The sequence below is a fragment of the Scomber scombrus genome, chromosome 6, assembly GCF_963691925.1.
Source record: "Scomber scombrus chromosome 6, fScoSco1.1, whole genome shotgun sequence".
In the NCBI taxonomy this organism is placed as follows: Eukaryota; Metazoa; Chordata; class Actinopteri; order Scombriformes; family Scombridae; genus Scomber; species Scomber scombrus.
Genome location: NC_084975.1, coordinates 17,946,857 through 18,235,214, shown reverse-complemented (window position 1 = coordinate 18,235,214; position 288,358 = coordinate 17,946,857). Strand labels below are relative to the sequence as shown.

The 288,358-nt window shown below is 39.4% G+C and overlaps 10 protein-coding genes across 11 annotated transcripts in view; 5 read left to right on the top strand and 5 right to left on the bottom strand.

Annotated features, from left to right (window-relative positions):
• The first annotated feature begins 30,978 nt into the window (after positions 1–30,978).
• Positions 30,979–32,568, top strand: ankrd34c (ankyrin repeat domain 34C). The gene has a single exon (XM_062420642.1). It carries the CDS (start codon positions 30,979–30,981, stop codon positions 32,566–32,568), a length of 1,590 nt encoding a protein of 529 aa, XP_062276626.1.
• A 699-nt stretch (positions 32,569–33,267) lies between these two features.
• On the bottom strand, positions 33,268–37,724 carry LOC133981459 (retinol dehydrogenase 13-like). Its single transcript, XM_062420152.1, has 7 exons — positions 37,510–37,724; positions 36,454–36,594; positions 36,177–36,368; positions 35,886–36,047; positions 35,640–35,756; positions 35,309–35,513; positions 33,268–33,863 (listed from the first exon to the last, which is right to left on the bottom strand). Exons 1-7 carry the CDS (start codon positions 37,574–37,576, stop codon positions 33,767–33,769), a joined length of 981 nt encoding a protein of 326 aa, XP_062276136.1. The 5' UTR covers positions 37,577–37,724; the 3' UTR covers positions 33,268–33,766.
• A 3,910-nt stretch (positions 37,725–41,634) lies between these two features.
• On the top strand, positions 41,635–53,010 carry idh2 (isocitrate dehydrogenase (NADP(+)) 2). Its single transcript, XM_062420643.1, has 11 exons — positions 41,635–41,853; positions 46,637–46,728; positions 47,330–47,495; positions 48,111–48,271; positions 48,391–48,534; positions 49,159–49,295; positions 49,503–49,654; positions 49,785–49,897; positions 50,169–50,266; positions 50,350–50,442; positions 52,602–53,010. The coding sequence occupies exons 1-11, from the start codon at positions 41,736–41,738 to the stop codon at positions 52,684–52,686; spliced, it is 1,359 nt and encodes a 452-aa protein (XP_062276627.1). The 5' UTR covers positions 41,635–41,735; the 3' UTR covers positions 52,687–53,010.
• Positions 53,011–53,094: 84 nt separating this feature from the next.
• znf710a (zinc finger protein 710a) lies at positions 53,095–66,609 on the bottom strand. The gene is made up of 5 exons (XM_062421502.1): positions 66,502–66,609; positions 56,542–58,065; positions 55,658–55,849; positions 55,399–55,573; positions 53,095–54,877 (listed from the first exon to the last, which is right to left on the bottom strand). Exons 1-5 carry the CDS (start codon positions 66,607–66,609, stop codon positions 54,708–54,710), a joined length of 2,169 nt encoding a protein of 722 aa, XP_062277486.1. The 3' UTR covers positions 53,095–54,707.
• Positions 66,610–144,815: 78,206 nt separating this feature from the next.
• On the top strand, positions 144,816–169,582 carry sema4ba (sema domain, immunoglobulin domain (Ig), transmembrane domain (TM) and short cytoplasmic domain, (semaphorin) 4Ba). The gene is given in 15 exon segments (XM_062421450.1): positions 144,816–144,874; positions 144,876–144,994; positions 157,956–158,116; positions 158,317–158,379; positions 159,153–159,251; positions 159,774–159,885; positions 160,103–160,219; positions 160,462–160,619; positions 163,258–163,439; positions 164,080–164,230; positions 164,563–164,773; positions 164,880–164,995; positions 165,435–165,592; positions 165,735–165,826; positions 166,031–169,582. Coding segments are annotated over 15 exon segments (2,571 nt in total). The 3' UTR covers positions 166,804–169,582.
• A 458-nt stretch (positions 169,583–170,040) lies between these two features.
• Positions 170,041–183,689, top strand: rasef2 (RAS and EF-hand domain containing 2). The gene is made up of 17 exons (XM_062421445.1): positions 170,041–170,439; positions 172,411–172,563; positions 174,518–174,608; positions 174,950–175,045; positions 179,334–179,411; positions 179,501–179,616; positions 179,686–179,754; positions 180,176–180,257; positions 180,403–180,473; positions 180,588–180,777; positions 180,877–180,978; positions 181,664–181,808; positions 181,904–181,985; positions 182,603–182,717; positions 182,801–182,914; positions 183,027–183,103; positions 183,193–183,689. Exons 1-17 carry the CDS (start codon positions 170,129–170,131, stop codon positions 183,293–183,295), a joined length of 1,995 nt encoding a protein of 664 aa, XP_062277429.1. The 5' UTR covers positions 170,041–170,128; the 3' UTR covers positions 183,296–183,689.
• On the bottom strand, positions 183,684–217,285 carry fkbp16 (FKBP prolyl isomerase 16). The gene is made up of 10 exons (XM_062421448.1): positions 217,172–217,285; positions 216,519–216,586; positions 214,059–214,829; positions 213,603–213,772; positions 212,972–213,060; positions 189,307–189,524; positions 186,725–186,906; positions 186,403–186,480; positions 184,406–184,543; positions 183,684–184,305 (listed from the first exon to the last, which is right to left on the bottom strand). The coding sequence occupies exons 3-10, from the start codon at positions 214,531–214,533 to the stop codon at positions 184,219–184,221; spliced, it is 1,437 nt and encodes a 478-aa protein (XP_062277432.1). The 5' UTR covers positions 214,534–214,829; positions 216,519–216,586; positions 217,172–217,285; the 3' UTR covers positions 183,684–184,218.
• A 123-nt stretch (positions 217,286–217,408) lies between these two features.
• On the top strand, positions 217,409–247,464 carry LOC133982402 (RNA polymerase II elongation factor ELL). Of its 2 annotated transcripts, XR_009925331.1 has the most exons (13): positions 217,409–217,661; positions 221,797–221,844; positions 233,492–233,619; positions 234,159–234,313; positions 236,797–237,038; positions 238,827–238,951; positions 240,473–240,587; positions 241,092–241,548; positions 242,057–242,120; positions 242,580–242,751; positions 242,858–242,902; positions 243,817–244,085; positions 246,688–247,464. XR_009925331.1 is itself a non-coding variant. In XM_062421446.1 (12 exons), exons 1-12 carry the CDS (start codon positions 217,524–217,526, stop codon positions 243,925–243,927), a joined length of 1,800 nt encoding a protein of 599 aa, XP_062277430.1. In that variant the 5' UTR covers positions 217,409–217,523; the 3' UTR covers positions 243,928–247,464. The 2 variants fall into 2 exon arrangements, 1 of the variants encoding a protein (XP_062277430.1); XM_062421446.1 differs by having other exon boundaries at positions 243,817–247,464.
• Positions 247,465–248,208: 744 nt separating this feature from the next.
• pex11a (peroxisomal biogenesis factor 11 alpha) lies at positions 248,209–252,251 on the bottom strand. The gene is made up of 3 exons (XM_062421449.1): positions 251,985–252,251; positions 251,687–251,802; positions 248,209–249,153 (listed from the first exon to the last, which is right to left on the bottom strand). Exons 1-3 carry the CDS (start codon positions 252,038–252,040, stop codon positions 248,585–248,587), a joined length of 741 nt encoding a protein of 246 aa, XP_062277433.1. The 5' UTR covers positions 252,041–252,251; the 3' UTR covers positions 248,209–248,584.
• Positions 252,252–282,011: 29,760 nt separating this feature from the next.
• Positions 282,012–288,358, bottom strand: part of gnrhr4 (gonadotropin releasing hormone receptor 4) — a 20,773-nt gene continuing 14,426 nt past the window's right edge. The window contains exons 2-3 of the mRNA XM_062420297.1: positions 283,485–283,689; positions 282,012–282,564 (exon numbers count right to left, since the gene is read on the bottom strand). Of these exons, the coding sequence (XP_062276281.1) occupies positions 282,101–282,564; positions 283,485–283,689 (669 nt within the window). The 3' untranslated portion in view covers positions 282,012–282,100. The remainder of the gene's footprint in view (positions 282,565–283,484; positions 283,690–288,358) is intronic.

The window sequence follows — 288,358 nt, the reverse complement described above, 5'->3', positions numbered from 1 at the left end:
GGACAGTCTACCTTGTCCACCAGTAGACTTAACCATTCACATATTCTTATTTATAAGGCCATCCTTGGTCTGCTTCCATCCCACCTGCAGATCTACACCTATTCCAACTATCTGTCCTTAAAGCCCGGACTGAAATGGGAAAAGGGAGTTAAAGTATGCTGCTCCCTCTGAGAGGAATCCGTTCTAAAATTAGGCCTACCAGATTCTTCAGGAGATGGTCTAACTGGATGCATTTAAAGTAATCCTACATTACCTGGAGGCAGGCACATGTGGCTATAGAGGTTTTGACTGATTCAGTTTGCCCCTGTTTGATCCCTGATGTTGATGATTTGCAATGAATACTGATGAATATTTCTTATATTTATAACTTTTTGTGTTTTATGTTTTTTTATGTCTGCTGCTGCCTGCTTTGGCCAGGACGCTCATGTCAACAAGATTTTTAATCTCAATTGAAACTTTCCCCAAGGCTTCAAAACATGGATGTATTACAATTGATACATGCATGTTTTGAAGCCTCAAGTTTAGCAATTGGACCAACACCATCTCTGATTTTTGGAGCCAGAAATTACCATAGTTGGACGAGAGGGTGGAGCTGACCATAGCGCTAGCTGCTTGCTTGGTTAGCATGGTGCTTTTACAGTCCATGGCTAACAGGGATATTGCAAATGCTAATGCTAATTTTGGCTACTGAAAACAGGCCTAACCAATTAAAACAAAATGTACTTACCAGAAAAACCAAACAGCTGATACCTTAGAGATTAAAATAATAATAATAAGATAAAAAAAATAATAAGATAAAACATTGACCTGAAAACAAAAGTTGTGACCTGATACCACACATAATGGAGAGAAATAATAAGATCTATTATGAATTATAGCCTCTAAGTCATTACAATGACTGTAATTGTCCCTAGCACAAGTTGACTGTATTCACGGCCTAAATGGGTACAGGATGTGCCATAATGGGTAGCAGACACAGACTTCTGTAACAACCAGGATGACGGGACGGCCCACAGGAGTTTATTGCCAATATGGTCTTTGCACCGCTCAGTCACTGTTAAATTAAATCTAAGGATGACAGATGCTGCCAATCAGTGACAGGTTAGTGAGGTCAAATTAAGATCCATACACTGACCTTTTCCTTGGCTGCCTCCTCTCAGAGTGCCTATCATCACGGCTATCAATAGGGACAAATGAGCCTTAATGGTCAGATCCTGGCAGCGCCATCACTTACACTACAGCCCAGTGATCACCAAGCCCAGGCAAGGTTGTACCACTGTTGACGAGTGCTCTCAATAAAAATGCTATTATCTCAGCTGTTGCAGTCTATCAACAGCCCCTTCAACACCATCATCCCACCCAGCATGAACCAATCTTCAAGTTTCTTCAGTCTGCTGGTAGCCTACTTGTTTCCAGGATATGTCTGACAAAACTTTATATTTTTCTTACCCTAAACCAACACTACACATGGGCACTAGTTTATTTTTAGTTAATGTCACATACACAGTCCTACTGAGGACTAACCCTAACCCATACTCACAAAAGCACTAAATGTGTATTCATCCACCACTGAAAAAGTCCCATACAATTGCACTTTTTCCCTGTTTGAGTAAGTTTTGCTAAAAATGACACTGTCCAGCTATTTTAGGAAATTATCCCACCTTTTCTAAAAATGAAACTACAGTATATTTGTGAGCTTTTTTAAAATATTGATGTCTTCAATAGGAACAAATGTGCTTGTAGCTGAGAATGATGGAGAATGATGGTTTTGGTATTTTAGCATTCTTCATGTTAAATGTATCACGAATGGTCATGGTACAGTATAGGACTTGCTGATTGTACATACCAGCCAGCACAATGGTGATGACGTTCTCATGTTGAAATCCACTGAGTGGGAATTGTATCTTTCACAATCTATGACTTACCATCTCTGATTTATATTTGTCTATCAAACTGCCCTTTCCAACCTACTGCTAATGAGACACAGATCATTAGATCTCCAATTTGTCATTCATTTGTTATTGTTGTTTTTGTATGTTTTAATGGGCCACGTACAAGAAATGTTGTGGCAAAGCATCATGATGGAGATGATGATGTTGAAATACTGTAGCTTAATTCTTTGTCCTCTTTTTCCTTTGTTGACTTCTTGCTGCATTTAGTTCCAGCAGCATTAATAGAACAAGGGGGGAAAAAACTCCCTGTGCACTTTCACTGCAGACAGTTATCTTTAGCTTTTATCTTTACTTCAAAATGCAAATATGAACAAATTTGGACACATGGGTGAGCTTTTATGCATCGTAATACTAATGTGCAAGCTCACCAAGTCTTGCACAGAGTGATTGAGCCATGAACTGTGAAAATGTCAGCCCCTATTAATAACAATGCTGGATTGAGCATGCTGGATCTTAACGTCTGCACTTCATACTGTATATTTAGATGATCAACATTAGAAGTCTATTTATGTCACACAGTTAGTGCATTTTTTCATGATTGTGGCCTTAAGAAGGAAGCTGCAGCCCTGGGATTAATAAGCCTCTCTCAGTCTGCCTCAGTTAGACTCAAAGCCACAAGGAAGCCGAGAAGCAGCCGCCTGCAGTGCATAACAACAGCTCCAAATCTGATAGAATTGGACAAGTCAATGTGAGGGTGTAATTCTTGTGGAAAGAAATACTGTTTCCATTTAAATTTGATATTTTCGTGCATCCTAGCTGTAAATTTAGATTGTAGTGTGGTGACAGTTTTCATCATTGATTAATATGCTGATTATTCCCCTCAATTAATTGACTTATTATTATTTCATCTATAAAATGACCAAAAAAATTGTTCTTCAATTGTTGTTTTTCTGGTGATCAGTGATGAAAGTTATATTAATTATATATATATATGTGTGTGTTTGTAAACACATAAACTCTGAACACAGGTTGAGGCACTGATCTGTCAAGCAGAAGACGCAATATTTATTGGTGATAAAGTCATCATATCGCTTCTTTCTTTCTTTTATATCTTTCTTTCTTTCTTTCTTTCTTTCTTTCTTTCTTTCTTTCTTTCTTTCTTTCTTTCTTTCTTTCTTTCTTTCTTTCTTTCTTTCTTTCTTTTCTTTCTTTCTTTCTTTCTTTCTTTCTTTCTTTCTTTCTTTCTTTCTTTCTTTCTTTCTTTCTTTCTTTCTTTCTTTCTTTATGAAGCTTGGTGAAAGTTCAGACAGGAAGACCACCTTTTTGTATGCTCACATCATAGTTTTATTTCTCATTCTTTAGTCATCCTGATCCTTCTCACAGCTCATACTGATCTCTGTCAAAGCTCATTTTTTCCTTGCTGTTATTTCTGGAGCATCAATTGACACATCAGCTGTTCACATCACTTGGTCAAGTCTAACCAATAGCACGGTGACACACCTTCATTGTCAGCCTATCATATTGCAGCTGTCTTTTTAAATGTTCTCCTTCTCTGCTCAGGTGCTTTCTTGATGCTGTTTTGCGCGACCGACCACCTCCCCATCACAACCCAGTCTTCAGATTCCTCAATGCAACACTTCAACTTCATCAGCCTGATTAGTTTCAGCCTTAAGATGACTTGTTGTGATTTGGTCCGAGATTGATTGATCGAAGTCATCAGCCACCACCACCAGTGTCTGGACTCCATGGGGGGGATCTATCATGCTGAAGCTCAGGACTTACGTCCTTCGATTCAAAAATTCTCCCTGCAGAGTCCAAGCGCCAAAGACTTTGACAATACCTTATCATTAATATCATCTGCATAATAAACATAATTTTACTTCATTCTCTGGTCTTTCCTGATTGAACTTTCTTTCTTTCTTTCTTTCTTTCTTTCTTTCTTTCTTTCTTTCTTTCTTTCTTTCTTTCTTTCTTTCTTTCTTTCTTTCTTTCTTTCTTTCTTTCTTTCTTTCTTTCTTTCTTTCTTTAGTTTTCTTAGACATCCTGTGAAGAAGAGATAAACCATCTCGTGTAGAAACAGACATTCATTTCTTTGAAAAAGTCATATCACATCTTGCCAAGTCAGATCTTCCAGCTTTTCAAACTGGATTTCTTCCAACAAGCTTTGACGCAAACCAATGCCATCTCGGTCCACCGAAGATCTCCTCTCAGTATTTGGACTTGTGCATCTATTTATTTCAGCCGACACTGTGCACACCCTGCCTGAGGGCTAATTACATTTGCACAGTCCAGACATCCTCTATTGTCGCCCTTTTGCAAGGACCTCCCCATCACAAGGAGGATATTTGAGGACAATAAAGCCTTTAATCGTGATTGTTTGTAATGAACAAACAGACATCATAGAAGTTGTGCACACCACATAATCGTATTTACACATTGCTCAAGGTTAATCTTCAAGGCTGTTTATTAGTGTGTATGAAGTGGAAACACACACACTCACATGTGCTCACACATGCAGTGAGGAACATGTTAGATACAGAAGAGCAGAAACAGACACAGAGAGGGAAGCACAGTTGACTTCCTCTGTCGTTACTCACACCTGCAGTAGGATGCAATCTCCATAGCAACAAGACTTGGCAACACTGTGCAGAGTTGATATTTGAGGTTGTGATCTTTAATACCCCTTTTCTCTCCCTTTTTACTGCAGTATTTTGTGGAAATGCATTTGTGTGTGTGTTTTTCCCCCATTTGAGTCACAACTACCAAGAAATTATCCCTCTGCTGTCAGATGTCATCAATCTGTCATCTGGAACTGATCATTAAAGGGGGGCAAGCATCCCAAATGAAGCTCATACTTGGGGAAAACATGCTTGTGTAACAGTTTGTTTGCCCACATTATTCATTTCCTGGCTACCTCAAACCCAGGATTGTTTTATGTACAAGGCATGAAGATATGTAGCTCAAATTTGCATGGTTTGCAGGTTATATGATGCTATTTGGTTCTCCTATACGTTGACAGTCTAAAAAGCTGTGTGCAATATAATCTTTAATCATTCACTTAGCAAAGTCAGTTTAGCAGAACAGCCTTGTTTATCTAAGCATGCACTGAGCTGGATAGTCAGATGTATTAACAGTAAATGCTGCAAAAATCTTTATGAATTAAACGTTTGTCTTGACACAGTTGAAAGACCCCAACATGGTGATTTTGCTGAACTGTGACACATCATTTCATAACAGATGTGGACATGCTGTATGCCTACTTTATTGAATAACCTTTGGTGTGTCTGCTGCTCTTAACGTGTATTTGTCCTGAGTGGCCTCCATTATTACTGTGTGTATAAAGAAAATCATTTTAAAAACTCCCATTGATAAGTGTGCAGTTGGTTAAATTTGCACAGCAGGAAGGCCATTCTTCCTCGTGATGATTTTAAAATGTATGTGTATTATGTATCATTACAAGCACTGAAAACTGCTCAAAGCATTACCCAGCAGGTTTTCATATCCTCTGATGTAAGCATCCCCCAAACCTTTGTGACTTAAGTGTGCTCAGCTGAAAAACCTTGGAGATAATTGGAAATACAGACACTGTGAAAGAGCTCAAAGTGACAGTGACATTTCCTTTGAAGATGAGATGTGACACACAGTGATTAACAACACCCGTAACATGTAACACATGCAAACCTTAAAAACATCTATTATTTGTCCAAGACAGATATAAAAATGCTGCTGCAGAGCCCAGAGAGTCTCTGGTGTGGGTTTCTTATCAGACAATGACCTTGGATGTCCACTTATGTTGCATTTGTTGCAAATCCGTTTGTTTTCTTTATCCCTCTTAAATATTCATCCAGTAGCTTCTCCTGCATTTGCTTCTTTCAAGAAGTGCATCCTCATCATGTGCTAATAATGAGCCTGGTGGCCACACAGCCCCATCCTGCTGATGGTTGACTTGACGCTGCCATCTAGTGGTCCCACAAAAGGAGCCAGACGGGTAGAAGTAAACCAATAAACACGTTAAACTATTGGCTTGAGCAAAACTTTATTTTAACACCCCTTTTTAACATTTATGAGCAACAGCTGGTGTATTAAATAACAACATAATATATAATGCACATAATATAATCTAAGTAATCATACAGTATATAAAAATATATTTTATGAGTTGCAAAAAAAACACTGTAAGGGTTTTATTACACCATGTTATCAAATATCCACTCAATTTTACACCAGTTATTGTAGCAGGAGTTACAATGGTAGACAAACAGGTGATTAACATTTTAAAAGTGTCCTTATATTTGCCTCTACCTACATTATAGTGTGTTATAAACCATGTATCCATATGCTACTTATTGAAGCTAAATAGGGGCAATCAAATAGATAAAGGTGTTATTATATAAGGTTAATAGAATGAGAGACATGATTATAAAGAAAATAACACACACAATAAACAATACACATAACAATGCAATTATAGTTGAAACAGTTCTGAAAAGTTTCCTGCAGTTCTACAAAAGTGTTGAAAAATTGGCCAAACAAACAAAGTGACAACAAAAAGCACCAACCTCCCACTTAAATCAGCTTTTTAGGCTTCAGTTGATAGCAGCCCACTCAGTTTATCTACGTACACAAGCTTCTGATTTGACTATCATCTGTTAAAACCAATACTTAATCTAAAAAGTACAATTCATCACAGAATACATTACTGTTTCAAAAGGCAAACATGCTTTTTGTGCTACTAAAATGACAAAATAGGCTAAAATAGGTTAACAGCAGTAAAAGATTTTTATGCATTAAAAATGCTGTTATTTGTACATTTTTGAACACTTTCTAAAGGGTCAAAAACAGTGAGAAGAATATAGACACCTTAATAGAAAATCATGATCTATTATTATAATTATTAATATCAAATACCAAACTGTATATCTCACCAACATGTATGTTAAACCACCATAACTAATGTAGACATTAACCCCCTTCTCCTCCTGGCTTCTTAAAATGCATACAATCTCTTGTAACAGCCATTTTGTTGTCATGGACACAGAAAGAAAGAAAAAAAGGTAGAAAAAAGAAAAAGAAAACATCATTTGTGTCCATAGCAACTGAGTCAAGTTTAGTGCTGCCAAAAATGGTTTAGGCAAAATTCTTCTCAGAGATGTGAGATATGTGTATTAGATACCCGCGTCTTGGATGGTGCATGCAGCTACCAGTACACTGATCTTTTAAATTGAATACCAAAATGTGATCAGAATCTGTTGCATTTAACCTCAGAACAGATCAAATGTAAACGCATAAAACAGCTTGTTAGATAAACACTACGACACAAACCCTGAAAACAGAGCAAGGCATCCTCAGGAAGCCTCTAATCCCCCTTCGAAATCTTAGTCAACTACTATAAATAGAAAGAATCCATGGTGCCCTCTGCTGGAGATTAATCTAAGCCACTGATGTGCACTGTACTGTATTGTTGAGTATCAAGCAATGTTGCAGGAGTGTTTTCACACTGGAGATATGTTGGATTTCATGTAGACGATACAGTGTTGCTTGTCTTTTGTTTGTACAGCGACTTGTAAGGCTGGCACTTGTAATTACACTGCAGCATTGATCAACAGTTTCTGTGTGCTGTGATGGTGAAAACCAGCTTGTTTCACCATGAAGACATCTCCCACATCCCTGCACCATCCTGCAGTCAGCCATTCCCCAAGCCCCCCCCCCCCCCCCCCCCCCCTCTCAGGGCATCATTAGTGGGAATTACCTGGTCTCCCCAGGAAACGCCTAATCAAGCCTCAACTAAATTGAGTGCCTCTTTTGTTTGCAGACAAAATAGCACAGTGGAAATCCCCTTCTGTCTTTGGATAATCATCTATTATCATTTAACAAATGGCAATCATGACCTAGGAGGACGCAAGGAGGGAGGGAGGTGCGGGTCCAAGGTCACGCCAGGCATCCTCAATTGGGATGCAACCTCTTTAGCCCAACAGTGGAAGAGACAAGGAAGATAAATAGTGATGGGTGTTAGTGGTTAGACATAGAAACCAAAAAGAAAGAAAGGAAAAGCAGACTTTTTGCATCTCTCGTGCAGAAGCAAAATACATTTCTCTACTTTCCAATTGAGTTATCACAGTTTCAAATTCAGCAGTGGCAGCAGTGTAGTTTGACGGCAGCTCCAGAAATGGGGGATTTTGCTTTTTCTAGTGCTGTAGCCTCCCAGCGTTATGCGATGATGTGCACACTGACCTCTTGTTCATACAATCTGATCCACAGACTCCAGGGCGGGTGAGAGGAGGTGAGAGAGGGTCTCAGTGCAAAATGACACAACAAAAGCCACAACCTTTAAAAAACTTTTTGTCAACCTATACAGCATCTGTCTGTCTCTGAGGTGAGGGAGACTGATTCAGTGCTGAATGTATTTGTGTGTGTTTGTGTTTGTGAGAAAGAAAGATGAAACTTGACAGTCAGAGAGATGCAACAAAAAAAAAGTTCAAACCAGACGGGTGTGAGTCTGTGGGAGACAGAAAGACAGAGAGAAAAAGAATTTATGTGTGTGTTTGTATAGACGACCCCGCCCCTCCCTGCACTGATTGTGTGTGTGTGTGTGTGTGTGTGTGTGTGTGTGTGTGTGTGTGTGTGTGTGTGTGTGTGTGTGTGTGTGTGTGTGTGTGTGTGTGTGTGTGTGTGTGTGTGTGTGTGTGTGAAGGCCCCGGTGCTGCTGACAGTGGGAATGCAGTGCAGCTAATCCCAGAGGAGAGCCGAGCACTGCAGAGGAGATGCTTGGCAGATCTCCCCTCATCCGTGTGACTGCTGTTGGCGGCTGGTGTGGAGAAGAAATCCGGAACTGGATCAGAAAGCGAGCCAGCCGTGTTTAATTTGCGCGGGACTTTTCACACCGAGGGGAGGAACCAGGCAGAGATAACCAGCACCAAAGCTTACAGAGACGTCTGCTGTCCTTCCTCTGCCAACTGCATGCCCAGGAGAGGCTATTGATAACAGTCAGGAGGGGTCAAAGCATGTCACATATTTGTTTATTCATCCTTACTGGTCATGATTCAAAAAGACAGTGCAGCAATGAAAGGTGAAGAACAAACTTTAAAGAGTCTATTCACAACATTTGATATTTTTGTTTTTACTGTTATACTTAAAAATAACATACTTTTGCTTATTTCTAGAATTTAGGAGGTAATTGAGGCATGAAGCTCTTTCACAGTTTTCTTTTAGGATGCTTAAAAATGATCCTAAATAAGTTAATTTTACATAAAATTTAGGATGCATTTTAGATATCATGTGTGTTCAACCATTACATATTCTATAGTCCCATTCTAACTTATACTCATAAGCAGTTCATCAATTGTTAGACTTTTCCAGTCCAGTTCAGTTCAGTTCAGTCACTTTACTATCCCAGGTTTTAAACCTAACTTCAGTTTTAAATATGTAGCATTTGGTATAATTTACTGTAAAGTTTTGCCTACACTGCACAATCATTTTTGTACAATAGTTACTTATTTCACTGATTCACTTATTTCCTATAATGATAATATTTTGACAGTCTGGGACTTATGGGTTAATGACTGGTTAATACAACCACCATTTCATCATTTCAGATTACAAAGCAAACACCTCTAGAATTAAATGTTTCAATGTAAATATGACCGTATATTTGCTGGTTAAGCTTTCCTGACACAAAGCCCTATACAACGCTGACTGACAATGACGATAGAGTGAAAAGATAATCTGAGTATTCAATATTAACCAGTAAGAGACAGGACAGCACCGGGGATGAGGTGGGGCTAGAGTGACATAAAACTGCTCATGGGACGTGTCCTCAAACTTACTTTGCCTGTTGGGTGCTGTTGAACGCGAAATGAACACTCAGCTGTGGTGACACCAGAGGACAGAGACTGCAGCTGGATGGCATCTTGTGGTTCAGATGATGAAGGACGTTTGTCTCAATCGACGATAAACTGTGGACAAAAAAACTTTTATAAACGACAACCGTTTTATGGTGATGATACTGTGTGAAGACCAAGACTGTGTGAGACTTTCTTTTTTTCTATGACCTTTGCTAAGGTCAGGTATTGTTTTGAGTTGCTTTTTATCTTATTGTTATTCATTTATTTGTCTTTTGGTATTGCTTTATTACAAAGTGCTGTTCAGGTTATAATGTTGTCGAGCACATCTCCTTATCACTTTTCCAGCCCAGCTATCTATCAAATGTTTGTTGGACGGAGAACTGATAAGGGTATGTGTCTGACACTTTCCATCACTGATAACTGGATACAATATGCTGCCACTTGGAAAAAAATATTATATGAACCAGCAACTGGGTCATTAAGACGACCAGGTTTGACCTTTTTCAAGTTTCAGTCTTAAAAATATGACTATATTTCTTCAATTATTCTAAACGACATTTGGCTACATTAGTCTGGCTTTCTTGTTTTTTCTGAGTAATATCATTGTGGTGTATCATTGCTGTGAGATGAATCCAAGGTTTGGTGAATTTCTTGTTTCAAGTTCTGTTAAATATTTTGTAATTATATGTTTTTGAAAAAAAATACACCATATTAATGAATATCAAACAATTTAATACCAATAAGATTCAAATTGCTTAAACCAAAACAAGCCAAAAACAAACTGTGTTCATTGAATTTGGCATTTTGGACATACATGATTTTCGCCTGACAGAAGATTTTAATTGTGCACTTGTTAAAGTCTATATACAGGACAGTATTGTTATATTATTCATGGTCCCTCACTCTGTGATTAATTGATCTTCCTTGTCATTTTTGGATTGCATTTTCTTTTAATCGATAATTTTTTTCTTAAATAGAACATTTGCTAATTTCCACACTAAACAAGTTCAATCATTGAAATCAAATCAATTTAGAGAGTGGTCAGTGACATTTTTACATGAAAAGTTTCCAACAGGTCTCATGTAAATATGCTTAAGTGTGTGGTGGCATATTGTTAAACCACCCCAGTTTATCAGACTTGACGTGCACTGACTGTTTATAATAGAGGAGATTAATGTTTCAGTGCTTATTCTCACGCATTAGTGGTGCAGGTACAGCCATGATAAAAACACGAAGTAACATTTTTTCAGATAACATGAAAATGTGCAACCTGTCCCGGGTCTGTGCTATAACCTAATGTGTCCTGTGATAGGATCCTCACTGCCCTGCACAAACAAAAATAAATACAAAACGTTTTTGTCAAAATGCATGTGCAGTTTCTGGACTACAAAATGCGGCAGCGTGCTGGTTTGCAAATTCTGCAACTCTGCTGCATTGCCTCTTTATTCAAAAAGTACAGACACAATTACATAGATGTGTAATCCTACTTTAGTCCGTTATTCAACAGTGTCCACAGCACATATATCCAAAATACTTCTCTGAGGAGAAGAAAGGTTTCACCAACCTTTTTATTTTAGACATAACCATAAATTATTTCATACATGTAATCATATGTATTACTGCATATACTGTTTATATAGATAGTAATACAGCAGGTCTCTAAATATATTGTACATGCTCAAGGATCGCCCTTCTTTGCATCATTCATTTGCACATTTTGATTATCTAAATATGTATATATCTAAATATGTATAACATTATAACATACAACATATATGTTATATTACATGATTCTGTAGCATCATGTAATATAACATGTAGTCGTAGTATGTAGTATTTGTGTAGTTAACGTTACCTGCTAAGAATGACTCCGTTTCACAATGTTCACTAATTTGCACTTAATAAAAGATTCAGAATATTGTTCAACCTCGGTCGAGCTGTGTCTATGGTCTTTGCTGAAACTTTTCTTGCAATATTAAATTCCATTAAATTATTAAATTTACCAATAAAAAGAAAAGTAATGTTTTTCTGATTTGTTCAGATGTACTTTGTGCAGCACAAATGTAGTGCAAACATCTCACTGGAATTAACTACATATATATATATACATTTATACACACACACACACACACACACACACACACACACACACACACACACACACACACACACACACACACACACACACACATACACATATATATATATATACATATATGTATGTTGGTGTATACATATATACATATATATACATACACACACACACACACACACATACTATATATATATATATATATATATATATATATATATATCAAGATTGTGTTTATATATGTGTTATATATATATATATATATATATATACACACAATCCTGTGCTGAGATGTAGTGCAGCTGCATGAGTCGACACAAGAGGGTATTGTTCCTCTACTTTTGCAGAGCAGCCCGTCGCCTGTCAGATACAGGTGGAGTGCATGTTGTACACACAAGACACACCAATGATACACCCAGAGCTCCTGTAATGACTTACCTGAGAGGAGCAAATGCAATCAACTTAGATTAGCCAAATCTAATACAACGACCACCATCCATGTCAAATGTGCGAGGTCAGCCAATGTCACCTGATCCATGGAACAGGGCATAATTTAGGCGCAGGGGTTATTAACTTGTGTTTCAAGCGTCCTCAGATGTCAAGTAAAGGGCCCTCTAGTTTTGTCCTGCTTGATATTTTTTCAAAATCTTTGAAGGTACACTCTGTTCTGCATTGATGCATAATATCAAGGGGTGGGGGGTATACTGGGGAAAGTGCAGGGTATGAAGTGTAGACAAGATTAACTGCAGTATCATTATTACCAGTCCTAATAGGACAAACAAAGATGGCTCACTTTATTCAAATATAATGCAGTGACACAAAACAATGATGCTGCTTTGAAGTTTTTCTTTTGGCTCCACTGCCATTATGCTGCCATTATTTATTGTAGTTTGGAGGCAATTATGACTGTGATTATAACTGTGTTTATATTTGCATAACAATAACTGGTGCTTCTTCTTCTCTTATGGCACCATGGACTGTTCAGTTACCCCAAGTTAACAAATATTTCAGTAAAAGGGACTGCCTGAAGTATTACAAATCTATTAAGCTCTCTATTAAGAATAAGCTCCAGTTTAAAAAAGGTGCTACTGTCCCTAAATGTCATGATCACAGTCTGTATGATTAACTCATGTTACATAATGTTGCCTCTAATAGGGTACCATGAAAAACATGAAGTGAAAAACCATGTTGAAACTAAGCTTTAGCTCATCCTTTCCTATTCTCTTGGTAACTATGGAAACTATGTGTTTTAATTAAGAACTTGATTTTTGATTGCCGACACTATGGGATAAATTTGAGGTTTTCACACATCTCGTGATGTGTATTTTTTAAAAACAAACTTGTTTACTGACACCCACATCTGTCAGAAAAGGTCACGCAGAGTTTACTTGTAAAAAGAGTTCATTTTCACAGATAAAGATGGACAGGACCAGAAATCTTCTTTCAAACTGTTTAAATAAATACCAGTGTGACAGCCATCTCTGTTTCTGATACCATTTGTCTCTAAATAAACATACACATGTATTTTGCATGTGGCTGCATGTGCCTGTTGCTAATTAAAGATTGACTGCTTGATGACGACATGAGGGAAGGTATTGGAAGAGAGTTATTCTGTGATCTGGGATAGTCAATACATCTAAAGCTCTCTCTTTAATTAGACACAAAGAAGAAACCCATCACCATGACGACACAATAAAAAAGATAGAAGCGATGGAAGACGGGTTGGTGTGCATCTCTGGAAAAAAGGGCACTGCATATCACCATACATTTGGCAGTAATTTTGTGATATGATCTCCATGTCCTATTAATATCTTCTGCTAATTTATTTTGACGCGGTCTTCAGATCAGCTGTGACCACATCACGACTCATGATGTCCTTTTGAATGGATGGCAGCTCCACTGGTCAAAATATAGAACAGCTAATGAGATGTGATTATGTCCAGGATATTCAAGAGATGAAAAATGACCTTCTCATGATTTTTTAAAGGAGGAAAGAGGGGAGAGATTGAACACACCTTAAAGTGAGTGGGTAACACATCCCCGCCATCTCTTGATATCAGCAGACCACCCACTGATGCTTGGAGCTCCCCACCACCATCTGTTGCCTTGTGCTAAGAGTTTACCCAGGCATCCACTGCCACAAAACAGACTTGCATCATCCCTACATCAGCCAACCACTGAGGAACAGACTGATTGACAGATCCCATTGAAACAGTACCTGGGTAGGTTCAGGACACCCGGAGAAGGAGCACAGCAGTTAATTTTTGGAGAGCTGCGCTGTGCCTGTTGGGAGCGGTTTGTATCCATGTGCTTGGTATGGAGCTCAGCAGTTACTATGGTTTGACACGTGGCAAAGCGAGTGCTGACACTAATTGATGTGAGCTCTTACGTCAGAAAAATACTCACAGGAGGGATGACACTGAAGATAAGACAGGAGGGCCGCGACTGTAGGGTAGCAATAAAAGAAATCAGGGTAGATCCTTTTGTGTACATAGCATGCAAATAATGAGAAGGATACACACGAGACCAGAACTGACAAATGAACCCAAACATTCAGTCAAATCATCACTGGAAAACCATGTAACTCCATATTAAATTCTGTAGCTTGTTAAAATTGTTTCCCTCTAACAAATTGAGTTTTGGAGAGTGTAGTCCCAAGTGGTCCCCAGCTGTTCTGTGACACTGGGTTTGCATTTTCCTCCTTCATGCACCAAAATGATGCCGACAAACCCCATGGAGGTGGCTTATGAGTGACATCGTCGTGCCTTTACACTTTAGCTTTGACAGGAAGTCTGGTAAAGTGCTAATAAGAGATATTTTGCCATACAAAGGCATATTTTTTCCACAGGTTCTTATTTCATACATCTGTTTGCCACCAACCAGTAAAGTTTAACGCGGCAAGAGGGGCAAATTCACACACTAAGATAAGCTGTGACACAAGTAGAGGAACGAATGAAACACTGCAGACAGATATTTCAGCTAGTCCTGTTATTGGCTATCTTTAGCCAAAACAACCCTCATACTATTGTGTTTTATTGGACTCCTATGAGAATCTTCTCTGCAGGACACGTTGCCTTGGCCACTCACCTTATTGACCTTTCACGAACCAAAAGCATGAATCAATTAACCTTTTCTAAAGCATATGACATGCACAGGTCAGGTGAACGATTGTGTAAGCTCATCAAAATGGGCTGCAGGAGAATGGCACAATTTGCTTAAAATGATGCTAATTCAAGCTGTAACACAACTTGTTTCTACATCAGAAACATACAGCATGTCATAAAAGGGAAAAAGTTTATTTCAGCAGAAAAGTACAAAACAGGTTTCAGTTCACACAACCAGTGTTGTAACATAACAAACAGTTTTAAAGGTAGTAATTTACTGAAGGAATTATGTCTTTTAAAAGACACATTTTATAGGTATTTATATATGTCAAAACAATTTACATTTTCATCTGCTCACATGTTTTAAATGTGCACTGTAAATGTTCATTGTGTGTACCTTCCCTGCTCCTTTTTTTCCCCTGACACGTGAGCTTTCAAAAGCAAGCTGATGAGAATTATGCCAGCTATTTAACTATGACAGCAAGAATCTCATTATTTGATGTCATATTTTGGTGTGAAGAAGCTCTGTGGGAAGATCTAGACTGGATAGACTCCGTCCCCTTTAAACATTAACCAGCATATAAATATAAACAGTACAGATCCCAGCATCTTCTGTCATGTTTTAAAGACACAAAATATTTTCTTCAATCAGTCAAAACTGATCAGCAAAAGAGATGACGTGTTCAGTTTTTAAGATTCAAACCAGATCTACACAGCTGCACCCATGTCACATTCAAGGGCAATTCAGCAATGTGGAAGGACCTAAAGTGGCTCCCCATGTCCCCAATACCCGTTTCTTCTTTGTATTTAATATCTGTAGGAGTCACCAGTTTTTCTGACTTTTATCCGCTCTAAAAATGTATCAGCTCTTGAAAACTGTTGAAAAAATGCCTAGCATTTGGAAGAAATGGTAGTCTTGCACAGCAGAGCAGTGGACATATGTAGACTTGATAGTGTGATAATAGTCTACTTAAAGCAGTATGAAATGTTAAGAAAAACATTATGCAAATATTGCATTTACAATCATGATAATTACAAAAATTAACCCCGAAAACACAATTTTCTTTTAATTTAATGCAATTTGGACATTGTCACCAACAAGTATGACAACCTGGAGTTCATGTGATGGTCTATGGAAGCATGCATGGACTGGATAAATTATGGTTAATCATATGTTGTATTTTCTATTTTTGGGAAACAATAATGTTGGACTATTGAAGCGTGACAATCTCCTGGTTATTTGCCAACTGTCACATCTGAAAAGTTAATGATATCCTCGTGTAAAAGGGTCTCTGGATGACTATTTATGAGAACGAGGTGTAATGACAGCTTTGGCAAGCTAACACATCATTATCCAACAAAAGATCCTTGATAAGATGAATGATTTTTTTTTCTATTCAGAGATTTTCACCACTGAAATGACTGTTTTCTATTTTAGAGCCTGCATGTGCTGCAGAGCTGCTGTTTGCAGGGACAGATTGTATTGTGAGCCTGCTCGCTCTGTGTGTTTCTTGGTGGTCTCGGCTGAATGTGTGGTGCAGCGTGGTGGTCATCTCCCCTCAGAGACATGGTCAGAGCGCTGCTTCTCTCTAATGATGCTACTCTGGGCTGACTCACCTCCCAGCTGACAGACAGTGCTTTATTAGTTTCTTCAGGATAAACGTCTGCCTTTCCACCTCTTCCAAAGCCGCATCTCAAGGGTCACTGATGGCACAGTCCTTTATTTGGTATATTTATAAACCCTGTCCCTGTGCCTGGCTGAGCTTCTCCACACACCTGGCTGTGCATGGTTGATCACATTGATTGAGTCAAACCTCTACTAACAATGAGCATTGAACAACAACAACAGCGTGCCTTGAACACCTCAAAATTCAATGTCTTATTTTCTTTTCTTAAATGTACTGACTCAAAATGTCAATCATGTCTTTGTAGTTAATAGTGGCAGTGACACAATGCTCAGATGCTGAAATACAGGTACAGCAGGATGTGTGGACATGTTATGAAATCCATAATTGTTTTTATTTTTTTTCATTATTGTTATTGCTGTTATTATTAAACATATGTATATATTTAAAATGATCAAATTATTACATCAAAAGGAAGGATTTTGTGTGTGCTACATGTATGAATTGAGGTTCTTTCTGTTCCCTTTAGTTATTCAATTTTGTCCCCCTGTCTTTGTACGCTTATGAAGCAGATCCACAAATACCTGGAAGACGAGCAACCTTATGAGGCAGCTGGATTTGTGAAATTGCGACATCAAGCGAGATCACGCAAGAATCCATCTTGTCAGACTTCAAGTTATGTGCTTGTGTTTGAACCACCGGTGGTTCAGTCATGGTGGTTGGACCAATCAGCATCACGAATCCAGCTGCCTCACAAGGTAAGACAGTGATAGACGGTGATGGACATATGGTTCATCCAATCAACTGCCAAGTATTTTTCCACAGAAGACTTCTCAGATGGTTCTGTGTAATAAAATATCTGTCACATCAGGTTTTTACTTAAATACAGGAATCTTTCATTGACTTTGTATGACGATTGACGATATTCATATGACCCATCGCCTTTAAAATTAACTTTGCATTCTGTCTGAACACACAGTAAGCCAAGAAGAGGTTTCAAACATAATACAGCAGCGGGCCTCACTCATTTAATATAAATAAAGATTCAAACCTCCTCCTCAAATTTTTTGTAATACAATCCAAACCAAAAGAAATTTGAAAGATTATATGAAAGACAAGTCAACCAAAGTCAGCACTAGAAAGCAACAAATATTCATATTATCTAGAGTAGTTAAGGGATAATTGTAACAGAGACGTAAAACAATGCATTTTATGCAACACTAATTACAGTAGATGATAAAAGTAGACATTTGGAAGTAAACCCCAAACGAAAATACATGAACAGATAAAACCTAAATATATAACAAAAGATATGTTTTAATGCTATTAAAACAAATAGTGTAAGAAGCAGGGAAGAAGCGCTCTGTTTCTTTCATTCACCGGTTGTGTTTGGTTTTTTTCTCTTGGTTGACCCCATTCAGTTTCATCCAAAGTCCCTTATGGATTATGCTCTCTAGTCAGCTGTCCTGGTTTGGGAAACATTAATCATCCCTAAAATTACACATTCGTCTTGTTGGTGTTTGTCCTGTTGGTGTAAAAGCTCCTTATTTAATCTTTTGTATTCAGTAGCTGCTACAGTGAACCTGAATGTTTATGTGTAACGTAATTAGCACACCAAAAAAAGTGTATCTCTCATCTTTGGGGTCAGTGGGCAAAGGTACAACTATCTCAGTGATGTTATCAGTTTCATTTCAACCTCTCTCTCTCTCTGCCCACTGTGCACTGTAAAATTTATTAAAGCTTAAATGATATGAAAAGAATGACTTTTTAAACTTGAATGAAGCACAAAGCAATGAATGAGATTTACAGAATGAACATATCAACATGACTACACCAATTCTGAAGTCTGTAGCTACATAAATCTATATAAAAATGTTACCATCATTTAGAGGATAATTAGCCAAGTGAGTAGATGTCAAGAGACTCTCTCGGCTCATAATCAGGACCCCTAAAGCTGCTTTTGCTGACTAGTTTACACTGGAAACATTTCAGCTGAGGCATTTCGGCTTTACAAGAGCAATTAGATCAATAGCATCAGTGGGAGCAGCAGGAGGACGAGGTACTCAGCACGGCTACTTACATATTTATTTAGGGCAAATCCCCTCCATCTGTGCCTGTTTCAACAGTGACACTGTAAAACATAGAAACAGGCACTCAGTCCTCATGACTGTGAAGGTGCAAACACTCATGATTCAACAGATTCTGACACATAGAAAGGCTCAACATCAACAAAGGCAGTGACGCAGTAAAACTTAATTAATATTTGCCAAAAATCTGATGCACGCAGTTGAGATTACAGAAGCAAAGACTAGATACAACTTGTTCTGCAGCAGCACTGATTTGGACCAAGTAGCATTTGATAAATCGCAGATTAGGAGCTGTGGTGTCGCAGTGCAACTGCAGAGCATATAATTGATTTCACTGTGATGACCCAAAATCTTCATCCCCGATATCTACTTAATAGTTTGGGTGCAAAGACAGGCACAGCTGGCTGTGAGCACGGACGATAAAAACACTTTCTTAAGAGAGATCAGTCATAACAGTGAAAAGAGGAGGTGTGTCTGAAGTTCATATGTGGGTGTGTGGATACTTGTGCAGAGATTCTGGATCAATGGGAGTTAAAGTATATGTAAGGTCAAAATAAATTACTGTCTTCTATCTTCTTTGTTCAATAATGCCTCAACCACTGCATCATATTGTCCTGTGGATCAAATCTGTTGCTGCGACATCGCAGCCATTGCAGATTATGCTTTGTGACCATTTTGTCGAGGCACATTTGGACAATGAAATGCACAGCAGACCCTTTGATCAGCGGTAATCAAATCAGATCCCCCACTCTATTCAGCTTTCAGTGTGTCCCACTGAATAGAGAGCAGTGAGGCTGAGAACAACACAGCAAACCTGTTGCCAGAGGAAATAAAAGATATAATAGTCAACAGAAGACAGAAGACTTTCCTAAAATGATTTACCTTTTTCAGAGGAAATTTCTGTAAAAGTACATAGTGGTAACTTTTATGTATATAAACTTAAATACAGACACTAATACGGGTATCACACTGTCTGCCACATATTTTAAACCTCATATTAGTAGGAGGCACAACAGGAGAAAAGATGATAAACATGAGCCACCACATTGTCATACTGACAGAATCATGCCATGGAAAACATCCCAGCAGCACACACGGTGTCTCCAACTCCACGGGATGTGTGCCATTAGAAATGTGGCATTAACGGAAAACAGGCTCAGGAATTGGACACTTGAGAATTGGACCCTGACATTGTTGTTGTGATTTTTCAAATTAGAAACCAATGAATGATGGGATACATGCATCCTAGAACTATCAGGGATGTAACAGTAAAATAAATTGATAGATTTGAAATGATAACAGAAATGTTAATCATTTCATAAGAAGCAGAGGAACATAAATTCAAGAAGAAGGTCTCAGAACAGAACTTCATTTCAAATTTCCTCCCAAAGTTAAATCAGAGGTTAAAGCAAAGATGAAGTTGATCAAACACTTTCCCCGTGTGATCCCGAGAGAAAGAAGCAGCGCCCTGGGTTAGCTCTACACCGTGCAGATAGAAAGTCTTTATCTGGACAGAGTGGTACCTTGAAAGTCTTTCATACAAAGATAGTGACGTCATTCCACCACACAAGATAGATTTTGTCATGAAGTGTGGAGAAGATGGACATAAATGCAGGAAACAGCAGGCAATACATTTATGTAACAATTCAGGAACAGGACATACAAGGCAGGTGAGACTAAACTCGATAAAATGAAACAAACAAGACTAAAGTGAAACATGGGGCTGAAATACAAACTAAACTGATGACGGGATGAAGTGCAGGTGGAACAGGAGAACAAGAAAGGCTGGGGAAGACAGGGAGCAGGAAATGGCTAACGAGACTGATGCAGGGCTGGTGTGGAGCACAGGAAAACAGAAGGGAGACAGTGAACAAAGAGAAAACACAAAAACCCAGAACAAACATCCCAGAACTCACATGAACACAATTTAAATCAGTGCACAAGTCACAGCAAACTAAACTTAAGCACACTTTGCTTTTGACAAAAACATGAAGAAACTAGTCTGTCAAGTGGAGTGGCTTAAATATTAGCCTGCATGTAGCAACATTAATCAGACTAAAAGAGAACTGTGGCTCTGAATAACACAACACTAGTGCTCAACTAGTCCTTCAGTTCACTTTAACGTTCCTATGAGAGTCAATGTAGCAAACCACCGCATCTCAAGTGGTCCTTAAATATAATCTTGCAGCCTCTCTTATCTGCCCTTCTTCCCTCTCAGTGCAAAGAGGGAGAAGAAGTCTGAGGGCATCTGGTGGACTGTTTGAGGGACATGGAGCCAGACTGTGAGAGAACCATGACAATATTGTCCTCAAAGTGTGCCAACTGGAGCTCTGTCACCTTGAGTTTAGAGCCAAAATAAATGGACTCCTCTTCGCACAAATGTTGGGAGACCAGTGTAATGAGAGGGTCGACCAGTTCATCCTTCATCTGCTCCAAGACTGAATTGAAAAAACAAACAAAAAAACAAATTCAAATTGGTTTCACTGTGATGAACCAGCTGTAGTGACTTCCAAATCAACAAACATTGTGGAACAATAAACAGCTAAAGAATGAATACTGGACTTCTGGACTGCTTGTGTGTGTGTCTGTTCTGAGTCTGAATTAAATTATGTGTTGTGTATTGTGACTATTTTCCAAGCATATATTTGTATTTGACCATTTCTTGGATGACATGTATGTATAGATAACAGATTACTGTTTCTGTTGTCAGCAAACTAGACTCTTCACATCTTAAAATTGGATATTGGGCTCACAATCATCAGGTAGACAGAGACAGGACTCTGAATGAATGCTAATGTTGCTCCGTGTCTGCTAGATATTTAAACTACTCAATGCTAACGTGCTAACACATTCACCAACAACCTTATAGGGTGATAATATTTGTGTGTTTTTATTCCCCGGGTGGCCAAAAAAATCAATTACTGTAATGTAGCTTTAATGGTGAAGCATGATTAGTCTTAAATAGTAATGGTTTTCACAGGCACATTGCCACTATAGCCTGGGCGGCACTGGTTCACCCATATTAGCCGGTCTTGCTGGAGAAAATACGGTATTTTAGGCTGGGTAGGCTATAAAAGATGGCTTTCGTCTATATTGTTGTGTACAGCCTTCATAGACTGATGCTCTGTTAGTTGAGCATGTTGGATAGGCAATGTTCAGATTTTACTGCCTTTGTGAGGAAGACCATTGAAAAGTAAACTAGTCTCTTTCCAGTTTGTCTGTGTTTGTTCTTTTTTCTTCTTCTAACTTTTCATAAGCCCATTTTTCTGGGAAAAGATGGCCCAAGTACTCTTTGTAGTGTCCCACTCAAAACAACATTTCTGCCTACACCACTGACGTTTCGGAGATTTCAGTGCAGTACTTCACATATGATTAGTTTGGCATCAGATCACTTGTGTCTGTATCAGCACAATATATTTTGAGCTGAACTTCAACTCTCACCAAACCTAGTGTTTGGTGTTACAGCCTTAGAATCGACATATTATGACATATATTATTCTCCTGTGTTATCTGTCTTATTCTGTTTTAGCCTAATTTTATTTCCAATTGAATACTTTTAATTGTATTTAAATGTTGATGTATTATGTAAAGCATTATGTAAAGAACATTTCTACATACACCTCAAGGTTTTGAACTTTGACCATGTTTAACATAGATATCCGATATCATAACAGTTAAGACAATCACAAAAAGCATAATATGTCTACTTAAATGACATTTTGGCGGACTCATGCTTTTAAAGTGACTGTAGATGGATGTTTGAGACAATAAATTGTACTGTTCTGGTTTGATTGAATCCCAGGCTGCCGTGTTTACTTAGAGAGGTGATCTCCCTTTGGGATGTGGAGTGCTGAGGCAAAGATAACTGGTTCTTATCTTGATCTGCCCAGTCAGGTATGAGAGCTGCAGGCCTACGGGAACACTAGCAGGGATTTTTGGTACTATAGGCCTCATGAGCACACAGGGGGCCAGAATGTGGATACATTTTCCCTCCCTTTAACTGAGAGTTGTGTATTTTAATTATGTCTATTATCTTCTTTGCACTAAGTATTTATGCTAACAATCTAAAAGCCAGATCTCAGTGGTGGTGTATTATTGTCATGGCTGTTTAGAAATGAAACCAGACAGGAAAGGGATTAAAGACCTGCAGAGCTGTGATTCATGCAGAGAGAGCCCTCGCTCGCTATGCCTCCTGTTGAAAACTCTGATACGAGTCCTGACTGGTCTGTGCATGCAAACAGCAGGACACAAACACAGACAGCTCAGCCAATTGTGTCAGCTACACAACTCGGATTTAAAAACTGAGCATGTGAGAGATACACAGGTGATGCTAAGATATGAACACAGGGTATTGATTTATTGCTTTTTTAGCATTCTTGTTTGCCACATGTCATGTAGTCATTTGGGATTATAAAAAAAACTTCATGAGGTAACCCACCTTGCCTCGTCTGTCAATTCAGATCAACGCTTTCTCATTGACATAACTATGATTCACTCAATGAAGATGTTATGTCATTAATCTTGACATTTTTAGCCATGCTAGTGGCATGGCTACTGGGATGGCAATGTCCATCAGCTAGTCAGTCATCATTTAGTTGATCAACCTCTTTGGTCCAGAAATATCTTGATTAGTATTGGAATGTTGGGTGGATTTGCATGCAATTTGATACATACATTTACAGTCCACAGAGAATGAACATACTGCCCTTGGTGATCCTCTTCTCCCCAGCTGTTTGAGGTTTTTAATGGAATATCTCCATGCCTGTTGGATTGATAGATATATATTTGGATAGCATTACAATTGGTTGAATTGTTGAATTGAACTTCAAAGATACCGTTTATGTTTTTAGACATATAAAAATGCGCTGCTTGCACTTCTTTCTTTTTTTTTTTTTTTACATGACATCTACTCCTTCTCCCTCATCGAAACGTGAAAAAAAATGATATATATGTAAATATTCTTCATTTCAAAAGTTGTCTCCTAATTCACTGATAAGTCCATTCTCACCTGTTTAAATTTCAGACTGGATCATGATTGTCTTTCCAAATCATCCTTGGAGGGAAATGTCTTGAACTCAGGTATCCAGTGACAATAAGAAAAATTCATTTTGAGCAATCATCATGTCAATACGTTCAAAACTTTGGTTCATGACTAAATTCTTGATTGTCAAGATAGTTAGGAAATTTTATCATGCTTATTTTTAAATCCAGGTTAAAAACACTTCTCTTCTTCTGTGCTTATGATTGAGCTCTTTCAAAGCACTTTAAATTTTAATCTTTCATTTGCACTCTATGTCCTTTTAATGATTTTAAAGCAAATCATTATTTTATGCTGCAATCTTATTTTTAATGCTCTATTATAGTATTTTATTTCTCTCTCTTTCTATGTGTCTGTACTTTGTTTTTATTATTAGTGTGTGTGTGGGGGGGGGGGGGGGAATGTATGTGTTTACTATGATTGGGTTTTATTTTTATTTCTCAAATTCCATGTTTGTCTGTTAAATGTTTGTTTTATGTAAAGCACATTGAGTTGCCACTGTGTATGAAATGCGCTATATAAATAAAACTGCCTTGCCTTGCCTTGCCTAATGTGCTAAACTAAGATAATGAACATAATAATGAAATACCTGCTCAACTGCAGTATTTCAGAATTGTCATTGTTAGCCTGTTAACATTTAGCGCAAAGCACTACTGTTCTTAAGTACAACCTTACAGTTGCAAGCATGGCAGTCTCAATCTGGATGTGAGGGCGAGCCAGAAAGTGTGCGTAAGAGCAACTCATCTCTGAGGAGCTGGAATACATTCAGCGTGATAGCTTTCATTGTCTCACAACTCCTTTCCTACAGCAGCCAGCGGTAATTACTGACTTGTGTTTGTCCTCTGGTACCTGCCAACTCTTCCCACCTCCTAACACAGCTGATCAGTCCCAGCTGCAACACACTTGTGCCATCCTGCACTTGCCACGCTCTATTATCAGGAACGTGAAGAACAATTGCTCTATGAACAAAAGCTCCATTCACCAGCCATATTTTGTTGGAGCAGGATTATGGCTGATTAAACATTTCGATTTATTAGGAAGCTATATAAAGATACGTAAAATTCAACCCACTATAGGTTGATATGGTTGATTAGTTGCTCTGTGATTAATTATGGATGCAGCCAGTGGAGCATGATCCAATCTTAAATTAATAGGTGGCAGGCATCCTTCCTTATAGCCATGTTTATGAAGCTTCAGATCTATTGTTAGTTCTGTCACCTAGAGAGGACTCATTTTGCAGAGGCCAGGCTGATCCTGTTTGGTCCTGTCATGTCTGATTCTGCAGATGAGCCATGACATCCTCAAGGATGGACAGGAATGATTTGACGTCATGTCAACCGACACCGAAAAAGCTCTTTCCTCACCTTATGCTGCAGAGGAGGTGTATTTTGGTCAGAGAGCGTCATGGTGTCAAAGACGTCACAGTCTCAGGGGTGTGAACCGCGAGCCGAATGAAGTTCTCTTACTCACTGTCACAACATCTACTCATCAACACTGATGTACCCACATACTCTGACAGACCAAAACCTCCAACAGATACAACTCTGTGATGAATTTGCAGTGTCTAATTGCAAAAACACTGTTAGCACTGAAATGTATTTAAAGCCTTCCGTCTAAATTCTGCCTTTGAATTACACCCTACATAACACTGATATAAAACACTGCCTGTTCAGTTAGATTTAGATACAATCTACGAAAATAAATAAATAATGAAAAAGCTGTTCAAGGCCCACTAGATACACAGACAGATATCCCTGAACGTATATTGACGGCTGTGTATTTTCTCTCTGGCGTTTGATTAGATAACCTATTTGATCGCATGGAGAGTTTCTGTGCATCGCTCGATGGGGGGCAGACACATTGGTAAGCTTTTGATTTGTTGGTGTGAACAGGGGTGTGACAGATCCAACCAAAACATCAATTTTGCCGCTAATTACCTCTGTAGTTAGTGAGGCAGCTGTAGAGAACCTCAAAGTCTGCCTGAAACTATCCTAAGATAAATCATCGAAACACTCGAAGCCAGGACACACGGTAATGAAACATGAGAATAAAGTAGGATAGCACAAATGTTCAGTTTGAAAATTGATAGTACAATTCTTAATGATGTTAACAATACTGTCATCTGTGGATATATCACCACTTGATTACTGACATTCCAATATCCAATTAAAGGCCCCACAACAACTCTTAGTAAGTGGGATGTAGAGTTGACAAGCAACCAATTCTGAAGCTTCAAACCCTCTGCTTCATTAGGGGGATGTTGAGCTTAAACAGAAAATTCAACACGGAGGACATCAAAGTGCCCACTCTGCAAAATGAGTAACAAACTCCTTATTAGATATGCACCAATCTCCTAGGATACAGCCGACATACACAATGATCACCCAGCAAAATTGTTGCCTGTATAATGCTCTTGAATAATGCTCTACTCAATTACTGCTTGCCAGAAGGGCAGGTGTTGGTTTGCACTGTGAGATGTGAAAGAACAGAGGGAATGATGATGAAGGAGAAAGAGGCAGAAGATGAGGAGCCATTTCAAGATTTCAAGTATGAGAAAGTAGCACTTATGTGTTATCCTTCACGGGACATAATCATGATCATGAGCGAATGGGGGGATGGGTGGTGGTGGGGTTTTTTCTCCCCTAAATCTGCCAAGGTAGGAGGGAGGCATGGAGCAGTCTGTTGCAAAGCTGCAGCAACATTCGCTTGATACAATCTCAGAGACACCAAATGCCATGAGAATGTCAAACTCAGCCTTTAAAGAGACAACCAGCTCAGAGGAAGAAACACAAACAGCTCCAAAACAACAGAGGATGTACGCTTGAAATGCAAATGGCGTTGTCAAGAGGGAAAGGACAGGCAATATAAACCAAGATCTACTGGATGAGTTAATTGTATAAAAAATGTTGAGTTTTTTTTCTGTATTCACAATATCCAACATCCTTTGCTATGACACTAGCAGGTTTATTGTGCCAAACGATTTCAGATCAGTTCCGCAGGAGAGTGGCGATGTGTCTGGGCAATGTGTCTGGGCTCAAAACGAAGTCTTAGACAGTTTTCCAACGTTAAAAAATGTATCTTCTTTTATGTTTTTCAGTCCTTAAACCCTATCAGTCATCATCCCCACCTGCTGGTTTAAGTACTGCTTTCTCATGAACCAACTTGTGCATCTCTCAATCAGTCAACATCTCGACAGCTCTGGTCCTCAAGCAACATAAGCGGTTCAAACAATATATGTGCATCAAACTTTGGTTGGTTCCGATGCTCCTTAACCGGGGAAGGAAGCTATTATGAGTTCACTGAACAGTTGCCTTATTTTTTGTTATAAAGTTTTGTAAACTGTGCACATTCTAGGTTTTGACCCTTGACTCCTATGGAGTCAGAAAGGTTAGTGACATGGTCTGACTTGAGTAAAACCTCAGTAAAAGTTTCTTTTAGTAAATGTTTGTTTTTCCCTTTATGTTATTTAATGATTATGAGGCTGTTTTAAATCCATATTTGCTGCCAGTTATGACAAAAAAAACCTCCTCCTCCATTCCCTCCTCTTTATTTGGATTACTGTTCTGTAATTACTGATGAGAGAAATTGTTTAATACATAAAATTGTTATAAATTGGTAATTGATTAAATTAAATATTTTATAATTTTTGAATAGCCCTGGCTATCCTGAAAAAGAAACAATTAAAAAAATCCATATTTGAGGCTTATAAAAGACTTAGAGAACTGGAGACATGCAAGTACCCTGGCACTGTGAGGGTTAACATCTAAAAATACAGTGTGACATATCAGCACAACATTTCTCAAAGCTTTACTGACATCACTGTTGAATTTCCCTCCTTCCCCTGATAAGTCTGTGAAGCCAGACATTTAATGAACATAAGATTTTAAAAATAGACATGGTGGCCTATTCAGGCTACAGCACCATTATAATAATTTCCAGGTTTCATATGTTCACTTTAAACTTATTTACATTTTCAATTCACTTGAATATATTTCCATCTTCCCTTTTTTCCTTCGAAACATTGATGTTACTTGGCACTCACACTACACAGCATGTTTTTGTAGCTGACTACTTGAAATCAGACTATAAATCTTAATCAATGTTGATAACTTGTCCTTTATCAGGATCTATAAATAGGCTCTGAGCTACTCTCGTCTGTTGAGTAAAAATCTCACAATTCAGATGGCAGAAAAGGTTATATTTAGAAAGAAGGGGAGAAGAAGCAGCAGCTGCAATGTAAGATATCTGAAAATGGAAACTGCTCCCAGGGGTGACAGCGCTTATTCTCTCCACTTTCATTATTTATTTTCCCTTTAATATACAGACGACGACAGCATCAGTGAGGCACAGATCACACTGTATGAGGTCTGCTGATGTCCCTCTGGCTCCTGTGCTAATGAATGTGTCCAAACCAGTGAGCTTTAGCCTTGGTCTTGTCCCTAGATCATTATATCCCTGTGGAAAGCAGGTCTGTCCATGATACAGGTTTTTTCCCAATCAGGTACACAAAAAATATGATACTGAATTACACATATTTGAAATAATAAAAGCACTTTCTATGTGCAAAATCAACAATTCTTAGATTAAATTTGGGGACATATCTCACAAGTCCCTTTAGGTTATTTGACAGTTACAGTATCAGCTGCACTCCTCCAGATATAAAAACAGTATTTAATACAACCATTTACTTTAGCAAAATAAAAATATTTGAGCAAATAAAGCCAAGCATTTGAATGGAGACAATTTATAATGGCTCTTGAATGTGAGGGACACATTCTTTTGACATGGCGACTATAGTATGTGTTGTTTTATTTAAAAAATGAATTAAAAAAAGCCTTCTCCATGTGCCTCGTAAACAACATGTCCTCGGGGACTGAGAAGGCAATCACAGGTGAGAAATCACTGCCAGCATTGACGACTGCAGTCCTGAGACGTCAAGTGTTTGGATGGGTAATAAAGTGATTAGTCCCAGTCTCAGAGGAAAAGAGCAGGGGTCAGAGGACTAATGATTGATTGGTGGCTTACTTGTACAAGTGAGATAAAGAAAAGAAAAAACAAAACAAAAAAACATCACCATCAAAAAGGTATTTGAGTAAATGCCATAAAAGAGTGCAGTCCTTGGAGGAATGTTGTGTCTGATTTACCTGTTCCTTGCAGGGCTGAGAACATCACTGTTCTCATTAGAAACTGCTTCTGTGCTGTCTCATAGCAACCTAAAAATAGAAATGTCCCTATTAGGCTGTATAGCTGTGATGGCTGCTACAAGTTTTGGCCTCTTTAATTGTGCAGTAAATATATATAGGTGTGAAACATGTTTGCTCCATCTCTTAATTTACCGAACAGTGAAACCTGACAATCAGGCTCACATCCTGGCTGGAGGTTTGCAGATTGTTGCAAACAAGTTCAAATTATTAATTGATTGTTATGATATATGAAAATATAAAAAATAGGGTTTCTGATTGAGATCTGTGAGTAAGCCCCTGAATACACAATTATGGCATTCATGGGCTGCAAGGAGAGCAGTATGATGGTTATTCAGAACAGATTCCTTTGTCACATGTGTCACAGCTGGACTGTCACTGTGCCGCTGGATTCACTGTGCCCTTTATTTCATGGCAGATAGGAGGACTGCCTTTATCCTAACATAGAACTGATGTTCCACACTGCAGACAGATTAAATCTTTTTTATAGCTCTGACTTACTATCTGAGACTTGGATTCACAAATAGAAACTGCATAACAGGTAGTCTAACAAGTCTCTAAATTCAAATTCAATATTGTCATTCCCTCATTTACATCATGTGTAGACTCATAGCTGCGTGGCCAATGCTTTCATTTACAAATGGCCCTTTTGAAATAATTACAATAAGACACAAACATGCAGAGCATTTACATGTCTTTGGTTGGTTAACACTGGTTTTGTTTGTGTTCTGCAGATATGAAGATCAGGACAGAGGTTTTCATCCATTTATTTTTGTCGACTCTGACGTCAAGAATACACGTTTCATTCAACAAGCAAGGAAGTAAGTTATTTATAACCCACAGCATCTCCAGGTTATGATCCTTGAGTGCGCAGTGAAAGGAATACTCCCTATTGGACTGATGTAGTGCGCCTTCATAACAAAAGCCACACAGCTCATGTGCTATGGTGCCAGAGAAGTACGGCACCCTGTAACACAACCAGGACGCATACATGGGAAGAGTCACGGCTGGAAAATAGGAATATTGCGGAGAACTGCAGCAAACTTTCTGTTTTGAATCATAAATTATCCCCTTTTTTTTCTTCTTTCCCTCGTATGACAAAGCACCGACTACTTTGAGCATGGAGAAGCTGTCTTCTGATCAGGTAAGATAACTGCCAGAAACAATGTTGCTCTGAGAAATTATTATTCAACCACAAATTTATTGAAAATGAAGGTTAATTATTAAACTTTAAGTCGTTATCTTGCGTCTCTGTTTTTTCTCATCTTGGAGGAGGCTGATAAAGATAGACGTGCCTCTTCCATTAGATATTACATCAGATGTGTTCTTAATGTTTGTAAATTAATCTTTACGGTATGAATATATTTATTTATTCAACGAGAAATGAGACGACCAATAGATCAATTTGTAATGGAGCGCGTCTCTGTCGCCAAGTTATCCACAATGAGAACCATGGACAGCGATTCTTACATCTTATTATGCTGTTATGTAATGTCGTCTATCAAAACAGATGTTTTTATTATCCATCTTTTTAATTCAGATAAACCAAAGCATGATATTTCAGTGCTATGACTACATTTTCTTTTTTCAAGGAAAAATTGGCAAATGTGGCGTCTTTGCGCACTTACAGTTTCATGGTTGCTTTTGTTGATCGCGTCGATAAATAAGAAAAATAGAGACAGGCAAGTTGCCGTCTTGATGAGACTAAAAAGAGACACTTTGATTTTAATGTCAAATTATCACTTCCTAAGCATTCATCCATAGTGTTTATGAATCTAACAGGTGCAGTCACCATGCTGTCTCCTTTGAATGGGCATGATTAGTTTCCATTTGGAAAATTGAGTTTTGTACTCTTAATTGATCTGAGTTATACTGTATTTCATATGTCAGAAATCTGTAGTATTTAGTTGAATGAATAACCTTTATGTTGTAACAGACTGCCACCTGCTGGTGATGATTTAGCAAAACAGAGGCATAAACACAATATGAGTTTTTGATTATTTATATTTTCCAATGTAAGCTGAACTATTTCCATGATTTGTTCAAAGGACTGTTAGCTGTAAGTTCAACGCTGAGAAGATCTGTGATTGGCTGGGAGATGGCAGATATTTTGGAGCTGCGGACAGATGGAAACTCACTCCTGAAGGCAGTATGGCTCAGACGCTTGAGACTGACCAGGCTCCTGTTGGAGGGAGGTGCATATATCAACGAGAGCAATGAGCGTGGAGAGACGCCACTCATGGTGGCCTGCATGTCCACACACACTGACCAGCAGAGTGTAAGCAAGTCAAAGCTGGTGAAATATTTGCTGGACAACCAGGCAGACCCCAACATACAGGACAAGGGAGGTAAGACAGCCCTGATGCATGCCTGCATCCACAAGGCAGGACACGAGGTGGTGGATCACCTGCTGAGCAATGGAGCTGATCCCAGTCTGGAAGACAGGAGTGGGGCCTCTGCTCTGGTCTACGCCATCAATGCAAATGATAAGCAGACACTAAAACTGCTCTTGGATGCATGCAAAGCTAAAGGCAAGGAGGTCATCATAATCACCACAGACAAGTCACCATTTGGCACTAAAACCACCAAACAGTACCTAAATGTCCCCCCATCACCAGAGCTGGATGAGAGGTCCTCCCCAGCATACTGCGCCTCTCCTTCTGATATTGATGTTACTGCATCTCCCACACCTGAGCAAGAGCAACAAAACACAGTTTTCAGTTTCCAGACAAAGCTGAAAACTTCCAGTTCAGCTGCAAAGCTCGCCAACGGGCCCACATCTCCAACACGACGACCTGTGAACCCCAAGCGTGCACGTTTACCTCAGCTGAAGCGGCTGCAGTCAGAGCCTTGGGGGCTGATTGCTCCATCTGTCCTGGCTGCAGCTGCCGCCCATGAGGAGAGCAAGAAAGCCAGCTCTGATGAGGACGTTGTTGCAGGCGTAAATGGACTCTCTCTGAGTAAGAGGTCAGCTTTATCTCGACAGAACAGTGTGGATGGCAAGGACAACCTATTCCCACTAGTGGGTGAGCAACCCTGCAAAATGACAACCTCACTATCAGTTCCTCCAACATCTAAAGCATCATATGAGAGATCTCTAGGCCAGCACCAGCCGCTGGCACGGCGCAGCACTGTGCCCACAGAGCAGGAGAGCAGCAGCTGCTGCAGTGGACTAGCCAGTCTGAGAGACACAGTGCACAGGAGACGTCTGGGGAACGATCACTATGACTCAGACTCACAGCTCTATTCAGACTCTGGCATGTTAGACTCTCCTAAGGTCCCAGTGGAGCGAAGGAAACTAAACACTTCTCCTCTAGCAATGTTGACCAGCTCCAGAGAATCTCTTGACAGCAACGCCAGCACATCCTCTCCCAGCACAGCACGCAGGCGTGCACCTGGCCTCCTGGAAAGGAGAGGCTCGGGCACCCTGCTGCTAGATCACATCTCCCACACCAGGCCTGGCCACCTGCCCCCTCTCAACATTAACCCCAACCCTCCCATCCCTGACATCGGGGCTAGTAGCAAGCCTTCCTCACCTCTGGCCACAGGTATTAGATCTATAGCTCCAGTAGCACCAAACACACCAAAGAGAGGCGGCCTCAAGTCCAAGAAGAAGCTCGTGAGAAGGCACTCTATGCAAGTGGAGCAGATGAAACAGCTTTCTGATTTTGAAGAGCTGGCTCATTAGTTAGTTAGTTGGTGTTTATGCAGCACATATTGTGAAAGTAGAGATGTTAACACCATAAATTGTCAGGAAGCACATCCGTAGGTTCAGTTGTGTAGAACCACAGCCGTCTAGATGTTGAATAATGTATAATTTATTTTTTAAAAATCTTACTGAAACTGAGCAATATAGATAGATTTTTTCCCAGTGTTAAACCCGACCTTTAGAATTATTATCTTTTGATGTCACAAAATCTGCTGTATATGTTTTACAGTTTTGAATGTAAATGCCAATATATGGTACTTTTCTTCTGAACTTGCTCTCTTACATGATGATGTAATGTGTAGGGAACACACTGGGTCCATTTGTAGCCACCAGGCCACTTGGGTGCACTTTGTGTATATGTAATTAGCACCATTAATGGACTTTACTTTGGATGAGAAAAAAACATGTGATGCACTTGTCTGAGATGTAGCTTTGAGTAAGATAACATTTGACTGTTTGTAGCAAATTTGTACAAAGTGCCTTCAAGATAAAGAAACCTGAAAAAAAGAGTGGAGAGATACATTTAATGTATTAGGACTATTTTAATTTCATGATAATGTAACCAAATCGTGTTTTATTTTAATATTGCTGATCTCACATGGAAGAAAATGAAGAATACAAGTGATCTGAATGAATGAACAATATGCCTTAAAAAAAAACAAAAAAAAACAGGTTAAATGTTGGGATTTGTTTGACAGCACTTTATTGGCCAGGAGGAGAAAAAAATGAGTTATGTTGCTATTAACAGTGTTACCAACCTTTCAAAGCACATGTAATATCTGATTAATTAAAGTAATATTGAAGGACATTACAGCCCTTAGTCCAAACATTGGTGATACTTGTCAAATAAATGTCATTTCACGCTAATAGCAATCAAAACTACAGATCATTCAGCTTCCATGTAACTTACCTGTGAAGCATTGCTTCTGTCTAAGAAAAAAAAACATAGTCCATAGTATTTTTGCAAGTAGTTTGTTGTATATTCAGAATAAATGTCTATCACTTGTGATTTCTGTTTGTTTACTTATTCATCGCATTAAGCAAGAGATCAGCTGATAGTAACCACACAGATGTTCATTAGAGATGGCATCACTCCTTCCTCAGGCCACTTGGCAGTCCATTGGAGCTGTGATCATAATTATCATCATTGTTGTCGTCGTCGTCAATGTCACTGTGATTATGTCAGACCAACCATAGAGGCACTCAGATGCCACAGCTTCTTGGCAGCTTCATCGTCCCGGCCCTGAGGGGCGGCTGTTTTAGGGGCGCAGTCGCTGTAATCAGAACAGAATTCAGAGTGAAAACACACGACTTGATCTGCTCTTGCTGTGCAAGAATTAGTTCAGGATACAATCATGAATAAAAGAAGGAACCCCACGGTAACTTAAAAAAAGAGTACTATAAAAATATAATTTAAGATGGTGATGTATTATAGGTGATTCTGTGACACATATTGAGTTTACATCACAATATCTGTGTCTCTTAAGAAGAAAACATACCAGAAAATCATTATTTTGTATTTACTCTGTTACGAGAATATTTCATTTTAGACTTTGAGATAGCGAAAATTAAACTGTGTGAAAAGGCACACAGGATTTTTATTACATGGAAAGCAAGATGAACACATGTGCTGTCATTTAAATGTCAAATAGTCATTAACTGGAATAACAGGCTAAAAGCAGAGAAGTTCAGAGTTTAGACAATGTCTTCAGAAACTAAAGGAAACACCTCTTATAATATATATAATATACTGACATGATAGATTTCTTTAGATGGGTCCTGGTTTATTATCTCATCTTCAGGCCCTGTTTTGAGGAGGGTCCCTGTGTCAAGATCTAGTTTTAAAGCTGCAATAATCAATATCTTTTATATTAAAAAATTGATTACATGACAATGAATAATTTGAAAGGGGTCACTGTAGTGGCAACCCCAGATAATTAGCTCTACTAATGAGCTCTACAGAGGTTTTTAAAAATCTATTTTAGATGATTGTTTTGGTTTTCCAGCCTACAACTCTGATCTTATCAACTTAGTTTCCAGCTGCTGCTCTAATAAAGCCGCTGTATACCACCTGCCTCGAAATAGCAGACGGACAAAGATAGCAGCTGGTGAACCAAATGGACTCCAAATGAATGTTAATGTCGCACCGAGTCTGCTGGATGTATTTTCTGGATCTGTTTAGGTGCAGATATTGTGCTTATTAAGCCGATTGGATATTGGCCATGAAGTGAATGTTAAGGTCTTTATTAATGTCTGTAATTCTGTGTTTCTAATTAAAGTTATTCACTGATTAATGTTGGACAAATAAGACATGAAAATGATTCCAAGATACTGGATGAAGTAAAATTACAGAAAAAATACATTGGTTATTTTAGTGAATGTTAATGGTGTTTTCCTGTTTTTCCACTGCCCCCGAGTGGCCAAACAAAACAATTAATGAAGCTTAAAAGTAATACTGAAACTGTACTTAGATGGTGCACATTCTTAAATAAAAGTGTCTTAAATCAAATTACCACTCAGCAAACCTGAAGCTTTTATATTCCAGTGTAGGAGCACTATAGTCAGGGGGAGGAGCAGGAGTTAATAGGTGCCCAGCAACTTATTATTGCCAGAGGGTCCCAAACTGGGTCAATCCAACTATGATTGACACTGTATCATTTGTACTGATATTGACTGTTTAACATCCAATCATGAACCCACCCTCTATAGATTTACTGACCTGTAATAGAGTCCGCTCTCTTCCTGCAGGCTTTCCTCCACAGCACAGTAGATCGTGGTTTGAGCCCCTTCTGTTGGAGACTTGATGAAGAACAAGAGTGGTGTGTATATAACTCTCTTCCATAGAGGCATCTCGGGCCAAAAATGTCGGCCAAGTTCAGTCCGGATTACTCCAGGGTGGAGGCTGTATGTTGTCACCCCGGTTCCTGTAAAATGACAAAGCACAGAGCATCATGCAGTCACTTTTTCCCACATTATGTGCAGTAGACACTATTTTTTGAAATATTGCATAATGCCTGCTGTGAAATATAAAATGTTATAATATTTTATACCTTGTACCCTGTTGGCCAGCTCTCTTGTAAAGAGGACATTAGCTAGCTTACTTTGCGAATAGCTTTTCCAAGGACGGTAATCTTTGTCCTGATTTATGTCATCAAAATAGATTTGACCTGTTAAGTGAAGGCACGACATTCTTATTCACAGATGTGGTTTTTAATAATGAATTACATTGAAAAGATGGCATTCCTGCGAGAGAAAAAATATGTACAGCTGTTCAAGTGTAAGAGAGAAAACTGCACCTCTTTCATGAGCTAAACTGGCAACATTGACGATGCGGCTCGGAGACGACTTCTTCAGGAGATCCAGCAGACAGTTTGTCAAGAGGAAGTGACCCAGGTGGTTCACACTAAACTGCATCTCAAAGCCATCTTCTGTCTGCCATTTTGGACAGCTCATAACACCTAAAAGTAAGAAAATCAGTGGACATTCATTTTTTAACACCTCCCACCTGTTTATGTGGTAACTGTGCACTGCTGGAACATGATGGATCACACAGCTAGGAGACAGATGATGGTGATTTATACATCCACCTGCATTATTGATGAGGACATCCAGCCTCTCTTCACTTGCTAGGATCTCTTTGGCGAGTTGTCGTACTGACTGTAGAGAAGCCAAGTCCAACTTTTTGACAATCACGTTGTCATTTTGACTTTTCTTTCTCACTTCTTCTGCGGCTTTATTTGCTCTGTCCATGTCCCTACAGGCCAGAATGACCCTTGCACCTGTAACGCAACAGCAAATCCTGTAAGTTTAAAATTAAATCAGATAATTAAAGGTTGAAATATGAAACCCAGTTAAATCACAAACCCCTTTTCGCTAAGTCAACGGCTGTTTCTTTGCCGATCCCGGTGTTGCCTCCAGTAATCAGGACAGTCTTTCCATCCAGTCGCGCTTTGCTGTGACACACTCCACCTGCCACCCATCTTTTCACACCAATAAGTCCTACTCCTGTAAAAAAGTACACACAGTTACAGTCTAGATTAATTAATCTAAAAGGCCTTACATAGAAAAGTAACAAAACCGTTTATCTTTCTTTTTTATTAAGAATCAGATTCTTTAGCTTGGCCAACAAAATTAATGTTTTTACTTAATTAATGTTATTACTGAACTACTTCAGATCTTGAAAATGTTGAATTCAAACTTAGCACACAAGATCTTTAAACTTCATAACCTAACTCCTGCTGAAAAAATGTATAAATTAGTCAATCGACAGGAGATTTACTCAGCAACTATTTTGGAAAACAATTAATTGTTTCAGTCATTTTTCAAGCAAAATACTTTTTTTTTGTCTGTTGGTAAGACAAAACAAGGGTTATGAGACATCACCTTGGGCTCTGGGATATATTGATGGCATTTGTTCACAGTTCATAGACTAAACGTTTCTTAGAAAGTAGAGTTTTTGTATTAATCAGTAATAAAAATGAAAGCTGAATGAAACAGCTTTGTAAGCGACTACAAAAAACATAGGCAATATCGCCTAAAGCTGTGAAAATTACACCATATCATAAGCAATAAAGGCAAGCATGTAAATGCATCATCCTTTTGTATGATGCTAGTAAATATGTAGCATTGTGTGCTCTAATGCTACAGTTATAAAACAACAAAGCAAAAACACACATGAAAAGTTAATTCAAAAACACAATTGGTTTGCATTTTCAATAATGAAGCTTCAACTATTTTACTAATTCACTGGGAAACTGTCATTTTGAAAGCATGTAATCCCACTCACTGCTATCATACTGTCTCAGTGTCTGTATTCAGAGTACCGTCGATTAACTGCATGCTTTCAAGTGAGTGACAATACACTAGATTCAACAAAATGTCCATTCTTGCCTAAATAACTTGTGTCAATGCATAAATTACCTGTTGCTGCGACCAGAGTGATAGTTTTAGGATAGTGGGAAACAAACGACCTTAAGGAGTCCATCATCCTACAAATCCCTATATTGTTTATACAGCTGATTATAAACCGATTACTGACTCGCTATTCTTCTCTTCTGTGCAGCAAAATCACTGCAAACTAACGACAATACAGTAAATGCCATATGACAGCTAGCATTACAGTACAGTTACGCAACACACCGCTTGACAACCAGGAAGTACCGCCCACCTTCACATGTAGAGGAATCCTATTGGTTCTTTTTATTAATGATCCTCTAAATGCTCTGAGGATATAAACAGGTTGTTTGTTGTGTGATTTTTTTTGTCAAATTAACATCAACATCAAATTATTGAAGGTCTGCAGGCTTATACTGTGGGATGAATATTTTTTAATGATGGGAAATAATAAATTAGAGATGAATGTAATGAAGTTACAAGATGTTTCAGCTAATGATCATGAGTCCTCCTTACAGCTAACGACTGGTGGGTGCCGATGATATTTTAATTTAATTGGGAATGATGATGGTGGTGGAATGAACTGCAGGTTTAATGTCATACTGTGACTTGATATACAATGTAAGAAGTGTTGGGGAGTAACTAGTTACATGTAACAACGTTATGTAATGTAATTACAAAATAAATGTAACTGTAATCTGTTACAGTTGTAATGTTGATGATTACAAAGGGGATTTCATCTGAAGTCAGATCGTTAAGATTTTGCTCAGGAAGGGGTTTTTTTCCTCATTAAAAAAAATGGAACATATTACTGAATACATATATTGCTGTTTTTAATTCTTTGAAATCAATATTTTTTTTATAATTTGTAAATAAATCATGAAATGGACTTAAATGGTGTCACAGTACCAATTAAGCCCATGCCAGACTTTTGACTTTTTCCATAAAAAAAATCTATTTTATAGTCCAAAACCTACATGAACTAATGTATAATTTTTTTTTAATGAGAGATAAATCTTGCTGTATAAATCTGGTCAGTATCCATGAAAAACACCTGAACTTAGATTTTGGTGGGCAACATGCATCTGAAACAAGCTTCCAGAAAACATGACATCCACTGTACTTATTAAATACAATTTGGGGGCATTTATTCATATCTTGTGCTGCACTGTAACTCCACTGTATATTTCATTCTCCTGTTTGATCTCTTTTATTCAGCTTATCATACACTTTTAAAATCCTGTTTATTGGCCTTTTAAATAATATATTGTCTTAATGCCTCTGTGTGTCTTATCTTCAGCACTTTCCACTGCTTTGTTGTTAAAAGGTGCTGTACTGCAAAACTGAACTAGCCTTTATGTATTTTATCCTGTTGTCTTATGTAAAAGTCTGCTCTGTGTTTCACCTGCAAGACTATTCTTCATCTGAGGACAACAATGCTGAAGTTGAAAATGAGGAAAATAACCCAACTATAACATTGCTAGATAATGTTGTTGGTGAGTTAACAAATCTATGATTTAAAAACAATTTCCACAAATCCTCCAGCAGAGGGTCTCGTACCCTCACCGACACAGTCTAGGTGCCTTCAGAGGGAGTCCAGTAGGTGGAGCAAACAAACACATCGTTTTATTTTACAACAGTTACCAATCAAGTCTAACGAATGCAGGAAAAGTACTTTATATAGCATCAAATTATATCCTGAACTCCTACAAGCAAATTAGGATGTGACTCTGCTGTTGTGTGAGCAGACAAAAAAAGAAACTCATCAGCAGCACTGTGATGACAGTAATAACAGCATTACACCCTCAGATTTAAATTACAGCCTGATCAGAGCAGCAGCTGAATTACTAACTTGTGAAAGGAAACATTAAGTTTCTGGCTCATTGATAACAGTAAACGTATAATGTGTCATGTCAATAAGCTACAAGTCGTGGCCTTTCGCTGGGCATGACTTTCGCTCTCAAGCACAAAGGAGCAGTCTAACATTAAAACAGCTTGACCTTGGAGGTTTATAGAGTGACATCTGACACTGACTGTTCTGGCTGAGGAGAGCTGCTGAGGGTCTGAGAAAGAGAGTCTGTGAGGGTGAGCCGCATGTGGAGACTCTTTACATACCAAGAGTTCAAAGGTTACTGTGGAAAGTCGGATTATGTAATTACCGCTGTCCTCAGTCTGACCACATGACCACACTCTGTTTTACAGTCTGTCATTACATAGGCAAGACAAAAGAGAGCTTTTCAGGAATAAAAAACAGCTGACCTTCACTGCGTCTCTCAATCACTTCACGGAAAACACAACTTGAGGAATGTTACTTTTCATGAACACACTGTATTCTTAGTGATTGCTACATTTTTATTCTCTTGATTTTATTCTAGTCTTTGCAGTTCTAACCTTTGTCAATGTAGGCCCCCTATTCTCAAATGAAACAGTACTTCAGAGGTGACCTGGCTGTCTCTTTTACTGGCTCACCACCAAATCCATCATGTGACTGCACTGCATGCGTCCCAATCTTTCTCCCAGTATGGTAACCTTCCCCTGCTAAAATTAGAGAGCCCTCTGCTGAGACATTTTGGAATGTGATTATCCCGTACCCATCCTGCAGATGATTTCAGATCTCAGTAAATTTCTCTGAATGTCTGACAGTTTTTCTTTTCTTGAGCGAACTCCTCCACCTTAAGAACAAGCCTCTGGACTTTTCTTGATATAAAAACAAACTGTAAGGTTGTACTTTTTAAAAAGATATTGCTCTGGGCAAATCTCTTCAATACTATGCAGTTTCTGATTTGAATGTACTCTGCATATTTACGCATTATCTTCTGATTTCTATTTATCTACTGCATGGTGTGGTACATTCTTCCAGTATGCTAAACGTATAAATGTGTCCATAAAAGGATAATAAAAAAATATTGCCTCTGAACTCGGACTAGATAATGCATATTCATTCATATCTGCAAGTTCTGCATATAGTTTATTTTATTTGTACACATATATGATCAGTTGAAGAGTATACTTTTGGATCCAAATAAACCTTTTACATATATTATGTTTGATGTTCTGTATTTGCTCCTGTGAATTATAATGTGCCTGTTAGTTTGGTGCACATTTGGCACACAGTGTTATGTTTTTATTGTTGTCTCATGACACATACAGATTTCTCATTCTTATTACTTTTAATCATGTTCCTTGTCTCTAGGTTATATGATTTGACATTCTTATTCTAATTCTGTACACTGGTAATAATATACTTTATTATATCAAAATGTCCTTTCAGACCTTTGGACATTATCATTATGACAACTATTATGATTATGATTGTTGTTATTAGTTATGATTATAATAATACATGTAGTTCTTTGCTGTATCATAATTATATGCCGGTGCACTGACATCATTTCACAGGGCTCCCATCATTTATTGGCTTGTAAATTCTATATGGGGTTGGATGTTGACCTCAGTTCTGTTCAGTTTAGTTGGATTCAATTCAGTTCAGATCTTTATAGTCCTTTATAGACTCTTTGCAGCTTAGGAACAATAAAACTTCAAAACCTCATAAGACAATTGCACACATTAAAAGTGTTGGCACTGCCTGTATGTACACAATTCAGAATTTAACACAGGATTTTAAAAGCAAGGAAAACAGCAAGAAAAATAAGGGTCTAAACAGTGTGATGAAATCTAAAATGTTTGATCTACAAATAAGATGAATATACTGGTTGAATTCATTATTATTCACTTCATTATGCACTTATTAGTGAATCCATAACATTCCCATAACACAAGACAAGCAGGATATGCATTGTCAGTCATTTTAAAATTGTTTTTTTAACGTGGCCTTTTGCGTTTGAATTTCATGAGCTAAAATAAAATACATCAAAATATCACCCAGCGTGTTGGGAGTGTCAATGTGACACTTTTGGTTTCATGCGTGGGAGAAGATCTACAACATGATGATAATATGCATAAACAGCAGGGATGTGAGACAATGGGCTTGTGATCAACCCTGACATCAGAGGTCATAATTCACGGAGTCCACAGTCTGGACGGTACCGGGGTTTTCTCCCAGTCCCTTCTTTAGGTCTGGGTGCTCTGACGTAGCGCCAGGCAGCATGTCCCGCCGGGGAGGGGAGGGGCGGGGCGGGGCGGTGCTGCAGCCGCTGCCTATATTGACGAGCGCTCCGCAGTGTTTTGCTCCCTCTTTACTTTGAGTTTCTCCGAGTGTTAACTGCAAAGTGATCCGGGCCCGGGTTGGAGACATGGCTGGATATCTGAAAGTTCTCAGCTCGATTTCGAGGTCTGCCGGGGCTGCTTTCTCCAGAAACCCCGCAGTGCTTGCACCGGCTGCAAACTGCCAGACTTTGCAACAAAGAAACTGTGAGTGCAGAAAGAGATATTACTGTGGGTCATCCTCAGCATCGTTGTGGTGACTGTTACCTGTTGCCTGACCTCGCTTTGTGTTCAGAAGGGCGTCTTTTAAAACTTAGCTTAGCAAGAGAATAATTGATCCAGCCTTTGACGCCGGTGGTGCAGAGTTGCAGCCGCCATGATAGCCGACTTGTTTGTGATGCTAGCCAACTGGGATGCTGTTAATGGTTTTAATGTTTTCAGGAGATTAGATGCAACGATGGTCTGAAGGCTACCCGGTGTCTTAATGTCTGTTATAGGGCAGGTCGAGTGTGGGTTGTTTTTAGATGATAAAGGAGGCTGTTAGAGACAAGATATGAAGACGAGGCGAGCAACAGGGGGAGAGCCGTGTTTGTCTTCCTCTATCTGAAGTTTGAGGAAGACTGAACGTCAAGAAACCGAAAGAAACATTAAGGGTCAAACATCAGCAAAAAACGGACGTGGCAGGGCGAGTTAACATCCCCCCTCCCCCATAGATGAAATGAATCAAGGAGGGGCGAAAACCTGGCAACAAATGAATTGAATCTTGTTTTTATTACGTCTGTGCAGAAATGCGATCGTCGTGATTTGGAGCTAAAATTCATGCAGTGTCACTCAGAAATCAAGTTGAGGGACTTGTATGAATGAACGCTGGTGATGAACTGTCTGATCATCATCTTATTAGTGCGACACAGACTTTAGAAAAAGTTTTCCTCCAAGGTCAGCTGTATACGAGACTCCGCTATAGAGAATAATGGCTGCCGGTGCTGTCCTACATATTGTTTTCCATCAGGGTTGCTTGCAGACTGAGAGCTGCACCGTTTTACCACTTCTAACTCTGCTGCTTGACTGTAAAACCCTGTGTGGTTTGTTACTTTCTGTGTTTGCTCTAATTGTTTACAAATTAACCTTTTTTTGCCCCTCTTTGTTTGTTTTAGAGCAGTGCCAAGACAAAACCAAAATCTGCTGCTTTTTATTTTTTTTTCTGTGATTTGGAGCAGGGATCCAGATTTATCACGTGGTCTGTGCAGACAACCCACATTTAAGCAGGAGCAGCAGGCTGAAGGACTTTATAAGCTCAGCTGTTGTAGTTAAAGGGCTCCTTGCAAACCCAGTGAGTGTTTATACAGCAGTGGGTCAGTTGAAGGGCACTCATGGGTGTGATTGATTGTCAGTGTTGAATGCTACCAGGAATGTCCCAGTTAGATAAAAAAAACATTACTAATCAATCATACAGTTAAAGTTTTGTGTGTACCTGCAACAGGTTGAAAGTTGGTGGTAGCCTGTCATCTTTATGATTAGTGTTTAATCTGATGACTGATATCGAAACAGAGCTCCTGTCTTTGAGACAAAACCAAGATTTTTAGAACAAGACTTGGAAGATTGAGAGTGTTTTTTTTCCCTTTTTTATTGCAGTCACAAGTTGAATTGTCTGTGGGGCAGTTACATGCCCTTTTAAATTTCACAGTGCTCATAAAATTGGCCAAAATGCTGGTTCTTGGCAGTGGATTTTACCACGAGAAGGTGTTATGCTCCCAACAGCCTCTGACTTTAGTTTAACCTCAACGCCTTAAATGTGTCACAGGCTTCCTTTTTTGAAATAAAGTAAAAAAGTTCATGAAGTGACCTTTTCACAAACCTCTTTAGCTTGATTTCAGTTATCCTGAGATCATCTTGGGACAAGATGAACACCAAAGTGGCTCTCTGTTGAAAGTTAACCAGAAAGGACACCTGGCCAAAGGTTATTGGGGTCATCTTATCATGGCAGACATTGTTTTACTTGCCTGTAATATATTGAGCTCAAAGTAATGACTCCTCAAAGATGGAGTTTGTTATCCAAACTCTTGATTCACCTCTCAATTTGAAATGTATCTGTAGCATATAAAGGGTATTTAAATCTGCTTTATACTGAAAATTGGCACCGAATGCTAGATTTGATTGTTCATCTTGTTAATGTATTATTTCATCAGATAAATCATCATTAAGACATTCTCATTGTTGATATTATACCACATTTATACTGCACTTGCACTGTTTTTGTAGAACCGAGAGAAACTTTTTTTCCTTTGGAACATATCTTTGTCCTCAAAGTAATGATTTTAAGCAACATTATTCAACTGTCATGTCTAGACTGAAAGTAATTGTTGACTTGTTTTTTAAAATACAGCATTTTCAGTTTTGGATGTTTGCTAAATTTGTAAAGATCTTGTAAAATCTCATGTTCAGCACTTCAATTCTACAAAATCATGCCTGGTCTGCTTTTCGCTGGCATAGTTTCAAACTATAGGTAGGAAAAGGTCTTTAAATGCATGTGCAAATGATGTGTCAGGCAGGCAGGCCCACAAGACTTTGTTTGAGCTCGCCCTTCAGCGTCCAGTTTGTTGATACACTCAGATGACATTACATAACCTACTTGGCTCCCCTCCCCCCTCTACATTGTGATAGCAGACTCCTGTTTTAGCAGATTTAGGTTAGAAGACTCAGAAATTATGCCAGATAGTAGTTATTAATATTTTTCCCATGATGATGTTCAGCTGACACACTACAGTTCCTGTTGCAGACGAAGAAGAACAAGGTCTGGTATCAAATTCACAAAAAATCCAGAGTTTGATTGTAGGTCTTTACTTCACTGTGTGTGAGTTATATTCTACTACACTGTCGTCCAGCTTATAGAAACGATGACAATGAGTTACTGTGAACATTGGGGTCACCATAAAATTAGTCAGAAATTCCAAAACACTGAACAGTTTTGGATGTTTGCAGGTTTAGCTCTGCTGCGGCGTATATTCAGTCGTCAGTTTGGGCAAAATAATTTTTATTGTTGCCTTTATCACATGATCTGATGTCTCGTTGCCACCCCGCTATTGCACAACAATATATAAAGGTCACAACATTTGCTATGAGGTTATTTTCGGTGCTTCATGGTCACCATGCATCTATAGTCGGTATCGCTCTTGATTCGAGTTTGGAGCATGGGAACAGAGCAGAGGCTGTTTTGACAGGTGTTACCATGGCTTTGTATTTCCAACTAGGTCAAATGTCTTTTCAAACCCACGTGGGTTTTTTCCATTAAGTAAATTCAAATGTCTTGTATATGAAGAAATAATGGTTGCATAACGATTCCACCAGACTCTTTATGCTGGCTTGCATTATTCTGGGAAAGCTTTGGTAGCAGTGGGGGGAGCATTGCATTGGCTGGGAAATCTGAGAGTTACTTGATCCTCAGCACCTCCCCCTGTACTCCTCTATTCACTACAGTGGGCCTGCTGGCTGACTTCTCACACACTGAGCAGAATGAGAGTAGATATGATTAAAGACACTAATCTACTTTGATCCGACAGGAGAGAAAAGAAGTTAAGAGAAAGTCAGCTTTGGCATGACAGTTAAACACACTTTAAGTAATTAAAGTTTTGAAAACACCACCTAGCAAAGGTTATGCCTTTTAAACACAAAATAGTTGCCTAAATAGGTTTAAACTCCCAGGTGGGTTTTTTCCTTCTATTAAATAGTTTTTTGAGTAAAACTGCAGACTGTGTATACATGTAGTAAATCCAAAAAAATCTTTTTTAGCAAGGATGTAACATTAGATGTATTGGTATTTTTGGAAGGGCCAAATGTGAGTTATAATTAGGGTTGCAACCACACATTAAAGATACCCTGTGGTGATGTTGGCAACTAGTTGTGTTATGGAGCAATGGTTTTGTGAGTGGGTCTCAATTTGCCTGCATGTCATGTACGAGGACGCATTTACGTGGCACCAACATAATTTCATGCCTCCATATTGAAACAAATTTCAGACTTCCAAAAAAAAAGGAATGTAAACAATGTAAGTTTAAAGATCCCCTTCAAGCATGTCTTAAGATGTATAAAAATAGCCTGCTTTGAATAATTTGTTTGATATTACTTTTCCACAACAAAGCCTATAATCTTTAGAATTACACTTCTTCCTCCCTCTTGAAAAATCCAAAATCAACAAATATATAAATATTGTTCATTTCAAAGGTTTAACTGCTGGACACAATATATCTCCTACTTCAGTGTCCATTCTCAGTGTTTGTGCAATGGAGGCCTGAAAGTTTCCTCATCACACTCCTGTAAAGTTGCTCACTGGACCACGATTGGCTTGTTGTTGTGATGTCACAAACCCTGCTGGTAGGCCCACCCCTTTAAATCAGATTTTCAGTGAGCTCAGAGAAACTTGTGTCAAACTCTTCATGTAGATCATTCTGCACAGTGAAGCTCAAACATTCAACTGAAATAACAAAAAGCATAACACAATTTTGAGTGGAGGATGACTTTAAAAATACTGCAAATGTTTTATGATTATAAACATGTTTATTGGTAAGAAACACGGAATGTAAACATACATTTGTTTGTTTACAAGAAAGCCTCACTTTACTTTTAAAAAAATATATAAGGTGAAACCAAAATGAAAAGCAAGCAAATGCTCACATTTTAGAAGCTGTAGCCAGCAAATGTTTGTTATTTTTACAGACATTAATTTTTTAATATAAAAGATAATTATAATGTACAGTAATTGCAAGACTTTTCTTGAAGCCATAATATTCTCTGGCAAGCGTAGAGGAAACAGGAAACACACACTGGTTCCTGTCCTCTACAAACTGCCTCAGAACAGAATCTAATTTTTTCCCCCCTCCAATCCATGTAGCTTCCTGTGTTTTTGATTGTTGCTCAGCAGTATGACCCTCTGACAAAAAACACTTTGCTGTGAATGAAAAACTGACATGACCTCCTCTGCACGTGTGATTGACAGATGCCGACAAACGCATCAAAGTCGCCCATCCAGTGGTGGAGATGGACGGTGATGAGATGACCAGGATCATCTGGGAGTTCATCAAAGAGAAGGTGAAGAGAAGAGAAGTGGCGTCTGGGGGTGAAGGGGTATACACACAGACACTGGTGTGTGTTTGTGTGTGTGTCTCTCTTTCAGAGCATGGCAGGCCTACGCTGTCTGACTCTCCTATTTTTATACCACAGGCTGACACGTGGATGTGAGGGGAGGGTTTGGTGGAGGAGGGCAGGAAGAATATGCATGTATGAAACGGGGGAGGGGCTTTTGTGATGTTTCATTCAGTCACTGGCTGATTGCCTCCGGAGAGAGCAGATGGTGGGTTCAATCAGGAAGAAAACATGGAGAGGCATAAAATAAAAAAACCCTGAATGTTTTCTGACATTTTGTGATGAGATGTATTGCTCCAGCAGTACATAATATACATGAATCATTCAGACATACATATTTTAAACTAAACAAAAAATTCTCTTTTAAAGAATCTGAATGATAGATGATGATGAGAATGTATAACATGAAAAGTTTCTTCTTCTTCTTTTCTTCTTGTTTTACCGTGGTTGGCATCCAGCTTTTAGTGCATTACCACCACAATATGAAGAGTTTGAATTAGTTGATGCTTATTCTTGTCCGTGTGTATGTGTTTTTGTGGTCCTTAAGCTCATCCTGTCTAATGTTGACGTCGAGCTGAAGTATTATGACCTGGGTCTGCCATACCGTGACCAGACTGATGACCAGGTCACCATCGACTCTGCCCTGGCTACTAAGAAGTATCATGTTGCGGTTAAATGTGCCACCATCACTCCAGATGAAGCCAGAGTGGAAGGTATATATTTCTAATTTCATAGCAGTTTAGACTTACTGTATTTGTCTTAGAGTGGATCCAAACACATATTTACACTAGTAAAGCAACAATTAAGAGTCCCATATGGATCTCACAGCTTGTCATTGTCAGTCCTACAATACAAAGATTCAAGCAAAATAGTTTCAATAGTTATCACAGAAGCAAATCTAGAGATACAAAGTATTACATGGTTCAATGTTGTTGGAAGAACTTAGCAGACCTAGAAAAATCAGATGTCTAAAACTTAGATGAAGACATTTCAGTGACTAAAAGCCTAGTTTGGGAAGTAAGAGCCTTTTTAAGAAACAGGCTATCAAAAAATAAAATGGTGTGTCCCAGTGCCCTAATTCCTTTTTTATCCTCTATTAAAAATTCAAAATTGGGATGAGAGGACTCATGAAATGATGTAATGCACAGTTGTTTTCAGCAAAGGCCCTTCATTGTACAAATTGGCAACAAGCATTCTGTTTTTAACCTGCAATGCTAAAATGTCACTTTCAGAAACATGTTGAAACATACATGAAGATGAACAGATGTTTGTAGTTCTGTGGTATTTTTCTGTCTTAACATAACTAACACATCTGTTTTTATCTGTAGAGTTTAACCTGAAGAAGATGTGGAAGAGTCCCAACGGAACCATCAGGAACATCCTGGGCGGCACCGTCTTCCGCGAGCCAATCACCTGCAAGAACATTCCCAGGCTCGTTCCAGGTTGGACACAGCCCATCACCATCGGCAGACACGCCTTCGGTGATCAGGTGAGTCCAATCTAAAGGTTCAGGATCATGTAGTGGTTAAGTTTTCACCTCTTAAGCCCACAGTAAAATCCTTTTAAAATCTTTGACTGTGAATAACATTTAACATGCTTCTCCCACAGTACAGAGCAACAGACTTTGTTGTGGACCAGCCCGGCAAATTCAAGATCACCTTCACACCTACTGATGGTAGCAAAGGCAAGGAATGGGAGGTCTATGACTTCCCTGCTGGCGGCTGTGGAATGGGCATGTACAACACAGACGAGGTGAGTTTATATACTTCTATTTAAGGGTTTTCACATAAAAGGTGTTTTATGGAGATAGACAGAAGGTTATTTGCACCTGAGAAAGGCGCCTATCAGATTGAAATGTTGTCTGTTTTGCTAATGAAATGTGCTAAATGTCAAAGTAGGACAGTTTGAGACCTTTTCTTTGTATTTGACACTGAAAATATTTATGCATCACTTAGAAGAATACAAAATAATAGTTACCTGCTTCATTGTTGCAGTTAGTTTCGTATCTCTACCCTTTAAGCCTTATGGATTGATGGTACTTATTCAGTTGTCACTCGCATTACTTTACTGTGAAAATTTGATGTCTAAACTTATAAACATATTAAAAGATTCACTCCTTAAAGTAAACGTTGCTGTTAAATTCAGCCTGAGGCTTTTTGTAATATTGTCACAGAAGTAGTAGACAAACCTCTTTTTCAACCTGCTTTGCTACTGTTTTGTTTGCTTTCATCGGTGCAGGTCTGTTTGATTTAACAACATCAGAGGTCATAGATGACTTTCAAATTGTCAAGGGGAAGGTTGTTCACCTCTGTACTACTGATAAAAACCTACAGCAGTCGTGAACTGTTTATTTCTGTTTTTGTTTCTACTCGTCAGTCTATTACAGGCTTCGCACACAGTTGCTTCCAGTATGCCATTGGCAAGAAGTGGCCACTGTACATGAGCACAAAGAACACCATTCTGAAAGCCTATGATGGCAGATTTAAGGATATCTTCCAGGACATCTTTGAAAAGTGAGTGTCCTTTGTCTTTGTTTAGTTTTTCAGTCTTTCAGATTCATTGGACTCTTAGACTGATAGAAGATTTTCAGTAACTATCTTTTATTCCAACATACAGATAAATAATTAATAGAATAATTAAGACTTAGACTAGAGTATTAATCCACGTTTAGGGCTTAAATGTTGTAGACTAAGGCAACATTTTGTTTCTGTTTGCTTCAGGAACTACAAGCCCCAGTTTGACAAACTGAAGATCTGGTATGAGCACAGGCTTATTGATGATATGGTTGCCCAAGTGCTGAAGTCCTCTGGAGCCTTTGTGTGGGCTTGCAAGAACTACGACGGTGATGTTCAGTCTGATATTCTCGCACAGGGTGAGATATTTATAAACATTCCCACTGCTTCCTGGAAAATTATGTTTGCATTTTAGACACTTGCCAGTTTTCAAGCGGATGTTTGGTTGTATTAAAGGGGTGTCTGCATTTTTTTGTGTCCTGTTTTTAGGTTTTGGCTCTCTGGGACTGATGACATCAGTTCTTGTGTGTCCTGATGGCAAGACTATTGAAGCTGAGGCTGCCCATGGCACTGTGACCAGGCACTACCGCGAGCACCAGAAGGTTACTAGCCTATCTGTCTTTATTAGTCCTATTGAAAAACATTTCAACTGGGCAATGAAACAGAAAATGTGTGATGTCAAATTATGGCCTTTGCTAACAAACTGTGTAATCTGTGGAGTTATACTGCCATCATGTGGTGAAAATAGAAAATAAGCTTGTACGCCTAAAACTGGTATTTGTATATACAGTTATTGAGTAATGGAAAACCAAGAAAAAATGTGGTAGTTCTGCAAGTTTAAAGCTGTAATTGAATCCTCAACTGCGATTTCAGGGAAGACCGACCAGCACCAACCCCATCGCCAGCATTTTTGCCTGGACCAGAGGCCTGGAGCATCGTGGTAAACTTGATGGAAACCCTGACCTTATCAAGTAAGAGACATGTAATGTTGGAAGAAAACTTACTGACCCTTGTATGAAATGTGCCTTTTCTAAACGTCTTTGTTGATCTACAGGTTCTCCCAGACTTTGGAGAGGGTGTGTGTTGAGACTGTTGAGAGCGGTACGATGACCAAGGACCTTGCAGGCTGCATCCACGGCCTGCCCAAGTAAGTTCCTTAATAAATATGCATTAACTCTACTTCTGTTATTATTGTATTTTAACAATATATTTGTAGATGGATCTTTGACCATACTCCGTTATGAGACCAATTATGATAAAAACGTTTATTATAATAAATACACCTAATTATTGCAGGTAGCAGTAGTTTAGTTTGTAGATCAGCCTCCATTGATTCCACAAGGTGATGGAAATATTCACCTGAGCTGCTGATGTGATAATGTCTTGCACACATGTCCCTACTTTAAACTTGTTCAGTTTGACTTGAGTCTTCAGTGGATGTAATATTGTGTCATACATTGTGTGTTTCTTTTGGGTACTGCATCATTATATAAACATGTTTCACCTGGAAGGCTTCTAGAGGTGTAAGGCAGGGTTTGGTCTTGGAGACCACTGAAACTAAGGAGAAGAAAAAAGAGGAAATTCAAAGCAGAGCTAAAACGATTGCCCAATCTTTAGAAAACTAATCAGCAACTTTGGTAATTACAATTATTGAAGTAATTGCCCAATTCCAGATTTTTCCAGTTTCAGATAGTCATTTGCAAGAAATAACTCTTTCAACAATTGTGAGTAATGTAGTTGATGCATCCATTTATTTCATGGGAGCCCTTTTTTGGTTTTAGGACATCACGTCTATTATCGCTCCCAAATAAGCTTTCATTTAGTGCATTTATTCTGGCAGATTACCTTTCTTTCATTGAAAATGTCCCCCGTGTTCAAACTATCACCATCAGCCTGTAACACTGATGTTAGACAGTGTATTATATACCCTGGTTCTGATGTGCCGGCATGTAATACAGGTTGGAAACTCGAAACCTCGTTCAAAACATGCCCTGATCTTGTTTTTATCAGACAAGATTTTAAATTTGATCTTCTGTAGCCAGTGAAAAGTAATCCTTTTGTTCCTGTTTGTTTTGTGGGAAGCTTATGTTGAATACTTGTGAAACCATTAGTTTTTTGGTGCAAATACAAATGTGTATCCAGTTATTTCTAAAAAAAATTTAATATTGTGAAATGTTAAGAAAGAACAACTTCAGTTACATGAAAGATAGGGGAAAAACATGCACTGCACAATTGTTCACCTGGATCTAGATGCAGATTTCTAAACATTTTATTTAACATACTTATGAAGGACTGTGTTGCCTTGGCAGAGGTATGTGGCATTTTGTTATCGGACTTATGCACATCACTTGTCCTGATGTTAGTTGCAGTGGCTCACCCCCCCCCCCTTTTTTTTTTTTGTTAACCTTTGTGTGGTCCTCCCGGGTCAAATTGACCCCGTCTGTTTTCACTGTTCCTTCCTTCCTTCCATCTGTCCTTCCTCCCTCCCTCCTTCTCTCTTTCTCTCCTTCCTCTCTCTTGCCTCCCTTCCTTATTTTCTTCCTCCATTCCTTCCTCCCTCCTTTCCTTCCTTCCTTCTTCCTCCCTCCCATCCTCCCTTCCTTGCTGGTAGGCAGATTTTGTTACCTTCAGGCAAAGCCGGGCCAGCTGTTTCCTCCTGTTTCCTGTCTTAGTTTTTCATGGTAGTATATCATGTTCCTTACCTTCCCTCTTCCTCCCTTCCTCATTTCTTTCTTTCTTCCTCCCTTCCTTCCTTCCCCCCTCCTTTCTTCCGTCTTCCTTCCTCCCTTCCTTCCTCCTTTCCTTCCTCCCTGCCTTCATCCCTCCCTTCCTTCCTCCCTTCCTTCTTTTCTTTCCTCCCTTCCTTCCTCCCTCCTTTCCTTCCTTCCTTCTTCCACCCTCCCATCCTCCACCCTCCTATCCTCCCTTCCTTGACTTGAGGACAACAGGAGGGTTAAGCATTTCACATCCATGAAGCACAGTTCACACATCCGCCACTGATAGGATATTATTTTTGAAATTTAAGTCATTTTTCTTGCAAAACTAGAAACATAAAGATGGGGCACAGACATCTTTGAATAATACAACGGTCATATGGTATTTAATCATACCTTGTTTCATATCATGATTCTTGTAACGTTGAAGTAATATTGATAATGATGCTGTTATTTACCAACAACATTAATTAAAGCTAAACCCTAGAGATAGAAATATAAAAGTAAATGATCAGTACTGTAGTTTTTTGTCTTGTTTCTTAAGTGTGATATTTAATTTTCTGACATGCTCTGTCCTGTCTTTCTTTCTCAGTGTCAAGCTGAACGAACATTATGTCAATACTACAGACTTCCTTGACGCCATCAAGACAAATCTGGAAAAAGCCATCGGCAAGTGAAGGACTTGAAAGAGTATAGTTAGCCTGGAGATGGCAATGTCACTCTTCTGTTTTTTGTACCTCATTTTTAACTTAAAAGGTCAATCAATCCACTTGCATTTCTGATGGACAAAAAATGTGCTGTCTACAGGAGTATGTAGTGTTCTATAAGGTTATTAAACGGTTGAGAGCAGTCTTTCCACCTGATGTCTCCCTAACTATCTGTCCCATTATTTGCAAGGTTTTATTTTTGTAATGTGAAGTACTGTATTCAATACTGTGTAATGCCTTGAGCAAGACTGAAGCCTTTGTCAAACATACTTGCCAATAAAACCCCTTGTTTGACCTATTGTTGTATTATTTTGTGTTATAAAACAAACAAAAGGTTAGCTGTCTTAAAGGTAAATAAATTTATTATCTTACAGTTTTGTCTGGTACACAAGATTGTACATACATTGCTATCCACATTTTCTCCACACTAATGTCTAATACAGAAAGCCATTTAAGCTGAACATCTTCCCCTTTGTTTCATCACTAAAACAGCGATGGATTAAACACAGATGCTGAGGAACTCAAAAAAATGAGCATTTTTTTCTTTATTTTAAATGCGCTATATCAACATCGCACATGGATACCTTGTTTGCAGGTTACAAGTTTGAAAAGCTAAGCACTGGGAAACTGAATATATTGAGCATTTCCCAAATCATTTTCCATGAGGTCCATGGCCCTGTCACATGTTGGGAGGTTGTCGTTCATCACTTGAGACCAGTGTACAGCATGATGGATGGCATGCTCTCGCAGACACACTGGGGCACTTAATATTTCTGTCCGAGTTTTTTGGGACAATTCTTGTTGAGATTCATCCATTAAAAAAAGAAAAAGAAAAAAAAGACAACTGCAATACAAATGCAGGTTTGCATTGCTTTTGAAAAATGCTGCAGTCTTGTCTCGTGAAGGCCTGGATTTGGGGTGGGGGGGGCAGAGTGAGATTTGTTGAAAGAGAAGCTGTACCACAGTCTGTTCTCTGTGGTTATCTTTTGAAGAGATCTACCGATGGGTGGGAGGGAAACCTGAATGTAATTTCATGAGGTCTGCGATTGGACCTTTTAAGAAAACCAATGTCCCAGCTCGACACAACAGCGAGGAAAAGAGACTGACAGTGCCTGTAGCTGCAACATTTGATTCAATTCTTTGGTAAAGGGGTCTATGGTTTTAAAAAGGGGATTTTGATTTTCTTGTCATTAGTGTCTTAAAACATTCCACAGAAACAATTACATTCATAGACTAGAGATCAATACAGGGGGATGCTTGTTAATGCAGAAACCTAAAAAGTAGACACAGTGGCCCTCAGTGCAAAGCACTGATTATAGTACCAGCCAACATACAAGAGGACTGATACATTATGTACAATAATATACAATAAAACACGGATTCCAAATCCAATGGAGCTGAAGTCATATTGCAGACCTCAGATTTAATTTGTCACAGTATAAATCAAAGTGAATCATTAACCTCTGCAACTTGATAAGCTTTGGCAAGTGAAATGAGCAGTAACACTTGTTCCCTTCTCTAACCCTTCACATTAGTTTACCACAGCAGACTGAGAGAGACTGGGATTGTCTGAGTGAGGAAGTGCAGTATGACATCACCATATGCTTTTATGCTCACAGCTAAAAATGTGCTTTTCAAATTAGGCTCAGATGATTTTTCTGTTGTTAAGCAACTGACAACATACGCATTTATATAGATTTTTTTTAACTTAGTTTTCGCGATTTTAGACTCCACTTTTCTCAAATATATATATTTTTTCAGTAGATTTGCAGTGTTTTAAAGATGAAAAATATGTAATTAGGTAAAAACTATTCATTTTCAAATTGTGTAGCATTACGAGTGATTCCAGTGCATATGAATGTGCAGTTTTGCTGGGTATCTTCACATCCTTGAAGAACAACCCGAGCGCAATGCCTTTAACAGCAAACAAAAAAAACAATCCTGTTTTCATTAGTTAACACTTATATTCAATTTGGGGTCATTTTAATAATTCATGCAGTGCTGAAGCGCCCCGCGCCCTTCCCATAGGTGCTGTAATACTCCATTTGAGATAGTTTAGCAATGTCTGGTGTGTTGTTGTTGTTAGCCCGGTTTTCTCGCTCACTGAATTCAAAGCTCTCCTCTTCATAATCCTCCTGGCCTTCTGGGTCCTGGGGGGGCTCTGAAGAAGGAAGCAAAAGGTACAAATATGATTTCACTCTGTCCTCAATCACACACACACACACACACACACACACACACACACACACACACACACACACACACACACACACACACACACACACACACACACACACACACACACACACACACACACACACACACACTGAACTCTTCCTAAAAACACATGGCCTCATTGAGGACAGCCAGGAGATTGCCCCACCTCCCCTGCCTCAGTATCAGTCTCCACTGATAGAGACAGGCATGTCTAATCCAGGCACTGCTATATTTACTAAACACACAGGGAGGGAGTGACAGAGAAACATCAAAACACTTGGCCACCAGATTACACTACATGCTGAGTCAAAGTGCATTAGGGACAGATTGAGTGACATGCCTGCCAAGCAGTTCCACCAGGAAATCTGCCACACATAACCCATCAACAAATTCAAATGCTACCAAGAAATTTCATCTCTTTCTAAGTAGAGAGAGTAATTAAGGGTGTTAGATAGAGCTACTCACCATGTCCATCTATTGAGGTGTCCATGATGCCGTGTTTGACCTTCATGTGTCGGCTGAGGTTGCCCTTCAGGTTGAACTTGCTGGTGCAGTAAGGGCACTTGAAGGGCTTGCTGCCGGCATGGAGATGCATGTGGCCGAGGAGGTTGTACATTCTATTGAAAGACTTCCCGCATACCTGAGAGACAGAAGGACAACAGTCAGTATCCCATTCTGCTCGGTCACACCTTGTCTTTAAGTTAAATCCGCCTGCTTCACTCACCTTGCATTTGAACGGCTTGACCGGCAGATGGACAATCATGTGCGTTTTAAGGGTCTGCTTTTGGACAAAGGTCTTGAAGCAGACGTGGCACTGGAAGGGCCTCACACTGGCGTGAATCAACATGTGTCTCTTCAGGTTGGCAGACAGGGTGAACTCTCGGGCACAGACGTCACACTTGAATTCTTTCATACCCTGGGGAAACAAAAGAGGTGTTTGGTCCTTTTAATTAATCTGGCCAAATGTGCTGTTTAGAGTAAAATAAATAATGAGTCATGGCGAGAAACACACAAGGAGTTTGCATGCGTCTGCATGTGGGCATTTGTATTCTGGCTTCTCCAAGTCATGTAGATTACATTAGCCCCCCCAAGTGTTGAAAGACAGAGTGGAAAAAGTCTAACAATGGAAAGAATATACTTTTATTTCAGTTTCAACATTTATTTAACTTTTATTCTAATATGTAACAAAAATGAATGTGAAAAGTTTTTTTTCCTACAGAATAAAACTGACCGAAAGAAACACTTGAGGGAAGTAGCTCTGCAAACAGCACACAACACAAAACACATGCAAGTGCGGGTTGAGCCACAAAAAAAAACTCAAGGCCTTTGAAGACTATGTTTACAAAGCAACTGGTTTTGGAAAAAAAGGCTGTGATGCAAGTGTGCAATATACCCCTCAGTTTTCTATGAGAATTCATACAGCAGACATTGAGTGAATAGAGCAACATTTTTTCCCTATTCTTCATAATGTCATTTTTATATTCTAAACTCCAGTTTAATGATGATTTTAAAAAATTGTGCAGTTGTATAAGGCTGGCCTACTCTGGGTTTTGTTTTGGACACATAAACTGGTTGACAAAATTCAGGCACATCATTTGGTTTCAGTACCTTACGTGCGAGGGCGTGCGCTGCCAGTACCTTGTGAGTGAGAGCGTGTTGTCGAAGGTGGTGGATCTGGACGAATTCCATGCCGCACTCTGGGCAAACGTAGGGCCGCACGTTCTGGTGCTTCATTAGGTGGTTTTGCAGCTGGCTGCGGTAGGCAAAGGACTTGTGGCACTCTGTGCATTGGTATGTGGTGGGGCCCTGATGGCTGGTCAGGTGACGTTTCAGGTGTGCGTAGGTTGGGAACTCCATACCGCACTGGGTGCAGACGTGGCACTGACCGTTTTCATGTTTGTTCTCGTGGGTCTTCAGTTCGCTGGGGTAGGCAAAGCCACGGCCACAGAAGCGACAGCTGTAGGGCTTGACGTCTGAATGCTGTAGCATGTGCCTCTTCAGGTGGCTGGTCTGCGTGAAGGCCTTCTCACAAACAGTGCACTTGTGAGGTCGGGTTCCCTGGTGGGTGAGCAGGTGAGTCTGAAGGTGGCTTGGCTGCTTGAAGAGCTTTCCACAGTGTAGACATTCATGGGGTTTAATTCCATTATGGCCCAGGATATGTGTGACAAGGTTATATTTGGATGTGTATGACTTCTCACACATGCGGCACTTCCAGCGTTTCAGACCCTCTCCTACATCTACGCAGTAAGACTCGTCGATCTGTACATTGATGTCCAACCTGTCAATCTGCATTCTCCTGGCGAGGCCCTCCGGGTCTGACCACAGCATGGCCTGCCCGTTCTCCTCGTACTCTCCTGGCAGTGCCATATCAGCAGACTCGTAGGCCACCTCATTGGACTCATAATACCGGTTCTCCAAAGGACTCCCAGTCTCTCCACTAGTTTTGAGGTTTAGTGCCTCCTCCTCTTCTTCTTCCTCCACCACCAACTCCTCTTCCTTCCTCTCTCTTTCTCTACCACTGCTTTCTTCTTGTTCCTGCTCTGGTTGTCCATCTGACTGTGGCCTGGATGTGTCTCTCACACATGAGGGACAATTTCCGCAGGCCTGCTCCTCTTTCAGAGAACCTTGTGGCGTGATGGCATCCTCTTGCTTGCCAGGACTACGCTTGCTGTTCATGTGAATGCAGGAAGATGGTGTATCAGACTCAAGCCGTTCACCTTTAACCTGAGCCTGTGGACTTGGTACTTTGTGTGGGTGACCCACTAAATCTCCATCACTCTTAGGCCTCTTGGTCCTCCCACGGGGCCCTGGCCTTCTTCTCTCACTGCAGTGTGGCTGGGGCTCCGGCTCCCCAGCAGGCTCAGCCAGGTAGTCCCCGTTAGCCCCTATCAGCTGTTCAGCGTACTCATACTCCATTGCCTCAGGCTGAGGAGGGGGGCGCTCTCTGGGTTCTCCTGTGTAGAAGCCATTAGGAGCGATGGTGGCCCCAAAGATTTCATTCTGGGAGATGAGGCCAAGAACGGCTGCCTGAGCCAGAGATAGCACCACCACAGTCTCCGTCTGTGTGCCCACATCCACGTGGCCCTCAGTCATCTTGGGGAAGGTCCGCACCAAGCGGCTACTCTCCTCCTCCTGGAAGAAAACACACAAACCATACAGTGTAAGCGAGAAAAAATGAAGCAGAAGCAATAATACATGTGTGTGTGTGTGTGTGTTTTTTATAATTCCGTTGTTACAAAACCTGCCTTACACAATGTTTCCTCATATAACCTCATTTCCCCATTGTAGGCTCATGATATTGGTAACCTTCCTATTAATACAAACAACATTTTTACTTTAGAGTAATATAAAAATGATCATATGATTGAGTTTCAAGATTTAATGTTTCAGATAGACAACAGACAACTCCAGGAGAGTATTAAGACTATGTTTTTCAGGTTTACTCTGTACAAGCTGCATTCGGACTACGCCTTTTTTCTCTGCTCTGAATCCACAGAACATTAGATGGAGAGGAGATAAGGCAGATCTGTGTTAGTACCCTGCTTCCTTCCTTGACAGGCTTTAGAATAATGAAGAACACAACAAGGGATGCAGGTCCAGCCAGGAAGTTGACTTCCGTGGACTGTCCTCAGCACTTCCTGTGGGGTCCCGGGGCAGCCTGGCTGACCAAAGTCGGCTCATCACTGAATCTATCTGTCCCATTCATGAGGAGCAAAGCATCTCGGCTCTAAACTCAGAGACTCTCGCCGTAGCCGACTTCATAATGCCTGCCACACCGGGCTTCCTTAACAAGATGATATATGCCGGGAGGCAGTCTCATATCCATAACAGACATTCGATTGAGCTTCGAGCTCATTCTGTATTCCAGACCGATGCATAAGACACGCTAACATAATTGTATGGTTCCGAAGTGTTTCAGACCCACATGCACATGTTTACCCTGCCGCCTGTGAAAGTGGAACAGTGAAACTATGGGGAAGAAATTGTGGTATGACCAAACTGGCTCTCTGTGGTTAACGAGAAGCGGGTATTATAGGCCGCTGGTTTCAGGTTATTTCTCAGCACAGAACTGACTGGTTGGAAAATGTATGGAGAAGCTCTGACCCCTGGTTTCTTTTCAAACTGCACACACTAGTCTTCAATCTGTATCATACAGGCAAGAGCTGCTGCTTTTTTCCTGACACAATACTGAGAGAAAAGAAAAAAAGTGGATGGAGAAAAGGGAAAAGGGAAGAGGAGATAGAGCAGGAATAAAGGTGTGCGTGCGTCTGTGTGAGTGACTGTGAGTGTGTGTGTGTGTGTGTGTGTGTGTGTGTGTGTGTGTGTGTTGGGAGAGGGGAGTAGACCTGGATGCCCTGATAACCACGTCATTTATAATTACTGCTTTTAAAGTAGTCAGACAGAGACAGACAGTGTGTTTGTGAGAAAGAAAAGGAAAGAGACTGGGTGTGTATTTGAAATTGTGTGTGTGTGTGTGTGTGTGCAAGTGAGAGAGAAAAGAGAAGGAGGGAGGTATGGAGAGAAGGAGAAAGAGCTGTGGGCGGGGGAGGAGTGGAGGGAGGGAGACGGAGAGAGAAATGAGATGGAGGGGCTGAAAGATAAAGAAAGAGGGGAGGAGAGGGAGGGAAGGGAAGGGGAACGAGAGATTGAGTGAGCATGTGAGAGGAGGGAAGAGAAAGGAAAAGGAGAGGGAGGGGGTGTGCAGGAGGGGAGGGAGGTGGTGGTGGTGGTGGTGGGGGGGGGAGTGGGGGGCCGGAGAGAGACAGAAAGACAGAGTGAGTGAGTGAGAAAGAGGGGAAGGAGGGAGGGAGGGGAGCCAGAGAGAAGAAAAAGCACAGCAAAATGAAAGGCTGACAAAATGAAAGAGAAAAAGACAAATGACAAGGAGAAAGAGAGGAAGGGTAGTAATTGCAAGAGTCCGTACTTTCACATTTAAAGTTGCAACTGAAAGACACCTAAGGACAAACAATTAGAGCAGCAACAGAAAACGTGTGGCCGACACACAAACACAACAGTTAAGTCCACTCTTATCTTCTGAAAAGATGTTCCCACTGCGGTGCTCATATGAATGTGAAAAGTAATCTTGCTTCCCCTCACACACACACTCACACTCTCTCTCACACACACACACACACACACACACACACACACACACACACACACACACACACACACACACACACACACACACACAAGAGTGCAAATAGCTCACTAACAAACTGCAAAACAAGTAACCCCCCACCCCTCCCTAAAAGCTGAGCAGCAACACATCTTTCTCCATCTTTAGGTTACAAACTCACCACATTGTTCCTGGAGTGATGTTTGAGGTGTTTCAGGGATCTCATCCTTCAGGAGAAATGAGTGGAGTAAAAAAATCCACCTCCTATTTATATCTGTAGGAGAGTGGGGCGGTCCCACGGCTCATCCTCCTCCTACTGTTGCTGTTATCAGAACTGACTGTGCCTGCCCCCCCCCACCACTCAGCCCTCCCCCCCCCCCCCCCCCCACACACACACACACACACACACACACACACACACACACACACACACACACACACACACACACACAGCATCACCCCATTTCTTTCTCTTCCTCCCACCCTCTCTTTCCCATCTCACTTCTCTTTCTCTCCTCTTTTCTCTTACAAACACACACACACACACACACACACACACACACACACACACACACACACACACAGACACACATACACACACACACACACACACATCTTATCTCCCTTTCTCACTACATACAATCCAGCATGACCCTTCAACACACATTTCTCTTTAAGGCGCACAGAGACACAAGCTCTATCTTTTCTTGATCACACTTTATACTTTGCATTTCCTTTTTTTTTTATGAGTGTGCGCTCAAACGCACAAACAATTATAAAATCTAATCAGTAGTTCCTCTGTGTGCGCGCAGACAGATATATATGAATTTACACACGCACAAACATGTTTATATGTATGTATATATGCAGGCACACATAGAGGCACGTACACACTTTCTCTGACACGCGCAAACACTCAGAGACTCTGGGTGGAGGTGCGTCTGTCAATAGCAAAACAGTCAGACAGATAATGTCTGAGAAATGCTAAAATTTTAACTTTCCAGAGACCGTGTTTAGTTTGCTGGCATTATTTCTATATTCAAACTAATTAACTATTGAGACAGCCTGAAGTATACTGTCTGAGAAATTCAGAGGAAAAAAAATTGAGTGACAAAAGAAAAGAGAAGGAGAAAGAAAGGAGAGAAAAGCAGTTAGAAGAGAGGGAGGGAGGGAGACAGACGTGGGGGAGAAAGAATAAGGAAGAAAGAAGCAGAGGGAGGGGGGAGTAAAGCTGAGTGGAGGAAGAGGCGGAGGGGGGTGGGGGGGTGAAAGAGACAGAAAGAAAAAGGGAGAGAGGAAAGAGAGCCTGGGTGGGGGAGGGAAGAAGAGAATGCAGCAAAAAGGAGGAAGAAGGGAAAGGAGAGACGTGGGGGTGGTGGCAGGAGGGGGTGGAGGGGGGGGCTGAGGCATAAGAAAGGATGTGGCAAAAGAAAGAGAAAGAAAGAATAAAAGAGAGAGAAAAAAGAAAGAGGGGAGGGGGAGTGGTGGAGAGGGGGTGGGGATGGGAAGAGAGATAGAGGGAGGGTTGAAAGAAAATGCAGTGAAAGAGAAGGGGGGGGTGCTGGAGGAAAGAAGGAGAGAGAAAAAGAGAGAAGAAAAAAGGGGGATGGTGGAGTGTGAAAATAAAAAAGAAGAGTCCATCAGCAAGAGAAAAGAGAAAGGGGGGGGTGCAGAATGAAGGAGAGGAGGAGGAGGTGGTGGAGGAAGGAGAGAGGGGGTGAGAGCAAAGGGAATGGAGAGAGGAAAGGAGATAGAGAGACGGAGAGAGTGAGGAAAAGGAAAAACAGCAAGGGAAGACATTAACTATTGAACTTCCAGATTTCTTTCAGGCTGTGTTGAGAAACAGTGCGGCAGAATACCTGCGGGCTAAGTACAGGTTGTGTGCTTAAGTAGTCGGCACTGAAGATGATCCTGATAATTAGACAGGTATTCTATTAGAACAGAGCTTACTTTTCCATTTAACTAGTAAACACAGAGGGGGAGGAAATGTGTAGGAAAAAAAAAAGTGCGTCTAAGATGTATGTTATAGGTGCCGGCGAGCGCGTCAAACACTGTGTGGACACATGCCAATTGTGACTGTAAAGCTGAGGACTGTGCATAAACACTTCCTACTAAATAACAGGAAAGGGCAAACCTTGAAAACCTTGATCAATCATCAGCGGCTGGGAGTGCTGCGGGAATGAGAAAGATAGAGAGAAAGGGGAGCGGAGATGGGGGGGGGGGGGGGGGGGGGGTGGGGATAGGGAATGAGAGTGAGCGCGAGGGAGGGGGGGGGAGATAGAAAGAGAAAGAGATTGAGTGAGGGTGTGAGTGAGGGGGAGAGATAGCAGGAAGTCAAGGGAGAGAATGGGAGAGAAAATAGAAGGAGAGCAAGGGAAGAAACAAAGAGATAAGAGGCTGAAAGACAAAGAAACCACATGGAAGAAACAACAAGGGACACGTACATAAAACAACACAGAACTAGCCTATGGGGAAAATGAAAAAGACACAGACAACAAAAGTTTGGGGAAGAAATACACTGGCTCCTTTCCAGGCCTGAAAATTCATAACAGCAAAACCTGCTCGCTTGTCCATTTACTTTGGGTGCGTTTGCATGCGTCGGGCTACGGAAAACTAATAGTGGAGAAGGCTACAATGGATAATAAGCGTAAAATTTCATTCAGTTCTTAGCTTTCCACAGGTTCCTATGTGCATATGAGACACACACACAGAGAGATAGAGGGAAAGAGAAAGAGAGAGTGAGTAAGGGAAGTAAGCCATTGCCCAGCTCTCAAGTGTACTAACCCTCAACTGGGATTTCAAATGTGTGTTTGTGGGTGCACATTTGTCTGATGTCTGAGATCAGGGACAAGCGCACGCGCAAACACACACACACACACACACACACACACACACACACACACACACACACACACACACACACACACACACACACACACACACACACACACACAAACACACACACACACACACACACACCACAACCTCCCAACATGCTTTCAGTTCCCCACAGCCCTGAAACAACACACTTCTGACACGGGTGTCCATATGACTTACTGTGTGTCTACCAGCAACTGCTTGTCTGCTTCCAAAAACAGTTTCTGGTTTTGTGTTGTTTATCTATAAGAGGACAACCATGCAGTGTGGTGTCACATCCTCTCTGTGATATAGGTCAAAGTTATAACTTTTTTTTTTTTTTTCACAGTGGGAGGAACAGAACAAGTCAGAGAGAGAGAGAGAGAGAGAGAGAGAGAGAGAGAGAGAGAGAGAGAGAGAGAGAGAGAGAGAGAGAGAGAGAGAGAGAGAGAGAGAGAGAGAGAGAGCGAGAGAGAGAGAGAGAGAGAGAGAGAGAGAGAGAGTGTCAGATATTAGTGGTCTGTTTTACCCCTGAGAAAAGCTCAATGAATCATAAAACTGCAGAGGGCTCATTGATGACAACTCCTTGTTTTCTTTCTTTTTTCTTCTTCTTTTATGTTAAAACCGACCGTGAACACACATTCTGCATAATGCAAATGGTAATATACTGATATACTGGAGTTGTGCATCATCCTCAGCAGAGTCTCTCCACATATACCCGTCTCCTTGTGCTGTACGTTAGTGAGCTCTCATTGTCAGTGTTGTTTCTTCATCCAGCCCAGTGACAGGCTGCATACAGCCCGAGTTTGCTCTGTGTGAGAGATGCTGTGCTAGGTGATGGCTATAATTCAACATCCTTTCACTGTCAGGCAAACTGGGACGTGTGTAGGTTTGTGTATAAGGTTGTTATAGCTACAGCGTTTAGGTGAAGATTTTCTTATGCTCAGAACGAGAGAAAAAGAAGAGATGATTTAGTCTGCTGTGTTTTGAACTTTGAGTTATTGGACTGATGTTGATGTTTTAGCTGGCCATTCCTCTCAGACCTGAGTCTAAGGCAGCGAGCCCACACACCTTCTGTTATTTCCAATGCTGGATCAGTCTCACCTCTGCACGGCATGCTGATATAATAGTAAGTCTCAAGCATGATTAGCTGCTGTAATTAAGCTTTCACCAAAAAAAAAAAAAAAAAAAAAAACCACAGCAGGCTTTTTTCATAAGCACAGAACAGACAATCACACAGCTTGAATCTAAGCAATGCAGATGGAATATAGAAAAAGTGTATAAAAGAAGCCACACCCTAGTTGCAACGCCTCCAGCTTCTTCCATTAAGGTCAGTAAAAACAGACTGGACACACAGACAGGAGAGCACAAACTGGAAGAAAAAAACAAAAAACAAAACAAACAAAGCTTCAGTCTTTATCAGTAACGCTTCACTCACTGCTGTCAAAGAGAGCAACTTTAATTGTGATGATTAGACATGAATGACATTATCAGACTATAGGTGAATCATCTGCAACTTCCAGAGAATAAACAAACAAGAGTCTGCAGCAGAATCATCCATTTCTGATTCAGTACAGATGCTTCTTATGTTTGCTTGTCCCCCCTCCTCCTTTTTTTTGTTCTGTATATTTGAACAAATCATGTCTTAAATTCACTCAACAAATCATTTTTTACAACAAACCACAGGACAGGATGCAGAGATGGCCAGAGCAAAAAACCCTAAATAAAAGATTACTCTCCTCATTTTTGTAGTGGGGTACTAAATGGAAAGACGGAATATTAGCAATGAAATAGCTCTGCTTGGAGACAACATTGGAGAAAGGAGTGGGGAGAGCTTGAAAAAAAAAAAGACTGAATATAAAGGAGAAAAGACAGAGTTGAGGGAGGAGAGGAGAAGAGCATTCAGCAAGGAGGATATAAAAGGAACAGAGAGGGGGGCGAGGGAGTGAGACAGAGCGCTATGGAAGGAAAGAGAGAAAAGAGAAGGGAGAGAGAGCATAAGAGAGCGAGAAAAAGAGGGGGGCATGGGAGAGCAAGAGAGAGAGATCAGGAGAAAGAGGGAGGGAGGGAGGGAGGGGGAGCGAGTGAGAGAAACAGAGACAGAGGACGAAAGAGAAAAGACAGAGAGGAGAGAAAAACAGAGAGGGGGAAGGGAGAAAGAGGGATAGCCACAAGAGACTCAAAAACCACAGAATAAAAACCCTCTGTCTGTCTGTAACTCTATATAGATATACAAATATGAATCCTAATATATGGGCACATTGCATTTATTCAATGGGAAAGGATAGTCAACAGCACAAAATTCAACATGCACCTCAAGTTCATTCAATAAGTCAGCAAACACAATGTAGGACCACGGAGAACTCACATCTCCTTATCAGGAATGCAGTTTTTCATTGCAGTAAGGTGGGAGAGGAATTTTTTACCAAGATACTTTATCCTATTTTAGTCGCTCTGAAGTCTCTTCCTGCTATGTGATTCATGGAAAAGTATGCTTAGAAAATATACATACTGTACAGTCTCGCCACATCCTCTCTGTATAGGTGCTTAAGTCTTTCTACATTAGACAGATATATACATAAAAGGACACACGATTTTGTCAATCTTGCAAGTGTCCTACATAGTGAAATGGCCCCAGATTTACTCAAGGTGAGGCCCACAATGAACCACAGAAGCCTATTAACACTAGAGGTCTCTGGAGTGCCTTATATGCTGGTTAGAGGCGACCACATTCAAAGTGGCTAACGCAGACAGTGGGGACACAGCTACTGTCCCTCCATGGCCGTCACTCCTTTGTATTATTCCTCCATCTCCCGGTAACAAATTTCAGTCGGAATTACTTTTCTTTCGTCCAAGTTTCATTCTTTTAAATCAAACCCTTTGTCTATCTCTTCTTTTGTACCTTCCTCCTGTTTCCATGGTTACCTCTCTCTCTGCTCTGTACACTATCTATCTCTTCCTCCGTTTCCCTCTCTGTCTCTCTCACTCTGTTCTTATCTTTCTCATTTTGCTTTCATCTCTGCCTCCCTTCCTCCTGCTTTATCCCACACCCTCCTCACTCTGGCTTTTATCTCTCTTCACTTTCATCTGTCTTTCACCTTTCTCTCCCCTTCAAGCCTGCCATTCCATCATGCTGGTTTTTGGTTCTTACTTATAGAGAGAAAGTTTTATCGGTTTCCCTGTCAATTCTGCATTTTTAATCATTTCCAATTTATCCAACCCCCTTTCAATGCCATTGAGTCATGCATTAAATTGTATTGGGCAGAATGTGTGTGTGTGTGTGTGTGTGTGTGTGTGTGTGTGTGTGTGTGTGTGTGTGTGTGTGTGTGTGTGTGTGAGTGAGAGAGAGAGACTGTGAGGTGGAAACCATAGGTGCAGAGGCTGTAGTCTTTTTTCCCTATCATAAAGAAAGAGGAATGATTTCTGTCATGATATCTGGAGATTAACTGGCTGCTGTGGTTTTGTCTTTCAGGAGTGCAGTAATGGATTTTTTTCCCTCCTTCGTGTTATTTTTCCCATTTCCATATCAACAGCTACTGCACATCACCAAATTTACAAACCGACGCTTTATGATTTTATTGTTTTTGATTTACTTGTGGACTGCACTCGTGCTTATCTGAGTGAAGTCCCACTGAGACCGAAGCCATTGAGGAGGTAGTGCTCCTCGACATGGGGCTGCCTCCTGTAAGGTAGCCTGTCATTTCTCTGCAGTGATGAAGATGTTCTTGTGAAGCACAAATGCCTCCCTCTACGCACCTCAGCTGGGAGATAATCATATTCACACACAGCTGTGGTTGGTTTAACGCACCACCACATCATGTGTCACCATGTGATACCGCACACTGAACTAACACCGCTTAACCACAAACAGTGACTGGGACACAGAGGCTTTTCACAACATGCCCCATTGATATTTAAGAGGACAATTGTCAGTATAGGATGTGTGTGTGTGTGTGTGTGTGTGTGTGTGTGTGTGTGTGTGTGTGTGTTGTGTCTGTTGGCCTTATACCAATTCACTGTAGGGTTGTCATCCATGGTGGTATACATAGGAGGGGGAGTGTGTCTTCAAGTCAGTGACAAACTCATTCCAAGAGACACTGCATGTGGTGTGGGAGGAAGTTTTGTTCTGCAGCTTTGACTGAAACTAACCTCCCTCCCCTCTCCCTCGCCTTCCCCTTCCCCTTAAAGTACCACAACTATTCAGAAAAGAGAATAAAGAAAACCTGAATAGAGGAAGAGAAAAAAAATGGGGTCCCTAGGCGAGAAAGAAAAGAAAAACAATGAAAGAAAACAGAATGAAAAGCAGCCAAAGAAAAAAGTGAAGGAGAGAAAGAAGGACAGAGGGAGGGAGGGAGGGAGAGGAGACAGAAAAAGATACAGAGCACGAGGAGCATAAAGCAGGGAGAGAAAAGCATAGCAAAGAAAAAAAAGAAAGAAAAAACACTGAAAGCTCAAAAAGACAGAAACATTTCAGTGGAAATAAATTCTAAGAAGAAAATGAGGGAAACAGTACACTGGAAAGGAAAAGGCTTATTTGGAATTGGCCAATATGGAAAATTGAAAAATCGATAATTGCACGAGATTTTATAATTAAAAAGGATAAACCAGATACTGTAGACTATAAGCTATTTAGATTTTTGAAATAAACATCCACACTAAATTTGACTGGCTGTTCCTTTGTCTTAATAAGAAAACACACACAGAGCAGACAAACCTGAACAGATGATTTGAGTGCTGTTTGAAACAGTCTCGTCAAACAAATCTGACCTTTTAAACTGACGACATAATTTGACCTCTCTGTGTTTTACTCAACATTATTCATCATCAGTGGCTCTGCTAGAACACTTAGATTGTCATTATTATCCTTAGTTCAACGAGTGTTTAGACCAGAAAGAAGGAATACATGTGGTTGGTACAGTTAATGTTGCAAAAATCATTAAATCTTAACATTTTTTGTAATCACATGTGAAATATACATTGACTTGATTCGAGTGTGAACAGATTTTGTTCATTTGCTGATCATAATCATGTAAGATTTCATAATTTTCATTATTTTGGCATGTGTACTATTTGGAATACAAAGTCTAAGTCTACACTTTACATAATGATATATCCTCTATCTCATATATATTCTCTCTCTATATATATATCATATTTTATGCTTGACAATGAAGAAGATCTCACTGTTCAGTAAAATTATCTTGCAGTTTTCATGGCAAATAAAGGCAAAATTAATTTGTTACATTAAACAAATTGACCAAAAATATTTTTTTTAAATTTCTGAAACATGGTATACTATCATGAAAAACTAAGACAGGAAACAGGAGGAAACAGCTGGCCCGGCTCTGGAGGAAGGAAGACGGAAGAAAAGGAGGGAGGACGGAAGGAAGGGAGTGAGGAAGAAGGAAAGAAATGAGTAAGGGAGGTAGAAGGAAGGAAAAGAACATGATATACTACCATGAAAAGACAGGAAACAGTCCTGTTTCCTGTCTGGCCCGGCTCTGCCTGAAGGTAACAAAATCTGCCTAAAGGGCAGTTGTAATGTACGTTTTAGTCCAACATCACCCTACATGGATGCTGAAGAGTTTCTTTAACCCTCCTGTTGTCCTCGAGTCAAGGAAGGAAGGGAGGAAGAAGGAAAGAAAGGAGGCAGCAAGGAAGGAAGGAAGGGAGGAAGAAGGAAGGAAGGGAGGAAGGGAGGGATGAAGGAAGGGAGGAAGGAAAGGAGGGAGGAAGGAAGGGAGGAAGGAAGGTGGAAGAAAAGGAGGGAGGAAGGAAGGAAGGGAGCAAGAAGGACATAAATGAGGAAGGGAGGTAGAACGAAGGAAAGGAACCTGATATACTACCATGAAAAACTAAGACAGGAAACAGGAAGAAAAAGCTGGCCCGGCTCTGGAGGAAGGAAGACGGAAGAAAAGGAGGGAGGGAGGAAGGAAGGAAGGGAGGGAGGAAGAAGGAAAGAAATGAGTAAGGGAGGTAGAAGGAAGGAAAGGAACATGATCTACTACCATGAAAAACTAAGACAGGAAACAGGATGAAACAGCTGGCCCGGGTCTGCCTGAAGGTAACAAAATCTGCCTACCAGCACCTCAAAAGCTCACAAACTAACGTATCTAATTAGTTTTGTAATCCCTGTGATGCTGCTAGGCAACCCAAGTAGGTCTATCTGCAGATTTCCAGTATCTTCACGACACACCCACTTTCCTACATGGCAAACCCACTTGGTTAGGTTTAGGCATTAGCAGTAAGACAGTTATGATTAGGAGTCAGGGGTGTGTGTCGTGAAGTAAAGTGGGTGTGTCATACAGGTATAGAAGAGTGCAGATACTGGTGGACCCTTCTCAGGCAACCAGCGAAGACTTCAGGAAGTCACTATAGCTACCCTAGAAAGAAACAGTGCAGCACATAGACCCCCATGAAACTGCACCTTGTTGTTTGTACTTTAGCTTTTGTACAAATGAAACACATGAGATGTAACACTACCTGTTTTCTCTTTTTCAGTCTTTTGTGCCAATTTCAGCTAACTGGATGCTGGCTGTAGCTTTATATTTAATGAACAAACAATGAACATGATGCCTATCTTTTCATCTAACTCTCTGAAAGAAAGGAATAAGCATATTTCCTAACACATTGAACTTTTCCTATTATATAAACTATTTTGAGAAATTGGTGGTTACACCAGCGAGCATTTTGCAAAAATAATTTGAGATGCTGAAACAAGAGGGCACATTTTTCTTCGTCGTCCCTCAACAACTAAAATACTGTGAGAATAAAATATGAAAGATTAAGCATGTGCTGTGCTCTGCTTTTGAGATATTGTTATACATTACACGTATCCCGAAAAAATTACATGAGAAATTAATGTAATTAATTAATTAATAATTTAATTAACTTCATATATGTGATTGCAGCCTCTTTATCTAACTGAGGTGGGCTTAGTTGGCCTGCAGGAGGTTAACTATGTCCACTGGCACCAGTGATGTCATGATCAGGAATCCGATACTGGGTATCAGCAATACAATCTGTAATTGAAAACACTGACCTTCCAGCTCTACTCTGGCAAAGATGCACGTGACAAACAATAATAATTGCGTTGGCCAATATGAAAGATCATGTAATGAGTGTCTACAGTTAGATGTACCTTCAGCACAGGGCAGTTGTAATGTACGTTTTAGTCCAACATCACCCTACATGGATGCTGAAGAGTTTCTTTAACCCTCCTGTTGTCCTCGAGTCAAGGAAGGAAAGGAAGAAGAAGGAAAGAAAGGAGGGAGGAAGGAAGGGAGGAAGAAGGAAGGAAAGGAGGGAAGAAGGAAGGGAGGAAGGAAGGCGGAAGGAAAGGAGGGAGGAAGAAGGAAAGAAAGGAGGAAGAAGGGAGGGAGGGAGGGATGAAGGAAAGGAGGAAGGAAAGGAATGAGGAAGGAAGGGAGGAAGGAAGACGGAAGAAAAGGAGGGAGGAAGGAAGGAAGTGAGGAAGAAAGAAAGAAATGAGGAAGGGAGGAAGAAGGAAGGAAAGGAGGGAGGAAGGAAAGAAGGAAGGGAGGAAGGAAGATGGAAGGAAAGGAGGGAGGGAGGAAGGAAAGGAGGGAGGAAGGAAGGGAGGAAGGAAGACGGAAGGAAAGGAAAAGAGGAAGGAAGGAAATAAGGACAGGGGAAGGGAGGAAGGTAGGGGGAGGAAAGAAAGAGAGTAGGAGGGACGGAGGAAAGAAGGAAGGGAGGAAAGAGAGAGGAATCATTATCAATATTACTTCAACATTACAAGAATCATGATATGAAACAAGGTATGATTAAATACCATATGACCGTTGTATTATTCAAAGATGTCCGTGCCCCATCTTTATGTCTCTAGTTTTGCAAGAAAAATGATTTAAATTTCAAAAATAATATCCTATCAGTGGCGGATGTGTGAACTGTGCTTCATGGATGAGAAATGCTTAACCCTCCTGTTGTCCTCGAGTCAAGGAAAGGAGGATGGGAGGGTGGAAGAAGGAAGGGAGGAAAGAAAAAACAGAAGGGAGGAAGGAAAGGAAAGGAAGGAAGGAAGGGAGGAAGAAGGAAGGAAAGGAGGGAGGGAGGGAGGAAGGGAGGGATGAAGGAAGGGAGGAAGGAAAGGATGGAGGAAGGAAGGGAGGAAGGAAGACGGAAGAAAGGAGGGAGGAAGGAAGGAAGTGAGGAAGAAGGAAAGAAATGAGGAAGGGAGGAAGAAAGAAGGAAAGGAACATGATATACTACCATGAAAAACTAAGACAGGAAACAGGAGGAAACAGGTGGCCCGGCTTTGCCTGAAGGTAACAAAATCTGCCTACCAGCAAGGAAGGGAGGAAGAAGGAAGGAAAGGAGGGAGGGAGGGAGGAAGGGAGGGATGAAGGAAGGGAGGAAGGAAGACGGAAGATAGGAGGGAGGAAGGAAGGAAGGGAGGAAGAAGGAAAGAAATGAGGAAGGGAGGAAGAAGGAAGGAAAGGAACATGATATACTACCATGAAAAACTAAGACAGGAAACAGGAGGAAACAGCTGGCCCGGCTTTGCCTGAAGGTTACAAAATCTGCCTACCAGCAAGGAAGGGAGGATGGGAGGGAGGAAGAAGGAAGGAAGGAAAGGAGGGAGGAAGGAAGGGAGGAAGAAAATAAGGAAGGGAGGCAAGAGAGAGGAAGGAGAGAAAGAGAGAAGAAGGGAGGGAGGAAGGACAGATGGAAGGAAGTAAGGAAGGAAAGAAGGAACAGTCAAAACAGACAGGGTCAATTTGACCCGGGAGGACGACACAAAGGTGACTGTATATAGTCAGTCAATACATAAATATAGCTTAAAACATAAAGCATCTGAGAATGTTCTCATAAACCTAAAGCCATTAAAATTTCAATTACAATCACAATTTATATTTGTACCCACGTCTGAATCACTATATTGTGATTATTGTAATTGCAGGAAAAGTATCCCATGATACATAATTATTTATCAATACATTTACAGGACCATATTAGTGCTACAATGCACCAAGATGGCCTGGGTATAGACACAGTACAGCATGTTCAAATAATACAAAATATTTTGCCAATTTACCATGTATCCCCCACCCAATTTGCCCTGCTAAAAAGATCTAGGTTTTTTTTTACGAGGAATATATTTGCAAAAAAAGGATTCTGGTTCATCATTTAGATCCTGCAGAATTTTGAAGGCATCTTTATACTGTAAAAATACCTAACCTCATTTCAAAAGGGTTGTTGTGTCGGGACTATACAGGACTTTGAATTCAACTCAGAGGTTTTAATATTTTGAGATGTGTGCTTTGTGACACTATTCTCCTTGAAAAATCTATTTGAAAAATGATTAACAGTGACAATAGGAAAAACTGAATGCTCCGATACAACAGCCAATGAGTTTACATGCACATGTGACTCCTTTACAGTTCACCCAGACTTGATTGAGGTGTTGACATGGTTCACAGAAAGCTGAGTTCCTGAATAACCTGAGTTGAGTAAATGTCTGGAAGAATGTGTGTTTAGCCAATAGGTTAACAAAGCTAACTGAACATAGGAGTATAATAGTAAAGTAGATGACACTGATGAGTGAAGTTTTTATTTATTCATCTGTGAATTGTGTTGTTCTCTCCTGACTAGATTCCTGCTTGTGTTGTATCAACTCTTAGATGTACGTTACTTTGGATAAAAGCGTCTGCTAAATTAAATTGTAGATTGAAAATTGTGTACCCTAATTCAAGCCTTAGGGGTTGGTTGTGTTTGCCACAAACATAACATGCTTGGGGTAAGATCATGATTTAGGTTAAAGAACTACTTAAGTTAAGGTTAGGGGGACTTTTGTTGTCATGGTTACAAATAACAACCACAGAAAAATACAAAAACAATGCTGACTGTCAGTAGAAAATGGGAAGGGAATAATGGTCTCCTAATATGTTCAATGTTTTGTTGACCCATCTAGCCTCACTGACTTCCTCTCAATGCAGACTTTGTGTCTTTATAATAACATCACACTACTTCCTCATTTGTTCAGGATAGACAACAGTCATGATTCCTAGTCTATAATTCCTAATCCCAACATTAGTGATGTTTTTGACCACAGGACCTTAATTTAAATAGCAATAAAGTGATGGTATCTGTCAGCTAATACCAAATCAAATGCTCAATCTTATTTTTTGTAGCATGTTATGTGTGTAAGAAGCAATCGAATGAATTTGTCCGTTTTAATGTAGGTAATATTGATCACGTAGTTGAAAGGTAGCATGTTGCAAAATGTGATGCTTGTTAGATAACACTTGGACGTTTAGCATTCATTCTGAAACCTAAATATTATGCTAAATAAGTGCAGCAAATGTTAGCCTGTTCATCAGAACATTAACTTTAGTCCAGGACCCTTAACCTTAATTTGATTTCAACCATATTTTCGCACCCATATTTCTAACTGAAATGTGATCTAAAAAGTAATATTCATCATGTTGAAAACTTGTTGCAGTACGTTTTAACTTACTAAAGCCCCTCTGTGTATAATTTTTTGTGATAATAATAGTTTTGTTTGTAGAAAAATTACACAATTCCATTGAAAATGGGTGCAGTCTGTTTCTTCCAGCCTGCATGGATCAGATAAAGAGGTTGAGATGAGTGACACTAGTAGGATTCAGTAATGTTCCCCAGGAACAAGAGGAACAATGGACCTCATGTAAATCGTCATCATAATGATTCATACATTTAATGAGTTAGTTTAGATTTTATGATTTTTATTAAGATTTCGGCACAGAAACTTTCATTTTCAGTCGTTCTTGGGAACAAAAATCTTTCACTCAGGCAGGAGTATCATCTTCTGTTGCACCACAGTGTAACATCACCCACTGTAGGCTGTAATATTCCCTCGTCTAATATTTCTGTGACTGACACATTCCTTGACCACCTCCAATCATGGAGCGTTTTGCTCTAAAGAGACGTTTGTCAGCATCCAACATCTTGTCAGGCCATTCTCTCGTTATTTCTGTCACAGTACAGCGCTACTACAATTTTTTTTGAAAATGTTCTAATTGTTTCAGGTCCTCTACTACTGTCACTTTTAAATGTTATATTTTTTTCTGCTAATTTCCAAAAGCATGACTTTAAACTCTGCAATGTAGATTATTACTCTTTCTTTTGTAAAAGAAACTCAAAAACATGTAATAAAAGTAGACTTTCATGACACCTCATTAATAGACGGCATTTATCGATCTGAAATGAACAATTTACGACAAACTTTACTATTAAAAGATAAGGCTGACAATTTTCTAGATTTTTCTCATTGTCAACAAATCTAATGTGCAGAACCAAACAAACCATAAAATGACAGTTCTATCAGAAATGTATATTGCAGCATAAAGTCAAAAATTGTAACATGCAGCACAACTACCTAGCAAAGCATTGTAAATGGAACTGCGTTCCCACACATGTGCAGTGGCATCTGTCATACACAGAACTGCTCTCCTGAGACTGAAAATGTGAAAGCAGTAGGTAGTCTTTTCAGCCACTTCTAATCCAACTTCACTAACCATTGCCTTTGTGGTGGGGAGGAACATGTCACCCAGTGCAATGGTGTTGTTTACTGATGTGTTTTTTGACTTAGTTTTTGGGCATTTTTTGCCTACATGTGATAATAGATGACATAGAGGCCAACAGGAAACAGGTAGAGAGAGAGGGGAATGACGTGCAGCAAAGGTCCCTTGCCAGAGTTGAACCAGGGACACTGGGATTATGTGGCATGCACTGTAACCATTTGACTACCGAAGCGCTCCTGATGTGTTTTTAATAGTTTTTGGAAAACAACCTGAGGTCTATGCACATAGGAACATGAAATATCAGGCTTTGGACAAACATACAACACAGTAATAAAAAAAATATAGAAAACTGCCAGCCTTAGGGTCTTTTCAGATGATAACACTCCACTTATTTACCCGCTTGGATCTGCAGGGTCTCACTGCACTCCTCATGTGAATAGACAGACAGATAAACCATAAATACTAACTTTACAATTAGTTCTGTTACTAAGTTTACTAGTGAGCCTAGCTTAAGTTAAAACTACACATAACATTACCTGATACACCCCGTCTTGCAGCAATGCTCTGCCATGCGAAAGCCCTACTGCTGAGAAAGTTATATATCTCCGGGAACTCACAAATGGCATGGATCAGTCTCTTGTCCATTGATGTGAACTGTACGTTGTTTAGAAAAAAATTGGACTCTGGCAGCAGGCGGGTGTGTTGCGTGAGATGATCACGACCAACACCGTTTCACAGGGTCCGCCCACTTGTTGCTCCGCCTGCCAGATTGCTTGCAACTCCCTATTTACCTGCTTGTCTGTAATTGAAAATGAGTTATTAAGGTGCGTCAATCGCTCCCTCTCTGAAAAGACCATTATGCTTTAAGAGAGTTTGGTGATTGTGACTTTAAACATGTACAAGCAAACCTCATAGAAAAAAAAGTTAAAGGTTTAAGAATATAAAAATGTTCTTGAATTAGGACCAATGTTCCAAGAGACGAGATGTGTACATAGGTCCTCTTCACTCACACATATGTTGTCCTATTCATACTTTCCAAATGTATGCCTTTAAACTCTGCATTCATGCAAAAAACACCATCTAACTAAATTTGCAATCATGTTGCATCTGCGTCAGTTCTTGTTTTGACATAATCATCTGATTTGTCAAACAAATGGAAAGGACTTTTACCTAGCAGTTACCTGTATTATGCTGTATGAGGACTCAATATAACTTTTTGTTTACTTCCTCAGCAGGACTGAATTTTATGGAAGTAAATGAACAACTGATTTTGCCTGAAGGTTAGTCAATCTCAAGGGAAGAGTTGTTGTGAGAAGAGCCATGTGATTCAACATTGAAAGATCTATTAGACTGAGATCTTCACAATGATCAAGTTTGCAGTGTTGCCTCATAAATCCCAGTGGTGACTTGTAGCAACAAGCAGCATACTCTTGTGTGTTAGCTTTCACAACTACCAGATGCACTGTCTCAAGAAAGCCATTGTGTGGCCGGTTCTTGGATGCAAGTGAGACTGGAGGCAATGGAGAAACACATGGATGGAGCTTCTGATCCTTGCCCAGACGTTGGAAGAAGACAGCTCCCTTCTCCTCATCAGGAGCATTATTTGACCCAGAAACTGGAAGGCTGGGTCAGGGTGGATCAGGACATGGACGAAGATAATTTGCTGCTTGAGGTGTTGGAAGGATGGTTGGCCTTTGATGACCCCTTGGTGGAGTGGGGGACAACTGCATCAAGGGGAAGACGCTAGAAATTTGCAAAACCTACAGCCTCTAAAGCTGCTAATGAAAGGAGGGTGCTGGCCAATCGGACACTGCCATGACCTTAGTTATATCTATCTGTCCTTGTAGACACAATAAAGGCCAAGAATGAGACTATGTGCTGGGGATGAGATCTGTGGCACAACTGTAGGAAAGTCACAGAGGAAGCAATATGACTTGGGTTTGTGTACACTTCTTTTAGTTCCATATTCAGGAGTAACCACAGAGAAGTCTGGGGACTAAGTAAGATAGGGGCAAAGTAGACAGGCACAAAAAATTAAAGGTGCCTCAACAGTCCAAACTAGTGCCAGAGGAGCAGTATATATCAGAGTTATACATCTGCAAACAAGGACACCTGAGAATTGTGAGTTCAACAGATGGAAATGTATAGTCTAATGGTGGTTTCCTAACATACCTAAGCATAGGCGTGGAGCTTTGTTTGTTTGTTTGTTTTGTAGCAGAGCAGACAACCACTCAGGGCCTTGGCCTTCATGGACATTTTTTTTCTGCAGCTCAGACAAGAGGATAAGCTGTGAACCAAGAGTGGAGTCCATAAAGAAGTTTCGGCAGTCCCCAAATAAATGAACAATGAAAGAGAAATACAATCGTATTTCGTAGCAATTGGAGAAGGAAACACGGACTGCAGCGCTAGAGGTGAGGTGTTGTTGTGGCTCTTTGATAGACCTTTAGAATACACTCATTACAGATTAAGATATACTGGGGGATTTTAGCAGTGCTGGAGAGTTTTGTATGCACAATACAAAATTAATCTGATGAACTACAAGCCGAAGATGAGAGACAGGAAGATGGGACACCTTTTGGTATGACAACTCCTTGCTGACAGAGGATTGACTCTTATTAGAAACATCTTTTGCAGTGTATTCACTACTCGTTGTCTCTGTATTCTCTCCCAACTGAACTGTCTGAATAAATAAAAATGCTGAACATAAGTGCTCATCCTGCTTAAAACATAAAATAACACCACATAAACTCATATTTTTAAGCCCATAAAATAATTGATGTTTGATGTCTTAAATTGTTTTTTTATTCTAGGCACAAGTTGACATCTCAAATTATTTAGATAGACCCTCAGCCTTCCCCAGTACAGGGTACAAAAAGTACTTGGATTATGTGCCACCACCAGACACTTATTTGCTTTTCAAGCAATCTAGCATCTCACCATATTTCTATGAGAACTTGTTTTTGACTCTACACTAAATTACTGTGTCATAGTCATTAAATCATTATCACATCAATCAAATCTTAATCACTGGCTGCTGGTGCAAAGCATTTTTTCAATCAAATCTAGTTGGCGGTAGAAATGTGTTTTTTCATGTCCAGATAGAATCCTGGGCATCATAAACTATCTCTTACTGTATATAACAGGTTCACGGACTATAGACTCATTTTTGTGATTCAACTCCCTCCTCTAAAGCCTGTTATTCATCACTATGCATAGTGTGTGTCACTATCTGTCACTTTCTGTCATGTTTTGTTTACCCTTTTGCCTGCCCTCTGGTGGTTCCTTTGTGTACGGCCTGGCCATGTGGTTTTGGCTGGAGCTGCCCATGATTACTTAATTGTTTGCCACCTGCCCCTGATTATGCTGGTCTAATTGATTGGCCTACTTAAACTCTGCTCACTCCATGCTCTGTGTCAGATTGTCCTGTCCGTCTCTCTGTGAGTGCTGTTGGAGCCCTGAACTAGAAGTTTGACCTCTTTTACCCCTTTTCCACTGAGCTGGAGCTAGAGCTTGCTGGGAGCTAGAGCTTGACTAAGCACCTGCTCTTTGCTTTTCTACCGCCAAAGCTCCAGGCCCGAGCCTCAGAACGGGAGCCAGAGCGAGCACCAAGTCTTTGCTGGTCTAAAGCAAGACCCGATTACGTCAGCGGACTGGGGGCGTGGTTATGTGAGCAGGACTCAAGAATGAGATAAAGTCATATTTAGGCAGAAATAATCTTTCAGTAACTGTATTTGGCCTCCAATCAATTTTTGGCAGGTGAAAATGCCTTATTTTGTGTTATAATGGTCATTTAAAAGAGTTCCAAACTGTCCTGTGAGCTCTAGTGTTTATATTATGAAGCTTATGAATGAGATCAAGTCATATTTAGGCAGAAGTCAGCTTTCAGTAACTGTATTTGGCCTTTAATCAATTTTTGGCAGGTGAAAACTGTTCGTTATTTTATAGGCGTATGTAACCCTCCCATAAATCATGTCTTTTATAGTCTTGTCTCCAAATAGTAGGCATAAACAATAATATTAGATATAAAACACATCCCAACATGGGAATCAAATACTACGTAGGGCCCAGATCAGATAAAAAACAACGCAGAGTCACGAGGATCATTGCAAAAGTGATAATTTCTTTACTGAACACACACCCATAAATCACATTCATTATAGTCTAATTTATAATTGCGGACGTACAGTTGTACGTAAATGCATATTATGACCGTTTTAGCGCTACCGCTCAACGGACTGCTGTGCGTGCTCCCGCGGCCAGAAATCAGATTCTGGCAGACGATCACGTTTTGGCGCGACACCGTTACTGTATTTCTATGTAGGCTTGCAAATACATGAACAGCACTTGCATCGCGGCCGCAATTTCCTCCATCTTCGTCGTCTTTTCCTCCTTCTTTGTTGTCTTTTGTTTTCTTCTTCTCCTTCTTTGTTTTCTTCTTCTTCTTCGTTTCCGGCGGGCTAGATGCCTTGCGGCATGTTGCTGCCTCTCACTGGTGAATCATGGAAGTGCTTCAAAGGCGCACGCTGGCTACGTTATACAGTGACGTAATCGCGTGGCTCCTTGCCGGTAGAAACACAACAGGTTCGTAAGAGTTGCTCGGGTTAACACCAACTGAGCACTCGCTGTAGCACCAGCTCCCAGCAAGCTCTAGCTCCAGCTCAGTGGAAAAGGGGTATTTGTTCTCCTTGTTGGATTCTGCTTGTTTTTCTGCCCTGCCAAGCTTCTGTTTTTGCATTTTTGATTACTCCTCTTACGAGTGAAGATTTTTGTTGTGGACTTTTGAACTGCCCTACTGGCTGAAGTTTTTTGTTGATTGACTTTGAAGAATAAAAACTCTGAACTGGAACTGCAATTGGGTCTCCCTGTCTGTACTGTAACAGTACAATCTGACCAAGATGGACCCAGCGGACCAGAACCAGCTGAGGAGTGCTCTGGAACAGCAAGGAATTGTGTTTGGAAGACATTCCACTCTATTGGACTCTGTAGCTGCAAGTGTCCGAGACCTGGCCGCCCAGATTCAGCCCCTGCAGCTAGCACGCTCAGTTTCTGCTTCAACACCTACGGCCGCTCATGAACCTCGTCTGCCCCCGCCTGAGAGGTACTCTGGTGAGCCTGGCACCTGCCGTTCCTTCCTTACTCAGTGCTCACTCATCTTCCAACTTCAACCTGCCACCTTCCCTTCTGACCAAGCTAAAGTGGCCTATGTTCTCACTCAACTGTCTGGGCGAGCAAGAGAATGGGGAACAGCCCTATAGGACGCAGAGTCACATGTCTGTGAGGACTTCCGTGAGTTCCGTAACGAGATGAGAAGAGTCGACCGCTCTAAACATGGCCATGAGGCTGCACAGGAGCTGCTACACATGCGCCAGGGTCGCCGTTCTGTCTCAGAGTTCGCCATTGATTTCCAAACCCTGGCAACATCCACTTCCTGGAACGCAGGAGCCCTCTTTGACACCTTCTTGAATGGCCTATCAGATGAAATCAAGGACAAGTTGGTGTCACATGATCTCCCATCGACCTGCGAGGAGTTGATTGACCTGGCCATCAGAATTGACTCTAGGCTGCAACAGCGCCCGGGTAGGAGAGCCTTCTCCATTCGCTCCAGATTGGCCAGGGACATGGCTACCACTCTGCCGACCACCAGCACTCCTGATCCAGAGCCGATGCAAGTGGACCACACCCGTCTTACCCCAGCAGAGAGACAGAGGCGGATGACCACTGGATCCTGTCTGTACTGTGGACAGGCAGGGCACTTCATCGCAGGGCACTTCATCGCCAGTAAAATCCAGCGCTCGACAGTAGCTAGAGGGGTACTGGTGAGTGTGACACCCATAACACCCTCCTCTGTGCAACGTACTCTCCTCCCTGCCACCTTGAGCTTCGGCAGTCTCCAACAACAATTGGTGGCTCTGGTGGATTCGGGGGCTGAGGCGAACTTCATTGACACCTCCCTTTTGACCCAGCTGCAACTACCCACTACTGCTCTTCACAGACCCCTGGTGGCAAATGCATTGGATGGTCGTCGGCTGGCCAACATCACCCACACCAGTCAGCCGGTGAGTCTATGCCTTTCTGGTAATCATCATGAACAGTGGACCTTGTACGTTATTGACTCTCCTCAAGCCCCTATAGTTCTTGGCCACCCCTGGTTAGTGAAGCATAATCCACACATTGACTGGGTCAATGGACTTATTGTGGGCTGGAGCCCTCTCTGCCATTCCCAATGTCTCCTCCAGGCACAGACTCCATCTCCTGTCTCCACTCCAGCAGAGGAATTTCCGGACCTCTCAGCAGTCCCGTCTGAATATCTGGACCTCAAGGCAGTTTTCAGTAAGTCCAGAGCCTCTTCCCTACCTCCACATCGCCCCTATGATTGTGCAATTGATCTGCTCCCTGGCACATCCCCTCCTAGAGGGCGACTGTATTCCCTGTCTCGTCCTGAAACTGAGGCCATGAATAAATATGTGCAAGAATCTCTGGCAGCAGGCATCATCAGACCCTCCTCCTCTCCTGCGGGTGCTGGTTTTTTCTTCGTTGGGAAGAAGGATTGCTCACTTCGACCCTGTATTGACTACCGAGGCCTCAATGACATAACTGTCAAGAACAGGTACCCCCTTCCTTTAATGTCCTCTGCCTTTGAGTTAGTGCAAGAAGCCACTGTGTTCACGAAACTCGATCTAAGAAATGCCTACCATCTAGTCCACATTCGAGAGGGAGATGAGTGGAAGACGGCCTTTAATACCACCTCGGGTCACTATGAATATCTGGTAATGCCTTTTGGACTGACCAATGCCCCTGCTGTCTTTCAGTCGTTGGTGAATGATGTGCTAAGAGACATGATCAACCAGTTTGTTTTTGTCTTTTTGGATGACATCTTGATTTTTTCCAGGACTCTCTCTGAACACGCTTCACATATCCACAGAGTCCTCCAACGATTACTCGAGAACCAGCTCTTCGTAAAAGCTGAGAAATGTGAATTCCATCGCGACACCGTGGGCTTCCTGGGATACGTGGTCTCAGCTGGAACTCTCAAGATGGACTACCCCAAGATCAAGGCGGTGGTGGAGTGGGCAACACCATCATCTCGCCGTGAACTTCAGCGCTTTCTGGGGTTTGCCAACTTTTATCGGCGCTTCATACGAAGTTACAGCACCCTGGCAGCTCCCCTCACCGCCTTAACCTCATCCAAAATCAGATTTGACTGGTCCCCTGAAGCCGAGACTGCATTCCAGATCCTGAAACAACGTTTCACCTCAGCCCCAGTCCTAGTTCATCCAGACCCTGCTCGGCAGTTCATAGTGGAGGTTGACGCTTCTGACGTCGGTGTGGGAGCTGTACTGTCCCAACGATCTGCCAAGGACAACAAAGTTCATCCCTGTGCCTTTTTCTCCCACCGCCTCACCCCCACAGAACAGAACTACAGCATCGGTGACCGGGAGCTGCTAGCCGTAAAGCTGGCCCTTGAGGAATGGAGGCATTGGCTGGAGGGGGCTAGTGAACCCTTCCTCGTCTGGACAGACCACAGGAACCTTGAGTATCTCCGCTCGGCAAAGAGACTCAATCCTCGGCAGGCTCGCTGGTCACTGTTCTTCGCAAGGTTTGACTTCACCCTCTCCTATCGCCCTGGCCACAAGAATGTGAAACCTGATGCTCTGTCCCGACTATTCAGTACAGATGAAGACCCCAAGGAGGCCAACACCATCCTGCCCTCACATCGCATTATTGGGGCTGCGCAGCTGGAGATTGAATCTGTGGTCATCGCAGCTCAGGCTAATGAACCAGGCCCCAGTCAGTGTCCCGATAACCGTCTCTTTGTTCCTACCTCTGTCCGCTCACAGGTTCTGCAGTGGGGCCACTCGTCACGCTTTTCCTGCCACCCTGGATCCAACCGCACCCTCAGCTTCATCGGCCGGCGCTTCTGGTGGCCCACCCTGAGAGAGGATACCAACACCTTTGTCGCCTCCTGCCCCATCTGTGCCCAAAACAAGACCTCCACACGCCCACCTGCAGGACTGCTACAGCCCTTACCTGTTCCAAAGAGGCCCTGGTCCCACATTTCCATCGACTTCATCACAGGTTTGCCCCCGTCTGCTGGTAACACCACCATCCTCACTGTGGTTGATCGCTTTTCCAAAGCAGTACATTCATTCCCCTTGCTGGCCTACCGTCTGCTAAAGACACAGCCAAATTCATGTTACAACATGTATTTAAGTTGCACGGGCTACCCTCTGAGGTGGTTTCTGACAGGGGACCTCAGTTCTCCTCTAGGTTCTGGAGGGCCTTTTGCAAATTGTTGGGTGCTTCTGTCTGTTTGTCCTCTGGTTATCACCCTCAGACAAACGGCCAGACCGAGAGGGCCAATCAGCAATTGGAGACAGTGCTGCGCTGTGTGGCCTCCCAGAACCCTACCTCCTGGAGTGAGCAGTTGCCTTGGGCGGAGTACGCCATCAATTCCCACATCTCCTCCTCCACTGGTCGGTCCCCATTTGAATGCTCCATGGGCTACCAACCACCACTCTTCCCACACCAGGAGGGAGAGGTGGGGGTCCCCTCCGCAGAGGCCTTCATCCGCCGCTGCCGGCAGTCATGGAGGCTCACCCGCTCTGCTCTACTCCGTGCATCCTCCAGAATGAAGAGGCAGGCTGACAAACACCGATCACAAGCACCCCATTACCGCCAAGGGCAGCGAGTTTGGCTGTCAACCCAAGACCTTCCCCTCAAGACAGAGTCCCGAAAGCTATCCCCTCGCTTTATTGGCCCCTTCCCTATCGACAAGGTCATCAGCCGCTCTGCAGACCGGCTGAAGCTCCCTTTCCCCCTCCGCCGCATCCATCCCACCTTCCATGTGTCCAAGATTAAGCCTTTCATTACAAGCCCCATGCACCCTTCCCCGAAGCCCCCCCCACCTCCCAGGTTGGTTGATGGCGCTGAGACTTTCACTGTGCGCCGTCTGTTGGATGTCCGACGGAGGGGCCGGGGTCTCCAGTACCTCATGGACTGGGAGGGCTACGGCCCTGAGGAGAGGTGCTGGATCCCGGCCCGTGACATCTTGGACCCGTCCCTCATTGCTGACTTCAGGCGGCAGAGACTCACGGCACCTTAGTGACGCCATGGGGCGTCTTTTGGGGGGGGAGTACTGTCACTACTGTCTGTTTACCCTTTTGCCTGCCCTCTGGTGGTTCCTTTGTGTACGGCCTGGCCATGTGGTTTTGGCTGGAGCTGCCCATGATTACTTAATTGTTTGCCACCTGCCCCTGATTATGCTGGCCAAATTTATTGGCCTACTTAAACTCTGCTCACTCCATGCTCTGTGTCAGATTGTCCTGTCCGTCTCTCTGTGAGTGCTGTTGGAGCCCTGAACTAGAAGTTTGACCTCTTTGTTCTCCTTGTTGGATTCTGCTTGTTTTTCTGCCCTGCCAAGCTTCTGTTTTTGCATTTGATTACTCCTCTTACGAGTGAAGATTTTTGTTGTGGACTTTTGAACTGCCCTACTGGCTGAAGTTTTTTGTTGATTGACTTTGAAGAATAAAAACTCTGAACTGGAACTGCAATTGGGTCTCGCTGTCTGTACTGTAACAGTGTCCAATATTCATCTTGTCAATGATAACATTTGCTAATAACAAATGGTGGCTTTACAGACATCCTTTCATTAGTGTCAAAGGTAGTCTGGTTCTGCAGAAATTGCCTGAGCTTTAAAAAAAAAATGTTAAAAAAAAAGAAGTACAATTGTAAACAAGTCCACAGATAATATAATCCAAGGTTTTCTATGTAATTCATCTTTCAGATTTCCAAAATAATCATCTTCACAATGTAGGACATGTTGTTGTCTCAACCAATTTAACTGCATTAAACTAGCTCAATAATGGGGGGAAGATTTAGTATATTAGTGTTAAAATGACATTAAAAATGAAAACCCTCCACAGGTAGAATCATGTGTGCATAATGATGATACTGTATACTATGTTATGATGTTTTTTAAATATCATATTACAATGTGTTTGAGGTGGTTCCACGGCCTAAAATGAATGCCTAGCTAGGAAGCTACATTTTAAAATGGGCAGTCTGTAGATGTAGTCCCATGCCAACTAATCATAAGTGCATTCACATAATTAGCACTCTGCAAGTCAATGTTGTTTACTGACTGTGTCTGAAATCTCACTATTGCCTGCCCTACATAATAAACACTCAATAGTGTACCCTATAGTGGGCAGTAAATTGAGATCTCAGACACTGTTGAATCATCATTATTTTGCACCTCACTGATAGTAGTGCTCTATGATGGTAATTTGGACATCTATCAAATGTGAAGAGTTGCAATGAAGGATTTTAGTAGTTTGCATGTTATGGGTACTACATTTCTCATGTGACATATCAAAATGTAAGCCTGTTTGAGGGCACTATATAGTGCCTATATTTTACAGTTAGACTTTGGACACTCAAATAAAATGGCAGAGGGTACGGTAAATGCGAAGCAAGGTAGGTACTGTAGCTTGGCCGGATAAAGGATCCTTGAGGCACACTATTTTCAGTTTAACATTTAATTATGATGCAAACACATAAATACACCAAATCACACCATTTGTAACCTTTAGGTGTGACATATATTTGATTGCATTTTCTATCTGACGACTCATTTGCAAAACCTTAATATTTCTAATGTTTGTAATGTTATCAGCTTACAGCCTACTAGTTTTATGTCTCATTGCCACCTTTTTTTGGTGCAGTACCTCCATCATCTGTTACCTCCCTGTGCAGCAAAAATGTGCACAGTATCACATCTCATTTTCATTGCGTGCAGGAACATTTTTGTGAGCTTGGTGGTACAACATAAAATACAAATAATACTGGCTACTCCCAGTTAGGGATTCACTTTAAGCTGGGGAATCACCTTAAACATATCCTAAATGATATTAAACAAGATTTCTCATAAAAGCACTCTAAAACTGTATGGCCAGCACCTGGATTTAGTAATCAATCTCTCTTACATAATATAACTATTGGTCTTATTCATGCATCTAACTCAAAATGATGATTGAGAATGAGATTAATTGAATGCTTCAATCCAAATGTGTGCATTTATAATAGAAACAGAGTGTACTTTTTAGTGTATATTTGACAAATCCCACTTAAAATGTCATTACCATTGCCATGGTTTTTTGGTTCTTTTGGTCTGATAACAGAAACTTTTAGCTAAATTTGATCTATTTTGCTCATAGTTTCCCATACAAAATTAAGCTTGTTTTTAAAAAATCTACATGTAGTCAGTTAAATGTATTGTACAGCCTATTTTACCAAGTATGTTTTTAAAAAAAACCTATGATTAACTGTTAATTACACAATCATATTTTGATGATTTCTCATCTGAAATCATGATTAGATCAACATTTTTCTGTTGTTGCATCTAAGGAAAAAAGAAAGTCATATCTGAAAATGAATTCATGAATGGGGTTCAAGTGAAAAAAATCTCAGTGTAGACCTGCTAACTGTGCATAAGTTTGTGTTGTGTACTTATTTTGCAGGTATACTTTATATGTTTTTGCTCCGACAATAGCTCCATACATTCAGTTATTATATATAAAACAAGGGCACAGTTTCAATAAGTTCAAAGGGTTTTGCAAAAGCATTGTGTCAGGAGTGAGCACAATACTTACACGTCTTACACATAGAAAATAAGACAGAAAAAAGTAAATTTTGATATCTAGAAATCTTATGAAAGGGACATTAAATATAGTGCAAGCTACATGTATCTAAAAAGTACAGTATATGTTCGGCCATTTAAACAGCAGTAATGTTTTAGTTGTCATTTTTTAATAAAATATATTGATTAATGGCATTTAATCACTAGCATGACCTCTTATTGATTTACATTTCATTGGTAATTTAGTATGTTATGTTGAAGATGACCTCCTGTAATACTCTGCTTAGCCAGTGCCCCCTCAGAGAGGTGCTGTTCCCAAAGGATTCACACAAAGAGAGAAAGAAAAAATGTTTCTACCATTGGTTGAACATGACAGGGCTGCCAACTCTCACCCACTGAGTGCGAGATACACCAACATGGCTTAGATCCCCCAATCTTGCTCTGTGCCTCTTGTTCATGCAGAGAATTGCAAAATATAGGGGACTGCAGTATTTTATCTGAAATAAATATATAACTTTGTTTCCCATGGATGAAAACATTTACCATAGCCCTGTCCAGTTAACTACTGCTGAATCACCGTCACAACTGAGCAAATATTTAAATTAATCATTTACCTTATTTTGGCAACATTTTCTCATGAATAACTTATTATAGGACACTGAAATGGATTTAATTGGTGATCAAATAAACCTACAGGGAAATAATGTTTATCATTTAGTTATTAAATAGCCTACATTCATTTATTCTGTGGCCAACAAAGAACTATTGAAACACAGCTTTTCAAAGCTTGGCACACTGTACATTATTCCTGTTTCCATGAGGGTTGTGTGCCTCTTTAGCCATTTTCCAATGAGGTGTTGTCAATCCCTGTAAAGTAATGATGAAGGGAGGTGGAAGATTAGTTCTTTGAAGGTCTGGAGACATGCTTCCCCCTCAAGATAAAACATACAGGCTCTAAAATGATTATTTGTAGCCCAATTGAAAACACATTTGTTGTATGGGACTCTGTGGTTATGATGGGCCTAAGAGATTTTAAGAGCTGTGAAACACTTTTATCTAGTGAGTTACTATGTGATTTGATTTTTAGGAGAATGAGGATGCTTATCGTGTACATTGCGTGTGTTTTAGAGGAGTAGCTTGTTGAAATTCAATACACCTCACTGCTCATTCTGCTTTTTTTAAATTAGTAATTCTACCTTCCTTGGACTTGTGCTCAGGCTATGTATCAAAGGACTCTGAATTAAAGAATAAAAAAAACTACATCAAGCAACAGTACAACGAATATATTCATGACCCAGTATTTTATTTTTATATCTCCTGTAGGTAATAGAGTTGACAGTATTTTGTACTGATTCAATTTATAAAGCAAATATTAATTTTAAACAGATATATGTAAATGTTTATGCTCGGGTTCCCAATGTGTTCAGCCCTTTATCTATAAATTAGGTTTTGACACTGACTAGATTACTGCATTATAAAGATCTTAATTCTATTTAATTACTACACGGTCTAAACAAAATCAAAGTAAGGTTATCATCGGCAACTGCTAAATACATTTCAGCAGCATCACTTTGATTTATGAATAAGTTATACATTAATATAACCCCCTCCTTTTTTTCCCTCGCAATCTTCATTTGGGGTAAAGATAAAATATTACTAAAATAGATGACGTTAACACTGTTAACTATGATAGCTGTAGAACTAAGGGCAGAGGACAGATAATGAGATATCTCAGCTTCAGTCTCAGGTGCTTATATGAACATGTGTTTTCAAAAATATTCCAGTAGATGGCAGTGGTGCTTTGTTTTAACATACACTTGACTGGCTAGGTTTAAAACCTTATATTATTAGATTGCAGAATTAGTAAAAGCATTAATAACTTCTCCCCCAAACCTAGGATGAGATGAAGATTAAAGTATGTCTTGTAGGTGTCCTGGCAGATAAATATATCTATAGATAGGTAGATAGATAGATAGATGATTTCCTTTCTGAAATGTGGGTTTTCCAGCAAGTGTGTGTAAGCTATTTTCAAATGGAGACAGACAGAGAAATGCAGACTACATATATAAATACAGCGTGTTTAATCTTACCTTGATTTTGATGTGATGGAAGGATGTCATCATGTCTCTGTTCATTCATGGACCAATGCCTTCAGTCAGTAATTACCTGATTATGTGGGCGTGTAGTTTCACAAAGCCATTAACCAGTTAGACGTTTGAGGGTCAGTAAACACCTCCAAAATGTAGGCTTGATGCTTCTTTAACCACAACTTAACTTAGCTGCAGAGTTAGCTAACTAACCTAAACTGGGTGAGTGAGTATGGCAATAACCAGTTAATGAAAATAATTAATTATTCTGTCGAGTTATTAGTAAAGTTACAACGGTTAAATACGTTTTCAATGGCTAATTCATTTTTCTCAAGTAACTTACCCAACACTAATTGAAATAAATGTTCAGGTGGGATCAAAATGACTAAATATGCAGGTCACTTCCGGCTGCCATATTTGTTTTGCTGAAGAAACGGGCTACGGACAACGATTTCCTAAAAAAAAAAAAAAAAAAGAAAAAAAAGCGTCTCTGTCTAGAAGGCTTGAAGCTAGCTGACGGACTAATTCCGAATTCTTGCAGGTAAGAAACGATGAGGTAGGTACAAATGACCAAACTGTCAGCTTACTAGTAACGTTAGATATTTTAGCAAATGAGCTTAAGTCGTTAAAAAGAAGAACGATAGGAAGCTGCAGTTTCAAGACATTTCTAGGAGTTATCCTAACGAGTTGGATGACCCGCGGCTGGAGGCTGTCGTTTCTGCTGTTTATTTAAAGATGGACGACACGAATGTGAGTATGCCAATTAAGTATGTTTTGACGTTCAAAACAATAATGCTGTCTTGAATTGCACAACAAAGTTAATGTTAGCGAGCTGAAAGTGCTACCTTTTTGTTAAAAAGATCATTTTTCATTCCTTTCTAACCAGAAACAGCTCCATATATTGCGCCCGCCAAACTCCATTCAAAAGAGTAGTGATTTAATTAATTGAACATTGAAGGGCCAGGAAAAGCATAGTGTACGATTCCATCTTTATTTGACCTGATAATGAGTTAATAATGCTAATTACACAAACATGCACATCTTCGCAACCAAGTTGAATTGCAAGACGTTTTTGGATGAAGTAAACCTTTAAAACTATAAGTAGTTAGAAAAAGTAATATTTGGGTGGAATAAACCTTTAAAACTATAAGTAGTTAGACAGAGTAATATTTGGGTGGAATAAACCTTTAAAACTAGTGTCCTAGACATGCAATCCTGAAACTGCAGCCTCCGGTATTACAGGAACATAGTATGTTTTTGTTGTGTCAGGGTAACAATTAGTAACAGTTAATGTTAACTAATGGTGGAAGAAGTAAGAGTGCTATTACAGCAATTTTCATTAAAAATACCAAATTAAGTTTTCAGATGCACAAGTTTTCAAAATGTACTCAGTGTCAAAAGTGTCAAAAGTAAAATGTCGCCTGTGACTAATGTGATCTTATTAGATTAATAAATCAGCCAAAGGGTAACTAGATAAGTCTGAGGGGTCATTAGATGATACATGGAAGAGGAAAGAAGAGGAAAAAAAGATGTGATATGATGTCTGATATCGAAATGAAACCATGAGAGAAGTTTAGAAGGCAAAATCACTATTTGGTGGAGCTGTTAACAACTCAGACAGTTGAAATGTGACTTCACACTGCTTTTTTGCAACATGTCAGAAACCATATTTAATTTTTTGCAATGTGTTGTATTTTAAAAGTTTGTTATATTATCGCTCTATTTCCCTCAGAACTGTAGTGGATTGGATGTATAAAGTGGCATAGAATTGCTAAAATACACAAAAAAGGAAATACTCGAGTAAAGTACAAGTCTATTATTACTTCAGTAAATGCACTCTGTGGGCAATGATAGCAATGATACATTTTCCATACAATTGACTTAATGTAACTTTGTCAAGGTTAGGTCAGGTGAATAGACACTTGAATCAGTTGTACCATGTCTCCTGCTGGTAGGTGATTGGATGTCACATAGAAGAAAGGAGACATGATTATTTTTCAAACTATTCTTACTATTTCAATGTATTTCCAGTACTTCACCCTTCCAGTATTCCAGTGCTATTAAGGAAAATTGGAGTGAACAAATGATACTGTGTATTTTACCCATACAGGCCTACTTCACAGAATACATTTTGACATGCCACAGAAGGAAAGTCCTAGGTATAAATAATAAAACGAATGTTGGCTGAATTCCATTTAGCTGCTTCAGTTTCAAGGTCCTGTCATTGTGTTTACTGGCTCTCTTTCACATGACTTACTGGGACACTTGAATATAATTTAGCTGTAGTCATTGTTATTAGTAACACCTGCACTTTTCCTACAATGACAAGTTGAAATGCTATTTAAAAAAACCTGTTCCTAAAGGTCCACTTTTCAACCTATGTAAGTTTTTCCTCAGGGCAGGTCTGGCAGTCCAATTCAAAAGGATTTTGAAATGATAACTCCATCTCCATCATAATATCATTTTCTAGGAAAAGATTATTTTTCTACAGTGCAGCAAACAGGAAAGCCTGTCTTGTCTTATCGACTTCTTGTTGTTGTTCAGCAACATACAGGAGCTCCTCTGCTGCAGACCTGTGTAAAACAATACATGGGGCTGTGTTGGTGTGGGTTTGCTTAAAGTGACAGTGAGACAGTTAAATACAATCCAGCAAGACTGATTGGAGTAACAGATTATTGTGTTTAAAGGCTGACCAGAAAAACTCAGCACAGCGGTTTGTAATAATCACAGACTGGATTTTATAACTCTGGAAAGTTATCACACTGCAACCCTGTTTTACTAGCATGGACATTTGGAACGTGTTTGTGTCCACTGACCTCTGAAAAAAGTATGAATGGAGCCGCATACGTGTTACAGCTGTCTGTGGATGCAGCTGCATGGAAATAAAATATGGTTCATAATCATAATTAAAATTAAAAAATTGGAAATACTAACTGTGGAGACCTTTTACTGTGGTTATTTGTGAAATAGGTAACTGTTTATATACCCTTAACTAGCCTGATAGCACTCTGCCATTCAATATACCTACTTATTCAAGATGTAGAGCCGTACAGTTTGTAATACATCATTTTCTATCAAGACTTTTTTTTTCAACTCTCGTTTAGTCTTAATTTGCACCTCGAAGGGTCATTCCATGCCAGCTCACCCAGAATTCAGGACTTTTCCCAGTCCATGCTTGATGGATTTTCTCAAAAAAATGAATGCAAAAAGCTTCTGTTAAATTCAAGGGACCTTGCAAAATCCTATAGCTCTACTCAAATACTTTTTTTAGTTATGAACTTTTGAAGTTTGGCCCTTGCAGCTAAATTGTGTCATCTTTGTGATTCTTTGTGTATTATAAGCTGTTGCTTATTTTTCACTGGACTGGGTTGAAACTTGTACTGAAACTTGTACAGAACATCCAATCTTTAATTTAATTTTTTTTAAATATATCTACCAGTTTTTCACTTTTTTGCCATCCTATTTTGGTTCAGTGTAGTATTAATATTGTTCTATCACATTTAGAAGTTATTTAGTCCTGCATAAACAATTGAGTGCCATATATCTTGCTAAATAAAGCTGTGGAGCTGAAAAACCCACTTCATCAGATATTTTTGACCATTATATATTTTATATATTTTACCAAGGATTATTAATCATGTCCTTTCTTTATAGAATAACGTTAATATTCATTGAAGATTTAAAAAAAAAAAAAAAGAAGTTGTGATTTTAATTTTTTGAAAATAGCAAATTTTTCACTGGCTGTAATATTACATTCAGTGGTTTTATTTCATTGGTAGATATTTGTTCTATGTTGTTTTCCATCTCTGTTTGATACTTATTGAGCCTGTTTTCATTTTGTTCAGGAAATGTGCAACTTACAACCTGTGATGGCTTACTTTGTGGCATATTAGATCATGTCATCTTGATCTGTTTGTCTGAACAAAATATTAGTATTATTTCTTTAGCTCAATACTCATATATTATTTCACAATTTCAGTCTTTTCTGTACTGATTTCTGACATCGTCAACTAGTAGCATTAGAAAACAATAGAGCAAATCTTGGCTAACCCCACTAGAAACAGGTTTATGGCAGATTATTACAAAATGGATTGCAACATACCCAGAAATACATAAAAGAGTGCAATTACAATTAATTTTATCACTAAGAAGTTTGTTGATAGTGAGATCATGCAGCCCTGCTTTATTGGAAAAAAACCTAGAAGAAGAAGAAGCAGCCAACTGTCACAAAAGAGCCTGAACTAATAAAAAAGTTAATTATAAAAGAGTTGTGAATAGACAAGAAACTATTGAAGTTGAGAAGTGGATGTTCTGACTTGACAGATGATGCCACAGTTTGTTTGCATCACCCGAAATTCATCTTGTATCCACACAGCAACGGAGGATCACTGTATGATCACTGAGGATCATAAATACAGACAAAGCAAGGGAACTAACAACACTCACAGGAAGATCTATCAAGCCTGGACAGAAAGAGTGTCAGAATTCATACAGAGGTGACTGAATACTAAGAGTACACTCCAACATCTGCAGCTAGCAGAGATGAAACCCAACCTATGTCATCAGTACATGCTGTGGAAGTGGACAGCATGAATGAAAGCCTTACAAGTGCAGGATTTTCTCCCCTGAAGTCCAGTGTTATCAGCCACAGAGACAAAGCCAGCTATGAGAAATGTAAATGTTTTGAATTACAGCAAGCTGTTACGCATGGAATTGCTCAATGTCTTGCAGTGGACGGACCTCAGGGAGACATGTCACCCAAGCCATTTGAGAAATTTGAAGACTTAGACTGACTCATTGATTTACTGAAAGAGAAAATCTGCATTTCTTCACGTCAAAAGCAAGTCCAGATGCTCACTTTAGCACCATCAAGCCAGTCAACTGCCAAGACTGTGCAAGAATTCAGTTTCAGTTAGTGAGCACAAGGTTGAACTTGACAGAAAGTTGATAAAAGAAAAGGGCATCTCAGGGGAAGTGGAGCCAAAGTTATGCAGGCCCATATCTAAGGACACTGAAATGTGAGTGAAACAGTTTTACAGGGAGGGCCAGTATTACAGCCTTTATAAGTTTGTAGTGGAGAAGGGTAAACGCACCAGAAAATGTAAGACTCATCCTCATCAATCTGAATGAACTGTACCAAAATTAAAAGGAGATTGACTTGTCTAAATTTTGTGCTCTGAGGCCTTCTGAGTGCATTACAGTTGGATGTCGAACGACGCACTCCGTATGTGTATGCACGATTCATCAGAATGTCAGGTTAATGGCGCATGCCCTCCCAGTGCTTGCAGACACAAAGTCATTTAAAAGGATCTACTGCAAAAGCTTGTTTGCTCAACCGAAGACAAACTGCATGTTGCACAGATGCCCTAACTGTCCTGGATCAGATGCTTTGCTGGAGTACTTGGAAAACATCCTCAAGGCCTGTGAAGTGTGTTTAGATGACACTGTTCAATATAAGCAGTGGATTATAACGGCCAGAACCAACCTTTAAGACTTCAGTAGCAGGCTTTGAAGATTTCATCTAAATACTGGCTGAAAAATTTGGATAAACATGACAAGTCGTTTAATTGAAAAAGCACCAATCATAGTCGGCTCAGTTAAAGGAGAACATTCACCAAAATGAAGCTTTTGGATTTTGCAGAAATTAAAATTTTTCTGATCCAAGATGCAGCCCAAAGATTTAAATGGGAAAACTCTCAGGCCATTAACCATCTCTTTGTGGCCTATTATAAAGATGACCGTGGCGTTACCCATCACATCAATATTTGTTATCATTGATCATTTACAATATTCTACTACATCAATGCATCATTTTCAACAGGAGGATCTTTGGTACCTGCAAGAAGTAGATGGTACTGCATCACTGTACAAACATTAAGAATTTGAATAATCTTGTACATCACCAGGAGGATGTTGGCCTCTCAACTAAGTGGCACTTCTTCGCCACCAGCCACAGCAAGAAGGCCTGTGATTACAATCGGGCCTCATATAATGAGAATCATTAAAAGCTCTCATGCTGTGTAATTGGGGATGTAGCAACATACAAAATGTGAAATTCGTCTTTGTTTCAGGTGAGGATGTACATCTTTACAACAAAATGATTAACTGAAATCCAGGTATTTCAAAAATTCATAACTACAATTGAACAGAAGTTTTCACATGATTTATTCCTCATAAAATCCACGACATGAACAGGGAGGTCCCTGGTCAGCTGTAATGAAATGACCCAATTGTATCACCTCTAAAATTAGCTTCTTACTTGCCACAGATCTCCTCCTGTACACACGCCAGCCTCTTCTTTTCACAGCCGTGTTTGTTGGAACACACATCTGAGCTGAAGGTACGGCTGCTGGAAAAAATGCTGAAAGGCTGAACCCCAGTGATGCCTGTTTCTGTGCCAACCTTACTGTGTTTACTGAACTCACCAAGCCGGTGTCACTTTTGGCTAATGATTTCACACACTAGTCTTTCTATGTTTTGGGACAGTAGTAATATGATAGTGCGGCTCATCTGCAAGACAGTATTGAGGGCACTGAAGATTTCATGCACCCTCTTAAGCTCAGATGTGTGTGTGAGTGTTACAGTTTAGCTGCACGCTCTCCTCTCTAATTTTATCTTAATAAGCTAATTAAATGATGGTAAGTGGTGTAGTCAGTTGGTCTTATTACTACAAACTAATATATCAGATTTGCCATGTAATTAACTTTAACAGCTTTGTAGACCTTTTAATTACACAACAGTTGAGAATTAATATTTTGAGATTAAATAAAAAAGCACCATTCATTATGGCTGTATTTCTTTTAAATAATTCATCTATTGATTCTTTTTTGAGTAATGGTTTAACCATTTAGTTTAACCAACTGAGAAATATCCCTGTGCCCAAATAGATCTCTTCAGTGTGCTTTTTTTTTTTTTTTACCATCAGGTGCAGAATTTCACTTGCCTCTATTGAATTGACAGTGACATGAAACAGAAAAGCAGCACAGCCTCCTTTGGGGACCTGCTACATCAGATGTGTGTTCAGGAGGCCACTAGGGGGAACCCAATCCATCATCCTATGGCGTAACCCACTGCAGTCTACTTTGAGGTGTGGGTGCTGCATAAAATGGTAAGACAGTCTTGCAGGGGTGGACATAATAAAAAAAATAGAAGAACAATATATTACAGTCTATTACAATAACTGTGCAATGAATATTACCTTTCTGAAGATCAGAAAGGTATTAAGATCTGAGATAAGATCAGACAGGCAACAATTAAGGTCCGTGATAATTTGTCTAAAAATGTTGTTCCCCTGGGGATAAAATACGAAGCACATATTACTTTAAAATAAAGCAGCCTTAACTCAAAAACTACGGCCTCAGTTATTTTCTTAGAGGAGAGTCATTACCTCTCTAACATAGTATTGATCAAAATTTGATTCTTATTTGTATTGTTCATCTGTTGCTAAAGGTTATGTTTATGTCACTCAATAACACTAGGCAAAAGCAGGAAGTGGATGTTATTATTATTATTATTATCATTACGGTTTATTTAATAGGGACAGATGCAGTATACACAGAAAGGCTAAAACAACTGTCTGACGGTATCACAGTGTTTTATAGCAAATGCTAATTTGCAACACCTGTCCCCTATTCGCAACTGAAATGAAATCTGTGACTGTTTGGAGAGTGAATGATTTTCTTGTACACATTACTGCCTGATCTCATTCTAAAAGTGCATGTCATTCAGGCATGTATGAGCAGCCTAATAAGTGATTTAAAAAAAAAAATAAATAATAATAATAATAATAATGATCCTAAATTCTTTATAGTATTTTTGTGTTTTAGCTTTCAGTACTGCAATTATATTCCAGGTAATTTGTTACTCTGGATAAAAGCACGGTGAAGTCATGTCTCAGCATCAACCTTGAATTGTTTAAATCATTTAATCCAGAAACTGAGTGTGAAGAATTCAGATTTTCTTTAGCTGTGTCTACAAATTCAGAGAGGCATAGATAACCTCTGTGTGCTTTTCATGATTGATGTGTTTAGGGAGGCTTTGGTATGTACATGAGAAACTGCTGAGATTGACATTGAACAAATGAGGCTGGAGAAAAGTATAAAATTCATTGGTCTCTCTGCTCTCAAGATGCAGCGCTGCATGAAAGTGTAATACTAACCTTGACAGAAAACTAGTGGACACACGAAAACAGCCATTATTTTGTAATACTGCTTGAAAATGTATTATTTGTTGGGAAAAAAGAGATGAAATACAAAAAAAGTGCAGACCATACTCCTTTTGGCTGATATTGCTCACAACAGGGCTGTCTGGGGATTACATTACCCTGTGTGATGTCATGGCCCGAAGCACCCAGCTGTACAGGTGCAGGCCTGTACTGGCTTGGACTTTGTTGTTGATTTAATTCTTTTGTTCTCAGAAGAGCTAATGCCTTAAAGCTTAATGCAATATTTACGATCGTGGTGTCAGGGTCTTTTCTCCGAACTACACACATGGGGGCAATAAGCTAATAAACCCACCTGCTGGAAAGTAATTTGTTAGTTCAAGCATAGTTAGGCAATGTCCACACAAAGTTTGGAAATGCAAGTTTTCTTCGCTGTTTTGGCCTTTTATCTATCTGCATTTTTCTATTTCACTATTTCGAGTGGATAAATCTGAAAAATGCTTGTCTTGTGTTTTAATATGGATCGTGCAAAATTAAGATGACAACTCCGATACAGTGGATATAGTCCTTGGTTAACACTGAGGAGGTAGTTACAATAATACTATGATGTTCAACTCTAGATAATATTACAAAGCCTCTTTTTCTAACCTTGTGTTATAACTCAGTGTGAAATGTGTACGTGAGCAATGGAGGTTTTTCTTCTGTAAAAATAGTCTATTGCTGTGTTGCCTCCCTGTTGAGACGGTTGGATGAACCATGGTGTTTGCCAGCAGAATGATGGACAGTTTTGGGGGGAAAAACCAGGCTGACTGTCAGGGCTATAAATACCCGACTGTATATGAGTTTCGTTCATTACTTACACTGTATGTTACAGTGATTGTTACAGTACATGTCAGCTGGAGTCTGCAGTATTCAAGAACATGATCACCACAGTTTGGGTGAACCTTCTTGCTTGTATTACATTTCACAGCTTTTAGGTCTCACAGATATTCAGATTTTTTGAGTTCAAGGATAAGGCTGGCAATGTATGTATTATATTTAGTAGTTAATAGTTTTATGTTACTCTAACAAATCCCATAATTATACTATCTGTTGATCTATTCATAAACACTGAACTGAACAACAGATTTGACCTGTGAAGCCAAACCCTGATATAATTTATTCATCAATTATTGTCCAAAAACCATTCAAAAACACATAAATGAGCCACACTGTGCAAACTGGATGTGCCATCGTTACCATGAACTTTGGTGGTATTTATTTTGAATCAGTCTCACTGTTGTAAATACCCACTAGTGTCTAAATGTGTATTAATCTGCAGCTGAAAATAGTCCCCAACAAATGCGCCATTTACTCATGTTGCTTCCTAAAGACTCCAGTGCCCAGCTGTTTTAGGAAATTCCTGAGGCTTTTTAATACTTTAAATAATATATTTGTGGTCTATTTTAAAAGATTTATATCTTCAGTAGGAATGAATGGGCTTGGACCTGAGAGCCACAAACAGGGTAGCAGAGTCGGAAAGTAGTAATCAGAGTTATAGTAAAACATTGTTGATTTTTATCTTTTCCTGGGATTTTTTGGCAGAAGCGTATAATGACACCAGCCATATCTTGTAAAATTTACATCTTTTATGTGACAATCTCAATCTTTACATAGTGAGTGTCCCCTTAATTGATTTGTTGGGTCGTGCTTTTTATCTGAGCTGAAGTTGATCAAACATTGGAAACCACCTTCATTACAATACCTTACTGTCTTTTTCTTTGAGAAGACGGTAGATTTGATTTATTTGTTCGTATTTGGCATCCATACTTATCTTTTAAGTCTCTTTGCTTTTTTAACATGAGACTAGATTTATCGTTTCAGGCTTCGACTTGATTTCTGTGGTGACCGGCCAAGTAACAGACACTGAGCTTTTGTCTCTACCCTTCTGATTTAATCTAGCACCTGTTTGCTATGCAAAGCCTCAAGAAGGGCTCTTTGATATAGGGGTGTGTGTGTATGTGTGTGCATGTGTGTGAGTCTGATCCTATCACTTACATGCACTCACTAATCCATACTCCAAGGGTGGTCGTGAGTCCTTGATTTTACGCATTTATTTCCTTAGATAGTAAAGAATAGATTTATGGATAATTCAAAACTGGATCACGCTAGTCTGTTCCAGATTAGCCTATTTGCTAATCAGATCATGACTTGAAAAGAATAAATAATAAATCATGGAGGCAACTCAAGACTTTGTCTGGTAACATTAAACAAATAGTGCATCTTTTGCATGTTTAAAAAAAAAAGGAAAAAAAAGTTAAATGTCATGTTCTATTCAAGCTTTTTCTGTCTGAAATCATTCACAATATTTTGACAAACGAGAACAGACAATCAGAAAGGCCTTTTGATGTACAGGTCGCGGAGTAATTGATTCTGTTCAAATTCATCCTTTAAAATCACGTATATTTCATGTGTTCTTTAGGTATTTGTCTATTAGGTCTATTGTGTGCTGCAGGCTGTGCAGTTAACAAACAACAGTTGCAATTGCCAGACTGTTTGTGATGACAGCCATTGCAAAAGATGACTATAAGGCAATTAATACATTTACTAAACATAACACATTTGAAAGCAAACAAGAACAATTCATTATCACAGTTTCATGCGAATTCTACGGTGAGTAAACTATGGGCCCAAAATGCACGAGCCTGAAGAACGCTTTTAGCATCAATCAATCAATCAATCAATATTTATTTATATAGCGCCAAATCACAACAAAAGTTATCTCAAGGCTCTTTACACATAGAGCAGGTCTAGACCGTACTCTTTAAATTAATGTAAAGATACCCAACATTCCCACATGACCAAGCATATCTGCCTAGAGAACAAAATGAAGGAGAGCCATCTAGGAGCACCATACCAATTTAGCAGCACATTGACGATCTAATTAACTAGCCATTCATTCATTTTCCAAATCACTTATCCTCTCAAGAGGGTCGCGGGGGGGGGCAGGAGCCAATCCCAGCTGTCAATGGGCTAACATAGATTAGACAGATAACCACTGACGCGCACATTCACACCTATGGGCAGTTTACAGTCTCCAATTAACCTAACCTAATTAACTAGCCAGTCTTGTTAAAATCCCCCAAAATGAGAGTGAGTTAAGTTGTAGTGGCTTCATATTGAGTCAGTGGTCAGCCAGGTGTTGCATTGCATGGCTCACACAGACTTCAGGACATTTACACCTAAAAGAATTAAGGAAAAAGCCCACTATGGTAAATAGACTGGTTTACAGTTGATAAAGAGTTAGGGGAACACATTTGATTCAACGCTGTAACATCAGTGCAGCATCTTTTGATAACATATTTTCATAAATGCCACGCTTTCTGGAACATGTTTTCTATACTGTTATCAGAAATATGTGTTCTGATATTGTTGTTTCGTTTTCTGAAATGCTGTCATATGTGCATCATTCAAATAAAAATGCTAACATGAGATATAAAGACAAAATGAGAGAGAAATCATCGGTAACATGCATGAGCTGCTAGTTAAAACTGCTTTTATTCAACTTCTTTTACATTTTTTCATTTTAAACATGGACAGTTCAGAAATTACAAGATCTGGCAGGCTCACAATACCCGGAAAACTTTAAGAGGAGGAACACTTGGACTCTGTTTATTTTTATTTTAGCTACATTCCAGCTTTTAAATCTTTTCATTTTGATTTACAAGTCAATAGCAGTGTGGGTTACACTTTGTGTAATTTACTGGACCACAAAAAGACAGGAAGGCCCCAGAACTTCAAAGATGTGATGGAAATTTTTTGGGCTCAACATTTGCACAAGGCAAGCTCTTAACCTGTATCCACTCCCTTTACTTTGGCCATTTTGAGTTTGCCTGAAATCTGGTCAAACAAACTATTTAGTTTGATCTGAATACAGCTTTGTAAGTGGATATGTGTTGTATCCAAAATCCACAAGCAGAGACTAATGGCAAATATCTCCAAGTGTCTTGTACTCTGGTTGTACTTTGTACTCTGATTCTGACTGAAACTCCTTCACAAGGCCCCTTCAGGCTACTAATAGTCAATAGGCTTAGGTGTTATGTGTGATGTTGTGCTGCAGGCCTAATTCTTGGCTTTGATAAACTATTCAGTTACTCCTGAACATATCAGTTTCAGTTTCTGTCATGTGTTAATCCCTGATTTCTTTTTATAGTCATTGTTATTCATCCAGTATTGTTAAACTTGCTGTGGCCTCTTGCCGTGGTAGGAAAAGTGTAATGAAATTGAGGTACAAGGATGATATTTTGTTCTATCAGGGAAAATAATATCACATCCGTCTTGACTTTCTGTTGTAGCCTAAGGACACAAGAAGAAAAGGCCATTTGATTGAATACACCTCACCAAGCAACGCACAGTGTTAAGTGCTTTGATATTTGAGTTTTGACACAGGTCCTCTGAACATGTGCTCCACCTGTGTATAACGTCATATGAGACCCCCGTCACAAGTTAACCCACATCATGACTGTGATGTGGGTTGGGAATTTTGTAGGATAGACTCAGCAGAAATGGAATTAGGGGTGCACAAAGTTAGATTGAATTCAAATGTCTCCAGGATCTGCCTTTACAGAGAGATCATTAGTATCATGCTACAGTGCACACTGTATCAGTTCAGCTCTGTGACGTAGTGCAATCTGCTAGCAGGAAGCTAATGGGTAACAACACCAACATGTCGAGTGCCTCGTACCACTTCTACAATCTGCTGGAGAAAATGACCCACAGCAACAAGGATCTTGGCTAAAAATGAGCTCACAGCATTGTATACCATACCTGAGTTTCACATCAGGAAACCAAACAGTTTTTTCATTGTAAATTATATGAAAACAGCGAGCAGTGGTGCTTGCGTTGGCTCTCAGTGTTAGCCTGCCACCTGTCTGAGCATCTTCACATCACCAGCTCACCAGTTAGCTCACAGATTTAATACTTGGCTGTGTGTATGTGAAATCTACCGCAGTTTTAATGTCCTGCTGGGAAGCTCACCTGCTGCACATCATGTAAAACTGTCAGCTGGGTTAACCAGGTTGGTGACTTTTCTTTTAGGGCTGCAACAACAAATTGATAAAATGGATAAAAATCCATTATTAAGAGTGTTTGCAATGAATTTCATAGCAGAGGCAGAGGTGGAGAAAAACGGTTCCAAAATCTTATAAAGTGTGGGAGCACTTCACACTACGGAAAACTAGAAAGTGTGTGCGGCATCTCGCCGGGGGCAGCACAGAGTGTACACACAGAAACACAAAATGATAGGTTTTCTATCACTCATTTAAATATGTCACATCAATGATATAATGTCACTGTGTGGGTCATTAACCTTGTTGGAGTGGACGCCCTCGTTCTAGTTAGTGAACTAGCAGCTTCTACCTGCTGAGAAGATCTCACAGTCAGAAGTAGAAGATGGGGAGAGGAGCAGGAGTAGATTGACCTCAGGTCTCACCACTGAAAGCCCAAGGTAGGACGAGCGGGTGAATCTAGCGCACCTAATTTTGCATGGTAGTCTACTGATTCAAAAATTTAAATCAGTCACACTTCCAAATAAACAGTTCATACTGTGAATCTGTAGTTTCATAAAATCAGTCTGACCACCCCAAGGTGAACTGGTTTCGACTTGACTCTTGGTTGACACTGCTGGGTAATATTGATTTATAAATGTGTTGTTCCGTTTGTGTATTTGTGTCTTAGAGGTTTTTTTTATTACGGATATGTTATCATTTCTGATAAATAAAATAGCTTTATTTTATTTATAAATAATATAGCTTTATTTTATTTATATTTATATACTAGAACCGCCACTGAATGTTGAAACAAATGCTGTTAACAGTTTTGTGATTTGCATTTTTCTTTATTACTTAAAATTTATTTATTGTTCTGACAGCTCAGGTCCCCTTTAAACAACAGAAAATACCTCCTTTTGTATAGCATACATTTGTATGTTTTTTTGTAAAATTATTATTTGTAATCTAATATTACTTTAACAGCTCAGGGACGTTCAAGCAGCAACCCGTTGTATGTGCACTTTTTGCATTGTCAATTTGAAATAATGTTCTGTTTTTGAATTAAAAAAATCGATTTATCTGTCAGTCCAAACAATAATCGACCGATTAATCGATTATTAAAATATTAGGTATTGCAGCCCTACTTTTAAAAATGTTTTGCTAGTTATCGGACACAGCATGAACTGTTTGCTTGTCAGCTGTGAAACTAGTTTGGTTGTACTGTTAGTTTGGTTTCCTACTGCAATATCCATTTTAAACACATCCAAATAGACGCTCAATACTTGTTGATGCAACTTTTCACGCCTGCTCTTGTTTATTAAGGGAATTGTTTGTGTTGTAATGTAATGTACTGTCATGTTGTTTGTGAGCCCCTAGCCTAAGACTAATTTTTATCATGTGATAGACAATAAAGCTTCATACTGTTCAGTAACTTGCAAAGTAGTCTTACAAACCAATATGAAAAATAATCGCGATAAGATTGTGGATCGTAATCCTGCCTGAGAAAAATTGTGATATATTTTTGCCACATCGCCCCTAAATTAAATATATTCTTAGGCATTTTTTACTTTGTGTACAATCCCATGATAACAAGAATAGTTTTTTTGTTACCTTAGAATGAGCCCTTTATATCTGAGCAGTGGGTCCTCTTCCTGCCATATTGTACCGCCATGTTTCTACAGTAGCCCAAAATGGACAAACCAAACACTGACTCTAGACTGACTCTTTTGCATTTTTGGTGAGTTTTGGAGCCACGGTAGGTTCTACATGCCTGGCATGTGATAGGAGGGGTTTTCAGTGTGTTTCAGTCTGCAGCCTCACAGTGAGATGCTACTAAATTCTACACACTGGATCTTTAATTACCCTACTCAACTGAAAAGCTTTGTCATCAAAGCTGAGATTTCTTTAAATTGTAATTGCAGGTTACCTTGCAGACTATATAATTCAGTGATGATGAATAATATCTCTAGAGACGATGTTTTCATTCCTATCTTCTTGGTTAAATTGTGGAATAATATTTCCATAAGCATCTTAGCTTTGAAGTAGAATTCTTCTGTGCTATGCTGTAAATGTTGTGTATTATTTACATAGTGTCATGGATGATTGTAAGAGTGTGAACTTTGTTTGGAAGTTTCTTCATGTAACTACTTTGATTTTATCATGAAGTTATTGTTGTTCTGCTGTTACACACACACACAGGAACAAAAATGCTCAGACACCTGTTCTTTATTTTTGGAAAACAGACCTTACCCGTAGTTGTTGAAGCTGCAAGATGTAGATTTGGCTTTATGGCTGTCTCAGCTTTTCTTTTAAAGGGAACAGAGTTGTCATTATAAGCACTATCATATCATGCAGCTGGATCTTTGCATGGCCTTTTGTAGTGCAGTGAGGGCACTTTGAGGAGGTTTTTCTGCTTGACTAACACTTCAGTGATAGATGTGGTATCATCAAAGCTTTGCCAGTAACTCATACCTTCTTCTCACATGACAAGTTGTCAAGTTGTATCTGAGATTACAAAACAAATTAGCAAGACAGGGCACATAACGATGTGTGGACATGGCAATATGGCGCTTCCATGTATGATGCGATATTAGAATTTCTGTGCGCTGCAGGATTGTTCCCCAGTCTTTGCGGTGACTTTGTACTCATTTTAAGGAAAAACTGACTCACCATGGACAGGTTTCAGAATTGGATAGTGGATCAGACTGAAGCTCTACTGCTTTCTCCACACCTACAATGTATCTATTACTGATAGAAAGATTAAAGGAGGTTTTTGACCATTGCATAAGCTTTAAAATAAAGTCATGGCTTTAGTTTTTAAGCTGATTTTCCAAATTTGAATTTCAAGAATGTGGAAAAAATGGAGTTTTTGAAAAAAGTAAAGCCCAATGAAAATGAGCCTTGATGGAGACTGTAGTTTGTTTGGACTGTGTTACATTGAAATGTGTAAGTAATATTTGGTTTTGCGTCTACCACTTATAAATGTGGATGATTCTTAAACTTGAGAAAGGAGAATGGGTTTATGGATAGAGGTAAGTCTGCATGTATGGATCTGTAATTACACTGTGGTGCACCAACAGCTCTGGACCTATAGGACTGAGTCTGGGGTGCTAAAATTGAGAAAAAAAAAGAAACCTCTGTAATTATCTCTCCAAACTTTTGACAGACATCAGAACTAATCCTGACAGGTTGAGTCCTGTGTTGTCAAAATATATGTATTCATAGAGTGATTTTTAGTAAACACTGGAGGTAATATACACAGGAGGTGCTAATATCACAAGGGCACTCTACAACAGATGGTCCAAAACTAGACTGACCAGGCTAGAACACAGCATGCATCAGCTCAGGGCTTTCTCTCTCTGTCAAATACTGTATCATTCATCCGATGAGCTGCTTTCAAACTTAGGCATTAGTCTATTTCTAGCTTGATATGTCACGGTTATATTGTACACGCTTGCACCCAGGATCTCTCACAGGCATGAAATTACTTATATGTGATGACATGACTACAGCTGGACTTCTATATATCATATTCCTCTCTGCCACAGACCTTTTGTTTTGTTAAAAGTATGTCAATGAGCCACACTGTTGTACTGGGTGACCTGTTCCTTCACCCTGAAGGCTATGGTTGTAGTATTTTGTTTGAAAGTTGATTGCTTGTTGACAAAATCGCCAGCCTTATCCTTTAACTTGTCAGTTCCTTCTTCTTAGTGCTACTGTTGCTATGTATTTAGTGTATATTGTGTCTTCCCTTGTTGCTAATGTATTTCTTTGTGGTTCTACTGGATACTAACGAGCTTGCTTTTCCTCTCTGTAACCTCTCAACTGTTTTCCAGGACTATGAACTGCCCCATTTGTCGCAAATGCTTTGTCTGAGAGCGAGTACCTCTATTTTAAAAAGCACTGAGAGGTCAGACTGAGGCCACGCAGTGCTTTTTGCAGCTCAGCCTTAGTATAAATGCAGAGGAAAAGGTACAGCATTTTCCTTTGCAGTCTATTTCCTGTAGCCACACTTCAGTAAATAGAACAGTATGTTAGCATGGCTGAACAGACCTGACATTGTTTTTGGCTCATCTAGGATTCAGGTGCGCCTTATTTCTGCTGACTCAAGTCAGTGATTAATTGGTCACTCACTAAACAACCAAAAACAATGTTTGCTCTCTTGAGTCATAATGTATGGCTTCTTGACTAAGAACTACAGAGTGCTGGTTGTTATGGCAGTGTTTATGTCCTTGCCAAGTTTATGCAAGGCACTGTTCAACTGACAGGAAATCTGAAACTAGCAGTTTGGAAATCAATTTTGGTAAATTAAGTGGTTAGAGCATATAGACATTGTGATCATGAAGAACTGTTAACTAACTGTTGGATAAATAAAGCTTACTTACTTGATTTAATGACACTCATCAGCACTGATGAGCTTGTGAATCCTCTAGTTGCTGAACTGAGGGAAAGACATCAATCTAAAATGTACTTGATCACTGAGGATTTCCTTATAGCAAAGTCCTCCACTCATGCTGATGCCAATCAGAGAGTGCATTTTAGTACAGTCTTTAAAGAGGAACAATTGCAAATATCTCAATATTTGTCCACTGTATCCATGTTCCACCTTCTGCAATCACTTTTGCATGACGGTTCTGTTTGTTGCTGCACACAAATTGATCTTGGAACTGTACAGAGCCAGATACTGATGCTACACCGATGAAGATGATGATGGTACTCTGGGTTCACACATTGATATTCCAGCACATTGCTTATTCAGTGCACGTGTCCTCCCATCCAGCGTCGTGTGCCAGAAAATCTGTCCACTAGACTGCAGTCATCAATTCTGCTCAACACACTACTATCAATGTTCCCTGCAGATGGTTGTGTGATTCTTATTAATTAGAGTCGCAGGATCAATGTCAAACACCAGCCAGAGAGCATAAGCCCATTCATCTGTTAGTTAGAGCTGTGATACACCAAGCTGACCTCAGAGAACCAGCACCAGCAAACTTTGAAACTATTGAAACTGTCTTCTGGCCTCAACACAACGACATGCTTTTGTAACAATTGGTCTGTTTAGTATTGATCAGGTATCCAAGCTTACCATAGACGCTTGTTATATTGTATTTCCTTATGGGATAAAAAAAATAATGACTTGTTTGAGGTGGTGGCAATATGAAGAGGGTGTCGTCTATAAATGGTTTGACTTGTCCGCCATTGACAGTAAGACCTGTATAACTGGTGCCTTTTGTAGTTAGCGATTGTTTTTTTTAGTTGACAAGATTAAATTGAGGGATTTATTTTTTTTGTAGAGCCTCATACTGTAGTTTTAGGTGCTGGGATTCAAAACCATTACCGTCTATTTTAAGGGTATTGAAATACATTGTGAAACACATATAGTTATGTTTTATTGACACCAAGGTAAATTTAAAAAAGAAAGTAAAATTTCAATAGAACATTTTTCTCTGCTCTTTGACTTTGACCATTTTCCTGTGACCAAATGTAGAGAAATGAAGAGTTTCACCTTCACTGACTGATCTGAAGTTACTTACTTTTATTTAATTTATTTAAGATTGAAGTGCCTTGGCAACCATGTTATGGTCGTAAAAAAATCGGTGTTAAGAATTTTGTAATTCTTCAACACTTCTTAGTCACTGACACAGTATATTCTACTTGTTTTACTGTCATCTGGAGGTGTTGGCTACTGCTCATACTCATGGGGATTTGTGGTTGTATGCAGTCTGTGGTATTGCCTGAGAATGAGCAGTTGTCTCATATCTGTGCACCCTTTGAGGCAAAGCCACGCGACCCAGCAGCAGGCACACATCCTCTGATCTGGTCTGTTTCTGGGCTGAGCTAAGTTTAGCGGCCTGCAGAGAGGAGTGACCTGAGTGGATTTCTGGGTGAGGCACAGAAATGGAGGCCTCGACTGCTGTATTGGCTGAGCCCTGCATGCTCCGGTCAGCATATTATTAGGCCTGGCATGTGACTAAAGTTTGCACACACTGCATAATTCAACTCATTGTGTGGCTTAACTTAAACTTAGACTACTGTTTGTTTCTATGTGTCCTCCAAAAAGTGAGTCAACGGAGTCAAACTTCAGGAATGTTAGTGGAAAAAATAGTGGGAGACATTGGACAATTTTCCAAAAGCTCACAAAATAACGTTGTTTTTTTTTTTTCAATCTATAGTTTTTTCTTTTTTTAAAGTATTGTTCAATAATAGGGTTTTCTTTATTTATATCATTGTTTTCTAAATCTATTACTCTCTAAAATAGAGAGTAACTGTTGAGAAAACGGAACTTTTCATGTTTGTTTTGGGAGCATTAACATATTTAAAAGTAAAGACACCTTTCTGAGAGAAAGTGCATGCAACTCAAGGTGATTTAGACAATTAACAGCTGTGTTGTCCACCTTCATAATCAAGAGTGGAAGTTTAACTTCAGCTTGAAAAATGAAGTTGAAGTTAAACATCATAGTTATAACACTGAATAAGAAATCAATGTTGGATATTAGGTTTAATTTGAACAATATTACACATCATTATGAAAATGCCCCATATTACAGGCCTTGCATTACATCCTTCAGTGCCTTGTACAGTCATGTGTCACAGTATCAGTGGGAGACATGAAGCTTGTCTTTGTTTTTCAAAAGTCTTTCAACACTTGGCTCCAGCTGACTTACTGACAGAGCAAGGATGTCATGGAGGTGAGAGTCAGACAGCGAGCTTCTCAGCTTACACTTGTTTAGGTTCATCCGACTGAAAACCTGCTCACAAAGGTAGTTACTTCCAAAGAGGGACAGCATTAGCTGTGCGTGTTTTGCATACCCGCGTCTGCTGGATCACATCTGTAGAAGTCCAGTAAAAAAAGAGCTCTGAACTTGTTTTGGTGTTTTGAATCAGACTCAACTTCAATTAGTTCCATTTGAAGCTCCTCACTGACTGTGTCCACATTTACAGAAAAAGGCTGAACAATTAACTCAAAGACTGTTGCATTGTTTCTGAAATCTTCAAAGCGCCTGTCAAACTCCAGCACAAGATTGCTGAGAATGTCCATGCACTCGGGTACATTGGCTTCCATCAAGCTGACATCTCTAAGACTAGGGAAATGGGCCAAATGTCCTGATTGTGGTGACGAGAGAAAAGGAGATGACCAGTGTAAGATTCATAAAAAATGGACATGCAAAATCTGAGGGGGGAAAATGGACCAGGAGTAAATTAAACTACACATAATTTTATATAAATCATGAAATAATTAACAGCTTGGTTAACAAAATGCCCCACGACTGTTTTCTACACAATCATCTATATCATATAGGTATATATATATATATATATATATATATATATATATATATATATATATATATATATATATATAAATCATATAATGCTTAAAAATGGCAAAATATTATTTTTTGTGATCATTTGAAAAAGTGTAAGTAAAAGTAGACGTGTCACCTGCTGAGAGATGTCTGCTGAGTGGACGTCATCAAACATCTGGCTGATTATCTTCTCCTTCACCTGCAGCTGAAGATTAAGAACATTGAGCAGCTCTGTGACATCCACCAGTAAAAACAGGCCTGAAATGTATTGCTTAATCTGGTCATTTGGATATTACCCTCCTTTCTTGCTTAAAACATCCTGATCTCATCATGCAGCTCAAAAAACCGGTGGAGAACTTTCCGTCGGTTCGACCATCTCACCTCCTGTTGGTGAAGCACATCACCATACTGTACATCCATCTCATGCAGCAGAACCTTGAACTGACAGTGACAAAGTCCCTTGGAGTGTATATTGTTGACAGTAGAGACAACGTCGCACATCACATTCTTAAGTCCGATTGATTTGGCACGTAGCTGTTCTTGGTGTAATACACGCTGCTATTTTGAAACTTTCCTCCCACACTCATGGACTTTCTCCGATGCCAGCATAGCAAGACCAGATTTCTTCCCTACTATTGCTCAGGCTCCATTACTTGTAACGCCAGCCAGATTCGCCCTCTTCAAATTGTTCTTTTCCAGATCTCTCTCCACTGCCTAAAAAAATATCTGCTCTTTCTGTTGTACTTAAAAGTATCTCAAAGCTAGCCACGACTCCACGCAAAAACACCAAACTGCTTAATCCACGATTTGCTCACGGATGTCTTGAGCCATGTCTTCGATGCGGTGGGACAAGCTGATTTGGCAGAAAAGCTCTCGCCTCATTAGGGCACACAGTCTCAGCAGCAACAGACACTGTCTCACAAAGTCTACACATGAAGAGGCTCCTCCACTCATCGTAGTCAGTGCAGATGTTTGCTGAGACTAAAGTTTAGCTAGCAGGTGTAGTGTAAAATTTGGGTGATAAATACTAACAATGAACAAATGTTGTATCTGCTTAAAGGGTACTTGATTATTGATTGTTATTTGCTAAAGATAATCAAAACTGAGGGCAATATGATAAAAGAAGAGGTATGTTATTCTGCACTTACTGAGTAATTAGGCACATTTGATGATTTGATGAATATACCCTGAAATATATGTGATTAAATGTACTACACTTTTATTATTATTATCTTTTAAAATGAGAATGCAGCAACAAAAGTCACAAAACAGTATTATAATTGAGATGGCCTATAGTGAATAAGTAAGTGGGCATCAGTCAATGAACTGAGGTAACCCTTGTATAGAAGAAACTGAACTGAAGTAACCCCTGAATGAAACACTGAAGTTTCATACTCCATGCACCTGCGACTGGAGTTTTGAACGAAAGGAACATTATGTGATCGATGACAAGAAAAGTAGTTTTGTAAGGAATCTGATTGGTTGAAATTTACTTGGGCAAAGGGACTTTCCCATTTTCTCACGATGGTCAGCAAAATTATCAGTATAAAAGGAAAGATTTATCTGTGATCATTGTATTATTTTTACATAGACGCTTTCTGTGTTGTTTTGGTTCCGAGGATGTTTGTTCGTCGACGAATAAAACTCTGACTGCATTCAGCTGGACGACTCCTGGTGACTTTAACTTTTTAAAATAACGAATTATTGGACTGTTAATTTGCTACTACACAGGTCATTTGCCGCCTTCTTTCGGTCCTCGCAATTTTGTTCTTTTTAGCATCGCAAAATTTACATTTCCTTGTCATGACTGGTTCAAAATAAGACCAGAATAAGCATGAACTTGTATATGCCACGGCGGGTCAAAACAAATGGAGCCACGTTTGGCTTGCAGGCTCCAAATTGCGCAGCCTTACTCAAGAATGACTGTCATGAAATTCAGGAGCTATGCGAGTACTACATAGAGCTATTTTCATTTAGGAGCTTATAATAGTTACAGTAAATGTCGAGATCTTATCAGTCTCTCTCCTTATACATCAAAATTTCCCTCTAGCCCCCATGGTCTGTAGTATGTTGGACCCACTCAGTCAAAACAATGCTGCGTGTGACAAAATATCCAATTTAGAAAACTAGTCAGGTTGAAACTAACAAATTAAAGCATATGTTCCTTTCGGATTTTGTCATTACTGAACATTTTTAAATGAATTGACAGTGAGACACATATATATAGAAATATATATATATATATATATATATATATATATATATATATATATATATATATATATATATATATATATATATATATATATATTTCTATATATATGTGTATATGTATATATATATATATATGTGTGTATATGTATATATATATATATATGTGTGTATATGTATATATATATATGTGTGTATATATATATGTATATATATCTATATATATAGATATATATATATATATATATATATATAAATAGATATATATATAGATATAGATATAGATATAGATATAGATATATATATATATATATATATATATATATAGATATAGATATATATATATATATATATATATATATATATATATATATATATATATATATATATATATATATATAGATATAGATATATATATATATATATATATATATATATATATATATATATATATATATATATATATATATATATATATATATATATATATATATATATATATATATATATATATATATATATGTAATAGTAAATAAGTAATTTCTCCTCAAATCCAACTCCCTCCTACCTAATGTGACTGAAGTGTACTTGTGCCTGCACCACTGTTAGCATGCATCACATCCTAAATATTTCATGAAATGACTCAGGCTGGACTGATGATGTAGCCACTCTGAAGCTTATTGAGGGCCTCTGCACAATCCTCTGCTGCATATACCGTTTTATAATAGCAGTCTGTCTCTACATTCATTCTGAGTGTTTGCCTCAACTCATTTCATTGAAGTGAATCACTGGGGTTTAATATTTATATATAGAAGGTCTACAGAACACTCTATAGTTGTTACTTCTGATAATATGGCCTTTATTTGATACTGTGATCATCTGTGCTGTTCTTATCTGGATAAATAACAAATATTGCTAAAACTAAATATTGGAGTGTATAAATTCACAAGACACTAGACATATTTGACATTTGTGGCATTTGTGACAATGCAAAATGCATGAACCTGTACATGAGATAAGATTAACTTAATAAGACTAATTGTGAAAAATGTAATGATATCCTCAGTTTATCAGTTATCTGTTTTTGGTGGTTGTTTTGTAAATAATACTAAACCGGAACTGTTCACATGGACCCAGAACAGAGGAATCCTCTTAGGTGTTGATCAGAAGCACAGCGCCCCTGTGATCTTCAGCTTAAAGTCGAGGACGTAGATTTGCTTTTTTAAATTGTAAACCCTCCCTGTCATTAGAAGTGCGGCAGACAGGCGCTCACTGCCAATAAGCACTGTAAGCAGTGTGCTTACTGTACAGCTCCTGACATACCTGCTTTTTAAGTCGAGCCTTCAAATTATCATTCCTCAAATGGCTCACCTTTGACAGAAAAACAGAATAATGTGTAGTTTGTGAAGGAGATGTCAGTGAAGTGCAGGGGAGGGTTGACTCTGAATGTGACAATTTAATCCTGGGGAATCATTAACCTGGAGATCATCTGTTGTTTGGACAAAAAACAAATGTGAGAGCAGTTTAGCAGTCAGTGTCAAAGAAATATCTGGTGCTAATTTTATGTTATATTTCTGACTTTACTTAATGCAAAGACAGATGTGATGGACAAAAATAGCTATAACTTATCCTATTACATTCACATCATAACATTAGCTTTTGGCAGTCTAATTAGATGAGTTGAAAGTGTGGCAATCAATTTTCTTACATTTGCTTTTGCTGAAATGTTGACACTAAATATTAAAGACAGAAACGCAATTATTTGTGCTTACTAATTTAAAACTTGAATTGAATAACGTCTCGCATTTAAATTGTAAAATTCTGCCTGATTTTGGAAAAGCTTCTGCTCATATCAGTCTCTGTTGTAAGGATAAAATTCACTGAATTGGGTGGTTTTGCCTCTAAATTTTATATATTAATATACAAGAGTACATTAATATTCAAATATAGCAAAGGGACATGCACAAATTTCATATTTGAATTATTTTTTGACATTTATCTATTGGATCATGATAATCAAATGGTCAGGAGAGAAAAATAACATTGCAGTAAAATTGACGCTCACTGTTATTTAAAGGAACTTTAAATACTCTATTCAGTCACATGGCTTAAAAAAGTATTTAAAATTTCTTTATCTTTTTCCAAATCCATAGACACAGTGATCTGTTTGATGTCGCCTGTTTCACCTTGCCGAGGGGCTCTTGAGCTTTCTTTAGATCCACCTAACAATGCACATTGTAATATGCCTGCTTTGTCAACTCACTGTGGTTACAAGGAGAGTGTTTCTTGGGGGGACGAGAGTGGGACGTGAATGGAGAGGCGAACATAATCGCAGTGTTGCCGAGGTAACGTAGAACATGATACTGCAGAGAGAGTCAGTAAACAAGGTGGCTGGTTAGGCAGTGCTGTAACAGAAGAGCCCAAAGTAGATACCTGTAGCCTTTTAACTTGGCATCAGAGGGGACGTATCTGCAATTCATGTGGCAATACACTAATATCAGGGGTTTTACAGAAAAGCGTCATACCATTCTCAGTTGATCCATATATGGGTATAAATTCACCCTTAAGGAAGGGGAAATTATCCACATATCACATGTCCCCCTATACAAATACTACAAATAAGAAACTGTTCACAAGGTGATGGCAAAATTTTAATTACTCACAAAGGTCAAGCCATAGCAGTGTGCCATTCCCTCTATTAGAGCTGCATCGTCATAAGAATACACCTGTTTCATCTATGTCTGCTGGCCAAAGCAAACCAAATTAGGAAGTAGGAGCACCAGTGACATCCATCATTTACTTCACCCCTCTTGCTGGATAAAGACAGCAAAATATTAATGTTTACAGTTTGCTGTCTTTAGTCAGCCTCACTACAGCGCACGGTCAAATACCAACAAGTGGCATGATGGGACTGTGAATGTCCTACATTGTATCAGAGCTTTATCAGAGCAGCTGTACTAGAGCCCCACGAGATCCTGGAGGAGGGTGCCAGGGGCGGGGCTCTGTTATCTTTCAGCTGTAAGCACTATGCCGGGGATTAAGAAAACTATTCCAAGACATAGTAATAAGATGCAACTGTAGCTCAGACTACACTGCCTTATGTAAGTTAGAGGCTAGAAATAAAGTTCCAGTGAGCAATATATTTATATCAGATGACACCCTTTATAGTACCATACCCACTAAGATTCAACACTCCTTTAATATCCTTTGGTAAAACATGCCAGCCAATGGGATGATTGTTGTAAACTGGGATGTGTAGTGACACACACATGGATGTAGTCAGAGTTAATGAGAAAAAGACGAGGTATACACAAGAAAACATTTATTCGCAGCAGTGAGTAAAATCACCTGTTAAGACAGCCAACATTTATTATCTGTGGTTAGTAGAACAAGTCGATTAGAGTCTGAAGGATAAATACTGTAACAGTAGCTATTCACAAGACACAAAAACCACAAAAGGGGGACATTTGACATGATGTGTTGATTACATTATTATATGGATCACTTAATTTTAGGCAAATGTGAAAAATCCATCAGTTTAATGACATTTGAAAAAAAAATGTTTTATCCTTTGTATAACATAAATTGTAGGCTATAAAATGATTTTATGCGAGCTCTATGAATATCTGTAGTTTGGACGTGCAAGGCCGCTCTAGTATAAAGTATGAAGAGTTCTCTGGCTGACTAATCTCTTGAAATAGTGGGGTATGTCTGTTCAATGCATTAACCATTTCACCTTACAAAGTGCAGTTTTTTCTTGCAGAAAGCAGGTATTTCAGGCTTGATTTTGCTGCACTCATGCTAATGTCACTCTAGATCCTCTCCTGCATTTGACACACTACAATAATTTGTATGCCATGATGGTCGTTTGTTCCCGCTGCTGTTCAGTGTCTGCAAAGGACAACAGTCAATAACCTTTGACTTTTTAATTTCAGAAGTGGTCTCCAGGGTTGGGGGGAGGGGGAAGGGGATGGAGGATGCTACTGCCGTATGATCAATCAACACCATGTATCACAGTTGACCACGTCTTCCTGCATGTGTGAAATCTGAATAATTAACTGACACCTAACCCTGTAGGGGATGTTTTCTCAAATTGGATTATGGAAATAGACCGCCTATGTGGCTTTTAGAAGGCATGTAGATCTGGGCGCATTCATTTTAATATTCATAAGTATTTAATTTCTGAGCATTTCACATTTTGCTTTAATTTTAGTGTTATATCTCTAGTGCTATAGATTGCGAAAGTGGGTTTTTTTGTTGAGTTTTTTGCAGGCAGCTCTTGAATTGGAAGCATGACAATGCTTCATGAAAGCTACAGATTGAAAACTTAAATCATAAATATATCCCTGAAACAATTTATGGAGCTGTGATGAGGACTTTTTCAGACATAATGAACATGTTATAATGGGCATATCAATCAAAGTGTTGCTACATCTGTCGTTTTTATCTGATATCACAGTTAGTGGTTCAAAATGTCACATCCGATTTGGTGCTTACATTCATTTTTTGTCTTTTTTTATTCGAAACCGCAGAAGTAGCTTTTTGTATTCTTTGAAAGTACGATGGTCAAGGTCACCCCCTTTTCTTTCAATGCTGCCATTGTTTTCTTCTTTTGCAATGAAGCACTTGAATCTGTTTGCAACTTTAAATCAGAGCAGCTCTTTGGGAAAGAGGCTTGTATGTCATTTGGGGAAGTAGAATGACGGTCTGTGTGCTGCAGCAATAATATCTCACGGCTGTTGTCCCCTGCGGTTGTACGGGGTTCAGCCAATTTATGTTAGCAGAGGTCAGCTCCATTTTACTGTTTACATTCAGGGGTTCCCTCCGTCTTCGGGCGTCATCTGCTGAATGGTGTCACACACACTGAAAATCACACTACATTGTCCGAGTACGGTCCGCATTCCTGCCATCCTACAATACTTGGCATGCGAGGAATGTTTTATGCTCCATTTTAAAAATCAGAGATGAACAAAAGAGCAGTTAGATTGATTTTTTTTTGCCTTCACTGTCACACTTTTTGAAGACTTTGTTGTGCATACAGTGGTCCTTTATTTTCTCCCTCTGTTTGGGTGTATTGTGACTGAGATGATATTGTTAATGTTTTTGTGAAGGTCACATCTGCAAGTAATGATGGTGGATCTCTATTATTGGTTAGCCAGACTGTTGTAGAGAAAAACAACATTTGGATTCAATATGTCTTAAGTTTTATTTATTTTTTCAGTATCCACAATACAACAACAGTTTCCATTTGTACAGTGAACATGACAGAGCACAGATTACAGATGGCAAGTAAGTTGTCAATGGATATTATGAGGGCCAGGCTTCATTCTTTAGCTGGCCATCAGGCCTTAAATTAAGGCTCTCTGGTCTCTTATTGTTGTCCTTCAGGGCAAACTGCGTCATCCTCACTGCAGCTGAAACTGGTAACCTTCATTTGGACTTGACTGTCAAAACATGATGTGACAGCTGTCCTTCAAACTCAGGTTAAAACTTCTATTTGTTTTCTTAGAGCAAGGCAGTGATGAATAAATTAAGGAGAATTACTAGATAACTAACTAGCCAACTAGCTTCCACTCGTAGTAATTTGTCAGTGTTTTGACTGTCTGTTACAGCAAAAGGTGTGGCAGGGTTAGTCTGAAGTCTTGAGTGTATGGTCATGAGAACTCATGGGTCAAACAATGTGTAATAAAGCAGCTTATTTCTGATTTTTTATTTGTCAGTGATGTCTTCTCTAAAGTATGTTTTTGGGACAATAATATATTGTTTTGTTGCTGGTTTTGACTATCTAGAATTGTAAAACCATACCATACATCTAAATCTGTACCTGAGAAGGAAATCACATTGAAAATAATTTAAAAGCCTCCATTATTAAAAATTTGGCCGTATGTTCATCTGCTCTTCATCAGAATCTGCTTACCTGTGATGAAGCTAAAACTGGAACAGGAGATAATATTAAGAGCTACAAAATGGATAACATTTTCTATACTATTTACTACATTATTTACTTGAACATTTTGCTTGCTCACCATGTACAATACATCTATATGTTTGTGTAAACAGTTTATCTAATAGGTAATCTAAAGTGTTTGTGTTGTGACAAATGTTTGACTATATGAGGTAACGCAGCTGCAGTCCATTTACACAATGCTTTACAGTCCATTTCACTGAATCTATCAACTGGTGTGCCTCTGCATACATAATACATTGCAGATGGGATTATTATTAGTCGTAGTAATACAAACAACAACAAGTGTCCAGTCTTGCTCTAGTATGTTCACCAACACTAGGTGCTGAGCAATTTGCACACAATGGTTTTATTAAAGTTTGTGCTAGAAATGGCTGCCAACAGGGATTCACTAGAATTGAACACACAGTAAATGTCCATGTTTTTAGCGCTATGGCTGTGTCCGAAATCATTCCATTATTCACTCATTCGCTACTCTCTATATAATAAACACTAAATAGTTCACTCAATAGTGAGCAGCAAATCAAGACTTCGGACACTAACTAATCGTCATCATTTTGTGTCATCACCATCAGCTGTAGAGTCGCACGATGGTAGTTTTTGCATCTTAAAAATGCGGAGCATTGCATTGTGGGATTGGTAGCAGAAAGTAGTGTATATACCATGGATAACAATTTTTTGTGGAATATTTGAGAGCACTATATAGTGGAGATATTTACACACACAGCATTCGGACACTTAAAAAAATGGCGGAGGGTAAATGTTGTGCTCTAGTAAATACAGAGTGATTTCAGACACAGCCCATGAGAGAGCCCTCTCACATTACACAGTGTGTTTGTTTCAATGATAATATCTAAATATGTGTAGCTTTAAGTGCTTTCTAGATTTCCTGCTCAAGTTGATTTTCTTAGTTAAGAGAGTCAGAAAGTCCAAATTATACAGAAGATTTTTATACAGTGTTGATAATGACTGATGTAAAGGAAACACTCACTTTCTTCTGTTTGACTGGATGTTCAGTACTTAATTGAGCCTGGTTAAGCAATGTGTGTTCTTTTGATATCATGTGCATACTTGTGGGTGTGCACTTGTATTTGTCAGGAAGCGTTTAGATGACGAGGTTCTGACTAACCATTGTTGTCAGTATTGTTGTCTCTGACTGTGGGCTGCAGTTCAACAGTGTGTAGGTGGTTAACAGCTGACCACTGAGTAAAGGCGACCCTTACATCGGACCCATAATGATCAGTCCCTGGGTCCCGGATGTGCTCGAAGCATCATTTTCTGACAAATTTTCTCTGACAACCAAGTTTAAAAATCTTTGTGTGCCAATGATAAGTCCTGACAATTGTACCTATCCATTTGCAACTGCCGCAAGGAATCTTAGTTGACCTTTTCATAGGTTGAATATCAGCATGCTTTGTGAGCACTGGTAAGCAAGCACTGGTCACGCAATCAAATTATTACACGGAACAGACATTATGTGGACTCCCATGCCCTGCACACAAATATAGACACACACACACACACTCACTCACTCACTCACTCACTCACTCACTCACTCACTTACTCACTCACACACAGTCCTTGCCCCAAAGGGATAAACCACATTATAGTGTACATTGTATTATATCTACTGTGACAACAAACTCCAGAGATGGTATACAATTAAGAACAGTTGATGTAATTATTTCATACAGTAGGTCTGGCTCAAACGACTGAGGGCATTTTACAGTTATCAGATCATCAATATTAAATTTGCGTGCAGTGAAATGATCTCAGCAGTGACAGAGAGAGAGTGCAGCTACAAGGAGCACCTCCTTTCCTCCGTCCACTCCTCTCCCACCCTTCCACAGAGGCAGCCTATGATGTAATGTTCCTGCTGCTGATAGAGCAACCTCCCTCTCCGGTCTTTTTTTAATATATTTTCCCCCTCCCCTTCCGATTTGCTACTGCTGCCGCCGCTGCTCTCGCTTGTGAGGATAGTGGTGGTGGATGCGTGCGTGCGTGCGGTGCCGGTTCAGCTGCATCCCTGGGCATCTCTCGGGATCCCTGCAGAGCTTCTTTTCCTCTGTCACCACTCGACCGAGAGCCACTCCTACTGAGCACTGCAAGTCCTCCGCTGATAAAAGGTAATTCTTCTGGCTCATGACAAAAGAAATTCATTGGAAAAGAGAGAGTAGAGAGAGTGAAATAGGGAGTGATAGACAGAGGGTTGAGTGAGTGTCCAGTTAGCTGCTGAGTAAATTGGTCTGCTTGCTGAAAGCTTCTTGTCGCTTGTCGCTGTCTGTGCGCTGAATGCCATGGAAATTGCTCCCTCAGTGTGTGTGCATGTTCTGTAGTATGATGTTGGTTTCCATGGTAAATATGAGACAGATCTGCGTGCTGGCTCAGAGGTAATTCAGCATGTCTCATGCTGCGCTGCAATTACCTTTGGTGTGAAGTGATTTCTTATCTTATATGCATATTGTGAGTGAGGTATTTCTGCTGACTTCTGTTAGTATTTGTTAAAGATCAAAGCTCTGTTGTACTTTGTTTTGTTTTTAGAATAATAGATCAAATTACTTCTCACTTGAAACATAGGTTGATTTTTTTTTTTTTTAACCACTCTTTAAAAAAAAAAAAAACAGGGCATATACGAAGACAGTCATGTGTCTGAGATGAATGATGCAGTGGGTGTTATCTGCAGATTTTTGACTGTTTCAGAAAGTAGAGATGATTTACGGTGCAGTTACGTAGATGCTTAGTCAAACACTTTTCCTTCAGCGTCATTGTCTTTTAACAGGATGTGTAGCTGTAGCACAGGACTGCAGTGGGTTTGGTGTGTTTTGAGGAGTTGCTTAACCTTAACTCCTGCACCATATCAGATGCTAATTTAATATTTCATGTCTCGTCTGCCCCACATGTAGATGGAGTCATAATTTATTAATCCTCAGGATTTTCCCAGTGTTTAAATCATCCCTCATTTCTACTTCCTTTTGTTTAATGCCCTCCATTCATCTGAGTAGATAGTGTATTGTAATGTCTCTCAGTACAGTGTGGATTAGGAGTATATGACACACCTCTTGTGCTGTAGTTGACTTAATGAACTAACACTTATCTAAATTACAATCTCATTAACCCTTTTTGTTCAGGATGTATTCTGCAGAACAGTCCTTGCTTGGATGAAGCCAAGGGAAACCATGTGGTAATTTTAGGGTCATTTTATGATTTCCCCATGGGGTGGAGGTCATGTTTACAGTGAAGGTAATTGGTCTCAGAGACACAGCGAGCACAAAGCATATTATCCCTGAGGCCATTATTCTTCTGCATTTGCTGAAAAATAGGCTTTATAGCCAGAGCATGTATGTATCTAATTAATAGACTGCTGAAACTGATGGCAAATGTTCCACCTGTCATTTTCACCTTCATCAGTTTCACCAGAAAGACAAGATGACTACATCAGTGGAGTATTATCATGTTCTGCTAAGGAATTGAAAATACCTACCTGGCATAATAAGATCAGATATTAGTCTGTTTGTAATGGTTTTGATCTGTCTTACGCTTCCATTCTCTGTGTATGTTAAATATTCCTTTTAATTTTTCTGTATTTAGGATATATGACAGGTAAATGGGGTTTCTTTTTGAGCATTCTGCTTTGAGCATTTTAGGTCCTACTGTTAGTAGAATTCCCCTGACTGACCTCACTATCTATACCCGCTTATTGTCACATGGGGGCTACAGCCGATCCCAGCTGACATTGGGCGAGAGGCGGGGTCCACTGTGGACAGGTGGCCAGTCCATCATAGGGCTGACACAGACAGACAGTTATTAAATTACAATTATCATTCTGTCCATAAAACATTGAAACATTGTGAAAAATATACATATACACAAAATATACAATTTCCCAAAGCCCAGTGTTACATCGAATTATTTATTTATTTATTTTTTGTCTGACTAAAAATCCCAAGATAGTCAATTTTTTATAATGTGAAGCAGCACATTCTCACATTAGAAAAGCTGGACTCACCAAATGTTTGACATTTTTGTTTGAAATAATCAATTATAAAATGTATTTTATGTCGATTGACTAATCTTGTCATTGCAGCTTTAATATTGTGAAGGTGCACTAACCACACTATAAAGAGTATAGACAAATCTCTTAGGGTTGACTGATTTATATTGCCTCATGGTAAAGTCATATTGCCCCTATTTAAAGCACTTTCAGCACACGACTATATGCCATTAGGTTTGTGAAATTCAATCAATTAAATCAGATTTCTTCTTGGCATGATCAAAGAAAGAAACCATGATTAAATTCCCCTGCTGTTGGACAGAGACATGGTTACAGTATGAGGTGGTGGGGAGTGTATGTATGGGGGAGGGGGGCCTGAGGTACGGATTACAGGAAAGTTGAGCTGCTGCCATGGACATGGTGGGCCACCTGAGGAGCATCCGAGCTGTTCCTCTAACTCTGTCTGTTGAATTTCAAACAGGGCGACTTCCTTTGGAGCTGTGCCTTTGGCTCCAGTTTGACAAATTGTTAATCCAATAAATAGTTTGGCAATCAAAACTACTTTGTGCTACAAACATTTGTCTCTTTATGAAGAAAAACACAGGGATTGAGCAGGCATTGAGGGGCGATAAAAGCCACATGCAGCACAAGCACACTAAAAAGAGCGTGATGTGGTAAGTCACAGATACAGTAACATGTGACAGACAGTGCCGGGAACTCCAGTCCAGTTTCAGTCTAGTGACTAAGAGATGGGATGATGTAGAGAAAATGAGCACGTATGCAACAGTGTAATCAAAGGGGCAGAGGTGAGTCACGTACATGGTTGAAAAGCTCACACACACACACACACACACACACAAACACACACACACACACACACACACACACACACACACACACACACACACACCCTAGGGATTGTTCATTGGCATCACCTGCCTGCCAGAGGGCACTCATCCCACAAAACAGCTTTACTGGAGAGCTACAGTGTCAGAGGTGGAGGAGTAATGCTTTTGGTTGTGTCATGCTGCGCACAGCATCATTTTTTTCCCAGAAAGATAAAGCACACATCTCAACGTCCCACATACACCACAACATCTGATGAGAGTGGGATTGATCATGTGCTAAGTGTATTTTACACCATCCAGCATGCTGAAAAAGTCTTAAAATCAATGCCTAAATTAGTCACTCAAGTAATTTTCAGCTCATTCACCTTCTCAATGTAATTAAAAATGTAGTTTTAAAATTTGGTGAAGGTTTAATGTCGGGCTGCAACCAAAGATTGTCCTCAAACAGTCAATTAATTGTTTGATTTTTGTGAAGAATACACATTACTATTTCTAAGCCTGATGTAATGCCATCAAATGCCTTATTTGTCTGAGTATAAATCAAAAACCTTAAAATTATTATTTTAAAATCCCATAACAAAGAAAAGCAGCAAACAGGTGAGAAACTGGAATTAGGCATTTTTTGTGAATTTAAAAAAATGTACTTGAATGATAAATTGATTATCAAAATAGTTGCTCTTCTAGTGTAAAGACAATTCTCAAAAGGTTCGGGACATCCTAAGAACAAGTCACTTTAAAATTGAAAGTTTTTGATAAGTCTTTTAACACCTTAATAGCAAGCAGTGGCACTCTGATGGGTCAGTCATTAGTCACTTTCACTGTGTAGTTAAACATTGTTTGAACCTCCAAAACATATTTTTTAATTATAGCAGACATCCCAAAGTTTCCAAAGATACCAAATATGTCAAGCTAAAGTTTTTTGAAATGTATATAAAATGATACACAAGATGTCTAGAATGTTTCCATTTGATGGAGTGTGCGTAACATAAACTCAGTCTTGGGTTTGAATAAAAATTTTAAAAAAGACAAGTGTGTGTTCCAGAGAGAAAAAAATCGTTCTTCAACTGCAAAAATATCAACCAGTTATCAAAGTTGAAGAAGGTGGCACACCATCAAAGCTTGAGTTCTAATATTTCTCTCAGTCTAAACATCACCTAGCTTCAGTGAATAGTTGGAACAAGCTGATAAGTTTGGAATAAGATGATTTTAACAACATTGAAGCTTCATACAGATAACATGTCAGTGTTTACAGTGACCCGGCATTATAGGAAGAATATAAATATATGTGATGTGAGGACAAAGCAAACCCTTGACTGAGTAGTTATGACTGTGAAATGTGTTTTGGTTCAGAACTGTTTGCTGGGATTTTCCTTTTTAGATTCTTAAATGAAATGCCAACCATGTTCCCACTGTTACTACAACACTACTGACAACCTGTTAGAGACACTGCAAGTATTTTTAACTTGTTCACAGTCATTTTAATGCAGAGGTTTGGCACTTTAAGGAGAATCATTCAGCTTCAGCCTAGAAATGCAGAGTACATTATCTTAAAACGTGCAGATTTTGTATATTACTCTTATAAATCCATAGGTCCTAAGAGGAAGTCAAACAGTAAAGAGGAAGTGAACAAGGTTGATTTTTATCTGTCATATTTTACTAGCACATGACTCACAAAATTAAAGTGTTACAACATATTGGACAGTTCATGATAACACATTACTGCAGTAAGACTGGGATTCATCTGGATGACACAGTCAGTGTCACCCCCGAACACAGAAGTGATAACATAGAGCTGAGAGTTAGGTGCCAGTGTTGCTCAGTTGTCTTCAGTGCTTCTGTCAGCCTCAGTGACTCTTAAGTAGCCGAGCGCTGCTATCTGGTGTGTTTCCATTAAGCTAATATGTGAAACAGGAAGCTTATCGCAGGGCTGTAATTCCTAGACTATTATTCATTTATATAGAATGACCTGTCAGCACTTCTGCCAGCTGCGTGTGAAACATGCAGCAGAGAATGATCAAACTAGCACTTTTCATGTTATCTGTTGGACACTCAAACGCTTGGAGAATGCCACAAGCTCATGTGCAAATGTAATTGTTAACCGTTTACAACCACTGAACATTTTAAGCCTTTTCTTTTAATTGTCACTGGTGGGGTGCTCTTTCTTTGTGTGGAAGTCACGCTGAATGGAGGCGATGAAAAGTGACATTTTGAGAACAGCCACATTAACAGGGTCACAAGCAATGAGAAAGGCCAGGCTTCATCTGTTTGACTGGTCTGAGCCACGTGTGTAGACGTCTGCTGGAAGGTTTTTTTTTATGTTCTATGGATTGTTTACAAAAGGCTGTCTGCATGGCAGTAGCAGGTGGTCCGACTCACTGGAGGTGTGTTACCAGTGTAAGGCAGCGGGGTCTTTGATAGGGACTGACTGTAAATAAAGACATCCACAGAGTATCCTTTCTGTGGTCTGACTGTGTCTCAGGTGACTGAGCCGACATTCAGAATCCCAGCACCTCAAACTTGGCATTGCGTCTTCCTCCTTAGCAGTTGCCTACAGTGTATAATTAGCATCTGCTATTTTAGAAACAGGCGTCCCCGTCTCAACACCCCGCTATCTTCTACTTCTCTCTATTTACCCTGGAAATATTTTTGGAGAAGGCAAGTGAAGTTATTCGCTAACACTTTGCTTCAAAAGTACTTTTAAACTTTAGCATTATCTTAAAAATACTCAAGCACACAATATATGCATATGACACATTAAAGTTTTAATAACACACTCAAGATGGTTTTGTTCTTTTTGAGATTCAAGTTAAAAAAAATCAATCCAAGGTTTGTTTATGAAAAACGAAGAGCAGTATTTGGATGAGTGTCCCCTTTTCAATTCATGAAACAGCCTCCTCTGAGACTGTGTTGCATCTGTTGTGTTGTACCTTCAGTGTCATGGCCTGAAAACGTTGTCCTTGCCCATGTTTTGTGTATTATTTTAGAGCTGCTTTGTGGCACACCTTCTTCTGTCTGTAATATAGAAGATCTCTGCAGGATTTGACATTGGACATTGCAGTAAGTCATAGAATAAATAAAGTACGTTACCATATTTGAACTTTGCATTGCATTGAAAAAATACTTGCAACTACTTTAAAATGTTAAATGTGCAGGAAGCATTCATTGTATTTTAGTGGGTAAAAAAAAAGATCAAGGTGTCATGTTGGTGTATCATACGATAAGTTGATATATAGACGTGATGATGTTGCTAGTTACATTATCTTACAATAAGTCGATATCATAATTATTATGACAGGCCTAAATACCTTATTGTAGAGAGTACTGCCCTAGTGATGAGCTTTAGATAGGTACAGTGTGTTAAGTGTTGGTGATGATCTTTGGTGAATTTTTCATGTTGTAAAAAGTTGAAAAAGAAAGTGAATGAAACCATTTATTGACTTCAAGGTCAGAAATAATTCCCAACATGAGAATCCATTTCCTCTAATAGCAGATTTTAAGTTTAAGGGTCTGATTACAGTGAACAGTCCATCATACTGGGAGACAAAACAAAGACTTTTATGAAGATTTAACTTTCAAGATGTTTTAACATCCCTCTGATACCAAATACACAGAAAGAGATTAGTTGATGACTGGGATTTAGAACAGATAGATTTGGTTTATTTTTCCGGTAGCTTGAACTTACTGCTGGTAATTACAATCATTAAAGTAGTCAGAGTCTTTTATATGGGTGCAAGCAGCTGGCTGAGAATCAAACATCTGCAGTCCATAACAAGGGAACCAAGTCTCAGGAGAGCACAACAAAACAAAAAAAAGCTCAGAGGCTTCGTTCGTTCAATGTGATTATGCCTTTGTCTCACTTAGTGGCTGCTCACATCACTTCAGCCAAGTTCAAGTCGTGATCGGTTGCATGAATGTTTTTCTTGAGTAACCTTAAGATGCGGGTTTTGTGCAAAATTTATTAATAAAAAAAATTTATTATAAATTTATTTTTCCAATTAGACAGTAAAGTCTCAGAATCACAGGACTTTTGAGGTCGAAAGAAATATTTGTTTGCAAACACATCATGAAGAGGGAGAAAAAAAGTCAAACAGCTTATTGATTATCTTATTGATCTTTTACATGGATATTTAGGGGTTATGCTAGTATTATAAAAGAACTAAATAAAGACAGCCATAAAGTTGTGTTTAGTTGTTTTAATGAGGTTATTATTGTTTCTCTACCCTCTGAAATAGTTTTCTAATTATATTGTGTCACATATTCTCTAGAACACAACGATGCTCCAGAAAATGTAAAATGTAAACTTGGAAGATGGTAGTTAAAGTCAAAAATGAGTAGATTCTCCCCTCCACTCTCCCTCTCCCTCTCCCCCTCTCTCCCTGTCTGACTGGGTGTAGTGGGAGGAGCTCCAGTGTGTTGAGTGGCAGAGGCGGGCTGTAGTACGACACAGTGTCTGGGAGAGGCAGAGTGTGGACCTGTGGACTCAGAGTGCTCATTTCTCAGAGCTATCAACTCTGCTGTTTCTGTGGATTTTTCTTTTTGACACTTCACGGAGGAGGATTCATTCTGCGTGTGTCACCTGTGGGAAACCTTTTTCCAGATCCGAAGACAGTTTTGGTTTCACAGCTGAGTGGGACAGAGCGTAAGTACTCGTGTTACAGAGAGCACCCTTGTGTTCATTAGCCGTGCGGTGCCTTGGCATCATGAATCATTGATGTGAGTACGCTGCAGTTCTGGTTACCTTTTGAAATGAAGCCAGTATAACCTGTCGTTCTCCTGTTAGAGAATTATGAACTCTTCATGACTGAGCCTGCGTGAGGTTTGTTGTTAGTTTCTCTCCTTAAAGGGAAAAGTGGGTGTGAGCTGACAGGAAACAGCCCTCAGTCCTCTCCAGCAGGTCTTTATCAAAAGGTGATAGCAAGGCAAGGGGGGTCATTAAAGACCCAGTCTGAGTGCAAGCAACTATATGTGTTTGTGTGTGTGTGTGCATCACATACTTGTATTTGTGGGCGATTGTGTATGTGTAGGAGCTACTGAACCCTTGCATTAAGAGATGTTGGTCTTGGACTCATTTTCTTTGGAAACACAGCTATTAACCTGGGTGTGTTTTGTATTTTTAGGCTTTGTGTGAGTGTCTCAAGTAATTCAGCAAAGAAAAAAAAGAAAGAAAAAAAGGATGGCTGTGACTCTTCAAGCCAAAGCACATCAGCAGTGAGCCCGCGACTGGGGCCTCTCTCCACAGATAGGAGTTAGTGAATGTGGCAGCCAGTGCACCCACATCCTCCTCCAGTTACTGAACTCTCTGTGAATCTGTTGGATTGTTGAAAAGCTGATGGGCGAGCCAAGAATACAAATATGAACACAAAGTTTTAGTCATTTTGGTGTGTCTGTTTGTGATGGTTTGAGAGCCAGCTGAGTAAAACTGGTGAAGTTTCTGTGTCATGACACTATGAGTAAGGGGCTCATGATGTGATACTAGCAGCTACAAGACAGAAGCATCAGGTGTTATTGTGTGAAATCCAGATCTCCCCCACACATGCGGCTGGCAGCGCGATCGAGAAGAAATGCCAAATTGTTAGATGTGTGGGTGGGTGGTAGTTAATGGGGGGAAACCATAAATGGAAAAGTTTGTTGAAAGTCAATGAGGAGGTCAGGCCAAGATTTTTATTTACTCTTGTCGCTTACTCTTGACTGAGCACTGCCAAGTACCTTTTTACTTGAAAGTTCCCAAGCTCCTTTTCCTGTGTCATTAGAGTCTGACAGAGCAAACAGCTCTCTGAAGTAGCAAAAGAATATGTTTTTTTCCCATCAAGCTTGTGGGCTTTGGTTTTATATTTTTGCACATAGTTTCCCCAGAGGAAAATCAGCATCAGTGACATCTTATATACTGAACATACCCTCAGGGCAGCTCGATATACCTCTCAAAAACCTGTCTAGCTCGTACTTAATAACAGGGCAGCTGGACATGTGAGATAACCCTCCCTACCGAGCTTCTCGCACAGACACAGATACTCAAATTAGCAACAAACACCCAACAGTTGCTGGAATAAATAGGAGCTTTCATGAATTTTTTGAGAATGGCTGATTACTCCACAAGAGGGTGGAATAATCAACCGGCCGATCTCGTTTACGACAGAGAGAGATTTTTGTTTCATATCCTCGTATATGGAGATTGGTCTGTCTGCTGTAGGAGAAAAGCCTGTCTGTGCTGACCTTGGCCTGCTGTTTTCTTTTGGTTTGATCCACAAAGAAAACAGCTGGCAGTTGCATTCTGGATACCGGCGGCCTTGACAATGAACTGCCTGTATGATGCTGTCAGAAAAGCTTTGGCTCGTTGGTAAAGCATGGTGCCTGTTATATCAATATGTAAAATCCAGACCTCATCACAAAAATAGATTCCCTGACATGTTGCTGTTGACTTTCAGAGGATTCCTGCGTTCAATCAGTGTAGCGGAGTTTAACTGGAACACTGAAACATTTTACGCAGAGTGAAAAATGTATTGATGCGGTGCTGCTCTGGATCAGGTTTGCTGAAAGGAATGTAAGCAAAAGGATAAAATTGTGCTTCTGTGTTGAGAAGAAGCTCAAAGCGGTGAGCAACCTGTTGCAGATTACTAAATCTGTTCAGAGGAAGAAAAAAAGGAGAGAAAAAAGGAGAAATAAATCATACTCATCACACAGTTTTATCTCAGCTTTATCCCCCATGCTGGCCCCATATGCACATGTTTCCATTTTGTCAGCATATCCCAAGGGCATTTTCTCAGCATTAGGCTACTCTGATCCTTCTTCTTCATCTGTTTATATAGTCAGGTTGACTCTGCCATTGTGTGTGTGTGTGTGTGTGTGTGTGTGTGTGTGTGTGTGTGTGTGTGTGTGTGTGTGTGTGTGTGTGTGTGTGTGTGTGTGTGTGTGTGTGTGTGTGTGTGTGTGTGTGTGTGTGTGTGTGTGTGTGTGTGTGTGTGTGTGTGTGTGTGTGTGTGTGTGTGTGTGTGTGTGTGTGTGTGTGTGTGAGAGAGATAGAGAAATATTTATCTTTTTTGACTTTTTTATGCACGGTTTTTCCCTACATGACGGTCACAAATCTAAGTTTAGACGTCAGGCCACAACAACACAAGTTTAAACAAAGCATGCGTTGACTTACAGGCCACAGTTTATGTGAGAAGAGCTTAGCTGAATTGGATCATAGTTTAGATTATACTATTATTTATTTTGAAAAGACCCAGACATGTAGTTTCACTTCATGTTCAAAATTTTGCTTGCTGACTTCATAGATGAACTATTTTTACTGCGATAACACGTCATAGACAAAATAACAAAACCTACTCCTGATATAAAAGGTTGACTACCGTCATCACGCTGTAGAACAGAGATATGGCATAGATATAGTTTGGGATTTTTTTTGTTCATGTTAGTTGCTGCTCACCATATTATGTTGTAAATTTGTAAAATTCAGAAAGGAAAGCTGTTTCAAAAATATAATTTCTGCTATATAAGTGTATGTGAGTTGTGTTTAAATTAGGGGATGTTATAGGCAAAACGTTTCTCTTAACCTCACAAATTGTGTTGCAGATTTTGATGTCTCAATTTCATTCTACATCTTCGTCCTGTAATTGGAGATGTGAAGATTTCCTTTTTTCCTCAACATTTTAAGGACTTCTCTGTGTTGCCTCAAAAAATGATATTGTTGATAGAATCTCACCTTAAAGTCAATTTAGTAGCTTTTCTGGAGCTTTCAGTCACATAATCTTCAGATCTTGTGATTTGATCTGACTTAATTTCTGTTTCTGTTTTGCGAGAAAAGGGTTAACAGCAGAGGCAGGGGAGGGGTGGGCTATGGAGTGGCCAGCCACTTGTAACCTAAAGGTTAAATACAGGCCTTCAGGGAGTCCTATTACTGTGTACTCACTGATGGGAACTCTGCAAACATGCATTCTGGGAGCACAGCGGGCTCCTCTGTTTATTCCCAGTCCAGCACTGTGCCACGATGTGGGAAATGACTGTGGACATGGAACATGGCCAGATCGCTGTGCTTGCTGCAGTGTCTCAAAGACCCTCAGATCTGACTTATAATCCGCATGAAACACGCACCAAAACATGTCACATACATATGAAGAGCTCTGGGTCCTTCGCCTTGTTGACACAGAGTCTTATTTTAACTGTACACACGCCTGTGAAGCAGCTTTGTGGAACCATGTGCAGCATGTTTACACATATGTCAGCGTTTCTTATGCGCTGGTGTAAGAATTGCAAAGTTGTCTTTTCAGGGTGTGTTTCCATCACCCTTCATCTCACACCTGTTCCTCCTGCGAGTTGCATGTTTAATAATAAAGTTCTATTTTAATCTTCAAAGCAATGCCAACATCCATGCTCCTGACCCCGGACCTGTGGGACAACTATGAGCAGTCACATGCAGTAAACGTGCATCGGGTTGTCGTTAGCTGTCGGATATATGTTAGCGTGCTTTCTGACATGAGTATGACAGTAGGTCTGATTAATGAAATCAAGCTCCAACTGAGGCCTGGTTAGCAGCCTGTTCCTCCCCCACCGCTGTGATTCGATATCTCAAAGCATTCCAGGTTGTGCCCTTTACTCTGCTAATGGTGCCACTGACCCTTTCAGACATTCCTGTCGTAACTCTCATGATCATAGACCACTAATTGCCTCATTGTAAACAAGTTGTTCTTTCTGTTAATATGATTGTAAAGTCAGAAGTATGTTACAGGGAGATATTTGATTTACATTGACTAGTTGAAACTTTTCACTCCTCTGACTGACAAATGCATTTGTTCATCCGTAGCCTTGGACACAAATAGTGCTGGATGATTCACGTGCTTTTCATTCAGACATCCTTGCTGAAAGTTGTGAATGAGAACTGTGCAAAGGAGGATGACAGGAAGGTGGAGGGATGCAGGTGTTAAGTCATTGCACGCTCAGCTGAGATCCATAAACAGTGCAGGGTGGGTGGAGTTTATACTCATTATGCATGAACGCTCCTCACTCAGTTTGTAATGCCACCTTTTTTTGTGTTCTGCATTGAGTCCAGAGCTGAAGCTTCTCACCCCAAAATCAAAGGCGTTGCCACATCTGCCTTTTTTATAGTAAAATCTGACTTTAGTTAGCGAAGTGTGGAATTGTGCGTGGCTGTGATGAGTTTCATCCAAAGTGCTTTTCATCTGAAACTCCCTGCCCCTCACACCTTTACAGTGTCAGAAGTGGAGGGGTTGAGTCCAACATTTTTGTAACTTTCTGAGACAAAACAACAAGCATGCCGACTTCAAGCAGCGATTGTCCAGGTTTGGCAAGTGGAGGATAGACATATAATACAATATAATAAATACAACTTTTCTGTTAAGGTCTTTTTCCACACAACTATTTCTGTCACTTCCTTCGTACAAATGAGTCACGTTGTGCTCCTCTTTATGATGTCCAGCTTTTCACTCCCTTCGAGTGTAACCATTTGGAACAGCTCTAAACTCTGTTGTGGCCAGAAAACACGTACAAACTAGTTTGTTTCAAGGGTTACCCTGTCCTGTAGACCCAAAGATGTGCACCATTGTGGCAAAAAGATAGTTTTCTTTTCAAAATCCATATTAAGACAGATCTATTTGATGTCATAGTAACATAATATCTTTTCCTCAATGCGTTATGCCTCTAGTCTGAAAGATGGAAATAGAGATAGAGAAATGGGTTAAATGAAACAGACCACAGGACAGCAGCAGACTAAAAGCTTCCTGTGGCAGAACAGAGTGCAAGCCAGACCGAGCAGACAGGCTGGCAGGGCAGATGTTTTAGGTGAGAGGCACAGTAGATAGCACCGTCTGAATAATTCATCAGATTGGATTGAAGATGTGATATATTAAGACACAGCACAAGCCCTCTTCTGGCCTCTTTCAGCACTTTTTGTGCAGCGCGATTGGCTGCAGGGCTCAGATCGCTGCGTCTCTGCTTTCTTTCTGGCAGTTACCCACCAGAGTCTGGCCAGTGGAGGAGACAGTTAGAGATGTGCTGGCTCTGGGTCTAGCGAGGCCTCCAGACATCTGGAGGGGACGAAGCTGTTCAGCATGCAGGTGCAGTTTAAACTCACAGGAACTAACACTGTTGATGTTTTTTTCCCCCTCAGTATGACTTCTACTGTGGTCAGTGGGTCTCACTGGTTTATGGCACAGAGAATCGATACATGCTTCGAATACCCCGAATGCAACTTGTGTATAACTACTACAGAATATGTGCTTGTTCATTTCTGAAGTTATACTGTCAGACCTTTTTTAATTAGAGGTCATTATATAAGTAGTTCTGAAGAAATACCCAGAAGTGTTTTCTCGGTAATACTCAAAAGATTTCTTTCTCTCAGTAATCTTCCCTTCTTTCAGTTTGTTAACTATACAATACTGCATAAAGCTGAGACCCACTTGGTGAACACGAGGAGCTGCAGCCCCATCAGTACATTTAAAACTCTAAGCTAACTTTGGTACAGTATATCAAATGATAACATATATGTTTAACACTGTACATGGTCCCAATAAACAAATTACTACTTAAAAAACAAAGTACCGACGTATTAACATTTGCTTGAGATGAAGAGAAACGTCCTCACAGTCTGTATTGTGGCTTTTCTATTTGTCTGCTTGTCCTTTTTGTGAAGTTTGTGATACAGTCAAAAGAAGCCTGTTTATTCTGTCCCAGCTCATGGGTCAGATCAACATCCTTATAGTTTATAAATAATGATGATGAATCACCCGTTCATCCCATGGTAACGTCAGAGTTCACTGGCAGCTTCTAAGCAGGCTCTCAAGTTTTCGGGAATTGAATGACGTCGGGATACTTAAGCAGTGTGTAGAAGTTTGCTAACATGAGACCTGAATGTTTTCCACTTAACCGCTTCTTCACCTTTTTATACTGATATTACTAAGCCTAAACAGCACTTTGACCCTTTGTACCATTTCTAATTTACAGGGAAAATGCCTCATATTTTAGGATGTCTTTTTTTCCATATCTGCCTGGGGAAAAAACCTACATGTGAAATAAAAAGATTACTTAATATTAACTGAAAGATTTCCTAATGCATCACTTTCTGTCTGTGTGGTTGCAACATAGCTTGAATGGCCCTTATCTCTAAGTTGTGAAAGAAGGTGAAGATGTCTTAGGACATGCTACGTGCTCTGATATGACAGTGTAGAGGCTCATCTTTCTAGTAACACATCATTTCACCTCCATCTCTCCATGACATCAGCTCCAATCTACACGCATCCAGCTGTGGGAGCTGGGGCTCTGTATGGACGTGTCAAGACTCTGATTGCATTAGAAACAAACTTTAGTGTGTGCATTTCACTGCAAACAAAGAGGTGCATGAACTTTAAGGGTCCTTTTTAAGATCACGCCATTCTCTCGAATAACTCATGAGAGCAATCTGGTACTGAAAGCTGGTGCTTTTTTTTTTTCTTTTCTTTTTTTCTCCAAACGTATAACCCTCCTGGAATGAACTAATTTATTTATTCATCTGCACAGTGATTAACAAATCATGTGATATAGGATATCTGCCCGTATACGTACCTGCAGCCAAGCACATTGAACTCTGTCATCTGATAAATTGCTAATCCCCTTATTATGCTTGTCTGCTTAAATAGAGCAGGCAGTCAGCCATTAAATCATCTAGCCCCGGGATCAATGTGGCCCCCATAATTTTGTTGTTTGTTAGGCCGTCTACAGTGTGATTAAAGGGAAAATGGGAAAGGGCACAGGGAAAATGGGAAGTAAACATGTGAAATTAGACCTAAATGAGCAACGCTAACTTGACACGTTCGCCCTTGAGTGGCTGCATTAGTGCGCTGTTTAGGCCGATACTCTTGAGTGACAAGAGCTCATCTCCCCTGTATGGTTTGCCTGATTCGCTGCCCTCATAGGTCAAATCTGGTCGTCTAGGATGTTGGGTGTCAATGATTGGAATTTACCCCAAATATCAGAGTGTTAAAGGATTCACAAGATGGCTCGGATGACTGGGATACCAAGGCCGGAGTGACTCCTGAAGACTTGGAGTAAGGAATGTGCAGCTTGCTATTGATCTTTACTAAGTGAGGTCACTGCATGTGGGGGGCAGCTGCCCCACTCTCAGACCCCACGTAAAGGGGATAGCCCACTCCCACATAGATATTTTAATGTGGTCTATTTGTTAAATAAAGAGGGCAAATAAGGAGGAATTGACTTGTGCTTGATTTTTGTAGACATGTGGCTGTGATTGTAGCCAGAGATGAACGAGTACGACCGCAGGCATCAGACAACATCTGTACTGTATTTGTTGCCCCAGGAGCAGTTGTTCATTTTTGTTCTCTGTATCATGAACTTGATTTTGAGAATATCAGACAGGCAATCTTTTCACTATCAACATATTTTGAAATCCCCTCATCTATATGCCATCTGTATCCCCTAAAAGTTGTCTTTTATCTTTTATCTTAAGTGTAATTTGACTAGAAGTGAAAAGACTGTTGTGGCTACTTAAATGACCTTCAGCAATATGCACATAATGAACCCAAGCAAAAGACACATCCTAAAATGCATTTATATTCAAAAAAAATAAACAAAAAAATCAAATAAGGAGCTCCAGAAAACTCAGTGTGCTTCTGATGGTTTGGAAAGGCTTTGCTTGAACTCTGCATTATAAATCAAAATCACTTTTCACACAGCTGGATCAGCATTTACCCCGCTCTCTCAGGTTTCATTTTAAGTTGGCTGCACATATGATTGAAGAGTGAACGTGAATCTGATTCTACTTGCAAAAATGAACCATACCACTCCCTGGACTTTTATTGATCTTTGCTTGTGATTTTCAAAATGATGAAAAAAAAACTAAAACATGACAGTTTCTGCTTAACTCTTTGCCAAAACCAGTTTATGAATATGCTGTATTGTGTTATTGTGTTTCATTTGTATCTGCAGCAGCTTGTTTAAGTCATATTTCACAAGGTTTTCACAAGCAGCATCATCAACATCCTCTGAACCACTCCCTCTATCTGTCAGCGGACAGGCTCACCTGATTCACTGCTGATTTTTTTTTTCACACTAAAAGGTGAAAAACTGAGCCCATAAAATTTAACCTGCTTCTCATGAGGCTTAATGGAGCTTACAGTGGCATGATCATTATTAGCGCTGATATGATTAGTCTATTAATCCAACGGTGCTTTGTTTAGTTACTGGATCACATTTTGCAAGTACATAATAAACCAGTTTTAGAAATGCATCACGACTCTGTATAGTAAGCAATTGAACGTAGCTGTGTGAGTCTTGCGTAGCCTTGGCCAGCGTGTCACTTACGGGTTTGTGTCACTTAGGGTTACGCTGTGCTTTGTAGACTCGGAGAAACTCCGGGGTTGAGTTTGAGGCGGGCCCTTGGCTTGTGTCGTTGATGGGCATGAGGAGAAGTGGACATTGTGAGCCTTTTATCGGCCTTACACAGTGATGGATGTGTTCAGTTCTTTGCCCAATGGCCTATAGCCTGAGCTGCTGTCTAAGCCTCTAAGCTACTGGAATGCATGCAGCTTTCTTGCTGCGGACATCAAGAGGGAACAGCCATGCTGCTTTGTTTACAGCCTTTCATGGATGCCACACCAGCCTAATCAATTTCAGAGAGAATAAACATTTCAATGCTTTGCTACCAAAACAATGGTCCATGAAATAACGTGGGCAGCAAATATTAATGCAGTACATTTCTTTTCAGTTCAAGAGTCCAATTGTTGGATAGAGTCACATAGTGTTGTCTTGTTTAATGATTAATTCAGAGTAAGGCTACAACTGATGATTATTTTCATTATTGATTCATCTTCAGGTTATTTTTCAATTAATCAATTTGTTGTTTGTCTATAAAATGTCTGAACATACTGAATAATGCCCTCTATAATTTCCCTCAGCTTAAATTGATGTCCTCAAAAGTCTTTTGTTGTCTCTAAGCAATGGTCCAAAACCCCACAAACATTCAGTTCACCATCACAAAAGACAAAAAAACATAAAATCCTCACATTAAAAAAGTTTGAAGCAGCAAACATTAAAAAAAAAAAAAAAGACTGAAATAAGTATTTGATTATCAAAGTAGTTGCCAATTCATTTTTTGTTTTAAATTCATAATTCATAATTAAACTAATTGTTGTCTCTCTAAATCAAAGATTATAATTTTGTATTTTGGAAATTATAGTGTTTTAGAAATATTTACATACATTTGGTTTCATCAAAGTGATTAATTTCTGTTCAGTAATAAACTTAAATATATTATATTTGGCATATAGAAGTTGTTGCTAATCTTGATGTATTTTATTTTTTTTTATGTTTGTGCATTAATTGCACATTAACAAGTCTAAGCAGTGCACAACATATTTATTTAAACACATGCCTCAGCATACTGTTGTTTGTACTGTAGACTTATCTATTGTAGCTAATCAAGTTAGTAAAGGTAAACAAGACCCAGAGAGATAAAGCACTTCAGGCCGATGCCATGTTATCATTCCTCGCTCTATTGGGGTCAATATTTCACTCCAGTAAACGCAGACAGATTTATATGGCAAACAAGTGGAGACATTTAAAATGGGAGTGAGTGTTTCAATAGGCCTGACCTACTTTCAGCAGCCAGGGCTGAAACAGCTCCTCACCTGTGTCTGGCAGACGTCAGGACCCCTCATAAAAAAACACTCAGGTCCTCGATATCTTAAACAGTGCACTGAGCAGTATAATACTGGATATTTTTATTTTTATATCTTCCATAAATGTGTTGCTTTTCCTGGACTGAACTACATATGGTGACTTATCCGAACTGTTAAACTGCTTACCATGTGCTTACTACTGTATGTGAAAGTGAAGTGAAGAGTGAAAGTTCTGCTTTGTTTCAACTGATGCTCACAATAGCATGAAACTAGTCTATATATTTATACATAATGTTAGCAAACACTGACCCTAGACCTGAAGGTTTGGTTAGGCTAAAGTTAACATTGTTTACTAAAGTCTAAAGAATCCCACTCTTTGTTGAATATCTACTTTTTATATCCTAACACAAATGCTACCTGCTATAAACGTACTTTAAAGGCTTCTTCTTTCAGATCTATGTGAAGTCGGTGAACCCATTATTGATTCTGAAAGCGTTTGTTCCATGTGTGTGTAATGGAAAAGAGAAATGGAAAGACATTTCCACACTGTAATTTCACGGCAAAGGCTTCATCTGTGCATCTCATCACAGTCCCACAGTAAAGGTATTTTTCCCTTTCAGCAGAAGACTGACACAATGTAGGAAAGCCTTGAGAAATGCCCCCCCTCCTCCCGATCCTAACACAGCAGCATTAACACATGTGAGGTGGCAATAATTTAGTTTACTGGTGAGCATGATTGTGTTGAAAGCAGAGAGAGGAGATTTAAATTTTCCACAGGCAGCTAACGTGAGTGTGAGAGCTTTAAAGTTCATTAATTTGCAGGTGATGTCAGATTTGTCAACGTGTATAACACTCAGAATTTCTTTGACATGTTCCTGAAGGGGATTAGTAAACATAAATACACCAACTAATGCCAAAATTCGACTGTTGAGTTCTTGAGGACGAAGAAAACCAGAGCTGCAACAAGAGGAGGGACCAACAACCTTATAGTACAACTTTGACTGAGTAAAATATCACTTTATTTCTCTTCAATATAGATATAACTACAAAGCACTGACATTGGTTCCATAGTACTTGTGTACTTGCTCATTTTATAAGCAATATTTCTTATAATAAACATATTTGTTATAGTATAAACAGTTGTGGTGTAGCCAGCAGCAGTGTCCGATAGTAATAAATCGCTGTTGCAGCAAATGTCAAGATGTATTATTTAACACAGAAAAGAAGAAAAGTCGTTATAGTACAGATACAACTGTTTTGTCAACCGTTTTGAACATTCATTTGTAGAATATCTGGGCATTGTATCTCATAGTGCCTTACGAGATTATGTGCATATAATCGGTCAGTAGACTAATGGGTTGAAAAAGTTAATAAAAGGAGATAATAGAAAAAGAAAAGGGAACAGAGATTACAGGGATTTTACACAAAAAGTTAAATTTAGAAAATAATTCCAGTGAAGTCCTCAGTTTGGGAAAGGAGAGATCAAAAAGATCAAAGGGTCAAAAGATGCTATTCAATATTGCAAATGTATGGTCCAACATGTTTGGCACTTGTCACATATCAATGACTAAACATCATGATATCTTGGCCTTTGCTGCTTCGCTCTTGACCTTCTTTTGAAAATGTCCTACTAATTTAATGATTGCAGCAATTGTTAAAGTTACCAACTTAGTGTGTGAAAGTTGTCTCAAATGATAATATTCTGAATACTCCCAAAGATGTGGGTGTTCCCTCCCTCAGTAAAAGGTGTGACAACAATACAGCAGGCTGTAGAAAAGAAATGGGCCATTTCAGCAAGATCAACTAAGCAGGCTGCTTCCTAAAAGTGGATCAGCTTACACTGGATTGTTGAAAATTGAAAAGAGTGCATGCAGAGAGACGAACAAACTTCTGCCAGTTTCTCCTCGATCTCTCAGTGTATACAGTGTTTGAAAAGTGCATTACTGACAGCACATGAATAGTTTTAATCCAGGTTTATTGTCTGATGTGTTTTGACCAGCTATAAAAAGGCCGAGAGACAAATGACTCACACAGTGGTGAAGATCCCATTGAATCTGGTGAGATCAGTTATTCTCAGGTGATTTTCCATCTTCATACAAGTACCAAGAAATTAAACATGGTGATAGTTCAGACAGAGCGCTGTATTGGCTGATTGGCATCAGCTGTTTCAAACGTGCTTCAGAATCACTGGCTCATTAACATCCAATCATATTTATCCAGGAAAACAGCACGGACATTATAACTCTCTCTGACACTGTTACTCTGCTGATTACGTTCATGTTTACGCTGTTTCCTGCTGGAGCTTCTTCCACTACCACCAAACTCCTTCTTATGCGGTGTTTATTTTTTGGTTTTGTTGATTTAACCAAGATCCTATGTTCATAAAGGAGAATTATTTCTCCCTGCAAAATTCTCTTTGCTCCTCAAAGCTTTTGAAAAAAATATCATTTTTTCCATCAAATCTAACCATTTGCTATGAATCTCAATTACTTGACGCACGTGTCGTTGACTGAAATAAATTTGAGTTTGATGAGGTGAATGGAAATACTTATCACCTCCAGAAAGGAAAAAAATAAACCTTTCCTTTGCTTCTCTTGGTCTCTTTCCCTGCACTTTTCTGTCTGTCGTAGAGCCCCTGCTGCTCTTCTTTCACCCACTTCGGCCCTGATAGTGATAGCAGGCCCGGCGACAGACCTGGCTCAGCTACTTTACATTTCATCAGCAAGCTGCTTCTGCTGGCTCCACATCTGTTATGGAAATTTACTCAGAGGGGAAATGGAATATGATTTTGAATATTTTCACTTCTGAGAGAGGGTTGATTTAGGCACTTGTATAGGTTTCAAAGACAGAGGTGATGAAATATGCTCATTCACTTCCACAGCCATATATTACATTAATCTATCAATACGTTCTTAGTGACTGATAGCTTCAAATTCAGGATGTTTTAAGAAGTCAGCACTTGTGATAATATTCACAACCTCTGACCGCGTGTCGGAAGCCCCTGAGGAGAAGCAAGCTTGATGAATTTAACTCCCCTGAACCTTAAGTTCAAAATGTCCCCTATCTCTGTTCAATATTTTAATAAGATTTTAATTAGGCAATTAAAAGTCTTTGGAATAGCATATGGTCATAATTACTGCTGTATGGTTCACTCAGGGATGAATGAGCCATTAATTACTCTTAGCTGGGTCTGGGGATTGGACTTAAAATGGGTCGAGCAGGAGGAGAGGGTACTTCTTCAGACTCCACTGTCCCCTAGTCAGAAATACAGACTTTCACATTTCAATCCACCTAGGGACCAGATTGGACCAGCTATTCGGAAATCCATGACAAGAAGTTTGTGCGTAAAGTCCTTCCCAAGTTCTTAGTAAATACGAGTAAGTTTCAAACCAGTATTTCACAAATTCAGTTGAACCATTAAAATATTAAAGGGATAGTTTGACATTTTGGGAAATGCACTCATTGGCCTCCTTGCCAAGAGTTAGATGAGAAGATCGATATCAATCTCATGTCTCCTGCCAGCACTCGGTTAGCTTACTTCAAAGCTTGGCACAAAGCTTGAAAATTCAGGGGAACACATGTCATATTGTGTTATTTCTGACACATGGAATTCAAAATCTTCCTACTTTATATAATATTATCATTAAACTGAAGTATCAGGTCCGATCTGTAGATATTATTTCATGTTTCCTCTTCAGTCTAATCAGGTCAGACATTTGCCAGCTAGTTTTGTCAGTTTAGCTAAGTGACAGTTAAACCTGACAGTCATTGGGTTTAAATATTTCGTAATTTCTAATCTATGTGTACAAACTAGTTTGTGTGGTGCAATGCTTTTAACTTAGTGATGCATTAATCTTTGTTTAGCAATAACATCTGTTGTAACAAGGTGAAGCTGATACAGTCTCTTAACAGGAAACACTAAATCAGTCAATAGATGTGATATGATAATACTTTAAAATTCCTGTGATAACTTTGTCAGGACTCACTTTGACTCGATACATGAGATTGCTGATGGAAGTACCATTACATCTTACTCATAGATAGGTATCTTCAGACCTGGATGAGTAGTTGCGAAATAACCTGAGAGGCAGTAGGACCGGTGCAGAACTGTGTCAACACTGCACTCCCAAAACGCCCACCTGGTGAATAAGCCACTCCGTCCATATGTGCGGGCGTGCTCCGCCATTAAAGCCTCTCCTGACAGATGATATCCTCCACATCTCGCATCTGCTCCTTCACACATCTGAGAACTCTTCAGTGGCGTGGAGGTGTCAAGGGGGCAGAAAGAGAAGCACCGATCACAGGTTGAAGGCCACATCTGGGAGCACGTGACACGGGTTGTCATAGGGGCGTGACGTAGGTATCCAGTGTGTGGTGGTGGTTTGTGTGTGTGTGTGTGTGTGTGTGTGTGTGTGTGTGTGTGTGTGTGTGTGTGTGTGTGTGTGTGTGTACAGGTGGCTTCCTGAGATGACAGGCATGCCAAGAGGTCGTATTTACCCGTCAACACTTTCCAGTCAACAGGCTAGTGTGTGTGGAATCCGGGGAACCTTGACCCCCCTCCTACTCTACTCGAATGGCAAAAGCTAATGGTGGTGCCACCTGTTTCTGCAGCGCTGCTATTTATAATGCTCACACAGTCATATAAGTAGTGCTGTCAATGGACAGTATTTGCCATTTGGTAATATATTGTGATAGTTTTACTGGACAGCAGAAGCTCTATTAAAGGAAATGACTGGGAAAGACTGCTGGGAATTTCCCTGTTTGGTTAAATATAAAACTAATTTCCTCTTTGTGACAGACTTTACTGTATCATACATATATTTTGACATACAGGAAAGACAAGGTCCAAAGACTGATTTTTACTTTTCTATATAACAAATTCCACTTGGCTTTTCAGATTGACTTCTTTCAGTTTCATGTTGACAATTTTTGGAATTTTTATTCTTATTACAACCAGATGTCTTAATGAATCAGTTCGTCTCTTGTGTGGAATTCACTCGCTGTTCCCAGCAGAGCTTCTTATTGGTTCATTTAACCGTCTCTTCTTTTGCTTGGGTAATTGTTTTCGCCGCACAAACTGTCAAAACTATTCTTGGTACTTATATGGATGATGGGCCAGTGAGCTGATGCCTATGCATCAATCAAATAGTGACAATTCTTTGTGCCACTTACTTCTCATCCAAAGATTTTGTCTAATTTTAACACTTTTTACAGTTACATTTTGATTTATGTACTATCTTTCTCACTATCAGTGACCTCATTGTGTCCGGACGTCATTATTCAGGTGTGAAAATCTCTCCTCTTAGTTGCCTTCAATTATTACCTTGCGCTTGCAGTAATATGAATTTTGTAGACAGTGGTGAGTGCCTGTGGAACCTTTTTGAAGGCTGCCCTGATCCTCTGGTTTTGTGGGCTGGAAGCCAGCCTGAAAGGAAACTCTGCAGACATTACTCAGGAATCAAATAGCTACTCACTGTTCCTGAGACACGGATTGATTTTATGTGGCTAAAACTATATTTTAGGCTTTAAGTCTGCATGCTTTATCTTATTATTTACTTTGCCTTGTGGTTGGATATACAAATATTGCATTATCTCAGTCTCTATCAGTTCTTTATCAGTTAAACTAGTAACAATCCTCAATTTGACTGCATTAGTGATAAAGAAATAATAGGCCACATTTTTTCATTCTTTACTTAGACCTATGGAACATTTAAATATCAGTTTCATTATAATGTGTTTTTGATTGGTTAATATATAAATGTATATGAATAAATAATATTTGCTTAGATTGATAAACCACCAACTTAACTAATGAAACCAAACCTGTATGTTTGATTAGATTACTGACTTTCTAATGATCTTTCTAATGACATGTTCAATGATTATGTCGAACTGATAAGATGTAGCTGGAGGGGATATAGGGAGAGATTTTAGAGGAGATCATAGAGAGGGAGAGAGAGAGAGAGAGAGAGAGAGAGAGAGAGATGGGCGAGCATCATCCATAGCCAGAGCACACTATCATGTCTGTGTAGGGAGTGAAAGGGATGATTCAGTTTATGCATCATGCAGGAGAGAGCAGTGAAGTGCAGAGTTGCATATAGATTTCTGTGCTGTCAGAGGGGCCCTTGTTCTTTCACTCACGCTGACTCAAGCTCTCTCTACGTACCTCGGTTGGATTTCGGCTTGATGCATGCGGGTCTCTTTTTCTGACTGTCACACAAACCCAGAATTGATGGTAGCTCCGCTGCTTGTCGGTCAAGTGGTGTCTCACTTCAAATTGTCCCACACAAAGGAAATTAATGATGCTTATGGCCGCCCCTCTTGTCTGTTACATGCTGCAGGCCCTGACATCACATAGGCTGCTGGCAGGGGGGTATTGGCCAAAACTTCAGACATTTAAAAGCAGAAAGCTTTCATAACCGCCTGCTTTTGTCATCATGATCATTAAGAGTCGCTGTACCGCTGATGTAGGCCTAAATTCTTCAGTGTCCAGACACAGATTGTTTTTCCTTTAATATTTTTTCACTGTACAAATGTGGACGGTGCACTTGTGGTAAAGGTATGATAGATCTCCTGTAATGAGATCCTTTTTAATATTTGAGAGATTTCTAATGAAGCAACTTGTTTCAAACAGCTTAGCTCTAAGGAAAATTACTTGATTTGTCCCTTTCTTCACTAAGTGTTATTCCTCAACAGTTTCCTAGACTTAATTGACCGAACAGAGTCTGCCTGTATTTCTCCTATTCAGCTCCCATCTGTGTGTCACTGCCTCTGTAGAAATAACACTCTTTGTGTCTTGTTCTCTGGCCTTTATCATGGCCTTCCTCCTCCTCCAAATGTCATCTTCCCAGCTCAGATTTTGGAGATGTCTGTGTTTGCAGCTCACGTCAGACTGCTTATTGACTAAGAGTCAGGAGCCCCTTGATAGAAACCAGGAATAGCTTCACTCTCTACCTTTTGCTATTGATTGCCATACCTCACATGAAACTGAATCTCCTGTTGGTTGCGTTTAATGAAGAGCTCCCCGTGGCAACTGCAGCAGAGTGTTTGCACTGGTAACTGGTTTGTCTGTATCGAATTTCTCTTCACGTCTCATTACGTTCAATTTATCATCATTAATGAATTGGCCCATAACTCCATTACTGGTGTAATAGTTGTCTTGTGGCTTCTTTCTTTATTTTCTTAAGAATTGTTGTAGAAGTTGTGGACAAAGGAATTATCCAGTGTCAACTATTGAATGACAAGAACAACTCAAATGTAACAGCAGTGATTTATATAAATTCCAGGAGAATTGAAGCAGTTGGCCTATGCAAATATTCAACTATGTTACAATGGCCTTAGGCACTTTTATCTCCATTAATTTGTCATCAAAACTGAAAACGGGCCGAACCGAAGCCCTCTATGACCCGTGGGAATCTAAACATAGTACAGAATTAGTGGCTGTAATGTATTGACACTTCACTTTTTCCCCACTCAGTAATGAATCAAAATTTAACCAAAGAAAACTGTGGCACAGTAGCTCCTGTCATTCCTGTAATGTGAGCTGTTATCTGGGTTACACACCTTTTCATTGTCTTTGAGCTTCAGCAACGATTTCCAAGAAATTGCTGCTTTCTTTTCAGTGAAGTGCAGTGAACAAAAGAGCACTAGCAGTTCAGATAAGCAGATAGCATTTTTTAAGGAGTGTGAAGTTTCTTGTAAGTAACTGGAACTATAAACTACTTTTAACTTGACCTGAAAGTTTGGGCACAGACAAACACACCTTCAACGCTTGTTTGTGTAGTATTCTGTTAATGATCATCAATATAGTTCTAACGCTTTCGTAACCCTCTGAAAAGAAACTGAAAGCAATACTGTGTAACCTGATTTGTAGTGTGTAGTGACAAGGTCAGCGTGAGACACATTGAAGGAGAAAGTAGACTTTCATTTTTTTTCAGCCCAAATTCATAAAAATGTTTTTACCTATTAGCTCTGGAGTTGTTACTGCGCACTCTTGAACTTTATGCTATCCATTATAGGTACTAAGGTAAGGAACTAACAATAATCATGCAGTATCTTTGTTCAATTACTGACTTTAATGCCTATAAAATGGAAGGAAAGAAAAAATCCATCATACGTTTTCCACGGTTGCATACGACAAAGTTTGACTTTTTACTTAAAAACGTCTTAAACAAGTAATCGATTATTATAATAGTTTATTTTTCTATCATTTGACCAATGCATTAATCCATAGTTTGTTCCAGCTCTAATGTTGTTTTTCTGCATCTTTACAGATCTCAGCCGAGACCCTGCGGTATCGTGTAAGCATGGAGGCTGATTGGTGTATGCTTTCTGTCTTGATCTGAGGTCACAGTTCATCATTCCAGACCAGCATCCGTCATCTGCAAACCCGAAAGAGCGCCTCGGCTTCACTACAGTGCAAAGGCCTTCTATTCAAGGAGCCTGGAGCTGCATGAACAGAGAGGGCGAAAGAGGGAGAGGGGGATAGAGAAAATAAACACAGGTTTAAAGAAAAAAAAGACGCTCTTCATGAATTCCCCAAAAACCTGAAAGGCAAATTCTGCGACTTGGCCGGCGTTCCTGGGGAGGCATGTGGACAATGAGTATGGCTTGGCTCTGTCTCGCAGCCTGCACTGTTCTACTTGTTGGTTGCTTTCATACAGCTGCCACAGAAAGCGACGTCACTCCACGCCTCACCTTCTCCTACAGTAAGTTTATCAATTTCTTCACTAAATAATTACAGAGTCATTGCAGAAATACAGTTGTGGGTGGTGTTTTTTTTCATGTATGGTTACATGGAGTACTGGCATCACATGTGTATGTTCACTTGAATGCAATATAACTGACTCATCAGGCTGTTATATATCCGTGAAGGACGTGCAGCTTCAGGTAGTCTGACTAAACCTGTGTGACTTTAGCTTTAGGGGTGTCTTGGGCATCATTTATTTCACCTAAACTGTCAAAAAAAAAGCACAGCTGTTGTTTTTGTTTTTTTAGTCGTGGCTCACAGCTGGCCAGAGGTGAAACTTGACGTAACTGCAACATATTTGATCTTTAATATCACAGGGGAAGAATAACATGAGTGATCAACAAAAAAGCTGCTGCATTTACTGATTTTAAGAAATTATACCTACATTTCATTATCCTAACATCCTGCCCACAAGACACAAGATTATGTAATTCCCAGTGGTGTCCCCACTCATTAACTCTGCCCACTGAAAAAAAAATCAATGCACTTCATATGTGTCCAATTGTAGGGTTGCACATCTCTCTCTGATAAACGATTCGATATGCATCTAGATACACAGGTTACAATTCGATTAAAAAACGATTCGATATAGTGTAAGAACGATACGATTTGATTCTACGGTTAATATTTGTTGTAGATATTTTATAAAATAAAGAAGCCAATTATCTCAACAATGCTTAACACACAGTGACAAGTGCTTTATGTAAAACATTAGAGAAAATAAATACATATGTATAAAATAAATCAAACTGCTGCTTTTTGACCTGGGAAAGGTAATCTGATCCAAAGTGCTGCCCTACATTTATATTCTCATATGGCAGTTACTCTAAGTCTGACTGACAAGTCAACAATCATTATTGCTTTTACCTCACACACAATAAAGTAGTTCACTTACAGTATGCCTGTGCATTTTCCCTGTTGTCACATCCCAACCTGCAGAAAGTCATTACAGGGAGGTCCATTCGGCGGGGGGGGGTTACACTAGGTGTTGGTGGTCCGGGGGCAGGGGTGCGATCGTTGTCTGTCCGGGGGGGGCAATCGTGCTAATAAGCGGTAACACAGAGCTATAAGGACGCTTTGCTCTCACACACACTGCATTTATAGTCACACAAACACACACACACGCGCAGTCACTCTCTAGCGCTCTTGCTCGTTTACTCCAGATTCTGGGAGATTACATCTCATTTGCAGGCGTCAGGGAGTCGCCATCGATATGCAGGAGACTCCCGGAACTTCCGGGAGATTTGGGATGTCTGCTTGTTTATCACTCATGCTAATACCAGCTAGGCAGCTAGGGAGTTTCACTGGCAACTTCAGCTCTCGCGTTGTTTTAGAGACGCTGACGCGTGTGTGATGCCGCCAACCGATTCCAAGTCTCGCGATACCCGATCCATGACTCTACAACCGATTCATCTAGGAATTCATGGCTAATTCGTATCGATTGAGGAGGCTGCTACCGATGCAGCCATATCTCTCACTTGTTGAACCGAATATCCGGTCGCATCGATTTATCGTTCACAACCCTAGTCCATTGTAAGAGCTAAAGGGATTTAGATGGGTGAAATGGTGTTTTTCTACACCATAATGATTTAAAATCCATGTAAATCTGCGCTGTGAATGGCAGCTCCGTTGGGGTGGCTCTGTCGAGTACCTACAGATCAGACGCAATTAGAAAATGAACAGGGCCATTGTGCTGAGACTTACTGAGGGCAGTCTGACATAGTCTCACGAGCACTGAGAGGTATTGCTCTTATATAAGCTGTACTTCTTTGTTTGCTTGCAGAATAACATACCATCCAGCCAGCTTAGTAACAAATATGTTGAGGATATTCGCCTTTTTTTGCTAGATTTCTGTGCAGCATGATTTGGTATGCTCTCTTCATTGATGCTGCCATGGGGACCAAACAGTGATGGTATGATCATTGATTTAATTATTCAAATGAAGCTACAGTAAAGTCAAGATGACTAGTTGGTTTTAAACGTTTTGCGTGCTTTTGTATGTAACAAAATGATGGATTATGAGATCAATGCAGGCTTTCAATGACTGAACTGCGGTTAGTGACTCATTAGAGTCTTAATGTCAAGGCGGATTGTGTTGATGGATCTGTGCTCGTGATCTATTATAGACATGGGTAAAAAAAATTCCAGCATTGGTCTAATTTTGTAGACAGGCAAGCTTTCAATTAGGTCAGCCATCTTTCCTGTCTGAGCTTGTTCGTTCCCTCATGTCGAACCTCTATACCAACAGGTAATCTCTCTCACCTGCCAGCCACGACAAAGCCTGCAGCTCGGCCCGGCGGAGCGTTTCACAACAACACACACCATTAGTTACTCACTGAAAAGACGCTTCACATTCACACTTCTCCCCGTTTGGATGGAAAGTTTTGCTTTTAGGGCGCGCAGCCAATATTAAACACCACCGTAAAACATGAAAAACCCAAATGTTAAAAAAACTTAGAGGACCAGACTGTATATGTGCTTTACATTCTGTACAGGAGAGGCTTGTCTTTTCTATTTTGTGTCTTTTTTTTAGTAATATTATTGTAGCTAACCTAAGGCTCAGTCAGCTTGTTTTGCAGTATCATTTATGTTGCTGTAACTTTAACCACACTGATAAGCTTTGACCTTTTGGATTCTGGGTCCTGCAGGAAATAACACAGCTTTAACAACAGAGGTTGTTTTCATGCACTATAAAACCTAACAAGGAGTCATTTTATCACGTCTCACTAACCATTCTTGACATGGCTAGGGGCTCAGAGTCACCTGGAATCCACTAGTTGGCTTTTGCAGTAAGTCTGACAAAAATTCCTATACTCCCCAACAGACTTCAGTGTAATTTTGGTGTTTGCCAGTTTTTGAATAAAAAAAAAAAGCCACGCTCTATCCCGCTGGTGAAGGTTAGCAGGGACTGGTGATAGAAGTTGTCTTGCTGTGGTAATGTTGGTTTTACTACACTGACATTTCCCAGCCTCCCGCAGAAGGGCTTTGTCACATTTAGTTTACAGTATCAAAGCTGAATGCAGGGCTGCAGGCCTTGGGGACCTGAACTTTATACAGCAGAAACCGCCTGGCCTCGTCATGCTTTCTGGCCCTCTATTTGGATGCCAGTTAGCTGGATGGATTGCATGCTTTGACTTCAGTAGGGTAGGCGGGCCAGAGCCCTGCTTGGCTGCTCCTCATCCGGTAACGTTTTCGCAGCTTCCCCTCCTCTTCTCTCTTGCTCTCTCTCTCTCTGTCCCGCGGTCCCCGCCTCTGCCTTAATGAAGAGGGTAATCTGCCATGAATAATGAATGGGGATTTGTATGTGTTATGGTGTGAACACTTGTCTGGTTCTCATTATGCGCCTATCAGGACGGATCATGGGTTCAGGGAGTAGAGCCTGCATCTGCTTTTCTCTCCGCTTTTGTTCCAGGCTTTAACACAGACCATGCTGCATGGCTTAGTTTCCGAACACTCTAAGCCTTAGAGTGTTCGGAAACTATTTAAAGGTACACCTATAAGCTGTTTACATTGCCTGTGTTTGCCCGCTGAGCTGCTCGGTCCTCTGTCAGACATCATGTGTGTGGACGGCTGTGCTGTAATTTTGTTTAGAGGCCATGCCCACAGCCACACTGGGAGTGAAGTGTTATTAATTATTCAAAAGCTGTCGTGTCTCGACCAGTTGAATCAACCACTCTCAAGTAATTCACAATGACAGCAGCGTCAAGTGAGATAACAACTTTTCAATACTGTTTCGGTGCCACATAGCTGAACAGCAGCTTTTCCTGGTGTGGATGTTTAATCATAATTCACCAGATTACTAGTTAAAAACTTAAAAAAAGTGTATCAGTATGGAAAGTTATAGTGACTCTTCTGATTTGACTCTACTATTATTTTATTATGACTTAGTTTATTGATTATAGTTTTGGTTAACTGAACAATCAGAAAATAGTGATCAGGGCCCATCACATATCAGTAGACCACAAAGAAAAGTTATAAATTGTAGATTTGAAATGATTAGTTAATTATTCAATTAGTTGATTGTTATAAAAATTGATCTTGGACAATTTTGGTAATTGATACGGCTCTTGTATGATATGAATTAAACATTTTTGGGTTATAGATTTTTTAGTTGAACAAAACAAGTAATTTGAAGATGTAATTTTGGGCTCTGCGACATTTCATAGACAAAATAAATTAATAGATAAAATGGTTGCCACAGTTTTCAAATTATAATGTGAAAGTGAATATTTTTTGTCAAGCAATTTATTTTAATATTTCTTCTTGATAAAGACACCAAACAGGTTTTCTGTTTCATAGATTGCATTGAAGTGGAAAAGAAAGCTGCATGTTATTATTGTTTTATAGATGAACTTGAATCAGAGTAATAATGTATTTAAATATAAATATAAATACAACAAATGGTGATTTTATGATGTAGCAACATCTGTACTCTGTATCATACACTGTATGTGTGACTGATCAGTTTCCGTCTGATTGTTCTCAATCCATCATTAGAAGACAGATCGTTGATTTTGACACTAACTCTGTCCAGTCCACCAGGATGGGGGATATACATCAAACTCAACAGACCCTGTAAAAACACTCCCATCACTCTGCATTTTTCAGGTGTTGTTAGGACCGTTTCTCTGCTGCTACTGTAATTACACAGCGTGCTGTCAGGCCGCTCAGGTCAGAGTGCAGCTGTACAGTTAGAAACATGTCATGACCTCATGTACAGTACCCCTGTTTTTGATGTTATCTCTGGGGGAAAGGGGTCATGGTGAGTTCCTGATGAACCACCAGCTGCTTTTCATTATTGTGGTTAATCTGGGCTCAACCCTCGTTGCTCCCTGACCAACACACCGGCCTATCAGCATTTTCATGGGAAAAGAATCCCTGAAGAGTTGGAGGCTCTTTTAATAGTTTTAACAGGTTTGTTTTATTTAAATGTTAACAGATTAATTTGTTTCAATCCCCCTAATAAATTGCCTCACCATAGCTTGTTATTACTCATCCCTGCTCTGCTAACACATAATGCACATTATTTACGTTATTTATCTTCTCTTCTTGAGGCTCCATGCAACAATTTCCTTGGCATTCAGAGTATTTGCAGAATTTACAATGTGACTTGGTGGTGGAGACAATATCCGACTAACAAGATGCAGCCACCCAAGCTAGCAATACCAACGGCAGGCTCACAGCTTTCCTAATGAATCTCCTGGTGAATTGACCCTCTCAGCCTGTTGTCTTAATGTATTCCAGATGCATCAGTCTCTGTCCTTCCACTTCCCATGTCTAGTTTCCCACACAATTACCCATCTAGCAGCAGCTTTTAATCACTAGTTTAAAAAGACTTGGTATAATTCAGTTAGCTCCAGTGTGGCCTGTTTTCTGTCTTGGTGTCACCAGTCAATGTGACAATAGTGGGAGTTCTTGCGCTGCTCTGACACCGACCTAGTGGCACTGCGGCCTCCTGTGGCAGCAGTCGATGTCTCACTCTCAGCAGAGGCTTTTAATCACTTCTTCTCAGAGCAATTGGATTTACACAGGTTCATCTGTTCTAAGTCCTTGAACATGTACAGTACGCAGATGAAGACAAAGAAAAGAGATTTGTGGCTGGTGTGTAATTTTTGTCTCGTGTCTTTGTTTTCAAAAGCCGATCCATCACATGTCATTTCCACCACCTCAGACATCTGATATCAATAATTTGGTTAAAACGAAAACTGAAAAAGTATCCCCAAACAGAATTTGGATACCTCAAACTATTTTCTTAGATTTCTTAACGTCAGACATCGAATGGCTGTCTCCATCTTGATAGAGAGAGAATTAGTAAACTGAGTAAAAAGTCACAGTGATGGAAAGTGGTCCAGACAATTTGGTTTATAAACCAAACCCAAATTTTAGTTTTGAATCTTCTTATCATGTTTTGTCACATATTAGAGAATATTTATTATCATAATGTCAATTTTTTCTACCTTTAAAAAAAAAGGTTACATTTAAGTGTATAATATGGTTAAAGTAAGGTTAGTTGCATAGCTTCATGACTTTCTTCATAGGTTTGTAGGTTTGATTTAATAAAAGAAATCAATTTCTTCAAAGTACGCTTCATGTAACTTCTAAACGTTCAGCTCTGTTTAAAATGTGAGTAGTTGTGATCAGACTGTTTGTTACCAGCATCCTTTAAAGGTGAGACTGTAGTCATGTTCATGTTCAGAAGACTTAAAGTTTGGTTTCTGATGCCCTTGGTGCCTCTTAAAGATGATCCATCACAAGTCTTTTGCTTGCTTTTGATCCCAGTAAATAGTGGCAGCCATTGTTTTCAGGTCATCTACTGATGGACTGTGACTGCCTTGTTTTTAACAGTGACAATAATCTGCATTTTCAGCCTGTTTGAACAGATTTAACCACTCATAAACAGTATCCGTCTGTGACAATACTTTTTTGAGTGTCTGCTGTAAGTAAACAAGAACAGGTGCTTTAGATGAAGTATGCAACCTTCTGATCTCCTCAACATACAGCTGTAAGAACTGATAAAGGCAGTCCCTTCATAAAAGAGCACACTGATTGAATCAGCCTGTTATAGATGCCCTACAAAAGAAGGCACTTAGATCTCTGTCACCAAAGAACAAATTACTCCACAGTTCCTCTCTGGAGGCGATATTTCAAGCTTTTAATTATCGTTGGACTTTTTTGGACACAGACTCATCAGGAAATCAGCAGCAAAAGTGTAGCAGGATTCCTTGAAGTCCAATATAATTAATTTCCCCTCTAAATAGATTAGCAAGCCAGTCTAGACAAGTATTTCAAACCATTTAGCAGTGTCATTTGAAGAAATTACTCTTAATTACATAATAATGGCAGTGATCTCATATTGCTTACAGCTGCCAGAGGTTGAACCACTGAGTGCTCTGTTCATGCACTTTTATGAGAGGTCACAGAAGTGAACCAGACAAAGCTGCTCTCTCAGACTCAAGGAAGGGTAACAGTGATAGAGCGAGGTGTAAAGCCCTCCAGCTCTGCCTGCTGGTTTCCGTTCTCGTTGTTTAGTGTTTTCAGATTTCAGTTAGACAGAAGGTCGTCTTTCTGCTTGACCTGTGACCAGTGTTGCCACCATCAGTCCAGCAGATACAGCAGAGTGGAGAGTAGTTTGGCTTTATTTAGTTTTCTTGAGTTACATGATGTAAAATTCGACCATTTGTTACAACTAGATCACACAGAATATAAAGAACTTCAGGCCAAGCTGATTTTTTTGGTGTTATGTGCTGAGTTTTTTTTAAAGATATCTGCCTCTGAAAGATATTCTACTTAACACAGTGGAGATGAATGAAATATTGTTTGTTGTTTAAAGAATTGAAAAAAATATGTTTGAAACATTCAATGGTAATATGTCTTTGCAAAAAAACATTTTCTCCGGTATTGAGGATAATAAAAAGACCTCACTGTGGAACATTTTCTTGGGGACTATTTTTATTTCTTGTTGTTTCAGTGAAACATTTTGACAGTTTAATTTAACAGAGGAATTGTATCTAGTAAGAGAGGTGCCTGTTGAGTCCTTCAAATTTAATTTTTAAATGTTGTCAGGACTGCAGATGGTCCTGGAATAAATAGGTGAAAAACCAACATCAGGTCTTACAGTAAGGTCCATCATAAGAGACCAGAACAGCTCCAGTGTGCTTCAGTCTTTGTAACTCTACTGGAGGGATGAACACTGTTGTTTTTGATGATAGTGGCAAATATGTCAGTCCAAAATCTCCCACACAAGTTAAACTGGGTTGAGATCCGCTGACTGTGATTCATATAATCTTCAAATTCATCAAACCATTCAGTGGCGCCTGTATCAAAGCATCTTTAACTATTTGTTTGCATTTTTCTTTTAGCTTGTTGCCTACCTGTAGGTCTTTGTAATTTCAATGAACTGATCCTTTAAATACGAGTTAAAAGGCTTACTTCCATAACAAGTTACTCAAGTAATTAAGGCAACATCTAACAATTGATTAACTTTCTCAAATAATCTATAGTTGTCTCTTCTATAAAATGTCGATCACAGTTTCCCAAAGTCCAAGATGATGTCTCAAATGTGACATAGTTGGGATTTTTCCCCAAACAGCAGTCCATAACCCAAATATATTTAATTTACTATCATAGAGGACTACATAAACCAGAAATCAGAGGATTAAAAATAAATGTCAAAAGGATCAACTGATTTCGGGAAATACATTTTCTGTCAGTCAACTAGGTCTAATTGTTGCAGGATCACTCATTGGGGGTAGTGGCCTGGATCCTGTGGATCTTCTTTTTCCTTATTTTCTGTTACCATTATTATTGGATACTGATAGTGCATACTGTTGTTATTCATCATGAGAATGACTGTCATTTTTCTATTGCTGATCATTGTGAAACGAATGTCACTGACTGTTAATAAAACGAAAAAATTGATCACAAAAACAAACTAATTGTAGCTCTACATGTAATCATCTTTTAACTGTTCATCTGAGAAATGGTTGCTTACTCACTGTGTGGTCGCAGTGGGCACATGTGGCAACCTGATCATAACCACTTCAATATAAATAGACCCTAAAAATAACGTCCTCCAGTCGGGTGATGCACTTCAATGGAGCGGCCATGTATACTTTATGAGAAAGCCTTTTCAAAGGTTATGTTACAAAAGGAAAGCAAGATGGACGACAACAAGGATGAACTTCTGTAGTACGTGTAGTACTGTATGTTGTACCTCTTCAGTAGTGACATGATGGCCACTTGGCTGCCCTCTGTGTGGCTCCACATACAAGCTGCTCTTCTCTCTCCTCTTAAGTGCTTCGTCTAAACCGTCCTGTGTGTTTCCCTCTTCCTTATACACACCACAACATTTCTGGGGCTGCATTGTCATGAACGGCCCCTCAGGAATCAACCTCAGACAGTCAAACAACAATGGAGGGGATTCTCTAAGAGACTGTGGCATATGTGGAGTTGAGTTTAGGGCGAGTTCAAGTAGGATACACTCGGGCTTGTGATGTTGTTTTTTTAGGATAACAACCTGCACAGTGTTTGACCTCCAATAGTTATTGTATCCTGGTTTTGTGGTTTCAGGACTGTGTTGCTGCCCATTCATGTCCAGAATGCCTGAGAGTCAGTTCAAGTACATGCTAACTTTACTTATTTTAACAGTTTTGTTCTGCAGGATGTCAGATTATAAGGAAAAGGAAAAAGGAAATCATAATTTCTCATTGACCTCACTTTAGGACAATATCTAAACCCATCGGCTGTCTGCCTGACGACGATTCTGCCTCTGGGAGCTAATGACCAATATTTCTAGGTTTCTGGTGTAGTAAGTGGATAACGGATATTTGGGCCAAAACTTCCTCTTCCGTGCACTTCTCATTGTTTACAGTCTTAGGAACTTGAGACAGTACATACAGCATTTTGGCTAATCTCTACAAAAAGATAAAAAGCGAATAAAAAGCTAAATTGTTGTCAGACGATAGCCAACGGGTTCAGAGATAGCATTTCCGCTTCTTTTACTCTTCACACCTGCATGTAACCAAAGCCTGCTCAAATATGATTGTTCAATACTACTCGGACTGCAAATAGAAACCAGACAACTTCGGCCCCAAAATCCTGTCTCCAGTGCATTCATATGCAGATATCTGTTTATAGATGTTAACTTTAGGATGATGTTGCATAATTTATTTATTTATTTTTTGTTGGGGGGCTGTTGGAACATTTCACAAAACCTCCATGGTTAAAAAATTCAATTTGAGTTTTGCAGAAGTGTCCTGTCAGAAGCTGTGGTTGTACTGTAAGTGGCCACTGAGGTTAACTTGCAGCAAGTCTGTCTTTATACATCCATAGTAGAAACACATTAAAACTAAAGGCTTCAACTGTAATCATGGTTCTCTGATATCATGGTATATAAAGTTGGTTTCTTTTTGTTGTCTTGCATCTTTTCCTGGTCTATATTCCTTGTCAAAGTTCAGTGCTGTATTATTGATATCTAGTCTTTAGATTACAGATAAAGTTACCAGTAAAAGTAAATATTGTTGAAGGTGATGGAGTCAGGTGGTCTTGTAAAAATGTTTCTATAATGAAATGATTTGTGATGCCAACTTTTTTTGTCAGTTGAATATATTTATTGGTAACTTTTTGGCGGTCTTTTTTTCATGTCATTTCATGTTAATTCTTTAATCATATTGTTTTATTAATAAAGAACATGGTTAAAACATGCTGTCTTCATACACCATTTATACAGTTATATTCCCCTCAGAGGAATAACCAATAAGTCTATACTGAAAGATGATTCATGGTTTCCTGAAATTATAAAAGGAAAGCTTTGTACCATTCAAAACCCTCCTGGATCTCTTTAATGATACTCAATTAGGGGCCCACTTGTTTTTCTCCGTCAGCTGTGGTCGTTAAGTATGACAGTGGTGATCTGACTCCAGAGAATAATTGTGTAGATATCCTCCTCTATGAAAATCCCTCAAAGCTTTTGTTATGGTTCAGGCTTTGGCCTTTGTCTTTCTCTGTGTAAATCACAGTTAAACTTGCTGAAGGCTCTGTGGGGAGGGAAAAAAACGGGGGGGGGGGGGGGGGGGGGGACGGTGACGGTACCGGCACAGAGCAGCATTCCATTTATCCTGTAATGATAGTGAAAAGGAGAGAGAACAGCCCCAATGGGTCCATGTACAGTACGCTGAGTGAAGCCTCTTGTGGTTTTTACAGACAGATTTAACTACAGTAAGGCTCTCTGTTGCCGTGGTGATGGACTGCTATTAACATGCCGTTTTCCCAAGGGAGACAAAAGTCTCTCAACCTCCTGTACCTACCCAGGGAGGTGAGGTTACATCAGGTCACATATACTGCAGAGAATGCGCCACATAGTGTGCTTATTATCATTTGAACTTAATGACAACTTAGTCTGTCTGGACTGCATTACTTTTTTCAGGGAAGTGCCGTAATTGTAATGATTACCACCAACATGTGTGGTTTTAATCCAGTGTGAATCTGCCAAGTCGGAGATTCTTAGACTGAAAGTGAAAATACAGAGAAAACTGCTGGATAGGTTAAATGACAATAGTAACACTGAAATAACTTTTGTATATAATAATGGATTATGGCTTGAAGGTTGTACAGAAAGCTTTAAGGAAGGCTGTCATAAAGTAAAGGGGGTTTTCTTTTTGCTGATGGAAGGATGGGCTACATTTTTTGGGAGAGCAAGAGAGGGAATTTTCTTTTGTTTTCTCACCTCATATTTCGACCTTCTGTGGAAAGATTCTTTTTTTCTAAAAGCTCAAATTGATATAAATGATGGCTTTAGTGTTCACAATGGATCATAAAGTTTCACAGGACAGCAGTTCTGTCTGTTTTCTCATCATAATCACGAAGAAACACAGAATCACTGGATCTTTTCTGCATATACTGTATGTGATGAAACCTCTTCATAAAAATGTCATTTCCACCTTCAGAAAAAGAGAAAAAAGTTACATTTGACACATTGAGCCCACTTCATTCAGTCACTGGCAATAATAAAGCAACTAGTACTCTAATATTAAATTTGAATTTGGCATTTGCCTATTAAAGTTTTAAACATTTTCGATTTAAACTTCAGTGTCTTAAATGTGATATTATGTTGAGATTTTTGTCATATTGAGAGGAGGCTGCTGCAGTCACGGGGAGTGTTCAAAGAAAATATTAACTCTGGGGGAGGGCTTGCTTTTTTTTTTTTTTTTAAAGTCCCTCCGCCCCCGTATCTTTTGTACAGTCCCCTAAAGCAGAAGTTTATGTGTAAATTACAGAGAGCAACACTCCTTTACAGCAGGAAATTACATTATTAAAACAATATTAGTGGAACTTCCTTGGTAAAATCGAGTTCTTTCAGCTGTTATTTTTTCCGTATTTCAAATTTGTCACATTACAGGAGCAAAGGTCGCGTATCAGAGCTTCACACGCTTCATGTTTCCATCAGCTCCCCGCTTCTGTTTATGCTGGCATGCAATTAAGGCAAGTTGTTCAAGCTGGGCCAGCAGCGAAGGCCTTCAGGCTGCTGCAAATCTGAGATACACACAGGCTTTTAAAGCAGTGATTAGAAGAGCTGATGATTTAACCCCTGGCTTCAGACGCGGGTGTTAATGTGGTTGGAACAAAGCCATTCACCGTCGCAGAAATATGAGGAATTTGCTCTTCCTGTATCTGTTCTTCTCCTTCGTCTCTCTGTGATGAAGAGCTGACAGGATTTAGAGGCTGCAGTTGCACAGACACACAAACACAGACAGTCCGATCGATTACGTTCTGTAGTGTTATTTTGCTTTTGTTTTTTTGAGAGTATCAAATACTGCATGAAGCCCTGATCGTTAGTTGTGCTTTAGATCGCCAATCCAATAACGGTGTGACTAGTGAAACAGATTAATATGATGATAATAAGTAGATGGTCATATAATGATATGATTTAACAACCAAAAGGATGTTTGTGGAGCATATCTGCACCAGCACCTTTGAGTCCCAGGTGATCCCACTCAGATAATTTCCTGTCAGCCCTCCTCTTCCATTAAAATTAAAGGTAGATTATGTCATTTAAGTACATTTAAAGGTGTATATTTGTTTTTTTTATGGGATCTAAATTCTTGTCAAAATCTTTCATCAACATGAAAATACACAAAAAGTTGTCAAATGAGAAAACAATCTTTGTGATGTCCCTCTGAGGAGTGACACATTGTGCTAGTGTGTCTTAATTAAGACTCAGTGTCAGCAGTATATCAGTGAGTTACATCACATTTTGTGACCCACACACACAGAAACGTGTTCAAAATACAGTCATTTGCATATATCTAAGTGCATATCCAGCCTTTAACAGTCATAATGTACTGTGTGATACCCTCTTCATATTCATCATTGGCAGGTTAATTAATAAATTCTACCTTTTTTGTGTGTCTGTTTCTGTTCAGATGCAAAGGAGAGAACAACCAAAAGTTTCTCAGTCAGCGGGATCTATAACTACACCTCCCTCCTCCTCAGTAAAGAAGACAACATGCTGTACGTCGGAGCTAGGGAGATTCTCTTTGCTCTCAACCTCTCTGATATCAGCGCAGTGAAGCTACAAAGAAACGTAAGAGCCAGTGTGCAAGAGTCGGTAAACTACAGCTCCACATACAGTATACTGTATTAATATGAATGCAGTTATAATGTGATCCCCGAGGTGCTTCGTGAATATGGTTATAAATATGATATGATCCCAGAAGTCCAATGTGAATATAACACACCCAAACTATATTAAGCCTGCAGTCTGACTGTGTATCTTCTCTGTAGCTCACATGGAAAACACCAGAGAGGAAGAGAGAGGAGTGCAGTTTCAAAGGGAAAGATCTGCAGGTGAGAGAACAGCTGGCATGAAGCTCAGATGGCTCAAACATTATTTACACGACTGCAGGTTTTCCTCCTCGGTTAAGTTGACCATTGTTGCAGCCAACTTTGGAAACAGAGTCGTGGCAGAAACTTGGAAATTTCCTGTCAAGTTGTAACTTTCCATTCTCAAACAATGGATTTTTTCCCCTTCCTTTCAAACAAACTTTTCCTGTATTCCTCCTTTTCTTTTATCAGCCTGCTGCTCCATTACCTTTTGTATACAGTACGTAAACATACAGATTTAGAAACCTGTGATTTTGTGATTACCTGCTCGTTATGAGTGAACACGTCAGCAGGAGGAATCAGTGTTTGTTTTGAATATTAAAAACTGGATGGAAAAGAATAATTGGCACCAAAATATGGATGTAAATTTGATTTTAATAAAACAATTTGCAGTGCACACTTGGTTTCACAATTTGTTGTTTTTTTTGTAATTACTTTTCCGGACTGTGGGGCAACATCTCCAAATCATTTATGTTTTCTCTCCATTTTTAACTTTACTGGCAGGAAATAAAAACATCCTTTGGGAGAACATCCTTTAAAAATAAAATAGCAGTGGGAATATATTTAAGTGGATTCACTCTTTTTTTATGTGTTTTTGTGATAATTGGTAACATATTTATTTTTAAGCTCTATGTATCTTAATGGATACAGCTTATTAACCTGCATCTTAGTATTTGCAAAGAAAATATTAATTTTCAACCATTTTATCACACTGTTGCATGTCTTTTCTGTTACAGACGGATTGCTTCAACTACATCAAGATTTTGCTGCATATAAACAGCACTACTCTGTATGTGTGTGGAACATACGCCTTCAGCCCCATCTGTGCTTACATAGTGAGTGTTTATACTGTATTAAACATTTATTTCAGTGACGTGCTATGTGCTACTGGACTCTACCTGTGCAAGTGTTGTAGAAGAATCTGAAAAATTGTCAATCAGTGCACGTTGTTTTTTTTTCCAGAAATGAGGTGGAGGAATTTATATGTGGTGTTTATTTATTAGACTGTAGAGGAAGAGCATCTAAATTCTGATGTGTGCTGCTTCCTGCTCTCAGCTCACTTAGCAGTCTGGCTGAGTCTCAGCCCAGATAGAAGGTGCATTATTTTATTATCTCCTGTTGCGAAGGGAAATGGATCAAAATATTTAATGCATGTAATCAGATTATACTACTTGAATCGATCCAGTTTTCAGTCCTTCTCTCTGTTTCCTTCAAAGCCTTTTAGAACAATCCATAACAAACATACAGGAACGATCCATGCCTCAACTTTCCCCGAGGACTGACTGACATCAGTCACTCTCAGAGCAGGTTGCAGATATACTTTCAAGCTTGACATGTGGTGTGTGTGTTTTCTGCAGAACACAGATGATTTCTCCCTCGTCAAGAGCGATACTGGTGAGATTGTCACAGAGGACGGACGAAGCCGCTGTCCCTTCAACCCTGAATATAAGTCCACTGCCATCATGGCTGGTAGGTCCCAGAATAGCTGTCAGCTGTCAATGAAATCAAGCTTAGTTTAAATGCTATAGACACCAGCCTGGGAATCAGCAAAGTAACAAGATACAGGTGGTTGATATGGAGACAAATTGGGGCATAACCTCTGGATTTCATTACAGTGTATGACGCAGATGCCCATTTCCTCATGGTAAACACTGTGATTATGCTGGTCTTCCTTATTGTGTTGCAGATGGAGAGCTGTATGCTGGTACAGTCAGTAATTTCCAAGGAAATGAGCCCATCATTTACAAGAGTCTAAGCCAAGGAACTGCTCTAAAAACAGAAAACTCACTGAACTGGCTTCAAGGTCAAGTGTTAACAATGCTTTTTATTATACGTTTCCAAATATCAAATCACAACTATTATGAGATAAATCACATTTTTAAACTGTCAGTATGCTGTATAAGAAGTCTAGAATTTGACACGATCAGAATTGTTACAATCAGATTTTTTGTATTGAAGTAACAGGGAATTTGGACGTCTTTCCCTAGATGCCAGAATTTCATATCCTGTAGGTTGACAGTATTGTTCATGCTGCTTTTCTTTCAGACCCGGCCTTTGTCGGCTCTGCCTACATACAGGAGAGCCTGCCCAAGGGCAACCTAGTGGGCGATGACGATAAGATTTACTTCTTCTTCAGCGAAGCGGGAAAGGAGTTTGATTTCTTTGACAACACCATTGTGTCACGCATCGCTCGCGTGTGTAAGGTGAGTGATGCTTGAAGGCAGATAGTCAATCTAAAGGAGCCTTTGTACCCTTCAGCAACGCATCCTGACACCCTGTACTGGAATCTATCATACCAGGAAAAGGGGTTTGTTTGTGTATGTGTGTTTGTGTGCAGCACACGCTCCTATACATCATACGTGAAGTCTTCTGAAAGCTGCTTATAGTTTAAAAATAATGAGTATAACTCACAGACCTTCTGGGCAGTGACGCAGGAAACACATTCCTCTATGTTTGATTCGTTTTCTCCAGATCCTCTCCTCCCTCTATTCTTATCATGTTTCACCAAATATTTGTGTTGAGGCAGGACTCAGTAGCCAACTGGAAATGGTTCAGGATTACTGTAGCACTAGATCCATGCACAGAAATGGATTATCACCTGAAGTACTTTAGCTCAGGGCTTTTAAACTAAAATGCAGACCTCACAAAGTAATTTTAATATTTCTTCAGGTTCCTCTCAGTTCTGCAGACCAGACTGCGGCTCGTATCCGTGAAAAGAGAATCATGTTTATCGCCGTCCCGGGAGAATGAGAAAGAGTGGCTGACAGTTTGACGTTCACCTCAGAGAAAACATGACAAGTTAGAGCTGTCATTTGAGGACAGCAAAGACATTTTTTAAATATTTCAAACTTGTCATGAGACACCATCTAAAATATGTGTGTGTTTTTTAAAATATGGTTAATCACAACTTTTTGGGAATCTGCTCCACATAGAGAGCCAGTATCTGTTTTATTTTCAAGCCTTGACCATCTCCAGGTGTGTGTCCTGACAGTCACCTTGCTGTCAGATAAAGGCGAGACACCAGCTCCAGTATATGCGTCAGATATAAACCCCAAGGTGTTTGGAGGCCCAGCTGTGATCACAGGACTGTTAAACAGCCAGACACCGCCCACAGCGTTGCAGTTTTTCATCTTCCTGTAATTGTTTGCTCAGTTTTTCCATACAACCAATTAAAAACACAATTCCAGTTAACAGAGTTAAATAAATATTTGATAACATGTTCATAATGGCTTTCATCACTGAGGACAGAAATTCGTAAAAATGTGTTTTAGAGTTGGTATATAAATTGTAAAATGTTAAACATGAACTAAGTTTTCAAATCAGATGATTGCTTAGATGTAGGGTTTCATTCCCTATTAGTTTTATCATATGGTGATTCATTTTCAAGTAAATAATATCTTTAAGTTAGATCTTATCTCTCTAAATCCCTTTTAACTCTGACTGTGGTCTTCTCTTTGTTGTTTTTTCAGGTATTTAGTACACAGCTTTCACTTCATTGATGCTAACTATGAAATGATAAACAATGTTTTTCTTGGAACAAACAAAACAAAACATGTTCTCATTTGCAGGACTGTTCTGTTTGCCAGAGAGAAGCCATTACTGGCTGCCATGTTCGGGGCTTTTTGAACAGCCCTTGAAAGGGATGCTTTTACAAGGGATTAATGAATGGGATGCATTTACTTCAATTATTCAGAAGTCAGTTTAAGCACAGAATGGCATTAAATTATAAACCAAAGGTTCAGCGAGGAGGTCTGCGGAGTATACTGTATGTTGCTCATTATCTGCCCGAGTTACTACAATAAGTAATTGCTTCAAAAGCTCAGTATTGGTCATGTGTCATTTCCTCTAATTAATGTAATACTAAAATGACTCAATTGAAGCTTCATGTTAAAGGGTTTTATGTAGTTTAGCTCATTGCTGATTTCTCTCTGGTCCTTTGCTCTGCTCATTTTAAAAACGACTTATTTCCTCTCCCAGCCAACTTTCATCTCGTTAGACCTGTGCCACAGACTGAATGTAAACACAACCCCAAAACCAAAACGGTATCTTGTAGAGTATATTGTTGAAGGTATAACATCTATTGTCACCTTCCTAATGCCTAGAAAACTCTGTAGGTCATGTTTAATGGTTATACATGAGATACCGTAAATCAGATATCCTATCGCACAATCTCTGTCGCCAAGTTAGCGTGCCTGTCAAGGAGGTCTCGTGCCACACATCACTTTGAAGGCTAGCGCCAAAGGCACCGAATCACAGCAATAGTGTCAAGTGAGGAGGGATTGTCGGGGAGCAATGCCTCTTTCTTTTTGATTTAAAAGCATTTGCCCTCCTCAAAGCCCTGAGTGTTTTTTTTATCTAAGCCAGTTGTGATGATGTATATTGTTTTCATGACCTAGAAGTCTGCTGCCTCAGGGTAAAGTATATCTGTGTTACAGGCACAATTGATTTAGCTCATTATGCTGTTACGATAGAAGGTTAATGTCTTTCAATTATGTCAATTCAAACAGATTCACCTTTTGGCACAGTGCTGTCTTTGTTTTGTTAGGCACACAGGTAAATAAATAAAACATAATTATTTGCCTAAAATTATACAGCATACCGTTCAGTGTATATTATAGTTTTAAAGGTATGTTGTGGTAATGTGCCACATGGTGCACATTATCATTTCATGTCTTTTACAAGCCTGTTTGATCTCATCAAATCACACGTGTGTATCAGTCCATTCGTGCAGCAGCGTTGTCAACAGTCACCACTACAGACAGGTGTCAGTCTTATATTATTGCGCCCTCTACTGGCCATATGTTAAACAACTCTAACCAACACATATTACCTGTGTCACAGGGTGACTTGGGAGGCGAGAGGGTTCTGCAGAAGAAATGGACGACCTTCCTGAAGGCTCAACTCTTGTGCTCTCTGCCTGACGATGGCTTCCCTTTCAATATAATCCAAGACATGTTTGTGCTGACACCAAGCCCTGAGGACTGGAAAAACACTGTGTTTTATGGAGTCTTCACATCTCAGTGGTGAGGACTAACTTTTACCATGACGACACAACACTAAACAAATGTAGTGGCATCTTTAAAATATGTTGTTCAGGTTTGGCACATGGAAGAAATAAATATCTTTTTGTCTAAGCAGGTATGGTTTAAAAATGCAGGAATCTGAGGAGTTTAATGGCATGAAGTGTTTATAATGTTTATAATTTACAATTACACACACATTACGTTTGTTGGGTAAACATCTATATAATTGTCCTTTTTAATGTCAAATGACAGTAAGACCTAGAGGATATAAGATCAAATTTACAGAAAGTTGATAAAATGTGAGCTTTATTTTCTATACTAAATATTTTTCGTTTGGTTGATTGCAGCATACGGTTCGTCTGGAGGAAGTTGGACTCATTTAAATTTGAAATGTATTACTTTTATTTTAGAAGGGACCATGTGCAAAAAGCTTTTTTAAAAGTTTTGCAACAGGCAAACACGAACACAGTAATTCTACACTCCGGGTCCTGAGGGCAAGATTACAGTTAATCTCTACACAGAGTTGGTCAGGTGTTTGGTGTAAAACCTCAACAAAGAGCTTTTTTCTGGGTTTATATAAGATTAGAATAAAATAATTAATCAATAAGTGTTGTTGAGATGCTTGTTTATGTTTTTGAAGGTATAAGGGTGCTTCAGGAAGCTCTGCAGTGTGTTCCTTCACTATGGATCAGGTGGAGAAAGCGTTCAATGGCCGATACCGTGAGGTCAACAGAGAAACCCAGCAGTGGTACACATACAACCATCCGGTCCCAGAGCCTCGACCTGGAGCGGTGAGTACCTGCCTGCTGCCATCTGCTGGAGAACCAGTAAACATACCTCAGTATTCAACATGTCATCTGCATGAGGAGTCTCATATGTTCCTGTCTGCTCATCAGTCTGACGATCAAGGCTTAAGCAGATATATGTCGGACTGGCGTCATTCCCCACCTCTCTTCCTAAACATGATTCTTATCAAACTTCTGTCGTTTTCATTTCCTGGCAGTCTTATCTCAGTTGAATCAGTGGGGGGAAAAACAAAGCAGTGCTGTGCAGCTGCAGTTGGTGTCATTATCCAGGGTTTGAGTGAATGTATGTAAATACACGACTTATGTTGCCTTCACAGTGTATCACAAACGCCGCCAGAGAGCAGGGCATCTCATCCTCACTCCACATGCCGGACAAGGTGCTGAATTTTGTGAAAGACCGCTTCCTGATGGACAGTGTGATCCGCAGCCAGCCGCTTCTGCTGAAACGTAACGTTCGCTACACGCAGATCGCTGTCCATCGAGTCCGAGCAGCACACAAGGCGTATAATGTACTCTTCATTGGAACAGGTAAATGACGACACACACATTCACCCTCATCAATCATGTTATTCATTTCTTGCATTTCTTCATATCTACATAGAATTAACCCACGTTTAAACTGTATATTCTCCAGATGATGGGAGACTTCATAAAGCCATTAATGTTAACAACAAGATGCACATCATTGAGGAGATGGTGGTATTCCGTGACTCCCAGCCAGTGCAGCACATTGAACTGGACTCTGAAAAGGTACAGTGATGTGCAGAGGGAACAAAAACACTTTTACAGAGCTTTCACATGGTGGGGAGCAATAACGAGCTCACTAAATACATTTATTGGCAGTTTAGAGACTCTATGAGCCATGAAGACTCACAGCCTGAAGGAGATCTCATGTTAAATGAGCTCATTACCACTATGCAACTTGTTCTCAGGGAAATGCAAACATCTGGGGTTGTAACAGCTGGAACTGTGTAACTTCCTGAATCCCGGCTTTTTTTTGCTACCCTGTTTAGATTTTTACATAAAGAAACTCTTTTTAAAAAGAAAAGTGTGATAAGAACTGAAAAGCTATGTGTACTGTATTTAGATCAGGGTCAGACATGGAAGATTCTGGATGAAAATAGTAACCCAGTAACTGTATTTGGGGCACTTCCTTCCTGTCCCCTGCTTTGTCATCTCTCCTCCACAGGGTCAGCTTTATGTTTCCTCCTTCTCTGAACTGGTGGAGGTCCCAGTAGCTAACTGCACTAATTATCAGAGCTGTGGGGAGTGCGTCCTCTCCAGGGATCCCTACTGCGCCTGGAACGGGAGGCAATGTGTTGATGTCAGACAGGCTCCACCAAGCAAGTATGTTATCCCTCTGCACTATAATCTACAAACTGTTTTGCAGCTAAAGCTTTTAGTCTGACAGTTCTGTAATATGCAAATATAAGATGGTGAAAGCCTGCATTTGAAAAGCCCACTTTCTAATTAAATATATGTGTTTCAGTGCGTGGCAGCAGGATGTAGATGAAGCAGACACATCAGCTATTTGCAACAAGACAGTGCCTAGCCCACGGTTTGCTAAACCTCCACCTACACGTAAGTGAACTCTTCTCTTCACTGTCGTAGATTTACAGCAGCACTCTGCAGCAGATTTTTCTATGCTTTGCATTTCAATTTGAGTCTTGATTAAAACTGCGTTCATTGTGTCAAATCATTATTATTCTGAATCCTGCACCAGATACCGTGGTGCAGCCTATTTCATGCAACATCTGACTCTGTCTCTGCTGTGTCTGTCCACAGAAATGTCTTCATGCCAGGTGATTATTATCCCAGCCAACACGTTCAAAGTGCTGCCCTGCAAGCTGCGCTCTAATTTGGCTGAAAGGAGGTGGGAGTTCAGCGAGAGCGCAGGTCACTTCCATTACCCCAGCCCGGAGGGGGAGCTGGTAGTGGTAGCTCAGGCTGACAAACAGGAAACCTACGAGTGCTGGTCAGTGGAGGAAGGCTTCAGGCAGCTGCTGGCAAACTACTGTGTGAGGGGTGAAGCCAAGCAAGAGAGCACCACCCTGACAGGCCGCTCGCATACGCCTCAGATCTCCCAGGATGGGTTCATCATCCTGCCCGGCAAAGCTCGCTCACCGCAGATCAACACCAAGACCTACTGGAATGAGCTCATCGTGGTGTGTGCCCTCCTGGCGTTTTCTCTAGTAGTCTTCTCTCTATTTGTGGTCTACAGGAACCGCGACCACATGAAGTCCATGCTCAAGGAGGGCGAGTGCCCCAACATACAGCAAAAGAAGCCCAGAATAGGAGGGAAACCGGCAGAGAACTTGCCGCTCAATGGCAACACAGTCACAACATCAGCATCAGATCACAAGGGCTACCAGACCCTTAACGACAACTACATCTGCAGCACTCCACCGCACGAGTGCTCATCGCCCGACAACAGCAAGAGCTTCTCAGAGTCGGAGAAGAGGCCTCTGAACTTGAAGGAGAGCCATGTAGAGATATCACCCACATGCCCGCGGCCACGAGTGAGGCTTGGCTCTGAGATTAAAGACTCTATAGTGTGAGGCCGGCTTCATAATTATGTGGAGTGACTTGACTGAAAAGAAAGTGTGCACTTGCTGAAAAAGACAAACCCTGAAAGAAGGGAGACTGAGGAACATCAGACTCTTCGTGGAGGGACATTTCATTACACAGATTTTGCACTTTGTCTTATTTTGTTCTCTTCCGGTGGTCCATGTACATTTCTTTTTGTTTTCCTGTCACTGCCCCTCATTCAAGTGCATTCGAGACGCACTGAAGAAGTTCAAGTTTGCCTTCAGACTTTTTTTTCGTTTTCACGTACGGCTCAGAGATAGAATGTAACACGCGTACAGCAGATGTGGTGTCGCAACATGATTCAATGATTGAATTTCATCGCATTGCCACTCGGTCCGTCCATAAAATCTGACGGTAATGCTTTGAAAGGCAGACTTTCAAACATGTTCTCACTAACAGCTCACACAGTGTTTGCTGTTTTTTTTGTTTTTCTGTCATGTGGTAAGAGCCTGACCTTTACTGAGGCTATGCACTATGTACTGTACTGTAGCAAGGTAAACACTCACACCAGACTAGACTTTAACAAGTCGGTAGGCAGGCAAGAGAGGAAAAAAATTTAAAAAAGTCCTGTCACCGTTGCTTATATAGCCAGTGTGCATTCACATAAGTATACTCATCATTTGGGCTAAAATATAACAAGTTTAAATGCAGAATTCAGAGAAGAATAGTTGTGCTGAGAGGTTAGGTAGTTGATCAAAAAAGATTTAAGTGGAAGAAAAACAACAAGAGATCACCTCAGCGGAAATGTTGTAGAAACTCTCACCACCTCAATCACTACACACCAAAAATAGATTATTATATACAGTAGTCACAAATGAAGACTGACAGAAATGTTTTTAGTATTGGTATTATTAGTCGATACAAATCTTTCTCTGTGGAAGCCTGACTTTCAGCAGGGGTTGTTGTCTTTTTCACTAAATGTGATAAAGGGAGGAAGAAAAGCCCATTCCAGGTATTTTCATGCTGTTCTTCATGAGATAGGCAGTCTATGCAAAGCAAATAATGTGAAGTGAGGTAAACACCAAGAAAACCTCACCTCCAGACTGAGTAAGCACAAAGGTGTTGGCGCTGTTAATTACTTCAAGATCAGTCGCACTGCAAACACACACCCAAGCACACACATACACACTCTCATTACACTAACTAAGTATGCAAGAGATTTTTAGCCATTCTGGTGGAACAGGAAGATAACGAAACTCTGAACGACTGGCCTCATAGAAACAGACGATAAGAGACGAGGGTCCAGTATAATAATGATAATATAATTCTTTGGCTGCTGATTTATCTTAACAGGGTAAATGATTATAAATATTTATTATAATTATGTGGCCAAAAGTGTCTTTTACAGACATGTTTTCATAATCATTCTTTAATGTTTGAAATAGCTTTTCACTGTTCACAAAGGGAAATAACAATAAATATAAATACACCTGTTCATAATCTAATTTTAAATAACGCACATCTGTACAGCCTTGACTATTTATTTTTGAATGGAAGAAAACTTTCCCTCTGCTTGCTTAAATGGTTTTAAAAAGGCAACCATAAGAGCAATAACTTTCATTCTCATCCAGTAATAAACATACAAATTATGCCTTTAATCTCCTTATTCACAATGTAGTAATTATAAACCATGATCCATGTGAGTGCAAGCTCTCTCAGCAGTGTGTCCGTGTAACTTGAAAGCATTTTTACAATATTATTTAAGTCTCATTTGGCTTTAGTATTAAAACGCGGCCATCATAATTAAATAAAAGTTTCACAAATGAGAAGTATGGTGTGGCACACTGCTCGACGCAGAACGTGTGAGATTTGCACATGATGTTGAAAAGCCTTAGTTTAATGCAGGTCACAGATTTGATAACAACATTCTGCCTTTTTGGGGAAAATGAATAATGCCTTCTGAAATAATAATCAAGAGATGTGCCTCTTGGGGATAATAAACTAACCAGGTCATAGTGCTGTAGAGTACAATGCTATACTGTAAGCATGACAGGACTGGCCAATGCTTGGAAACAAGAGTGAATACATGTAAATTGATTCTGTCAGAGTTGTACAGTATGTGCTCATGAGTTGTTGTTTTTTTCTTTTCTTACAGTGGCTCAGTCAGGGACTAAATTGTATTCTTTAAAGTGTAGCACATAAAAAAACCACTGACTGATTTTGATATATTAAAACCTAGATAAGCATAGTATTATGTTACATTTGTCATAAATGGCACTGCAAAACTGGCGCTGTGTGAATTTCAAAGACCGGTCGGCTATAATCAATCATGCAGTATGAAACGATTCATGCTTTGACTGTTATTAAAAAAAAAAACAAGTGGCAGATTTTGGGTGAAGTGGCTGTCATCAGAACAATATTTAAATTTGCAAAGTGCAGAACAAAAACAAAGTGGCAGTGATTTAGTAAAAAATCTATATGTGCAGGTACTGAACATGCTTTTCTATTTGAGTACAAGCCTAAACTACTCTATGGTTCATAATACTCTGAATGCCACAGTGAACATATCGTTGCGTGCGCTCTCTAAATGAACCACTATAGTCGGGCCTTCTATTTGTGACAGTACAAGTTGCTCAGACATGTATTGTAAGTAAAAAAGAGTTTTTAATGTAAATTTGTTTTGTAAATTCAGCTGCCAATGTAAAAAAAATATTGTGAATTGTATTTTTTTGTATAATACATCACTACTGGGTTTTTTTCTTTCCTTTTTTGTATTGTATATAAAAAGCACTTTATTTTAATTTTTCAAATAAAGATCAAACTGGTACTTTTTTATTTGAATGGCTCCTGTTTTGAACATCATCCTGCAGTGCTTATGAATGAAAGTGCTTGGCCTCACAGTGTTGGGACATTGAGGGTATTTGTACAGTTTTAATCGCTTGGGGTGGAGACAGAAAGGCACACTGCATACCAAGGGGAACAAAGAGGAGTGTCTGATAAAACTCTCACATGCTCCACACACCTTAATGGTAAACATAGCCGAGCGCTTCGTATAGTGTTACACCTCCACTGCACACATGGATGACAGCTAACTCAGGATGAAGCCAAATAATCATAAACTTGGGCTCTTGCAGCAGTGACTGGTGGATCCAGGTAGGAAGTGACATATTGGGTCCATTGATTCGGATTATACCCGCCCACACTGGGACCTGGACCAATCGCCGGCTCCTACATACCTCCGCGGTACCTTAATTGAGACACAACAACCTGTTCAGTCGGTGGGAGAAGCCGGGGGTTACATTTTAACTGTGCGCCAACGATTTTAAATGTTTTGTACGTGTTTTATACACAGCTATGGACCGACCCAGCCTTCAGAGACTGTTCTCTACTTGTGATGTGAACAAGTCCGGTAAGATTGAGTATGAGGACTTTAAGGTGGTCTGCCGGGAGCTCAACGTCCCCGAAAGCGACATCAAAACTCTTTTCGACAAGTTGGACGCGGGCGGCGACGGATACATCGACTACACCACGTTTTCTTCAAAGTTCCAGGAGGTTTCAGAGACTCTGGACCTGGCGGCTTTTGGCGCTGGGTCAACTCAAAACCAAAACCGTGGCTGGGAAGAGTTTTTGGGCAGGTTGACTGAGGAGTCTCTTTTCTCTGAAAGGTAAAATCACACCCGCCTGGTTCCTCCGTGAGACGAGTGTTTATTTACAACTCACAACTTTGATAGATACTTCTCGTGACACACAGATAAGGTGACAAGGATTAACAACGCTTCACGCACACAGGCGTATCGGTGACGTCACAGCCCGCACAGGTTAACTTTACTGCTTGTCATGTACTTTGTTGAAGGGAATAATATGTGAGAAACAAAAGTAGGAACTAATAGGCTACTAAAATGAAACTCAGGGTCCTCTTAGTACCCTTTTTGGGGAGCTTCAGGCGCCTCTCATGGTCTTCCTCGGCTACTGCGATTTGCTCTGTTGTTATGGAGACGTCACAGGTGGTCGTATATTGGCTGTTTCCAAGACAACTGACCCAACTCCATCGTTGATGAAGTCCGTGAGAAGCTATTCAGAGTTCCACAAACATGTAGTAAGTGGACCTTGAGCCAGTATTTTATGCTTTGCCAAACTACTGCTTTGATTAATCAGTATTAATCAGTATAAACTACAGTCTCAAAGTTGAATTAATGCTTCTCCAAAACACTTTCAATAAAAACTGATGATCATTTTCATGAAGGTAGGATTAAATGCAAGGTTGATTAGACTGCAGGAGTGTTACCTAATAAGCTTGCACCTGACTCCTGAGTATGTAAGTCAAGCCGACTTTAAAGGACCAATATGTAATATATTCACTGTACTAACTCACAAAATCACTGTGATAAGTTATCAGAGATTAAGTAAACATGCTAAGTTGAAATACAGGCTTCTCCAGCTGCTAATACTACAGCCCGTATGATATATGACATTTCCATTCCAGTGCACCTCTTTTTGTTTTGGCCTTTTGTGGTTCAGTCATCTGCTCATTCAACCTGATCATGGCTCTGACACGTAGGCCTAGATGTATCATGTTACATGCCACCACTCCGAAATGCGGTTGTAAGAGGTTGTTTTCACCTATTTCTGTGAGATCAGATTGACGCCCATTTCCAAACCCCAGGTTGCCAGATATGAAACTTTGGCACACAAACACAGCTTGCTGCAGCCATGAAAGCAAGCAAACACACTGGATCAACTGAGGTAGATTCAACCTGACCTAAAAAAGCCACCGTGAGTCTTAAGTCTGGGGAGGAGGGGGCAGGGGGCGACAACTCTCCAGCTTTTTGAATTTGGACCGCAGTACCCATTTTAAATGCTTGCTGTCAGTGTACATACATTTCTCCTTCAATAAGTAGTTACCAATGATAAGAGGTGCTTAAAAATTAAAGTTTGCTGTTATCAGATGCTGAAATGCCAATAAAAATGAATCGCATGCATTATTTTTGTATGGGAGTGTATTTATGACAGGTGATGAGTGACAAAACAAAATTAAACAAATTAAAGTTTTTACAGATCTACAAGTTGAACATTTCAGAGTGGCAGATTGTAAAAGTTTATAATTGGAAAATCTGGATTTTTTTTTGCATAAACCAGTCATAGTAACATCTTAATCTATTTCTTAATCATTTAATAGTGGGTAATTCATGTAATTTACAGTATGTTTTCACAGTTATGTCTATAAAATTATACATAAACGTCATGCACATCCACTTGTAGTACAATGCTGAGTCAAAATGTGATGCTGATAACACTTTGTAGAGTTTAATCACAATATTTGTGTTTTATGTGTTGCCACTGTCTGAGTATCTCCAAATTTAGTGATGTATTTAACTACAAAATATGATGTAATATAAACCTTCAGTTTGTTTTAATTGCATTCAAACTTTTATTAAATTAGGCAACTAATGTAGTGAAATAGATGTTTAGTGAAACTTTTCTGATTATTTTTAACAGTTGCTATGAAACTACCAGATTTTTTAAAAGCCACCTTTCCAGGCCTTCAGGGATGAAAACGTATGATACTAGAAAAATAGAAAATGGCATTGACATGTTTATTGATGGTAAAAGCGTGACTATTTGTTATCCTCCCACAGCCTCAGGGAGCAGCTGGCCGATCTCTACCAGGCCATTCACTCACACACAAACATGACGGTGCTGCAGCAGTATGAGGAAATCATCAACTCTCTGATCACTCAGAGCCTGGACAACAGACTCGAATGTGAACAGCTGGAGACAAGCTTGAAGCGGTAAGAAAAAAAAGTTAAGGGAAAAAAAATCTGTCCAGTGAAGCAGAAACAAACAGGTTAAAATCTCACAGGCCAAAGGTCAAGCAAGAAATCACATCATATGAGCTAAAAATTATGGAGGATGCTGGGTTTGTGTTTATTATTATTAATAAATCATGACTGTCCTCACTGAAATAAAACTGTATGAAGAGTTTGATTAAAGAGTGGTGGGGAACTGCTGCCCTCTTGTGTTTCCCTCTTGTGGCTGAACGTCATAAAGACAGTGGCTACATGCAGGACCTTTTTAGTGTCTATGTACCAACTCCACTGCATCAACTGGGTCAGGGATAGACTGCTCGACTTCAAACTATATTCACTGATTTTTTTCCTTTCTTCCCACTTGGGGAGCTGAAGAACAACAACAGATATTTTGGTCATATTTAATCAGTTTGTTCACAAAAAGTACAAATCCAGCAGACACACAGCACGCTGCTTTATTATTACATGCTGCTGACGCTAGTCTTTATTGTGCGTCGTGTTTCTGGCGACCTGACAAATGTGAATCTAATTTTCACTCTAGTTCTATTTTAGTCTCAAACAACTCTCAAGAAAATGTGTCTTTCAGCTGCAAAGTGTTTAGTTTTTTTTTACCAGCTAATCAGTAACTCTGTCTCCATCATTTGGTGCTGTGCAGCTAGTGAGCGGTGGGTTTATCAGAGCTTTTCTGCTAAAGCCGTTGTCTGTTGAAGTTGTGGGAATATGCAGTAATAGTTTACTAAAAACAATAAGTTGGTTGTTTTTTGAGCAGTATGAGCAACCCTTAACAGAAATATTGATTAAGTTTAACTTTCATGGGCCCATCTGGTATTGTTGCATTTTAATGTGCCAACTGTCAGCTGGTTCACTGGTTACTACACTGATGTAGACACTGACAAATATTAGCATTTTAGGGACTTTTTAAATGTGAGTTAATCCTAACCACACCCTGGTCTTTGTCTCAGGTGCCAGATTCTTCTTTTAAAAGAGGAAAAATATTTCAAGTTCTTTAAATGTTTTAATTGTATACATTTTGAAGATCTAAATACTGTTTTTTTCAAGAGGATTAATCTGCCAAATATTTTTTCCATCAATCGTTTTGTCTGTAATGTCAGAATTTTTCCATATTTTCTAAAGAAACCCATAAAATCTACACGTTCAAGAAACCAGCAAATATTCATTTTTTCAACAATGATCAAAATAGATGCCAATAAATATTCTGTCGACTGAATAATTGATTAATCGACTAATCATTGCAGCTCTACATTCGTCACATTGGTAGTGATATATTCAGGCTGAACAAAAGCACTGTAAGTGTTGCAGGTTGTATTTTAAAGACTTAAAGTTGTGAATCAACACGTCTTTTAGTAATTAGTTTTAAATTTGTGATATTAACATTGACTCTCAGCTCTATACCGGCAGAGATTGTGTGTCTAAGCTGTTGTTTTCTGGTTCAGTAACAACAAGGCATGAGAAAGGTGACATTCCATGTTCAAGGAAGTAGGAAGACTTAAATGTGTTTCCCTGCCTGTTTTCTTTTTTAATCCCTTTTTAAAACTGAATATTCAGATCTGTAGTTTAATTTCCTACTGAAGTAACCTCCCCTTTAAAATCACCCATTTAAACCATAAACTAAATTGAAGCATGTATGTGAGGTCTGACAAATCATACTCACAAAGATCAGTGTCCACTTGTGGAATCTACTTTTAAAAGGCTGTCCCTCCCTCCGCTCTGGTTGGTCCGTGTGTTGTCTGACAGGAGCAGATCAGCCACAACTACAACACGTTACAAGTTAAATCAGCCAAGTAGACTCAGGAAGTGGATTCGTATTGTAATACTTTTTATATTCAACTTTTGGACCACGGTTGGAGAATCTGATTTTGTTCAGCAGTGGTGAGGCTGCTGACACAAACCTGAGCGCATATTTCCGTTCAAACAGAACTGAGGAGATGAACAACAGTCACCTGGCAGAGCTGGAGGACGACATACAGCAGCAAATAGCCAGAACAGAGGAGAGGGTGAGAGCTGGGGTGAGTGTGACACCTGCAGTATTTATAGTGGACTACTGATTCTGTGATTCACTCCAACATTTATACTAAATCCAAATTAAAGATATCAAATTTGCTACATTTAATGAATAATCAAAGCACAGAGAAATAGGCTTAAAACAATGAACATTATCTCATAGTGAAGTGAAAGTACCTGCACATTCTTTAGCCCAGTTGTTGTGAGCTACCTGCATACTTGTGGTGCAGCACACAGCGGCAGGTTACACGTCTCACAAAGAGCCTCCGTAACACCAGATGAAAGCCTCTCTTCAGGGCCTGGCCAGTGAGCAGCACCTCTAACTGCTTTGGTTTGATGTTTGTAGGAGCGCAAGAAAATGGAGGGAGTGCTGTCTACCATGCAAAGGAAGCATGAGAATGAGGTGGCAGACCTGCATGCTACTGTGGACAGACTGTTAAAGGTAGATATCCTCACACAGCATGTAAACTAAATTTCTTCTTCCTGTTCATCAGAAGGGACCAGATTTTATCGAATGGGTATGTTATTTCCTTATAACATGAAATAGAAAGGAGTGACACACTACAAAAGCTTCTGGGAAAGGAAAGGAAAGGTTTGTTATCTAGGAAAAACCCTGCTGCACCAGACAAACAGAGGAAGTGTTTTCCAGATTTGTCACATTTTTTTGAGTTTGGGCCAAAGAGCACCTTTATGACATGTTTAAGATCTAACATTTTGCATCTAAATTCACATACTTTATACCAACAATGTGTCAAAATCCAGCTGAGAAATAATCAGTCATAGTAATAGGATGTGTCTCAAATGTGTCTCAGGTTACCCCTTGTGATCAGATTGTTGCCTCTACACTCACTCATCATGCAGAAAAATCTGATTACTGCTAAACTGAAAACCACACAACTGTGCTTCACTCTACTCTTTGCATAATGAATAAAAGTGCACAGGAAAATTCAAAATGATGAAAGGTGGAAACAGGAATAACTTTAGTCTATTGCTTTTATACATACACAAGTAAAACAAAAATAGAACCTAACATTGAAACAAACACCTGAAAAGAGGAGTTTACTTGCAGTTTTTCAGTCATACAAAATGTAAAAAATAATTTACATTTTTGTCAATAAAACTAATACAGTGCCAATATCTTTATTTCTAAACTTTAACCATTTTTCCCCATTTTCTGTTAAACTCATCTTCTTTCACACTAAGTGAATAAGTCATTTTTTTCCATCACAGATATTTCCTGTACTATTTCTAACTGCTGTTTATGTTTGGGATGGGCCATTTTCTTGTAATGGCCTTCCTGCTAGCATTGAGGAGACTCTTGACCAAGTAATTATCTTCCTTCACACATTACCTCCAGCATGTTGGTTGCCTGTTTTTTTTTTTTTAATGTTAGCTGTTATAAAGAAACACATTAGACTTTTCCTATTAAATCTTCCCTATTTATTTGAATTTGTGGATGTCTATAGTGTAACATCCACGTAATGCAAATGCTTCTGAAATCAGGAAGTTCAATTCCTTTTCCCACTTAAATTTTGCATAAAATGAGGTTTTTAACTTTACATAACCATTAAACTGTGATAACGTTTTTTGATGATATGCATTGACCATCACCTCAACCACTGAATTCTTTTCTTCTGGTGTCTCCCTTTTTTCTTTATTTTGCTGAAATATTCTCTCAATTGAAGATATCAAACAGTTTTTGATTCTAAGTGCAAATCTGTTCTTCAAATCTTTTAAACTTCTCAGGTCTCTGTTTTCAGCAATGGTACAAAATGCAGTAATACCTTTTTTTTTATCTACTCTATGAATGCTGAATCATACTTCCCTGATTAAAATTCACTATCCAAAGCTTTCCATTTTAACACTAACCTTTTTTCAATTTAGGTTGTCGAGGATATTTATGTAAATATTTTTGTTGGATCGATCATACTTGTGATATGGCCACGAAGCACTTTTTCTCCCTGTTTGGATGTGATAGCCAAGGACACACGGTAGGGTCCAAAAGTCTGAGAGCACTTTCCAATTTAAGTGAATAGGAAAGTGGTCTCAGACTTTTGGACCCTGCTGTGTCTCAGTCTCTTTCCGTCTAGCTATAAAGCTATCATCATACCAGTCAATTAGTGGTGGAAGTTGGGCTGCATAGAATTGGATCTTAAAATCTGGAAATGCCATTCCACCATTATCCTTTGGCAACTGGAGTGTAGTGTATTGGACTCTGTATTTCTGTATTTTGTATAATAAATCCAAATTAACCCTCTCAAAGGCCTTTTCTGCATCAAGGCTGGTCAGGGCTGTGTGTATAATTTCCTTTTGATCCTATATATTACATGTAGTGTTCGTCTAATATTGTCTTCTTTGTCGGCTGTTATAAATCCACTCTGGTCTTCATCAATTAAATCTGGCATGAATGTTTCAAATGTTGGAAATAATTGAAGTTCATAACTGATAGTCCACATTTAAAATTGATATTGGTCTGTAGTTTATAAAGTTTTCCTTGTTTTTGTTCTCTTGGGGGATTTGTGTTGGTGTCTTACCTTCTCTGATCATCCAGGAGAAGTGAGTTCAGCTCATTCTGAAATATTTTGTACTATTATGACAGGAAACTGTCACTGGCTGGGGCATTGATTGTTTTTAACCTTCTCTATCTCCTCCAGTGATATTTCTGCTGTGATTGTCTTATTGTGTATCTATCCAATACAGGGTAGATCGTAGATCTATTGTACTTGAATACATCCTCATTGATTCCCCATATACTGTAGAGGTTTGTTTATATATTTCTTTATAATACTCCTGGAAAATGTGTTTTATTTCTTTTGGCTCACTCTTTAATTTAATTGTACGAGGGTTTTTAATTTTCTAAATGGTGTTGTCAGCCTGTTGTTTGCATAGCCTGCGAGCAAGTCATTTTGTGGATTTAGGGCCCAGCTTATAATACGCCTGTTTACAAATCTTGTTATTTTTCTCTACCTCTTGACCTAAAATCTCATCCATTTTTCCCCCCAGATCTTGTATTTGGTTATGACTCTTGTGTTCCTCATTATTTTTGTTCTTCTTTTCTAAATCCTTCAGATCTAAGATTAACTTATTATATGTTTTTGTTCTGGTCATCTATGTGTTGTCCTTGCGACTGACCAACTCGTATTACAGCCATAGTGTTGTTGGATATACCTCACCATGTCATTCTTAAGAACATTTCCAATTTAATGTCATAACATTTAATTGTTTAACTGTATCCTTCCTTCTTCTGTCCATTTGAATTATTAAGTATATTGCACATTATGATTTGATACATCAGCTACAAATTCTGCAATCTTAGTATATAATAGTCTCCTCATTGCATTAAACTAGTCTTTTTCTAGAGTAAACTGGGTGTGGTATTGAGTAGGGAGTATAGTCTCTAGAGGAAGAAAATTAATTCAGACATTAACAAAGTCTATTTCAATGGTAGTGTTGAATAGGTTTTTTTTTAATTGGTTCTTAGTCTTCTTTTTGCTTGTTCTATCCACATTTGGACATTCAGATCCCCTCCAAATATACAAATTCCCTCTGCTTCCATTGCAATCAGATCAAGTAAAAAATGCTGATCACAAACAGGAGCTTCATAGATATTCACCAATGTCAGGATTGTTATTTTTCACTTTGCCAATTACTATTATTTCCCTTTGTGTGTGATTTCTTTATAGTTTTCAAATTTACCTGAGATCAATATCAAGATTACTAAGCCTCTTTTATGGCTACAAGTATGTTAGCTAGAATTTGTAAATCTTTTTAGTTTCTCAAATGTAATATTATTCTTTTCAATTTTGTAGTTAGTTTTGCCCTTTTTAATCAGATTACCCAAACCATTAACATGTAAAGACATAATCTTAAATCCCTTATAGTGCATCATTACACTTCATGTGATTGATTTCCTAGATTTAGCAAATAACCCACTATGAGTCCCTCCACTCATTCTAACTCTAGTCTTTTGCCAGTCTTCCCATCAGTCAGATTAATCTAACATGGAAGGTTGTAGCAAATATACATGTATGTTAATAATTACCATTAATAATAAACATTAATAATTAATTAAAAATAACTCATTAACTATAAACTTAATCTAAAACCTCAAATACTGACTGTGAACAGCACCAACAAAGAGATGAATAAAGCTGTAGCATTCACTTCCTGCATGTGGCACAATTCTCAAATTGCAGAAGCTATTACTTTTCTTGCCTGTAGATGGCACACATTGACAGTAGAGCTACACCTGTGAATTGGTTGGCCTACAGTATACTGGCTTATTGCAGATACTGTATAATCAGTATTGGTGTTTATGTTGGCTGATAACAATAGAAACAAACCACAGTACACAAATGAAATGACCTCAAACAATGAAATTTGTCCCGAGAGCACTGAAATCTATTGTAAAATCCCCCAATTCAACAAAATTAAGGAATTTTCATTTAAATGTTTGTATTGATTATGTTTTAGTATCAGCAGATATTTGTGTTTAAAAACTCTTAAAGTTATCAAACTGTATCAAAAGTCCAGTATTGGTTGGGCTACAGTTGACATGTCTAAACCACTGTTTATTGAAAATAGATGAAACTGGGTCTAACAGTGTTTATTTCTGGGTTTTTTTTGTTTGTTTTTTTTTTGGGGGGGGGGGGGGTTGTAATGAAAACACATCGCCTTATCAACATCTAAAACTGCGTAACAAAATGTTCATGTGAATGTCTATTCTCCAGAGCCTCGAGGACTCTAAAACCAACCATTCAAAGGAGGAGATGGCCAGACTGAACAAACAAACCAGCGATCTCTCACATGTAGGTTATTAATTTGGTAGTAATTGTTTTTAAAAAATGTAGATGCCTGCTGTGTAGGATTGTTCAAGTTATTTAACGTCTCTCTTCAGGAGAACGAGCAGCTGCGTGGCTCTTTGCTACAAGCCACGACAAACATCGCCATCCTGCACTCAGAGCTGGACAAGCTGAAGAACATGTATACAGATCAGAAAGCTCAATATGAAAGGTGAGGTACTGTCTTAAAGGTCAGCTCACATCTGATGAACATACAGTTAACATGTGTGTTTCATGACAGAGAAACAGAGGATTTGAAGGGGATGGTGATGGAATACCAGTCTTACTCCAGTCAGATCCAGATTCTGCAGTGAGTATGTCGTGCAATTGATAATCTTGTTCCAGTACGGACATTTAGTGAATGATGTTGGTGTCTTAATAACTTTTCTTGACGGTCTTCCATTCTTGATTTTTGTATACCTTACTGTCAGAGAAGTCAAAATGCCAAAATATCAACTTTTACCAGGAATTACAAAAAGTTATATTTTCTCTTGGCAGCATAAATTTCTAGATAATAACCTTAATTTGTTTTAACCAACTTGAATAAGCAGAATAACAGCATTTAATGTATTTAGTGTACAGTGCTCACTGTATGAAGTTTACTGTCAAGTAGAAAAAATGTGATACTTGGACTTTCATATGTCAACTTATCCAGTATTTCTTTACTGTACCACTCATCTGTTGAATGATAATAAATATTTGCACATGTATCTGACCTTTGACACTGTTAGGGAGATGAACAAAAAGCTGTATGATAGTAACGACGGGCTTCGGTCTGAGTTGGCTAATGAAGCGGTTGCAGCTAAAAGGAGGGTGAGTGCCATGTTTGGTGATGACAAATTTCTTCATACTCACTGGCTCTACAACAGTTAGAAGCTCACATTAAATTGTTTTCAATAGTTCAAGAAGTGTAAAAAAAAAAAAGTTTAATGCATGACATCCTTAATCTGCCCTACAGCTGTCTCCCCAAAATGAAATCCCGGCTCGCAGGATGAAACCCCTCCGACAAAGCACACTCAAGCACGGCAGGTATATAAAGTTTTTTACACACCTCTGTGAATCTGTGGATTGATCTCGGTGAATTAAATTATCACAGCTAACACCAGCTTGAATGTGTGTGTGCGTGTCTGTGCTTTGGTGCAGCTCAGAGCAGGTTTCCAGCAAGTCGAACTACTCTCATGTGGCCACCTGGGCTGATAAGTACCTGGACAGTGGAGTGTCCCTGCAGATGGATACAGCCGAGAGCCCAGGCAGCGATTACGACAGTGAAGATAGTAGAAGCTCAGGGGAAACGGTTCACCACAGTTACTCTTATATCCCATCTGATGTTGAGGTCAGAACAAACATCGGGTCAAATAGTGGATCAAATGAAATGCCAGCAACCTGCTAAGCTGTAAAAAGTTTAAACTATTTTTTTTCTTGTATGTTTCAGATATCAGAAGTCAAATCTGAGGCCGCAGTGTCAGTAACTCCAAGCAAAGCAAGTTCAATTGCATCATCCCTACGAAGACGTTTATCTGCCTTTTCCACAAAGGTAAAATTACCTCAAGCAGGTATTTATTTGATCATATAGAAGTCAAAAGACATCTTTAGATTTTTATATTAAAACTAGACTGAATGTGTTTTGAAAGTGTGAAATTTACATGTACTATATATATAACCATTGTTTCAACAATACTTCAATAACTACATTTCAACATTCAGATCGAAATAATGACATTCATATGCTGTTAAAACAATGTAATATGTAACCTTGACATCGAAAAGCTTTTTTCAACCTTGTTTTATTGTTCTACCCTGTTGACTTCCAAAAACTCAAGGTTCACCATATCTCACAGTCTTTATGAGTGGAGGGAGTTTGTTGAGTTGTCATGGAGATGGATTACACAATGACAACTGAGCGAAGTACAGTATGGATAATGTGTAACATGGGGTCATACTGTCGATGGGATAAAGACTGTGAGATTTGGTGGAAAGCTCAGGGATGAAAAAAAAACCTTGAGTTAACACACACACTCTCTCTCTCTCTGTGTGTGTGTGTGTGTGTGTGTGTGTGTGTGTGTGTGTGTGTGTGTGTGTGTGTGTGTGTGTGTGTGTGTGTGTGTGTGTGTGTGTGTGTGTGTGTGTGTGTGTGTGTGTGTGTGTGTGTGTGTGTGTGTGTGTGTGTGTGTGTGTGTGTGTGTGTGTGTGTGTGTGTGTGTGTGTGTGTGTGTGTGTAGTCATTAGAAGCCGACATGGAAGATGCTGAGGAACCTGCTCCAATGTACCGCCTTGTTTTAGCTGGAGATGCCGGAGCAGGAAAATCCAGCTTCCTGCTAAGACTGACACTCAACGAATTCAGAGGAGACATTCAGACGACTCTGGGTGGGCACCACCAAAAAAAACATGTCACTCTTAATAAAACACTAATTAACCATGTCTTGATTTTCAGACGTGTAAATCTGCTTTCTGGTTCTCAGGGGTGGATTTTCAAATGAAGAGAATGCTAGTAGACGGAGAGAAGACAAGCCTGCAGATTTGGGACACAGCTGGACAGGAGAGGTACTGTGCTGACTCTGCTTCTCAAGGAAGTAGAGAAGATTTTAGCAGATTCAATGCACCCACTTTTTACTGCCTTTGAATTGGTACCCTCAGGCAGGAGGTATCAGTACCCAGCCATCTCAAGAAATAGGACAAAACAGTAATTTATTCCACCAGTGATTAGCCACCTAAACAAACACCTGAAAAGTAATGGCAGGCCTTAATTTCTCTCTGGGCTTCTGTTCAGAGAGTCTGAACAGTGACAACCCTTCAATCCCTCTTCTCTTATCAGAACACATATGTTTTTATTGTATTCATTTTCTTTTAGTCTGAAGGCTTTCTTATGGACTGATGCTATTTGTCTGTTAGGGGATGGTTATGTGAAGCCTGTCTTTTAACTTATAGTTTGTTTTTGTTTTTTTCCTCTACTTTTTGTGTCTTGTTTTTGTGGCTTATGTGCCTGTACGGCCATGCCGGAAACCAAAATGCTACTTTCCCTACGGGGACAATAAAGTTTATAACTATCTAGTGACAGGGAAAGCATACCATTAAAACTGTTGGCACCGTGTTCCTTTTTTAATTATGTAAGAATGCAGAAGATGCTTGTCTAAAAAGAGTGCTCTCTTTCCTCAATGTAGGTTCCGCAGTATTGCCAGGTCCTATTTCCGTAAAGCTCATGGAGTCCTGCTACTCTACGACGTTACTTCAGAAAGCAGTTTCCTTAACGTCAGAGCGTGGGTGGATCAGATTCAGGTAATTATGGAAATACTGACTGACTGACAAAAAAATCCCCTCGCCAATAAATAAATCGAACGATGTCCTTTGTTTTTCTAAAGGATTCAACAGAGGAGAAAATCCCCATGTGTGTTATTGGAAACAAGGTGGACCTCCGAGAGCAGCTTCCAGAGGGAAGCTGTGTGAGTAGTATACATGGAGAGAAGTTGGCCAAGGTACGTAACTTTTCATTCCACCTGACGGAATAATGTTTATACAGAGACGCCTGGCATCCCAGGTATCAAAATAAACTGACTGCAATCAGGCATGACGATACTTTGCTTGCAGACATACGGTGCCTTGTTCTGCGAGACGAGTGCCAAAGAGGGAACCAACATTGTCGAGGCTGTGCTTCATCTAGCGAGGTAGGAGGCCGGAGAGAAAGAGAGTTTGAATTTAAAAGTGTTATTCCTTCATAAACCATGGCAACACTTACTTTTTTCCTTTCCCACAGAGAAGTAAAGAAAAATGTCAAACTGAGGCGGCCGTCAGATTCGGAGGTCCGACTGAGTCCAACAAACCCAAAGAAGACTCTAAACAGCTGCTGCAGGCTGTAGACTCTGATGCACGTAGATATGACACTGTAGGACGGAGCAATGAAGGACACCAAGTGATTTTTATTTCATGAAGGACGTTACACTTGTAAAAAAAAATGTTCTTACATGTTTTAAAGCTTTGATATATTAACCCCCAAGCCTTGAATATATTTTTATAAATGTTAATTTTCTGATCAAAATTAAGGTTTCTATTGCTGGGAAATTGCACATGCACAAATAACACATTTAATGCAATTATATTGCCTTACCTGCACATTGTATTGCTTATATTCTTAGATGTTGTATTTATTTGGTAGTAAATGTGATTTTATTAAATAAATATGGCAAATCAATGCCTCAATTCTAGTTAAATAACTTTTAATAAAAAAAACTGAAGGGTTTTGTTTTTTTAAATGGAGGTCAGACCTGTGACAGAGGAGCAGAGAAAAAAGCATATTGAAACATTTTATTAAGCATCAGTGTAAGCAATTTTACATTGCAGATTCAATACCTTTATTTATTGAGCACTGATCAAATCTTTCAGTGTTATTCATTTTCTAAAGTTACTCTTTGTAGTTTGGTTTCCAACTTTCCAATGTGACTTCTGTCTTATCGATCAGAAGGAATCTGCTAGTATTATCAATTCACTCTTACACTTACTGTATATTTAAATATCATCATTTATATAAAAACTGCACACCAGTCAGTGAAACATCATTCTACCATGTGAAGCTCACATAAATACATCTTTTGGATCAGTGCTGCTGCAGCTTTTAAGCATTTTGCACAAGATACCGTCTCCTCTTTACAGTAAAAAACTCTTTTCAACTGAACTGACTAAACCGGGCTAGAGAGCAGGCTCTGGCGATGATGACGATGATGATGAGGAGGACGAGGAGGATGGTTGTTATGAGGATTTAGAAAGTGCTCGCTGCAGAGGGACGTCAGTTTCTTGCAGTCAGAATGACTGACGTCACTAAGCTTCCCAAGGCCACCACCAGAGCACCAAGTATGAGCTTCCAGGACATTCCCTAAAACACCACAACACAAGGTACATTTAAAACATAATCGTAGTCATCGAAATAGAAGACATTAACATTTTTAGCTGGTGATATTTCTGTTAGGGCTTACAGGTGGCTTCTTCTTAGAGGGAATCAGAAAAGGTGCAATATTCTCTCCAAGCACCTCTGCAGGTTTAGGTCTCCACTCCTGGGTTTCTTTGCCTCCTGATTGCCTTTTGACAAGTTTGGACAACTCAACGTGGATTGCCTTAAAAACAAGAGAGAAGGACAACATCTTGTTAAACAGCTATGCTCCATAGATCTAATGATTGGAGGAAGAGGGGTCCTTTTCTTTGAGGAAAAAGTCAAGTTGTAGTGTTGAAAATGTCCAGCAGGTGAGAGCAGAGGTCTGAAACTTAAAGCTTTACAGGATAGGCTTAAATGGCTGATGGCCAAAGTTTGTTCAAACAAATATGAGAAGTCTACAACGCATGATAATCTTCCCTTTAGCCTTTAAATATATTTTAAATTCAAGTTCAATCTTACACACAGATGGCTTTAAAACATGCAGCAGAATATTTACGGAGGTTGTTCCTTGTCATGAAATGCATAAAAATATTATACAGTATGCTATATTTTGCAGTTCTAAACTACATACAGTGTGTTTCGTCTTTTTATGTCATGATCAACAGACTGATGCACAATAACTTTCTCACTGTACAGCAAAACCAGGTTTCTCCTCAGTATTGTATCCAGCACTGAGACTAAGCTGTAATTACCAACGCAGCAGATATTTTCGTTTTGTCTAGACAAGACCAGACATATTTGTGACTGTGGCAGTGTGCCTTATAGGTCAGGTCATTGTAATACTGGCAACACTGTGCTGTAAACAGCTGGAAGAAATGTACTCCTCGCACTTTACAACCTCTGCTAATTCAAATCCAGTGAGTGACAGCAGGCTTTAAGCAACTAAAATAACGTTAAGCTAAGATTATTGTTCGGTTTTTGTCACGATAAAGCGTTCTGTACAGTAGTTATCTTAATTATACAGTGTAGAGTCTATAAAGTAGCTGGAAAGGATGACTCAGTCTCTTTCTTACCTTCTACTTTTGGAGCTTGGGGCTTCAGATAGACAAAATTTAGCTTGTGTAAGTGTTATTTTATTTAACCAAGTTTGCTGGACAGCTCTGGGCAGTGTGGTCACATCTGTAGATGGCCAGATGTGAAGTTTGTCAGAACCTTCTGCGGAGGATTTGGCAGATTAGACTAACCACACAAACAAGACCAAACAGGCCATCTCTTTCCTGGAGGCTCATGTAAGGACAACTTTGTTTTGAACTTTCATATTGAACATCAGGTTTGTTGTGTGTTTTTAAATTTTTTTTATGATAAGCCGGTGATGCACACAGACTCCAAACATATTTGTGGTAACTGAAAAGATGCAATGAAAGCAGGCAGTTGTATGATACAGGCTGGTGAAGATGAGAACACTGGGAACATTGTGACCTTTAGTTGATGTGCAAAAACAACATTAATTTTATCATCTGTCCTTTTTATGTGATGATTTATGTTGTTCAAGATTCAGAGTTGACAAGAATTTCAGTTTGAGCCTTAATTGAAAACCTTTTTCGCAACGTTTTTATATTTTCTGAATATATATTTCTGAAGCTTGGAACAGTAGATAAAAATAATAAGTGATACTTTATTTGAGTTGTGGACTATTTTTTTTGTTTATTCATGAACTGAATCAGACGCAATGTGCTAACTTACATGAATTGGTGCAAAATGTTGATGAGCACATTTGGATTTTTCTGTTTTTAAGTGAAATGTTTCGACAACTATTTGATAGATTGTCATTGTGTCTACATCACCTGCATCATGATGGATGTAAAGATACAAATATTATTTATAATTAAAATTATACAATTTGCAAGTCCAACAGTGTTTTCTTTAGCTTTGAAATGTTGAATCTAGAACTTCCAAGCGTATACAATGACACAATCGGGAGGTCTTTAGAAAAAAAAACACAAATTTAGTCGGTCACCATCATTTTGTACTTTAACAATATCAAGAAGCTAATTTTAAAATGACCTTTCCCACATGACAGGCTCACCCACATAATCTCACCTTGGTGGCCGGCTCCAGTTTCAAGGCCTTTTTTAGCACCTCCATTGCCTCTTTGTATTCAGCCATGTCTGACAGGAGCTGAAAGAGATTACAGCGAGAACAGAGCTGCAGGAGCCATAAATCAAAACAAGCAGAGAGCAGATAGCAATAATGTAGCTGCTATTTATTCCTCAAAAATAATTAAATCTAATCCCATATTAAACAAATTCCTTTTCCTTCCAGGAACTCTCCCTTCAATAATCATTTATGGTTCAAATGAGACGCTCAACCTCACAGTCACAGTGACGTCTCTCAGTAATAACGCCACAGGGTGGACCCTCACCTTTCCCACCCTGAAAAGGGCCTTGACGTTGTTTGGCTCAAGGGCCAGAACGTCCCGGCTGGTATGCAGCGCTTCCTCAAACTGCTCCAGTTTGAGCTGAGAGGCGGCCAGGTTGTTTAAACACTTCACCCGGTATTCACACACTTCCTCCTCCTCTGCCTCAGCGCCGTCATCGTTCCCATCTGTACAGACACATGTGAAGTTGAGTCTTATTATTGGTGACACAAACACACTGAGGACACAAAGAAGCTAAGAGGTTCGGATTAGTTACAGTGTTTAACCCCTGGAGAGCAGTTCTAGGAAATATTGCAAAATATTATTGAATAGTTGGACTTTCAAGTAGAAACTCCCAGTTCATGCTCCTTTTTTTTTTTAAATCAGTTGGATAATATATTGCTGTCCCTGCTGTAATAATAGCACGGTTTCATCATTAAATCCAAACATGTCCAGCTGCAGTGACCCAAGCAATGAACAGTTGTTAGTGCAGGGAAATGTTCATACTTGGCCTTAAGAATGATGAGTATAAATTTGAGTTAATCAGGGACCACATCTGTCTTTTTATTACATGTCACATCTTAAATTTATGGTTGAATTTCAGTCGCCAATTTTATTTGGATTCAAAGTTGGATTGTTTAAACCAGATTTGTATTTGAATGGATGTATCATATTCACATTCATGTAGCTCTGTTTTGGTCTCCACCAGCTCCTGAAGTAAAATCAGGCTCTTAAACTACGAAAATGCTGGGCAGGGAATTGAACAGTGAGTGTTAGTTTGAGCTTTTTGGCTTTTGCAGCTGAAATGACTGTGAAACAGCAGAATTGTGAGCTGTAAAACCAAAAGAACGACTATGTTTACATGCACATAATATTCCACTATTATTCTAAATATGATAATATTCCAAATTTGATACAGATCATTTAAACAGCCTACTCCATTTGGATACCCCAAATGTATGCCTTACGAATGGAGCATTTTCTGATTAAGACATGAAGGATATGCTGATATTATTCAGGTTTTATGAGCATTCTTTGGTCATACATACAGCATATTCATAATATTCATCTCAATTGGGGTTTTTTTTTTTTACACTGTTTTAGACACATGGCCTTCTTGGCTGTTTACCCCTGAGCAGGAAGGTTGATATATGCTGGAGCAGGAAGGTAAATAGAGGAGAGGAATGAGAGGAGAGCGGAGAGCTGTTCAGGGCGAGCTGATAAAACAGAGCGTCAACATCATTTATAAATATGAGGCAGCTATTCACTAATGTTTTTCACCTCACTGGTTTACTTCACCGCCTGCAGAGATCTTGTGACTCCTGTTCCCACTGGAGCAGAGGAAAACCCTGAAAACCTCCTGCATGTAAACAGGAATATTAGTGGAATATTCACTTCCATTAGCCATGTAAACAGCTTAGTAGGAATATTATCTTTTTTTGGGATACGGTTAAAAAGAACCAGAATATTTTGTTCTGTAAACGTAGTCTGAGTTTTTTTTTTAAATGCTAAAAAATGATGAGGAGCTAAGGGAAGCTGCAGAGTGGATGATAATTCTCTGTGTGTTAATCCTTCAGAGTGACCACTCTCATAAACACGTGGTTATTTGAATCATTGTTGATATAATAATATTGATGCAGTTTAAGCTCCAAATCTCCAAATCTCTCAAATCCATTTTGCTATTTAGCCCAATAGCAGTGTGATAATGTTCATCTATCACACAAATGTACACTTTTTTCACTAAACAAAATATAAACCTTAATATTGAGCATGAAAGTTCATTCTTGGACCTTGGAAATAGAAAGAAGAACACAAAGTCCTCTTACTTGGCTTTTTCCATAGCTTTCAACTACATCTCATGGTTAAACAGCTCATTTTCTAATGCTTGTGTTTGTTCATGATTACAGGTTAATCGATTAGAGTGATTTATAATCTCCACGTGTCATGAATTTTATTTGTGAAATGGGCCCAAAATGACACAAAAAGAGTAACGTGTTAGTGTCTCTGCATTATCGTTATTATTATTTCCTGGTGGTCTTCTCATCCACTAATTACATGATCTTGATGCCCTGATAAACTCGTCTCTTCAGTGCCACGGTGAGTTCACTCACCGATCCACCATCATTGATACATTATGAAGCAGTCCATGTTTTTCCCTTCACTGGCTAGTTCATTCACACTGTCCTCTCGGGTCCACCCTGCCTTGTCAATGATTAAAGCGATTAAGGAGGTTGAAATTATATGAAAGTTGATTAGCTTTGATTATGCAAAAGAATTAAGCAAAAACATTTACGGTGGCACTCTGCTAGGATAGATGTGCCTCTGCATCGTGATGCTGTGATTATTGTGGTGGCAGACTGGAGCAGAGCACTGTGAACTCTTATGTCATTCAGATTGATGTGGAAATATTGAGGTTTGTATCAAGTGGTGTGTTTGTGTCTGTACACTTTTACTTTTTGCTGTCTTTCCATTGTCACCCTTTTCCTGGGGAGGTAATGCACATATCTATTACTGTGACACATTCTTGGTACAGCCGACAGTGTGGAAATATTTTCTATGAATAATTTCAGTTTTTGATGCTGGGTTACCTCTGCTGCGTGTGGTTAGCACATCTAGAGCCATACAATAGGCTCTTGCAGCCATGCTGTATTCCTCCCTCTGGAAATGAAAGTTTCCTCGCTCTCGTTTCTGGTTGCCAATGCGGATGCGGTCGGCAACGGGGAGAGTTAACGGATCTGGTTTGTCACTGAAGTCCAGCAGCTGGAGCTGGTAGAGTAGAGGAGCCCAGGCAGGAATATCAGGCTCCCTGCAAAGAAACAAACACACACATGATCAATATCATCACATGGCAAGGAGTAACTAAGAGTTGACTTTGTGTCAGATGTCTTGTGAAATCGCCCTAAGAACACTGTGATCTCTTACAGGTTGTTTAAAATCAAGAAATCATTCAGTTATCCAGTGAAACTGTCAGCTTCAAGAAAAGCAAACAAACATCATATCACCATCTTCACATAATACTGAGTTTGAGCTGATTGTATTGTAATATGTGTGACACATGTAATAGTAATATCAAAGCCAAACTTAACATTTTTAAGTAATGATTTTAAGTCCAATATTATTGCCTATGAGGTTTCACACTGGTGGTACACACAACTACACAACTACAAAACAACAACAACAACAACCACAACATTTCAACAACAGAGATATGCCAGGTTGTCAATCTCAGACAGTTTAATCTGCTTTCATCAACACACCACAGATCTCCACGATCACTGCCAGCAAACAATCTGTAATCTACAATCTCAAACACACAAACACACTCTGCGCACCTTGTGACCTTTTATCTGTTTCTTTACTATCTTAACTGCCTCCAAAAAGATCAATTTATAAATATTTTCTGTATGTCTTCTGTTCTCTGTGAAAAAAACATCCTTTCAGAGAATTTAACTACCTGCCAGTTTGGACATGCAAGTGGGAAACTTTGTCATTCAGTCTTTGCACTGAGTTTACCTGATGTCTCTGTAAGACAATGATACAAATAGTGACAATGACGGACAACTTCTGTAAGAATCCATCAGCAGGTCGGTGGATGTATGACACAGTACAACATGTTTTAAATACAAGAAAATAAAGTTTTAATACAGTGTGCAGTGATTATCTGAATCTAGAACTATTTATCTTAACTTTGCAAGATTTTTTAACTCTTTGATACTTTTAATTTTGAATAGAATTTAAAATGGAACCATGTTTAATACAGAGCTGCAACCATTAGTTAATTAACCCATTAGTCAACAGATAGTCATTTTTGGCTTTATTTATTTATTTTTGTCAGGAACTGGCAGAGAGGCCGACAGGAAACAGGGACAGAGAGGGGAATGAGCTGCAGCATAGGTCCCCGGCCGGATTCGAACCAGGGACGCTGCGATTACGTAGCATGTGCTACTCGACCACCAGGGCACTCTGTTGCAGTCATTTTTCAAGCAAAATTGCTTAATGTTTTTTTGGTTCCAGCTTCTCTACTGTGAAGATTTGCTGTTTTTCTTTTTTCATAGAAAGTTGGATATCTTTAGTTTATGGACTGTGGGTTGGACAAAACAAGCAAATTGAAGAAAACACTGAGCTCTAAAAATGTATTTGTTTTTTTAATATTTCAATAACTATACGATTCATCCAGATGATTATCCGTATATGCAGCTCTCATGTAATGTTTTAATATATTAAACTGAGTTATTTCTGTCTTCAACAATCTGTTGTGCTTTTGTTAACATGTAATATAGTTCACTCATTACACTGCATTATCTTTAAACATGTTGACATTCCTCAAGATAAGCTTGTTAGGATTGCACTGAAAGCTGGCATAACTTGCTAGGGTTGCCAAACATCTGCAACATTACAATTAATCTCACAGGCAGCCGTGTGTCTTTTTGGAAACATAGAGAGTAATTTTGTTGGATTTCAAACTTCAGAATTTGAATGTGAAACAGCACTAGCTCCTCTCTCACACTCAGACATTAGAAGTGGCCATATTGGTGCATCTGCCGCGGTTTTATATAGTTAAAAAAAACCCTCTGAAAGCCTTGAAGAGGTGAGCTTTTTGAAGTGAAGTAATGACTCATTTGAGCAAAAGATTTTCCAATTTGATCTGAAGTTGATGTTCTCCCATCAGAGCAACATGAGCGGTGGCTAATAGAAAGAGCTTCTTTAGGTTTTGTGTCAGAGCTACTTCTTTAGTATTTTGAATAAAAATGCAAACACCGTCATGAGAAAGCAACAAAAGGTCCTGATATCAGAATACCTAAACAAACTGAAGATGCATCGTGTTTTTGATGATATATTAGTTTTTTTTCAAAAGCTTTGACAGCTGCTCTCTGTGCCTAGATTAAATTTCACTGTATTCAACAACTCACACACCTTTAAAAAAGCAACACCTTCATAGTCGTCCGAGTGATTCTGGTTCATTTAAGCAGACAAGAACTTGAAACTGGTATGAACCTGTGAGCTGTTGAGGGCTTCATCTTACTCAAGAGTCACTCAGAAGGAAAGTTAATTTGGTTTTCAATCATCTGGCTCCTGTGACCACACGGCACACAATGGTCCATTATCAGTTACTCTGCGGAGGCTCTGATTCCAAAGGGGTGTGTGCGTGTGTGTGTGTGAGAGAGAGAGAGAGAGAGAGAGAGAGAGAGAGAGAGAGAGAGTTAAATGAGTGCATTGACAGCTTGACTACATTTGAAAAAGCTAATGTTAAAGTGTACTACATTATAAATACAAAGTACATTAAAAAAATATTATTATAAAATATGGTACAGTTAATGTTTTAAAACTTTTTTCTCTTAAATAAAAACTTACATGACCCAAATACAAAAAAGCACATTCCTTAAAAAAAAAAAAAAAAAAAAAGAGATCGGAAACCAAGTTACGTACAAGGAAGTGCAGCTTCCCGCAGGCCTCACCCAGCGACTATTTTCTGCAAAGTGATCATACTGCAAGTTGTTTTCAGATCATGAATTATTCAAACTGGTCGTGTCAATGACACAATTTATGTCTGTCTAACAGAATTAGTTGTATCCTCAGTTACTGGGAGGCTATGTCAGCAGGTGGGATCAGATTACCCTTTCACCTCTCCTCTCTGGAGACCACATCCACTGTCACAGGACACACAGGAGTGTGAAATCTGCAGCTAGAGCTGAGGCCTCAGAAACCTGAGCCTGATCCCTGTGCTCTGGACTGGAGGGAGTAGCGTTCAGAAACATTATCATTCAGGGTTGGGAATAAGTAGACACAGGTCTTTTAAAAGCCAGCCTGAACTATTCTTGACAGCAGCGTTTAGTCCTGTCTACTTGTTTTTGCATACCGCTGCATGTTTACGAGGATCAGAGAACGACCTGCCAAGTTGTGTAACAGGCGTTTAAGGAGCAGCAGAGAAGAAGACAGTTGATTCATGTGTGAATATACAGCACATGGCTGGGGTTGCACTGGGTAATGTTAGTTTTTCAGGCCTCATACTGTACATCTGAGCATTAGAGATGGATCCTGCTTTTCCTGCTAATGTCACGCGTTTTGCCGGCGTACTAAAAATGTGACACCATCACCAAATGATTCACTGCACAGCTTTTACAATGCATGAACACACTGCAGCTTGTCCTCACATACTTTCTCTACTCCTATCTGAAAATATTGCACAATATTCTGAAGGCTGAGTATTATATAACAGTGCACGACGTATAACAATAATGCACACAGTGTCCTGCCTACTGTGCCCTAGTAAAGCCTGGTTCCAGATTAAATGGACTTCACAGAATCCATCTCTGGACTCACTTCTGAAAATTGTTTTTACACTACTGAATCAACGCTGGCGCACACTGGAAGTCTATCAGAGCAAAAGACTGTTCTGCACCGTTTATGCTTTCTTTGAAACGAGCTTAAAGCAAGCTTGATTTCTTTATCAGTGCGGACACAGTGGAATGAGAAACCTGCCTTGGAGTCATTTGAGTCATTTGTTATGTCACAGTTCACAGATAATGTCTCAGACACCATTTGTGAAGCAAAGTCTGAAATGTCTGCCTCGCTCACTCATTTACTATTTCCTGTCCAGTGGAAGAGGAAGTATTCAGACACTTTAGTAAACAACAACACACAGTACTCAATGCAGAAAAATGGCCCCTGTGACTGTTATACTATACTATACTATACTAATATTATTACCATTATTATTACAGATGCATCAGTTTACTGATGTAGTGGGTCGAGGTGGAGCTTGTTTAGATTTCTTTTATGTATTGTTGTATAGCTTTGTCTACAACAATGCATCAGATTTCATAAACTCATCAAATGTTTCCTATGTTAAATCTTAATTTGTACAATAACTATTGCTATCAGGTAGATGTAGTGGAGTAAAGAGGGAAAAAGTCATATATTTGCCTTTTATCAACAATAGAAAAACTTGAACAATCTACATCCATATCAGCACCTCAGGCAGCAGGTCAAACTGTTTACTATGTCTTATTGAAAAGAGGAAGGAAACAGGATATTTTATCATGCCGCAGTTGTCTCATACAGATGTCATCATAGTGAGCTGAACAGGGTTTGGTTTGTAAATAACTCAGCAGTAAAACCCCTCGCTTGCTGTGTTATTTTATATTGATTTTTGTTTTCATTCGGGGGGAACATGCCCACGAATACGTACTGCTCATGACTCACGCAGATCGGGACACATGAGATGAGATGTGATGAATCACTTCTTATTAACCGATGCAGGTACAGCTGCCTCAGTGTTAACTGTACAAACTAAATGTGTCACATCAAAACTTAATGAATCCCACATGAAGTGTGAACCTAAACACTCACACACTCACTGACTGCCTATAGCCTGACAAGAAGCAGCCTTTCACTAAGGATTCAACAGGTGACCTTTGAGACATAATGTCAATACATTCATTAGCTTATATGTTCAAGCAGTAAGAGCCTGCAGTGCTCTCACTGAAGATTTATGCTCAAAACACAGATGAATAATGTGAATAACTGAGAGCTGAGCCTCCATTGTTGTCATCATGAGCATTAAACATAATCGGCATGACTGGCGAGCCATCGAGTGTAATTTGAGAATGAAGCGTGCTGACAGATCTATAAGGTCTACGGTGTCATGTGGGTCACTGGTGATTAGAGCCACGGCAGTGTGCTGCTGCGCTGAGCTCGGCCAACGAGCCCCCAGGGTCTTATTAGTGCAAACAGGAAGCAGAAGCTGGTCAGTGGGGTTAAGATCCCTACGCAAGATCCCAGTGAAACATGAAGCTGCGAGTTAAACTCAGGTCCACGTCCTGAAGCCTAGCTGTCAGTCTGTCTCTGCTGCTTGTGAATAGACTCAAACGATCAAGTGATCAAGTGTACAAACCTGAAGTGTAGCTTTTAAGACTTCCATAAGCTCACTGCTGGAAGGTCATGACATTTAAACAGCTTAAATGAGATACTTTTGTTGTGTTACATATTTGGAGTGGTTTGTTAATTGTTTATATTAAAGAGCAACATCTTAAAAATGTTTTACATTTTAAATTCAATATAACAATCATATTAGTGTTAAAGATGGAATGAGGAACTTTTACATAGAAATGAAGGGCCAGTACATTCAAGTCCATTCGTGCTAAACAAGTTCATACAATGCTGATTAAGACTATCACTGCCAGTAAACCAAAGTTTTTTAATCTGGTGCCTGTGGCGACTTTCCTATGCTGGTGCACCAGTAGTGATGCATTTTACATCATTTTACACCACGTCACGTTGCCAGGGCCGGGACTGGGTCACATAAAAAGTGTCAGGAGTCTGCAGTGATGATGTTGACAGTGTTTGTGTAATTACGCTCACTGCCAGAAGGGGGAGACAAAAGCTCCACACTGCAGGTTTAATATTGGATTTTTGGATTTGGATTTGGATTTGGATTAATTATTATTAACGATGGTGGCTTAATTTGAAGCCGTTTTTATTTTGTTGTCACCTCTTTTGTTCTTTTCACCAAGTGGAAGATGTCACAGTGAATATTTTTCAGATTTAGCAGCTCGTAAGCACAATCTGAACAAAATAATGTGATCTTATTGCTAACATTGGCATGCTAACATCACAATTCACAACTACAATGTTAAAATGCTGATGTTTATACCATTTACCAGATTCACACAACTTTAGTGTGTTAGCATGCTAAGACTTGCCAATTAATACAAAGTACAGCTGAGACTGAGGGGAATATCATTATCATTTCCTGGCCCTCTTAATGAGAAGTCATTAAGATGAATCTTCTGGACAACATCAATGTTTGTGCCAAAAGACTGATATTTCAGTGTGGACCAGAGTTGAGGTCAGACTGACAGAGACTGTCATCACTGGAGCCGTGCCTCTAGCGTGGCTAAGAATTGGCTCATTGGTCAGAGAAGGTCGAGAAACTCTGAATGACCCTGCAATAATAACAAAAAAGTGTCTTGAGTTATAAAAAGTTCTGTTCATCAATGCATAAAGTTCCTTACTTTCAAGCCATCTTGCAGAGAAATGACCCTGCTAGTTGCCCCCTGACCCGAACCAGAGTAAAGGTCAGTGAGAAAAGACAGGGATTTTTTGGTCTTCAGCAGCAGAACAGAGTCTGAGGGGGGATGAGACTGAAGACTGAGCTTAGTCAAAGATGTGAGACATTTGATGAGACAGCTGATCTGACAGGTTCAGGCTTATGTATACAGACTTTGCCCACATGTATAGTAAAGTTTACTGCTGGTCACTAAGGAAACCATGGCTAACAATAAACTCACAATAGCTGGTTAGAAATAATATAGATTTCAGTAAACATATCAAAATGTAGTTGTTATAAATGGTGACAAGAATGAATGTACAGTAATTAAAATGCAAGTATATGCTGGTTTTCTAACTCTGGCACAAGAAGATGACACTCCTGTTAATCATGTGAAAACCTCTGATTGGCTCTGTTGTTTCTCACACTGCAGGGAATAGACATCAATGAGCACAACTAAAAGAATCTGAGTCTTGAAACAAGTCAGACATAAACCTAGTATACAACAATAATTTTCAAGATCATAATTCATCTTCATTTTTTGCCCTCAGCTGCCAAAAAACTCAAAAGCATCTCAGTATTTTAACAAGTAAAATTAAAGAAATGTCTTCAAAGGTATCATGTTTCACAGTGACCTCATGCCACAAATTTCAATCACAAATGACAAGTCCATAATAGAAATCAAACTAATTTACATTTCGTGAAGACACTTGCTGGTTGCCATTCAGAAGACCTTTTATTGTCTGACATTTGTATGACGCAGTTGTATTTCTCGTATTGTGAATGTAAACAGTGCATATTAAAAGGGTTTCCATCGTGCGTTTTTATGAGTGATGTGATAAGGAGCGCTGCCTTTCCCCCTCTTGTGTCATGGGAAGTTATGCAGTCATTATAGATGCATCCGATTCATGTGTTGCAGTTCAGCCAACTTCCTCATTAAGGTGCATGATAGTGCTGCTGACTCACCCTGTTATCTGTCGCGCGGACCCCTCGCTGCTCTGAATGAAAGGAAAAACTCCCTCAGAGGGAAAACAGTGGTCACTTTGACGTCACACTCTCCACTTTAAATGATGGAAAGGCCACGTAACGTAGCTACCTCACTCTTGTTTCTATGGTTACAGCCTCAGATAGCACACTAATATACTGTCATAAATGTGGTGTGCAGCTTATATGATAATACCAAAGCCAAGAGGATTTATGAGCTTGTTTATTTTTTTACAGCGGTGAAAACAGGTCTTTTGCTGTTGTCACTCAGTGTTGTGTCTGTTTTGACTCTTGGATGGACACACAGCACCAGTACAGCCGTGCAAAGGAGCTTAGCTGTAATCCTGGCATTGGTGAGACGTCACAGCTGTTTTTCCTCGCCTGCTGCCGCACCAGTTAATTTGCAGCAAAACAGCCTCCTATTACAGTCAGAGATCTAGAAACTAGCAGTGTAACGTCTTTCAGCTGCTTTCCTCTCCTATTTGTTTTTTATTTCCTCCTCCAGCAATGAGCCAATGAGACTGTGCCTGCAGGGATCATGGGCAACTACTGCCTAGATCCTGGCCGTTGAGCTCCTCAAAAGTGCCCTTATAATCTACAGCAGACTCAAAGGGAGACGCAGGGAGACAATGAATAAAAGAAAACAAACTCAGTAATGCAGCCTGACATACAAGTGGCTAATTAAATTATAGTGAATGTGTTAAGCAAATAATTTTATACTTATGGTGTGTTCAGACAGTATGTGAGTGAATTTTCAGCTTGCGTCATTGGCGTGTATTTGCCTCAAGCAGCCAAAATACCAACTGTGCATTAGCTGTACTATAAGCTAGCTAGCAACGGACGCATTGACCCTGTCTCTGGGAGTTTCTGTTTTTTGGCGGGTTTTGTTCAGTTCAGCCGCTGACTGAACTCAGAACTCCAGAGACTCCGATTTTTTTCTGTTATTTCCCAGATTCATAGTCTCAGGATACAAGCAAAATTGTTCCTCAAGTTGTCCAAAGCAAACTCGTTTATATTCACAAATTTGAGTTGACTTTTTATGTACAGTATCTGCACCACATCTAAAATTGGCTTCACATTCAGTCTAAACACAGTGAGAATGTATATATTTCAGGCCCCCTGACTACTGTCTAATATTCACTCAAATCCAACTTTGGAGAAAAATATCTGTCTCTTACTAGATGTTCAACTTTATTCACAAATGACTGCATATTTGCATCTTTGCTGTTTCATGTGTGGGAGGTGGCTGCTGAAACTGTCTGATGAGACCTGGAAGACTCAACGATACAGCTAATGTGTAGCTGAAGAGCAAAATTGACCAGCTAAAAGTGGCTAAAAGCTGCATAAAGATGTCTGCTAATTCTTATTGGTTTCACCACTTCGGATTACACTTTCACTCCACTTAATGTGAAAAACTAAATAAATTGATGGAGCCTAAAACAATAAATCATCACGTCTGAACACGTCCAACATGTGATGAATAATAAAGATGTTTATACATCTTTTCATGTTAAATTCACACAAATTGAACATAACAATTGAATCACCCTTTTATCGGCAGTGAGCTCCACCTCGGACTCCTCCCTGCAGTGAATGAGTGAATAAACAAAAGAATGAACGCTCAAAGCTGTTCCACAGAACAGCTTTACTCTAACTCACAGGTGAGAACAAGTTTCAGATTCGACCTTATGCAATAATCTGAAATCTCTCAAACGTCTCGGTTTTGATGTGTGCAACCATCTAGATGAATAATTCCTCCAAAAAAAAGAAGAGTTCAAAGCTTTTGGTGTGAGTTAAGTGTGGATGAGAGCAATCTGTTTTACACAGAAATATATCACCAGGGGTCATTATTTAGTATATCAGCCACACTGTTATTTGTAGAAGATACACACGTGGACAAAATTGTTGGTACCCCTCTGTTAATGAAAGAAAAACCCACAATGGTCACTGAAATAACTTGAAACCGACAAAAGTAATAATAAATAAAAATTTACTGAAAATTAACCAATGAAAATCAGACATTGCTTTTGAATTGTGATTGAACAGAATAATTTTAAAAAACAAACTAATTAAACAGGCCTGGACAAAAATGATGGTACCCTTAACTTAATATTTTGTTGCACAACCTTTTGAGGCAATCACTGCAATCAAACGATTTCTGTAACTGTCAATGAGACTTCTGCACATGTCAACAGGTATTTAGGCCCACTCCTCATGAGCAAACTGCTCCAGTCTCAGGTTTGAAGGGTGCCTTCTCCAGACGGCATGTTTCAGCTCCTTCCACAGATGTGGGACCGAGGATTTAGATCCGGGCTCATAGAAGGCCACTTCAGAATAGTCCAATGTCTTGCTCTTAGCCATTTTTGGGTGTTTTTAGCTGTGTGTTTTGGGTCATTATCCTGTTGGAAGACCCATAACCTGCGACTGAGACGAAGCTTTCTGACACTAGGCAGCACATTCCCCTCCAGAATGCCTTGATAGTCTTGAGATTTCATTGTACCCTGCACAGATTCAAGACACCCTGTGCCAGATGCAGCAAAGCAGCCCCAGAACATAACCGAGCCTCCTCCATGTTTCAAAGTAGGGACAGTGTTCTTTTCTTGGTATGCTTAATTTTTGCGTCTGTGAACATAGAGCTGATGTGCCTTGCCCTCCCATGAAGTCCACTTTGGCTCAAACAATGATGGATGGTGCGATCTGACACTGATGTACCTTGACCTTGGAGTTCACCTTTAATTTCTTTGGAGGTTGTTCTGGGCTCTTTGGTTACCATTCGTATTATCCGTCTCAATTTGTCATCAATTTTCCTCCTGAGACCATGTCCAGGGAGGTTGGCTACAGTCCTGTGGACCTTACATTTCTGAATAATATGTGCAACTGTAGTCACAGGAACATCAAGCTGCTTGGAGATGTTCTTATAGCCTTTACCTTTAACATGCTTGTCTATAATTTTTATTTCTAATCTCCTGAGACAACTCTGTCCTTCGCTTCCTGTGGTCCATGTTCAGTGTGGTACACACCATGTCACCAAACAGCACAGTGACTACTTGAAACCCTTGAAATAGGCAGACTGACTGATTACAAGTTTGAAGACACCTGTAATGCTAATTAGAGGGCACACCTTAGTTTAACATTTCCCTATGGTCAAATTATTTTCAATCTTTTCTAGGGGTACCATCATTTTTGTCCAGGCCTGTTTAATTAGTTTGTTTTTTAAAATGATTCTGTTGAACCACAATTCAAAAGCAATATCTGATTTTCATTGGTTAATTTTCAGTACATTTTTATTTATTATTACTTTTGTCGGTTTCAAGTTATTTCAGTTACCATTGTGGGTTTTTCTTTCATTAACAGAGGGGTACCAACAATTTTGTCCACATGTGTATCTTATCTCAGGATTGACTCTAAGTCTATAATCAATCAATATGAACAAGCTGAAGCCTCAGGTGTGCACTGTGTGGTCAAGTGGCAATTTCTCATGCAGTCCTGGGGACCGAGGTTTAGTTTCAGCAGATTCTCGCAAGATGAATGTGAAGCTGTAGTTAATAGCAATGACAGCTCAGTTCTTTCTTTGCACAGACATTATGTCTACTGATTATATAAACCAAATCTCTGCCAGTTTTGGATTTCATTTTTGAACATCAAAGCTTTCTAAGTTACGACAAATTCTGAACGAGGAGCCAAAAATCCTGCTCTCTGAAAGATGAAAGCCTCCTCTTGCGTTACTGTTATACTTCACACACACGTCTGCCTACTTCAATGGACAGACTGTTGCAAGAATACTTTTTTTTGTTTAGATGAGCAATTCAATTCATATTCAGATCAAAGTTTTTTTTTTTTTTTCTAAAAGTGTGATTTGAGCATAAAATATCGGTGGGACATTAATTATCATTCAACAAGGTTGCTGTTTGCCTCCCTCTGTGGTTATGAACATTTCAACATTTGTGACCACAAGCTGCTCATTGCTTTATTTATGACATTCTGGCTGGGGAATAAATGTCATACAGAGATATTGATCAGAAATTAATTTCCCTTCTAAGTCCGAGCTGTCACACATGCATGTGCTGAAACCAGATAACTCTCTCTGATTAAATGTCACCGTTTCTGGAATATCATTTTGCAAATTGAGCACACAACAAACGAACAACAGCTAGATGTGTTTAAAGTAGATGTAACTTTAAAGCAGTTGCTGATGTGCACAGATGCACTTGGCCTTCACTTCTTTAATAATACACGTGTTAAAAGGGTAATTTACAAGCACATACATAATGCGTACATGTCGATTTTTCTGTAGTTGTGCAGTGTTTACCTCAAACAAAAACATCATGATTATCACTCACTGTCCACCCCCTATCATATCGCTGTCAGAGAGAAATATGACTGCCTCAGTGAGTGTGTTCTTTAATCTAACCAAAAGATCTGAGATCCAACTTCCTTTCAGCAGCAGCCGGCTTGGCCTTCCCCTGTAGCACACTGTGAATCAATAGCAGCACACTGAATCCCTGACTTATTAGTCAGGTTGTCACAGAGGAGCAGCCTGCGTCTGCTGGCTGAGTAAAGCAAATGCAGTGGGCCATTAGCACGATCCTTTGGTCTCTCTCTGATGGCCCTGCAGAGGTATGAGACCTGAAGCATCTATCATGAGTCAAACAGCCTTTCTCAGGAGGAAGGGCTTGACTTTACTTGACCAGAGCCAGTGGCAATGGCATAGGTCAGTTTCATCAGAGAGAGCTCAGGAAGCAAACAATGGCAGCCTATTTAGAAGGAATTTCTTCCTTTTTTGCTCATATTGGCAAACAGAGTTGTTTACTTGCACAGATCATGTAATGTTTTGCTATACATGAGGTCACTTGTATTGTCCTTCATCATCTGGAACGACAATATTGAACATCATCACAGTGCAACTAATCCCATCAGTGCTATCAAACAACTGAGATTGTTTCATTTTTAATGAGATCTACAAAGTTAATCCCTAAAGCTTAAACACTGCATCTGATTTTGATTTTGCAACAAGGATGTCTGCGGGAGTCTGTCTGTCATTAACTTTGAGTGGAATATATTGAAAGTCCATTGTGCGTCTGCATGTCTGTGTGCCTGTGATAGACTGCTGCAGACGACTGATGACGGCACGCTGACGTCTCAACGAGATGACTCACGCTCCACATCCACACTGACGGTACCTCTTCATCCCCTCATCACACATGTGTACACACACACACTCTATCTCTCTCTCTCTCTCTCTCTCTCTCTCTCTCTCTCTCTCTCTCTCTCTCTCTCTCTCTCTCTCTCTCTCTCTCTCTCTCTCACACACACACACAGGCACTTGTCACTCTGCAGCAGATCTCCTTCCTCCAGTTTTCCAGGCAGCACCTCGTCACCTCACATCGCTCCACAGCAGCAGCATCTCACTGCTGTACAACCAGCACAAAGCTTATTTTCTCAGACATATTGTTGTCTCTTCTCCTGCCAGATTACATGATACATTCAGCATGATAACCTGAATTGAGTGTGTGTATTGTATAGTCCAACTGATACTGGATTTTTGAAGCTGTTACTGGTATTGGTTTTTTTCACTACCCCTAACATAAATAAACATTTTAATAAGGTTTCCTTAAACAATGATTTTGGCAATTTTCTATATTTTTCTTAATCTCAACAAATCTCATGTGCAGAGCCAAACAAACAATGAACTCATCTCTGTTTACACAGCTTTTTGGATGACAACAGAGGTCTACAGCACAGAGGAATACAGTGTTGGGGAAGCTACTTTGCAAGCGTAGCTTGTACTACATGTAGTTCAGCCTGGCAGTAGTTTGTAAATCTACAGCTATAAAAAAGTAGCTTTAGCAACTACTTATACTCATTATACTCATTTAACTCAGCGTTAAATAAATCAACATGTGGTGTATATGAAACAAAATATAATAGCCTACAAAACATTCACATGCCAGCAGAAATATGCCTCTCAACTCAGTTTTATTTTTTTAAAGAAAAAAAGCTGACATTTTTGGTCAACATACTGTAGGTTCACCATAGACATGATGGGTAATCTATAGACATGTTGGGTAATATAAAGAGAAAATGAAAATCCTATCCCAATACCCACTTGTACATCAGAAATGTAAATCAGTCAACAAAAAGATTTAATAAAAAATACAAATATAAACATATTATAGATTGATGTGTCTTGAACAACAATGTTGGCATGTCATGACATGATTCATGCCTTTTTTCAAAGAGAGTTCTGGAACACAATAATGATAAAATAAAATGTATATTAAAATATTTCATGTTATTGGCCGAAAATGTAGTTTGTAAATTGAGTAGTTAAACTACAAAAAAATGACCCAAAAAGTAGTTGAAATACTTGACGCAGCACAAAATATGAATGTAGTTTAACTACCAGCAAGTTACAGCATATTGTAGTTAAGCTATGTAGTTCAACTACATATAGTGTAAGTCTCCCCAACATTGGAGGAATATGATACAGTATATCAGCCTTTGGATATATACACAATACTTGTAAGTAGGATCAATTATTGTTGGTTTGTGATTTGTTGACAATAAGAAAATAGCTGAGCAAATCCTCCAAATGTGTTTTTTTCATAGTTATGATGCAGAAATATACTGAGCAGGATGCTTTACTTCTTTGACACCAGAGTGACTACTCTTTGTTGGACAAACTATAAAATGGTGACACAAAAGCATTTCTGCACTTCAATTTCTTGACATTTATCGTCTGATATTTACATCGATACTGAAATATCAGCAACGAGCTAATATCGGCTGCTATAATCGGTCTGACCGATTTATCTGTCAGGCTCTAGTACGCACACAAGTGTCAGTGTGTCATCAGTAAGTAACAGCTTGGCCCTCCACTGTCCCATCTGCTTCCATTCTGCTGGAGTTACAAATGAGCAAAACGTATAAAGTGGGTTCATGAGTTGCCCGGCAACTCTGTGTGTGTTATCATCAGACAGTCTGTCTGAACTTACGCTACAGGAAAGTCGCATTCTTTTGCACTTTGAAACTTCTCTGCAGAATTGTAAAAATCCTAATAAGAAGTGACTTCTCTGACCAGTGGGACTGGGTGGTCCAGTGAGTCAAAGAATCCCAGAAACTGCCTCTGCATTTGAGCCATGACAAGGGAGATTGAAAGCGGCTATGAATACAAAGTCATGGGTACGTAACACAGGAGAGTCAAGGCTGGCTTATGCCTGAAACAAACAAGTTTGCACAACGTCTTTGTGTTTATAGCTGTTCTGAAGGCGTAATGAAAATCCTGCCGTCATAGAGAGGGGGTGAGATTTGATAATTGTTCAACTACAGAGATACAGCTTACATGTTTAAATAGTCTTTTATACAGTTTTTAATCCAAGGCCTTCATAGTGTTTAACTTGCACACCTGGCCAATCGTTGTGTGAAGTAGTTGTTGAACTAACGATTTTGGAAATGCACATGAATTATCGAACCGAGCCCTTCCAAATTTCACCATCAAAAATGAGTGGAGGGGGAAGGGATTTCAGACATAGTTTGACAATCTGACAAGCACTTTGATTGAGACTACTCTACTAATCTTCCTCTCCCTCTGTGATTGCATATTGTGCACAACCGGCATGGATGATTTAAAAAAGAGAGACTGGCATGGGTAAGAAAGGTGCTGGTAGTGCTGAAGTGCCATCTCACGTGTGTTCCTCTCATGTGTCCCTCTCGCACGCCACGCTCTGGAAAACAGACTCTGTCGCAATATCGTGGTTATACAACACAGCACAGCTAGTGGCATAGTAGACGAGAGGTGATGGCAGTGAAGCATGACTGTGTTGTCAGTGCTCCAGTGCAGACAGTATGTTTTGACACCAACTTGTGAGAGTTACACATCTATGATAACAAGACAGAAGTAATTGTATTTGTCCCATCAACAGCACTGGCAGTACAGTTAGCCAATTCATGCCCATTATTAAATCAGATTTGAGGCTTTTGATTAATCTATCACTGCACTATAACCTTTATTCCTGTTGTATCTGTCTTATTCCATTTTAGCTTGCTTTTTCTTCACAATTTAATCATTTTTAATTGTATTCAAATGTATTTTTGTATTGTTTTGTGTTGCTTTTAATCTCTGTCTTGATGCCTTTGACGTTTTATGTAAAGAACTCTGAATTGCCTTATTGTTGAAATGTGCTACACTAACAAACTTGCCATGCCTTGACTTGCCCATGCCAGGAATCTTGGTGTCATCTTTGACTCGGCACTGAAGTTTGACAAACAGATCAACTCTGTGATTCAAGGTTGCTATTTTCAGCTGAGAATCATTGCCAAACTAAACTCCATCCTCTCTCTCAATTATATGAAGACTGTTACCACTGCATTAATCTCCTCAAGGCTGGATTACTGCGACTCAATGTACCTGGGTGTTGGCTATTCCTCTTTGTCTCCCCTGCAGCTGATGCAGAATGCTGTAGTGAGACTCCTAACTGGCACCATAAAAAGAGACTGAGACAGCATTACACCTGTACCAGCATCCCTGAACTGCCTACCAGTCTTGCATTTTATCATTGCCATGTATTGTTATTGTTTGTGCCTTTTTACTACCAATGTCCTTTCACTCACTACTGTTAATACTAATTATTTGTACAGTGCGCTACTCAACTCTGGTTGTTTTTAAATGTACAGATACATAAGCTTGATTTGGTTTGATAGAGGTTCTGATATAAAGCCTATCAATATAACAAATAATGCCTGTTGTGGAGTTTAGTTTTTTTCATGATGGAAAACATCTTAAGAGGAAATCTGGTCTATATTTTTAGAAACAAGCAGCTATTTTAACAGCAAACAGGTATGATGAGGATCAAGCCTCTTAAATAAGATAAATATGTACTCGGTGGACACACAAGATACATTCAGGAAGGTGCTGCAAGATTTCAGTTTAATTTTTAAATCACACATTTTAATATTATTTTGCCACAGATGACATTTATATCATCTATATCTTATTTTACATTTGGTAAAGATATCAAAATGGAAGAAGATTGTTATAAATATCTGAATCACTATCTTAAAAACCCTGTTAACCCTGCAGTTATTCAGCACCTAATGAAGTTTCACTTATCAAAACATATTTGTGACCCATGCGTGAGCATTCAAGAGGTCTTATAGGACTTGTTAACAAAGTCCAAGGACTGCAGTGTAATGAACGGGACATTCCAAACTGGCAAAAAGGGTGGACAAAAACATCTGCAAAAATAAATAAAAACCCCTAGAAAGTCATGTAAATTAATATTAAGCAACTAAAAAATGAAACTACACATGACTAATAAAGCTACAACTACTGGTGGTCACGCAGTAAAGTATTAAAAATACTATTTACGGTTTTAAAATTCTATTTACACAAAGCCTACTTAACTCCACTATCTGCTGTAAAAATATACTGTCTATCCAAAATTCAATAAAAGCACGTTTTAGTTGAGGAGATGTACTGTCCTACTAAATACCCCCTTACCATGGAAAGCAGAAGTAGATATAACTAAGGGTAGTGCTATATTACAACCAAGGCTGTGTCGATGAGAGAGATAAGCCTGCTAGCAGTAGGGGAAAAAGGTAAACATCCAGGGAGATTAGATGAGGGACATGCACAGTTCAAACACTGGTCTGAGTGGCAAAATACTGCTGTGGCGCCAAAACAACCCATAATCTACTTTTCAGAGGTAAAACAAAGAGTCTATCCTGGTCAGATTTAATTCAAACACTTCTTTTTAGCTTTAGGTGAACTCATCGAAGCGCCAAACTAATGTGGCAGTAGTTGTGGCAAAAAGAAAAGCGCATGCTGATTGGGAGCTGGCCTGATCTTATCTGGAGTGTACTACAGCTGTCAGCGCTTGCTGGCCTGCTGCTGGAGCATGAGGTCTGGGTGTGGTTTCTAGTTCTAGTGTCTGTGCTGGGAAAGAGACGCACAGTGCCTGATAGCTACAGTAAAACTTGTTTAGGTCACGTGACCGCATAGCCAAGAGTTCAATTGTTTGTTTTGTTCACATCTGCTGCAGGAATCCTTCATTGACGACAAACAGTGAAAGAAAGAGACATGTTCTTCATGCTGGTGTCAGTTGCCAAAGACAGGCGATCATTTGCCCAACTCATTTTGTACGGAGTGGAAACACTAATTTGGAGAAGAATGGTTCAGATTGATCATTGTGCTTTCCACAGAGGACCGTCTCAAAGGTCACATTATTCATTTCACACAGGTTGGTCTGCAGAGTGAGTCACAGCACCTTCAGCACAGAGAGGAACTCCACCTCACAGATTTTCTGAGTGGACATCATGCTTACGTATCTAGACACAGGGGAGGAGGGTGTGCGGGCATAAAAGTGACAGACACCATCACAATTCTGTGAGTGAGTCAGTGTACCTGTCTACTGGCAAGAACCGAGTGTAATGAAAAGCAGAACTGCCAGTTGAGGCTGTGTCATATTACACAGGGTGATAAAAAGATTGAGATTGGTTTGCAAGATGAGGAAGAACACACAAACAAAACTACAAATCACATAACGTCTGTAATTAATAGTAGAGAGGAAGACAGACACTGAGACCAAGTCCATTTGTATGTCAATTTCTCATGTCTGTCAAAGGTGGCCAACAGCTATCCTGGTACAAGTGTCATTAGATGCCATTAATCTCATTTATGAGAAATGTCACTGTTACCTTTTTCAGTTTCATTCCCTGATGGAACTAGGTGTGCCCCAGCGGCCACAGGCGTAAGGCTTCTGCACTTGCCAACTTCTTAACAGTGTCAACAAATATTCCCCTTAAGCACATTACATAGAATAGGTTATAAAAGGTCAATGCATGTTATCTATTAGTTCTGGGTAAACATTTGATATGATATGTCAAACACAACGTCTGCACATGGACTCCAATCAAATATTTTATTTTCAATGTTTTTTAAAGTGGGAGGCAGGCCTCCCTAGGGGAGCTCCGAACAGTTTCAAGTAAGATAATGGACGTGAATATCAGCAATATCAGGTTGAGTGTCTATGGGATCGAATAACAAAATCATGATCCCGAAGGCATCCAGGATTTGAGTGAAACTCAGCAAGTAAGCTAGGGGTGGTCTCAGACCTTGAAAACCTGTTTTATTTAAACCTGCAGTGTGGAATGTTTACATATAAATGAACATCAGTTACAATCAAGCCCTTGACAAATAAGTTCACACAATGCTGACTAGGTCCATCACTGCCAGATAAATCTCTTTGTATTTCACAGTATACAGAGTATTTAAATCTCAAGTCAGGTGGGGCATCCCCACTCTGGCTGTTTGAATGTACACCCACACACCTCCACAGGCTGAGCTGGCTAGCTTCCGGTTATCCATCTGCTGAGATGAATGGGGATTAAATATTTAATCATGCGGCTCCTCTAGACTTTCCAAATGTTACTGGACCGAATGGCTGAAATTCTGACACTGAACTGAGTCATTTTTTGGGTGTTGTGTGACACTCAAATTGTATCTGCTGTTTTACAGCTGCAACAGTTGCAATGGAGTAGGCTACAGCAGCACCTATGATATAAGCATGTGTCAACAGTGTTTTGGTAATTACTCTCACTGACAGAAGAGGAAGACAGATCTCTTGCTCTCCACCTTTAACAAGTGGTTTCAATACCAGCTTGATCTTCTGCAGATCAAAACTGGGACCTGATGCCGTCATTTTGACCTAATGACATTCCACTCTGGAGAAAAACACTGTCTGATATAATGGTTACATAAAAAACTAAATGTGAAGGCACTTATCTATGATGATTTATATTAACTGTACACCTCTAACTAAGGATTATTTTTCATTGTCTACATCCTGAAAGAAAATTATTGATTGTTTGTACATATTTTAAAAATGTATTCCTTTTTCAGCTCTTATACTACTTATGAAGTGTGGTGGATTGATGGACAATGAGGGAAATAAGTTCAGGAATTTATCATTCTGTCCCTTGCAAAGTCTGATATACTGTATTTTAAAAATATAATGTTATGTTGACAATAACCCAAATCAAACCAGAAAACCATGTGTTGCCCCATCTTGATGTATTTATACCTACACACTATTGTAAACATGACACACTGGTCGCTATTTACCTGCATGCTCTGACAGCATGGCAGAAAGAACAAGAAAACAACACAAAATCCAATTAAACTACACAACCTACTAACAGATGAAAGATATTATGCAATAACCATCAGTCATCACAATAACAGTCACACTACTTTCTCATGAACCCAAGCTTCATTCATCTTGCTCCACCCTGCCACTTGACAGCCAGATCAGTGAGACTGGTGTAATCAAGACTCCAGCAGCCATCAGACCAACCCCCCCTGGGGTCAAAGTGAGGGAGATTCCTCTTCACACAGTAGGACTTGTTTATTTTTCTCTCCTCTTGATAGCCATCTGGTGTGTCTCCACAGTGTCTCTGCTGTTCCATTAAAGGGTATTTGTTTAGTATGTGATTATCTACTTGCATGTTGTGGTTCACAGTCACTGCAGGTAATCTGTTGGTTTGCAGTCACTGACGGTAATTCATTATCAGTGTTATTGCATGAGGGATACCTCTGGGTTTGGTCCTGGGTCCCCTGTTGTTGTCTCTAGAAATGCTACTTCTAAGAAAATCATTATTATTGTTGACAATACAAAATCAGTTTTCAGTGCTATGCAGACGACATTCAAATATACGTCCCACTAAAACCCAGCCACCAAGCTGAACTGATCACAATGACACACAACTGAAAATAAAACTTGTAGGATTTTATTATTTGGACATCAATCTACCAGTGATGTGCTAATTGAGAACCTGGATCACATGTCTACATACATCAGACTACACACCTTGATACTGTAATATTTGTGAATTTTGAAAATTTTGTCAGAAAAATACATTTATGTTTTCCAATCAATTATTTTCCACGTTTTATTGTTATATTGAATTACAGACAACAGGGCAGGGAACTTTTTTTTAATTTCTGAACCTTCTATAGACAGTGAATTAATTTGATGATTGATTCCCTTTAAATGCTGGTTTACATTTTTAACTGGTTCTGCAGATTTAATTTACCATAAAGTCATTGTGGTAGATTTACACTTAATATAGCCTGGCCTTTTCTTGTTTAAAAAATGAACAATAATTTGATTTATGTTTCCTGTATTTGTCCCATGTGTATACATGTGTTCTTCTGGCTGTATATAGCAATTTTTTTCTTTTGCATAAAGCACTTCTCTACAAGCTTATTTAGTTTATGAATCACTACATAAATGAACTTCCAGTTGTGAACTGGAGTATTAATCGTAAATAGCACACAATCCCCTCATGGCATATTGATGAAACACTAGAGTGATTAACTGGCTGGCATTGTCCATCTGGACTATTAATTTAACTATGACACATCCCAGCGGTCTAATTAACTCCACCTCAATATGTGCCACATGGGTACTTCGAAGTTGTGCCGAAAGAAAAGTACGCCAACACCATCGCTGCTGGCACAGGGATTTTACCTCTGGTTTATGTTGGTTGACAACCAGCCAACATCACCTTAGAGGGCACCATTTCAGACTAAAGATGTTCTTAAATGCATCATGTAGCTGGAAACACATGACTGTGTGGACATAGACTGTTTATAACACAGACTAACTGTGGTTTCTTATTTGGCAAGTTTAGCTTTATGCAGACAAAAATAAAGCAGCTGCTAGTGACACTTAACGTTGTTGACTTTAGGGTTGTGCAGGGCTGAAGAGGCAGACTCTCGCTGGCCCCTGGAGGTTTTATGAGTGTTAAAGTTACGCCTGCACAGAGATTAACAGATGCTGGCTTGCACTGCTCTCTGATAATGACTTGCTGACTGAAGGGATACAGTCCATGTCTCTGACTAAGTAGTACTGTATGTCTCAGTGGGGAATATTTTGACACTGTTCCTCGAAAAGTCCAGCGTGAAGGAGTATTTCGTCACATCTCGTCTTTCAAATGCTCGGGGCTTTAATGTCTCACAGGAAAAACGTCATTGTTTCTTAAAGTCAATTCAGTCACACCCAGCTTGTCAGTTTTAATTAATCACGGAGATGCTCCAGACTTTTCCAGTGGTTTCATTATCCCTCTATTTACCTTTTTCTGAAATGGCAGGTCTGATCACATCCAGCCAGCCCATCACCCACACACTGAGCTACAGACCACTCCAGTATGCTGTGTTGAATCATACAGTCTGACCAGCTTTGCACACTGCTCTAATAAATAACTGTGAAGTGCTCTTAGCGGCACTGTTTGCAACAGGCGACTGACAGAGTTCAATCAATGCATGCGCCAGGAAAACACGAAGAGACTAATGAGATTTTCACTCATTGTGTTTCTGTCATTTTACGGCACAGACATTGGGAGGCTGTCAAATCTACTTTGACAGCAGACAACATGCAATCTGTCGATTCTTGTGATTGTTATCTTCCTTCCTTGTTGTCCCCTTACTATTTTTGAATTTTTCTTTTTATTAAATGCTTTCATAATAGACCTTAACAGGCATGTTTACCAGACGAGCTTATCCAAAGAAACATACCATGAAAGATCAGAGTGGGGTTCACTTTCTTGCTCAAGGCCCTTCAAGGATTGGAGACCTAATGATTTTTCCATTATTGGATGGTCTGTCCTGCTGCTGGAGCGTCTTCAGTTAAGTTTGTAACATGTTGTTTCATTGCATAATTTCTTGATTTTCTCATTTGTCTTACCAAATCATCAGCAAATGTATTTAACTTCAGTGACTGGATAAAATCAGATTCAGGGAAACAAGCAACCTCAGTAACTTAATCATGTTTAAAGAGCTGGCACAGAGCTCTGATTGTCTACCTTATGGCACGGCTAAATTTGACTCCACAGCACACAACCCTAATCAGCTGCATCAAAACAATCATTAACTAACCTCCTGCTGCCTCCCCCTTTCTCTGCCTCTGTCTACATACAGAGGTCGAGACTCAAGACAACACCTCAGAGACTCCTTGCTCATGTCCCGTTAACCCCTTAACAGAGCTCCATAATACAAACAGGACGTCACACCAACACGCAGAAAAACACAAAATTAGTACATCTGAGCATCATGTTGCCAGTAGTGTTCAGATGTACTGGGGCATGTTTTAGTTTCACACTGAAAAATTGACTCAAATCATAAATGTAGCCCTGCATTCTGCACCTTCTAAGGCTTTTACTTCCACGTGATAATTCTGGGTGCATGGACATGTTTGTTTTTGTGAATTACTCCTCTGTACAGCTACTCTGTTAATGGTACACCGTGTTCTACATAACCATTCTGATATCACGGCTGAGCACATAACTAAAAAAAAATAGAAAATAGAAAAAATCTGGTAATCTCTTCATTTTAGGGATTTATCCAGCTTTTATATTGACAGCATGTTGTGTTTCAGTTGACAGTGCCTGATTGGAGAACTGCTGTCCACTCACAGAGCAGATATTGCTGTAAACTGAGTGTTTGCAATGATTTAATAGTGCTTAATTTGCTCTAATGGGTGTGGGCTTATTTAAACACTGGCATAGAGTTGATATTTTCACTTTCAGAATTAAATTAATGGTCACAATTTTGGAGCTTATGAAATTGCCTAATATACAGCATATTACTGCCCGTCTAAAAAGCCAAGTACAACAGAAAGTAATTTGCTAATCAACCAGCTTAAAAAATGTAATTACATTATGAACATTTGCTATTAAGTTTCGCCTCTCTCTCTCTCTCACCTCCAACACTTAAAAATATGTATTTTATTATCACAGCACAAATCACCCTGGTGCATTATAGCCTCACTCTTACGTTATCTAAAGTATACATGAAACTGGCATTCATCAGTGACACATCAATCTCCTCTGTGTTAATACTGGCTCTTTAATGGTGTAAAGGTTACAACCCTAAGCCATTGGCTGTAATATGAGTGGTGCCCTCCCATAGGCTGGGAGGTTACAAACACACCATTGATAGGCTGCCTCTGAAAGCTGTTAAGAGGAAGCCATCTGCTCCTGTTTATGGTTCATTAACCTCACTACCCTGGCTGCCCCCACAGCAACAGGTACAAGAGGTCAGAGACTCACATATCACTTCTGTTAATAAACTGACCAGTGTATGTTTATGCCTCTATATGCTCCTTAATTCAGATGTTTACTATTAAACAGCAATAACTAGAAAATCCTTACAAAATCCTTACCTTCCTAGAAGTCCATAGGCAAACTGTGAATCTGCCAGCAGTAATGTGATCTCGCCCTTCTGCATGGATATGACACACTCCTCCAGGGCCTGCAGGTGTCAAAAATGTGTCAGAGGACTGACTGAGCACGTTAAACCTTTTATTTTATGGATCTGTAATTTCAGAATGATTTGGAATAATTTAGAGAGTAGAGAAGTGTTCAGTTGGCAGATTCCCATTTAATTAATTCCAATTAACTTCTAGTAAAACCAAGAAAGTCTTTCAGTCAGTGCAGCAGGTCAGCTAAACATGAAAATATGCAAACTCTGCCAACAATTCAAGATCATTTCAGATTTTTTCCCCAATAATTAACAAATATTTGCTTGGATTTAAAATGTTGCTTTGCTTTCAAGGAACATTCTTGTAATTAGTTCATAATTACAGTTATTTCCCAAATACTTTCAAATAAATTATGGACCTCTAAAATAAACTGTTATTGTGAAGCTTTTTAATGTCTTTTATTGACTCAAACATTAGTTAATGAATCTTTATTATCCATCTACCAACTTTTTGCCTATTTTCAAAGTCTTAGGTGTGTGGTGTACTTTAAGAGCTGCCCTATTAGAGAGGCTGAAGAGTTAAAAGCTTTTACCTGGTTCACATCTCCCTCTCCAATTACAAAAACAAGCTTGCTGTCCTTCTCCACCACAGTGCGGTCCTCAAGGACACACTGCATTTTCACAGTAACCCCCTGGCCCCAGGTGGGCTGCAGGGCACAAGGGCCCCCACACTCCAGCACCTTCTTTCTTAAGAGCCGGTCATCTGCATGAAGCAAAGAGAGGTCATGCTGGTGGAAATTAGGTTAATCTGCTGGTAGTTGGCAAACACATGCTCAGAAACAGCCACAGACACGCCAACCTTCATCTCAGTCTAATTTTAGCCACTTGCTCTTATGTGGTCGGGTAACAATTTGAAATGATAAGTGATAGTGAATTCAATGCATGAAGTTAGTGGTACTTGTGTCAATATTAGAGCTACCTACCAATACCATGTGTAAAATGTGTCTCTACCTGTAATATCCTGTATAGTGATGCATCGTCAGGCCTACCTGTGATGTCCTGCCAATCTTCTTTCACAAACAGCTCCTCAAAGGTCGAGGAAGTCCACTCCTCCGTTGCATATTCTGGAAAGAGACTCTCTGATGAGCTGTCCCTCTCCAACACCTCATCATCTGTTGATGGATCTTGGAATCGCACCATCTTCCAGCTGTTTGTTTTTTTCAGTTTCCTCCGTTCTTTGCATTCTGTTTCTGCAGTCTCTCCCTCAGGATTGCTGGGGCTTTTTATCTCAGTGGTTTTACTTTCCTCTGCACAGCTCTCTGTTTCAGCTTGCTGTTTCTCACATGGCTCCTGGTACATCTCTGCAGGCCCGCAGGGCAGCTTGGTAATACCGTCCTTGTCAGCGAACTCAGAAGTGGCATCTCTTACCTCAGGCTCTGTAGGCTCCACTTCAGAGTTCTCATGGTCTTCAGAACATGGCTCTGTCTCCATTGCACCACGGAGAGCAATGGACACCATCTGCATTAGTCTCCAAAAGGGATGATCCTTCTTGTCCAACCTATGCTCCACTTAGGTGCAGCCAGGTTAGTAGTTCTGTTTTGAACCAACCTCTCCCGTCTACGCTCTGTCAGAACACTGAAATATCTCCAGATTGTAATATTTACAAAAATCCATGTTCTGTTTCATCAAATCCAAGTCCAAATCCATCCCTAAATCCTGACTTCCTCTTCAGTTTTTTGCCTCGTCCCGCTTGCAGCTGCAATTCTGTTGCACTTTGACCTCCTCTCTCTTCTGCTTGTGTCTGTCCAAGTCTGCGCAGTCTGGTGATGTGGCAGCAACAAAAAAATGATCAATATAAAGAAACTGTGCAGCGCAACGAAGCACTCTCAGCCAACAGGCTTGTGCAGTGGTAATCTGCAGGATTAGAAGAGAAAAACCTAATCTGCCAGAACGTCTGTAAGCTTCTTAATGACTTCACCGTCGTGCCCCATAACGCAGCTTCCATGAATGCAATCTACCAACAAGATTTCTGGACATACTAACTTAATTTGCTTTGAGCTACACTGAGAGATTTTTATTTTCAGTTAAGAAGTGCTACAACACTCATAGAATAGCTGTAATAACCTGTGGGCTGTAACTGGATTAAAGATTATTTACAGTGTGTTTATGATATAGAACTGCTGGAGAATAAACATTTTATATCATGTGCATAATTCATTTAGGGGTATTTAACACAATCTCAAATAGAAAAAGGTTTTCTCAATGAGGGTTCTTGTGTAACTGAGAAGTGAAAGGATACCGCTTCAAAATGCATGCAAATGTTAAGATGTAAATATTTAACAAGGAAGAGTTTGTTTTTTTCATTGTTGCATATTTAATTCTGCAACTTTGTTAACCAGTAATTCAGCAGACTTGGGTGCACAAACATTTATGGTATGTTAGGACTTAAAATGAGGTACAATTAGGTTTGACATCACTTACTCCTAATAGGATTTATCTTGTAATAAAGCACTGCAGCCATAAATTAACTGAAAGGCTCACTCAAAGAGATGTGTGACCTAAAAAGCTTTCACTTGTTCACAGAAACTTTAGGATGTTAGAAATCTATCATTCTCAGAAAAGCAGTGGCACAGAAAACATTTCGCAGATGTTAAATGGCGGCATCACTGATAAGTTATCCAGTTCCTATTTTATAAAAACAAAGCAGGGAAAAAACGACAATGTCACAAAGTATTTGGCTGTCAAATGCCGCAGAATCATGTTTCTGATCTTTGAGGGAAACTTAAAGAGTAAAGAGAGAGAAACAGTTTATGGAGGCCACATCAATATTGCAAGAGAAGATGAGACTAATGCAACACTAATAACAGTCAGACATCAACATCCTGCTGTCCATATTGTAAATAAACACAGCATTATTGACAGTGAGGCTGCTCTTTAATCTACAGCCAAAGCATGTTGTCAGTCAGGGATTAAATTAATCCAAATCGCATATTTGTCATTTAATTTCTGTGACACAGAGAAATTCTAAACACTGTGTACTGTGGAAATAAGGAAAGTCCCTTTTTGATTTTTGTTTAGAGTTTCATAGTTTACAATTTACAGTGGTGGGATAAAAGCAAATACATTTACTTACTAGTGCTGTAGGTACAATTTTGAGGTACTTTTTGAATATTTCTATTTAATGCTACTGTTACTGTTGAGGCTACTTCTACTCCTCTAACTTTCAGAAGAAAATATTGTACTTTGGACTCCACTTCTAATAGTTTTGTAGTTAATCTAATAGGTACAGTTTTGGATTCATATTTTCATTCAACAACACATGATGATCTTATAAAATATATGATGCATTATCATTAAAAAAAACTATTATACAAACAGTGTACAAACATAAAATTAGCTCAACCTCGGCCAGCTATAACATTCAAATTCTGCTTAGATTTCTGAGTCAGAAATAATAATCCAATTTGACGTATTATATAATAATTAGAGCTGAATGATTAGTCAATGACCTGTCCAGGGTGTAGGCCGCCTCTAGCCCAATGTCAGCTGCGATTGGCTCCAGCTCTGCCGCGACCCTCTAGAGTAAAAGCAGTAAAGAAAAAAGATGATTAGTCAAATAATTGATTAATCCAGTGATTAATCAATATTTTGATAATCAATTAATTGCTTTAGTCATAGTTCAAGCAATATGCTTGACATTTGCTGGTTCAGGCGAAGATTTTTGGAAATTGTTATGAGCAATTTTCACATTTTTTGGACATTTTATGGAGAAAATGTTGTTTAATCAGTAATGAAAATAGTAGCTGATTGAAGCCTAAATAACAATATAACAAAATAACTACTTTTGATACTTTCAGTATATTTTACTGATAATACTTTTGAAGTTTTACTTGAGTAAATGATCTAAATACTTCTTCCACCACAGACTATTTGTTCAGGAATAAATTACGCTTTTCGTAGATTGTGATCTGAATACAATTTCTATACAAACTTTCTCTGCACTACACAAATACATTCATCCGTGAATTTATAGCCTGCTTTCTAGTGTGTGTGTGTGTGTGTGTGTGTGTGTGTGTGTGTGTGTGTGTGTGTGTGTGTGTGTGTGTGTGTGTGTGTGTGTGTGTCTGTGTTTGTACTGCAAAAATACACAGAATGCACTGACCAAAATCCAGTTGGAGGAGGAGTGCAGCTTGAGCCAAATCCAGAGCCAGAGCAAAAAATAGATCAAAGACAAGATAAATACTAGCTGGAAACTCTGAGGGCACAAATGGCCAAAGAGTGTGACCTGGAAAGTGAAAGCAAAAAAAAAAAAAAACTTTCCTTACTTCATAATTCAGGTGTGTGTGCACGGGTGTGTACGGGTGTGTACGGGTGTGTGTGTGTGTGTGTGTGTGTGTGTGTGTGTGTATACGTGTGTGTATACGTGTGTGTATGCTCGTGTTAACCCCGCCCACGCCTCCCTCTCCTCCGTGACGTCTCAGGGAGTATGTCGCCAATAGCCTTCAGTTGTAGAAATGGCAGCGCTGAGACAGGAGCATCGGTATGGGCTCTCCTGTGGCAAAATCAACAAAAACACCCCGAATCAAACTCTTTATCACATCAAACTCACTGACACTGCCATCAGGACCCTTGAAGCCTACCAGAACCTGAAGGTAAGAGAAAAAAATCGGCTTGAACTTTGTCGCTTATGTGTGTGTTTGTGTGTTTTTCATCTATATTTTCTTTTCTCTCTCTCTCTTTATCTTTCTCTCTTCTCAATCGCCTCCCAACTCCGGGAACTGTAACAAAAATCCCAGTTAAGAAACGCAGGAAGGAAAAAAGTAAATATAATAGTTTAGCAGCTTTTTTTTCGACTTGTTCATAAATTTTCGAAGGAAGAACTAGTGGCAGCTACGTTGTGTTGGTTTATTCTGGCTCTGTTACAGTAGGAGGAAGCTTGATTTATTGTGATCATAACAGGCAATTCAATTGACTTTGTTGAATGAAGGGATTTCATTAAATTCTCCTGTAAACCCCGAGTGGAGTTAGTTTTGAGCAAGAGGGGAAAAGCCGATGTTATTTTGACTTGTGCATGTTTACCAATGCGTAATCTCCCGAAAAACCCAAATGCATTAAAGTTCCCATATGACAGAGGTTTGTGATTATGCCCTGAGCTTTACAAGCCTGCTGTTTTCTCTATGTATAGCCTACATCACATCTGAAATTCATTATTTAGATTAAAGGCGAATACAAAAGATTGTCAGTCATGATATTTTTAAAGCTGTTTTTCGCCTGCTGGTTTTGCTCTCGGGAATAAATTAATGAACAAACTATCAAGCAAATTATTCGACTCCTCTGATTCGGGAGACTGTTTTATTGCTGTGGATGGCTTTTTACGGTCCATTAGATTACACCGAGATAATTTAGTCTATCCAAATGGTCGTTCCCAGAGTGACGCTTGATAAGACTGTTCGCCCCACAGTTATGACTGTAGCAGGAGGCTCGTTTGCTTGAGTTTCTACAGAGCCGTCAAAACAAATACGTCTATGCCTGTACGCCACAGTCCCAGACCATGTTAAAACTAGCCTTGGATGCGGGAAGCGGTGTTTTTTAACGTTTGAGTCCGCAATTGTGTGGCAGGGCTCGGTAAAGTTGTTGCTGGGCTCTTGTGTATTATTGTTTTTTGCCCTTTACGCGGCTGGAAGCCCGCCCAGCTCCGGAGCTCATTGGACAGCCTGACAGCTTCCTCCAGGCCACAGCAGGCAGGAGAGGTTACTGCCAAGTTTTCCAAGTCAAAGACCACCCCAGATAACACAGTTTTAGACTCCCACTGTGGTGTGTGTGATTGAAGATTTTTGTCCACAGGAATCCCAACCTGAGAACGTTTCTGTTATTAGATGTTATTTATGAATTGCAAGTCTGTGTTGTAGGTGGGCGACCTCAACAGTCATCATTATATATCATATAGGCTATAGCCTTTATATCAAATTAGGGCTGCAAATAAGGGTTATTTTGGTTATTGTATGCAGGGTTACTTGTTTGGTTGAAAACAAATGACATGAGTCATGAAAAATACCACATTTAAGTTTCTCAAAAGCCTTGGTTTTGTACAAGCAGCAATCCAAAACCAAAAGATATTCTTTCTTTCTTTGTTTATTAGGATCCCCATTTATTAGGACCAGCATTTGCATTGGCTATTCTTCCTGAGGTCCACCACATGCAGTCATACACACTCATACACGATGGTCTCATAAACACCACATCTCATCTCATCTCATCTCATCTCATCTCACTGAATTAACAATCAGCTACACTCAGAAGATAAACAAAATTGTCGTCCTTTCAACAGACATCAAGCCAAACACATAATTATAAATCAATCTCAATTCCTCAAGAATTCATTGCAATCTTGATTTTTCTTCTTCATACAAAGAAATAGTAATTCCCATAAATCTTGTCTGAATGACCTTTTTAAATTATATATTTATCCATCCTGCGTTTTCAGCTTTCACCATTTTTCTTAGTTTACACACACACAATTCAATCATGGTTCCTGAAATATTTGGAGGCACTGTTTTAACTGAATTTTGAACCGATCTCCAGTCTTCTCTTGAACAATAAGCACTGGCAATAAATTCCACCTCACCACGGCTCTGTATATGACTGTTTTCTGTATCATACTTATTTTTGCTTTAGGTGTCATGGACCTTCTTTCTGTTGCATATCATGTTTGATAATTGTGTTCAGCAAAGTGAGAGAATTACCTTTTATATATTATTTTTGGTGAATGTGTCAGCAGTCTGACTAAATTTAACAAAGCATGGGTGGATCTCTGACTAACAGTTAGCCAACTCACTGACTATCATGCATGTCTTTTACATTAGTCCTGTAAAAGCACTGTAAAGCACAACATGCTGCTTTTTATTTTGAGCTACTTGTATTTCTTTTCTTTTTAAAAAATCTCTTTCATTGAAGCACTGGACCAAATCAAGCTGTGACAAGACTAATGCATTTAGAACTTGTCTTAATGACATCTGGTGGCATACATTTTCAAATTTGTTCAGACCATTTATAATCCAAGGTTATACTTTGAAGTTTCATCTCTTGTACTTTTTCAGTAGGTATATTGTTTACATGTAATTTCAGTGCTGGTCCAGCTTTTAACTGAAATTTTGATCTTATTATAAAATACTTTGTTTAATAATATTCAACCAATTTGTTGCTTGTTACCCATTGCACCACTAACTTTAACACCTTGTGTAAAATGTTAAGCGGCTTTCCTATTGATGAAGCAGCTGCATATATTGTTGAGTCATCTGCATACATAGCAATTTGGGCCTTTTCTAAAACTAATGGGAGATAATTATTCACATTTGAGAAGTTGAGAGCAACACAATTTTTTGGCACTTTTGATTAGAAATGACTTTTAATTGGTTGAGCAGTCAATTAATCACCATCATTTTTTAATAAGGACCTTTGTAAATGGTGGTAACAAATGGATTTATTAATAATTTCAGTCATTTACTAAAGCCTAAATACATGTTATATGCCATTAATAACAACTTATGGGTTTTCAGGATGTGAAAAAATCCTCTACTAATGTAGTAATGCTGTTATATATATATAAATCATTGATGGATACGAATGGGTTCTCACTTTCTAAAACAAAACTATAAAGCATTAGTAAATGATGTATTCAAATTTGTAAAGCTATTAGTTGCAGCTTATAAAGCTCCATAAAGGGTGCCTTTTACATGTGTTACCAGTTAGTAGACTAATTGTTTCAGCTTTATGTCAGATTGTGTGTACTTCAAGGGAATACTCCAAAAATATAAATTGCAGGTATTGTCATGTAAATATTCTCTGCTTTTGATTCCTCATATATGCAATAAGATGGTCTGTTTTCCTTCTTAAAATGGCCAGGCACAATTTTGACCATTAACAAGTGTTATTTAGCCCTAAGGCAGCGTTTGTAATATGTAACAAACATTTTGTACTGTAAAATCTATTATTCCATTCAATATTAAAAGCTATCTGTTGGTGAAGACAATCAGAACAATACTCCTTAATAGGGAAGACATTTCCCAAAACCATTAATAATAAATTAAAAACCTTGTCAATCACGGGCACAGCTGTACTTCACAGATAATAGTCTCCATTTATTAACCATGTATCATGTTGCCTCAAAGGCAGACTTTTTAAACATTATTTTAATATTTCTTTATCAGTAGGGGGGAAAGAAGCAATGATATTTCAGATCTTAAACCAGGTACACTTAAGTCTCAGAGAACAGTGCCGCTTTTACAAGCCACAGCATGGAGCCCTTATAAAAAGTACCTTTTTAAAGAAATATAATTGGTTTCAGAAGGAGTTTTGTTTTTCCTCTGGGATCTCTCGTAGCCTTTATTCATTTAATCATTTAGAGGGAAAAAATCAGCTGAAACACTCACCACCCCTCCCCCGCACACCAACACGCTCAGCAAACTGACTGACATGAGCAAAGTTTTCTGTAGGCTATAGATTGATTAATCACACACATTCCTCTGACGATTAGGGTCAGAAACCCTTGAACTGTAGGCTTAATGATATTGAAATATGACCCTAATTCATCAGGGCAATGCCTGATGGGAAATGGTATTTATGGCAATGTTTTGGCATTTAATGAGGTAAGTTTACCTAGCTTGTCTCGTTGAGCCAGATTGCTGTCATCTAGAGAAATCCACATTGCAGAGCTGAAACAATGGCGATATATTGGAATGTGATTCCTGAATCAGTGATCAGTTTCTTCTTTTTCTTTCTCTCTCATAGGCATCGATATCAAATCAGCCGGCGATTTGCTTCAAGGGGAGCCAGGGGGTAAGATGTTTTGCATACTCTCTCTAATGCCTCAGAAATTGAATGCTCTAATTAGTTCTGATTTGCTGTGGTGCACACTTGTGACAGTTCCTCTGCACATCTGATTTGGTTCTTAAGCATCCCATAAGCACTTTCATGCATCCCAAAGTGAGCTCAAAGAGGTCAGCCTTGTGACTTTCCAAATGTCAGAATGATTTTAGTGTCACTAGTTTACTTGCGCTGGACTGTTGTTTTTTGAAACATTGATACTGAAAGATCCGGTGGTCCACATGGAGAATATGGCTGCTGTGAATGCATGCCAAAAAGCCTGGTGTCATTGATTTGCTCACTTATACTATTTTGCATCAGATATCTTGGACTGTATGTATATACAGAGGAAAGGAACATAATCTACAAAAACATTTGGTAATGAAAGCAAGAGGGCATTCCAGTGAAGCTGGTGTAAAGAAAGATGCCTGTGTCCGGCCAGATTAGCCCAGCCACTATTACACCCTCCCCAGCTCTGCCTGCTAGGATACTACACATTTACCACACAATCGGCCCTGTCTAAAAGGAGCTGTTCTAATCCCTGCAAGAGCCGATTGCATTGACGAAAGTGACTTTGCTCTGTACACAAACGCTGGCCCTGTGTGCTCAAACGGGCCCTGGAAGCCCTAAGACAGGGTACGCTATACCCCCAGGCTGCTAGCCAGGTTACTGGGTCAGGCTTGCAACTGGGGAGGCTTTGTTCAGGGAGGGGGAGGAGGTAGGGGAGCTGGCGAACCCCAGGGAGCCCCATGTCTCCATGCCTGTTGTCTCTGTGCAGGCATGAAATGTCTGAAATACAGGAATGGTACACGAGCGTTGGAATTTCTATCTGGAGAGCACTTAAAAACACGCGAAATGTGACCGAAACACAAATAATCTATGTAAACATGTAATGAAACATCTGTAAGACGAACAGCAGATTAACCTGCTTATAAGAGTCTTTCTGTGAAGAAATGTTAAGTGAGTGCAATTTAAGTGTGCTTTAATCACTGAATAGGATTTGGTGATTATATCTCGGCTGGCACATTACATATTCAAATTGCTTTGCGGAATTCAAGCATGGGCTCCCTCCCCCTCCGACAATAGTCCCCGAGCTGGACGATTGGGCATTAATGAGGTAGCTGCAACCATTGGTGGGGGAGGCCAGATTAAGCCGTTAGTGGGGGGAGGTTGTTGGTGAACATGGCAGTCTGGCATACAACAGACCGAGAGGATAACCAGTATCTGTGTCTCTAGGTTGGAGGGTTTCAGCACAACAGATGTAGCTATTCCCTGACTCTTTCCCCTCCTGCATTTGCTGGATGAGTGTTTCTTGACGCTCATCCCTTCCCCAAAAGCAGCACGAGGTTCAAGAGGTCACATGTTGCGAGCGAGGAGGCTTGTGTCCGCTGACAGTTGCCGGCTGTAGAGCTCGATCACAGAAGCCACGACTGCTTCTTCTGATCTTTGTCCTCACAGACTCATGTCACATTTCCTGTAAAGGGGCACTTCCAAGGCTGCAAAAGCCAGAGGAATTCTTTAAATCACTGTACTGGCGTCACTCCAGGGCTCAGTGGTATCAGGGGCCATGGCTCCTATCAAGAAATAGCAAACTGAGGTTTTCAGCTGCCTTTCTATCTGACCCTGCAGCATTTAGCCCTACTATTGTAAACTGTCTGCCAGGCTTGTAATCATGCAATGAAATAGACTGACTTTAAGATTGTGTGTCAAGGCAACTGTTAAACTTACAAACCACAAAATAAACCTCCTTATAAATCTTGCCAACCTCTACGTTTACTCTATCTAGGATATAAACATACTTAAAAATTGATGATATTTGTGGAAAGGTAACTGAATGGGTTTGATCAATAACTATCACCCACAGCAGTGAAAGAAAATAAAAGAAGACAGGAATATGATGCAACTATATAGAAATAAGAGAAGCCGAGAGAAACTCTGTTAACATTTCACAAAAAGCTTGAAGTTGAAAAGAAATTAGGTTCTGGATTACATTTAAATCATCACAGAGGATTGAGGAATATATTCAGAGCTGGTCTGGGTTCCCATGGCCAGGAATTTCACATCCTAGTGCTTATTTTCCTTTAGGGCTGGCAACGCCACCTGCTTGTTGGCATGATCTGAACTCTGTATCTCATCTATTACACTGCAAAGTTGTTGCATACCATTCAATATTACAATTGTACCATTGAATAAAGATTTTTATGAGAGTAATAATATATTAGTAAACACGGACATTACATTGAAGTACTGTATGTTGTGCTGTGTCAGGTGTGACATCTGTTTCATCCCCTCCTCAGTTCATAAATGTTGAATTGCAGTTGCCGGTGTAATTGTTTTTATTTATGGCCTTTACTGTTTCTATGTGCACAGCTGTCACATAAAGGCAGCAGTGTCGGGATGAGGGGAAAGTAGAGGTGCTCTTAGAGATATTCTCATGACGACTGAGTGTGAATGCTTTGCTTCCGCTGCGCTCCCTCCCACCTGCCCTCTTGATTATTGTGCCATTTCACCCCATGCCTTGGCTGAATCCTTGGGAGGCATCAGGGCCTCTATCTCACACACGGCTGCTCTGACTCTACCCCCCGCCACCACACTGCTTTGCTTCGCCTCCCGCTCACACTGCAAATAAGCTTTTGCAGTGTGCGAGTGTGTATGTGTGCATGCACACATCATTTTTTTAAAAGCTAATTAGAATAACAATAACAGGAATGTGGTTTGAGAGCCGTCCTCTCCCAGTTGCATTGCAGTGAGAGGGAGAGTTGTCCCACGTGTTTCTGAAAGGGCACACGCCGCTCCATTCATCCAGATGTGTTAAGCGAGGCAAAAGTCCCTGTGTTCTCTGCTTGTCTGAGGCCCACTGTTTTTTATGCAGAGGCAGTTGGCCTTAGGATATTTAGATTATACAATATATGTTAAGAATAAGCCTCATGAGACCCTACAGTTAAAGGGGACTATTCTTTAGCTAGCTCCTCTGTCATTTTTGTGCTCTATAGCTTTAAACAAGGGATTTCAAAGGATGCCATAGTGACGGGGGCAGTATTTTTGTGTGTGTGTTTTTATGGCTACAAGAGTGCTGTAAAAGATCAGAAATCAATGGCACAGACCGTTGTGGCTTTGTGTTGTTTATTTATATTCCAAGCTAATCCAAAATAATTTGGACTAAATGGGAAACTGGAAGTAACAGTGAGAAAACATACAACAACATTGCTGACTGCTGTCAAATATAAATATAAAAACTCCTCAATTGGTCATTAAGTTTGTAAGCAATCGGAGCCCTTAACAATTCATTTTAAGATGATGCATTATTGGATATTAGCATGGAGATATAATTAAAGGCAGTGAACTGGGAAAGGAAATGAAGATGCTATTCCAAAATAAAATACAGATTTGGTGATATTGCATACAGCATGGCAGCATGCCGCTCTTAATTACTAAAAATGCATTGTTTGTATAAAGAGACTATTGAGCAGGATAATAATATGAGTTAAATATAATCTACAGTTTTCTTGTTCATCGCATTGTCATAAAGATCCTAAAGCATGCAATTACACACTTCCGAACTTTCTCATCTTTTTTTATGAATAGTTATTTAATTTCAGCAAAATCTGATATATAAGTCTTTGAGAATTAAGCTTCATTTGGCAGGCTGAGTATGTTCAAATCAGGAATCATTATTCAAACATAAAAATGATTACAAGGAAGCCACCATTTAAATTACCTATATATATTAATATTACCCTGTATAAAGCTGTTAATTATTAATCTTCAAGTTATTTGGTATTGTAAAAATAGAACAAAGTTGACTATAAGGAAATCTTTTATCTGCAGTTGCCTCTGAGGAATCTTATCGCAAACTTTTTTCTTCTTCTCGGATTTAAAAATGCTGCACAACAGGATATGAGGAAGACTCAAAGTAAACACGGGCAGTGTTTTTGTGTACAGTAATGAGGAGTCTTTAAAGCTTAAACCCAAGTGCTTGAAACCTACACCAGAGAGTTATTGTTTGACCTACAGACAGAAGGCTTTAACAGGCTTATGTAATCCTTGATTGCTTTGTGGTGGAAGATACACACTACATAAAAATAAGTATTTTCACTTCATTTTGAAGCAGTTTTCTTATTATTATACCTAGATTTAAACATGGAATTTAGATTTTCTTCAAATTTATTTTACTTAAGCAACACAGATAGCACCTCGCTGTAAATGCCTACAGTCGCATCAAAAATCCCTGTATTTTCTTCCACATAGCAGTTATTTATGATTGACAATCAAAGCACACAGTTATTTGGCTTGCCTCTTCATTCCATGCAACTTGATTTTACATGACACATTGTGGTGCATGTTTTGGATTTTCCCTTCTTTCTCCAAGTTTCCCTTGCAAGTTAATCAGGTTTGGACATACTTTCCAACGCACAATCTGTGAATTGTTAAAGGATTACTGCCTGCGTGGAGAGAAAAGTCCAGTAATGGGAGTATAGTGCGGTGCTCCAAGTGGTTTGTGGGATTGCTCCAGTGAAACAGCTAGGTATCAACAAGGGAAAACACACATTACTGGTGTCAGTGCATCTGAGGTTTAATAACCAGTGTAAAGGGAATTTCCCGACTTCCAAACAATGTCACCATCTAATTCAAATTAGTCGAGGCATATAGGAGGAGAAACCATTTACAGAAAAAAACTGTTTTAGTGTGTCTTTGTGGTTTAATTAATTTTTAAAAATGCAGTTTTAGTTTACATATTGTGATGGGAGAAAACTGTGGCTCTCCACTCACATACAATATAATTGTGGGCTTTTAAAACCGAGGCAGCACTGTTGTCTCCATCCCTCTGTGTATTAAGAGGAAGGCACCTACAGTAAAGTGGGGGTGGACTGTCGGGGGTGGGGAGATTGAGTGTGTTTGTTGAGGTTGACAGATTAGCCACAGCTTCTTGGAAAAAGACTGATTCTGCTTGGCATAACAGGCAATACCTTGGGGGATGCTCGACAGTTGCCCATCCCCATATCCCCACATACTCCCTTCAGTCTCCACCCCCCCCTCTTCTTTTGCTTTCCTGTCTCTACCAACCCCCCTCAATGAATAGATCATCAAGCACAGGAACCTCCACATCCACCCAGGCTCACTGAAAGCATTATTTAGACTCTAAGAGGTGATGTCACACGTTTTGTTTTCAATAAATTAGTCACAGCGGAATCGTAGATTGGGCTGCTTGAGGACAGTGAATGGAAATAATTAATTTGACCCCTGCGTTTCTTTGAGACGCTGTTTGCCAACATCATTGCCTGAATGCATGTGTCATTGAAACACAGCTGACAATTGAATGTTATCTTCTGTCGGACCAGTGGCTCAACTTGTAGAGTCCATTAAATTATATATGATCTCAACTTTGCAATAAAATATCTGCTTAAATAGAGAGGGAATCAGTAACATACACATACACATCCATCCCCCTCCTCTCTGCAGAATTGCTCGACACATTCCTAAAGGAAGACTATTTCAGGCCATCCCTCATGCACTGGCTTTACTGGGAGCCACCGGCACCCCCCACCTACACACACACACACACCCAAACCCCCAATCCCTCCTTTTACCCCCCAACATACACAGCCACACGTCCCCGCTGTTCATGAATAATCCAGGCGGGCCGACAGGCCATTGCACTCAGCTTTGTGGGGGAAGAAGCTAGAACAAAAGACGGGCAGCTCACAGAGCAGCTATGGCTGAGTAGGCTCAGATGAGAAGACAATGGTAACTAGTGTCAGTACAGACAGGGGCAGGAGGCAAAGACTTCAGAGTAAATCACATATCCAGGCGCCTGCTCCCATCTCAGTGCTGCCATGCCAAATACCAGAGCTGGGAACCTTGCCTTCTCGCCTTCATCTGCAGAGGAAGACAGAAAGAGAAACTATCCTCTCATCTTTCCCTACAGATGTTTGGCTTGCAAAAGCACAGGATGGGGAAAAAGTAGATCTCTCTAGTGAAGCTATTTTTTCCTTCCTGAACAAATAGCAGGGTTAAGAACTTTGTTTAACCCTTTCAAAGATGAGCAGTTTAAATAAGCTCAGGGAGTTAAAGATGGAGTTTTACAAGGACATCACTGATGGTGCCTTTTGTCCTTGTTCAACTGCTGAGCCCCCTGCCAAGATTTTCTGTTCCAGTCCAGTTCACACCTTACAACAGCTTGAAAGTATTTGACATCTCCAAACACTCGGGCCCTGGAGGAGCAGATGTGACTGGGCCGCGGCCACAGAGGCAGTTATTGTATCAGCCTGTACGCTCCATGGGGGGCTGCACTGACAAGGTGCTAAGGATTGCCGTTCTGATGCCATTTGGTTGCTCTGTCTGTAATTGTCCAACGGCTAAACTTTTTAGTTCATATCATGAATTCATATCATGACGATGGGCAGCATTAATACACGCATACTGCCGTGTGTGTTTCTTTTATGAAGCTACTCTATTTTATTAAACTGACACATGTTAATAGTGTACTCTGATGATAATAATACCCCATTAAGCTTTTCTCTGATTAATTAGTCATCAGATTAAATTACTTGCACAGTCGTAATGAGGATACTATAGAGCATAAGCTTTTTAATGAATTCTTTCCCTCATTTTGAGCTGGACGAATAATGCTGATATAATAATTATGTCCAGGACTTCTACAGCAGGAATTACAAATTTAGATTACACACCAGCTAAAATGTAAATACACATATCCTACAATAATTACACTGGAATGTAATTTCTCAATAAAAAGAAAATGTTTCTGGTTGCCTCTTTATCTAAGTGAAGTATTCAGCTTATACATCATAAGATAAGTCACATTTTTGCCTTAGAGTACCAGATAGAGTACCATTTATTTGTGTGTTGCAGTGTGGACGGTTTCAAAATGAACTAATTCACCTATAAAAAGTGCACATAGATTGGTGGACACATGTAACCAGAGACTCGAGCTGATACATGAGTGTGCACAGGTGACTCACAGTTAAACCAGCCCTTGACCCGGTAGCGCTGGAGCCATATTTTTCCATGAGTTGTCATTAGCTGTCTGAACTCTGTTGGTCTATTTTAAAACTGTGTGCACTTTTTTATGACTCATTGACCATTTTGTTCACATTTAAATTGGGTACTGTTTTTCTTTGTTTCTATTTTTGCTTACTGTTTGATAATTATACTTAACATATCCCTCTGAGCTTGACTGATTATAATCTTTTTTTGTGACACTGTGAGCCACAGTGCAAATGAGGATATTTGACCTCTCTCCCTGCATGTGACCTGTGTGAATGTGAGGCTTCCTTTTCCCAAAAAAAGACAAAACAGCAACACACACACCCACACACTTATACACACAGCCCCAAAGGACCGAAGCTCCATATGGAGGTGTCTATGACTCAGCATCTATATGTAAATCTACACCTACTACTTGCCTAACAGCAACTCCAGGATCACAAACCGGTCGGTACAAGTGGTGTCACTGACTCAACACATCAAAAGTCAGAGTTAATTCCATCGGGCTGGGTGGGATGGTGACACAGGCCACTTTCCAGAAATTGGCTGTGATGATTAATGTTTCTGCAGTCATTAGCCCCTTTCATACAGTAATCCCGCAATATTGCTGTTAAAAAAAAACCTGTAATTTTTTCTTTTACATTGAATCAACCAAAGCAAACATAATGTTGCTGCCATGTCTGATTTTAGTTAGCATGCAGGCGTTCAAAAGCATGAAATGTAACACAACAGCGTCTGCGTCTAGTGCGAGTAGTCCCGCCATGCCGGTTGTCCCATTTACACAGACGTCGATCAATGTGACTACCTCTGCGGCCTGATTAATGGTGTAGTAAAAATGTCCCACTCACTCCAAGTTCGTACTTTTTATTTAGAACGGGCAGTTGTAATAATGCAGTGCAACATTCCCATCCTAAACAGGCTGTGTAAAAGATATGACTGTTTACAGTTGTAACATTTAACTTCTTGGTTGATCAGACTGTAGCAAAGTTGTTAAATGTTAAGTTGATACTAGTTGTTCTTGTTGTTGTTGGCATGAAACTTAAATGTCATTGACTTACCAGGTGACATGCTTATGTATAACTGAAGTTATAAAGAAAGCTGTGGCATTATCAGTGTTGCAAAAGTAACGTGTTACAGTAATATATTACGTTTAGGCAGTAACAGAGTAATATAACGTGTTACTAACTATATTTTGGTAATATTATTACAGTTACTGAGTCCGGTAACGCGTTACAATCCGAGCTGTCGCACAGGCGGAGGTTTCGAAATACAACCCAGGCACAACAGCCGTAAATAAAGAGAAGAAGACGGTTTTAAATCAACAGAAGAAGAAGATGGTTTGGTTTGGAGATGTCAAGATGGCAACAACTGATAATTCAACGTTTTCTAAGTGGTTATACTCGCAGTATTTGGAATTTGTCACAGAAAAGGATAAGAACCTCACAGTAAGGTGCACTGTATGTGCTGGTGGGAGGCCGAGGGAACTGTCTACGGCTAAAAATAGTACAAGTAACCTCAAGAAACACCTGGAGAGAGTGCACAGCAACAAATATTGCGTGCCCTCATTTTGTAATGCCTTGTCCTAAATGTTTATTTTGGTTAAAGTAACTAAAAAGTAATGAGTAACTTATTACTCTTCACAGAAGGTAATATTGTAAAGAAACGTATTACTTTCAAATGCAAGTAACTAGTAATATGAAATATATTACATTTTGGAAGTAAGTTACCCAACACTGGGCATTATAAACTGAGTAAAGAGAGCGTCTCCAACCACAGTAAACACATAGTTCTTAGGGTTTCACCACCACCATATAGCTGGTTACAGTATATAAGCTATTATTTCCATTAAAAAGCTTTAAATTCAAAAATGTTGAACATATTTAAAAATGAACACACCTATTGTATTGTTGTGATTGTTGAATTCAGATCATTGAATCAACTGTGTAAGTTTTGAAATAAGAAATAACAGTCTTTACCTTATAGCTTAGAAACAAAATAATGCTCTGTTGCTGCTACAACTTTAGCCTTGGGTGGCTAACATAGCATGATGTTACTGGACTTTTGAGGTTTATACCAGTATTGATATTTGAGTATTAAAAATCCAAGTCAATGTATTGGCATACATCACACAACATTTAACATAAACATTTGATAATGATTTCCTCCAAAAAGTACATTTATTTTATGTTAACTGTAATATTGAGACTTTTTGAAAAATAAACCTGTCAGTGCTTCCAGGTGGACAAAATATTTAGACTAATGGAAACACTGTTTCTAAATTACCTAAAACATATTTTTGGCATCTCAGTTCATTCCATTGCTTATTCTTAGGAGCCAATATTTACACCAATACTGAATAATCTATAATTAGCTTATTTCATCCAGTATAATGGCTGATATATGATTGGTTTAGCTCTTGTAGCTAATGTGAGCTACTGTTAGCAAAGTTAAGATACATATTACAGTGTAAGTGATATTACTGAGTCAGTTTGCTGAATTTTAGGCTAGCTAATAGCTTCATAATATTTGAACCGACATGGGTAGAATCAATATTGGTTTTCATTTAATTCTAAGTTTTTGAGCTATTTTTAATTCAGCACTTTTGGGGTTAAGTTTGTAATCCTGAGGTGAAACAGACTCTCAGGCTTTCCTTTAGGACTAAGCAACTGGGAACTAATGGGTTAAATGACATATGGTTATGAAGCTTGAGAAGGAAGCTGTGAATAAAACGGGGGCGACCTCTGAACAGTCTGACCTGAGTGACATTGATTAGAATTAGAATGTGAAGTGTGCACGGTGGCATGGATGGGGGTGACAAGCAAATCTAATGCATGGCTGGAGGGGGCTCGTACTGCTGCCATCAACTGAAAGAGGGGACATGGTGGCACTATTGCAGTGCTAAATGTGTAAATGTAAGCAGTCATCTTATTGCAAGCTAACTGTTTGTTTAGCAATACTACTAAACACAAATCCAAAAGCTTCTGCATGCCTTTCACAACATCAATAAGTCTGTTTTTAGTAACTTGTTGCTTCTAATTTTGGTCAAGGCGGCTACCACTTTACTCTCTTAAAGTAATAGATTCTGAGGACATGGCTCGCCTCTGGGTCCTGCTCACTTTGATGCTTTTTTGGTTGATTGTTAGTAATTAGTGTAAATCCCAGAGCAGACATATGCAGGACTCCTCTTTACCACTTCATGTGAACGGTCAGACATAAATAGGTCAGAATTAATGGTCAGCTGTGTGTCTCAAGTGTCCATGGCCTTGTGGGCTGCTTTGCGTTTTGTGTTGACATGGGTGGGCCCTGCACATGAAGGAAAGCTAGGGGCTGATGGGGGTAGGGTGAATGGCATGCGTTGGGTTGCAGAAGAGGAGGAGGGGTGTCACGAGAAGAGCTGTTCATTGGCTCTGTGTGCTCCAAAAAACACTGCTTATGGCTTTGCTGCATGACTGGGCATTTGTGACAGCTATAGTCCTGCCTGACACATCTGCCAGGGGCACTGTGCTCTCAGCCAGTCCGCTTATAATCAATCACTTATGACTGATGACTGAAGAGGCAGCTTCAGGTCTATCTGACTGACATTTGTTTTTCTTGAACCAGCAGTTAAAAACGCCTGTGTGCTTTGGACTGAGGTGGTACCGTGTGCTACAAAAAGAGCGCAGGCAACTGAGGCCAAAGAGAGAAAAATGTGAGCTGCTGCAGCAAACTCACATTTAATATGGGAAAACTGTACCCAATGCTACCTATCAGTAAGCATGTGTTCATGCTTTAAAGGATGGGTGATAATCATTAGGCGTCTCCTGAATCTAGGACATCCTATCAACAAAAGTACTAAACTCTCTTTTTTCAGGTTGAAACACAGCTGCAGGCAGTGTAGTAGAGAGACGCTGCCCAATGTGTTTTAAAGGACGTATTACCTGTTGGTTAATGACTTTCTATGTTGAACTGTCCTTTTAGTGGAAGTAGGTTTTTGGGTCATTTTATGTAACAGGTTTCTGACAGAGATAGACTTCACCCTGCTGGCTTGTTTGTTGCTAAGGAGCCACGGATAGCCGATGACAGAGGAGGTTATCACCAGAGTGAAAAAGCTGTCCGCTATACTATTGTAATGTTTTGCCTTTCAGACAGCCTCCTCCCATGACTGGATACAGGTCATCATCTCTGACCTGGGAGGTACCATGTGGCCTCTGTGATTGGCCCAAGTTGGGGATTATTTAGGTCACATTTATTGCAGGGAGAAAAAAAAGAAACTAGCGAGTCAAGATCGCTCTCATCAGGTTCAGTAAAAGAAGTTGGTTTACTTCATTTATTCTATTTCTGCTTTGATATTACATGAAATCAGATAAGGCTACATTTGAGAGAGAAAAAACAGGCTTATTACATAACACACCACTCAAATTAGCAATGCAAGCAGATACATTCAAGCATGTCAGAGTGTATTGGAGAGAACGCTGTAAAATGATTGAAGGTTAAAAATGACCATGACTTGCTTTTATAAACACAAATGAAATGACTGGTTTTGTGTTCACTTTAACCTCTCTTTAAAAAATATGTCTTATTCCTCACAACAATGTTTCTAATAATTTAATTCTCTGTTTTTTTTGGTCTTGATTAGTACATAAAGATCCCGGCGCCAACCCCTGAATCCCCCGATGGACTCAGAATCTTCTCGTTCTACCTATCCAGTGACAGCAAAGACAAACCTCAGTCCAGCTTCGACTGCATTCACCAGTATGTCTCAGGGTAAGCAGCACACATAACTATTTCCACAGTCAACCACGAATGGAATTCGTAGTAAATTCGGTGTCAGACTGAGACCGCAGGGCCTTACCAAACAGTGGCCTCTCTCTTAGACACTACAACAACAGACAGTACACTGTATGACTATATTCAAACAAGACTACAATAACACCCAAACGCCGTCATGCCACAAGTGACCCGAAGGTGTAATAATTGAGAACAGAGAGGTAGTGTTTGTGGCTGTGCGGGGTTAAAGGGTGGATTAAAGGGTGACATGAGAGCTGCTTTATTTCTTCTGGAGTATTTTACCCTTTTAACTGCACATTTGTTGTTTAAAGTAATGTTTTAAAACATAGGATTAGAATCTGCATGCGGAAACAAATCACAGAACCAGTTATGTGTGTGTGAGACAACACCATAAATTACAACAGTACAACAGCTAGTGTCTCTAATGCCTGTTTTTGACAAATGGCCAAATGATTGAGCTGAACCAGGGAATTTGTAAGCTTAACACCTAAAAGTCTTCTCTCTCCTCCACATAGGGAGGGCAGGGATCACCTGGAGGGCCAGGGCAGCATTCAGGACAAGATCACAGTTTGTGCCACAGACGACTCCTACCAGACGACACGGGAGCGCATGTCTCAGGTGGAGAAGGACATCTGGAGCCGCTCAGCAATTGAGATCAAACCAGGGCCAAGTAAGCTCTCACTTAATAGCTGTATCTACATTCTGCTGTACCCTCCAGCATCATTTATACGAGGCAGCCTTCAAGCACGTAGGGATCAAGGACAGATAGCCGGAGAGTTTTCATGTTCCCAGAAAGCTTCTAAACTATTGCCTCTCACCATTTCATCCTGCTGATAATTGCCATATGGTGTGGAAGTTATCACATAATTGATCAAAGCGCTGTGTTGCAATTATTCATGCAAGAGGGATGCATCTTTCTTGTAATTTTCCTTTCATTTTGACCAGATTGCTCAGGCACTGTGCCAGCTTGCCTGCCAGCACCATTAATGTGATTGAGTTCGCCAGAAGTATGTGCTTGTAACAAGCCTCTTGCTGATCAGGTTTTGCCTAAAAATGTAATTACAGTAACTGGGATTTAATTCACTTTCACTTGATAAAATACCTCTAAGTACCATCTAAAGAAGAGGCCACAGTTAACCTGGAGTGATCTTGGCCTGAAATGAAGTACATCCATTTTGCTATTAATTTTCTCCTCTCACTAACCATCTCTTTGCCTGAACCTTGGTTTTAGTGTCATTGTCAATTAAATCGACCATACTGGGTATTAAGAAATGATCTGGCCGCATGGCTTCATGACATTTAGAGATCCTGTGTGAGTTTAAATGCTTGTGTAGATTATATTTTATGAGTGGAAACCTGCTGTGCAAACCATCCCTATAACATAATGTTTAGGGGGAACTGCTGTACAAGCCAGCTGTTGGAACCAGTTTTACCCATTATATACCATGCTTTGCCGTACAGTCTTTCAGAGACATTTACAAACGAAATGTAATAAATCTGACACATTTATACATCTAGTAAATGTTGGGAAAGACATGGGAGATCCTATTTAGAAACATGCATTTAAAGGATATCCCATTTTACTTTAACATGCCATTCAAGCACATTACTGTCCTCGCCTACTCTTAGACAGCATAGAGTGAAATAAATGGGTTATGGATCACAGTATGTGCCATATGCAGTGGAGAGCACACAGTTGTTTTGTGGTGACTGACTGTCTTTTTATGGTACAGTAATGCTACACTCATCAGAAAAAAGGTCAATGTATCAACTCAGAATTATAGGCTGCAGCATAGAAAAATGTCTGCAATTTAGACAATAATGTATGATTTTAAAATTCAGCAGCATTGAGAGGAAAAAGGGAACTGACAAATAGGAATCTTACATTTGTGCACAACTGGTACTGTAAAGGTTTGGTGTTTTGTGATACACAATTTTAGTAATGAAGTTGCCCAATCTATTACTGTATTACTAACAGTTTTTTTCATGCCTCATTTGCATATAACATTCACAACACCATAATTCATGTCAGTAATTATAAGTGAGACATCACTTAAAATACCATTGTGGTATTTATCATTCCACGAAAGCTGCCTTGAGAGTCTTAAAAACTTCCCTCAAGCGGCATTAATTTATTACCGACAAAAAAATGGGTGTTGTTGCTGCTTGTTTGAAATGTGGCAATACAGGCTGTTTCAGTGCTTGGAGTATATTTGCCTAAACTATTTACGACTTGGTCCAAGGTAGATGTTGAAACAAGTTCCTGCAAGACTGTAGCGAATTTGCGAAGCAGATATAAAATGTTTCCTTTCTAATCTAGAGAAATACTGTAAATTACTATGAAATACAGCTATTTTAAAATGGAAATATAAAACCTACTAAACTGTCCATGGTTTAAACATTAGTATTAGATGTACATGTACTCTGAAACTATGAAAACTAAACATATGACAGTCTACCATGTTGTCCTGTTGAAAGTGCTATTAGTCTCCGACCTATAGCAACCTCCAAAGTATGGCTTAAAGTTGTAATGAGATTACGGCCTGCAGATATCTATAAGCACTGCTTGAAACTGAATTAGTTCTGCAACAGGAAGAAAGGGCCTCTGTGTGTTAGTTGCTTCAGTTTCCACGCTCCTCTGTTTACTCAGCAGTAGGCTAACTCTACTGTCAACCCTTTCACTGTTTTCCACTCGTGGCAACGCTGCCTCTGCACACTGACAGAAACGTGCATGAGTACCACAGTACCATTCAAGGTATTTATGTATGTAAATTGCTTTTTCAGATTGGGCATAAAGTGCTACACATACTGTATCTGTTACGTTTGCATAAAGTAGGTTGCATGACAATCGAGAGATATAATGAAGATAAAACGTATTAGGTTGTCTCTTGTGCGTAGGCCTGTCTTTCAAAATCAGGGTGTGATTTGTATAACTGTCCAGAGGACTGGATTAGGAATGATATGTTGGCTTGGCTATTACAGGATACAGTCAACGTAAGGGAATCCTGTTATCAGATCAGTTTTAATCTCTTTGCTCCTCTTTAGTTTTGTGTAGGGTAGTGACTGTATGGCCATCCAAAACAGCTTTATATTACTGCTGTGATAAGTGTCATGTCTAAACTTTGCTGTGTGTCCCTTTTGTTTTGATCTTAGGTAAGTGCGTGAAGGTCCAGAGGAAGCAGGGTTTGGTATCAGGCTCAGATAGCAGCAACAAGCACTCCCCCAGCAACAAGAGGAGCCTGGTTCCCAGCCCAGTGGCACACAGGCCCTTGAGGGATCGCATCATTCATCTCCTGGCCTTAAAGCCCTACAGGAAACCTGAGCTGCTACTGTGGTTGGAGAGGGAGCGAGCCAGTCCAAAGGACAAGGCTGACCTGACCTCAGTACTTGATGAGGTGAGACATCTGGCACATTGCTACGTAAACACATTGTTGACTTGTGATAAATAACCTTAAATGCAACAAGTAGAAGAAAAGTATGCTCTGTTATTGTAGGTTTATATTAAATAATCTTAAAAACCATAACTTTAAAACTTTAAATACAAACTAGTCCGTCACTTACTATTTTTCTTATGATACTAGTCAACAGAGTACAGCTCTACAGCTAAAAACTATGATCTGAAAAGGTGATGCCAGTAAGTTTATTTCAGGCATATTTCCTGTGTTCACAATGTTTGAGTGTCCCACTGCAATCATCAAGTGGGACTGTGCCGCTGCTGGTAGCTGTAATTAGGGCTGTGCTTTAATTATCTTTGGAGGAAAAGATTGTGTTTTGACAGGAGAGGGGTGGGGTGTCCCTTAGCTGAGACCTGACTACTTTCAGAATTGAAAGTGGTTGGTTTGGGTAGATTTATATCAACAGGATTAAGCTGTAGAAGGGCAGAGTAAACTGTTTACCATGGAAACAATATTGACCCACTAAGTTGCAAACAGGTCTTGTTTTATCTAGACATCAAGTTGAGTTATGGCACTGCAGTTTAAAGGGGACCTATTATACTTTTCCCTAGTCTCAGTCATATAATATTACAATGTCAGATGTTCATATTAAATATAGCCAAAGTTACAAATAATGAGTTAAATGTATGTGAACTCATTCCTGTGACCAAAAAGCTCATGCTACGGGCTAGTTTTTTCTACGTTCAAACCAAGTTGACCTCAACTCATGACAGATTTCTTTATATGTTCATCTGCTGCAGAGTGTGTGTCAGATGCTCTCGTCCACTGCTCCGCTCTGCTAACATTATGCCGTTTCTGTAGCTGTTTCTGCTTGTACTGTTCCTCCCTGAATTATTTCTAGCTGACCTGCTGAACAAAAAGCTCAAAATATCTCCAGATCTTGTTGTGTGGACAAGTTTTTTCGGAAGAATGTTGCCGCTAATGAAGCTCCGTTAAAACAGTGGATGAACACTTTTAATTTCCTGTAAATTATTCACAAAACCTTTTCATTTGAAGCAGCAAAAGCAGGAAATGTTGGGTTTTCATCAGGAGTAACTTAACACGACTCTGATACAACTGAAAGTGATCAACAAATATTATAATAAGGCCAAAAGTAAAAACAGGAATGCAGAGAGAAACCAAACTTCAAACCACAGAGATCCAGTTACAATTTACAAAAGTACTGAGAGCTGTACACAGATAGGATAAAGATGTCAAACAATAAGCAGGCAATGTTAATGAGCCTTACCAAACAGAGACGTTCTGCTGTAATCTTTGTTGCTACGGATGTTCGTGCTGTCCACTCGCATATTTCAAATCGGATTTTAGTTCCAACAAGCGCGGAAGTATTTGAGAAGTTTATATTCTGAGTAAAGAACAAGAACAAGAAGAAAAATCCAACTACTAAAGTTTGGTTATGCTGTTTTCAGAGCCAGAAGAAGCTTCCTGAAGCTGGCCAATCAGAACAGAGTGGGCTTTTAGGGGAAAAAACTGAACTTTTAGAAGAAGAAAGAAATGAATGAAAGGCTGCATAAAGCCCCAGTATAAAATAAAAAAGGACTTTTTTGAACTGAGAGTCATGCAATGCTACTCTAATGGAGTCCAAAAATAAAAATATAGAGCTGGAAATGAGCATAATAAGTCCCCTTTAACAACGTTTGCTGCTTTTACGACCTCAGCCGGCCTGTCCTCCCTAGGACAGTCCCCGTTCTGTTGCTTCATTAATACTGGGAGTTGTTGGTTTTTCAGGTTGGTAAGCAGAACCCTAAAGACCACAGCTACTCTCTGAAGGACGAGCTCTACAGACACGTTCAGAAGGATTGGCCTGGCTATCTCGAGGAGGAGAAGCAACTCATCCATAGGCTCCTTATCAGGTGGGTATCAAGTGAGCCATAAAACACAAAAATGAAAGTCATACAGATTCTTTTTATGCTTTGTTCTACTGAGAGACTTGAAAAGGTATAACAAACTGTTCTATTGACTTTTGAAAGGAATAATTCAACATGTGGGGAAATATGCAGGTTTCCTTTCTTGCCAAGCTTACTGCCTGGGGCCTGGCTGTTTTCCCCTGGTTTCGATCTTTGGGCTAAGCTATGTTAGCTGGCTATTGGCTGTAGTCTTGTATTTAACAAACAGTTACAAGAGTTATATCAATCATCTCACCTAACTATCGGCCAGACAGGAAATAAGCATATTTCCCAAAATGTTGAACTATTGCTTCAAGGTTCCTTAGAGACAGATTTGGGCAGATGACATAGAAAAGACTAAAGGATGGATGCTTTTTGACAGTGCTGGCTTAAATACAGAAAGGCCACTGAATTAATGTAGAAGTCTGCTGTGATCATGCTGAAAGAGGAGCTTCTAAATGACTCCTTCTCTGCACTGATGAATCTCTTAATGGACACATCAAAGCGGAGGAAAATATTCCCGGCACTGTGTTGCCAAATGGCATTAGCATGGAAGGTTCAGAGTAGCAAGGCAGAGCTTTTCGGGGTGAGTTTCCTCCCTCATACATTTCCGCTGCCTGCCAGTAAACATGCAGGCCATGTGCTTCATGAGCGTTTTGGAAAAAGTACAAGCCTTGTTGGCTGATTGCACAACCCCCTCTGTTCACAACCCCTGCTAGTGTAAAAAGCTGGAAATTTGTAGTCATCAAATTGTTTGCCAAGTGCGATAGCCTATAAATTATCCTTTTTAGTTAAGTCTGGCATACTTTCAGAACTATTATTAATATGCACTGTTCCTATCAAATATATTAATACAAGGAATTAAAAAATACTATAATTCAGATCTATTTTCCCCCAGGTACTTTTTTCCCATTTAGTTTGTCTAATTCAAGCTTTCTCACTACTGTTATTGAATTGATGTTGAAGATAAAATGGTTCTGGATTGACTCACAATAACCACATGATAAAGAGAGTTGCATGAATTCACTGGAAGGGGGAGGGACTTGTTGTAGTGGCATCTGTATGAGGAAGGAGCTGTAGGAAGCAGATTAACAGAGAAGAGGGTTTGGTCCTGCAGAGGTTAAATCTGCTGCTATTGTTCTGCTCACTGGACTGTGTTCAGTCTTTGTGGTGGCCTCCTGTAGATTGTATCACCAGAGACACAAAACAAAAAACATACCACAGAAACATGCAAAAAGCTTTGATTAAATAAAAGTCTGTCCATTTTGTGTTCTAATGATTGATTCGTCTTTGGAAAAGCTGCCACTTCTGCCTTTTCTCTGAAAGCCATGTCATTATAGAAGATAATTGCCCATCCCCTTGCTCATCATAAATCTGTCAAAGCAAGCTTTATGACCTACATACTCCCTCTTCCTGTTTAGTTTCACAGCCCATTTACCTTGCAGTTACTGTCCAACTGAAGGTGCTGTGTTCCTAATCTTTCTTCAGGAAACTTCAGCCACTCCACAGTAGCCAGTTGAAGAGTCCTCAGTCCAACTATTCATTCCACAAAACTCCTGGGGACTCTCCTTCACATCTCAGTCCTGCCAAGAGTCTCTCTGTGGTAATTATTCACCTTGAATGAATTGAATTTTCCCTTACTGCCTCTTTCTCAAAAACTAAGAATAGATAGAGAATTTCTTCTATTACAGATACATTTGCATATTGGTATTTTTGCTAAATCTGTGTGTAATTACCTTAGGTAGATTGAGACTAAATGCAGCTCAAATTGACATTAAAGGAGTAGTTCTAGCAGACAATCGATACCACTCTTGTGTCCATATGGTAACTAACATTCATTTTTATCTTTAATTCTTTCTACAGATTAAACAAACAAGATATAGTGTTAATTCGTGAGCTTTAGAGATTTTGTTATCTTTGGACAGAGTCATGTTAGCTGTTTTCCCCTGTTTTCCCAGAGTTTATACTATGCTAAGATGACATGAGTGTGGTATGGATGTGTCTTTTAAATTGAATCTAATTTAATTAGTCTTTTAAAGTTAAAAAAAATCTGTCTATCTCATGCTATAGGTACTCTTGGCACATAACTTCTGTTTTTTTCGTCTAGAAACGCCCACTGCCCTCGGATACATCCAACTGTCAGACCCCCAAAAAACAAAGACTATTAGACCACTGCTTGCCTTTGCAGTCACCCTCTCATGGAGACTACGGCACCAATGGGGCTCATAGCTCCTCTAGTCACGGAAACACTAGTGTACACATCAAAACTGAGTTCAACAAAACCAGCAATCATCTCCAGGGGTGCCCAAATGGTCTGTACTCGCCGCACAAACTCAGCGGGTCATCTGCTGTTCCCAAACTAGAGAGGACAGAGCCAGCTCCTAATGGACCCAGCCCCAAGCCCCCACACACTGACAGCTCCATTTGCACTGACCAACAGTTTGCCAATGGCCAACATAAAAAGAAAAGGTCCAAAAAGCACAAAGACAAGGAACGAGAGCGCTTAAAACCAGACTGGATAGAGACCAGCCCAGACCTGAAGCAGAACCAAGAAAATCTCAAAGGTAAATGGCAGTAAAACTATAAAACTGTATTCCCTGTAGAGGTTTGTCACACTTCATGTATCATATTGTGCTGTCATGAAACAGTTTTATCCAATTTGTTCGGGCCAAGATATTATCAGCTTTCATTTAGCAGAGGAAAAAGTCCCCAAGTTTCAGGGTTTAGGGTTGAGTTATAGTTCCTGCTATTAGCCAACGAAAAGCAATTAATGTATTTTTATTTTAGAGCACAGTGAGGACTGTAACACTTTCTCCGGCCTCCTGTCCTCACTCTGCGATCTAGTCTGTTGATGATTGACTGTGGAACAGCTGGGTGACCTACGGTCGAGCGAGTCAGCAGGCAGCATTGCCTCCTACTCTGGGCTGCTGACGTCACTGCCTGCCTTGGATCAGATCGCTTATCAGAGACAGTGATAAATGATTCCATCAGCCTTGATATGATGGGTGCATTATCACATTTGCATTGGCAGATGGCTTTAACCCTTTTTTCAATGTACGTTTTCTTCAACAGACCACAAAGGAGAGAAAACGCCTGTCAATCGAACCTCAACAGAGGAACTGCCTGACTATTTATTGTGAGTTTTAATACACATTGTGTCCTTAATTGTTCTCCATGTTATATTCCCCGATATTGAAATGCTTTCTGATTCAGGGATGTTCAAAAAATGGTCACAGCATCAATGGGTTCACGGGAGTTGTTGATATCATCTGTCACTGAGGAGTTTAGGTTTCAGAATCTAACCCACTGTTGTTGAGAAAAGAACACTGAAGAACACTTCAAAACACTGACATAAATAGAGGGAAGTAGAGCACATGTCTAAATGAGCTGTCACACAGCTTCACCGAGAATGAAAACAAATAATCTTATGTCTTATTTTTATATATCTGGTCAACACATCATGTTGCTAAATCAGTGACGTGTCAGAGCTCTCCCTCCACCATTCTCCACTGCCATCTACTGGAGGGTGTAGGAAATAAACTCACTTCTACCTTATAATAACAGCTAAGACTTAGTTAATGTTTTCCTCTTTCAGAAAATACAGTACCATAACAGCAGTGGAGCAACGTCAACAGTATAAGAACGACTTCTGTTCTGAGTATGATGAATACAGAGCGCTTCATGACCGGATTGGGGCTATCACAGAGATGTTTGTTCAGTTGGGCTCAAAGATCAACACTCTCTCACCGGGGACACAGGAGTACAAGGTACTTTCAGGACCAGAGGCCTCTGACTCCATTTCTAGTAAAAACACCAAACAAATAATAGATCAGATACATGGCACGTGTAACACTTTTTTTTCTATCTTTTCAGCTCATGGAGGACCAAATACTACAAAAGTACAGAAAGTATAAGAAAGTAAGGATTCTTTAAACTTGCAGTTTCAATTTCATGTAACACTTGTAGCATCATACATTAGGCCTCGTGCAAGAAACACTTTTATAAACGTGTTCATTCTTAAGGGATTTAAGAGGGATTGTAATTCATTTTCTTGTATTCAAAAAAATTTCTCAGGTATGTTTGAAATGAGTAGTCCGACCTGTAGATAGTCTGCCTTCCTCATATTGTCTTAATATAAAAGAATTTGCCGTTTAAATATATTCAAAATTCAAATAGAAACTAATGTGAAATTTTGAAAGGTACGGCAGCTTTTATTTTTTGATTTTATTGGCATGAGTATTTTGACAACTTAAAATACATCTCAGTAGTTGTTGTAACAGCGTCTTAACATCAATTTATTCTCTTGTCCATCTCCATGACTGCTCCCTTTGAACATGATTTGGTATTAAAATTATCACACCATTCCTTCTTTATTTTCTGTCACAGTATTGCTTTGCAGCATCTCAGTGTTGACTGCTGCAGAAATACTGTACTGTACTGTACTGTACTGTACTGTACTACCTTTTACTATTTCCATGTCCCCTAGTACTACTAGTCTAGTGACACAACTACCTTTGTTATGTATTCATCTGCTATTTGAAAACAGGATTTCACACTCTTTTTTTTACACTTGGATGACACTTTTGTGAATTATCCAGAAAAGGAGTGAAACATGTAGCCTAATCAAACAAACTCTATTCATGAACAGTGGCATTCATTAAGGTTGAAGCAAGTTTGTCCAGTTAAGAGAGTTTGTTTATTTGGAAACTGAAAAAGTCAGAGAAGTTTAGGATAGAAAACACAAAACTGTTCTTGCATGAGGCACATTGTGCTGGATTTTGAAGTGTGTTACTAAAAGTTCACAAGTTCCTCTTTACTTTTTTCTCTTTTAGAAGTTTCCTGGGTATCGGGAAGAGAAGAAGCGATGCGAGTATCTCCATCAGAAACTGTCGCATATCAAAGGTCTGATCACAGATTATGACCGAGCACAGGAACTCTCCTAGTAACTGGCCTCTACCTTCAGCAGGGTGTAATATGACTGGACCAAAAGACTCATACTGGACCCAAAGACTGCCCAGCTGGGTCCTAGAGTCACTGAAACACTTTTCACTTTACCCCCCTGAGTGTTAATGGAGTCGAGGAGCGAGGTTGTCTTTCAAAAGTGAGCTAAGACCACTGACTTGTGATCAAATGTTGCCCTTTAACAGTATGGTTTTCGACAATGATTATCGCTGTAATGGCTGGATATTTTTCTGCTGTAGAAAAGGCCAGATGACACAGTGAAAGCCAAATCCATTTTTTCTGAAATGCAACACAGATGTGATCCTTCCTGCCTAATAGCATTTTTATTGTATTCTTTATCTTGTCAGAACTAAAAAGCATTGATTTATAAAAAGTATTAAATTGATGGTACAATCAATCTTAGGAGAAACAAACGAAAGTCTTTATATTTAACAAAGGATCTGTTTATTTACTGTGTGTTGATAGAGTCAAACGTTGACACAACACATTCAATCACATTATTAATGAATTTGTTACAATAAATGTCACATAATGACATTAATATGGTCAAGCCATAAATTTCAAATTTCAACTTGTGAAGGCAACACAAAATTTGTCATCCATACAAAACTTATATATCTGCAGGACTGAGCCATTACAAAGGATTATCTCGATGTATCACTATAGTGATCACATAATGCATAACATGCATTTGTGGATAGAAACAGTTTTTTTGGATTTTGATCATAAGGATTGTTATCATGTAGAGTTCTGTCACTGTCCTGTTCATTTCTAAGAAATGTTGGAATGCCACAAAACCACTCCTCCCAGTACCGTCATGCTGGTTTCAAAATAGTGCTTGTGCACAATTAGTGTCAATTTCACCCACATGTAGCCTACCAAGAATTGCCTTTTCATTATGTAATGACACAACATTATCAACTCACGCTTTTCTCAAGACTTGTGGTTACAAACAGGTTTGTTTTGCTCTATGAAACACACTTTCTCACTTTAAATGCAGTTTTACAAGCTTACAGGGTTTTTTGGTAATCAATCTAGTCCAAATGTTTTAATTTATTATGATTCTGTTTTGATGATGTTTAATTTGGGATTTAGTTGACAAAAAATCACTTCAGTGAGCGTTACATTTTGATGTTATTCTGCTGAATGTGATAAAGATGCCTTTCACAAATTGGACTGTGTAGTTTTTAGCTCCACAGAGAAAGCGTGGGGAGGATGGCACTGTGGGTTGGCCTGTTGTCGGGTAGTTCACTCGGTTCAAACCACTTTGGTTCAGTTGGGTGTAAGAAGCAGGCCGACCTCTCGGGGCTGCTAGTGAGGCTTTTAGACTTTCTGGAATGATTTGTACCCAAGCAGGGACACCTGAATAACCACAACATGTATTTTTATTTCACCTTAATTAGCTGTGGCCTGAAGTAGAAAATAGTGATCAGATTTCAATGTTCTCAACCTTTGCATCATGTAGCTGTGCTCACAACTGTTGTCTTAATGATTGCTTTCAATGGGAAAAAGAAGCTAATATTTGCCTTAACATGTATGTCAGACATTTCCAAGATTCTGGTACCCCTGTTCTGAAATGCTCTTGGTTTAACCTGCACAATTTAAAGTATTCTCACGCTATTTGTTTTAAATGTCTTTTAGTTTTGAAGGAAAATTCAGTTACTGGATAGTTGTGCTGTTTTGTTTTCTCTGTACATTTTAATGATGTTACAATTCTTCCTATGTTGTCTCGTAATCTGTCTGATAATCATAAACTGTAGAGGAATTTAATTCACTGTCCAATACTACCAAGCGCCACTATCAAAAGAAAGAATTGTTGCAGAAATCCATACTAAATAATGAACTTTGCTTCTCTTGATTTCTCAGTGCAAATACTGAGCGGGCTTATTGTCACATATTTAGCAGCTCTTTAATGCATTTGAACATTTTTACTTTCTGTATTCTGGGATGTTTGAAGGATTTGAGACTAGCATCAGTTGCTCTGTCTTGGCACATATAAAAGTTTCCAAGAAAGGAATATTTATTAGCACTGACTATTGGAAAATGATAATTGCAAGTCCAGATTCGAATTCTGAGCATAAAATGGCTTGAAAGCTTTAAAAAAAAGATTTTAAATCTCTGGTACACCTAATGGCATGTTTTCATTATTCTGGCTGTTTGGATCTCTTCTCAGGACCAGACCTCCAACTCGTATGATTCTTTTGGAAACACAATTTTAAAGGGCTTAGCAAATATGCTACATAGCTCTACGCAACCTGAGAAAATGTTTGATCTGTCAGCATAACTGAAAACACCTGTGTTTTGTTTTGTTTTGTTCTGGTTCTTGAACGTCAAATCAACAGTTCACTTGTATCAAAAGACAACAGCGCAGAGCCAGCTCGGATACACAAAACAATTTATTTCACAGAGGAATTTGTTTTCATCTGAAACGGAAAGGTACTGACACATTGTTAGAGTAACGGCAGGATGGAAATGTCTACAAAACACTATATAGACTTTAAAACAAACAATTTTAAGAAAGAATTCAGATTAAGGGCTTCCCATTTACCACTACAGTGATATTGATCAACTGTACGCTAAATATGAAATCAAGCAAACTGCATCATGGGAAAAATATCAGTAATTGTAAGATGAATGAAGATAATTGTACCAGTCGTGTTAACATGCTGTTTTTGGGAAACCACACCCTTGTTGAAAGGGGCTTCTCAAGTGCTAACTGTGATGTTTTTTTACTGTTGCAGGAGCTAACTACTGGAGGTGCCTTTTCATTCAGAAAGCAGAGCAACTCTGCATGTAACTATCATTGGTATTCTGGAAAAAAGAATTTGTGCTAGCAGTATTTACACAACTGTAGTTTCACACTGTTTCCACTATTCAAAAGTGCTTTGTTCTTAATTTTAGGATTACTGGAGTTGATATCAGATGTATTATGTATAAGAAGTATGGGGACATGATATCATATTTAATTAGAGCATTTTTCCAGTTATGAAAGTTCGGCATTTTAAAAATGCAAGGTTTTCCAGGACACCAATTAAACTGTGTCTAATGTTAACCATTTACATACATGTTTATTTGAAAGAATGGCCTGGATTATTGTTTTTGCAAACTGTTCCCACATGTTTCTTACAGGTGCGCTTAATTGGTTTGTTGGTACTGGGAAAGCAAATCCTGAATGGAAATGTGAAATCAAACATTTTGTCTATTATAAATCACTGCAATTGATCTACCTAGGAGAACAAATTTCTTTATTTATTGCTTTGTATGTGTTTGTTCTTTTATGGGATTCACCTTTGCATAGTTTGTTCATTCTTTTCACAGTGAAACTCAAAGTATGGTGAAAGGGAAATGGAATATATTTTTGCAGTTTTTGATGGTGGATGCTTTATCACAACGTCATCCTCTTGAGAAAAGCTTTCAGAAAAAAATGTATTGTTGTCTCAGTAAAATTGAAAATAAAGCTCTTTTCAATTTGACAATGTGCCATATTTCCTCAAGAGGGCAGTGTTACTCTTGTGATACACTGAACAACCATTTTCCATTCATCACTACAGACAGCAGACAGTTTCATTAACAGCATTAAAATATGTTGTTTTTAAAAAAAACACAATTCTACATTTTTTCTTCACTATTAAGTGTTTTATTAGCATTTCAATCAACTGTGACAGTGAAAACATTAAATCGTCTGAACTGGACGATCCGCTAGCTTTTAAGACTGAAGTTGTTATATTTAGTAGAGAAGTTTGTACTTTCTGTGTCACATAGTTCAAAAATGTACATAAACACACAATTCCTCCACAAGATGTTAATAATATAATTGTAAACACACTATTTAGGTGGATTTGCTATTAAAAGTAGTAACACATTTTGCATAGATGTTTTTTTTTCTTTTTTGTTTTTACAATTGCAGGATTTTGTACTCAATTTCTTCACATTTTTCTTTACATTAACGTACAATATAACCTGCTGAGAGTCAAAGTCCAGGCCATGCCTTGAATGGCATTATGAAAAATTAAATAACCCTATCCCTGAACCCTATGAAAGAACCTTTGGCTGAGAAGCAGCTTATTCAACATTTGAATCACAGGTAAAACTTTTAGCAGCATTTTATCACAAAACAGAGAGCAGTGAAAGACTTAAGGTAGATTTAAGGTGACCCAGCCACACAGGTGAATAACTTAGTTTTTTCTAAAAGATAAATGCAACAGCTTCTATCAGTAAGGAGCCCTTATTTTCAAGTACAGTAGTTATAGAATTGCTGGTGTGATGGACTGTGTGGTGTTGGAGAAGACAGGGACGCATACAAAAATATATAAGGCTACGATAAAAACCTGATTTGCTCCCTTTTACCGAGTGTGAGAGTCCATACATTTTAACTGGTCCCCATTGAATTTCATTATTTCATTAAAGTTCATTTCAAGAACGAAATCATGTTAAATTTGTTCCATTCTTCCTCCAAAACACTTCAATCAAGTCATTCTAGACACTTACAAGCCTTCAGTTATTGTTGGCTTGTGCACCGGGTTAACAGCAGTTAACCATTATTACAGCTCTAGCTAGATGACACAAAGTCATTTACAACCAGTATGTCTTTATAAGCCTTGTTATCTGCAGTTGGTCAACCATTAATAACCCTCATTATCATGGTTTGATTTTTAACTTGGGCTGTGCAAGGGTTACAATCCCAATAAATGAGGAAATCAGGCCGCAAAATCCGACTACTCCTGCGTTTGACGTGTAAATACCCAACCTGTCTAAGGGAATTATGAGATCACAAATATTTTTGACTGTGTCCAAAGCAACAGCGGGATGTGATTTTAGGCTCTCCAACAGCAGAAAAAGAAAAGCATCCAGCTGGGGAATGATGACCTGAGCTACTTCCGGGTTCTGATCGAGATGTGAATCCATTTTCTGCTTAAATTCTTTGTCTCCTGCTCTCTGTACCATTAACTGGAAGATACCATAAACATCTCTCGTCAGACTCATAACTAGTGAGACGAAGTAGAAGCGGGAGGCACTTAGTCTCCAACGTTCCTTGTCGATATCACGGATAAGGCCGACATTTCTGGCCCAGAGTACATTGTCACAGATAAAGTAGAGGGCGCGGTTGATGTTGGCCACAGTAAGGCACAGGCACAGCACTCGGTCAGAGAGTTGCATGGTTCGCTTAGCAGCCTCAATGGAATTTATTGTATTTCCCAGCCTGAACACTGACAAAGGAGGAAGAGAAAAGAGGGTATTAGAACAGAAATCTTAGTATGAAATGTCAGCTCAACATTTCATTGTATCTGAATAGAGATAAGCTACATTTAAATCCAACCTATATTTTTATCTTATTAAAACTGTAAGAGAAAGAGGTCATGGTCACCATGTGCCTATGTAATGTAATGTAATGGCATCTATTCTGGCTCTTCAATGCATTCCTCGTTATCCGAACCCTTCAGGAACCATGTTATTGGTGTCATCCACAAGCCACTGTTGCGAGTCAATTCACTTCTTACAAGCCGTTTTTAAATTGTGAGACCAGCGTGTCTCTTTCATCCACAATTACTCAAGTCAGGCAGCCCAGGCACAGAGGCAGGAGAGCCCGGTGGCTGCAGCTCTGATGAAGAGAGGAGATAATTAAGTGGCGCACCAAAAGAGCCTGGCCTACTTCTGTGGCCCAGCATTGGCCCTGATATAGCTCCACTGCAACAGCATCAAGAGGGAAAGGTCTTTATTGCCTGACCCTGCTCTGAGGCTCTTATCCTTCATTCTCATGTGGAGCTTGTGTCAAGTCAGTCTCTGAAAATTTGTCAAAGCTCAAGATGTTTTGAAATTCACCCCTTGGTTGTAAAGTAAAGCTAGCTGTGAGCTGTCTAGACCGGTTGTAGGGTCATTAGTGTTACAGCCACAGTTGATGCAAGACCACATTTCAACACACATTTCACTCCACTGGGAAATAACTACAGACTTCAGAAAAAGTTTTGATTTACTGGTGGCAGTGTGTATGAAGGGTTTTATTGTAGAGTTTCAAAGGTATATATAAAAATGATTAACTTTCAGTGAAAAAAGCTAAAAAGGTGCTGTTTATCGCAGCAAATGCTATTTAAAAATATATATATATATATTTAGGGTGTGGCTAATGTTTAGGCTGCTTAATAAATTGAACATTAGACAAGATACATAGAATCTAGGTGGCTTACCACCTCTGTTAAACAACTTCCTGGGGAGGTGAAATCTAGTATGGCAGCAATAGGGTGAAAACTTCTCCTCCTTCTTTAGTTTCATTATATAAATGTCACAACTTTTGCAAACTTTTAATAATTTTATATAATCCTCCAAAACATTTGCCTGGAAGAACGTGTTCAATTGTAAAATCTTTACTTCATCTTCATGACTATGGGAACCCAGCAATCTGCAAAACGTATATAATTGTTATGTGAAATAAGAGCAAATAAAAATAATATATATTTTACCAGCAAATGTTAAATGGCTCTTATAAAAAAGAGACACACAGAAACAGCATTTCCTAGAGAAAAAAAAAGTGTCAGCTCCAACAAGATTTTCATAAAAATGAGTGACATGATTGAATTATTGAGCACAGACTGGACACAATTGAAGGTGGAAAAAGTCAATAAAGTAAAGCTGTTACTTGCTGTGACACAGCTCCTGTCTTATTGGCCTCAAAGAGCAGACCATCAAGAGCTCATAATGACATTTCTGGTGAGACATTGTGTTTTTGTGTATGCAGGGTTTTTAAGGGCAATGAAACAGTGGTGGAAACTTCAGCAAGGAACAGCTGATTTTAGATCATTATGCAGCAGATCACAATGTTATGAAATACTGAGCAAACATCGAAGGGATGGTTTAATGGAAAAGAAGGGAGTCTTTTTCCCCCAGTGCATTTGTGCACACAAGACTATAAAATGGTGAATGTGGAGGATAACTTAACCACACTGAGATTCAACACTGTGGCTCACAACATTATTTACAAAATAGTGGGAGAGTATCCAGAATAACTTTGTGATTAGAGCTGTCGAAAGAGACAGAGGGTTGTAAAAACAGAGCGCTCGTGGTGAAACAATTAGTCGCTGAATTATATTGTTAACCGACATAATGACCTAACAACACTTTTGACAATAAATAATTTATCAAGCAAAAATGTTCTCTGGTTTAACCTTCTCAAATATGAGTACTAAATGCTTTTCTGTGTTTTATATTACAGTAGGTTGATTTTGGATTGCTGATTTAACAAAAACAAACAATTTGAAGATGTTAACTTGGGCTTGGGAAACTGCAAATCCCATTTTTACGTGTCAAGATACAGAGGGTGACAAATGAAAGGAAAAACCAACATGAAGTTTCTTAGTAAGGTGTTGGGCTACCACATGCCACCAGAACAGCTTCAATACACCTAGGATGAAGGATGAAAACCATTCATCCAAAAGATATTCCATCATTTGGTGTTTTGATGATGGTGGTGGAGAGCACCGTCTAACACCTCTGTCCAAAATCTCCAATGCCTGTTCAATTGTGTTGAGATCTAGTGGCTGCAAAAGCCATAGCATATGAGTCACATCATTGACTGTCACTCATCTCAACATGTCAGACACGAAAAGAAGAAGTGACGAGACAGAAGACAACAGCTAATTTTATTATTGTTATTATTATTATTATTTTATATCAGCATGCTGAACCCTATAACAACCTTTACTGTACCTTCTCAGTTTAGAAAAATCTCAGTGATTTAGTTATACTCACATTTGCGTCCAGCACTCATGTCGGCTTCCAGACTTTTAAGTTTTGCCACCAAGTCCTTCCTGTTTGGGTTGTTTCGGAGTAAATATATCGACAGCGCACATGCATATTGGGTTGTCCTGAAATTTAAAAAAAAAAAAAAAAAAAAAGTACTTGTAAAGAAAGAAGTAGAGAGGGTTGTCGATAGCTCCCCGCTCGTACTGCCTGTGCTCAGTACAGAAACTTGACTTGACTTTTTTCTAACCGATAAATTAACCCACCAACACTCAGGACCAAGTAACAAATACACCAAACAACTTACCTCAAAACACGGTCCCTTCCTTGACTTTGATTTGTGAAATGTACTATCGTGTCCATGACTAAATCCAACAAGAACAGATTGTTTTAGTTAGCTGAGGCGGAGGCAGACTTATGGACCCGGAGACACACACAGACTGTCAATTTCTTGTCTTCCGTTTAAACAGCGTCAGTAATTGTGGTCCCTCTAACGCTGTCGATTAAAATTAAAGAGGATTCTCAGGAATTTCGAAACTTCTTCCAAATTATATTGAGCTAATTTTCCAGTCGGTCGGTGCTATACATGTGTGTGACAGATAGACTTACTTGTTTCACTACGGATATCTTTGCGAGCGGACCAAGAAGCCGAACGGATTTTGTGGGCGGACCAACGCGTTCCTCTCTGTTACTATGGCAACGGTACATTTAATGTATTAATAGATAGACAGCAGTTGAGAATTGTTACTACTGAGTAATTTACATATGGTCTGCTTGCTTTCAAAACAATTTATTGATTTTTGGACATTGACTCGCGGGCCGCACTGAATGAAGACGAGGCGAGGAGAGTAGGGGAAATGAGAGACAGAGATATATGCCCGTCACCAGCATGGACATTTAAATAACTAAAACTTCCAAAAGAGACCAAAACCATGCATGTACTCTAAATGGCTCAAGAATGGTTTTCAATTTGAACAAGATATTCCTTTAGTCCAGGGGTGTCCAAACTACGGCCCGCGGGCCAACTGCGGCCCGCAGTCCATTTTTAATTGGCCCGCAGGAAATTTTATAATTAGAATAGAATATGGCCCGCACTGCTTTGCATCTCAACCACCAAGTTTACTCCTGACCTTCCAGCCATCCTTGAGTCCAAAACGCAGCATCAATGCTCCCACTGAGTGCAATGCCGTTCCCGTTTTAGGTGAGTTAAAAATATATTACACAGTATCCGTGTGTTATTAAGCATAATAACTTAAATAACAAGCTTGAAATGTACCCAGGGTTTCCCACAGCACTTTACAGTTAAGGCGGCCGCCTTAGCAACACACGCCTGCCGCCTTAACTAACGTCTTAAAAAAATAAAAAATAAAAAACAAAATTAAATATATATATATATATATATATATGATCAGGGCCTGAATATCAGCGCGGGATTGCAGGTATTGCGCACAATTTAATTGATTCCCGAAAATCCAACACTTATATTCCCGCACACATTTACAGCAATGTATATTAATGTTCAACCAACGTCTGCAGCGGTGTTTACTGCAGGACGACTGGCCGGAACCGCTATGTCCGACTGTCTGACTTCGACCCTGAACACACCTGTAGCTCTCGCTGTACCTCCCACTAGCATAACACAGACAAGCTAACAGTGATATTAAGTTTAAGGAAACAAACACAGACCGCTGGTTAAAACATAAATCTACATCATCTGAGGCAGAACCTGCTCAGAAAAACTAATGAAAACAGCGCCATGTGATGTCATCATTAACAACGTTAATCCTCAGACAGGTAACTGTGACGTTACTATAGCAACACGTTTCAGACTTTCTCATTCAGCAGTCCTGAAGAGAGAGAGAGTGAGGCAGATTCAACAAAAACGTGATGCTACTGAAGCTGAATATCACTACTTAACTGTATAATACTATATAACTTGTAATTACTATAGAATATAGTTCAGAGAATAAGTTAACTATATAAGATAGACTCACTGGCCTAACCTGTGCAATCTAATTTAATCCAATACAGCAGCTCTGCTATAAATTCTACATTTATGAAGCTTATACTACATTTTTTTACAAGAAGGTGACAATTCTGCTTTATGTTCATTATTGAGTGATTGTGGTGTATTAGGATGCATTATATTGAATGGTGTTCTTAATATTTTGTCCATTCCATTAACATACATGAGGAGGGCAAAATATTAGGAACACCTTTCAATATAATGCACCCAAGTACACCACCACCTCTTAGTACAACCTCAGTAATAAACTAAGTGGAATTATCCAATTTTTGACAATGTCAACAAAAACTAAAAATGTATAACACATTTTCTGTGGGAAACCCTGGTACCCATCCCATTTTCCCCTTTATTGTTCTTTCTCTGTACTGTGAATGGGATCACCATCCTGACTAAGAAGAAATCTGAGGCTGCTGTTCTGAGAATTAGCTACCAACCCTTTTTCTGAATAAATCAATAAAAATCCATTTATGGAAAGCTGTGATGACGGCTGATTTTTTCTGTAAATATATTCAACAATATAGCAAATTTGACCAACTTTTAAAGGATTTTTCTTACTTTAATACAATAGATGTGAGGCTATATACCTCACCTCTAGTAAGTGGCCCAGCCCCTGGTATATTTTGCTGTATATGGCCCTCAGTGAAAAAAGTTTGGACACCCCTGCTTTAGTCCCATGATGGGGAAATGGGCATTATTGCAGTGGCCAGTAAGAGTGTCAATAAAAAATAATAAATGACAATAATAATAATAAAATAATATATAAGTAGCCTACAAAATCAATAAAAATTATAGCAGTAAGTAACATGATACAATAATAGCAACATTTACAAGAGTAATATCGGTGTTGAGTGAAAATATACCTGAGTTTGACATTTTTATTTAACTGATTTGAAGAGAAAAATATTCATATTGCACAGTTGAACAGAAAGTAGTAATACAACTGAAATACTAATATTGCACAGTCATGTACATTAAAAGTGCAGTTTGTCAAATTGCCCAGGTTGGGGGTTGTGTGAGGTCTACTGGGAGTAGTGCTGGTTGTCCAGTCAGACAGCTGCAAGGAGGAAAGACCTGTGATATTGCTTGTTCACACACTTTGGGTGAAAGAGACTGTCGCTGAACGAGCTCACTAGTGCGTTCAGAGCTGTCCCTCATGGGGTGGGAGTAATTGTTCATCAGAGATGTCAGCTTGGCCATCATTCTTCTCCCACCGCCTCCACCAGGTCTAAGGCTTATCCTAGGACAGAGCTGGTCTTCTTGTCTTACTTGTCTGGGACAGGCATTTTAGTCTAATTTTACATCTGAATTGAAAGAAATTGTAAGGGTTTAAGCATGACAAAATACACATTTGTCAAGATATATACAAAACAAATAGCTACAGACAGTGTTACAGAAGAAGCTCACGTATTAAACCCATGAAGATTCATTACAGGGATTTTATAGTGAGGAGAAATTAAAGTTTACACATGTTCCATAAAAACAAACTGTGACCTACATGTTTTAAACGACAGGGGGAAATGTGGCACCTATCAGACGGTGTTGTAGATAGTCAAGTCAAAGGCATAGTTGAAGAATCAGTGGGCATAATCCACACCCCTAAAACTGCCATATAAGGCGATCAGTTTGTGGCTGCGTTTCATTCACAAAAAAGTAAAGAGTAAAAAAAAGAGTAAAAACACTGTGCAGCTTCAAGTCATGCTTCCAGAAATCAGAAGACAAATTTAGGAGTGACAACAGGAGATCCGAAACAAGCTCAGCTCAGCTATGCACTGTGACAGAGATAAAGAGGGAATGATTTCATGAAAGTTCTAGGGCAAAGTGCTCAGTGTTGGGAGGCGGTCACAGAGATATTAGAGGAGAATATTACAACCTACAGTAAATTATGTTAAAACTCCAGTTCAAATGGCTGGAGTTTTTTAATGATCATCAAAGTGTTATGAAAGATTTAACTGTGAGTTTGTGGCCTGTGTGCATTTTTTATTGTAATGTGGCAATAATTCGTTTTGTATTTTTTGATGAAAAGGACCATCAGCTTTAATCATTTCACATGTGTTTCTGAGAAATCATTCATTGATGTCGCATGATGTGGGGTTCAATGATATGATACCCATAAGGCTCAGCTGCTGTTGCCATGGAGACCCCTGGATAGTATATCTGTAAAGCCAACACATCTCCTTTCCACTTTCTCTGGTGAACACTATGTAATGCGCCAAAACTGGGTTAGCTCCCTATCATTGAATAGTAATTCTAAAATAAATTGTTTTATTGTGACTCAAACCCTACACAACTGGGAGAAAAGCGAAAAGAATTCAGCTCAGTTGAGAGGTAGACATTGGTGCCTAAACACTTTAGAGGCTAAATTGGTCAAGTGAGACCCCTCAAGTCACCTGAAGTCTTCATTTGCACAGGCACCTCTGGGGCCTGGGACAGACAAACCAAACCAACTATATTTACAACGTTTATCAAAGATAAGTACACTAATTTGTAGGCGCATGGACTATTAATCTTAATTATTTTGTCAGTGTTCACAGTGTCCCAAAATATAAAACAATATTTTTTCACACACACGCCTTGAAAACCCAAGACCCACCTATTAGATGTGCCTAGGTATCAACACTGGTAGTTGGAGTTTCAAGGTGTTGCACATCAGTGGTTGATTGATTGATTATTGTAAGGTTGTTGCCAAGGGGTATTAAATCCATTATGACGTTGCCCAAGGCACTTGTGGAAAATCAGAAAATAACCTTTCATGCCTGTTGAAACACTAGAAAAAGATGATCTATCTTCCTTATTACTTTAGTATGTTTGTATCATAGCTTACACCCTTTATTATCTTTAACCTTTTTGTACTTCTGGTGTTTACTGCTGTAAAGACCCATTTTCTCATGAGGGTCAATCAGACAAATTCATAAAGTTAAGGATTATAGAGTTGTTGAAGTATATTTTTCTAGGGTTGACTTAATACCTAATTTTCTTGGTCAGAGATACTGTATGACTTTCAAACAATAACAGCATACAAGCAGGGTTTGACCAGCGTAGGTTTTTTATTAACGTTGCCAATAGCTGACATACATAGAAAGATTTTCTGATTTTCCAACAGCAAAACAGCAAAGTCAAAGTTCACTAGTTCAGTTCAGTTCAGTTCAGAGCTTTATTGTCCTTCGAGGGGAAATTTGGTTTGCAGTGACAGTACAAAAAACAACTAACATAACAACCATAAATAAATAAATAAACAGTGACATAACAAACATCATCTCAGCACACAGCACAACCAAACTTGATAAGAACAATCACAATCGGAATAAGAGTAGAAATGTCAAAAAAGTCTCGCCACACGAGCAATGTGATTAGGTGTTGTACAAGTTAACTGCATTGATTGCACGTGGGACAAAGGAAAATTTGTAGTAGTATTAGTATAATGAGTCTGATATGCAGTCACAATCTGGGCATACCCTGCCATGTAATGGGATCTAATTTTAGATAATCTGCTCAACATAAATGACACCATTTTCCATAACAGCCCAACTAATGGCTTTATTGTGTGAAACAGAAAATGACATCATTCTTCAGATATGAGAAAGGCAGCTCCTGGCGTCACACCAGCAACAAGAAGCAGACATGTTCAAAGGAGGGCAATATGGTCATGTCTGAATTTGGCGTGTACTTGATAAATGACAGCAGTGTTATCAGATGACATTTTAACATAAATAATGCATAAAAGCTTAAATGACGCTTTCTTATTTCAAAGTTACTGATGACAACAGTCTATTGAAGTGATGAAAACAAGTTTAGATACAAATGGCTGAGTTGAAGATGTTAAGATAGGCACTACCTTGTTCTACTGCATGTGATTTAAATCTTCTCGTTAAATTAAGAAATTAGGATGTATGTGAAAGGTATGTTTGTGTAAATATCTTGGTGGGCTTGGTGAGGTGATTAAGATGTGTTGCAATACTTGGAAAGTGTTGTTGGTTTTAATATATTGTGTCCACGGTCAAGGGTTTGTCCACAGCTCATGTGTCAACTGCTAAATAAGCTGTCCAAAAACCCACATAATGACTCCAGTATTATGAATGTGTTTGAAGGTCAAGCTCAAATGTAGTGTTTCCAAATCCCCAGGGCTCTTTGTAGATGAGGTCACTCTGTATTGTAATATTAGCTGCAGTCATACAAGTAAAGCCATGGTAGTGGCAGCCGGGGCGTCGCACAAGTGACCTTGAAAGAATTTCTTATGCATGCCCCCTTTTGATAAACACTTTCTGATGTACGGTATATCTTCAATTATATTTTAATTTTATGGAATCAATGTTTAACCTATTTGAAGCCAACTTCAGAGTAAGGCTTTGTATGACATTTCAAGTTGGCCTGCCAATCAATACGTCTGCCGTATACCCAGTTACCAAAAGAACATTTAGTAGAAGATGGGAGGACTTTCAGAGTTTACAGTGCTTCCTCTGACTATTTTTGCAACCAGGTCTGAACAAGAATTTGCTGAAAAAAATTAGCAAGAGGTTTAAAATATGCATATCTTCGTCGAGCTCCAATGATAAGTCAATTATTCAGTTAGTTGATCGTCCAGAAAATAATCAGCAAAAGTTTAGATTATCGATTTATCGTTTATTCATCAGGAAGCATTTCCAAACATTCTCTGGTTTCATCTTCTAAAATATAAGCATTTAAAGCTTGTCTTTGTTTTGTTCTTAATTGACTGTCTTTGGGTTTTGGGCATCACAGCTCTCTCTGGGCAGACAAAAAACAATAATTTTAAGATAATTTGGAGATCTTCTTAGCCTTTGGAATTACTTTCACTATTTCTATATTACAGATTTAACAATTAATTAATTAATTAAAAAATGTACATTAGGTAAAATGGGTAAGTATTTAATGTTGAGGCAATTTAAAATGAAATACTGTTCAATAATACTGATCATCTATGGAAACTTTTTTTTCTAAATACAGAAAAACAAAACAAGAAAGCAAAATTCTGTATTCAAAACAATATATTAGAAGATTAGATTCAGTTCCAGCTAAATTTTGGTAGGTTGACGAATGTTTTGGTGTCAGGTGTACGTAAAGGAATGAGCTTCACAGTCTACCAAAATCTGTAGTGCTACCAGTCCACTCAGGAGTTTAAAAATGGATATACTGTGGACTGTAGAGAGGAGGGAGCAGAGAATCTAAACACAAAAAAAACATTTTATCATCCGCTGCCGTTAACAGCCTTGTTTATGGATTGACTTCCTTTATATTCTCATCTATTCATGCACACACATTTCAGTCACGTTGTGTTTCATGCGTACATTATTTATAACACATGCATCTAAATTTTGCCAACAGCAAATCCTTAGGTTCCCGCTGTTACACTTGTACAGATCACAGATAAAGCACCACAACATGGTACACAAGCACACTCACTTTACATCAATGTAGCATTTAACCATTTCACAATGAATACCGACTAACAACCAACTTGTCTTCACTGTTTCACAAGGAGGTTACTATCATTCCTTTATAAAAAGCTTTCTAAAGGACGCCTAAGGAGAGAAAATACATTAAAAGGAAACTAGGATAGAATATGCTCATGATTTCGTAAATTTAAACATGTAGGCTAATCTGTCACTCTGATCTTTGCCAGAACAGTTGAGTAAAACATTTTTATCAAAAACCCATTGTGAGTGAAAATAGAAAGATTTTTAAAAACAATAAATACATTTGTAAAATAGAAAAATATGCTATTTAAGTGCAATCGTTCTGCTACGCTGCTTACAATGCCTGACAAGGAAATTACAAAATGTTTTCAAGGTTAAAGGGGTAATATGAAATGAAAAGGATCCAAACATGGCTGATGGACATAACATTTCTGTTCAGTCTTGCTTTGGCAATAATATTTTTTTCCAACTGTGTAGAGGTGTTTGCGATATGATACGTTCTTATTATAATTTGAGGTTTACAATGGTTGAGCTGCACCTTAAAAAGAAATCCTTCATTTGTCTTCTTCTCTGGTAGTTAAAAAATCAGACTGGGGATATTTTTTTTTTTTACCATTTACATCACAGGGCTGTAGGGGAGAACGGGGTTGGTAGTCACACTTTTTACTTTCCTTTTAATTCCTCATAAACCATGAACTGAATAAATTCCCTTTTAATTTGCAATGAAAGCCTAAAGTGTCAGGTAGGAAAAGAGAGGTCTTACTCTCCTTCAGCTGATTCTGTTCAAAAGATATGGGCCGTCAAATATATCTTGTGCACTTGTGACAACCAACCCCACGATGGGGATGGTTGTCACACACTATGGGGTTGGTTGTCCCTGTGTTATTTTGATGGGTAAAAATAAAGAAAAATGTATGTAATGTCTTAAAAAAATATTTAAAATGTTTAGTTTAATTGAAATACAACAACCTAATACATCCCCTGCACCAAGAGAACATAAACAGGAAAAATCATCCCATTAAGTGCCTTTTTTGTCCTTATATGACATATTGTTCATTTTCACCTCTCTGACTGCTCTGAGAATCACATCTGGATGAGCCTGACCCTTGTTTATCTTCCTGACCAAGTTCCTGGTCAATGTGTTATCTTAAAAGAAAGAAAGAACTAGATATATCACACCATATATGTATATGCCAACATGTGACAACCAACCCCGAAGAGAATGTGACAAACATCCCCAACTGGGATTTTTTGCTACCAGCAAAGCTACCAAACATCTGTTTTGGCGAAGTTAAGAAAAAAACCTACCTAACTATCGCTCTCTCTTCATACTTTTTAATGGTAATAGTTGTTTTATTATAAACTCATTGTGTAAAAGCCCAGACAAGAAACACTGAGAGTTGGATATTTACATTTTCACATGAAAAACACTAAACGTCCTCTCACCTCAATGTCAAGCAGTTTACTCCAGAAATGACCTCTGAAGTAACATCTCACCTAAATTCTGAAACGTTCAGTACCAAAACTTTTTAACAGCGCCCTCTAGGGCCCGAGATCTGATGAATGTGACAACCAACCCTGTTCTCCCCTACAGATGAAACAATGTGTAAAAGTGCAAAATGAGGCACTCATGATGAGTCACCCTGTATGTAGGTTACTCTACAGGTGCACCTAATCAATGATCCAGGGCTTGATTGAACACCCATGGACCCATTCCACTTTACGTATGGAAATCATTCTGTTTCCATGAGGATTCCTTATCTTTGTGGTGTAAACATGGATACAATTTTACTCCATTGTGACTGCAGATATATTATACCTTAAAACACTACATCCTAGTGGCTTAAATCAAGAATTAGATAAGACCAGTTTCCCCATTCTCAGTGTAAAAGCTAACATTTATATCAGTATGTGTAAGAGAACGTTATGCTATAGAATCATATTATCCTCACGTGTTTGTCCTGATCTGCTGGAAGTTGGCTTCATGAGTTTTCAATCAAGGCCTGATCAACTAGGCGCACCTGTAGAGTAACCTAGAGTGACTCACCATGTCTGCCTCGTTTTGCACTGAGGAAAGTCTGTCATGGACTGAAATATTTGCACCCTTGCTTTCCTCAGGGCATTTAAAATAAATTATGTTGATCGTATTCTCAATCATGTTGAAGTACGATATTAGGCCTAGCAACGGCGAAGTGTAACATGGACACTCTGACTCATCACTGTTAGCATATGTTTTATATTTGAGTTCACTTCATAAATTATGTTATAAACAAACAGAAGTTGATTAATGTGCACAGACAAAAGCAAGAACAAATACAGACAAAATTATAAACCAGACCAGTACAACAACCATACTCCTACAACACACACACACACACACACACACACACACACACACACACACACACACACACACACACACACACACACACACACATTGCATTTACAGGCATGTCATACAGACTCAAAGGCTGCCAAGGGAAACCAAGGATGTTAGACCATTTTTTAAAGGGTTAGTGTGGGGAGCAGATCTGATATGGTGTGTTCCATAATTGGGGCCACAACCTCAAAAAAACCCTGTCTCCCACAAGCTTCAGCCTCGACTGTGGAACAGTTAAAAGGTCTCTTTCAAAGGACCTGAGGGACTTTGGGTCCAGTATGAGCGTAGGAACTCAGAATTGTAAGAACGAACCAGTCGATTCTGGAAACAAAAAGATTCTGTGAAGGTGAGATCGTGCTGGGCTGATACACTCTGTAGCCAGCCAATAAATCCAGTAGCAGCTTTCTCAGTACGAAAAGTTTCATTAGTTTATATGTAAGAGAAAGAGCTTTGTCAGTGGCTCCAATTATGTACTAATACCAAGGTGTGAGTGTTGTGCACTTTTTCAAAAGGGAAACTTCAACAGTCTAAGGAATCTTTCTTCAAAATCAAATATATAAAAATATTTTATCATATTACCGTCAGTCCTCAGGACTTTATTTGTAAAATTCTTTAAAAACTCTGCAACCTTGTCCTCTGAGTGCTGAGTCTCCTTCAGTTCTGAGGAAAATGTAGGTACAGTAAGTGCACCATATTACATAATTCATTTATTTAAAAAAACAGTCTCAAGCGGTGCCCAGATCCATGCAGAAATATATTTTTTTATTTATGTGTTGAACTGATCACACTCTATCTAGAAGTAAAGTAAAGTATTTTTCATGTATAAAGGCATTGACTTTATGGAAGCTGATAAATCTGTGAGGTCATATGTGAGGGTTTTTATGTCCATCACCACACTTGGGGCACTGACTGAGTTTTTTTTTAAGTGTCGTTGATTTGATTTGACTGAATATAATCAAGCAGGTGCCTGACAGTGTTTGGCAGTAATATGTTTCTTTTTTGTAACGAGTAGTGGAAGGATTGTGATTTGAAACTAATTTATTACATTAACGTTGATAATCCCACAAGACCATGATTGTCATCATATAACCTCAGAGTTTTTTTTACACTTGAGGAGAGACCGCAGCTTTTGGCTTAAATTACCTTTCAACTTCATAGAGACACAAAACTAGTTTTCAGCAGATAAAGCATGTTCTGCACACATTGGGCCAGATGCGAGAAACACTTGTACTCACAGATTCGTTCTTAAATCATGCGCACGTGTGATTTATGAGAATTTGCCACATTCACCAATTTTCTCGTATTTAGGATTTTCTCTTCGGTACAAACACAATTTACGAGTGGTGCAGACCTGTCGTACCAGTCACATACAACCAAACTGCCGTTCTCCAAACTGTTTTATTTTACACACTGTTGCTCCAACATGATTTACAACAAACGGACGTAAACGTGTCCAAAACATCAAATGCGTGATTTTCCTCGACCACCTTTACCAGACGTGAACTTTTATCATCGTCAAATGTTTTTCAGAGGTGCAACAAGCTGGACCTGTAAGGTGGCTATCATTGCAGTAACAGTGGTCACAAGTTAATTTGGCTGTGGTGTTTTGAAAATCGTGGCTGTGCACACTTCATTTTTACTTCAACAGTTGTTATATCACCTTGTGACAATTGATGAGTGTAATTGCGTGGCGTAATGGTTAAACACTACGCTGTAGTGGTGTTGCAGTTGGTGACACACTCGGTTCAAATCCCGTGTCAGGTGACTTTTTATTTATTTCTTTTTATTTAGACATTTATATAGAATATGGTGACCAGTATTTCGGGTCCCACACTTGTACATCACAACATGAAGCATCATGCTTGGATTAACCAGGTGGAGCGGGAGATCATCAGATATTTATGGAAGTACATTCAGGCATACGCGAGGTCAGCTACGTTTTCTCTCCGTGATCGAAACATCTGCAGTCACAGTGAGAGAGGCCCAACTTTTATAAACAAAGGTAACCAGTTAAACGTGGAAACCAGTTGATTTGTAACACCGGTGTCGTGCCAAAAAGTGATCGTCTGCCAGAATTTGATTTGTGGCCGCGGGAGCGCGCACAGCAGCCCGTTGAGCGGTAGCGCTATAAAACGTCTAATTTTCTTTTGATTAAACGGTCATAATATGCATATACAAACAATTATCACACATTATCACAACTGTGGCCAAAAGAAGTGTAGTTTGTAGCGAAATAAGGCATGGCAATTACGTGATAGACATGTCTCTACAGTATGTTTGATTTATGGGTGTGTTTTCAATAAAGAAATGATCACTTTTGCAATGATCCTCGTGACTCTGCATTGTTTTTTATCTGATCTGGGCCCTTCGTAGTATTTGCTTCCCATGTTTGGATGTGTTTTGTATATCTAATATTATTGTTTATGCCTACTATTAAAATAACAAACAGTTTTCACCTGCCAAAAATTGATTGGAGGCCAAATGCATTTACTGAATGGTTATTTCTGCCTAAATATGTCTTGATCTCATTCTTGAGCTTCATAATATAAACTCTAGAGCTCACAGGACAGCTTGGAACTCTTTTAAAGGACCATTACAAGACAAAATGTGCATTTTCACCTGCCAAAAATTGATTGTAGGCCACATACAGTTACTGAATGGTTATTTCTGCCTAAATATGTCTTGATCTCATTCTTGAGCTTCATAATATAAACTCTAGAGCTCACAGGACAGTTTGGAACTCTTTTAAAGGACCATTACAACACAAAATAAGGCATTTTCACCTGCCAAAAATTGATTGTAGGCCACATACAGTTACTGTTAGGTGATTTCTGCCTAAATAGGACTTGATCTCATTCATAAGCTTCATAATATAAAGATCTGAGCTCACAGGACAGCTTGGAATTCTTTTAAAGGACCATTACAACACAAAATGGGCTTTTCCACCTGCCAAAAATTGATTACGGCCATTGATTTGATACTGAAAAGTGTTTTCTTGCTCAAAATTACTTCCTATTACTCAACAGAGCAATATTTAGCTCATTATAGATTAACCTGTACTCTGTACCCTCTGGAAATGGTGTAAATGGCCAATGCTACGCATAAAATGCAGTTTTTTACTTGCCAAAAATTGATTCCCGCTCCAGATCTGATACTGAAAGGGTTTTTCTGCCACGATATGTCTTCATGTAACTCTTCAGAGTTATATTTACCTGATTATACCTTAACCAGTACTCTGTACCCTCTGGAAATCTTGTAAAGTGTTATGTCTCGTCAAATTTGTTAATGTCTTGTGTCATGTGTTGGTCCTGTATGTTTTCATTTAGTCAAGTCACTCATGTCCCGTCCTGTCATGCACTTCCTGTTTTATTTTGTACTCACCTTTTCCCTCTTGTTTCAGATCTTGACTTCCTCCCTTTGTGTGCCTTCCCTCCGCTGTGATTGTCAACCCCGCCCCTGATTGGTTCCACCTGTGTCCCCTTACCTCATGTTCAAATAGTCCTTGTCTCCCTTGTCTTGTGTCAGTTCGTTTTGTCTTGTCAGCGTCACCGTCATGCAGCCCGAGAAGCCTTGTTTCATTCTGTCCTCCAAGTGAGCGTTTTTTGTTCCCTTTTATCATCCTCCTTGAGAGCGTTTTTTGTTTAATAAATTCCCTTCGAGTTAAGCGTTTGAGTCCTCCTTCCTGTCTGAGGTCGTTACAGAACGAACTGACCAACAATGGACTCAGCTGACTTGAAGAATCTCCAAACCTCCATGGCTGCACAGGTCACAAATATCCATCAGCATGCAACGCAGCTAAGCACCGTCGGCCGGGGTGTGGAGGAACTCTCCAAGCGTCAGGAGGATTTTCAAGCCTCAGTCACTTCTCAGGTCAACCACCTGGCGGGTCAACTACACCAAGTCCTTTTGCGCCTAGACACAGCATCCCCGGCGACACCACCGGCAGAGAATCCAGCTGCGGCACCTACTGGACCAGTTGCCCCCATATCCCTGCGGTTGGCTCCCCCTGAGAAGTTCTCTGGAAACTCAGGTGACTGTAGAACCTTTCTAGTCCAGTGCGACCTGCACTTTAAGCTCAACCCAGCAGCTTTTGAGTCAGACCAGGCTAAAGTTGCCTTCATTGTGTCCCATTTAACGGGCCGAGCCGCCGCTTGGGCCACGGCCGAATGGTCCAGAGACTCTAATATCTGTCAGTCACTCGCAGATTTCCAAGATAATTTCAGTAAAATATTTGATCACTCCTCACCTGCCAGAGATGCTTCTCGGGTCCTCATGCAGCTCAAACAGCGCCAGCGCCAAGTGGTTGATTATGCCATTGAGTTCCGCACTGTGGCCGCAGATAGTGGGTGGAACACACCCGCACTAATAGATGCTTTTATGAATGGTCTTACTGAGCCGGTGAAGGATCATTTAGCACCTTTAGAGCTCCCCCAGGACCTGGAAGCCACCATCGCCATGGCTATTCGGGTGGACAACAGGCTCAGAGAAAGGGAGAGAGAGCGGCGTCGGACTGCAGGTCGTCCTCCAGGTCACGAAGGTTACTCTGCGGGATTCCAACCTTCAAGGGCCACTTCGTCTCCCATGCCAGGAGGTGTTGGGAGAATGCGGCCTCCCCAAGAGCCACAGGAACCTATGCAGCTGGGGGGAACCAAAATCACTGCAGAGGAGAGACAGCGTCGTCTGCAAGAGGGATGCTGCTTCTACTGTGGCCAGCCAGGCCATCAACTTGCCACCTGTCCGGGGAAAGGGTCGAGCTCACCAGCCATGAGGAGGGCGCTGGTGAGCAGGCTTACCTCCGCCTTTCCTCCTCGTCAACTGACCCAGGTAGAATTCTCCATCAACAACCAGACAGTTACTCATGGGGTTTTAATTGACTCTGGGGCAGACGAAAGTCTCATGGACTGGAGCTTAGCTCGACAGAACCAGGTTAAGACTATTCCTCTGACCCATCCGGTAACTGCCAGTGCCTTGGATGGTCGTCGACTGTTTAGAGTGACTCATTGTACTGAACCCATTCAGGTGACGTTCAAAGACGACCACACCGAGGTTATGCAGTTTCATGTGTTTAACTCGGCACAGCATCCACTGATTTTGGGGTTTCCGTGGCTTAAAAAACATAACCCTCACATAGATTGGCGCTCAGGGGAAATCAAGGGGTGGGGAGGAGACTGTGCACACTCATGTAAAGTTAATCAGGTGAGGCAGACCAACATCCCTGAGAGCCCAGGAAGTGAACGCAGCAGGGGCATTGACACTGACTGTCCAGATTTATGTAATGTACCCTCATGCTATCATGACTTAAAAGATATGTTTAACAAGAGGAAGGCCATGTCTCTCCCTCCTCATCGACCTTTTGACTGTGCCGTTGACCTGTTACCTGGTGCCCCCATCCCCAAGGGGCGTCTCTACTCCATCTCTGGGCCGGAAAGAGCGGCCATGGATGAATACCTAACCTCTTCACTGAAGGCAGGAATAATCCGACCCTCCTCCTCTCCAGCTGGTGCAGGTTTCTTTTTTGTGGGTAAGAAAGACGGTTCACTCAGGCCATGCATTGACTATAGCCCTCTTAATGACATCACCGTAAAGAACCGTTACCCGCTTCCGTTAATTGCATCTGCTTTTGAATTGCTCCAAAAGGCCACCGTCTTCACCAAGTTAGACCTCAGGAATGCTTATCACCTCATCAGGATAAGAGAAGGAGACGAATGGAAGACGGGCTTTAACACTCCTAATGGTCATTACGAGTACCTGGTCATGTCTTTTGGGCTATGCAATGCTCCAGCTGTTTTCCAAGCATTTGTGAATGATGTTCTGAGAGTTTTTGAACATTTTTGTGTTTGTGTACATCGACGATATTCTAATTTTTTCACCAGATGAGGAGTCACATGTGCTTCATGTTCGTCAAGTCCTTCAGAAGCTGTTGGAGAACCAGCTCTATGTCAAAGGTGAAAAGTGTGACTTCCATGCAGCTACTGTCAGCTTCCTGGGCTACGTTATCACGGCCAACAAGGTACAGATGGACCCAGCAAAGGTCAGTGCGGTGGCTAATTGGCCAACTCCGGACAGCAGGAAAAAGGTACAACAGTTCCTGGGATTTGCCAATTTTTATAGAAAGTTTATTCGTAACTTCAGCTCTGTTGCTGCACCACTGCATGCACTCACCTCCTCCAAGATACTTTTTCAGTGGACCCCCCAAGCTGAGAAAGCCTTTCGGTGCCTCAAGGAAAGGTTCACCACAGCTCCTGTGCTCACGGTTCCGGACCCCCAGCGGCAGTTCATGGTGGAGGTTGATGCGTCCAATCAAGGCATTGGGGCAGTGTTATCCCAGAGGTCCGCCGAAGACAACAGGGTGCATCCATGCGCCTATTTGTCACGTAAGTTGACACCTGCAGAAAGAAATTATGATGTGGGAAACAAGGAACTGTTGGCTGTCAAGGCAGCTCTAGATGAGTGGAGGCACTGGTTGGAGGGGGCAGAACAACCTTTTATAGTCTGGACCGACCATAAGAACCTTGAATACATCAGGAAAGCTAAAAGGCTCAATTCACGTCAGGCTAGATGGACCTTGTTCTTTAACAGGTTCAACTTCACACTGTCTTTTCGCCCAGGCTCACAAAATACTAAACCAGATGCTCTATCCCGTCTTCATGACCCTGAACCTGTTGCCAAAGAACCCGAAACAATCCTTCCACTGAACCGTGTGGTTGGAGCGGTGTCATGGCAGATAGAATCAGAGGTGAAGCAGGCTAATGATGTGAGCCCAGCACCAAGTGAGTGTCCACAAAACCGTTTGTTTGTCCCTCTGTCATTACGCTCCAAGGTAATCCACTGGGCTCACACGTCCATGCTCACATGTCATCCAGGCGTCAAGCGAACCATCTATGTAATCAAGCAGCGGTTCTGGTGGCCGACCATGGAAAGGGAGGTCTCAGAATATGTGGCGGCCTGCCCCGTGTGCGCACGAAATAAAGCCTCACCTCGGGCCCAAATAGGCCTGCTGCACCCGCTGCCAGTCCCTCAAAGACCATGGTCCCACATCTCCATGGATTTTGTAACAGGACTGCCGCTGTCTAAAGGTAATACGACCATCCTGACAGTGGTCGACCGCTTCTCCAAGATGGCACACTTCATCCCTCTTGTCAAGTTACCCTCTGCCAAAGAGACTGCAGAGGTCATGATGATTAATGTGTTCAGGATCCATGGTTTTCCCAGTGATATCGTTTCAGATAGAGGGCCGCAGTTCATCTCCAGCTTCTGGAAGGAGTTTTGCCGGCTCCTTGGTGCCACGGTGAGCATGTCCTCCGGGTATCACCCACAGTCGAACGGGCAGACTGAGCGCCTCAACCAGGCCACCAAGGACTTGCCCCTTCATGTCGACTCCAGGAAGTTGGCTCCCAGGTTTGTGGGTCCATTTCCCATATCAAAAGTCATTAACCCTGTGTCTGTGCGTCTACGCCTTCCCAGGTCCTTGAGGGTCCACCCCACGTTCCACGTCAGCAAGATCAAGCCGGTCAGGGAAAGTGCTCTGGTGCCTGCCGCCGCCCCCCCTCCGCCCCCCCGGATTGTCGGTGGCGGGCCTGTGTATACTGTTAAGAAGCTCCTGGCGGTTCGTAACCGTGGCCGTGGGAAACAGTTTTTGGTGGACTGGGAAGGTTATGGTCCAGAGGAGCGTTCATGGATCCCTTCACGTTTTGTTGTGGACAAGGGTATGGTCAGGGACTTTTATGCCCACTCTGGGAGTCCTGGGCCGTCAGGAGTCGGCCCTAGAAGGGGGGGTACTGTTATGTCTCGTCAAATTTGTTAATGTCTTGTGTCATGTGTTGGTCCTGTATGTTTTCATTTAGTCAAGTCACTCATGCCCCGTCCTGTCATGCACTTCCTGTTTTATTTTGTACTCACCTTTTCCCTCTTGTTTCAGATCTTGACTTCCTCCCTTTGTGTGCCTTCCCTCCGCTGTGATTGTCAACCCCGCCCCTGATTGGTTCCACCTGTGTCCCCTTACCTCATGTTCAAATAGTCCTTGTCTCCCTTGTCTTGTGTCAGTTCGTTTTGTCTTGTCAGCGTCACCGTCATGCAGCCCGAGAAGCCTTGTTTCATTCTGTCCTCCAAGTGAGCGTTTTTTGTTCCCTTTTATCATCCTCCTTGAGAGCGTTTTTTGTTTAATAAATTCCCTTCGAGTTAAGCGTTTGAGTCCTCCTTCCTGTCTGAGGTCGTTACATAAAGGGCCAATGCATGGCATAAATAGCATTTTTTACTTGCCAAAAATTGATCCCTGCCCTTAATTTGAGTTTTTCTGCCTCAAAATGACTTCATATCACTCAACAGAGTTATATTTAGAAGATAATACCATAAACAGTACCCTTTACTTGCTTTTATTCATTTAATTGAAATGTTGGTGATCGAGGTTATGATTTGGCTCCTTGGCTGATGACTCCCCTAGCAAGATGTTTTTTGGCGCCCTCACGAAAAAAGTACGACAAATTTAAGAAAAAAATACAAACATGTTCTTGCATCTGGCTCATTATATTTATTCATGGAAAAATCGCCTGTATTCACACAATACTCCAGCAAGAATCTGTGTGATTATGTGTAGAAAAAAGAGTTCTTCTAAAGCTAAATTTACTCATGGAGCACTAGTACATTGAGACTCTGAAGTTCTTAGGATTTGTTCTGAATAACCCAGCTGGGGGTGACCCTTTGGAATAAAATATGTAGTTTCAGATATCTACCATGCAAGCCTCAGAGTTAGTGGACATTTCTTTAGTGAGCCAGAGAGAGAAACAGTGTGGGGTTGTGGGACTTCACTGAATCCTCCCAGTGCTGTTTCCCCAGGCCATATATATATACATATTTGGTCAGTTATTGAATATGGCACCGCATGAAGAAACTCCATCATATGAGCTGTCAGTCTATCTGCTATTACATTCCTCAGCTGCTGGTAGAAACATGTACAGCAATACAGTTGGGTGTCTTAAAGGCAGAAAGGCAATCAAGACAAAAATAAATAAATAAAGGGGAAATCGCAGATGTGATGGTGCCTGAAAACACAGAGAATCCATCAGTGAAGGATTAGGACAAGAAATGTCCAGCCACTAATTACTAAACTAAAACTAGCATCAGGACATACTTTATACGCTATAATTATATTATATATTATTTAAATCCAATCACATCGTTTACTTTTTTTTTATATTAAAGCATATCTTTCCTTTTACTGTGAATTAGCCCCCTGCTACTCAAGCTTGTAAATCACTATTACAACATCATTATTTAATGTTCCCTGATTGACAATAAACCTGCTTATTCACCAACAACTTCTGTCACATATTACATATATTTAACGTTATTGTAGCATTAGTATGATACAACTTCTTAATTTCAGTTAAGTGTTTTGACATCTAGTGATGACTAAGTGATTTTGAACACCAATACAAGAAGGGTATCTATCATCTATCTCCGTCATAGTATAATTATTATACAGTATTATTAAAAGTAGTATTCAAGAGTTCATCTGAAACATGACAGAGTTAATGGGTGTGTATATTAAATGCAAAAGTATCACGTGTAATTGTACTAGTCCAATGTTATTTTAAGTGCAAACATACCTGAAAGCAATTATGACTTACTTGTCAATCAGCCTTGTCATTCCCTGTAAACTATTTTGATTTCATTTCTTCATTGGTTTCTGTTTGCTTAATGCTTATTTTCAACACATTTTTACTGTATATGTTAATTAATAATTGATCTTAAAGACAAAACTCAACTATAAAAAAGTAAAATCAGTTTGACAAATATAATTTTTCATGACCACTTCTTCATTCTCTCATTCTAACTTCATCAACACAAAAAATGGCAAGGTTCAGAAATGCTACATATAGATAGTTTCATACAATACAGTGTGTGCTGCGGTCTTGTCATTATAAACAGTAATATTCAACCAAGGATATTTACAGTGATTAAGTGTTAATTGTTCCTTCACACAATCAGTGGCAACAATTAATGCTGCAAAATAAATGTTTCATTTCTCATGACCAACTGTAATGAATTATTGAATTCAAAGGAAACATTTAATTGTATTCTCATTTCAATACATTCATCAACTGTGTCTAATTCATTGGCAAACAATCCAATTATAAGAAGAGATTTTCCATGTCATGTCACAGTGTACATCACCCAGGTAGAGACTCAGACTATATTACAGCTTGACAGACACATCAGGATGGAGCCTGAGCACTGTTATAAATAAATATGTTAACAGTTCACCAACAGAGAAAAAGAGGTGAGAAGAACAATACATCTGTGTAGCCATATCTAAGCTTAGCAGCATAATTTTCATGTATGTATGCAAATGTATTCATTGAGGTTTTCTATTGATTTCCCAATGGGAGTGCATAGCCTTTATTCAGAGGAGAATTTTTTACCTGCAGTACAACAGTTAAGATAATATCAGAATTTAAAATAATTTCAGCATGTTTAACATTACTGGAAGTTTGGTTTCAGTTTATATCAGACTGTATTGATTGTGTGGTTGGTCTGTGGTTTCAGATATAAATCTATGAATACAAATAGGTTTAAATGTAAAAATACGTAAAAGAAAATAAAATATTCACGTACATATATTTATGTTTGAAGTTTTGTTTTTGGTTCATACTTGAATTCATAATTTGCCCTAAAAAGGCCAAAATCAGAGCTGAAGTGTGTATTGTACTTTCTAGGGAGGACAGATTCTCATATTATGACAAAAATAACAGATCTGTGCAGATTTACATTGAAGCTGTGCACCATTAAAATCAGCTTATTGTTAATAACAGACATGACAGTGGTTCAGAGGAGATGCCACACTTGATAGTAGAGTTGGAATAAACTCTTTGTAAAGAGGCATGTTTTTGTGGATAGGACACAAAATGCTTTTAGTGTTCACAAAGTATCTTGTAACCAGATTGTGTGCGGATCTCGCTGTGACAGGCTGCACTTCACAACTGATTAAACGACACAAATGTGTCTCAAGTAACCACTCTTGATCACATTTCACTTTACTTCCCACATTTGATTTTATCTTTGGGGAAAGTGTGACTGCTGCCAAACAAGCAAAAGAAAAACAAAGAATGGATCCATGTTTAGGAATCACTGTGCTCAGTCATACAGCTAGACAAAGGGTAAAGAGAGGCAATTTGCACACTGAATGACACCACACACACAGAGAGAAAGAGGAAGAAAGATGGCTTGACACTGCAAAGCCAAAGTAAGAGTCTTTTTATGGTACTAAACACTTTTGATATAGGGCAGGTGAAGGTGGAGTGAAAAATCCGCCATCACAGAGAGGTGGAAAGCATCATATATTTTAACACACCTATTGGCATGCTCGCTCTCTCTCTCTCCCTCTCTCTCTCTCTCTCTCTCTCTCTCTCCATTTGACACTTATGTCAATAAAGGTTATGAGAAATATCCACCATCTAGTTCATACAAGTGACAACCAGTTTTTACTTGCTGTGTAAACAAAAGCTGTACTCCAGTTGTTGTAGCCACTAGGCATGTGTTTGTTCAACCAGCAGGACAGCAAACTCAAACCTGATAGTTCCTGGACTTTCCAGACGTACCACTCCATACAATCAAGAACTAAGTTTAGTTTCTGATTTCTTCGAAGCCCCCACAAACAACGGCGTGCTTTGAAGCTAATTTGACATTTGAAATTCTTTATTTTACTTCATACTTTGCAGGATTGTGATCAGTGTTGCCTACTTCATCATCCCTGACCGCTTTCGCATTCATCAGTTGTCATTGTCCATCAATTGTGCAAGAAGGTAAGTGAATAAGACAATCAGATGGGTTGATGATTGTTCCCAGATGACTCACCCCCCCTTTAATACATCTTATAATAAAAATAGCTATTCATGTGTGATCACAGTCTCACTGGGTTTTAAGTGAAGATATTGGCTTATTTCATTGTTTAGTAATTTTATTATCACTGGACAAGTACATATATGGCAACAATATTTTCTTCCATATAAATAATGAAGAAAGCATGACAAACATTACGGTCTGTAACATATCTAGTAAGTTGTTTTTAGGTGTAGTAGCTCATGTCGAGGCAGTCCGAGTAATTTTAGAAAAGTTTTAATGCAGTGCTGAGATACAGCACTTTTTCAGCTTCAATGAAAATCCACTGGTGTCCACGATATTTAGTGTGACACTGACAAATAAACAAAGTTCCCTGTCATCTGACCAGTCCAATGTAAAAATGGCAACATGCAACAATGAGATACACTTTCCCCCCACATGTAGAGAAAATCAGGCGGTCTCTGAAAATCATTTGCGACAATCAAGAAAAAGTGCTCCTCTCAGAACAATCAGTGCAATTTAGAAGAAGCCACTGCAAGGTTGTAAGAAAATCAATCAATGGTGTTTGTGATATACTGATGCTTTAGACATGGATGAATGAACAAATAATGTAGTGCCGACTTGTGTCAGTCAGTGTGATGAGCAGTGACTAAGATTTTGTGTTGCCTGGCTAAAAAATGACCAACAAATGTGGATGTAACATTCACATTGAATGAATGAATGAATGAATGAATCCATAGTTGCATCAGGGCTCATTTTGATTTGATTAGTATTTTCTGACATATTTTATTTTCTATGTCGATTCACAAACAAACATCTCATTAGTGTAATTTAACAAAGTGCAGAATGTCAATGTCTGATTTGTGGTTTTGATCCAATATTTGTTTTAGCTATGGTATTTGTGATTTTAATGCTTTCCAAATACATACTAGAAATGTAAGGCAACTCAGTTTGGTATGCAAGTAAAACATTTTAAAAAGATATACGAAAGAAAAAAGAAAGATTAGTTAGATTAGAAGAACAAGTTAGCCCATCTAAATATTTATTTACCTAATATATCTGAATTAGGGCTTATTACCGTAAGTTCTTATTAAAACAAGTTAGGCAATTTATCCATGATTGTATATTGATTATTAGCACATGACATTGTTTATGGTTAACTGCAGTGATATTCATGCAGCTTTAAACACATCAACTTCTTGATGCAAGGGGACATAAAAGCAGGTTGAAAACTGGTTTAAATGTATTCATCCTTCAATGAAAATCCAGATAATTTCTGTTGAAAACTGGTAAAAACCTACACAACGGGGAAAGGAAAAGAAAAAAAAATCAGGGATACAGCTGTTCAAATGTCCTCATCCTCATATGATCAAAACTTAATTGTTTCCACTCCGCTGTGATTAGAGATCAGAATGTCACTTTGAGATAATGATTTAAGAGGCTCAGGCTTCTTCTGTCAGTCACTTGGTTGTGCAAACAATGAGGTTCACAACAAGATCTCAGTCAACAACAATAATGAACAGATTCAGGAGGATGAACGTCTCAGTGATATGAGTGAGGGAGGATGTGACGTCAGCCTGGCTTTTAAATAGTTGTCCTTTTATTTTGATGCTCAGTATCTCATTATGAAACAAGTTCAATATTATTTTTTTGTTTCACGCTACTATATCTCTGATCTTTATGTGCTCAGTGAATTGCATTGAACTGTACTAACAGCAATACAGCTGATTGATGTTCTGATAAACTGATGCACTGATTGATATATTGGTTAATTGATGGATCGTGTCCATGGTGGATTAATTCAATAACATAACTTAGTTTTTTTTTAACGTTACCATTAATGAATGGGCTGAAAATGAATGTGATGTCCTTTTAGGTTTTGACATATAATTTGACGTTCAGGAGTAGTTTATTTTCACAATTTGTCTCCCAAATTACCTCCTGTGAACATTGATATGGCAAATGCAGCAGCAGAGAAAGGAATTACAGCCCTTTACTGAATGTACTTAGCCTAATGTGTCACATCAGAGGCAGTGATTGTCCCTTTCAAAGCACAAATAGCATAGCAGTGAAACAGCACATATTCATCATTCAACAGTCAAAACCACCTCAGAAAATTACAACGACAGTAATTATTCTTCACTCTTTAAAGACATTTTTATTTTAGAGAATATAAATACTGATTTAATTTTTTGTATTTGGGTTTGATGATTTTAGATTGCACAGGGATCCTTTGATTTTTTTTTTTTGTATTGCATCTCAGTGGCAAGCTATAAAAATAGTGTAGCTCAAACTCATATGAAGTCATATGAACTTGAGTCTGCTGCTTTGTAGTGTTCTTTTCATTTTTGAGCCAGGCAACTTAAATCAGGAGAGACCAGAGAAGGAAGTAAAAGAATGTTTATTATGCAGATGATATTAATGATTAGGTATTGTCAAAGTCTTTGGCGCTTGGACTCTGCTGGGAGAATTGTTGAATCGAAGCACGTAAGTCCTGAGCTTCAGCATGATAGATCCCCCCATGGAGTCCAGACACTGGTGGTGGTGGCTGATGACTTCGATCAATCAATCTCGGGCCAAATCACAACAGAGTCATCTTGAGGCACTTTTCACTTGGAGCAGGACTAGACTGTATTCATTGATACATTTAGAAAAAGACCCAACATTCCCACATGAGCAAGCACTTGGCTACAGTGGCAAGGCAAAACTCCCCTTTTCGGGAAGAAACCTCAGGCAGAACTGGGCTCTAGGTGGACGGCCATCTGCCTTGACCAGTTGGGGTTGAGAGGAGAGAGAGCACAGAGACAAACAATGTCAATCTGACTCTGCTGAGACAGATCAGGCTGATGAGGTTGAAGCATTGCATTGAGGATTCTGAAGTCTGGGTTGTGATGGGGAGGTGGTGGGTCACGCAAAACAGCATCAAGAAAGCACCTGAGAAGAGAACATTTAAAAAGACAGCTGCAACATGATATGCTGACAATGAGAGTGTGTCACTGTGCTATTGGTTAGACTTGACCAGGTGATGTGAACACACACACACACACACACACACACACACACACACACACACACATATATATATATATAGTGGTTTTCATTTTATATTTTATTGTTTATCTTTTTTGCACTTCAAATTTTTACTTTTTAGTATTAGGAAATGTCCATGTCTTATCTGTTGTGCCTGTGCACTTTATCTGTTTTCACCGTGGGATAGTGAGAAACGTCCTCTCGATTCCTTTGTATGTCTAGTACATGTGATTGAATTGACAATAAAGCTGACTTTGACTTTTGATGTTGATGTGTCAATTGATGCTCCAGAAATAACAGCAAGGAAAATATGAGCTTTGACAGAGATCAGAATGAGCTGTGAGAAGGATCAGAATGAATAAAGAATGAGAAATAAAACTATGACGTGAGCATACAAAAAGATGGTCTTCCAGTCTGAACTTTTGTGTGTGTGTGTGTGTGTGTGTGTATATATATATATATATATATATACACCCACACACACACACACACATATATATGGAGCTTAGCGAAAGTTCAGACTGGAAGACCATATTTTTGTATGCTCACGTCATAGTTTTATTTCTCATTCTTTATTCATTCTGATCCTTCTCACAGCTCATTCTGATCTCTGTCAAAGCTCATATTTTCATTTTATATATATATATATATATATATGGAAAAAAATATATAAGGAAAAAATAATATAAGGGAAAAAAAATATATTATCAGCTTTACCCAGAAGGTTAGCTGAGAGGCCAGAAATTCACTAAATGAAACCCTGGTGTGACAGCAGTTGCCTTTATCCTGCACACTCTGGGTGTGTGAAGGGTTTCTAAGGCTGAGTTTTTCTTTGTTTGTTCACTTGTTTTATTCCCATTTATAGAGACAGTCTTATACTCATGATGTGCACATTTTCAATGTCAGCTTTAATTTTCTATCCTCAAATCGAGATGCTTTGTGCTGACTGATCTTACTTCTGTCTGAAAATATTAAGTACAGGCATAAATAAGTGCAATGAAATGACAAAAATAACATGTGGCCATCGCTTTAATGGTATGAAGGTTTCAGTTATTTTAAATAGTTTACTGTTTTTACTGTTTACTTTGCAGTACACTGCCTCAAACATTGTATGACAATCAGCCCAAATCTAACCCTAACCTTCGTGCTCTCTTTTGCAAACTTTTGCCAAACAAACCTGGGCTTTAATCAAACTGTGATGCAGATGAAAATTTATATTCACTACAGGTACTGGATCCACAGAATTAAAAGAAATGAAAGATATTAGATGTGGGGTTTAGATTGTAATTGGGATGTTGAAAATCCCCATTATATTAACTACAGCACAACATAAATTTCCCAGGATCAATGTGTGGTGCCTCTGGAGGCTGTATGGGAATATTCTGCTCTGCCTTTTTCAATGATGAATCAGATGTATTTGCAAAGTAGCAAGTACACATTCAATGTGGTCCAGATGTTAACAGAAAGTGCAATAAACATGAAAATTAAACAATAAACACAAACATAATAAGTAAGAAAGAGAGGGACAATAATTTCTAAAGGTTCTGTGTTGAGGTTGGCATGATACAAAATATGTGTGTGCAAAAAAGCAGAATATAAAAGAAGATGTAGAAGTATAAATACCAATATAAATATAAATTTGAGTGCAAATAAACCATGTGTGTATTAACAGGATATATATGTACAGATATAAAAAAATATATAAATATAAAATCTATATACACAATGCAGGAGAGACAAATACACAGGATACACAAGATGAATTTGAATGAGATATGGAGCAGTGTTTCCCATTAATTATATAGACAGTGGCAGCCTCTTAGAGAGCGGTGACAGTTAGAAAGCCGGTGAATCAGATCAATAAAACGTTGTTTTCTGATTGTTACACAGTGGTTACATTCAATAGCATAAATAAACTTCCACACACACTTCCACTCAACCCTGCAGCTCCACCTCAAAACTCTGATTCTGAAACAACTGCGCGCTGTTTAAAACACAGCAGCTGCTTTGATTGGTTCAGTTTTTAAAAGTCTTAATGAGAGATGTTCTTTATTTCCATCTGTAAAATAAATCAATTCTGATCCTGATCCACTCCTAAGACATCTGGAAGTCGAGTCATTTATTTATCAGCAGACTGTTAGTTTAGTTATTTGAAGAAACACAATGTAGAAAAAGGTATTTGCTGAAATACTGAACTTGTATGTTCATAAGTAATTAACTAGTTGAATCACTTCTGCTTTCTTTGTTTCACAGCGGAAATATGGGCATTGGTCTTTTTTGATTGTTTTATTGGAACATTAAATGAACTGGTAACATTTCTTTCTTGTGCTTTGTGGGTGTGTCATCACCAGTTCAACCAGTAGTTAAATTACTAAAGCACAAAAAACATTTCTAGATATAACCTCTTAATGTTACACCAGAATGATGTATTTGACTTTAAAATGTACAACTCTTTGTGGAGTTGTAAATATGAGTGATGGGGGAGAGTCTGAGCACAACTAATATGATAGGACATGTATACCATTTAGCTCTATGATTATGATCCATTTATCTCAGCTGTAATTAAAGACAAGAGAGTGTTGAACAAGTTTCAGGAGTGTAGAATGTGGGGCATAATAAAACTCAAGTGGTTCACATCTGGTGTATTGAAATGTTCATTTTCACACCAAATAACACTTCATTATCCAGATAACAGCTATCTATTTGTAGGAAATGTCATGCAACTTTACTTTTCTAGGTTAAGAAGCTTTGCATAATTACGTGCCATAATAGTCGCACCAGAGATTAACTGATGATCAATTATAAAATATCTTGACATGATTCCATAGTTTAACACATTATGAACAATGCCTTCATTATTATAATCCACACTTTCATCTAACAAATTCCTAATAATTACTTTCAGAAAAATCACTTTTTTGGCAGTGAACACAGAGGAGGAGATAAGCTTACGGTAGTTACAAGGAATGTTAAATCCAACTAAATCCCCAATTAGATAAGATAGAGTGGTTAGATATTATTGCTGTCATTATAGGGCATGTAATAGCCTTTAAAAGTCAGAGAAAAAAATATTGCCTTATCATATAGTATTATTCTGCACAAGGCGTGCAGCTGTCCTTGCACAATACGCTGATCCAGACTTGGATTGCTGGTGTTGCAGGATTCATACCTAAAAATGACACATAGCTGATGTTTAACCTGTGGTTTTGAAAAGAGAAAAAGTAGCATTTTAAAAATGGATAACAGCTGTTTTCGCTTGCATAACCATACAGCAGTGTGCACAGAGTGGATACTGAAAGGGAAAGAAACATAATTCTCAAAAGGGGCCTAGTTTTGGTGTCAAAACAGCTGCAGGGCCTTTAACATTAAATAGATGGTTGCATCACTGCTTGAACAGAAATACTGGAGTAGGGTTGACAGGAGGTTACTGTGGGTGAAAATATTTGAAAATCGGCTTTAAAAAACTTTCAGGTCCTGAAAGTCAGGGTTCAATCTTGATCTTAAAAACAGCAGTTGAGAAGAACATCTCACCACAAGGTCCATTTAGAAGCTTTTTTGGAGCTTTTGATCATATCACATAATCTTGATCAACAGTTGGATTGCTCAGTAGTCAAGAAAGTGTAGATGTTTACATTTCAGGATTTTGGGGGGGGGGGTTTTAGGTTCAAAGCTCATTCTTGACCTTGGAAAGAACAGCTGAGAGAGTAATCTCACCACAAAGTCAATTTAATAGATCTCAATCCCTGATCTTAATCGCTATTCACGCAACTCCTTTCTGGGATTTTTCAAAAGACAAAATGCAACGCTTTTGCATTTCTGATGCATGACCAAGATTCAGACTAAATCTTATGGGAACAATTAAATGAACTTAATTGAGCAGCTATAATATATCACTTCCACTTCCTTTGCAAGATGGTATCCATTCAGGTTTTCCATTTAAAACATGTAAGTATAATGATTTGTGAGACTTTGAATGGCTCTGGCTAATCTAAGACAGATTTATTGTAACAGAAATGTAGTGCTCGGTGGCTCTTTACATATCAGTAATATTTGTGATTTTGTAAGTAGACCTTATGCACTGAAATAGCAATTCATCCAAAGTGCTGCTGCTGTATCAGTGAACTATTAACTACAGTCTTTATTTGCACATCATCAGTTCACTAACGCCAAATAAAGTTTTTGCATTCCTGCAAATGGTTGTGCAATGAATTAAAGTGTTCATCCCAAAACTGTGAAGATTTTTTTCATTTTCTCTGATTCAGCCATTTCTAGCAGTCTGCTTTAATTACGAATAAAAACAATTGACCATTGATGATCATTATTTGTGCATCACATAATCCAATAAAATAAAGGGTAGGTTTTTTTTATTCAACAGATATACACATTGCAAGTATACATTAAAACATCTTGCATAACTTGCACGAGAGAAATAATATGCAAACAAACAGATCCTATTGATAATATTTTTGGACATGGGGGAAGGGAGGAGGAATGGAGGTGTTGCAACAACATCGGAAAAACAATTATTAATCAACTTTACAATATTACAAAAAACTATTGTCTCATTTACTTTGTTGCAGAAAACAACACAGTTTCACACCATAAAATACTAATAACACTGTACTAATGTAAAATATAAAAATGGCACATTGAATCAAGAACATTTTACAGAGCTTTGTGCAACACAATAAACACAAATTTTATATTAGACAATTTAAGAAGTAAGTAACATCAACATGCTGCGCAGGTACATTCAATACTTAGTACGCCTTAACGTTTATTTAAAGGCTGTCACGGTCAATAATGACCATTTCATAACATTTATTTTTGTAATCATACAAATTCACAGTCTTTTATATTGCACACAAAGCACTATGAATGACAATTTAGAACAATTTTCAGTCAATCAGCAATTCCTTGTAGAGGATCTTGGCAAAACAAATATGCAATGAAAATGTAAAAATAACCAAAAAAGGGTACACACAGCACCTAACCAAATGCGAAACTCTGTGGCAGGTTTTTTAAAATTGTTTTAATCACTGACAGTTGATATCTAATTGTCCATCTGTAATCACACAGACACACACTCAGTTTTTTTTTGGTTTCTTTGCTAAAAGAAATAGTACAGGAAATAATAAGATCTATGGACTAAAACCTAGTAGTTTGCATGTGTGTGTTGTGGGTGGTCAGCTGCCCTTCAAAGTGTTGATCAATATGTATTTATAAACCTACTACTGTCAAGAGTTGCACTTGAAAATGTGCGTGCAATACATTTCAGTCTATTTAAAGCAGACTTATCATTTGCACGACCTGAACCTGAACTTTGAACAATCTTTAAGCTTCACAACAATACAGGTCAGCATTGTGTGAGATTTTCTGTGTGATGTACTGTACAGCATCGTCCTCAGCCGATCATGGTGATTTTGTAAATGCCGCAAAACGAGCAGTGACATGCATCATTCTGCAAGCATTTTGTCAAAATCGTATCCGTGAGCTTCTGCAATATGATGTGTGACGGACTGTGGGATAAACAAACCGGCTCATCAGTGGAACAGAAAAGAAAAGGAAATAAACAGATTTCTCTCATAAAGGAATACTGAATTTTTTGGAGTCTCAGCAGTTCAAATTAAATTAATTGAACTAACTGTCGTCTCCAAAGAAAGACTGAGCTCAATACTGATTATGAGCTGAGATTATTTTTATTGGGATTCCTTGAGCCATTATACCTTACTTAATGGGATGATTGGCTTTGAGCTGCTTTTCATGCTGTTGTTGTCGTTTCCTTCCTCTATGTCTGTACTCTGGCTACCTGAGGCGATCTGCCTGCGAGTGGACAGACGAGTCATGTGCATAAGGCAAGTGTTGTTTTCTGATTTAGACAGTGTGTTTGACCTCCGACAGCATCTCTTAAGACCCTGGTGAAGATGAATAGTAAACAGACCATAAGTGATGGGGTCTAGACAGGCATTAAACAGGCCAAAAATAAACAGCATATGAGTCAGTGAATGAGAAACTGTCTCCTCCATTTTCTCAGGAAACAACCAGTACCAAAGACCCAGCAGGTAATATGGGGTCCAGCAGATGATGAATGATGTCACAATCACGATACTCATCTTAAGAGTCCTCATCCGGGCTTTAGGGATGTTGTTATGGGAGCGGCGGAGGTGGACATCTCTAGACAGCACTGGAAGAGAGGAAAATTATGTCTTTGTCATGCACAACTCCTTGTGTCCCAGAGAACATATTTTAACTGAATACTTCAGTCCAAGTGAAATAACGTTTGTCTCTATTTGCAGTCAAATATAATGTCAAAATGTTTGAATATAATACTAGTAGCTTTGTATTATTAAAATGAAGAAATAAGGTGATTTGTCTCAGTCGATTGGAGGCAACAGAGACAAAGTAAACAAACTGTTATAGATTTAAAAAAGTGTCACTAACTGGGATTCTGAAGAGAGATGAAGGGGACGCGGGACAAAGACGATGACGACTTTTCCGAATTTACCCAGCGACAAGAAATACTATTTTCTGATTGGCTGGTAGGTCGCTAACTATGCTCGAGATCAGACTGGAGACGTAACCACTCAAGTAAAAGATGGATTACTACTTGATATCCGCCCACATTTATACACTTTATTCAGAAAACACATTACAGGATTATTTGATGTTTCTCTACTGCTTCCCTGCTTCCTGCTTAGCTTGCTGATGATCTTCCTCCTGCCAGTTAGTACATTCCCATAGAAAACAAAGCAATCAAACTGATTTTGTCACTGACGCTTGCTAAAGTCACATTCACTTGCACTGTTCAGAGTCTGTGGCTCTTGTGTTGTGTATCTGTCTCAGTGCGGCCATCTGCTCTGCCTATTATTTGATTTCATATATCAAAATAAGGACGCTAGCTACGTAGGCGGATAACAGAATGGTTTTAATTTAATCTAATTTATCCAAAACAAGTGTGAACACATTTAAAATACTAATTTCTCCCTTTTGGTTTCTGATATTTTCTTAGAGAACACAGAATATGTGATTTAAAGAGCAGGTATGTATGCTGTAGTAGACAAGAAAAATGCAAATTTGTTTCAGCTGGCTTCAGATGGGACTTACAGTTATTCCGAGCCATGCGGCTGGATATCTCAATAAGGATCCTTGTATAACAGAAGATCATGATGACCAATGGCAGGAGGAAGAGGCACACAAAGGTGAACATGTTGTAGAGGGTCTCCTGCCAGTGCTGGACAAAACTGCCATGGGTGGTGCACTGGGTGAAGTTCTCCGGGACTGTGATGGTCACATTGTGAAATATAAACATCTGTTTGAAAAGACAAGAATAGTTTTACTTAGCGATATTTCAAAATCAACGTGTTGATGCAGTGGTACACTTAAGTGTGCATAGCTAAATAATTATGTACAAAAATCAAACAAGGATTAACAATCTTTTGTTGCAATTTTCAACTTTTTCAGCTTTCCAAAACTGTAAAGCATGTCCACTTGCCATAGCGCATGGCCAGGTGTACAAAGATAAGAAAGGAGGCAGAACCTCTCTTTCACGTGTTTTTCATTCTGTACACAAGTGCTTTTATTACATTTTGTGTATACAAAGGCCTGGTTTGTCCAATCAGAGCACAGCTCTTTCTCTCAGAGCCAAAGTTCCTGAATTTAGCAAACAGTCAAATGGAAGTGCAGTCAGCAGTGGAAACCTTTCTTAGCCTTAAAGAAGTTACTTTCTTCTAATATTAGTAGAATGCAATCATTTTGAATACAAATCTCATCACTGCATGAAAGGTTGTTTCCTTTTATTCTGCCACTCTGCTGCAGAGCAGTACTGAAACATGTAAAAAGCAGACCCAGTTACCCATAACAGGGCTTACGTTCTCAAAGCTACCTGGGGAAATCAGGCTTCCCTAATCCCTTAACCAGATTATAAAGATCTGATTTATCATTTGCACTGTGTAAAGATCCTCTCCAGACCTGTTCTAAGACATATAAAAATAGTTTGCTTTGAATATGTGTCTCATATGGGGTTTTTTTTCCAGAAAAAGTTAAATTACCTTGTTAAAATTCTTCATAAATCATATTTGTTGGTATACACCTTAAACTCAAATTTAATGTGAGCACAGAGAATAACAAATATGAAAACAGCCTTTAAAAACTTTGCACGTACATCATTCCACACAGTGAAGCTCAAACATCAACTGAATTAATATTAGGCGAAACCCATGTCTGAGTTAAGGGGGGGCTTAAAGAAATCAGCTAACCGAAGAAAACAGACTGTTGCCCATTACTTAAATGCATATAAACACACTGACAGGTTGTCATCCAGCCTTGAGGTGAAGCACTGTCATAAGGATGAATGATCAGCATGTTTTAACCGTAGATTGAGCCTTACTTCTATCCACTAACAGCTGGAGGAAAACAATCACACCAGATAGAGGGTATGATGTGTGCCCCTCTCCACACACCAGCACTGAAAAGCGGACCATTTCTCGACGCTGCAGTAGATGGAGAAAGTGTAGGTACCAAATAGTTTGTTTTAAATGTGCAGTAGTCGACCCATACAGTAGTACCACAGGCGTCTGGAGTCTGGAAGGACTTTCTGTTTCATATTTTTTATTAGTACGTATACAAGAATAACAAAGGCACTTACATGGTACATTGGTGTCAGCATTAAACATGTTTGTATACACCCTTGGATTTAGAATTGTGTTTTTGAGAACAATCAACAGTTACAGAATTAAAACCAAATAAACTATACAATGTTTAGATACTGAGATATAATCTATATAAAATGATTAGACTGACATGACAGAAGAAATACATAAATAATAATAAAAAAAGAGGGGAAGAGAGAGAGGGGGAAAAAAAGGGGAAAAGAAAAGAAAGAGGGAGTGTGTGTGTGTGTGTGTGTGTGTGTGTGTGTGTGTGTGTGTGAGGGAGGGGGGTTACATTGATGCAAAAAAGTCCATAAACGGTTGCCATTTGTTGTAAAATTTGCTCAAGTTCCCCCTTCTTGAATATCTAATTTTCTCGATTTTCAAAAAGTACATAACCTCTGTAATCCATTGTGTACTGGAGGGAGCAGTTGTGGATTTCCAATTTAGAAGGAGGTGGCGTTTAGCAATGAGTGAGGTGAAGGCTACTACTTCCAATTCTTTAATAGAATATAGGGTATAGTCATCCGGAAGACCAAAATGCCAATGTGTGGTGAGATATGAATAGTTCTTGAAAATACCTTAGACATGGTGTTGAAATAAATTTGCCAAAAGTTCGACAGAGCTGGGCAAGAGAAAAACATATGCGTAAGATTGCAAGGTGTGCCTCCACATCTGTCACAGACATCTACCATATCTGGGAAAATCTGTGCCAGCCTAGTCTTCGAATAATGGCATCTAAATACAACTTTAAACTGTATGAGGGTCAGGCGGGCACAAATAGAGGTTTTGTGAATGACCTTCAGTGCAGATTCCCACCAGTTTTCATCAAAGACCAACCCCAACTCACGCTCCCAAGTCTCCCTTGTTTTGATGGGTAAATGGTCATCATATGATTGGATAGAGCTGTAAACCTTTGATATTAAAGACCTTTGTAAGGGATTAAATTGTAAGAGTTCACCCCATGGCTGCTTAGGTGGGAGGTGAGGGAAGTTGGTAAATAAGGATTTTGCACAGTTCCTCACCTGGAAATATCTAAAGAGATGGGAGGGTGGAAGACTGAATTCAGTAACTAGATCTGCAAAAGAACAAAAAATCCCTACCCTATAAAAATCCTCAAAACATTTCAGTCCCTTATCGTGCCATAAGGAGAAAGTGGGATCAGTAAATGTGGGTTTAAACACAGGATTCCTTAACAATGGGGTTAGAGCTGCGGGAGCAGTAAATTTAAACTGTTTCCTAAACTGAAACCATATCTTGAGTGTGGCGTTAACCACCGGGTTGCAGGTAAGGCCAGAGGGGTTAGCTGCCATCGGGCCGGTCAATAAAGCAGAGAGAGAGACTGGGGAGCATGACTGTGCTTCCAGCTGATACCAGGGTACATCAATTGACTTGGACCAGAGTATAATTTTAGTTATGTTCACGGCCCAGTAGTAGAATTGAAAATTTGGTAAAGAGAGACCGCCGTAGAACTTACAATTCTGAAGTATTTTTTGTCTAACTCTAGGTGTTTTGCCATTCCACAAAAAATGACAAATGATTGAATCTACCGTTTTAAAAAAACTTTTTGGCAAAAATATAGGTAAACATTGAAAAAGAAATAAGAATTTTGGCAGGACACTCATCTTGACAGTATTTATTCTCCCAATCAAGGAGAGAGGGAGGGAACCCCATTTTGGAAAATTTGTCTTAATCTCGGCTAAAAGGGGAGAGAAATTTTCAGAATAAAGAGCTTGGAAGGACCTGGCTATGTTAACCCTAAGGTACCTAAATCCCGAAGTACTCAATTTGAAAGGAATGTCTGACTGGGAGAGCTGCATCGCTAGTTTATTAACAGGATAGCATTCACTCTTGGCGACATTAACTTTATACCCTGAAAACCGGCCGAATCTATGAAAGAATGAAACAATAGAGGGGCAGACTCTTACTGGATCTGTGACATATAGTAACAGGTCGTCGGCGTATAATGACAATTTCAACTCTGTATGAGACCTGGTGATGCCATTAAAAGTAAGAGAGGTCCTCAAATACATAGACAAGGGCTCTATTGCAAGTGCAAACAGGAGAGGAGAAAGAGGACAGCCCTGTCTGCAACCTCTATTTAGAAAAAAGTAGCCGGATTGGGTATTATTAGTCGTAATACTGGCACAGGGAAGCGTATAGAGAAGGCGTAACCATGATATAAAACTTTCACCAAATCCAAACTTAGCCAAAACTGCAAATAGATAGTTCCACTCAACACGATCGAACGCCTTCTCAGCGTCGATCGCAATCACTACTTCAGGTGTGGCTCTGGTTTCTTTAGAGTAGATTATGTTTAACAAAATACGAACATTATAATAGAGCTGACGCCCCTTTATAAAGCCTGTCTGTTCCTTAGAAATAATTGTTGGAAGGACCTTTTCAAGTCTGCGGGCCAAAGCCTTTGCAAGAATCTTTGTATCGACATTCATTAAAGAAATTGGCCTATAGGAGGTACATATATCTGCATCTTTGTCCTTTTTTAAAAGAACACTGATAGAGGCTTGTCTCAATGTAGGAGGGAGAGAGCCAAGTGATAAAGATTCAAGATAAACAGAGTGAAGTAATGGAGTAAGTATGGCCTGAAAAGCTTTAAAAAATTCGACTGGAAGCCCGTCGGGTCCCGGGGTTTTATTATTTTGCATACATTGTAAAGCTAAGTTTAATTCTTGAATGGTCAGAGCAGAGTCTAATTGATTAACCAGTTCTGGGTTTATGGAAGGAAACTGAAGTTCGTCTAAAAACCTGTGCATATCAGTTGGATCTGATGAGAATTCAGACTTGTACAGGGATTCATAAAAAGATAAAAAAGACAGAATTAATAACAACCGGGTCCTCCTGCAACGCTCCTGATCCGTCTTTAATGCGAGGTATTAGACGCGAGGCTGATTGACGGCGCAATTGGTGAGCTAGTAATCTACCAGACTTGTCGCCATGTTCGTAGTATCTGGAACGAGAATGAAGCAACAGGCGCTCAGCCTCATTAGTTGTGATAAGATCTAGCTCCGTTTGTAAGACCACGCGCCTCCTTGAAAGATCGTCAGAAGGGGCGGTTGCGAGTTGCTGGTCTACTGATTCTAAATCAGTTGAGAGCTTCTGAATGTTTGACATCCTTAATTTTCTTATGTGTGCAGAGTATGAAATTATCTGACCTCGCAGAAATGCTTTTAAGAACTCCCATGGTAGTGCTTTAGAGATAGGTTCCGAATCAGATTGGTTAAGAGCAATAAAATCCTCTATTGCACTTGTAATGAATTTATGAAATTTTTCATCTGATAAAAGTGAGGTATTGAATTGCCACTGGGTGGG

Excerpts from the sequence above, each read along its gene's own strand:
- LOC133981459 (XM_062420152.1), bottom strand. The coding sequence starts at position 37,576 with ATGATGGACTCCTTAAGGTCGTTTGTTTCCCACTATCCTAAAACTATC. Across the intron at positions 36,595-37,509 it reads CACTCTGGTCGCAGCAACAG|GAGTAGGACTTATTGGTGTG; the intron begins GTAATTTATGCA and ends ACTTTTTTACAG. Across the intron at positions 36,369-36,453 it reads CGTTGACTTAGCGAAAAGGG|GTGCAAGGGTCATTCTGGCC; the intron begins GTTTGTGATTTA and ends GTTGCGTTACAG.
- rasef2 (XM_062421445.1), top strand. The coding sequence starts at position 170,129 with ATGGACCGACCCAGCCTTCAGAGACTGTTCTCTACTTGTGATGTGAAC. Across the intron at positions 170,440-172,410 it reads GAGTCTCTTTTCTCTGAAAG|CCTCAGGGAGCAGCTGGCCG; the intron begins GTAAAATCACAC and ends ATCCTCCCACAG. Across the intron at positions 179,617-179,685 it reads CAGAAAGCTCAATATGAAAG|AGAAACAGAGGATTTGAAGG; the intron begins GTGAGGTACTGT and ends GTTTCATGACAG.
- fkbp16 (XM_062421448.1), bottom strand. The coding sequence starts at position 214,533 with ATGCAGATGGTGTCCATTGCTCTCCGTGGTGCAATGGAGACAGAGCCA. Across the intron at positions 189,525-212,971 it reads GCCTATGGACTTCTAGGAAG|GGAGCCTGATATTCCTGCCT; the intron begins GTAAGGATTTTG and ends GTTTCTTTGCAG. Across the intron at positions 184,306-184,405 it reads CCTCTAAGAAGAAGCCACCT|GGAATGTCCTGGAAGCTCAT; the intron begins GTAAGCCCTAAC and ends GTGGTGTTTTAG.
- LOC133982402 (XM_062421446.1), top strand. The coding sequence starts at position 217,524 with ATGGCAGCGCTGAGACAGGAGCATCGGTATGGGCTCTCCTGTGGCAAA. Across the intron at positions 237,039-238,826 it reads TGACCTCAGTACTTGATGAG|GTTGGTAAGCAGAACCCTAA; the intron begins GTGAGACATCTG and ends TTGGTTTTTCAG. Across the intron at positions 241,549-242,056 it reads GAACCAAGAAAATCTCAAAG|ACCACAAAGGAGAGAAAACG; the intron begins GTAAATGGCAGT and ends TTTCTTCAACAG.
- pex11a (XM_062421449.1), bottom strand. The coding sequence starts at position 252,040 with ATGGACACGATAGTACATTTCACAAATCAAAGTCAAGGAAGGGACCGT. Across the intron at positions 251,803-251,984 it reads GGAAGGGACCGTGTTTTGAG|GACAACCCAATATGCATGTG; the intron begins GTAAGTTGTTTG and ends TTTAAATTTCAG. Across the intron at positions 249,154-251,686 it reads CATGAGTGCTGGACGCAAAT|TGTTCAGGCTGGGAAATACA; the intron begins GTGAGTATAACT and ends CTCCTTTGTCAG.
- znf710a (XM_062421502.1), bottom strand. The coding sequence starts at position 66,609 with ATGACAGGCTACCTTACAGGAGGCAGCCCCATGTCGAGGAGCACTACC. Across the intron at positions 55,850-56,541 it reads CGCACGCCCTCGCACGTAAG|GGTATGAAAGAATTCAAGTG; the intron begins GTACTGAAACCA and ends TTGTTTCCCCAG. Across the intron at positions 55,574-55,657 it reads TCAAGCCGTTCAAATGCAAG|GTATGCGGGAAGTCTTTCAA; the intron begins GTGAGTGAAGCA and ends TCTGTCTCTCAG.
- ankrd34c (XM_062420642.1), top strand. The coding sequence starts at position 30,979 with ATGGCAGATATTTTGGAGCTGCGGACAGATGGAAACTCACTCCTGAAG.
- idh2 (XM_062420643.1), top strand. The coding sequence starts at position 41,736 with ATGGCTGGATATCTGAAAGTTCTCAGCTCGATTTCGAGGTCTGCCGGG. Across the intron at positions 47,496-48,110 it reads AGATGAAGCCAGAGTGGAAG|AGTTTAACCTGAAGAAGATG; the intron begins GTATATATTTCT and ends TTTTATCTGTAG. Across the intron at positions 48,272-48,390 it reads GACACGCCTTCGGTGATCAG|TACAGAGCAACAGACTTTGT; the intron begins GTGAGTCCAATC and ends CTTCTCCCACAG.